General features: G+C 52.6%; 2 pseudogenes; both read right to left on the bottom strand.

Moving 5' to 3' along the window:
• Positions 1-56,773: 56,773 nt before the first annotated feature.
• Positions 56,774-130,130, bottom strand: LOC116585788 (annotated as a pseudogene).
• Positions 130,131-133,712: 3,582 nt separating this feature from the next.
• On the bottom strand, positions 133,713-245,454 carry LOC116585787 (annotated as a pseudogene).
• Between the last annotated feature and the right edge of the window lie 42,904 nt (positions 245,455-288,358).

The raw sequence follows: 288,358 nt of genomic DNA, 5'->3' as shown, positions 1-288,358 counted from the left end.
TAATGTATGCCCCTAATGGGTCCTGGGAGTATTTTGGAAGCTGCTCTCAGGGGACTCCTACAATAAGGCAAATGGGTCCACCAATTTTTGTGGTGGCTTTTAAAATATTAGATGCAATTAGATGCATCTAATTTAAAATATTAGATGAAATTAGAGCCTGAAAGTGGAGGACAACTGAGACACGGCAGTGTACCAGGCATGCCTCATAGGATCAACACAGAGATGCTTTCATCCAGGATCAGTTGCAAAGAGGAATGGGAAAGAAAAGTCTGTATTGACAGTAAATGTTGAAGTAAATCTATTACTTGATAGGTGAAGGGAAGGTGGAAGTAATGGGAAATAGCTTTTCCCAGAAAATTTGACACTGAAAGCATAGACCAAAAGCACCTGCAATGAAGAGATCTTTGTGGGGATTTATGGTGTTGCATTATATACTCAACCAAAGTAAAAGCTGAGTTTCCATCCTGAATTCTCCACAGATGCATCTACAGCCATTCCTCCAAAACTCCCAGCCCAGAAGCAGGCATTACTTATTCTGGAGCAAAGACTTAGTGGAGAAGACGGGAGAGGGGAAGAGGGTGCATAGCCCCCCGCAGCCCCTGCCCTCAACTGCCTTGGGTCCATGACCCACACAGCCACTTCTGACAGGTGGGATGAATGGTCACAAAACCTCCCTCTGTGACCCTCCTCCATGCCCCTGACATCCCTCTGCACTGGGGAAAGAATAATTCTCCCCCAAGTATCATCAATTGTAGACAGACAGTATGACCAATCTTCAACTCTAAACAAATCTAAGAGACAGAAGACAAAGCAATAATCAAATAAGAACCCACTAAGTACAAAATGTGGAATTAAAAGTTAAAAAAAGACATCTCTTACTCCTATAAAGCTAACAGCCTAGTTGGGACAGCGAGGGATCAATGAAACACCAAACCACACAACACAAGATCAATGTCATCACCTAACTCCACCTCCTGCACTTGGCATCAGAGTTCTCCATTCACCAGGTCCAAAACTGGCATCATTCTGGCACTATTCTCTCCCTTACTAGCCCCTAGCCTTCAAGGTCAGATAAGGAAATAAGGCACACATTCACACACATGTACACATGCCCTGGGTTCCCTGGGAATCTTTAATACTTCTCATTCCAGGGCCAATACTCTTGTTCACGGACTTTCCCAGCAATTTCCAAAAGCCTTGCAGGTTAATACCAGGCCTAAGAAATAGTCTTTGTCCAAAAAAAAAAAAAAAAAAAGATTTTGTGTGTCAGAAACATGCTGCAAATGGCATGATCCACATGGAGGACGGGAGCATGAGTCTCCACAGTGATGTTTGACCAGGTATTGCAGGTGCACAGACTTCCTGTGCCCCAAGCACCTGTGAGCGCCCAGAGAGGGCATGCTGGCTGGTCTACTGCAAAGCCCCTGGACTGGTCTTTCAACCCACAGGCTCCTGTCCAGTGACATATCAAACATGCTGCTTCTGGCTTTATTTTTCTAAGGAATTACTAGCAACTGCTACACCACAGACAGGTTCACAATGGAGGTACAGATTCATCCCTGGTGTCAATCTTAGCTCCAAACTATGCAGCTGACTCTGTTCCACAAGAGACCTTCCAGAAGCAAAAATGGAGTCTGGATCCATTTGACACCACACGATCTGGTCACTACCTTGGGCCTGGTGGCGTTTTCATCCAGATAAGCTGAACTCAAGTTGACATGATGAGGGCCCCACAGAAGGTCAGGCACAGGAATTAGAGGGACATGTGAAGTGTGGTCAGGTGACACAGCAGGGAGGAAGGGAAGGGGGGCAGGTGTGGAGCTTGGCACCTGTGTTGACCCTACACAGCATAGGCACCACCATCCTCCAGCTAACCCCCCCTTAGATGTGGCAGCTCTAGACTTAACCCCTTCCCTGGTCTGGGAGTCTGGATGGTGCACAGAACCACTGAAAATAACCGGGATGGTAAAGTGAGGTTCCTTTCAGACTCAGTGATTTGCTCCTGGGGCAGAGGCACATGCTCCACCTGGGCCTTTTGCAGAACCAGGAAACCCTCCCCCAGGGCCCAGGTGTTCTACAGCAATTACACCACCTGGGGCAGTGGGGGCCCTTCCGAGGGTATCCATTTCATGTGGCCAAGCTGTGTTAGGGAAGAAAGAGCTCGAGAGCCATGGATTTAGGTAAACACAAATGCCAGCTTATGGGACAAGTGATTCTAAAAAAACTATAGTGGCACCTGTGCCCAGCTCCACTTGCTTAGTCCTCAAAGGCCCTCTGTGCCAGACCCTGTGATCCCTCCACTCCTGCTCTCACATTCTCCCACTCCTACCCACATGCTGCACTACCTGCCACCTACCGACATAGCCACTTGCTCAGTACAAGATTCCACTGAGGCAGCCCTCCCACCCATCACCACCATGGACTCTGCAAGCAAGCTTTGTGGCTCTTCTCCTGGGACCTTAAGCAGGAGAATCTCAGGGTCCAGAGAAATCACAATCAGTCAGGGTAAAATTCTACCTGCAACTTTCCTGAAGGCAGACAATTTGTGTACAAAAATGGCAGACATACGTAATCTTGACAAGTTCCTCCTAGCTGTAGCCATAGGTGAGACACTGGTGCTCAATCTTAGAAAAATGCTTTGTGCACACCTCTGCCTCCTCCAACTTGGGCTGAGGGAGCAGGAAGGTGGGAATCCCACATGAATACATTCCTCTTTGAAGGGTACCTTCCTGCCCAGCAGTTACTCCAAAGCTCAATGCTACCAGCCTGCCTATTCTAGGAGAGAAGGTAACTGCTGAGAGGAACCGGAAAACATCAGGCTAGGCATGTCACAGGCAGCTGTGGTTAAATGGCATATGTCCAACCAACACCCGGAGTCTTCTGTGAGCACCTGCCCAAGTGCCCATGAGCATGACACCAACACCACATGCTTTAAGAAACCACAGCTGCTAATTATGTCCTCTGTGTCCTATGTCCAGGGTATTCCAACTGAAAATATATTCCTAAATCATCAATTCAAGGTTTCACTGCACCCCATATCCTCAGGCCTTTGTGGGGTGCCTTCCCTGGTGCATGAGGTCAAGAGTGCTGGAGCAAATCCTGCTTCTCTAACACTGAAGTCCCCAGCCCCACAGGCTCAGAAAGGGTGAATCAGTGAAAACAATCAAAATTTGAAATGCTGATGGTCAGGTGCACTGTCCATACTTGAAGTCGTTGCGAGACTGCGACGGCCACAATGGATAGCACAGACGTTAAACATCAGCATCATTTTTCGGATGAAGAAAACAAGGTCTGGAGGTGACATTCTGTGTCAACTACACCCAAATTTAAAAATAAAAAATCACTTAAGTGTTATTTTGTCCTCACTGCTCCTCAGTTTTTCTGGACAGATGCCCCTCTGCTCCTGAGTAGTCATTCTGGCTGATGTCATTAGGAGCCGGATGTGGACTCAGCAAGCCGTGTTTGCCTGGAGGTCCTCAGAGCCTTGTTTCCTGTTGTTCATACAGCAAGTTCATGTTGTGCCCTTTCCATCTCAGGAATATACCACGCAACACAAACGTGCTCCACAAGGCATGTGAGCCTGAGGTAGATGTGTTCTGCAGCATGTCGAGAGCACAGATTTATACAGAGTCACTCCAGCAACACTTCCTGGATAATTTAACTCTTTGCAAGGAGTTGCAGGCTTGTTCCTACAAGAAGCTGTGTCTTTTGACTTTCATGAATGAGACAGACAGCCCTTCCATTTCACAGGGCCAGGACTGAGGATTCCCCTGGGTTAACAGGCTTCTCCCCACACACCCCCAGCACTCTCCTGGGCCATGTGAGAGGTAATTAAGAGGTGATACAATGGGCTCAGCTGCGTGCAGCATAAGGAGCGCAGCATTGCCAGCCCTGAGTTTCCTGTCTGCAGCGCCCACCTGGAGTGGCTGGCCCGGGTAGGCGAGTGTTGGACTCACAGCATACCTGTTGGCTCACAGCTCCCTGGAGACCACGTCCAGTGTGGCTATGAGGGTGCAACAAGTTGGCACATGTTCCCACATGTGGACGAGGAAGAGATCACATGTTGGCAACATTCCTCTCTCATGGTGCAGGCTGTCCACACACACAGAGACACAGGATCTGTGACCAAGCACAGGGCCCCAGAGCCCCAGACATCAGCATTTGGACTGTACTCTGGGGCAAGCCATGCACCCCCAGCATCCTCATCTATGGCATGTCCAGGACATGGGGGCCCGAGGAAGCTTTCTGCAGCACAAACCAGCAAACCAGTACCATCTCCTCCAGTCGAGGGGCACACACTCTGCACCAGAACTACAGGGGGCTAGGAAAGCATCAGAACTAGCAGGGCACTGGGAAAGCACAGAGTGCCCAGACAGCTGGCTGGTCACTGCTCAAGGGCTCAAAAGTCCAGTGGACATGCGCACCCACAGCTGACAGTCCCCTGCCGAGGGCCTGGCACATGCTGAGTGTCCATGTCATGTGAAGTGTTCACAACACAACACAGAGAAGGGACAGGGACCCTCTGGGAGGTGATGGGTGCATCTGTGACCTTGATTACAGGGATGGAGTATGTATCCATCCAAATTCCTCACACTATACGGATCAAACAGTGCAAGGACTCGTATGTTCAGGTGGGAAAAGAGTTCCACTCCAAATGTTCAATAAAGTTCTCTTGCACCTTTAAACACAGAGGCACATGGACAAACACAGACAACACAAGGAAACACACACTACATTTCTACAAAGCCCCCCGTGATACTGATGATTGTTGACCAGAAGGAAATGTCCTTGGCGAACCACCCGTACACAGGGGACACCACATGTCCACAGCAACATACTTAATTCATCCATCCTTCCACGCACACGGTCCAACGTGATCACAAGTTGGCAGAATGGTTACAGGAGAAATTCGCAAAGAAGTGCAGAATGTGTGAGTGCCCATGAAAAAACTTCAATCTCCCTTTGATGGGTAAGAAGCAGAAAGAGGGCCTTCTAAGCAGAGCCAGAAATCAAGGATCTGACCATCCCCTGACAGAGCTCTTAATGAGGACACTCATGGTTCGGGGCTCCAAAGCACAACATGTGTCCAGAGCAGGTGTGGGGCAGACAAGCATAGGCCCACTCCCCACGCCCAGAGACATGAGCCACAGGGGACCAGTGAACAAGGTTCTGGGCAGGCATCCTGGGGCTGGAAACAGGGAGGTTGGTTACAAACCTTGCACACTCAACTGAGCTGCTTCCAAGCTCAGCTCCACCTTCTTCTGGGAGAATAGCAGGCAGTCAGCTGCCCCAGCCCTCACACTCCCTCAGCAGGAGACCAGGATATTCTCCTCCCGAGACTGAAACAGGCAGAGAGAACATACTTCTCCTTGATGTAGGCATTCCAATTAAAACTGGCTTGCCACTAGATCTGTGGAAAATTCCACCAGCCAATAAGCCCCATTTACTCACCAAAAATAAACTCCACATAAATGTTTAATGTCTCACACTTAATGAAGACTCACTGCTGAGCATTATCATGCATCTGAAGAGGTCCCCCACTTTGAGGGTGACTGACAAAATTAGAGGAAACAGAAACAGTAACAGAAACAAGAAAAAAAATTTTAAGATTTTTTTTTATTTATTTGAGTGAGAGCAGGAGACACCTCAAATGAGGGTTGGGGCAGAGGGAGAAGAGGCTCCCTGCTGAACAGAGAGCCCCACATGGGACTCGATCCCAGTACCCCAAGATCAGGACCTGCGCTTAAGGCAGATAGTTCATAAAGCCATCCAGTATACCCCAAGACCCATCTGAACTTAGTCTTCACCTCATGTGCCTAGGAAACCTGGATAAAGGCCAAAACTGGGCTAGGAGTAAGAAGCAAAATCTGGTCCAATCTAGAGTCACTTTCTGATAAAACGTTATGAAGGGTGGTAAAATAAGGAGCTAGGTTAAATGGTTCTACTTAAGCAACAAGAATGAAGACAGCAGATTTTAGTGAAGGAACAGAGGGGCAGAAAAGGGGAACAGAAAAAACCCTCATAGATACATTCAATGTCTGGGCCAAGAAGCAGCAGCAGCTCAGTGGGGCTGAGACAGGGGTCTTCCCACCAAGGGTATAGGAGCAACTGGATGTCTACAGAGAAAATAACGAATCTTGACACACAGCTTACAGCCTCACAAAGCCACAAGCCTCACAAGCCACAGACCAGAGGAAATAAATCACAGATTAAGTGGAAAAGGCAACATTCTAGATCCCTCAGCAGATAATAGCTAAGAAAATCCTAGAAGCCCTTTGTCATGGGGATGGCATTTTATACACAACACCAAAGGCTCTGTCATGGAAGAAAAAGTTGGTAAGCAGCATTTCATGAAATTTAAACACTTCTGCTTTGTGAGACACATGTTCCAGAGAAGACAAGCCACAGACCAGAGGAAATATTTGCAAAAGACTCATCTCTTAAACCACTACTATCCTTCAAATATGCAAAGAACACTTAAAACCCAACAGGAAAATGCACAAGTCAATCCAAACATGGCCCAAAGACCCTGACACACATCTCACCAAACGTCTCACCAAAGGACTTACTCAAAAGCTAAAGTAAGATAGCCCTGTGCACCTGCAGAAATGGCTGCCATGGAAAGCACTGATCACAGCACGTGCTGGTGAGGATGTAGTGCCAAGGAAACCCCCTCACTGCTTGTGGGAAGCATACCTGTGCTGCCACCTTAGGAGAGGATTTGACTGCTTCCTATAAAACTGACCACACCCTTCATGTAAAAATCAGAAATCCTGCTCTTTGCTATTTCCCAAAGCAGCTGAAAAACCTATGTCCACACAAAACCTGCATGTGGATATTTACAGCAGGTTTATCATAACTCCAAAAGCTGGAAGCAGGCAAGATGTCCTCCAGCAGGTAAATGGATAAAATGGTCCTTCCGGACAATACAATATTATTCAACACAAAAAAGAAATGAGCTACCCAACCATGAAGACATGGAGGAATCTTCAGTGTGCTTCACCCAGTGGAAGAAGCCAGTCTGAGGGCTACTTACTCTGTGATTCCAACTCTGTGACCTTCTGGAAAAGGCATAACTACAGACAAAGTAAGAGATGAGTGGCTTCCAGGGAATGAGGATGGAGAGGGAGACTTGGGAGGGTTGAGGATGGAGAGGGGGCATTGAGGGTGGAGATAGAGCGTAGACAATGGAGAGGGAAGGTTGAGGACAGAGAGGGAGGGTTAAGGACGGAGAGAGGGGGTTGAAGATGGAAAGGAGTGTCGAGGATATAGAAAGAGGGTTGGGAATGGAGAGGGAGGTTTTATTATGTAGGTTGAGGACAGAGAGGGAAGGTTGAGGATTGAGAGGGATATTGAGGATTGAGAGGGAGGGCTGAAGATGGAGAGGGAGGGCTAAGGATGGTGGTGGAAGAGGAGCAGGTGGAGCACAGAGGGTTAAGGGCAGTAAGACTACCCTGTGTGACACTGTCATGGTAGGTAGGAGTCTCCACACATTTGTGAAAACCCACAGAGTGTGCAACACTAGCAGTGACCCTGATGTGCACTGTGGACTCTGGGTGATGATGACATGTCCACAGGGGTTCATCAATGGTGAAAATGCCCCAACCAGATGGATGCTGATGGAGGGAGGAGAGGAGGTGTTGGGAATGGGGGGAGCAGACATTAATTGCCCCCAGAGAACTGTGCCTTTTGTACAATTTGTTATTAATGTGAAACTTCTCTGAAAAAAAAAGTTCTCTAAGAAATAATTTTTCCTTCACATGAAATGTATTTCCTTCAAATGAAATGTTTGAAATGAAATGAAATATTTCCTTCAAATGAAATGCATTTCTTGGAGGACAAGAAAGGTTTCAGCATAGAATGAACAGAGGTCCCACTGCGGATGCCATTACCCATTAGCTCATGGCTCTGACCCAGTGTCTGCCCCCAGGGTCTCCCCTGGATCCTTCCTCCTTGGCCCTGACAGACTGTGTTGGGCCCTGCAGGCAGGAAGTCTATGATTTCCACAGAGTTGGGACAACTTCACTGCCCAAATCTCCTGCATGGTTGATGTGCTTCCCTTGGGTTGAGGAGCTATCTATGAATTGCTCTGCAAAATACACAGAAACTCTTAGACACGTACCACCTGAAACACTGATCATTCTACATCCTATTGTGGAATGGAAAGAGAGATGTCAACACAAACATTAAAAATCAACTCACCAGACAGAATTAAAAGCTCCCTTTCACTGCTGTGGTAGGAAAACAACAACAGTACCACACCAAAGTCCCTCTCAAACCACAAAAACATCACTTCCACAGAAACAGAAACAGAACCCAGGACATATGTGCACAGCAAGGTCAATGGTCCCCTCATCCCAGGCATGTGGCCAAGGGTACATAAACTCCCAGGGGGACAGGAAGCCCCTCAAGCTCCACCATGCCCTTGGTCCTGGGAGCTCTTCCCGACACACCCCTGCAGGAAGCTGGCATAGAGACGCTGTGCATCATGGCTGTGATGTGAATAAGCAAATGGATCCATGAACCTGTTACACCACTAAACATGATCACATGATCTGAACGTCAAAATTAAAAGCCATTGACAATATGGTGGCACAACCATCTCACCGAGGTCAAACAAGGTTTTGCCTGTGATTTTAGGGTAGAAGGGGAAAACCCCAAAGTCACTTCTCTGTAGAGAACTCTGGCTGAAATCACATGGAGGTGCAGGTGCCACACAATCAAATCACCAACAGGTCAAGTTCCTCAGGCTGTCTTCAACAATACTGTGTCTGATGTTAAAGCAGTCACACCTGATGCCCTGCCAGAGGCCATGACCCCGAGCAAAACATCACACCCAACTCCAGTGCCATCAGAAAGCACCGGGAGCTGTTGAGCTTCCCAGACCACCCACTCTGGAAGTCTGGGTGTCACTCAGTCCTCAAACCAAGGAGCAACTTTCAAAGCAGAGACCCATATATTGTGTGAGCTGTGGAGTATTTCCATACATTATGACCCCCTTCTAAGTGCATAATGGAGGCCACATTCTAGACTGAAAAAGATCTGTTCTTTGCAACAAGGGCAGGGGATGCAGGTAGCCCCCTCTGCATGTTCACATGGCACATCTCTAGGTGTCATCCATGTGTGAAAACACAAGTAATCAGCAGACTTACAAAATGGCACTGTGATAAGAAACACTGCCTTTCCTCCCCGACACCCTCAAACACTTTCTCCAGAGTGATCACAGCTGCCACAGATGGCTCATGTGGCCCAGCTGTGTGCTCCCTCTGGATGGAAATGACAGCCCTGAGTGAATGTTAACTGTACAGCTGTGAGCCTGGATGTCCAGCTGTATGCTTGACCAGCCTCAGGGTGCCCAGATAGAACTCGGTTTCTGCCTGTGTCTGAGGTATTTTCCGGAGAGACAAGCACTGGATCCTGTGTTTGCCCCCCATGGTGTACTATCCTGTCATGTCCCCTGAGTGCCTTAGTACAACAGAAGGTGGAAGAAGGAGTGATTGACCCCCTTTTCCTGCCTCACTGCAGCATCTGGGCCACCTTAGCATAGCCACTGCTCTTGGACGGGAGATGGACAAGTAGCTACCTGGTCCTAGGATGCCCCCTAGCCTGAAGGCACTGTCTTCTTGGCCTATGAACGTGCATGGGCTGCCTTCTCATGCTAGAGCTTGTCTCAGACAGAGACAGAGTGGGGCAGACGGCTGTGACATGTGGATGCATAGATGAGTTCCGCTCTGGAGAACACTGACTGATGCCATAGACTTCTCCAGTTCCCTGCTGACAAGCTCACACCCCACTGTTTCTGGATGCCTGGAGTGGAGGTCCTCAGCTGCCCTGTCCAGCTTCCTTGGATCCCACAGCCCTTTAACACACAAGGTCATGTGTGGACATGCAACAGCCCCATCATGCACAGCAGGGAAGGGGGAGGTGCTGCATTTGAGGGGTAACATCCAGAGAACACAGAGCCTCTTTCCCGCTGCCCCCCAAGCAGGGCCCTGTGGGACCATCCCCTGGGTGAACTCTGAAGGAGGCTCATGTCATACACAAGGCTCGGGAACAGGAGTAAGGCCAAGGCGGAAGGATGCACAGTTAGAACAGCACTCACCAATGTCATGCTTTTCTGTCCCATGTTCAGAACCACCCTCACTGCATTCCTGGGATGTGTGCCATCAGTGCCCCCCAGTTTAAAGAGCCCCTGAGGCATGGCGATGTCTCATGACCACTGGGTGGCTCAGAGCCCAGGAGGGCACAGGACCTCCCACCTCAGAAACCACACTCCTTCCACCATGGGCAGGGCTGAACTTGCCCCAGGGTGTCTGGTCCAATGACGCTCACAAACACGGTTTCAGAATCCTGAACAGAAGCATCCAAGTGCCCAACCCCCAGAAGCCAGGGGGTGATAATCAAGGGGATGAAACTTGCTCGCAAGTGTCCATGTCTGGAGCACCTGCCACGGGGGAAGACAGAGCAAGCATGCCCTCACCGCCCTCTCAGGCTTCTCCACAAGGAGCACAGGACTCCCACTAGCATTTCCTTGATGCAAAGTCCAGTCCCAAGGCCACACCCGTGGCAAGAAGGACACCTCTCCCTGCAGGCTGGGTAGGAGGCAAGAATCACTTCCCTACTGCGACCACACTGTTACCACCTGCGCTGTCCTGGAGACGGCAGAGTTGAGCAGGAAGTTAGCACTCCGCTGGACATGGTGGAACACTCCACAGACTTCGTAAGTGCCAAGGGGAGCTCCAATGTTCCAGGATGAGCACAGGAGCTTTGGAGAGGGATGCTGCAGACCTGGTCTTGCTTAGATCCCTGGGAGGAGACCCAGGATCATGCACAAGCATCCCAGAGCTGGAACACTGGCCATGCAGCTGGCTGTATATACACACTATCCCAGAAAACAGATGGAGCATGATCACACAGACAGACACACAGATGAATGGGCAATTGGACTCAGTCATGGTTGAATCCCACTAGGAGGACTCTTGCCACAGCTTCTTAATTAATGTTAATTAAATTTATTTGTAGTGTAAGAAAATTTGAGTGCACAGAGCATATGTAATGGAGATAAGCAACATGTGCATGCTCATTTAATTGATCACATTGGCACAGTTAAAACACATGGAACAATTCCTCTTCAGGGTTATTCTTGACAATTTTTCTTCCTTTGTACTGAACATGGGCATGTTTTATTAGTTGGGGTTCTCTAGAGAAACAACCCACTGGATAGTAGGAAATCAACACACACACACACGTATGTATGTATGTATGTATGTATGTGTGTACACGTACAGGGGCTTCTCAGTCCCTTACCCACGTGAATTCCTCATCACAAATGCAACTCTTGGCAGCCGTGAGCATGACCATACAAGAGTCTGCATCCCTGCTTTCAGGACTCGGGGTCACACTGATAAGGGAACTCTGGATCATATGGCAGTCCTGTTAGATTCTGAGGGCCCTCCCCACAGCTGCAGCCTATGTATTCCCTCCCATGGGGTGCGAGGGGTACCCTCCTCCACGGCCTCACCCACACCTGCCTCTTGCGGGGGGTTGACAGCAGCCATGGTGGTGGCACGGAGTCACCGGAGATGAACTCATGTACTTCCCCCTGCCAGCGTGGTCCCACGCACACACATGCACACACACACACACACACACACACACACACACACACACAAACACACACACACACTCAGGCACTTCCCCCTTCCAACGTGCCAGCACCAGCCCAGAACTTCAGGACACTCCTTCCCTATCCCCCCTCCCCACTGCTGCCCTATGGCCCGGGCCCTCTGGGGTGGTCCATGGCCTTTCCACCTCCCAGCTGATCATTTTGCGTTCCTGTGTGGTGTGACTCTTGTCTTTCATACACCCCTGTTTACTTTGTATGTGAGAGACACCCTTCCCACTGCCACTCTTCTTGTACTCTCAGGTCTGCCATCTGCCGCCAGTCTCCCCAGACCCACGCCTGTCTGGGGAGGAAGATGGATGCAGAGAGGTCCCCTGAGACCAGGGCTTTCACCCTCCTCCATGGTCCCAGCAGACAACTGCATTTGGTGTAAACTGCTGCCAGCCAGCTGCCTGCAGCCTGACCACCCGGGATGACAGTATCCAGGGAAGTTCTTTGGGGTTTCTCTAACCTGTGAGCACCTGACCAACAGCTGGGCAGTTTATATTCCCTGCACAGCCCGGCTTTTCTGACACTCACTTTCTCTACCCCACCCGGTGACCTTTCTTTACCTTTCTATGCAAATATTTTCCAAATTAAGCTAGAATGGAACACCCTCCTTGACTCTTTCATACTATAAAGGCCTCACTCACATTTAAGTTTCAAAGGCTGTTCCCTGCCCGCAGTGCCTACACAGTGCCGCATTAATGGAGCTCAGTCCCCGGCAGACTGCACCCTTTCTTACACCAGCATAAAAGGTGCAAATTTGTCCTGAGCATTTGAAGAACAGCTATGGGATGGAGGGAGTGGTGGCAGACATGCCAAGCCTGTCTCCAGAAGAGCACCATGGGGAGGGAGGCAGTAAATTTGCAGCCCCCCAGGTATGATAGCAGGGCAGAAACGGGGGGAAACATGGCCCCAGCAAAGCACGCCCAGGGTCAGGAAGGTTATATGGAGGTCTCCTTGTAGCAGAATGAGCAGTTGGTTTCCAGGGAAGAAGTCTGAGGGACAGGCCAAGCGAAGGTGCTCCATGCTCCAGAGGCCAGGGCGATGATGGGACATATGTGGGGTGAAGTGGGTTGGGCAAGTGTGGGCATGGGGTGCTCCCAGGGAGGGAAGACACAAGGCTACAGGGACATGCAGAGCAGAGGTCCAGGTTTTGGAGTTTACATTCCATCCCACGGTGATGGGGAGGCTCTGGAAACCCAAAGACATGATGACCACGTATGCAACTTAAGAAATGAAACAAAAACAAGAGATAAAGAGACTCTTAACTATAGAGGGGAGGTAGGTATGTGGGTCGGGGATGCAGGTGATGGGGATGAAATGTCCACCTGTCATGATGAGCACCAGGTGATGGACGGAGAGGCTGAACCACTATATTGCACACCTGAAACTGACATTATACTGTATGCTAACTATACTGCAATTAAAAAAAAAAGTCAAAGAATTTGAGGTGGCTCCCATTTCTAATCTCCCATTAGTATAGAACAGTGTTTTCCAAACTCTATTTGGAGAGTTTCCGGTCCAGAGAAGATGAGGGAACACTAAATATTAATCGCATGTCCACCTTGGTGATGATAATTAGCATAATAAGGACTCAAAAACGTCTTGCACAAAGTTCAACTCTGATATGGGATGTGTGTGATGTAGGTACTTTGTTATGGGTTAAACCTTTCCTTAAATGTTTCTATCAGAAACTAAATGTCTCAGGATCATGATTCTAAAATCCCATGCACCAAGTGATGGAAATGGGGTAATCTTTGTGGTGTCCCAGACCAGACCTCCTGGCTCTGGCTCATGCATACCTGACCTGTTGCCCCATAATGACTATGTGGAAGGCAGGCAGGCAGCCTGGAAGTGCCCAGGTGAGGACAGGTGAGGGCAGGTGAAGGCAGGTGAGGGAAGTAAAAATCCCCATTCTAGGTTGTACAACTTTGCTAAATTGTTTTAAAAAGGAATATTCTACTTTAAAAGGATGTGAGATTAAATTTATTATCATGTCACCCTGCATGTAATTTTTGCAAGTCATTTAGCTTTATTGCCTTAGCTCTGTGAAATGGAGGTGGACAGATCTTCCTCATTTATGAAGGCGCCCACCACTTGTGCCACCATGCACGATCTTCAGATAAAAGTTGACTGTCTAGTCAGAGAAGGCCTGGCGTGACAGGCCACAAATGACCACTGTGCACGCTGGTCCAAGCAGTTTTCGAAGCAGCATGGCTATGCCTGAAAAGGCACCCATCTGGTTTAGGAGGAGGGATTTCTCAGAGGAACTCACACCTGTGCTGAGCCAATAAGAGGGAGGAGCTGACCCAGATGAGGGGAGGAGACACTTCTCTCAGCAGGGCCCTCGTGCAGAGTTACCTGCATGACTGATCATGTCACCAAGACTATGGAGTGGCCACACATGTGACAGTTGTCATGGACACCATCCTTTCTGAGTCTGGACTCAATGCAGGTCAGCACTGATGGAGTCTCCCACAAAACACTGGCAGATAACGCACCTGAAGAGCTTGGACCTAGAAGCAAATCTGATGCATGAGGAGCTTAGAGGGAAGAACATCAGTTGCATAGGAGTTGGCTGGGAGGACATGGTAATATTCCTGTCACAAGGACTGAAAAGAGGGAATAAACCTGATGGAATGAGGTCATGGGGCATATACGGGGAAGAAGCCAAGAACACAGTGAACAGAAAACCCCTGGTAGGAAGGAAACTTTCCCTCAGCCTCCCAAAGTAAATGCAAAAGAGGTATAAGGGAAAGCATAGTGGAGACAAAGGTTATGGGCAGCATTTCCTCTGACTGGGGTTCTTCATGTGAAATAAGAGAGTGTGTTGCTTTCAGAGAGCAAACAAATGAAGTAAGAAAGGGGAGGCCAAGGAAGAGTGGAGACCCAGAATCCCACCACAGGGAGATATGGGGGTGGCAGAATGGAGGGGCATCTGGACAGGGAATAGAGAAGAAAGTGCTGGTAACAATGTGGGTACAAAGTGGAGACAATTTGAGGGGTGGGGTTGAATTTTAACCAGCATTATCTGCATGGATATAGTTTTCTTTGCAGAAATCATCTCTTGCAGGTTCTGAGAAGTTCAGTTATGGAACTATACCACGCTTGGAATTTTGTCATGGATGAAAATGAGAGATTAGGAAGGGGGAGATTGGGGAGGAGGTCATGGTCAAAGTAGCAAAACAAAAGATTTACGAGGACCTGACTCCCCAGGAATGATCCTGAAACACAAGATGGGGAAGACAGAGGGAGTCATCACAGGGGTCCAAGAACTAGGGTCTTCAAACAGGCACAGGTGTTTTAAAGGCAGGAAGAGGGGCTCACAAGACAAACTAACACTGGGGCAGTGGGGGAGTCCATGCACGGGGTGGGGGAGTCCTGGCAGGGAGAATCACAGAAGCTTACTTACCAGCACTACTGGCCACTTGTATTTCTGTCCTTGAGTGCTCCCCTGGGCCCCTCAGTCACAGCCTGCCATTTTGTGAACATTCCAACAACAGAAGAGCCACTATGTCAGGGCCAGTGATCACATAACTAGACCCTGCAAATTACTTCTGGGAGGGCAGAGAGTTCTCTACTAAGCAACCAAGAGGGAAATAATTTATGTTCCTCTGCACATGTTCTTGCCCCTCAGTGATTCAACTGGTCAAACCCAAACTGCAGCCATCCTAGATTCCATCTGGGATTCCACATAAAATGTATTCAGATGGCTTCTATGTCCGTTTAAAATATTTAAAGTTGAATAGTTAAACTTTTGAGATTTGTTTTGTTTTTTAACACACAACCTTGCTAGATTTGGGCAGTAAGGACACTGGAAGCCCCTCAGTCTATTTTTTTTAGCTTTAGTGAGCAATAAAAAGACAAATAAAACTGTATATTATTAAGGTGTACAATGTGATGATTTGATATATACACATACCTGTGAAATGAATACCACAACCCAGTTAATGAACACATCAATCACCTTGCTAACTCCACGTTTGTGTGTGTGTGTGTGTGTGTGTGTGTGTGTGTGTGTGATTTGAGAACACGAAGATCTCCTCTCAGTGATGTACCCACTGTAAATATGCTCACAGAACTGGGGGACAACCATGATTTAAAGAAGTAAAGGTGGGTCTGATGACAATGCTAGAAGAGACAGACAACAGGAATAAAGAGAAATTATTTTTTTACATAGAAATTCTGGTGCTACAAAGTAAAATAATAAAGATAAAAATTTACCCAAAGAGCACAACAACAGCTGTGAAATGGAAGATGAAAAAAACACAAACTTGAAGACAGATCAATAGAGATTATGCAAACTGAAGAAACCACAGTGACAGCCTCAGAAAGGTAAGACACTGTCACCCCTGCAAACACACACACAACACGACAATCAGAAAGAGGTCAGAGGGATGGAAAAAATATTCAAAGAAATAATAACTGAAAACTTCCCAAACTTCTTGAGAAACAACACAGGCTGTTTCTACTCAGTAATGTACTGGGGGTCCTAACCAGGACACGTAGGCAATGAAAGTAGAAGGCTCCTAGACTAGAAAGGGAGAAGATGCAAAACTAGCTTTTATTGCTGATGACATGATTGTAGGAGTGCTGACAATACTGACTCCATCTCTGGCCTGCCTTCATATTCATGTTTGCTGAAAGACCTCTTGGGGGTGATGTGTTCCAGTTCCTCTGGCAATTAACACACCCATCTTGGAAATGTCTCCCCGCTTGTTTGTCTTCCCATGAATCTGTTGGTGGTAACACAGTATTTCCCTCCTGCTGCAGAGGTGGTGCCTCAAGATTCACTTAAAAGCTTGCTATCACAGAGATGAAGGCAAGCTCTTTGCAGCTCCATCTGAACCTCTCTGATGTCATGACAGTGCACTTCTGTGTGTCCTTTCATGCTATAAAATCTGTGGACTGACCTCTAGATTATGTGAGGAATCTCTGCAGCTGCCATGGAGCATCCCCACCCCATCAGCCATCAACAATGACCCGAATGAAACTCTGCATAAACTGTATGGAGTACCCTCCTTCGTTTCCCACTCTCAAAGTGCCAACTAGTCTGGGGGATACTTTACTCTCTTTCTTCCACCTTCTAACACATGATCCTTTATGTGGTATATGCAAACAATGAATCTTGGAACCCCACATCAAAAACTAATGGCATGAGGGGGATAAGATGGCAGGGAAGTAGGAGGAGGCGCCTTTTCAGCCTGTACCCCAAAGTGAGCTGATTACCTACCAAAGAACTCCGATAACCCATTAAATCAGCCTGAGATCAGAATTATACACGTCTGGATCTCTACAGAGGCAGAAGACGCCAGTGGGCAGAGAGGTGCACAGAAGGCCCAGCCTGGTGCTTTTGGACCTGTGCCCCATTCTCAGAGCCTGAGACCCACGCGCGACACACAGTCTCCCCTGAAATTGGTGCGTGCAAGCCGGGTGCTCTTAGACCCAGAGACCAGGCACTCCTAGCCCAGGCCAACGGGAAAATCTCAGTGTGCGATCACTACTTGGAACCTCTCTGGTAATCTGGACCTGCCGTGACAGCCGCCACTGCCTTGGCTTTGGGTACAAGCAAAAGATCCTGCATCCCCAGGGACCAGGACTTGGAACCTGCTCTGCCAGCAGCCAAGAGGGAACTTATTTAGGCTCTGCAGCAGGACTGAGTCTTCTCTCTGAGAGGGAGATCAGGGTGCGGTTTGTTTTCCTCTAAAACTACAAAAACCAGCAAAAGTGGTCAAAGTGAGAGGAAAAAAAAATGAACAAACACAAAAACCTCCAGAGAACAAAAGCCTGAAAAAAAACCAGTTTCCTCAGGCCCCACCCCCTTGGGGGGGGGCGTGAGGACTTAACTCAGGGAACATCATTGACTGAAAACCCACGTAGCAGGCCCCTCCCCCAGAAAACAAACCAAGAAAGAAAAAAGAGAGAGAGAGAAAAAAAGACTACAAGAGGACAACCACTACTTCATAGGAAAACTTTTATTTTTGACTGAATCTCACTATTCTGGTTCAGTTTTTTAAATACATAGATAATTTTTTTAACCTATTTACCATCACAGCGAGCTGTACAGTACATCAAATTCCATAATAACCTTCTAACATGAACTTTTTCATACATACACCTATGTTTTTCTTTTGCATTTCTATTTTTGGAATTCCTTTTTTTTAATCTTAATTTAGTTTAGTCTAGTTTATTACTTTTTATTTTTATCTTCTAATATTCATATAGAGTTAAAATTCAAAGTAACCCCCTTTCCCCAGTCAATACTACCCCTATAGGTAAACCAATTTTTAATCCCCCTTTATCCTAGGAAAGTTGAGTCCTTTAACAAAGATATCAAGATACATCCAGGAAGAATCAGAACAATCTTCCTCACCAACACTGAGAATTTATAATCAGTCTCCCAACTTTTTCTCCCACCAGTGTTTCTCTGTTTTTGTGTTTGTCCTGATAGCATATAAATCTTACACTTGGGGTTCTTTTTGTTTGTCTACTTCATAAATCTTACCTTGGGGCCCATTTGGGAGGAAACTTCTCTTTCATCTTCCCTTTCTTTCCTGTATCTCTCTCTCTTTTTTTTTTCTTTCTTTTTTTCTTTTTCTTTTACTTTTCTTTTGTCTTTCGTTTGGGTGGGGAATCTTGATTGCTCAGAAGTGTTCCAGGGTGCACACTGACTGCACTATGGTTGATACATCCAGCTACATCTGTTCAGTCATCTCCCACCAAAATGACTAGGAGGAGGAAAGCCCAACAGAAGAAAAATACAGAGGATGGACCTTCTGCAACAGAGCTAACAGCTATCAACATAGAAAATATGTCAGAAAGAGAACTCAGGCTAACAATTAACCAGGAAATAGCTAGGTTGGAGAAAGCCATGGATGACCAAATGGAATTGATTAGGGCCGACTGAAAGCGACCAGACAGGATGTTCACAATGTTAGGGCAGAGCTTAAAGCTACCAGGGAGGAGGTTCACAATGCTCTCAATGAGTTCCAATCTAATCTAAACTCTCTAAAAGCTAGGGTAACTGAGACAGAAGATAGAATTAGTGATCTGGAGGACAAACAGATAGAGAGAAAGGATCAGGAGGAAGCCTGGAACAAACAGCTTAGAAACCACGAAAACAGAATCAGGGAAATAAATGATGCCATGAAACATTCCAACGTCGGAATTATTGGAATCCCTTAGGGGCGCCTGGGTGGCTCAGTGGATTAAGCCACTGCCTTCGGCTCAGGTCATGATCTCAGTGTCCTGGGATCGAGCCCCGCATCGGGCTCTTTGCTCAGCGGGAGCCTGCTTCTCTCTCTCTCTGCCTGACTCTCCGCCGACTTGCGATCTCTCTCTCTGTCAAATAAATAAATAAAATCTTAAAAAAAAAAGAATTATTGGAATCCCTGAAGGGGAGGAGAAAGAAAGAAGTCTAGAAGATATAGTGGAACAAGTCCTTCATGATAATTTTCCCAATCTTGCAAATGGAACCAGCATTCATGTACTAGAGGCTGAAAGGACTGCACCCAAGATTATACATTCCAAAAAAAAAAAAAATCACGCCACCTGATAGTCAAATTGAGGAATTATAATTGTAGGTATAATCTCTTGAAAGCCGTTAGGGCAAAGAGGCTCCTTACTTACAGAGGAAGCCCATCAGAATAACGCCAGACCTGTCCACAGAGACCTGGCAAGCCAGAAGAGGCTGGCAAGATATATTCAGGGCACTAAATGAGAAGAACATGCAGCCAAGAATACTTTATCCAGCAAGACTGACATTCAAAATGGATGGAGAGATAAAGAGTTTCCAAGACCGGCAAGGCTTAAAAGACTATGCAACCACCAAGCCGACACTGCAGGAAATATTAACAGAGGTTCTATAAAAGAGGAAAACACCTAAGAGTATCACTAAACAGAAATTTAGAGACAATCTACAGAAAGGTAACTCGATGTCAATAAAAACGTATCTATCAATAATCACTCTCAATGTGAATGACCTAACTGCACCCATAAAATGGCACAGGGTTGCAGACTGGATAAAACGACAGGACCCATCCATACATTGTCTACAAGAGACCGATTTTGAACATAAAGATACACCCAGACTGAAAGTGAAGGGATGCAGAAGTATCTTTCTTGCCAATGGACCTCAAAAGTAGGCTGTGGTAGCGATTCTCATATCAAATAAATTAGATTTTAAACTAAAGACTGTAGTTAGAGATACAGAAGGACACTACATAATCCCTAAAGGGACTATCCACCAAGATGATCTAACAACTGTAAATATCTATGCCCCCAATATGGGAGCAGCCAATTACATAAGAATATTGTTAATCAAGATAAAGAGTTATATTGATATGAATACACTAATCGTAGGAGATCTTAACACGCCTACCTCAGAAATAGATAGATCATCAAAGCAGAAAATCAATAAAGAAACAAGAACATTGAATGACACACTGGACCAGATAGACCTCATAGATATATACAGAACATTCCACCCTAAAACAACAGAATACTCATTCTTCTCAAGTGCACATGGAACCTTCTCTGGAATAGACCACATACTGCGTCACAAATCAGGACTCAACCAATACCAAAAGACTGAGATGATTCCCTGCATATTCTTAGATCACAATGCTTTGAAACTGGAGCTCAATCACAAGGAAAAGTTCATAAGGAACTCAGACACCTGGAAGCTAAAGGCCACCTTGCTTAAGAATGCTTGGATCAACCAGGAGATCAAAGAAGAACTGAAAGAATTAATGGAAACCAATGACAATGAAGACACTTCGGTCCAAAACCTATGGGATACAGCAAAGGTGGCCCTAAGGGGGAAATACATAGCTATCCAAGCCTCCCTCAAAAAAACTGAAAAATCCAGAACACAGCAGCTGTCTCTACACCTTAAAGAACTGGAGAATCAACAACAAATCAAACCAACTCCACACAGAGGAAGGGAAATAATCAAGATTAGAGCTGAGATCGATGAGGTAGAAACCAGAGATACATTATAACGTATCAATGAAACTAGAAGAAGTTTTTTGAAAGAATCTATAAGATGGATAAGACATTGGATACACTAATCCAAAAGAAAATAGAGAAAGCCCAAATTCATAAAATTAGGAATGAAAAGGGAGAGATCACAACTAACACAAAGGAAATAGAAACAATCATCAGAAGTTATTATCAACAGTTATATGCCAATAAACTTAGCAACCTTGATGAAATGGATGCATTCCTGGAAAACTATAAACTCCCAAAATTGAACCAGGAAGAAATTGAAGACCTGGGATGCCTGGTTGGCTCAGTGGGTTAAAACCTTGCCTTTGTCTCAGGTCATGATCTCAGGGTCCTGGGATCGAGCCCCGCATCGGGCTCTCTGCTCAGTGGAGAGCCCCCTTCCTTTCTCTCTCTGCCTGCCTCTCTGCCTACTTGTGATCTCTCTCTCTGTCAAATAAATAAATAAAATCTTAAAAAAAAGATATTGACAACCTGAATAGAACAATATCTAGTAACGAGATTGAAGTGGTGATCAAAATCCTCCCAAAAAAACGAGAGCCCAGGACCTGATGGATTCCCTGGGGAATTCTACCAAACTTTCAAAGAAGAAATAACACCTATTCTCCTGAAGCTGGTTCAAAAAATTGAAGCTAAGAAAAACTTCCAGACTCTTTCTATGAAGCCAGCATTATCTTGATCCCCAAACCAGGCAAAGGCCCTACCAAAAAGGAGAATTTCAGACCAATATCACTGATGAATATGGATGCTAAGATTCTCAACAAGATCCTAGCACACAGGATCCAACAGGACATTAAGAAGATTATTCACCATGACCAGGAGGGATTCATCCCTGGGCTACAAGGATGGTTCAACATTCGCAAATCAATCAATGTGATAGAGCAAATTAATCTGAGAAGAGAGAAGAACCACATGGTCCTCTCAATAGATGCAGAAAAAGCATTTGACAAAATCCAGCATCCGTTCCTGATTAAAATGCTTCAAAGTATAGGGATAGAGGGGACATTCCTGAACTTCATCAAATCTATGTATGAAAGACCCACAGCAAATATCATCCTCAATGGGAAAAAGCTTGCAGCCTTCCAGTTGAGATCAGGGACATGACAAGGATGCCCACTATCACCACTCTTGTTCAACATAGTAGTAGAAGTCCTAACAACAGCCATCAGACAACAAAATGAAATAAAATGTATTCAAATTGGCAATGGAGAAGTCAAACTCTCTCTCTTCACAGATGACATGATTCTTTATATGGAAAACTCAAAAGACTCCACCCCCAAACTACTAGAACACATACAGCAATTCAGCCACATGACAGGATACAAAGTCAATGTACAGAAATCATTGGCTTTCTTATACACTAAAAATGAAAATAAAGAAAGAGAAATTAGAGAATCGATTCCATTTACTATAGCACCAAGAACCATAAGATACCTGGGAATAAACCTAACCAAAGAGCTAAAGGATCTGTACTCAAGGAACTACAGAACACTCATCAAAGAAATTGAAGAAGACACAAAAAGATGGAAGACCATTCCATGCTCTTGGATAGGAAGAATAAACATTGTTAAATTGTCTACACTGCCTAGAGCAATCTATACTTTTAATGCCATTCCGATCAAAATTCCACCGGTATTCTTCAAAGAGCTGGAGAAAATAATCCTAAAATTTGTATGGAATCAGAAGAGACAGCAAATCGATAAGGAAATGTTGAAAAACAAAAATAAAACGGGGGCATCATGTTACCTGATTTCAAGCTTTACTACAAAGCTGTGATCACCAAGACAGCATGGTACTGGCATAAAAACAGACACATAGACCAGTGGAACAGAATAGAGAGCCCAGATATTGACCCTCTACTCTATGGGCAAATAATCTTCGACAAAACAGGAAAAAATATTCAGTGGGAAAAAGACAGTCTCTTCAATAAATCGTGCTGGGAAAACTGGGCAGCTATATGTAGAAGAATGAAACTCGACCATTCTCTTACACCGTACACAAAGATAAACTCAAAATGGATAAAAGACCTCAATGTGAGACAGGAATCCATCAGAATCCTAGAGAAGAACATAGGCAGTAATCTCTTCGATATCAGCCACAGCAACTTCTTTCAAGATATGTCTTCAAAGACAAAGAAAACAAAAGCGAATATGAAGTTTCGGGACTTCATCAAAGTCAAAAGTTTCTGCACAGAAAAGGAAACAGTCAAAAAAACAAAGAGGCAACCCATGGAATGGGAGAAGATATTTGCAAACGACAGTACAGACAAAAGGTTGATATCCAGGATCTATAAAGAACTCCTCAAATTCAACACACACAAAACAGACAATCATATCAAAAAATGGGCAGAAGATATGGACAGACACTTCTCCAATGAAGACATACAAATGGTTATCAGACACATGAAAAAATGTTCATCATCACTAGCCCTCAGGGAGATTCAAATTAAAACCACTTTGAGGTATCACCTGACACCAGTTACAATGTCCAATATTAGCAAGACAGGAAACAACATGTGTTGGAGGAGATGTGGAGAAATGGGAACCCTTTTCCATTGTTGGTGGGAATGCAAGTTGGTGCAGCCTCTTTGGAGAACAGTGTGGCGATTCCTCAAGAAATAAAAATAGAGCTTCCCTATGACCCTGCCACTGCACTCCTGGGTATTTACCCCAAAGATACAGATGTAGTGAAAAGAAGGGCCATCTGTACCCCAATGATTATAGCAACAATGGCCACGGTCACCAAACTGTGGAAAGAACCAAGATGCTCTTCAATGGATGTATGCATAAAGAAGATGTGGTCCATATACAGTATGGAATATTATGCCTCCATCAGAAAGGACGAATACCCAACTTTCGTAGCAACATGGCGGGACTGGAAGAGATTATACTGAGTGAAATAAGTCAAGCAGAGAGAGTCAATTATCATATGGTTTCACTTATTTGTGGAGCATAACAAATAACATGGAGGACATGGGGAGAAAGAGAGGAGAAGGGAGTTAGGGGAAATTGGAATGGGAGGTGATCCACGAGAGATTATGGACTCTAAAAAAACAATCTGAGAGTTTTGAAGGGGCGGGGGGTGGGAAGTCGGGGTACCAGTTGGTGGGTATTATGGAAGGCACGGATTACATGGAGCACTGGGTGTGGTGCAAAAATAATGAATACTGTTATGCTGAAAATTAAAAAAAAAGACTAATAAAAGTAGATAACAAGAGAATAAAAATATAGAGATAAGAAAACAAAGAAAGAACCTTGTCAAAAGGAACCCCAAGTATAAGATTTATATACTTCCAGAAGAAACACTAAGACCCAGAAACACTGGTGGAAGAAAAAGATGGGATTGTGTCTATAGATTCTCAGTGTGGGCGAGGAAGGTTGTTTTGATTCTTCCTGGATGTATCTTGATATCTTTGTTAAAAGACTCAAATTTCCTAAGATAAAGGGGGATTAAAAATTGGTTTACCTATAGGGGTAGCATTGATAGGGGTAAGGGTATTACCTTGAAGTATAACTCTATATGAATATTTAAAAATAAAAATAAAAGAAGAATAAACCAAAGAAACTAAAATATATTTTAAAAAATTAAAAAAAATAAAAAGCAAAAGAAAAACACGGGTATATGTATCAAAAAGTTTAGGTTTAAAGGTTATTATGGAATTTGATGTACTGGACCTCTCACTGAGATGGTAAGTAGATTAAAACATTATCTATAAAAAGAAAATGAACCAGAATAGTGGGAATGAATTAAAAATAAAATTTGTGTCTTTGAAGTAGTGATGGTTGCTCTCCTGTCTTTTTTTTCTTTTTTTCCTGGTTGGCTTTCTGGGAGAGGGGCCTGCTGAGTGGGTTTTCAGGCAGTGTTTCCTGAGTTAAGTCCTCCCATCCCCCTCAAGGGGGTGGGCTCTGAGAAAACCAGCTTACCTGCCCACTGGCATCTTCTGCCCCCGTAGAGATCCAGACATGTATAATTCTAATCTCAGCCTGATTTCATGGGTGTTTAGAGTTCTTTGGTAGGTACAGCTCACTTACAGCTTGAAATGGCACCTCCTCCTAGTTCTCTGCCATTTTGTCTTCCATAGATCCTTTTTTCATATCCATTCCTTCTATTTATGCTTTTCTCACATAATTTCTGTAATTCTTCAAAGTAATGAAGCATTTTTTCATTAATTAAGATAGATTCTCTGTACTTTTTCACTGTTGGGGTGATTATTTCTTCTCATATCACATAATTTTCTATATGCCTCTAGAATCTCCTGATGCATTTCTGATGCTTTGTGAAAATATTCAAGATTATCCCCTGTGATGTTATGCAGTCTTAGGTGTATCAGGAAGATTATTCTCTCCCTTTCTGTACTTCCAATTTCATCTTATCCACAACAGGAACATTGCCACCTCACTGTTATTTTGACGAAGATTACTGCTCAGGTCAGGCCAGAGATTTTCTTGAGGATGGATGATGACACAGGAACACTCTCTTTTCAGGGAACTGTCTATAGGATACAGGGCTAGGATGGAGGTGGAAGTGGCTAGAAAGTTTCATTTAGTACTTGCATACAGCAGGTGTATACAAACAGATAAATTGTTTTATCTATCATGGGTTTTAATGGATATCAGACTAGTTTCCAGTTACCAAAGTCAATATATCCAGGGAGAGTTATGAAATTGCCAACTTCAAACTTGAAATTTTTAATGTAAATCTTGTAGAGAGATATGTTTATAGTTTGGAAGGATTTTAATTTAATATTTCTTAAATTGCACTGCACAAATAATACCTCTGAAACTAATAATGCATTGAATGTTAATTAATTGAATTTAAATAAACATATTTTTCTAATGGAAAAATGTTCAAAAATGATGTTTGTATTGCCTAAGTGTTTTATAACAAGAGTGAATAGTTCATAATAGTATTTATCAAGAAGAATTTATGGAAATTCTTTGGTTAAAATATTCTGAGTGAAAAATGTATTATGTAAAACTATATTAGAGCTTTAATTTCTATAGAAATATTATTATTTTCAAGAAATAAATCCATACAGAAACAAAATTATTAGTTATGTTGTTGTGGTAAAATAAAAACTTACCCAAAGTTTAATTAAGACTTTTTGTTTTTCCTAGCTAATTGCTTTGATCCTATTAAGGTGGAATAGGTATAGCTAGGGTTCTGGTGTTAATAGCCCTAGTTAATTCCCTGAGGATTTTCTCCATCTTACAGGAGTTCTCCCCAAGAACTCCTGAAATTAATTCAGACATCTTATTTCTCCCAATCATAATATTTTCTTTAAAGAAAAATCAGAGGGATGTCTTCTATTTCAGCCTTTTCACCTTACATCACCAAAATGATAAGATTATAGTTTATCAACTTATACTATTAGCCTCGCCAGAAATGTCCATATTTCTAGAAAGAATAACCACACTATCAACATATTTGGAATTACACTTTATATTTAAGAATCAGGGGAAATTGGATGGGGAGATGAACCATGAGAGAATGTGTACTCTGAGAAACAAACTGAGGATTTTGGAGGGGAGGAGGGTGGGAGGCTGGGTGAGCCTGGTGGTGGGTATTATGGAGGACAGATAATGCATGGAGCACTGGGTGTGGTGCAGAAACAATGAATTCTGGAACACTGAAAATAAATTTTAAAAAAGGGAATTGGAATAAATCATCAAGGGAATCACAGCATACTCTAAATCTGTGTTAGGTCTATGTTTAGAAAGCACATATGTGTACACATACCAACACATACACATGCACACAAAAGACCCACATGACACAGCTTTATGGAATGTATAAGTTTGATCATATTTAATAAGATTATTATTGGCTATGTTTCTGAAAAATAAATGTCTATGAGTGAAAAATCACACTCGGGTTTTGAAATGTGTATCATTATTGCTTTTTCTACTAAGGTAAGAGTTTATCTGCAATCTCCACCTAGTTCCTTTTTTGTTTCAATAGATTTAACTAGGTTCTGTAGTTTTCTTAGGAAAGATGCATACCTGTCTCAGGTCTGTACAAGTACTCATTGTTTTACATATTTACCTGGATTTTTTTTATTTAAAAAAAATAAATTTTTTTAATTTTTTTTTTAATTTCTTTTCAGTGTACCAGGATTCATTGTTTGTATACCACACCCAGTATTCCATGCAATTCATGCCCTCCATAATACCCACCACCAGGCTAACCCAACCTCCCACTCCTGACAAATATTTTGATCCTGGACATCCTAATTTTATTTCTGTAGATGGAAAGCACAAAAATGTTTTGATAGATGGGAAGCAGACATAGGGAAGGTCTATGAGAGTTTTTGCCTTCATGAGTGGAGTTAGTCTTTAATTCCATTATGGCAGAAGTGAGAGATTTAGTTAATTGTTTTTCTTCAGACTTTCTTAGTAAGGCAAATGGAACTAACTGAGAAATATCAAATGTTATCCATCTTCAAAAAACGAGTATACAAAAATTTTAGAAGACTAATTCACCTTAAAATTATATGAATTCATAAAGGAAAACACAAAGAAATTCAACATTCTGTTTTTCATGTATGTTCTTCACTCAAATGTGTGGATCTTCTGAAAGGGTAAGTGTAGGCTATAGACAAGGATTAAACGTGGACTTACTATTAAAACAAAACAAAACATTTAATTTTATATTAAAATGTAACAAGCTGACCTGGACAAATAAAGCCTAGCTAACTAAATTATCATTTTATTATATGGCTTGATAATATTTGGAATATTAATTATAGTAAATTTTTCATTCTGCCTCAGAATTAGATAACCATAGTTTCCAACATTATAAGAGAAATATGATAATTATTTAGAAAAAATACATTACATTTTATTTTTTTATTTATTTATTTTTTTTATTTTTAAAAAATGATTTATTTATTTTATAGAGAGAGAGAGAGTGCATGTGAGCACACAAGTTGGGGGAGGGGCAAAGGGAGGGAGAGAAAAAGTCAAGCAGACTTCCAGTCCCCGCCTTCCCCCCAGCTTAGAACTTGAAGGGGGAACTCAACTTCAGGACCCTGGAGATCATGACCTGAGGTGAAACCAAGAGTCCTGTGCTCAACTGACTGAGCCACCCAAGCGCCCCTACAATTTAGATTTTTTTTCCCATTTTAAACTATGAGGAATACAACACAGTATTTTCTGAATGAAATATAAAATTTAGGTTGATTATATAATTCAACACCTTAACGTTATGAATGAGATTTTTGAAAATCATTTGCCTTGTGTCTCTATTTATATCCTGGTTCTGGTAATCTATTTGTTAAATCACATCTTAAAATTTAATTGTTTCTCTCCACTGTTAAGAAAATAAAGAGAATGTGAAGGAGTTTGCATTTACCAATCCATACACAGTGCTTGAAATAAAATGATTGACTCTACAGGCTCCATTTGCATTTCAATTGCTAATGGTATTGGAGAAGTTCAGGAATCTGCTAAACAAGAAAAAAATAACCCCATACATTATTCTACACAAGGATAATATTTGTGACGAGTGAAAATTTGTCACTTTGAATTATCTTGTATTGTATTATTTTTTCCTATCAGTAATACTCCCTAGTCAAAAAAAATATTCAAAAAATATTTTTTCTTCTGGGAAATATCAATATGACATGAATGTTGAATTTAGCTTAAAATAAATTTTATGAACACTACTAATATCCATGTTTATTATTTCAGAAGATACAAGAATGTAGCAGATACAGTAATGTACAATTCGAAGACATTATAGTAAAAAAATATATATATGAAGCTATGTGCTCATTCTGATAGTACAGATATATAAGAACATTTGGAATCTACAAGAGATTAGTGAATAAATTTGAGTGGGGTTGTGAGAAAAGTACCCCAAAATGCATAAATAATTAACTTCCGATTTTAAGGATTGTGTGGTCTTACTTAATACAGATAAAGAAATTATTTTTATCAAAAAATTGATGCTTTATCAAAACAGCAGATAAAGCAGATATTAAAGATTTGTTTTTGGAAGACCCTACAGTATTTGAAAAAGAATATGTGATGATTTGCCAAGACAGAATTTTTCAATGTTCCAAAAAGTGGAACCCTCTTACACTGTTGGTGGGAATGTAAGTTGGTGCAGCCACTTTGGAAAACAGTGTGGAGATTCCTCAAGAAATTAAAAATAGAGCTTCCCTATGACCCTGAAATTGAACTACTGGGTATTTACCCCAAAGATACAGATGTAGTGAAAAGAAGGGCCATCTGTACCCCAATGTTCATAGCAGCAATGGCCACGGTTGCCAAACTGTGGAAAGAACCAAGATGTCCTTACATGGACAAATGGATAAGGAAGATGTGTGCCGTATATACTGTGGAGTATTATGCCTCCTGGGGGGCCTGGATGGCTCAGTGGTTCATGGCTTCTGCTTTCAGCTCAGGTCATGATCTCAGGGTCTAGGGACTGAGCCCTGCATTGGGTTCTCTGCTCAGCAGGGAGCCTGCTTCCTCCTCTCTCCCTCTCTGCCTGCCTCTCTGCCTACTTGTGATCTCTGTCTATAAAATAAATAAATAAAAATCTTTTAAAAAAAAGAAAGTATGAATACCCAATTTTTGTATCAACATGGACAGGACTGGAAGAGATTATGCTGAGTGAAATAAGTAAAGCAGAAAGAGTTAGTTATCATATGGTTTCACTTATTTATGAAGCATAAGGAATAACCTGAAGGACATGGGGAGATGGAGAGGAGAAGTGAGTTGGGGGAAATTGGAGGGGGAGATGAACCATGAAAGACTGTGGACTCTGAAAAACAATCTGTGGGTTCTGGAGGGTTGGGGGTAGGAGTTTGAATGAGGCTGGTGGTGGGTATTATGGACGGCATGTATTGTATGGAGCACTGGTTGTGGTGCATAGACAATAAATTCTGGAACACTGAAAAAACTTTAAAAAATAAATAAAAATGAAAAAAAGATATATAAATCATAAAAAATTCAGAACCAGATGTTGAGAATAATTTTCTGATATCCCCTAAAAGGTTAATAAATGGCAGGAAGTTTTTAATTATAGTTACAGATTAGAGTAATGAACAATGTTAAAATGGATAATTTAGTTAATAAGTTAGTTTTTAACTAGTTAATAAGTTAGTTATTAAACTAACTTAACTAAACTAACTAACTAGTTAATAAGTTATTTATTAAAATAGTTAATATATTGTCTGGATATTGCACCCTGATTAGTCAAATGGAAGTCTGGATTGTCACCAAAACCAGGATGCTATGGGAACCTCAGTTGTAGGAGACAGATGTGATTACACTTGGCCATGATGACTGAAGTTGGGTTCATTCCTCATGTTTATTGACTCAGTGAATGTGATCCTTCATTGGAGAATCAGATCTCCATATTCCGGCATAAGCTGCTATTACTGTTGTTCTTGTGGGGGTAGAGGGAAACAAAATCATTTACCACAAATAAGCCAAGAGAGTCATTTGTTTATTCTTCCGATCCAAGAGCATGGAATGGTCTTCCATCTTTTTGTGTCTTCTTCAATTTCTTTCATGAGTGGTCTGTAGTTCCTCGAATACAGATCCTTTACCTCTTTGGTTAGGTTTATTCTCAGGAATCTTATGGTTCTTGGTGCTATAGTAAATGGAATCTATTCTCTAATTTCCCTTTCTGTATTTTCATTGTTAGTGTATAAGAAAGTCACTGATTTCTGTACATTGACTTTGTACCCTGCCACGTTGCTGAATTGCTGTATGAGTTCTAGTAGTTTGGGGGTGGAGTCTTTTGGGTTATCCATAAAAAGAATCATGTCATCTGTGAAGAGAGAGAGTTTGACTTCTTCATTGCCAATTTGGATACCTTTTATTTCTCTTTGTTGTCTGATTGCTGTTGCTAAGACTTCTAATACTATGTTATACAAGAGTGGTGAGAGTGGGAATCGTTGTCGTGTTCCTGATCTCAAGGGGAAAGCTGCAAGCTTTTTCCCATTTAGGATGATATTTGCTGTGGGTCTTTCATACATAGATTTGATGAAGTTCAGGAATGTTCCCTCTATCCCTATACTTTGAAGCATTTTAATCAGGAACGGATGCTGGATTTTGCCAAATGCTTTATCTGCATTGATTGAGAGGACCAGGTGGTTCTTCTCTCTTCTCTTATTAATTTGTTGTATCACATTGATTGATTTGCAAGTGTTGAACCATCCTTGTAGCCCAGGGATGAATCCCACCTGGTCATGGTGGATAATCTTTTTAATGTCCTGTTGGATCCTGTTTGCTAGGATCTTGTTGAGAATCTTATCATCCATACTCATCAGTGATATTGGTCTGAAATTCTCCTTTTTGGTAGGTTCTTTGCCTGGTTTGGGGATCAGGGTAATGCTGGCTTCATAGAAAGAGTCTGGAAGTTTTCCATCTGCTTCAATGTTTTGAAATAGCTTCAGGAGAATAGATATTATTTCTTCTTTGAATGTTTGGTAGAATTCCCCAGGGAATCCGTCAGGTCCTGGGCTCTTGTTTTTTTTGGGATGTTTTTGATCACTACTTCAATCTCGATACTGGATATTGGTCTATTCAAGTTGTCGATTTCTTCCTGGTTCAATTTTGGGAGTTTATAGTTTTCCAGGAATGCATCCATTTCATCTAGGTTGCTTATCTTATTGGCATATAACTGTTGATAATAACTTCTAATGATTGTTTCTACTTCCTTGGTGTTCGTTGTGCTCTCTCCCTTTTCATTCACAATTTTATGAATTTGGGCTTTCTCACTTCTCCTTTGGATTAGTGTGGGCAATGGTTTATCAATCTTATTGATTCTTTCAAAAAACCAGCTTCTAGTTTCATTGATACGTTATAATGTATCTCTGGTTTCTACCTCATTGATCTCAGCTCTAATCTTGATGATTTCCCTTCTTATGTGTGGAGTTCGTTGGATTTGTTGTTGATTCTCCAGTTCTTTAAGGTATAGAGAGAGCTGCTGTGTTCTGGATTTTTCCGTTTTTTTGAGGGATGCTTTGATGGCTATGTATTTCCCCCTTAGGGCCGCCTTTGCTGTATCCCATAGGTTTTGGACCGAAGTGTCTTCATTGTCATTGGTTTCCATTAATTCTTTCAGTTCTCCTTTGATCTCCTGGTTGATCCAAGCATTATTAAGCAAGGTGGTCTTTAGCTTCCAGGTGTTTGAGTTCCTTCTGAACTTTTCCTTGTGATTGAGCTCCAGTTTCAAAGCATTGTGATCTGAGAATATGCAGGGAATAATCTCAGTCTTTTGGTATCGGTTGAGTTCTGATTTGCGACCCAGTATGTGGTCTATTCTGGAGAAGGTTCTGTGTGCACTTGAGAAGAATGAGTATTCTGTTGTTTTAGGGTGGAATGTTCTGTATATATCTATGAGGTCCATCTGGTCCAGAGTGTCATTCAATGCTCTTGTTTCTTTATTGATTTTCTGCTTCGATGATCTCTCTATTTCTGAGATAGGCATGTTAAGATCTCCTACGATTAGTGTATTCATATCAATATGACTCTTTATCTTCATTAACAGTTTTCTTAAGTAATTGGCTGCTCCCATATTGGGAGCATAGATATTTACAATTGTTAGATCATCTTGGTGGATAGTCCCTTTAGGGATTATGTAGTGTCCTTCTGTATCTCTGACTACAGTCTTTAGTTTAAAGTCTAATTTATCTGATATGAGACTCACTACCTCAGCCTTCTTTTGAGGCCCATTGGCATGAAAGATGCTTCTGCATCCCTTCACTTTCAGTCTGGGTGTATCTTTACGTTCAAAATGGGTCTCTTGTAGACAACATATGGATGGGTCCTGTCTTTTTATCCATTCTGCAACCCTGTGCCATTTTATGGGCACATTTAGGCCATTCACACTGAGGGTGATTATTGATAGATACGTTTTTATTGACATCCTGTTATCTTTGAAGCCTTTCTTTCTATAGATTGTCTCTATATTTCTGTTCATTGCTATTCTCAGGATTTTTCCTCTTTTATAGAACCCCCCTTAATAATTCCTGCAGTGTCGGCTTGGTGGTTCCAGAGTCTTTTAAGCCTTGCCGGTCTTGGAAACTCTTTATCTCTCCATCCATTTTGAATGTCAGTCTTGCCTGATAAAGTATTCTTGGCTGCATGTTCTTCTCATTCAGTGCCCTGAATATATCTTTCTAGCCCTTTCTGGCTTTCCAGGTCTCTGTGGACAGGTCTGACATTATTCTGATGGGCTTCCCTCTGTAAGTAAGGAATCTCTTTTCCCTGGCGGCTTTCAAGAGATTATACCTACAATTATAATTCCTCAATTTGACTACCAGGTGTCGTGATGTGTTTTTGGAATGTATAATCTTGGGCGGAGACAGTTCAGCCTCTAGTACATGAACGCTGGTTCCATTCGTGAGATTGGGAATATTTTCATTAATGACTTGTTCCACTATATCTTCCAGACTTCTTTCTTTCTCCTCCCCTTCAGGGATTCCAATAATTCTGATGTTGGAACATTTCATGGCATCATTTATTTCCCTGATTCTGTTTTTGTGGTTTCTAAGCTGTTTGTTCCAGGCTTCCTCCTGATCCTTTCTCTCTATCTGTTTGTCCTCCAGATCACTAATTCTATCTTCTGTCCTAGTTACCCTATCTTTGAGAGAATTTAGATAGATTGGAACTCACTGAGAGCATTGTGAACCTCTGCCCTGGTAGTTTTTACCTCTGCCCTAACATTGTGAACATCCTGTCTGGTTGCTTTCAGTTCAGCCGTAATCAATTCCGTTTGGTCATCCATGGCTTTCTCCAACGTAGCTATTGCCTGGATAATTGTTAGCCCAAATTCTCTTTCCGACATATTGTCTATGTTGATAGCCATTAGCTCTGTTGCAGAAGGTCCATACTCTGTATTTTTCTTCTGTTGCACATTCCTCCTCCTACTCATTTTGGTGAGAGATGACTGAACGGATGTAGGTGGATGTATCAACCATGATGCAGTCAAAGTGCACCCTGGAACACTTCTGAGCAATCAGGATTCCCCACCCAAACAAGAAAAAAAAAAAGAAAAGAATAAGAAAAGAGAGAGAGAGAGAGAGAGAGAGGAAAAACAGGGAAGATAAAAGAGAAAGTTCAGCCCAAATGGGCCCCAAGGTAAGATTTATGAAGTAGACAAACAAAAACAGACAAACGAAAAGACTGATAAAAGTATATGACAAAAGAATTATATATATGCAAATAATGGAAGACCCTCGTCAAAAAGAAACCCAAGTGTAATATTTATATACTATCAGGACAAACACAAAAACACAGAAACACCGTTGGAAGAAAAAGAAGGGAGAGTGGTTATAAAGTCTCAGTGTGGGTGAAGAAGGTTGTTTTGATTCTTCCTGGATGTATCTTGATATCTTTGTTAAAGGACTCAACTTTCCTAAGATAAAGGGGGATTAAAAATTTATTTACCTATAGGAGTAGTATTGATTGGGGAAAGGGGATTACCTTGAAGTTTAACTCTATATGAATATTATAAAATAAAAACAAAAAAGGAATAAACTAGACTAAACTAAACTAAAATTAAGAAAACAAAGAAATTTAAAAAATAGAAATGCAAAAGAGAAACCAAGTGTATGCAACAAAAAGTTCAGGTTAGAAGATTATTATGGAATTTGATGTACTGGACATCTCACTGTGATGGTAAATAGGTTAAAAAATTATCTATATAAAAAATGAGCCAGAATAGTGGGAAAAAATTTAAAATAAATGTTGTCCTATGAAGTAGTGGTGGTTGTTCTCTTGTAGTCTTCTTTTTTTTTTTTTTCTTTCCTGGTTGGTTTTCTGGGGGAGGGGCCTTCCACATGGGTTTTCAGTCAATGATGTTCCCTGAGTTAAGTCTTTCCATCCCCCTCAAGGGGGTGTGCTCTGAGGAAACTGGTTTTTTCAGGCTTTTGTTCTCTGGAGGTTTTTAATGTTTGTTCACTTTTTTTTTTTTTCCTCTCGCCTTGACCACTTTTGATGGTTTTTGTAGTTTAGAGGAAAGCAAACTGCACCCTGATCTCCCTCTCAGTCTGCTCTTCTGTGGGTGATGCAGAGCCCATGTAAATTCCCCCTTGGCCACTGGCAAAGCAGGTTCTGAGTTGTGGTCCCTGGGGATGCAGGATCTTCTGCTTGTACCCAAAACCATGACAGCGGCGGCTGTCTGGGTAGCTCCAGACAGCCAGAGAGGTTCCAAGCAGCGATCTCACACTGAGATTTTCCCGATGGCCGGGGCTGGAGTGCTTGGTCTTTCTGGGTCTAAGAGCACCCATCTTGCGCACACCTCTCTAGGGGAGGCTGTGGGTCACGCGCATGTCTCAGGCTCTGAGAGCGGGGCGCAGGTCCAAAAGCACCAGGCTGGGCCTTCACACACCTCTCCCAGGGGAAAGTTTTGGGCACGTGTCTCAGGCTCTGAAACAATGGTGCGTGTCTAAGAGTGCCAGCTGGGCCTTTGTGCACCTCTCTCAGGGGAGGGTGAGGGGTGTGCTTGTCTCAGGCTCTGTAGCAGGGCTCAGCCTTCTGCCATCTGGCATGGCTCCCAGCCCCTCACAGAAGCTAGACCCCACGCAATCTCGGGCATGCTGGCAGCTCAGGGACCTGGTTTCTCCGCTTCACTCTCTCTGGCTCAGTGCCAGGGGAGGCTGTCCTGTGTCCGAGGACTTAAGCCCCTCTCTCTAGCCACTTAGATCCCCATAATTTCCCCCCCCCCGAGATCCTTTGCTTTTTTGGAGTGCTTTCAACTAGTCTCCAAGTTAATGCTAGTCCCCAGATGCAGGGCACTCTCGTTAGGGGTATTACTTTCCATTTAGTCATCTCTGGGGGCTCCCTCCCCGTTTTGTTTATCTTCTGATATAAGTCTGATGTTCCCACTCTGCTTTACCTGCCCACTGGCGTCTTCTGCCCCTGTAGAGATCCAGATGTGTATAATTCTGATCTCAGCCTGATTTCATGGGTGATCAGAGTTCTTTGGTAAGTAATCAGCTCACTTTAGGGTACAGGTTGAAAAGGTGCCTCCTCCTACTTCCCTGCCATCTTGTCTCCCTCTTGACAGAACTAATTTATTATTAATTAATTAATTATAAAGTTTTCTCTATTGCTTGTCACAGATACTATTGTCAAACAACTTCAGCAGCCCTGAAATTTAACTGATAGAATCATATTTTCTATATCTAATCTGTACCATAATGACTATAGCAATCACATAGAATCAGTATAATGTATACATGAAAGGTATAACAAAAACAATGAATGCTATTAAGCTGAAAAGAAATTAAAAAATGCAAAAAAAGTAAAAATTAATGTTATCACTATAATAACAAAAACAAAATGACCATTATGTGAAGTGGTAGGATGGGTTAACTAATTTTCTTGTGGTAACCATTTGGGAATCTATACATGTGTCACATAATCACATCATACACCTTAATCTTACAAAGTGTAAATGCTAATTATATATTGATAAAATGCTTTTTTAATTTTTTAAAAAAATATTATTAAAAAAACAACAATTTTGTGTTTGGATAAAAATTAACTGGGCACTATATTTGAGGCATAAATGTACCCATCAAAATAACAAACCAAGTATCTGTAATAGGTGGGATGATGACACCTGATGGACCATGGCTGACAGCTGAGGAAGATATTAAAAAATAAAAAGGCAGAGGATATGTTGATACTTATTATGCATTGGCAGCTGACCATGATCCACAGAAAAGCCCAGAGTGTTTTGGAATTCTCTAGAAATACCAAAAGCATTGTGAATTTCATTGGCAGCTGCACATTTTGGCCAAAGTTAATGATCAAATATACTGTTGTGGATCTGGAGCTACATATATAAGTGGGAATGAAAGGGCCAAGGAATAACATGGACCATGTGATGCCACAAACACTTCAAAAGCATGGTGAACAAAATGGACATGAATGCTGACTCTCTTAAAATGAGATATATGTGCAGCTACCAGTAGTATTGCTTAAGATAAAAATAAGGTAAAGACTTGAGGAGTAAAAATCTGATCACAGCTGTCATCAGGGAAAAAATACATTCTTGCATCCTATTTTGAGTCCATTATTAGTCCTAGAATAGATCAAATGTAAAAGCCATGAGGTAACTGTGAAGAAAGTCCCAACAATTTCACAAAAATTGCATGAGGGCAATATATATCAATCCTTCTGTAAAGAAACTTGTTATCTATATCCCATAATGGATTTGCAGTTCGGTCTTGCATGAAAAAATACCATAGAGTAGGTAGATTAAACATCAGCTACTTATTTTCTGAAGTTCTATAGGCTTGGAATTCCAAGATTAAGCTATAGGCCAAGTTGGCTCCCAGTGAGATCTCTCTTCCTAGTTTGCAGAAGGCTGCCTCACATGGCCTTTCATCATGAAGAAGAAAAATAGCATGAACTCTGGTCTCTTTCAAAAGCACACTAATCCTTAAATCAAGACATATGAAGCAATTTAGTTTAACTACCTCAGTAACATTCTTATTTCCAAAGCCCTCTACATTTGCAGAGTGTCCAACAAAGAAATTTGGGAGGATGCAATTAAGTCCAGAGTACAAAGCAAGGACATTTAAGAGAAAGAAAAATCCTGAGATATTTTGAGAGCTCTTGGTTACAGAGTGTCTGAGCTAACACTAGAAGACACTTGTATAATGGAATGCCCTTCTCATTACAGTTGACATATGGGAAATATATGCTATTCATTGCATTTACTTTTGCTCTTTTGGGTAGAATTCCAGGTTCCTATTTCAGCACTGAAGCTTTTATCAGGAAAATATTAACATTTATTTTTTAGGGCACCATTTTTTAAATTTAATTTTACTTTTTCAGAGTTTCAAGATTCATTGTTTATGAACCACACCCAGTGCTCCATGCATTCCATGCCCTCCTTAATACCCACCATCAGGTTCACCCAACCCACACCTCCCTCCCCTCCCAAACCCTAAGTTTGTTTCTCAGAGTCCACAGTCTCTCATGGTTCATCTCTCCCTCCGATTTCCCCAAACTCACTTTTCCTTCCCTTCTCCTAATGTCCTCTGTGTTACTCCTTATGCTCCACAAGTAACTGAAACCATATGATAATTGAATCTCTCCGTTTGACTTATTTATCTCAGTTCTTCTAAAAACAAAAATTAGGCCTGCCAGAAAGAGGTTTTGAGCTCTTAAAACCAGCATACTCCTTGTGGGCAAATTCCAAACTACCTTGTATCTTATATTGGAAGAAAATATTTTTTACTGAACTTCTCATTTTTGCTAGATGTTATTGGTGCACCCAAATTACATTATCTACCTGCTCTGTGCCACAGGAACCAAACTGTGAATGACATACAAAGAACTCCCTTCATTTTGACTTCTGATTGAGTGTAACTCATGCATATGCCTTTAATTATTCTGTGCTCCCATACTTCCCTTTTCCTTTCAGGAATACATTGTTTGGGCCCCAGTTATTCAGAGTGCTATTTTAAGACACACTGGTAAATCCTTCTCGAGGAATTGTTTTTGGTCAAGGAACAGTACCTAGTTCAAGGCCATGTTCCCTTCCTGGGGGCAGGCCACAACCTATTAATGCTCCCGTTGGGGCACAAATGGGACCATTTTCCTCACAGCAGGACAGCATAGAAGGAATATGTTAGAGCTCTTCCTTGGGCAACGGATAACTTTGTTGTAATTGCAACACTGTTGAACATCTCCCTGCGTTAAGTTTGCCCCCTTCATTCTTTGAAACTTTTTCCTAAGTGCATTGTACAATAAGCCTCCTGCACACCGCTCTGTATCAAAGTCTGTGTTCTAAGAATCATGAAGTGTCTCCTATGGATGGATATCATAACAACAGAATGATATTTACTTCATTTGTTTTTCTCCTTCTGGTCTGTAGCTTCTTGGCTCTGTATGCTGGCAAGGTCTGCAACTTGTTAGATGGACTTTTTCGCACAGTCTATCTTTGTGATATCTAGAAAGTATTGCATCCTTACATTTCTTCAGGAAGATGGATGGGCAAAATATACCATTCTTGTTAAAATGAGGGCCTGGTCAAGGCTTAAAAGACTATGCAACCACCAAGCCAACACTGTAGGAAATATTTAGGGGGGTTCTATAAAAGAGGAAAAATCGTAAGAATAGCATGGAATAGAAATATAGAGACAATCTAAATGAAGAAAGACTTCAAAGGTAACACGATGTCAATAAAAACATTATCTATCAATAATCACTCTCAATGTGAACAGTCCTAAATGCGCCCATAAAATGGCACAGGGTTGAAGATTGGATAAAATGACAGGACCCATCCATATGTTGTCTACAAGAGACCCATTTTAAACCTAGAGATACACCCAGACTGAAAGTGAAGGGATGCAGAAGCATCTTTCATGCCAATGAGCCTCAAAAGAAGGCTGGGGTAACGATTCTCATATCAGATAAATTAGATTTTAAACTAAAGACCGTAGTCAGAGATACAGAAGGACACTACATCATTCTTAAAGGGACTATGCACCAAGATGATCTAACAATTGTAAATATCTATGCCCCCAATATGGGAGCAGCCAACTACATAAGAAAATTGTTAATCAAGATAAAGAATCATATTGATAAGAATACATTAATAGTAGGAGATCTTAACACGTCTCTCTCCGAAATAGACAGATCATGGAATCAGAAAATCAATAAACAAGAGCATTGAATGACACACTGGACCAGATGGACCTCATAGATATATACAGAACATTCCACCCTAAAATAAGAGAATACTCATTCTTCTCAAGTGCACATGGAACCTTCTCAAGAATAGACCACATACGTGGTCACAAATCAGGACTCAACCGATACCAAAAGACTGAGATGATTCCCTGCATATTCTCATATCTCAGTGCTTTGAAATGGGAGCTCAATCACAAGGAAAAGTTCAGAAGGAACTCAAACACCTGGAAGCTACAGACCACCTTTCTTAAGAATGCTTGGATCAACCAGGAGATCAAAGAAGAACTGAAAGAATTCATGGAAACCAATGAGAATGAAGACACTTCAGTCCAAAACCTATGGGATACAGCAAAGGCGGTCCTAAGGGGGAAATACATAGACATCCAAGCCTCCCTCAAAAAAAAAAAAAAAAAAAAACCGAAAAATCCAGAACACAGCAGCTGTCTCTATACCTTAAAGAACTGGAGAATTAAAAACAAATCAAATGAAATCCACACATAAGAAGGGAAATAATCAAGATTAGAGCTGAGATCAATGAGGTAGAAACCAGAGATACAGTAGAACGTATCAATGAAACTAGAAGCTGGTTTTTTAAAAAACAATAAGATCAATAAACCATTGACCACACTAATCCAAAAGATAAGACAGAAAGCCCAAATTCATAAAATTATGAATGAAAAGGGAGAGATCACAACGAACACCAAGGAAATAGAAACAATCATCAGAAGTTATGACCAACAGTTATATGCCAAAAAGCTAAGCAACCTAGATGAAATAGATGTATTCCTGGAAAACTATAAACTCCCATAATTGAACCAGGAAGAAATTGACAACTTGAATAGACCGATATCTAGTAATGAGATTGAAGGGGTGATCAAGACCCCAGGACCTGATGGATTCCCCGGAGAATTCTACCAAACTTTCAAAGAAGAACCTCAGAACCTTCAGGGCCCTTCACACGTCCTCGAGACCGACAGCTGGCACAGGGCGTGCAGACAGGAAGGACCCCCTCCATCTGGGCAGAGCATAGGTGCTCAAAGCAGAGCATTCACAGAGGAGAAACCGTGGACACGTGTCCTGACTTCATGTTAGATTCTCAGGTCTTTATTTAATGTTTTTGATGAAATATTGGTGCTACTATTAAATTGCACAGTTAAGTCATTTAGGCTTCTAAATTCACTTCCCTGAATACCACCATTTCTTCTCGACCAAAAGTGAGTCCCGCTTGGTTCTACACCCGGAGCTTGCAGACATCCCCCACCCACACCCCCACCCCCACCAGCCCCGCAGTAGGGCATGTCACGGAGCTGCCAGAAGGACGCCCACCGCGTTAGGAAGGGAAGATTGGTGCATGGCCAACGGACAGACTCGTGGAAGAGCCAGGGTGACGGTCTGGGCAGTGAGTGCCAGCATGTCATCCCTGAATGGATGGCCCCACTTGCCTGCGGCTTCCAGCAGCTCGCCCGTGAGAGTGAGATAAAGCCACGTGCAGAAAGGCAGAAATAGGCTGGTTTTCACTAGCACTCATGTGACGCTGCCCAGCGTGGGCCAGACATGAAGTTCGTTCCTGCCGAAGGCCGGGTCCATGCCGGCGGCCAGTGGCACACACTGGGCTCTGGTCCCAGCTGAGCGCTGCAGACTTCTCTGCACGGAGGGACTTCCTACGTTCAGGTCGTGTGAGTGCCTTAAGAAACAACACTGACCCCTTTACCTCATTTGTATTTTTGAAATGCATGACATTGTATGAGATTTTGCACATGTTCTAGGTATCAGGAATGACAGAAAAATCACTTCCCACTACACAAAAGTTGTCTTAGAATTTCGAGAAAAGCAACCATCATACCTCATGGTCTCTCTTCGTAATCGACCAGCAGCCTCCTCCTTGTTCTAGCACGAGGTAATGCGTGTCCTGAGGAGCATGCGCAGATGTGGGGCCCCCGCGCGACCCCCAAGGATGCAGGTGGTCCCAGTATGTGGTGGCCAGTCAGGGTGGGGCTCTGTGGGCTGGCCCTCACCCTGGAAGCCTGGAGTCAGGTCTCTGGGGATCAGGCATGTGGTGGGTGGGTTCAGAGCCCAGTCTGGCCCAGCACAGGCATCCTTCCAGAAGCAGGAGACCCCAGGCTCTGACTGGGCTCCCACGACCATGGGGTGGGGTGAGCACTCACGTCGTGAGTGTCCACAGTGGCTTTAAACACAGCCGAACTGACTCGGGATGCCAAGTGGCAAATACCAGCTTGTGTCTTGCGGGGCGTGGGGCATATTTGGGGATATCAAGGTTTGACCACCAAACCTTAGAGCCGTTTCTGCCAGTGAGAGAGTGGATAACCGCGTCCCCAGCATGGTGGTTAGGAAAGCTGCTCAGGCGTCTGGGGACAGGGTGGCACCTATGCACGGGGGTCTGCCATTCACAGGCGGCCATGTATCCTTGCCACAGATGTGCACGCACGTGGGTCAGGATGTGGGGTAGGACCGTGCTCTAGGTGGGGTGGGGAGGGTGGCTGTCTGCAACTCATGGTGAGGATGTGTGACTATGGCAGGAGTGTCAGGCCCCTGGTTTCATCACATATGCGGTGTCCGAGCTGCATGTAGGGCCCCGAGGGAACCTCTGCGGCCACTGCGGGGGGATCACAGCCTTGAGAAGCGAATGTACATATTTATTTACTTTCTGACTGTAGCCGACAGCCAAGTGCCTTCTGTGTTCATTGTAATCAGTTCATTACCAAAGAAATGTTTGCACTATGTACTGATGCTGTCAGTTCAAATAAATGGGCCATGTTTTCAAATGGGGACTGGCATTCTTCCTGTCAAGCCTGTCATTGGGGTGACTGCTTGCTGGCTGCGAGTGGCTGACAGCAGGTGGGGAAGGGGACGGCTCCTGGAGAAAGCCAGACTGCTCCAGGCACTGTGTCCTGGGCAAATGTGAGATGGGAGAAGCAAGGAGAAAGGACAAGAGGGGTGTTAACATGGGTTCTGACCTCCCGGCAGCCTGGAGGGTTGTTAACGTGGGTTCTAATCTCCCGGCAGCCTGGAGGGGTGTCCTCCCAGGCAGCTTGGATGCTCTCATGGGGCCGAGGGGCTGGGTCTGGACAGGGGACCTGGGGTCTCAGGTGAGCCTGTGGCAGCTGCCTCTGCCTCCGGGCACGTCGTGCTGTGGACGAGGACATGTCCTTGTCAGAAGGACTGTGTCACAGCACCGGACATGTGCTGTGGTAGGGACGGGTCCTGTGACAGGAAGGTCCCCCGAGGGACCATGCTGTGGGGCTGTGGGGGACACCCGTCCCTGCTCTGGGCTCCGGGTGCAGGGAAGGAGAGGACACCACTCCAAGGGGAACCGGAGGGAACTGTGGCATCTTCACAAGGCTGAGAGAAAGTCACTACCGTGGACAGAATCATCATGAGAAGAACATTTGAAATACCGAGGAAAATTAAAGGAGTTTCTTAAATTGCTGAATTGCTTCAAAATCTGACACTTGAGCTGCTCGCGTGTGCGTGCCAAGTTTCAGGAGTGGTTGTGCCCCGTCGTCTGCTGCTGTGACAGGGTGTCCTGTCGGTCTTGGTGCCGCACACTGACAGGCGGGCCTCCCCTCGCGGGGACGCGGGGAGCTCGAAGCCACCTGTTTTCCGCTCTTGCGGGGTTCAGCCAGCTTTCTGCAGACGTGTGTCATGCTACACGCTTCGTATGACATCGGAAATTATCCATTCCACTTAAGCTCGACTGTTTCAAGGTTGTCATGAGCTGAAGCTTGGGGGGCACGTGTCCAAGTAGAGTGGTGACAGTCAGCCGAAGTTCACTAGGACTCTGGGTGGGGTGTCCTGCACCCGCTTGGCCTCAGTCCCCATCGCTGGAGAAGAGCACCTGGGCTGTGTGCCGGCTTCACCTGGGATGGCAGCCCCTGGAAAGACCGGCAGTGGGTTTGGGGTGGGTAGGTGGGGGGAGGAGCTCTCCTCTCTCCTACTCTGAGCAGGCACAATAATGGGTGTCACCAAGACCTTCCCCGGGAGGAGCAGGACGGAGTGGGGTCCACAGTCCAGTCCTCTGCACTAGAGAAGCCTTGAGCCGTGTGCAGGACCCAGGAAGGGTTTGGTTCACGGGGGCCTTGCAGCTCCACCCAGAGACAGCCGGTGCAGCCCCCGTCAGTGCCGTGCATCGGGGGGCAGGGAATGGGCGCCTCTTACTACTTTACAGGAAACTCACCATGTGAAACTGGCAGAAAGTGATCATTTGCCTTTTGCTCTTAAGAACTGTGAGGAAGGTCTAGAAACATTTCTACTGCCTTTTAAAAAACATTTCATACCTGCTTCCTGTGTGCAGAATTACACACCAGGTGACCCAAATATTTGTGTTTTATTTGCCAAGCGACTCACCAGAAGCATTTAGTGAACTCAGCAAATGCGGTTTTGATGTATTTCATGTTTAGGAAAAAACGTATCTGCCATGGAGACCAAGTTTCGGGAAGTCTTGCGGTTTATAGGTTTTGTTCTGGGGCTCGTCCCTGCCGACTTCCTGTGGTGGAGGCTGAGACAGGAGACAGACCGTCTGGGCACACGTTGGGTGCTCTGGCTGGCCGAGCCTCGTCCTGTGGGTGCAGACGGGCATGTGGCCCCTGTGGTGGGGGACAATGTGCCGGGCCTCCTGCAGGTGCAGAGCAGGTGGGGGACTCTGGACGTGCCCCTGCCCTTGGTGTCACCAGCAGAGGGACTGAGCCGCGGACCCCTGCACTTCCCCCACTTTCCTGTTTCTCCTCCTCCAGGCTGTCCCCCAGGCACTCTCCAACATCATGGTGCTGGTGACAAAGGTCCTGACCAGGTGGCGTTCTGGCTCTTCGGCTGTTCAGTGCTCATTTTATACTCAATTCTCAAGTCATGCTTTCGAGGGCATTTGTGTTCAGGGAGATGAGCATCCTCCCGCCCCAAACCGCGAGGCATTGGCCTTGGGGTGGCATGTTTAATTCTAGAAGGGTCTGCAGACTCCATTGGTGCCTGTGTTCATGTTCATGGGATCTGTTGAGAGTAACTCGGCTTCTGTCTGCTCTTTTGGTGTCCGGTTTCCTTGTGCAGAGCCGGGCGTCCCCACCAGCCTCAGTTCCTGTCATAAGCGTGTTTTGGCCTTCACATGGCCATCACAAAGTCATGTTTTTTCCACGATGATTCCTGACAGCTTGTCGAGGGCCATTCTGCAGGGAAGCCACATTTTCCAGGAGAAACTTCGTCTGCTGATTTGGTGGGACTGCGGAGGGAAGGAAATACCTCACGTCCCAAGTCATCTGCATTGATGCCAAGGTTTGGGACCATTCCTTGTTGGGCCATTTATCTCAAGCTTTGGGAGACAGAAAGAACCGGAATCTGATCCTTGTGGGGCTATTTATCTCAGGGCTTTGGGAGACAGAAAGAACTGGAATCCGACTTCCATCATTTTTCGTCCTTTTCCAACATCGATCTTCATAAATGGAGTGGGAAAACGTTGCTCTCAAAGTGTCGGCCAGAACCCAGTTCCCCTTTGGTGGTTCGAGCCTGGGCTCTGAGCCCAGAGTCAAGAAGCTCTGTGACGTCATTGTTAGATGCTCAGATTACCCACATCCTTCCAGTGCAAACAGATTTTCGTATTGTTTTGTCCACAGTCAGCAAAACCAATCAGGGCAGACACCCAGAGCCTTCGCCGAATGACTGGTGTGCGGCTGCTCTCCAAGGAACTCCCTGGAGGGCGCCCATGTCTGTGCTCGTTAAGGATGCCCATCGCAGACGTGGACTCCGTTCGCCACCATCACGCTGTGCCCCGAGCGTGGCTCACCACAGAGACAGCCTGCGCCGTGGGCCTGTGTGGGTCGCGAGCATGTGCGGATCGCCCAGGGTAGGCTCAGCGCCCCAAAATCGGGAAGGGCTGGAGCCCAGGGCTAGTCCCGCTACTCTGGGGCTGGTACTCTGGTCACGTCATCAAGCCTGGAGAAAGTGAACAGTGACCCTGAATTCTGCGCTCTGCCCACGCTTCGACGGGGCTGCGTGTTTTCTGAACTGGGCTTGCGTGGGAAGGATGGAGTTCTGGAACTTCGGGAAACTTCGGTCTCGTTTGTGCTGACCAGCGGTGTAGACTGGCCTCCCCTCCCTGTATGTCTGTGCCTGCTGCGTCCCACGCCTGCTGTGAGAGCCCTCCACCCCGGTGACCAGATACCGGCATGCTCGCGCCCCAGCAGGCACAGAGCATGAGCTGGACCGTCCTCCTGGCCCCCTGTGCACAGCCTCGTTCCTGGGCAGCCCTGCCTGGACACTGCTCCCCCGGGTTCTGTAATGTTTTCAGACAAACCAGAGAGGGTGTAGACGGTGGAACACTGTCCTCACTCCATTTGTCGTGCAAAGTGCAGCATCTGGACACAGGAGCACCATAAGGATTCCCCATTCCGCAGGAGCCCCAAACCGCTCCTGAGAGACGGAGCACCTGCTCCAGAATGAGACCCCGGTTCCTGTCGGCCGCCTGCCCCTGCCTCTTTCTGAGGCCTCCAAACATCCGTTCCCGTGTCTGTCAGCCCTGCTCCCCATCCCTGTTCCATGAAGGGGTCTTCTGTCCCTACCCCGCCTGCCACGTTGGTCTGCAGTGGCCCACAGCCAGGTCGGGTTGTGAGGGCAGCACCATGCTCTGCTGCTCACCGCTGGTCTCTGTGGCCTGTCTCATGGGCATGGCTCATAGGTCCCCAGTGGGCTCACGGCTTGGTCCCCACACTGTCTTACCTTGGCCACCACGGAGTACCAGGTACTCGGAAATCCTTGCTGACCCCGCCCCTCATTGGCAGTGGTCCCCGTACCTCTCAGCACGAGGGTCCCCACCTGTGGGCAGATGAAAACAGAGTGTTTCCATTTTTGCAAATAACTTGTCTGAAGAAGTGGGATTCAGGTGAGCGTCTGGCTGCAGTCACTTGCTCCTGGCTCCCAGGTTCCGCAGCCCCTCAGGCTGTCGAATGAACCAGCTGGTGCAGCTTATGTGACAGGAACACAGTTAGGGTCAGTGGGAAACAGAAATGTGTGGCCTGTTGGAGAACGGCACCCCCCAGAGCTGTCGAGTCTACACCACAGGCAGCTGTCCTGCAGGGAGAACGTGGTCCGAGCCCCTTGGGTGCGGCCGTGGAGTGAGTTACCTGCAAGGTTCCCAGGGAAGCCAGCTCTGCCAGGACTCTGCGGCCGCTCCTGCCTGGGGCCGTCATTCTCACGAGCCATCAGCTGTGCTTTGGTCAGGGCAAGCAGACACAGCACAGGCCTTGGTCCGCAGATAGGCCGTCAGCCCCAGGTCCCGGCACCCCACTGGCCGCCTTCCCTGCTGTGCGTGTTCAATGGCTTGCCAGGCGCCTGCTGTGGCCAGCCCTGTGGGGCTGCAGGCAGGAGTGGGCAGATGGAAACAGGACCAGGCCAGGAGTGACGGCCACAAGGACCAAGGTCCCTCGACTCTGCGTGGTGTGACCTCTTCACGGAGACCCACACGGCCAGCTCCTCGCCCGTCGGCAGCCATCACACCTGCGCACCACATCAGCCGTGTGACAGACGGGATCAGGTCCAACAGGTGCCCCGTGGTGACGCGTGCGGTGCCCTTTGCTTCCCAGAGCCCCGTCTGCGGTGGGAGGGCAGATGCACCATTCCCGTGTCAGTGACGAAGAGCAGCTTGCGTGTCCGCAGGCACCTAGGCAGAGCCACAGGCCCCATCCAGAGCGCCTGCCTCAGTTTCTCCACAAGCCAGCGCTTGAGGGAAACGTGCGTCTCATGCCCCTGTTGCTGGGAAGTGGTTGCTGTGGGACAGACCATCCAGGGGCCTGGACCTGAAGACCCCCCCCCCCCACGTGAGGGACGTGCAGCTGGCGCTCCTGGTGCCATGAATTCAGTGTGGACAGCACAGAGGGGAGCAGTTAGCAGGAGGGTAGGGGCATCCCGGCGAGGAGGGGGCACTGGCGGGCGGGTGGGGGGCCCCCGAGAAGAGGGGGCCCGAGAGCAGAGGGAACATTGGTGGGTGAGGGGCAGGGCATCTCGCTTGTTTTTCCGGCCCGTCCACCCCACAGCACACTCAGCCCCATAAGCAAATGACTAAGCCACGTGTCTCCCCTTCAGGTCTCCTGTGGCACCAACAGTTTCTTCTGAGAACAGGGAGGAGGGCCGGGCCACCAGCAAGTGTGAGCCTGGCTGTAAGTCGCTGGCCCCAGGTCCCAGAGAGCGCGGGTGATGTCACCCGCAGGTGTGGGTCCTGGGGGCTCAAGGGGTTGGCGGGTTTATGGTCGAAGGCAGAACCCCCGGGGAAAGGATGAGCCTGGACCAGCCCGTGGCTGCCTCCGACTGTGTGCCCACAGACGTCGCTGGTTGTCTCTGTTGGGTGCAGACCCAGGCTCTGGGATCACAGTGGAGCCGTGCCCAGGTCCCCCTACACACGCGTGGGCCCGTCGGCAGGTGTCTCGCGAGCGGGACTGAGGAGCCCACCCTTGGTCTTACCCATCCCATGAACGGCGGTGGCAGGAGAAGGGAAGTGACCACAGTCACGGCTCCCTTTCACAGGTAGGATGTCAGGTGTGCAGAGATGGCGAACCCTGGACCAAATGCCCCATGACCTGTAAGTGTGGGGGTGGCGAGATTTGGGGAGAAGTGCTCTCAGCCTGAAGGTGCTGGGCTGCAGTGGACTCGCCTGGGGGAGCACTGAATTAGGCGACCCCACACGGGGAACCCAGACACATGGGAGTGCTGGTGTGGGTGGTGCATCGCAAGCCTGGGCTCCTGCCTGACCCCTTCAGAAAGCCAGTGACCTTGACGGTTAGTGAAAATGCTCGTTCTGGTGGGTGCTGTGCTTTGAGAGGGAATTTGCCTGGTCCTCCCAAGTTGTCTGCAGGTCCGGCCCGCCGAGCACTGCAGGGCTGTCCTGCTGCCGGACCCTCCGCTGGGAAGCTGGACTCTGGAGCTATCCCTGGCCCAGGAGGGGACGTGGCCCTCGTGCACACAGGGCAGCCAGTCTTCCACGCGGCACCCTCCATGTTCACGCTGGGGTGGATGCCATGGGACCCCGGTCAGACGCTGAGCACGGGTCTGAGGGGCAGCCGCAGTTGTGCGCGCTATGGGATGACCACACCTGGCTGGCGTGTTTGGGTAGGAAGGCAGCCGGTGGGGGAGCGTGGCCCGGGTGGGGGAGGGTGCCTCGTGCAACCAGCCACCCCACCCTGTCCGGGCCTGCCCTGCCGCACCACCCTCTCCTCAGGGCTCCCCAGGTTCTGTGTCCTGACAGGGAGCTCTTGTTCCTGGCCCTTGGTGTCTCCCACCAGGTGACAGACTCTCTGGACCTTGGCACCCGCTACTACCCTGCCTTGGGCAGAACCGCAGCTGAGATGCAGGATAAGCCATGGTGCCATCGAGGCTGCCGCTATGTGCCGACAGAGTGGGGAGTTCATGGAGGACAGGCTGCACAGACACTGGGGGACCTTTCTGTGGCGTCACGGTCTCTGCCCCTGCGGCACCCCCCATAGGCTGCTTGTGTGAGGCAGACATGCGGTATCAGATTGCTTCTGGAATTTTCGGGATCACACTGTCCAGAGCCCGTGTGCCTGTGGTTGGGGTTCATCTTCCCAACGGCAATGAGTGTGGGCATCACACTCATGCTCTGTGGGACGGACGTGGGGTCGGTCACAGAAGGAAGGAGGAGCGCGTCCATCTCTGGCAGGGTGGGGTGTGGTGCTCGTGGAGCGAGGTTTGGTATGAAGTCCTCTCTCTGACGGGTTTCTGGACAGAAATTTGCTTTTTACTTACACATCCCGCTAATTTGCGCAGCTGCAGATTCAGCAACGGAAGCGACCCGGATGTTAAAATCAGTTCACCTCTTTGCCAAGACACTAGGTCGGGGGAGACATGGGGCTCTGACGTCCCACAGCCCCTCCTGGCGTCTGTCCCAATGAGAAGTTAGGGCACACACTGCTCTCCCTGTAGGTGAAGATGTCACAGTGTCATTTGCTGGGATTCCCCACATCCAAGGGACCATGAATCCATCCGGCCAGACCAATTCCCTCACTGCAGGGAGTGGAGCTTGCAGAGCCCCTGGCACAGGGCTCTGAAGGCCCCCCAGCTGGGCAGCAGGTGGAAGGAAGGCCAGTGACGTGGCTGATTCAGACAGCAGCTTTGAGGTGCCTTCACTTTCTGTTTGGGTCAGTGACCCCCACCCCCCAAGGTCCCCAAGCTGGAGCTGGCCCTCCTTGCTCTCATGGGGCCTGGAAAGGTGACCAGACCAGGGAACACCTTGCAGGCCAAGTGGTGACACCAGCCCCACAAGGGGAAGGGCCAGTGGCAGGCATGGGGTGCCTAGGACACCTTGCTCAGATTCTGCCTGGGAGCACCCCCAGGCCAAGGAACCCCCCTTGGTGGACCCGAAGGGCCCCCAGCTGTCCAGCACCTCCTTCCCCTGGGCTGTAAATCAGGGATATCTACTTTCCTCACTGCATAGTTTCCTTCTTCCTGGGAACACTTTGTCTCTGCTGCATGAGCACAGGGACTGGACGCCATCCAACTCCTCCATGCGGCCCTCCGCCATCCCCCTGCAGCGGGGGCCAGCGACCCCGAGAGCAAGCCCCACCCTTCTCTGCCTGACACCCGACCCCCAGCCACCAGGGCGGGATGCCTCGCAGGCCCGAGGGCTGGGGCGGGGGCGGGGCATTCTGGCGGGTGCGTGTGCGTGTGAAGATGTCTATGCCGGCCCCTCGTGGCCCCTGTGCTGCTGGGCTGTACGGGCCCTGGGCAGAGCTTCATGGGGCAGCTGTGTCCTTCAATCCTGCAAATGTTGACCAAGCCCCGCCTGAGGCCCCGGGTGCTGGAGGGCACTGCCCGCCCCCCCCCCCAGGAGCACAGGCCCTATGGCGGATGGTGCCAGAGGTGAACAGGGGCCCAGGGGCCCGGGGATGGGTTCTGTCTGCCCAGAAGGGGCTGGGCTGAGCCTGGGGAGAGGGGCCTGCTGGGGGCGGGGCCAGGAGAGGAGCCTCCCACCAGGCACGGAGGAGGGGCTGGTGGGGCCTGGGCTTGAGGCAGGCCCAGAAGGACCCCGGTGAGGGTTGAGGAAACTAGGGCTGTGGGAAGGGGTCCTCCGGCAGTGGGAGGGGCAGGCCTGTGGGCTCCCCAGCCACTGGGTCCCTTCCCTTTGGCGTCAGCCTCCAGCAAGGGGCTGGGCGTCTGTCCATGGGGTCTCCTGCTGTCCCCCACAGACCGCCCACACGGCTGGAACACCTTCAGGCATCAGGAACAGTCTGGGGACGCAGGAAGAACCCCGCCCCCTGCCGCTAAGGCCACCTTCAGTAGAACTGATTTTTTAAATTCAACCGTGTTTTTGAGGAAAGAAAAAGTACGTGAGGTAGGGCTGCCATCCGTGGAAAGGTGGGCGCAGGGAAGCCCCTGCTGGGTCTGTCAGAATCGGCAGCTTCTCTGCAGACCTGTGCCCCCAGGCAGAGGAGGCCCGGTGGCTGGTCGTGCTCCGGAAGCTGTGGCCCTGGGGAACGTGCAGAGGTGCCCACCATACCACGTCTCAGGGGTCGTCCTGGGTAGGAATCCTGTGCATTTGACCCCTTTGCGCCTGACTCGCAGGGAAGCTGCAGGAACACAGTACAACATTTGTCAGGCGCCCGGTTGCCACATGACCTCATGCGCTTATTATTTTAGCCTGAACATTTTTCTCCTTCATCTTCCGCTACCTTTAACGTGATATCTGCCTTGGGGACAATTTCCAGTGGGTCTGACCCAGCCGAAAGATGTTTCCTCCAGATTTGCCCTGGGGACACTGATGTGCCTGCAGACCCTGGTAGTGGCTTCCGCTGATGGTGGGCAGCCGGAAGCAATGGGGACAGGGTGCTCGTGGACAGCCAACACTGCCCACGGCAGCCACACAGTGTTCTGGTCGGGAGCCTGGTCTATGATTGGCCCATCCCCTCAAAGCCCTGTGGGGACTCAACTCAAATCCTCCCCTCCCCTCTCAGGCTCCCCGTCCCCTTACAGGCACTGCGTGACACACCTTCCTTCACCCAGAGGGGCCCACACTGCTCCCTCTTCCTCTGTGGCCTGGGCCGCTGACTTCCTGGGGCTCCAGGCCTGCTGTGGCCTTGGCCTGCAGCCTTGGCCCCGGAAGCCACCAGTGCATGGGGAGCATCTCTGCTGTGCAGCCACGTCCTTGAAGAAGGCTCCCCCGACCTCCATATTCCAGTGCCCATTCCTGTGGCTGCGGCTGCTGCTGGCCTCCCTGTTCCTGACCTCAGGGCATGGCTGTCACCCTGAAAGGATCTCAGAGCCCTTTGCTTACTGTTGTTGCATTGGTGACTGGGTTCAGCAGCCGAGTTCCCTGTGAGGGTGGAAAATTACAACAGGAAACCCAGATATGAGTCCCTTTCCAAAGACAGGGAATTGTTTTTCCCTCCTAAGTTGGGAGCCGGGCAGTTCTCATCCTCATACTCTCAAGGTGGCTTCTGGGGCTCCTGCCATTGTTCGTTCATTCCAAGCAGCAGGAAGAATGTAGGGCCAGGAGCAAAGCTTGGTCCCGAGACTTGCCAGAGAAATCTCCCACCCAAGCCCCCGCCCTGGTCACAAGGCATAGGACGCGGCCATCCTGAGGACACAGCACTGAGCACAGAGGCGTCCCCCCGTCTGCCCGCAGTGCTTGTTCAAGCGTTGGGGAAAGAGGAGGCACTTCCTGGTGGCTGTAGGTTACGGGCACCCCCACCCCGAGTGGCTCCGGGCCACGGGTGCAGGATAGAGGGTCATCTTGACAGACTCCCCAGTGCCACACACACCCTGGGGAGGTAGGTTGGCGGCTGCCTAGGTGCCCACTGGGTGAGGCTGTGTCAGTGTCCCCTGCAGCTGCTCTCACAATGGTGTGGGCAGGGCAGGACCACTCTGCAGGCTTGGATGTGGGGCTGGTCCCCCGGATGGTGGTTGAATGGCTGCGTCCCATGAGGGCACCGCCCAGGGTGGCTACCTTGGGCAGCATGAGAGCCTCATGGCTTCTCAGGACTCAGAGCCCTGTGCTTTTGCCTCGGGGCCGAGGCTCCCTGGTCTGAGCACGTCCGTGGGCGCCTGTCCCATCCCACCCCTCGGAGCTTGGCCGCCAGGCAGTCAGCTGCATGGCCTGGAGGGATCTGGGGAGCAGCTCTGTGTCCTCTGCCTGGCCTGGGAGAGGAGCGGGAATGGAAGGCCGTGTCCTCGTCTGGACGCACTATTCCTTCCTACTGGCTGGCAGCCGCCTTCAACCCCGCCACACACCAGACGCACTCGAACCGCATAACATCCCTCCCAGGGAGCGAAGGCGGCCAGAGGACTGGGGCACCCTTGGGGCCGTGGCTGCAGCCACTGGATGGGATGAGCATCCATGAGGAGCACTTGGGGGTGGGGGTGTCTCCACCTGTGGCAGGGACCTGATGTCCCTCTTCTGGAACCTGCCATGTAGTGACACATATGTCTCTGCCCAGGCAGGAAACGGAAACAGTCTCTGACACATATCTGGAGTGGAGAAAGGGTGGGCTCTGTCGCTTCTGGAACACCAACCCCCCACCCTGTGGTGCCAGCCCTGCGTCCCCTGGGCCTGGGTCAGGCTAGGTGGGCCAGGTCCCCATAGTCTGGGCTGCTGGGCGGGCTGCTTACATCCAGAGATGCTCTGAAGCCGCCGGAAAAGTCAGGAACGAGGCCAGTGCAGGACCCAGTGCCTCATGAGAGATGTGTGGGGACGGGCACTGGCCCACTGGAAGGGATAGTCTTTGTCTCGCCAACTGTGAGCCCAGCCACGCAGCCACAGCCCACCCCGTGCAAAGGCCTCCCTGAACCCGTGCCCAGGGGCCACAGCTTTCCATGGAGCTGAATTCTAGGCAAGTGTAGCCTCCCCTTGAATGCTTCCATGACAGGGAGCTCAACCCTCCACAGGCCTTCAACACTTGAGCTCAGCCGCAAACACCTGAATGTCCATTTTTAACATTGATCCAAAATAAGCTTTTCTGAAACTTCCATTCCTGGGTTCACCTGGGCTTTCACGTGTAGAATACGGATGAGCTCCCTCAGAACCCAGACCGTGGGCCAGGTACAGACTCTTCTATCACCAGCTGTAAGGGACTCCTCGATTACATGCAGCCCCGGGCCTTCGAGGAGGGATGGCTCTGAGGACACAGTTGCCTGTCCCTCCGCAGTGCAGATGTTGTCCTCCTCCTCGCTCGCACGCAGGCACCCACGGAGCTGAGAGCTCTCCCAGGCCGGAGAAGTCTCTGCAGACCGAGCGTCCACAGTAAACATCCCCAGTGCACATGAGGACGTGGGCGGGGTGGTCGCGGAGTCATCGCTGGCTGGTGCGGACGGGGGTGGGCGGCCACCCCTGCAAGCCGGAGCCTGCCTGTGGTCTTTCCACAGATGCTCTCCTGGGCAGCTCTGGAGGTCAGCGCTTGGCTGCTGGGCAGCTTCCTGACTGAGACCAGCCATCCACCCAGAGGCGGGCAGCTTTGCGCCGGAGGGCCTTGGCGGGATGTCTGTGTTGAAGGACAGGGTTGGAGCAGCGCTGGGGCGGAGGCAGGCTGGGTCGTCCTTCTGGGATGGGGAGAAGGGCTGGGGCCCCACTCACACAACCCCTGCCCCACAGTCTTCAGCTGCTGACCATGGGCCCTTGGAAGCACCAGCTCGGCCCACCTTGGACCTTGTTCGTGGTCCTGTGGGGACAGTGCTCTGTCCCCTTCCCATGACCAACTGTGGGACTCAGGGGGCCTCGGGAGGGAGAGGCTGGGGCCAGCAGAGCGGGGAAGGTGCTGGAGCAGAGTCCAGAGGAAGCCCAGTGCCCCTGAGACTCCTGGGAATGCTGGTCCGGGTCCGCAGACCCAATGGCCTGAGTCACCACCCTGGGGTTCTTGGTCTCCCATGCAGCCGCCACTGCTGAGGGGGGTGTGGATGGGGGCACAGACATGCTTGCTGTGGGGTGTGGCCTGGGGGAGCAACACAACCCCGGGCACGGCACCCATGAGGCAGTGCGCCCTTCAAACTGAGCCCGCAGCTAAGGGCCTGGGGCTGGGAGCCGAGGTGGCCTTTAGTCCAGGACGGGCACCCCGGGGTCTGTGGTGTCCTGCGGAGCTGACTCGGGGTCCCGCAGATGGACCCACCCCGCACACCGCCGGGATGAGCACACATGTCGTCCCAGATGCCGACACATGACGCGGACCCGGCTTCAGGGTGCAGCTGCGCGTCGCGTCACGGAAAAGCAGATGCGCAGAGCCCAGCCCCATGTTTGTGATGTGGCGAAGCGAGTGGGTTTCTTTGCTCACCTGAGGGTTGGGTAGGCTCCACCCTGGGGGTGGCTTCTACACAAGCTCTGGGAGTCACTGGCCTGAGGACGTGACTCGGGTTCACCTGCAGGAAGCAGAGTCTCGCTCACTGTCTCTCCCACTGTCTTGAAGGACTGGTCCCTCTGCCGTCACTTCCCACCGGAGCTCTGGAGGTTATTCCCGGGATCGTCCCCCTCCCAGCAGGGGCTGCAGGGGGGCTGTGGGGAGCAGAGAGGGAGAACCCCTGGCTGTGCTGGCTCATGGTCCTGCCTCTGGGCCACTCCCCCCCGCCGACCCCATGCATGTGGTGATTCATGGCAGGAGGAGCCGAGTGCCACCCTGGACGTAACTAGAGTTCACCTCGACACCCCCCCCCACTTCCACACCCAGGAGCACAGGTTTATAACCAAATTTTCTGGTAAAATATGCTTTTCTGGTTAGCAGGTCTGTTGGTCCCCATGGGTGTGAAGCATCTCCCGTCCAGGTCAGGACTCCCCGGGGAGCGGGACGAGACGGTGAGGGGGGAGCTGTGGTGTCACTCCTCGGGAGATGTCCCTGAACCCTGCAGGCACCAAACCGTCGTGGCCCACAGTGTTGCAGGGTGGCTTGTCTCAGGGGGTTGGGAACAGGCCCTCGCCCAGGAGGTGCACTGGGGCTGTAGGCCCTTCCTGGGCTTGGTGGGAGCGTCCCTCGCCCGCCGGACCGCGGTCTCTCTGGACGTGAAGCTGTGCGAGGAGATGCGGGGAAGCAGGGCAGCAGGCTGGTTTGAGGAAGCCTTTTGGGGTCCGCTGAGCTCCCGTGGGTCGTGCTGGGCACTGGGATGGCGTCTGGCTGCGGCAGACAGCCCCCGGCAGAAGCACATTTCTCTGACAACCAGGGTCCAAGCCAGGACACAAGCCTTCTGGTGACCCCACAGGACCCCCGAGATTCCAGCAGAATGACCAAGGCCAGAAGTTTAGGGAGGGAGGCCCTCTGCACCCCTCTGCTCATCCTCGTCCCCTACGCTGACCTCAGACTCCTCGATACACAGCTCGGGCTTCCCCTGCCAGAAGAGCTTCCTCCAACAGAACACAACATTTCGGGGTGGTAGACCTCACAGCAGAAGGACTTCGGGGAATCTCCCTTGACGTTCCAGCTAGAGCCGATTTTGCAGACGTGGGCCCACGGCTCCCCGGATCTCAGTGTGTGTCAGCACAGACCTCTGGCCGGGACACAGACCAGGGCGGGCGCCAGAGGCTCCACGTGTGAGCCTTCCTCCTCGGAGCAGCCACCTCATGCATGTGTGCGGGTGCAGAACTGGGGCCTGCGTCTGACCTTTCCACTGATCACGCCATTCGGCTTGTGGGTTTCTCTTGCACTCGGGCCGTCGGTGACCGTCCCCCACAGCACCATGCACCAGCCACATGCTGGCTCAGAAGGTGCATCCACTATGGGCCCCCCGGGGTTGGGCCCCATTTGCACCATGTGGCCATGGACGCTGAAAGCGCAGGCTCAGCTTCGTCAGAAACTGCCAGAAGGCTTTCCAAACCGGTTTTGCTGGTTTGCATCCCACTGGCGGTGGCAGGTCCCCGGGTCCCCGGATGTCCCCAGTTGGGGGACGCGGCCTCTCGGGCAGCCTGTGCACCGGCGTGGTCATGGCTGGTTGTCTGAACGCCCTCTCCCCGGGCCTGTCCTCACGTAGCCAGTCGGGTCTGTCGGCGGTTCCTGGTTCCGTGCGTGTTCCGCACAGCTGTCCTCCTTCAGGGACACATGCCCCGGCCCATTCCCTCACTTGCATCTCTCTTGGGCACCTGTCTCTTGTGCGGTTTTGGTCGAGTCCTACTTACCAACCCTCCCTTTATGGGCTTTTCCCATCCTGTTGGAGAAGTCTTGTGGACCATTAATATATCCCCATACGCCGTCCTCCAGAAACCTCATTCCCCCGACGTGCGGCTCGATCCGAGGACCCAGGACACCAGATCATGACCTGAGCTGAAGGCAGACGCTTAATGAATGAGCCCCCCAGGGGACCCTGGAAAGTAGTTTTAGGTAGAACACGCCCACGGGATGGTTGGCGCTTGTCCACACGTGTGTGCAGCTGACCTGGCCAACCCCTGGTCGGGGGGGTTGCTGCGTCTCAGTCGGGGCTGGACAGGTGTGGTCCCTGAAGCGCTGCTTCACCTGGTTTCCTGCGCCGAGACCACACAGTCGTGGTTCGTTGTCTGGGAGTGGGCCCATCGGCTGTTGTCCTCTTGAAGGCTGTCCTGGTTGTTCTCAGTCTGGTCCCTGCTGCCCGTCAGCCTGTCACTGCCTGCAAGGGAGCAAGGTCTGCCAGGAGTTTGATATGCTGTTGCACTGAGTCTGTAATTCAGTGTGGGCTCCACCGACATTTTTAACAACATTCAATCGTCTCATTCATAAATACGAAAACGTCCTACATTAACTTATGACTACATTAACTTATGACTTCTTTCAGTGATTTTTCTAAACGTTTGACACATTTTTGTCAGGCATATTTCCCTTTATTGCTATTTTGTGCTACTGTAAATGTTGTTTCTTAAAAAAATTAACTTTCTAGGGGTGCCTGGGTGGCTCAGTGGGTTAAGGCCTCTGCCTTCGGCTCAGGTCATGATCTCAAGGTCCTGGGATCGAGCCCCGCATCAGGCTCTCTCTGCTCTGTGGGGAGCCTGCTTCCCTTCCTCTCTCTCTGCCAGCCTTTCTGCCTACTTGTGATCTCTGTCAAATAAATAAGTAAAATCTTTAAAAAAAATTAACTTTCTAGCCATGTGCTCCCTGTATAAGGAAATGCAGCTCAATTTCGGACACTGGTGTCCAACCTTGATAAATTCAGTTAGTGATCCTAATGGCTTTTAAAAAATATTTTTAGGTTTCCCATATTTATGGTCTTTTCTATATGGAAGATCAGCTGTGTTTGTCTGCTACCAGTCCCCATGGCACTGGGCCTTGTTGGCCGCCAGCCTGGCGGGTCTCAGCTGAAAGCCCACGATCTCCCCTGCATACAGTCAGTGCTCAGTAATTACTTGTTGCTTGAGTATTTTTTAATCCAACTATTAAAGTAAACTTGGGTTTTTTATCTGCATTTAGTACCCTTTTAGAAATATTTCCCTTGCACTCTGTAAAGGTACCAAATGCCCACGTGGGCTTCCGTGGTCCTCAATGCAGAGTTCACCCAACCCAGACACAGGAGCGCTTTCCTGGGGCATTACTGACACTGTGTTTGTGACTCTAACGCTGAGTTCGAGGACACGGGTTAGTCCACGGTTAGTGGTGTCTTCACGTGGTACCATGTCTCCTCCCCGTTAACTGCATTTTGTGAAGGAACGCCTTCGCCGATGTTATTCCTCCCTCTGGAAGCTCCATGGGCCAAGGAAGGGGTGGGGACCCGGTTCTTGAGCGAATGTCCAACCTGGGTGCGGCCCAGGAGCCGCAGGCCCTTCTCTGGTTGGTCTGGACTGGCAGTGCACCCTCCCACTTCGGGAGCCCCTCTGTCCGAAACCATTCATCCTCTACCTTCCCTGTTGCCTCCGAGGTCAGGTTGTGACGTGGACCGTGGAGCTCTGTACTTGTGGGCAGTTGGATTGGCTGGTGGGGAGGGGTTGGCTGGTTGGGGGATGGCTGGCTGTGGGGGAGGGGGCCGACAGTGGGGAGGGCCTGGTGGGCTGGTAGGGGACCCACACTCCCTTCTGACTGTCATGAACTGATGGCCATTTGCTGTCTGCACATTTGGTCAACCAGAGTGACCACCAGCACCTGGTGACCAGTGCACAGTGGTCCTCCTCTCCTCCCTCACCTTCCATCTCAAGAAAAAGAAAACTCTGGAACCATGACGTAAGGATGCTCACTCTTTCATTAAGTCCCTTACTTCCATCTTATTATGAAATGTCCCAGGTTCTTAGGGACACCCAGGAGCAGTCCCTGAGCTGGAGCTCACCAGGGACGCGGGCAGTGTCCGCCGTTCCCAGGTCCCGGTGGTCTCTCAATGGCACATTTCCCTCGGTGACCCCTCGCGCCGTGGGTGGCTGCTTCACACTCAAACGGGAGCCGACAGCCTGCATGTCCGAGCGAGCGCCAGCGAGGACCCCCTGGAGATGCCGGGGGCTCTGTGACCCTTCTCCCCTGTCCCGGCTGCAGGTTTTGGTTTATTTCCTAGTTTAAGAGTCTTAGACTTGATGTGTCTTCTAGTTTGACAGTCCTCCACATTTGCATTATTTTAATCCTTTTTCTACTGGTTTTAATCATACTTATCAGAAAATTGAGCCTTAATTTGGGGCAGAAGTGGTTTTCCTGGTGATTTATTTCCCCAGGAACACATGTTGGCTATGCCCAGTTGGAGATGTCATGTCCATCATCTTCCCGGCAAACAGCAAAAGTCCCACGTAGAATTTCCTGTCACCATGACTCTCTCCCCTGTGTGTCCCTGGAGTTTGGGGATGCTTCTCTCGGGGGCCTGTGCCCATCCCCGGGCTTTCCTGTGATTCTGTCACCCTGGAACTTAGAGTCCCCTCAGCTGCATCACATTTCATCTCAGGGACTTTTCTAGGACAGGTGAGATCGTGGATGTCACACCTGTCTTGGGTACAAGGGTCCCAGTAGGTTAGAATTGTGACCAGTGATGCCTTTTTAAAAGATTTTATTTATTATTTGACAGGCAGAGATCACAAGCAGGCAGAGAGGCAGGCAGAGAGAGAGGAGGAAGCATGCTCCCCGCTGAGCAGAGAGCTCGATGCGGGGCTCGATTCCAGGACCCCGGGACCACGACCAGAGCCGAAGGCAGAGGCCTTAACCCACCAAGCCACCCAGGCGCCCGCTGATTGCTTGTTTTGATGGAACCGTGCCAGGGACGGTCCCTGCTCCTGCCCTGCCCCTCCCTCTGGCCTGCGTCTAGGGAGCTCTGCACGTCCTGCCTCCCACACGACAGGGCTCACGTGCCCCTATGTCTGGCACACTCTTCCTTTTCTCATGCTCTAGCCCCACATCTGCCTTTTTGCCCTTCCGGGGCTGCATCTCTGCTGTGATTCTACTCATTCTCTTTCTCAGAATTTCTAGGAACCTGTGCCAGTTGCTCATTTCTCGGTGTTAATTCCACACACCGTCCATAAAATTAAACCAAGCCTTCCCCGGGTCTTGTCAGTAAAGCCCGCAACAGCAAGCAACCAAGGGAGCTTGGAAAGCGTGTTGTTCCCGGGGTCGTGGCCACCCCTCGTGGGGACAGTCATGGTGTCACACTGCCTATGTGGATGCCACACTCAGGCCCTGGTGCCCCCATGCACACTGAGCAGAGAAAAGGGAAATTTCCTCTTCCTTTGGGTGACCAAGCTCATGGTGTCCTTGTCCCCAGGACCCCACTCTCCTGAGCTCTGCCGGGGTTTTGTCCATCAAGGACGCAGCCTACAGGGTGTGGTGGGCCAGGCCAGGGCGCTTTCCTGCTGGTTTTTCACAGCCCTCGGTTTCCGCGTAGCGCCTCCTGTCAGTCCCGCTGGTGGAAGGGGCGCTTGCGTGCCCATCCATGAACAGACTGGGCCGCACGGCCCGTCACCCACAGCTTCACTGCGGGTGCACCGCGGGCCCGTGTTCTAGAACCTTCTGAGGGCGGGCCAGCCTTACCCCAGGGGCGAAAGCCCACGAGCTCTGGCTGCACTCTCGCCTGCAGGTTAACACAGCACCTGCCTGACGCGTGTCCCGTTTGAGGCCCTCATCCAGTGCGGACCGTCACTCGTTCACGCTGACTCATGGCCGGCCGAGGGCGCCCACACTGGGAGGAGGCGCGTCTGATGCACGGATTTCTTCTGAGGCACCGCCAGGCCATGCTGCCTGGAACCGCCCACAGGGACCTCAGCCCTGGGACGCGTGGCCGGTTTAACCTGAGAACGCCTGCCAGCCGGCACAGTGCTCTCTGCCCTGCTCCGCGGTTCCCAGGAGGCAGCTGCCCGTGTCCTGAACCAAAATGGCGTTTTTTTCACGCAGGTAGTCTTCTCTCGTCAGGTGTGACACCCCAGAGCTTCACTCGCGGCCGCCCGGCCCTCCCGTCTCTCCCAGGTCCGTGCAGGAGCACAGCAAGCGAGCAGGTCCCCGGAGGCCCCCTGCCTCCGGCAGCCGCTCACCTCCCACGCTGCATGTGGGTTCATCATATGTTCAGTGACACACACCGCTCCAGACCCTGTGGAGATACAGGTGTTTGTACACCCAGCGTGCACCCTCCTGTCCGCCCCGGCCCTGTGTTCCGGCTGCAAACCCACACCCTTACCTCCTCACCGTCCCTCAGTTTCTGGGGCTCGTGCTCACTGCTGATGTTTTTTTAAGGAACACTTTTCCCCCCCAAAAAATAGCTTTTTCCCTAACAATTAAACATTCAAATGCCTGAGTCAGGGGGCGTCACCATGGACATGGGGCTCGGTCCACACAGGGTGCCAGTGGGCACAGGTGGTGGGAGGCGGGGTCACCCGCAGGGCCGTGAGAGCTGATGGGCAGGTGACCCTGGTGGGCAGGTGATCTGAGGAAAGCACCACGATCAGCATCTCCTTACATATGAATCCGGGGTCTCCGGCTCATGCTGACAGACACGCATGCTCTCTCCACGGCTGAAACTTAGGATGTCCTATCTCACGTTGCAAAGCCCCCATCCTCTCCAACTGCCTTGGACACCCTGAGACCCTGCGGGGGACACCAGCTTCGTGTCTCACCTGAGTGCTCCTCTCTGTTCTGGGCCAGCGGAGACACTTCTGCTGAGGATGGAGCTGTCCTGGTCCCCGCCACAGGCCCTGTGCCCTGGGCCCCACCTGGCCGCCCAGAGGTCGGCACGTGGCCAGTGTAGCCACAGCCCCAGGGAGCGGGGGCTGCTCCGGATGAAAGCCGCTGGCTTCCGGGCACACCCTGGGGCGAGCTCCAGAGGCTGCCAGACCAATTTCCGGAGGCCTGTGGAAATCTCATGGAGCTTTCTCCACCCTCTGAGAAAACAGCTTTTCCAGCTTCTGTTTTCATCTTTAGCAGGGCCAAGTTGTAGGATGGCTCTGGCTGCCACAGGCCAGTGTGGGGTACCTGCCAGAGGCTGCAGCAAGGCCCCTAGGTGACGCTTGCTGAACAGACCTGCCCCAAGCCCTGGCTAATACTCCACAGGGAACATGCTCGGCCCCATGAACCCCTGCACTGCGGCTCTGCACCTGGATTTTGCAGATGAGCGAACTACACTCAGAAAAGCAAAGCATCCTGCCCGAGGTCCAAGGCTAGGAGGCGGCAGCCCCACAGAGGGGGTGCTGGTCAGTGTACACAGCTGGCTCTCAGATGGGGTCCTGTTCTATGGCGGCTTCCGATTTCATTCTGACTGACCAGCTCACAGATCTAGAAATTCAGCTCTAGCTCACCCTGCAGGCCGGAACCCCAGCCGGGGGAATGCAGGCCTCTGCAACCCCGTGCTCAGCCCTGGGGACTTCCAGCGGAGTCCCAGGTGGGCGCAGACACAGGCCCACTGCCCTGCCCCTGACCTCTCTAGCCCGAAGACCTCCCTGGCATGCAGGTGGATTTTCATCATCCTCTGCTGTGGGGTAGCCGCGGCCACAGCCATGGGACCTGGGGTGGACATCATGTTTCTTGGGGACAGGATGTGGGCTCAGTTCCAGCCGCTTTGGCTTGCCAGCAATCAGCAGGCCTGGCGGCCGGGAAGCGGTGGGAGTCAGGGGCGGGGAAGGAGGGAATGAGCCTGTGGTCAGTACCCCACGCTCCATATGAAGCCCAGAGCAGCACCAAGCAGGCCCATCCCAGAGGGGACACCTTGCTGGCTCTGGAAAGTGGTGGAGGCCCTCTGCCCTCTGCCAGCAGCACATCTGAGTGCCCACCGAGGCCACACTCTGGACACAGACTTCCGAAGTGCCTGGTGGGTGATCACGCGTGCCAGAGAACTGACCATCTGGGCAGCAAGGGAGACATGCAAACATGGGACCTGCGATGCCTCAGGGAGACACAAAGCATCTGGAGGAAACAGAGAAACAGCCCAGGGCGGAGGTCACATGGGAGAAGGTGTGATGGGACACTTCCAAGCCATCCCGGACCCCCAGGGAAGGAAGGGAAGGAGGACATGCTGGACAGAAGGGTCCTGAGAAAAACTCCTGGCGTCGGGACCAGAAAGGCGCTCAGTCCTGGGGCCCCCGCAGCTTCTTCATGTGCGCGCGTGCTCTCACCCCTGACCAGGACCCTCTCGGAGCAGTGGTGAGTGCTGGTAGGCATGACTGGGTCCCGGGGAGAATGGCTCCAGAGCTCAGGAAAGACCATCCAGGACGGGCGGCAAGGGCCCAGAGCAGTGCCAGCAGTGCTGGGGAGCTCTTCCTCTCACAGCAAAGCTGTCTCGTCTTCGTGGGGCCAGCCCTGGGGACCACAGACTGCCTGTCTCAGCAAATGTGAATTCAAGGCCACTCTGGTTTCCCTATATGCTCCCCGGAGTGGGCAGGACTCAGCGTTGATTGCAGAACCTTCCAGAAGGGAGGGTGAGGTGTTGAGAGCAGGGTCTGGGGGTTTGGGATTCATGCGTCTTTCCGTGCCTCATTCTTCTCTTGTGCCAACGGGGAGGAAGTGGCTCCTGCTTCTGTGTGCATCTCCCGTCCTGAGAGCGGGGTCTCTGCAGCAGCAGGGAGCACGCAGATCCCACACCTCGCCCTCCTGCCGTGAGCAGGGTGGGTGGTGAGGACCAGAGTGAGTGCTGGGTGCCCCGCCCCCACCTGCCCGCTCATGTTAAAGCCCCTGTGGGAGCGGGAGCCCTACTCATCTACCCGGCCTGGAGCAGCCAGCAAGCACGGGGTGCCCCCATCATCCCCCTCGGCTCCTTCCTTCCAGGGTCCCTCCCGAGGGCCACCAGCAGCAGAGGCCCCGACTCCAGAACAAAGCCCCCCGTTGCAGCGGGTGCAATGGTGTTTGCAGTGGCCCCCCTACCTCTGTGGCTGGAGGAGCTGCCAACACATGCTCCCCTCTGGCCTCGCCCAGTGGGGAGGGTCAAGAGAGGAGAGGATGCGAGCCCCGGGGAGGTCACGGCCCCTGTGGCGGTCTTGGTGGGAGCTCAGCCTCGGGCTGTGGCAGCTCTGCAGACAGACCTGAGCACCTCGCCCCATGTCAGGGGCTTTCCCTGGCTGATCGGGCAGAAGATGACGGATCACACAAGGCCTAGCAGGCCATGAGGGCACTGGGGCCCTCACTGACCCAGCCCGTTCTGACAGCCTCGCCTGCCCCTCCCACCTTTCCTGTGCCTGGAATCTGAGCCTCAACCCCCAGGAGGTGCTCATTTCCCAGGCGTCCCCTGGCTTGGGCAGGAGACAGATGTGCTGACAAAGGTCCCCTGTCCTCATATTCACCTGCCTGTTCCCAAGGGGCCCTGCCCAAGAACCCGGGAGGGCAGAGGAACAGCGACTGTTCCTTTGATGGAGACGTCCACACCGGCAGGACATATGCGTGTCGCTCACGACCGGATGCTGGCCATCCCGTGGTCAGGACAGGGACTGGCCGGATGCTGGGCAGGCTCTGCCTGGACAGGTGCGGTCTCACCTGTTGGATCCCTGTACGGCCAGGCGGACGTGGTAGAGGACTGGCAGGCATCCTGGGCCCCAGTGAAGGTGAGCAAACCCCTGCCCACTGGCCTGGGCAGCTCCTCGTGGTGGAGCCCGAACCGGTCTTTACTCCTCCTCTCAGGGGGAGAGGCCAGTTCACGGGGACAGTGGTGGGTGACCTCACATCTGGGCTTGCAGCTGGTCTCTGCTCAGACTCCACGGCCCTGTCCACCTTCTGGTCCCGCCTGGAGCGTTGGGGGACCTGCTCCGGCTCAGAAGCACTAGCGTGGGGAGGGCCCGGCGACCATGCCACCCCAGGGACACCCGTCTGTCCACGTGCTGTCGCTTCCCTTGTTAGCACAGCCGCGTGGGGATCACCTCATGAGGGCCGGCACCTGCCGGCAGCCTCGCCCACGGGCCGTGCTCTGGGGGCCACCAGCATAAACCCCAGGTCAAACCACACAGAAAAGTTCTGCCAAACCAGTGAACACACGGCCACGCCCCAGACAGTCCACCCTTCTTCTCCAGGACCTGAAACCGCACAAAGAAAATGCCCACAAGCCTGCTGCTGGGGGCTGGGAATCCCCCCCTTCCCCTCTCCTTGGGGAGTGGCCTACCCTCCCCGTCTCAGTCCCCGCCCCGCCCCTCCATCGGGCGTGGCCTCCAAGCCCCGCCCCCCAGAGGCCGCGGGTCCCTCCTGTGCAGAGCCAGGCCTGTGCCGGTCCCCTGGTCGCCTGCCCCACAGAGGGCATGGGAGTTCCTTTTGGCGCGAATTTGCTGCGCGGCGTAGAGGACTCACGTGAAGCAGGAGCTCGAGCTCTGGGCAGAGGCAGAGACCGCGGAGCCTCCCCGGGGCCTGCCCCGGGGGTTCCAGGTGCAGCGGGCGTGTGGAGGTCGGGGTGCCTGGAGGTCAGGGGAACCGGAGCTCAGGGAGTGTGGATGTTGGGGTGCATGGGGGGTCGGGGCTCTTGGAGGTCAGGTCAGGGTCCGCGTGCAGTGAGTCTCCATCCCCACCTGGTTTGCCCAGGGAGGCAGCAGGCGTCCCCCGTGGGTCCCCAGCACACGCAGCTGTGTCCACACGACCGGCTCCTCAGCTTCAGACTAGGCACCTGCTTTGGCTTCCGGTGGAGGCTGGGTGTCCTGGCTGCCGGGAGGGGACGCTGAACCAGGGATGGGACGCTGGACCAGGGCCGGGACCCACCCTTGCAGGCGGCCCCACCCAAAGGGCCACGCTGCTGGGACTCCGATCGACCAGGCGTCCTCAGTGCTGCCGCAGCAGGCGCGTGTTCCAGCCCCTCGGCCAGAAATCACTGTCTGTGCCGCAGTTTCTTCCTGGTCAGATGCGGAAGGAATGAGCTGGGAGGCTCTGCTCAGACCACATTGTTTGGTTGTTTCAGCCAGAGGTTTGGAGTCATGTTCCCTGGGTGGGTGCGGCCTTGGGTGGTGGGTGCTGGAGGCCAAGTGGGGTGACCAGTGTAATGTTGGACGTCTGGGGTCGGCCCAGAGACCACACTCTGACCTCAGGGGATGGGGTCCAGTCCTGCCCAGGAGGCACACAGGTCACTATGTGCCCTCCTCACCCAGTCACGCTGAGCTCTCCAGGGGCAGCTCTGCTAAGTGCCTCAGGCCTCTGGCTAGAGCCCTGAATGAGACTGGAGAAAAGGTCAGTCCGTTACCACACTAGGGACATCTAGGAACAAATCTGTCCCATGTCCCGGCAGACCCAGGTGGTTCAGAGAGGTGGTGGGACTTGGTTCCTTGCACAGCGACAGGTTTGATCAGCTAGTGCTTCCCTCGCACTCTTGTGATGTGTGAGCTGCTGCTCTCAGAGGTAACATTCAAACCAGGCTTTGCTCGAGAAGAGCTGCGCGCATATCTAGGACCGTGTCGGTCTCAAGAGTCAGTCCATTAGGGGTGCCTGGGTGGTTCAGTGGGTTAAGCCTCTGCCTTCGGCTCAGGTCATGATCTCAGGGTCCCGGGATCAAGCCCCACATTGGGCTCTCTGCTCAGCAGGGAGCCTGCTTCTCCCTCTCTCTCTGCCTACTTATGATCTATCTCTGTCAAATAAATAATAAAATCTTAAAAAAAAAAAAAGAGTCAGTCGATTACTGTGATCGGTGGCTGGAGCTGGCCTGCCCGAGACGTCCTGCTCAGTCCTAGACACCCAGCTTGGAGCATGCTGGCTGGTGTGAAAAGCGCCATCTCGTGGACCGTGGGCTGGGTGACTCCTTCACCAAACCAGGTGTCGTGAGGGTGAAGACCTTCCTTGGGGTGGATCTCTGTCACCCAGGCTTGCTGCTGAACCTGGGAAACGCACTCTGCACCTTCCAGAGACCTGGGCCGGTCTCTGGCTTAGCCAGGGGCAGGTGCGTCAGCCAAGGGCCAGGTGGGTGGACTCCTGCCCAAGCCCCAGCTGGCTGTCATAGAGAGACGAGTTTGGGGCGGGGTGGGGAGGAGGGCGTGGGAGATTGAGCAGAGGCACCTGCTTATCCTGGTTCTTTGGTTTCCAGATTCCAAGAAGGTCCAGCCCCGACAGCTCTGCTCCCCGACTGGGGGAGGGTGGCTGCATGGGTTCATTCTCTTTTGCTTTTGCACCAAAAGCAGCCGCAACAAAAGTCCAAACATGTCGACAGTGGAAACCAAACCCTTTATCTGCCCGGACCTTTGGAAATAGGTCTACAATAGGACATGATTTCATTCCTCTAATTTATAAAAACAGCACATTAATAAAAGCAAAACTTTCCCAGAATCACATTTTGTAGAGAAATGGGTGTCAACACCGAGTCGTACATATTTGCTCTGCTGGGTAGGTAAAATCGTATCCGATTCGCACTTCACGCTACGCAGTATGTGGCCTCCGTGGGGCCAGCCAGTCCCTGGGCAGACGCTGTCCTCAGGGCAGCTGGACCCCACCTCTCAGAGCACGCTGCCTTGGCCAGAAGCCACTACAAGGTGAACTTCAAATAAAAAGGGGAAGATGTACTTTGTTGTGAAAGAACACTTTACATGATGTTTTGGTAAGTCCTTTATTTCTCTTTCTGACAGTTTTTGTTATTGTCCCCCGGTGTCGCCTCCGCCGCCTCCGGGGTGAGGGTTGCCACAGTCCGTTCCTCCCCAGGCACTTAATCCCCTAACAAAGCAGGTCCAGGAAGCAGCTGCGTTGCCCTGGGCGTTGTCCTGCACAACCTGGCGTGCAGGGAGGGGGGTGTCCCGGAAAAGCAAGGGAGATGGGTTGTGTTTCCTGCTGTGCCCAGGAGGGGGTGCTGTCAGCCAAGGAAAACGGGACATTGCCAGGACCTGCTGCCGGCCTTTGTCCTAAAGGAGAGAGGTCTAAGCAGGGGTTGTGCCCCACCCAAGCCCTGGGCTCCTGTTGGGGCGCTCAGGAGGTGAGGCTCACGCGATGGGCATGCCCAGTGACGTGGGCCTGGCTCCCACCACATGATCCAGATGGCCCCAAACAGCTCCCGCACCATCGGGAGTCCAGCTTTGGTGGAGATGCTGGGGCGGTTGGCTCCTGGTAGACGGGCAGGTGGATGGCAAAGCGCTGTGGGGACGGCATTGCCAGCCCTCCTCAGGACGCAGAGCAGTTCCCAGCTCGCACCCAGGACTCAGCTGCTCTGCTGCGAAATAAAGGGGCCCCACAAAGTGACCTTGGGGGGTACATCCGGGGCTAATGTCGCGTGAGGCTGATTATTCCCAGGAGGCCACCAGTTTGCACAGTCACCCTCTTGGGAATAGCCAAGGAGAAAGGGAAACGAGCCAGGGACAGTGACACAGGGGCCTGGGAAGGGAGCGGACGGACCCCTGCATACTCAGTCCAAGTGCTTCGATCACAACAAAACTGTCGCTAATCCTGACAGCGCATCCCCCAGAACTGTGCCGGCAAAGTTACCAATACCCCAAGCAATCTGACTGCACAAGAGTGAAGATTCCCTACAAGTGACAAGAGGGGAGCACATAAGGCCCAGCTCAGGGTCCCTGGGGTCGTGGCCTGTCGATACTTAATTATCCTGGGACCCTCACGATCCAGGACAGTCCCTTCTGGCTCCCTGGTTGTTCATCAGGAGCTTATGAGGCGACACTAAGCACATGGGCACCACGGCACGAAAGACCAGCTCCCAGAGCAGACAGCGCAGGGACTCGCAGCTACTGCCCGCGTCCTGGCCCTGATGCCGGTGGAAGTTGGAGCGGCCGCAGAGGTAGATGGGCCTTCAGGGCTCTCTCCATTCCCATCTTTCCTCCGGAAATCCCGTGGAGTCCGAGCCCGAGATGCCTTGTGTCCCAGGCCCAGAAGCACGCACTCCATGGTGTTTTTGGGCTCCGAGGGGGACGTGGGCTCCTCGTGGTGAGGGGACCAGTGGGCTTTCCACAGGGAGCCTCTGGCAGCAGTTTAATCGCTGTGACTGTCATACTGACAGCAGTAAGATCTGGGTCTCCAGCTCCTGCGCGAAGCAGCATTGTGGGCAGGTCACAAGCAGTGGGACCTGTGTCACAGACGTTCCCGTTTCCTCCGCCACGTCCTCCCTCCTGGCATGTCAGGAAGAGCTGCCCCGGCCTGAGCGGGTCTCTGTCACTAACTGCGCTCCACATTCCGGGGCAGGGCAGGCTTTCCATCTCCCATCTTCCCATCTCCCAGAGGGGCTGGCAGGGATGGGCCACCTGAGCAGGGATCTCAGCCGGCCACTCAGTCATTTGTGTAGAAAACTAGGGCCATGACGATCACTGCTTTGTGGGAGTTCACAGCCCCTTGATGCCGCTGAGGCCAGAAACCCTCAGAGGGGTGTCAGGCTGTTACCTGGGGGTGTGCCAGGTGTCCAGAGTGGGGCCTGGCAGTCCCCTTGGGGTGACACATATCTGAAGAGCCAACCTCCTCCCACTGCTGCCTGTAGGAAGGGCCGCCGGGGGGACACAGTCAGGAGAGAAAGCTGCCTGCAAGGAGGACTGCCGGTAGAAGACACTGCCAGGAAGAGACACCTCCAGGAGGGGATGTAGCAGGGAGGGGCACAGGTGTGGAGTGTCCATGGCTCAGAGGTGGCTGAGATGCAGGATGCAGGGAAGGGGGTGGGTGGGCAGGAAACAGGGAGGAAGGAGAAGGAACGGCGACAGGACCCTGGGGAAGACAGCCCTGAGTACAGGGAAGATGGCGTGTCCCGGCATGTTGGATGGGACGGAGTGGCTTGTGAGCGTGTGGACGCTTGTGGAGGCCACCCCGGGAGGAGTGGGTCAGGTGGGTGCGCACAGCCCGTGGCCACATGGCCTAGGGTTTCCTCGCCTGTGCCGGGTCATGATTTGAGCAGGTGCTAAGTCAGCCTCGATTTGGGAAATGGCCTCAGTGGTGATTTTGGAAACTCAGAACTGCTGTCATGGAGTGACCTGGGTCAAGGTATCCTGCTTGGTGTCCGACAATGGGCAGGGCCGCCATTGTCCACCCTGTCACCTGCCCGTGAAAACGAGCGTGAAGGACACGTGACTCTGGCTTGGGGAGCAGTGCATGCTTTATTCAGGATGGACACGCCAGGATCGAAGTTGTTTCCAGAGTGAACCTCCTCCCCCTTGTCGTGTGGGAAGGGGGTTCCCATACCAAGAAGGACCATCCACTCCCAGGAATCAGCCCGTGGCTTCCCTGTCACACCTGGCTTCTGAGCGTGTCACTGCAGTTCCTACTGGCAGGGAAGGATTTGGCATCCGCAGGCCGGGTCCTGCGGGAGAGAACTGGCTCTGAGCATGTGGACAGACCAGGCACCCGCCAGGGCCCCAGGGTCTCAGTCAGCTACTTGGGGGCCCAGGGACAAGCGGGGTCCCAGGGTGCCTGGAAGGGTCCTTGTGTGTGCATTCCAACGGGGTGTTTCGGTTCCCTGCTTCAGGATGGACGCAGGTCCTGCTCTGTGGCGGGACGCGTCGGGGGCAGGGCCAACCAGCTATGAGTGTCCCAGGGCCGGCTGCCCACCTAGGTCTCGGACAGGCGTGCGCACGCCCGACTTCAGTGTCACCCATCCTGTGGTCATGCACACAAAGTAAAAATAGCCACACACGAGTCTAGACCCATTGTCTCCACACTACTTGGAATGACTCAATTTTTTAATAAAAAGTGTTTTCTAGAAGTCAACATTTCCTTTCATTTCTAGCTGTCGTGTTCGGCTGAGACTTGGGGTGACATGGAGGCAAGCACCTGCCACGGGGTCAGTTCTGACCCAGTTTGCACAAACGGGAAGCATCATCCCGGCTCCCACCCCGGCTTACTCATTCTAGTATGTCTGCACTCTCTGAACAAAGTAGGTTACACTTGTCATAAGTCATCCTCCTGGAAGAACGCAGCTTGCACAAGCTGTGATCGCACAGCAAGTGTGTGCAGAGAGGGACCGGACCGGCGTGGGCAGCCACGCAGGGTCAGGGGACCAGGGTCTCCGTGATGGCTTCCTGGTCTGAATGGGAACGTGGAAGAGTGGGGACCCTGTGCCCACCCAGGCGTGTACCCACCTGCCCTATGCCCCGAGTGGCGGCAGCAGGCTGGGATGCGTTTGTGTCCCGGCGAGTGCCGAGGTTAGCAGGTTCCTCTTCCACCCGAGCCTGCAATGCACATTGAGGCTTTCCAGCTGGCGTGTGCCCTGCGGACAAGCACACACCTGCTGACGGAGGTCATGACTCAGGCGAACGCCCTGGGCCCGTCACACACATTGTCATGCTGTCACTGTGACTGGAGGGGGTGCTGGGACCCCGGGCACCTCCTGATCCATCCACGGAGGAGCACAGGGCCACTGTTAGCTGGAAGACAGCACCAGGTGCGGCGTGGCCTGCACCGTTCTCTGTCGGCTGAGGGGTGTCAGGAGGCTGCACAGCCTGTCCCGTGCCAGGACCCCCGGCTGCAGCCCGCGAACACCCTGCCCAGAGACACCCTCAGCCCCAGTCCTGCCGAATTTGTATGATCCCACTTCTGATTTGTGCAGGTGGGTTCGGAAAATCACTGTCCCCAGGAGGAGAAGCTGAACTGGGGGCAGGCCCCCATGCCCACTTTCTGTGTTCTGTTTTCCAGGCAACTGCATGCATGTGGCATCTGGACGCAGATTTCCTGAGCCAGGACCATCTGGGAAGCATGCTGTGCTCCTCTCCGGCTGGAGCCAGTCCTGGCTGAAGCTCTCCCTTGTCAGACCCTCCCAAAGCTGGGAGCCCCCAGGGTGAGAACAGCACCCTCAGGGCGACCAGCAGCACCAGAGGCATCACAGGGAAGTCAGGAAATGTGACGGGAGGAATGGATGTGGACGGGACACACTGGGACCCCCAGGCGCACTGAAAGCCACATGCAGAGGGGACGAGCCAGTGACACATGTCTGCATGGAAAAAAAGAAAGACTTCGGCTAAACCATGTAACTTGGCAGCCATGGGAGCAGGAGCACGGAGCAGTGGAGCCCGAGCTGCGGAGGGAAGGACGGGGACACCAGAGCAGAGGTGACTCAGGGGTGCGGCTCGACCTCACCCCCGCCTCCACCCCCACCCAGCTCTCTGTGGGGTCGGAGCCCCATGGGAGCGGAAGTGGGCACGTCCTCCACAGAGCCAGGACAGCGGGCTGGGCACGTGGCACCATCCTCCTGGAAGCCCACCAGGCTGTGGGAGCTTTGGATGAAGCCACACAGCCTCGTGGTGAAGGGCTGGGAGGGAAGCAGGTGTCCCAATGCCAGGGCGTTTGTGGATTGTGGGCACAGAGTCCCTGGTGTGGACACAGCGGGCCGAGGGGCCAGGGGGAGGCCCACCCACAGGCTGTCCAGCGAGAGCTCCCACAAAGGACAGTCCATCGGGGTGGCCACCAAGGCCAGGGCCCCTCCCTCTGCACCCTGACCCCTTCCAATCCCTGAGGACAAATTCCTTCCCTTTCCAAGCTTCCCTCTCCCTGGGAGGACCACAACCAGGAGGCTTCAGGCTCTCGACCAAATTCACGACCAAAGGCCTTCTGTTGTGGGGAGGGGAGCGGATACCGGGCGGGGCGCATTGGGGCACTTCTGGGCGTGGCTGTAGGTTCGCCTCCCCAAGGGCTTAGGTGCTGTCTGTCTGTCCCCACAGAGGCTGTGGGCCAGCAAGTCAGTGTCCACCTGTCTGTGCCGCTCTGAGCACCTCTGCGGCCAGACGGCTCTGCTCTCTGCCAGCATGGGTGACCAGTGACCCAGCCGAGCTTTGGGGTGGGTATGGAGGCTCCAGAGTCCACACTCCAGGGCAGTGGACACTGTCTTCCCAAGTGCCCATGATGAACAGCTGTCCGTCTTAACAAGAACCCCTTTTCCTTGTGTGCATCCTGAGGCATCTTTGTATCATGGTATGGCGGCCGAGGTCTGACAGAGACGGTACGTGAACTTAAGTCATGGTGATGTTGGATTTTCACAGTGTGGATGTTCAGTCCACAGGATCGCAGCTCCCAGCCCCTCCGCCGGTGTGTGCCCATGGCCTGGCTCATTTTCACCGAGCAGCGGGTGGCCGGCTACAGCTTTCAGTTACTGCCCGTGTCGGAGCTTCTAAGACCAGGTGGTCCGTAAAACAGGCTCCTTCCTGACGCCAGCCCCGCCGAAAACTAGAGACGCTGCTCAGCAGTTGATCTGATGGCCAGCAGTCGGCAGGGCTGCCCTGAAGATGATGTTGCTGCTGACAAATCAGTGGTTTGTTGGTATGACAGCCTGACGGTCTCGGCTCTGACGGTGATGGTCTAGACGGTCATGGTCCTGATGGTGATAGTCCTGACAATCCTGACAGTGATGGTCCTGACAGTCCAGACGGTGATATCCTGATGGTCCTGACAGTGACTGTCCTGATGGTCCAGATGGTGAGGTCCTGACAGTGATGGTCTTAATGGTCCTGATGGTGATAGTCCTGACGGTCCTGACAGTGATGGCCCTGACAGTGTAATCACACTCGGTGCCAAAGCAACCTGGGAGGAAGCCAGGGGCGCAGAGGCTAAGTCCAGGCCCCAGACCCGACAGAGCCTGGGTCTCGATGTTGCTGTAGCTCTTCCCAGCACAGGCAAGTGACACCTTCCACCAGCAGATGCCCCAGCACTGCTGTATGCGATTCTTGGGGCATCAGTAACACCGTGCCACGGCCCCACGGGCTTGGCCACGGAAATCTGTTCTCTCCTCTTCCTGCAGTGTGGACGTGTGGGGTCAAAATGTTGGCAGGGCTACTACTTCTGAGGTTTTGGGAGATTTGCTGGGGACTCTTGGCTGGTAGACATGTTCCCCCGGTCTCTGCCCGGATCTTCACCCAGCCTTCGGTCTGTGTGTGTCCCTGTCTGTCCGTATTCCCCCTTCCAGTGAGAACAGCAGTCCTGTTGGACCGGGGACACCTACTCTGACACAACCTCATCTCAACTCGTTATGTCCCCAACGACACTGTTTCCAAATACGGCCCCATGCCAGGGTCCCAGAGGCCGGGTCTTCAACATGTGAATTTGGGGGATGTATTTCAGCCCATAACAAAGATCTCATGTGATCAAAGGGAGAGTTTAATGACATCACGGCTGGATTCACCAAGCTCGTGAGACACACGGCCGTCGCGCGTTCCCCTTAGCTGGTAGATTGAAGGAATTCCCGTCTGAACTGTGGTGTTCATTGGTTCTGCCAGAAATCACGAGTCTGTTAAAAGTGTGTCACTTAAATACCATTTACCTGGCAGAGGTAAACCCACGTGTCAGGTGAAGAAGAGGGGGCAGGGTGGTCTTGGAGTTTAAAGGAAGTGGGTGTTGGCTTTACTCCTGCGACGGGACGCCTGGGCAGGAGGAGCACAGCCATCCCGTCCCAGAGCTGCTGCTCCCAGGGGCTTGGAGAGGGGCCAGGCTGCAGCTGGCTGTGCTTGGGGACACCTCAGAACGTGATGGTGACCTCCTGGTGGTAACAGCTGACCACCAGGGCTCTGGGTTTGCATGCAGCAACCTTGCTGCTGCAGAGAGGTGGGGGATGGGGCCGTGGCGAGGACTCCGCTGAACTCTGTGGCATGTCCCAGTAGACACAGGGTGGTGGGGTGTGGGCCGACCCTGGGCAGATGGGACCAGCAGTGGTGTCTTGCAGTTTATGCCACCGGGAAGGCTGAGCAACACTCCGAGCTCGAGTCCTCGGAGCTGCTGGTCAGGAAGCAGGAGGACAGGTGCAGACCCACGTCCCGAAGAGACACCCAGATCCACTCTGAAGGCCCCACCATGTGGCCGGTTTTGACGTAAAGGTCCAGCTTTACGTCAATCCAAGTTCCCTATTTGCAGGAGTCTGCGCCGGGGGCGGGGCCGTTGACGAGCCGGTTTTATCCCAGGGGGACCTTTACTCTCCGAGACATCTGGGCACAATTTCGGCTCCCAACGGGAGCATCCCCAGCAACCCTCTGCCACTGCCAAGCCCACGCCCCGAGTCTCCATCCACGGGCCGCGGACGCCCTGAGGTGTTCGGGCTCTCCCACCTTCACAGTTGTAAGCATAAGAGCCATAAATCGGAGCTTTGTACAAAGTTACTCTGGGGCTGCAGGGGTTTGGGGCACCGAGCGTCTGCACTGGCTTCTGGAACACAGCAGCCTTGCCACAGGGAAGGAGACGGCTTCTGCCAGCTTTGAGGGGAGGACTTACCACCTGCAAACCCCCGTCCAGGTGAGACCTGCCAGGCCGCCGACCAGCAGGGCGCCAAAGGCGATGGAGACCCAGGAAGCCTTCGGGAGCCTCCCAGAGTCTGGGGAGGGGGAAGAGGTTAGCGAGCCCCCTGCCGAGGGCTGCGGTCAGCGTGCCCGGAGAGCCCCGGGCCAGCCTGGTCCCAAGGGGCTTGCCTCTGCCCACGACTACCCAGGGAAGCCATTTCTCAGATAAGCTCTCATGGGTGTGAGGGGTCAGGAGAGCTGCCGGAAAGCACAGCCCAAGCCCAGCTGCACATGGTGGTCGTGGAACACGCGTGGCCCCGTCACTCCCAGCCACGCATGATGGTGGCGGGACATGCGTGGCCACGGGCATAATGCCGCTGGGAGGATGACCCTGCTGCCATCAGTAAGGTGTATGGCCGACCTGCCCTCCCCTCCCACGGAGGTCGCAGGAGGAGGGAGCTCTTACCTACGCACATCGCCCCGTCCTCCACCAGCATGTAGGGGTCTGTGCACTCACAGCTGAAGCCACCTTTGGTGTTCCTGCACCAGGCTGATGGGTGGCAGGGAGAGGCTGTCACGTTTTCACACTCGTTGACATCTGCACAGACCACATGAAGGTCAGGCCATATCCCTGTCCTCCCTGTCCCCTGCTGCGGCCCTCACCCTGGGGGCTCCTGTCCACTCCCTGCTCCATGGGCAAGAGAATCGAGAACCCCCAGTATTGTGGCAGCCATGTCTCCCTTGGGCCACATCCGTCGCTGAGCACCCACTTTCTTGCCGCCAGTGGGTACCCTCTGAGGTCAGCTTGGCAGACAGCCACGCTGTGACCATGCTGCATGGTGTGGCCGTGATCCTGTGGGGACACCCACCCGCACTGAAGCTGGTCCCGTCCCACCCGGTCTGCTGCTCATGTTCGTTCAAGCTTTGTGCCAAGTGCTCCTACATGAGCGGAGGTGACTGGGACATGGGCGGGTTGTGTCGTCGGGCCACCGGCAGCTCATGGTGAGCTGGGCACACTGGGCAGCTGGGTCTTGTTCCACGTGGGCCCAGAGCCTTGCCAGGAGACATCTTCCCCCTCGAGTGGGATGTGGCCTGTGTGGGACAGGGGTGAGTGGGAGGGGGGTGGCCAGGGCAGGGCTGGGTCTGTGCGTCCATGTGGACTCTTCCAACTGGACGGCTCACCCTCAGAGGGCGTGTGAGGCCTTGGGCCATGACCCCACGACCCTTGACCCTGGCCCAGAGAAGAGCACAGGCTGCCCAGTGTGGAGTTGGAGCTGAGGCTCCCAGGCCCAGTGAGGCAGTGCCCATGGGTGGGCAAATGCTGGTGAGGAAGGGGTGCTGCCCTCACGTCTCCTTCTGCCTGAAACCTGGGACCCCTCACTGGATTTCTGAGGCCTATTTCCTGGTGACTTGCTGAGTCCGTTTTCCTTTAGATAAAACATTTCTTTTCTGGCTAATTCCAGGAAACACAGGAGGTCTTAGTGTCAATAGATGCTGTATTTTACAGATCCCTGGGCACGTGTTGGATGACACGACCATCACACCCTCTTGGGCCATCCTGTGTCTGAGAAATGATGTGGAGTCACAGAGGCCGTGGGCTTGGGAGGCAGACTGGGAAGCTGCTGAGGTGGCCCAGGCCAGGCATGTGGAGTCACAGACCGGGTCACAGCCAGCGGGGAACGAGGCCCAGCAAGAGGGGGTTGGCCTTCCCAAGCCTTCCCAGGCCCGACCTGCCCAACCAGGTCTTGGTCGCGGTGCAGGTCCTGACTTGGGCGTGCTGGGGAACCCAGAGCTGCTTCTCTGTTGCCAGAACCCCTATAAGCCAGGAAATGTGCCCACGTGGTGGGCTGCACCCTAGCCATCCACCAGTGTCACCCCGTCACCCCCAGGAGCAGCCATCAGGCTCAGGAGGCTCACAGCTAGTGGTCAGTATGAGACACGTGCCGGGCACCTGGTCATTTGCAGCCCACTTGGTGGGAGGAGTGGTTGTTGGTTTGCGGGGTAAGGAAGAGGAATGGAATGATGGGTTAGCTGAGAAGGGATGTGAGGAATCGAGCTCTGGGGTCACAAATACTGAGAACAGCCCAAATCAACATGTCGAATGTGTTTAGGCAAAAAGGGTGTGAGGCACATGGCATGTGGGGTCCTGTGTGGTGAATTTTCTGGAAGGCGAATCTGCAAGAGCTCTCTGGGTGGTCTCTCTGTCCTCACGGCTGACAAGGCGCGGGGTGCTCGCCAGCCCAGCTGCTCATGGCCTGCTGGTGCAAATCTGGGTGCAAAGGTTTCCCTGTGTGGTCGTTTGTTTGGCACCACGTCCCCGGCCCTGGCAGGCTCTGACCCTGCTCTTTCTGGGCCATTTGCTACCATTGGGGCACTCCCTGGACCCAGTTCTGCAGCTGGAGACCCAGGCCGCTGCAAGATGCTGCCACGAGCCTGGCAGGTTCACGGGACTCGCCCTCGCAGGCCTGGGGCTCACAGTCTCCGTCCACCTTCCTGCAGGACTGAGCCGGAAGCAGGGAACGTGGCTACCCTCCCAGGACAGGACAGTCCAGACACCGAAACCAAGACGCGGTTCTTGTTCTGGAGGAGAAACTGCCTGTCGGAATCATTTGTAACTGGGCATGTTGCGACGTTCGTGCAGCTGTTAGCAACGCCCGTTCCCAGACAGTTGTCATCGTCCTCCATGGATGCCCCGGCGTGAGCTTGTCTCTCCCCCTTGTGCCCAGCTGCACGCGGCTCCGCACCGGATACCAGGTACTGCCAACAGACAGCCGTGGCCGTGGCCGTGGCCCGTGGGCCAGTGAGTTGGGTGTGCTTCCAGCTCCCATCACGCTTCCCTGGCCTCCACCTCCTGCCCACTCTCGGGGTCACGCATTCTTGTCCTGGGTCCTTCCTGTGGGGGTGCCGGCCCCTCTCACCAGGAACCCCGACTTCAGGGTCTGGCGCTCAGAGGGCCCCTGGGGGATGTCCCTCTGCCCGCTTCTCTGGAGGAGTGACTTAGGGTCCCCAGCCCGTCACTTGAGTGCCCCCCGCCCCTAACACCATTCTAACCAGCAGAATGGGGCACAGGGCCCCCGGGGCGGACCCTGGAGGCTCCCACTCACGCTCGTGCCAGCCGCATGGCCACACTCAGACACATGTGGGGCCCGTCCGAGCGGAAGCCCTTCTCTTGGGCTTCATCGGAGGAGGCGGCTCTGGAAGCTCTTCCCATGGGTCACTAACACGTCCCCTTCCCGCTGGCATCCCCGATGGCCGCGCTGGGACGTGACTGTCTTGGTGCTTTATCTGGCACGAGGCCTGTGGGGCGCATCGGCCTGGGTGGATGCCGTGTTCGGAGCCAGCCCGGCTGGGCGGAAGAGGACGACACCCGCCGGCCCCTTCTCCCGACGACACTCGTTCTACTTCCTGTTTGCAAACCGAAGATCTAGGGGAAAGTCAGTAAAGCCGGAGACTGAGGAGCCACTGACCTCGGCACAAGGGCGGCCGGAGCAGGCCACGGGGGGCGCAGGCCACCTTCTCCCGGCCTTGCAACTGGAACCCATGGCGGCAGGAGAACACGAGTATGTGCCATCCGGTCTCGCCGCAGAGCACGACGTCCCCATTGTCCACGCTGTCAGGGAGGCCATACATGTCACCTGTACCAGACGGCAACAGACCCAGCGGCGTTCACTCCCAGTCCCCTCCCTGTCTCCGTGGCCTCCAGCCACAGGGACCCCATGTCCCACAGATCCGTCCAGGCTGTGCATGATGGGCGGCAGCGGACATGGGGGGGAGCCTCCCCCTCCACGTCAGTCCCTGCCTTGAGCCAACCCCTCCAGGCGCCATCCTCACCCAACACAGTGCTCGGCGCCACCCATCTTCCTCCTGCTCCTAACCCTCAGGGCCTTCACCCCTTCACCCCTCACCGACTCATCTCCTCACCCCCTCACTCCACCCCTCACTTCCCTCACCTGCTCGTCACTCCCACCCTCTCACCCCTTTTAAACACACCACCCCTCCCCTCACCTCCCCAACTCCCTCACTTCCTTCACCTTGCCGACTTTCTTGCCTCCCCCCCACTTCCAGCCAGGGCCATCTTTCCTGCAGTCTAGTGGGCACACCGCTTCTCGGCACCGGGTGTGTCTCTGCGGACAGCGTCACGGAGGCCCAGCGGAAGCCCTGTGCCCCGACACCCACGTGCTCGTCCACACACCTGCCCGCCCTGACTTGGGGGTCCCCGCTGCGGCGCAGATGTGGAGCAGCTCACCTCCCCCTTTGGGCATGCCTTGTGGCACATGACACTCTTGAAAACGACCCACATGCTACAAGCTAATCTAAAAAGTGCTTCACATCACCTTGAGGAAGGGGCTCCCTCCACACGTCCAGGTTCAGACCCGGAATGTTCTCGCATGCCTCAAAGTCCTATGGGAATCTTCCGGTTCAGAAGGCATCAGCAGGCACTCTGGGGAGGCCCGTGTTGTCACAGAGGACCCAGGACAGGGAATGTCTCACCAGCTCACGCCGCTGGGCCTCGGTGGAACACCGCACTGCTCTCCCACCAGAACATGCACAGGAGAGGAGAGCCCGCGGCTGAGGGCGCCTCCCGTCGGGTCAGACAGCATGTCCTGTGCTGTCGTCTGTGTCCGAGTGCTCCCAGACCCCTCCCTCCTGACCCACTGGGCCGGAAATGAGGGCGTGGCTTCCTGACTCCCTCGGGGGCCTTCGCGGGACAGTGGTCAGGCCATGCTGACAGAAGGACAGCAAACCCGCCCCCGCTCGGACGCTGTTCCTGGACCTAGGTTTCCTTCCTCGGTTAGCGCCCCCTACCCGACTTGGCAGACCCATGAAAGAACATACAGAGGGGCTTTCTGGGCGTCACCATGTGATGGCTGCAAAGACGCAAGACCCGGTCTCACAGCCCCACAGAGACAGCCGGGCTGTGTGAGGGCCCACGACAGCTGTGCTGGGGCCTGCGCGGGCTGGGGGCTGCAGACATGCCCAGCTGAGGCACCTACCAGTCTCCGTCCCTCAGGGCCTTCATCTGTCTCCCAATGAGGCATACGAACAGCAGACCCATGTGCACCTGGGGGAGGAAGGTCTCAGCCAGGCCCCCCAGCCAGACATCGATGTTGTTGGGGTGCCCATACAGGTCCATTATCCGGCCCACAATGCTGGCTTTGGTGAGGGCAGTGCGCAGGTCGGCCCGTGTCTGCAGTCTGGGAAGGCCACAGAATTCCCTCCATGCACTGTAGCCTGCAGAAACCACCCCACTACCTTGTGCCCAGCAGAAGGGAACAGGCCAGAATGTTCCAGCATCACGGTTGGGGTCTTACTGGAGAGCTTGCTCACTGACACAGTAGGAAGACACCATATTGTGCAGTGGTCAGGATTCGACCTCCTGGGGCTTTGAGGGGGAGGCCAGAGCAGCACGTGTCCTGACAGATCACCTTGCTCCCCAGGTGGGTCCATGAAAGAGGCGTGTGTGGGTGTGTCCTGACCTGGAGCAGTGCCCCAGGCGACAGGCAAGTCTGCACTCGTGGACCAGCCAGCAGGGGGCCTTGCATGGCTAGCAGAGTGGACCAGACAGCTGAACCACGGTGGCCCCAGGAGGAAAGGCCACGGGGGCAGGACATGAGGGTCAGCCTCTGGGAGAGGTGGGGAGCGTTGGGACAGATGGAGGGGATAGGGTTAGAGTGGGCACAGCAAGTGGGAGGAGGAGTGGGGACTGGCCTGAGAAGAAGGCTCCCACTCCCAGAGTAGCCAAGGGATGGGACCGCTGGTGAGAGACCACCTGGGGGCAGTCGGAGGAATGTACCAGTCTGGGGGCGGTGAGAGGGGCAGACGGGCGGGACAGCGGGCCTTCTAACTTCCCAGTATGCACCAGGCCAGAACACAGCCTCTCCTGTTCGGGAACGGCTCCCACCCCACCCTATGGTCCCTGTCCTCCAAGCAACACTGATCGGACTCCCCGTGGATGGACCAGAGCTCTGGAAGGTGGCCGGGGATCGGAGACACCGCTTCCGATAGAAGAGGCTCTGAGGGGCTGCCCCACAGCCCAGGTGGGAAGGGAGCAGGGAGGAGTGGGGTGGACGTACCTGGCAGGCCGTGGTCCCGGCCCCGCTGCAGGTTGATGGACGCCAGGTCCAGCCCACCCGAGCTGCCAAGCACAAACAGCCTCTCCGTCTGCTCCTCATTCATCAGCTGCTCCAGCACCTGCCGCTTGGCTGGTCTCGCCAGGAGGCCCCTCATGAGAGGGTCCAAAGCCCCTGGAAAACACCAGGGATGAGAGGCGGTCATCCCATGAGTCCTGGTGGAACTCTGCTTGTTCTTAACGGAAAACCCTTCAAGATCACGAATGTAAGGTCACGACTTCACTTTACGTGAGTCTGAGGATTTCTGAGTGCTGTTGGTGTTCTGCCGTGGGAGTGGGTGAGTACCTGTCTGGGTTCCCAGGACTGACCAGCAGGCGCAGGGGCAGGCCTCAGGTCCGAAGGGAACCCAGAGAAGGAGCATGGTAGTCCTGAAGCTTCCGTGTTGTTTCCCGCAGTGGACAACTGCAGGAGACAGAAGCTGGATTCTAACAGGCAGGGGGCGCTGAACAGAGGGGGGTCGGTTGGGGCACCTGCTCCCTCACCTCTAAGGACCAGCCTGCTCCACAGGATCCTTTATGGAGAAGCCCACCTCTCGGTTCCCTCCCACACTGATCACATGGGTCTTTTATCATGACTGTCTGGCCTCTGGGGACCCCCAGAGCAACAACAGGGGTGGCCCAGGGCCATGATAAACAAGGTCGGGGGGCATGGTCCAGGGAAGCCACAGGAGGGAGGCCAAGCCCTGGCGCGAAGGGAAATGCACCTTCCTTGAGGAGCCTCCAGGGACTGAAGAATGTGTCCTGCAGCTGCAGCAGGGGAGGCCCGGGGGCTCCTGGAAGTGGGCGTCCAGCCGCCTCACCAGGGGGTGCATGGTGGCGTGGCCAAAGCAGAAGGCAGCCGTGGAAAACACATTGGACACGGTGGGGTCCATGGCAGGGTCGTAGCCCTCATAAGGGCCTACATGCTTCTGGAAGGCCTCGGGGCGCAGGATTTTGGGGACATAATCCTGCATGGTGATAATCTATGGAGAGAGGAAAACAGGAGAGCTTCTGAGCAGGGAGACTGGCAGCAGGGGCCACGTTCCGGACTTGGGTCAGTCCAGCGACAGGGAAGGACTTTCTGCTGCACATCCGCTGGGGCCAGAGTTGTCCCGGGAAGGACAGGCCGTCCAGGTCAGGGAACAGGTGAATAGGTGAATGGATCCCAAGAGCATCCTCACAGCTCTGAGACTTATGGGGCTTGGAGGGCATGTCAGCGACACCCCCCAAACACCCCCAGGGCAGGGCAGGTCACGTAAAGCTTGGGGTGCACCACACAGGACTGGCTGCCATGCTTCACCCCTCCCCCAACCTCCTCGCCCCCTTCACCGTGGGCATCAGCAACGCCTGAGCTCAGGAGTCAGGGATCCAGGCGCTTCAAGGAGCCTGAGCCGTGGAGGCCCAGGTCCCAACCCATGAGTTCCAAGCTCCCCCCACACCGACTCTGTGGCTGTGTGACCCTGGTGCGTGGGGAGCTGGGTGGCCTCTCTAATCTGGCTTCCTTTTCTGGAAAAGCCTTTATCATGGAGTTTTTGTGAGAGTAGAAAACATACACGGTTTTCTCTCTTGGGTCTGTTGTGTGGTCTCCGTATGGCAGATGGATTTGTTACCCGGTGGGTCCGTGCGTGCTGAGGACCCTCCCCAGAAGCTGTGCAGAAATGCCCCCCATTGAAGGGCATCCGCCCTTCACCTGGTTCTGGAAGAAAGTCACTTTGGGATCCTGAGCTACTCCTTCTTCCCTGACACGCGTCTGCTAGCTCGTGAGCTCACCACAACAGACAGGAAGGAAAGGGGCTGGTGGGGGTCTCACAGGAGCCCAGACTGGGCCTGGGTTTTGTGAACTAGGCCTTGTCCTGGTTTGGTCTCAGCCTGGAAGATACAGCGTGCTCTTTAAAGGGACAGGACAGGTGTGACCCACAGGCCGTAGGAGCATCTTTCATGACATGAGGACCCCGCGGTCCGCTGATGGGATCAGCTCTCTTTCGTCTTTCCGCCCTGCGCTAGGGCCTCTGAGTGACTTCTCAGAAAGGTGCTGGTCCATTTGCTCTGGTCCTGGGGAGTTCTGCAAGCCAGATGCTGGCCCTTCGAGGGACGGGGATGGGGCTGTGGCCTCCTGGGAGGCTGCTGGAGTCTGAGGCCCCCAGAGGCACAGCTGTGGGCGTGCTGGGTCTCTGATTCCGGGGCCCATGACTCCAGGGAGCCCCATCAGTGACAACAAGGCCACCCACCCTCATCCTGTGGTTTCCATTTGGTGCCCCCCGCAGGGTCAGGGACAAGGGTTCTGCTGGGAGGTTTACCAGTCATTCTCTTTCCTGTAAAAATTAGCATCAGATTCTTCCAGGATTAAAGGGATTTGGGTCAATAAGTGTTGTCTGATGAGGTAAAAGCCGATAGGAACAGTTCTGTCGAGAACATAAAGGTCTTGCTTGTAGCTTCTCCATGCAGCAGGCAAGCTGCTCCTTCTCCAGTTGCTGGAAGAAAGCTCCCACCTGCACCCTCAGAACAGATCCCTTCCGAGTGGGACATGTTTTCTGATTTGCACTTCACAGGCGCGCAGCGGGGAGCAGCCGTGGAGCCAGCAGAACAGTGGACGCATAGAGCCCCGGGCTGCCACAGAGCCCGCTTTCAGCTCTGGGGTCTGGAGGCTGGTCCAATGCTCCTTGTCTGATGGGTCATCCCAGAGCCGGTTCAGGGATGAGTGAGAAGCACCTGGGCCACTGATGGGTAAGGAGTAGGGACGACTTAGTCACGCAGAACCCGGCCCTCAGCCCAGACTCCAGACGTGTCCACAGCCTTCCCTGCACGGAAGCTCAGTGTGGCCCTTGCTGCCCGGTGTGGGTAGGGCTCCACTTCTGCTTCTTATCCCCACAAGGGAAATGGCCTTCCTCTTCCTCGCCAGGAATACGAGACAGCTTTAAATTCCAGTGGAAGAGATTCTAATGACCTCTGCTTCCCTCTCCCCTTCTCTAAAGCTTCACTTAGGGTCCCCCCAGGGGGCATAGGGCCCATTGTCCTGACCCACAGGGGCACCAGTGGAGATAGAGACCCTGGGGACATGCCCATATAGGGCTGTCTGTCCGGAGCAGGGGGGACCCGGGGGAATGAGCTGCTGAAGTTGGGGTAAGTGCCTTGGTGGGGAGCACCATGGGGCTCTGTTGGACAGATTGGGGCTGTTGTGGGACTTTGTGGGTCAGGAGGCAGAAGGCTTGCCTCTGCTTTGGGTGCGGGGTGGGGTGGGGGATGGGAGCTAAGGCCAGACCACGTGTCCCTGGGCCTGGCTGCTCAGAGCTGAGGCAGCAGCCGTGGGACCAGGCATGCTCTCTGTCTTCTGACCTGCAGCTGTTTCTTTCAGCGACATGAGGCTTTCCAGGACAGGAGAGATCCAGACCACAGAAGCAGGAAAGATGGACAGCTTTGCGAGAACCCCTTTGACGCAGCCCACCTCCCGGCAAGGGTTTATCAACGCTAAACACAGCCTCTTGTCATTTTGGTGTTTCTGAGATATTTGCAAAAAACACCGAAGAGAAACTATTGACTGAAAAAACACTCCAGGGAATCTGAAAGTGAACAGTGAAGCTGAGAAATGTGGCTTGGTCCTGGGCAGACGGGGGCGTAGCTCCTTTGGTGCTCAAGGACTGGGCTGCACACACACCCTCGGCACACACTCCCGAGTGTCCACTGTGCACGGTCCGGTCCAGCAGCCGGAGCATAGTGCGAGGTTGGACAGCATGTGCCCACGGAGCCCTTGTTCAGGGGAGGGGCATGGGCTTGACCCAGCCGAGCATGCTGCCATCAGGGGGACACAGCCTGGAGGACCCCACGTTGGGGGAGGGGAAAGAGCCCCCAACTAGGAACTCTGGGATCCACCTTGTTGGAGTTTGGAGCAGGTCTGACAAGCTGTCTGAGACAGGAACAGGTTTCCCGCCCCCCTGCTCTACCGAACCCCGTTCGCATTTCCGTGTGGTTCCCCCATTCCTGCTTCACTGGCTCTGCGTGTGCTCGCCTGGGACATGAGGTTGTGACCCGCAGGGGTGCATCCAGACTGTGGCCCCCCGCCCTGTCTCTGTGCTGGGATCCCTCGCTCTGTTCCAACCCTGCCCTCATGACCCCAGCACCCCCGGGCCCTCACACCTGGTGCAGGTCACCCACCACCTGCACGCCTCCTGGTAGGCTGTGTGGGTGCTCCAGTGTGCGTTTAGAGCCTTGAGCGTCGAGGCCCACCTGTTGTGCTCGCGCAACCACAGCATGTGCAGGGCCATCAGAGCGGACACCTCTCTGGCTCGGCTGTCCCCCGCCAGGAAGCAGGGCGTGGCAGCCGTCCCACAGGGGCCGGGCTCAGGCATGCAGGTGGTGGGCCGCGCGAAGGGCAGGTAGGTGCTGCGGGCGTCCGGATGGCACGTGTTGGCCTGGAGCAGCCCCTCGAGGCTCATCCAGTTGTGCAGCTATTTCTCCAAGGCTGGGGAGCTGCCGTACACCATGGACGCATCCAGGAAAGACACCAGCCCGTTCACCTGCTGTTGCAGGTTGGCCGAGCTCAGGTGCCTGAAGAAGGTGCCTTGCATCCCAGTGCCACAGCCGGCAAAGGACCGGTACAATGGCAAACAGGAGCCACCAGTGCTCCCCGAGGCATTGCTGGGCAGCTGCGGGAAAGGGGAGATGCCGTCACGGCCTCAGCAGGCACAGGGAAAGCTCTAGGTTGGCTACAGTCATCGGCCTGGGGGTCACTCTCTGACCCGTCTACTCCTGTCCCTGCCCTCAGTCCTAGCCTGCCACGGGCTCCTGCCGGGGTCAGTGTGGTGAGAGGAGAAATGAGAACCGTATTTAGAGAGACCTGTTCTTCAGGACACGCCATGGACACTGCCCTCTAGCTCTGCAGCCCAACAGGCAGACACAGGGGCACCGTGGCTCACGTCTGGAGGCACGCTTCACTTCGCTATTTGTGTCAGCATGAAAACAGCAAAGCTTGAAACTTAAATGCTTGTGAGCAAGCAAATGGCTTAATGCGTTACCGTGCACACTTTAGAAGTCGAAAGTCTGTCCACTTAACAATATGGTGTGATGTTGGCTAATTACAACAGGTTCTGAATGACACACACAGCAGGGCCCATCAGCTGTAAGGGTCAGAGCACGCACACCCGTGCACACCCGTGCACACACACACATGCGCGCAAGCATGCATGCACACACGCACAAGGACAATTTCTGGACAAATTCACAAGATACTCCTAACAGGTGTTACCTCTCCGCCCCCCGCACAGGATGAATGGGGATGTGGACCTTCCCTTACACTCCCCTGCTTGATTTCTAGAATGACATCTGTTACTTTCATAGTGAATAGTCACACAGTTTAAAATTCTACCTGTATGGGAAAACATGGGTTTTGGTTTTCACACATAAGCTGGCAGTCAGCTCCTCCCCCAAACGCAGCTTTGCTGGTGCTCTGGGGGGTGAACACAATGTCAATGTATTGTCCCCACACCGCCAGGACATCGGAGTACTGCTCATCCTCAGTGACGGCCTTGTTGGGGACCTAAATGACTTGTCTTGTCACCTCCTGGACCTGTGAGAGAGACCAGTGTGTCATGTGGGATGGGTATCTGCAGAGAAGGAGGAAACAGGGGAGACTGCAGGTCGGGGTGCCCGCTCACGGACAGGGAGCCATCAGTGTGATAAGGGCCATGACCCAGAGGGTGGGGCCAGGGCTGTGAGGCTGTTCTCAGGCCTCCACAGGTTTGCAGATGTGATTAGTGTCGGGACCTTGACACAGGGGCTCTTCTGAAGTTCCAAGTGGGAGCAATGCAATCACATGGTTCCTAAAATCTGAGAGCCTCTCCTGCCTGTCATCAGAGGGGATGTGGACCTGGGGGCCCGGGAAGAGGATCCCCCACAGCCTCGCCCATGCCTGGCAGCAGCCCAGTGAGCCCCACCTCTCCTCCAGAACTGGACAGTGGTGACGTGGAGTAGTTTGTGCAGGAGCACAGCAGCCCACATTAACAATGTCTGAGCACCAGTCATTGCAAATAGCCACGTGATTCTGGGAAACACAGGTTTACAGAATCCTTGTCCCTTCATGCTGAGCCTAGAGAGCCTTGGGGCATCAGGCAGGATGGGGAAGGTGTTACTACATCTGTTAGGGACAGTCAAACGGAGGCCGAGAGTGTCCTGCAGAAAGGGACAGGGACGAGTGCAGCCGAGGGGCCTGTGCCCTCTCCCAGGGCTCAGCCACCAGCTCCAACGCTGCTCCCAGCTTGAGGGGCACCGGTCGTCCTGCTCGGCGGCCATCCGCGAGAAAGGCCCAGGGAAGCTGATCGCCTCAGATGTCATTTAGAAATCAAACAGGGGGTTGTAGGTGAAAGGTCCACATCCCCATTCGTCCTGTGTGGGGGCGGGGAGGTAACACCTGTGAGGAGTATCTTGTGCATTTGTCCAGAAATTGTCCTCATGTGTGTGCACGAGGTAGGGGTCTGGGGACAGAGTACTGGTCCCCGAGCGTGTTCACACCGAACAGACTGTCACTATCGTGTTTCTGGAGAATTCCACTGTCATATATAGTTTAAGACCAGGCAGACTGATTTATTCACGAAAGCAAATAGGCAAATTGAGGGCAAAATATCCACTTTTTAGCCAAATTGATCAGTAGCCTGTATGAGTTTTCTTAGCAAGTAATTTGCCTCCGGGCATAAAGCAGCAACCATCATTTTGCATAAATAAGTGAATTACTTAACTTTTAAGTATCTTTGGTTAGACCTCCTCCTCTGCCTTTGATATAAAGAACTTATATCAAAACGCCAAAATAAGGGGCGCCTGGGTGCCTCAGTGATCAGGCAACCGAGCCTCGGTTTCGGCTTAGGCCATGGTCTCAGTGTTGTGATGTGAAAGGCCACGCTGGGCTCCGGGACCAGCGGGAAGTGTGCGTGGGATCCTCTCCCTCTACTCTTCCCCCCCAAAATGAGTAAATCTTCAACAAAAACAAACCCCCAAATACCGAAATGACTGTGAAGAGCCAAGAGTCAGCTGAGCCTTAATCTAAGTCTGCCTTGTCCCCGTCACTGCTGGTGATGCTCATCTCTCCACCCCTCAGCCCCCAAGGTGGAAAGCGGGGCACAAAGCCGCCAGGCACAGGCCTGTGGGGACAGAGAGCACGGGGCTCTGAGCCCGCTGCCTGGAGCGTGGGCACAGCCGCGGGCGTTCTCCCGGGTGGGAGTGGTCTGACAGCGTAGCAGGGACCAGGTCCCGGGGTTGGGGGACACCTACTGGGGGCAGCGGGAAGCCGCTCTACAGGAGGTGGGGGTTCCACCCCCAGGGCTCACTGATTCCGTCTTCGTAGGCCTGCGGCAGCCATCTTGCCAGCGCCTTGTTGGATGCTCCCCACCAGGGGTGGTCTCTGAGGAAACAGACGTGAGACTTTCAAGTGCAAGAGCCTACATTTGGGAAAAAATAGAAAGGGAATATCAGTTTAAAGAGCAAAAAGAAATGAGAATCCTCTGTTGGGGATTTTTTTTTTTAACGGATAATTTGGGCATAAAATCCTGACGGTGTCTGTGTTCCCTTGACATTTGTGCGCCGCGTCTATGTGGGCGCCGGCTGTGGGATGTCTGTGCAGTTGCTGCAGGGTCTTCGCAAAGTGCGTGAGGCCAGCTTGGAGGCTTGCTGTAGACAAGCGCCCGAGTTGGAAAAGGTCAGGTCTAGACTCTCCAGAAAGCCCCCACATACCCCTAGTGTTGACACTTGGAACATCTAAGTTGCAAAATCCAAGAGTTTTGTGATAGGCCACATGACTTTGTGAAGTTTTTGGAGTGTTCAGAAATATAAACGTTTGAAGATCCGTTGCTTTGTTTTGACACGGTATCAATAGGATGGGGGACGTCACTGACGTGGACCAGTCCTCCACCAGTGTGGCTGGTTGAGAAGCTCTGCCTGGGTGTGAAAGGCACAGGGAGCTGCCAAGACCGTGGTCACACTCACAACATGTCCACACATCGGAGGGTGAGACGCCGCATGGCATCGGGCAGATGGAACAGACACATTGCTCCTAGCAGGGCCACAGGCTCCGGACACGGTGAAACGCAGTCACTCATGTCACCACTGCCCCGGCCAGCAGCCCTGGGGGACTTGCCAGTGGAGACGGGGTGGGGACATGGGAGCATCTGCAGGGCCACGGGGGGGTGGACAATCCTGTCATCAATCCTTCTTGGAGCTCCTGCACACCAGCCTGTCCCCATCTGTGGAATGACGCTGGACTGCGACGCATCTCGTTAGTGGCAGGAAGTCAGCATGGGGAGACTGCATGCTATCCCCAACGGTCAGATTCGTTACAGTCGGTTTAAGTCGTGGAAATTCCACTGCTTGGGGGAGGTGCAAATTTACTCCATTAACAATAATGAAATATTCCTTCAAGTGCTTAGGCCGTGATTTTTCTGCTGACTGACTTGCATTTCAATAGCTTATAGGCTGTCCCGAGAGCCCAGGGGCTCGCTGGTCTTTGTGGACACCAGGAAAGGGTGTGCAGTCGGCCTGCCTGGTGGGAGTCCTGGAGGGAGAGTGACCGGTGCTGGGGCTGGTGTTTGGTGCCATTGAGGGGCCTGTGCACAGCCTCCCCATGAGGCACCTGGTGCACTGTCATGTTGGAAGATCCTCGGCCCAACATTTAGGTCCTCACAATCTGTCCATTGGGTTCTCAGCTGCAGGGAGGACATGGTCAGGAGCTGACGGGGAGAGCGGATGGAAGCCTTTCTGGACAAGAGGTCACGGGGACACAGCCATCTCTGCTGTGATGTTCGGAAGCACGGGCTCTCCTCTCTGAGGCTCCAGCACCCAGATGCTGAGAGAGGCAGGCCCAATGTCCAGTCTGAGGGGAGTGTGGATGGACAACCACAGTGGAGGTTAAGTGGCTCCCGTGGGTGTCCTCCTGGCTGCAGACGGGTGTGGGCATGTGGGGGCTGTGTGTGGGGTCTGCTCGAGGATCCACGGCATCACTGAGAATGAGCTTGGAGCCCCGTGGTAGCACATCCTTCCCACACCCATCCACAGGAGGTCCCCACATGGCCCCAGGGCTGGGGGCTGCACCTGCTGGCAGTGGGGCTTGGGACCGCTTGCAGACCCGCACGGTCCCCATGTGGCCCCAGGACCTGGTGTGGCTCCTACCATGCACGATGTCCCATCTGCTGGCTGGAAGCGTGAGGACACTCAGCCCCTGGCGTGCAGTCGCGGCTGGAGCTCCCTGATGGCAGGCGGCACAGACCCGGGTGGACGCGGTTGGACCAATGCTGTGCTTTTCCCTCATGGGCTTGGATGCCATGTGCTCCAAGAACTCTGGAAAATTCCCTGTCCTGGCATCATTCGTACCCATGTTATGGTCCAAGTGTTTCATGCAGCAGACCCACCCCAGCAGCATCTAGGTTTCCACAGACACATGAGCATCCTGGGGCCTCGGGGACCATGTGCACACATCAGGGGCTCCCGTTTTTCTCTGTTCAGGTGTCAGAATTATGAACAACCTTAGTGCTGTCCCGGCTCTGCGCGGCCCTTATCTGTGGTCTGGAAGCGACAGTTCGAAGAAGGATAACGTGGGCTTCTCTACAGGAGCCACCATGCGGAGGATGTCCCCTCCAGTGAGATCTGTAGGGTCACCTCTGCTGGATGGCTTCCTGCACTCGGTCAAGCACAAATGGGAAGATGTGGTGAGAGTGGATGCGGTCAAGCGGCAGGTGTCCTGACGGAACAGGAGCTGCCAGGGAGGACATATGCCTCTTCGCACAGCTTTGGAAGACTGACCCCACTTTTAGTTTGGGTTTGGGCAAGAGTTTTGACAAATTAATGCAGGGAATTTTATGCACAGCAAGTTACACACTAAACCCAGGGAGGTCAGGGGCTCTGCGGGCACATCAAACGCATGAACCAGATTTTGCTGGCAGAGTGCATCGCCTCCTCCGGGAACTCACAGGTTCTGAGATCAGAGACTCTCCAAGGGTGAGGAGGCTCCATGCAGAATCACGCCGTGGTGCAGACTGGCCGTGTCCCACAGCCCTCAAGGCCATGTCCAGCCTGCCTGTGTCCACACGGGATGCCTGCTCGACAGCCCCACGGTCCTTTCCCTCTGCTGAGAACATGCCGGGTGCCAGACACTGCCGGCGACACGAGACGATGGAAGTGCAGAAGGTTTTCAGTGACCTTCGGCCTTTCCTGTTGGGGGACAGTTTTGCCGCTACAAGCGCGGTGCATGCGTGGGGGCAGGGGGGGTGCGTGTTTCCGGCCCAATTCTGCTCTCTAGTTGGTGGCTTCTCCGGAAGCAGGTGGATCCGTCACTATGTGGGTGCAAACATTGTCTGCATCTCCCTCCATTGGGTGCAGGTCAGAGACGGCCAGGGCCAGGCTGGCGAGCAGCTGTCTGAGCCGGAAAAACTGCTGCAATCTTGAGAGCCAGCATCGTCACACAGGAGTCGCTGACCGCTGCCTGAGCTGGGAGCCTTGCTCGGGGGAGAAGGCGCCTGGAGCTGTGTTCACAGTCCTCTCTGGCTAAGGACTCGGGCAGGTCCCAAATAGTCAGATAGTGTCCGGTCGTCCATGGTGATGATCACGGCACTGCTTTCCATCGCAGCGTTGCACACTGCACACAAAGACCTTCAGAAATCCTCCCAACAGGCAGGAACGGCTCTATCACGGGAGTGTCCTTCCTTCTCGTGGAGGCAGAAACAGGGCCCAGAATGTCAATGACAGTCATCTAATGGTCACTGTCACATCCAGCAGCCCCTGCCAAGATCCGGATGTGCCGTGATGGATGACAGCAGCACACACGCCCACACCCTCATGGCCAGAAACCCGGGCAGATGTGGGAACCTGATGACCATCGAGGGCAACGCTCCTGAAAGCGGCATCGGCCCAGAAACAGGCTGCCTTCATGCACGCACCACGCAGGTAGCGCTGATCCCGTCTTCCCGGCAAGAAGGACTGTGGGGCACAGAAATCCTTCTCCACTCCAGTTACCTGATTTCACGGGCTGGGTCCCAGCACTAGGCATCATCTCAGCGAAGGGGAAAGGGCCGTGAGGGCAGCCACAGCCACGACACCCAGCCGTCAGCTCGCATGGAGGGAAACCGGCAGAAATGGAGTCTCCTTCCAATCCACCATTTGGAAATTCAGACGTTATACAGTCAAATTCCAAACCACATTTGCTTAAAGACAGAACGTTGGCTGATGTGCAGCCAACAGGCAGGGCCAGAGCCCACGGTTCACGCCAGGAAGCAGCAACGGGCTAAGAAGTGACGCGGTTAACGAAGGAAAAGAAAGTGGAAAACAGCCACTGTGCATCCACGTTAGAGTCGAGAAGAGAGAAGGTAACAGACAAACCCCCAAGAAATGAGAAAGAAGTGCTGTTGGACATTCAGTAAAACGCAGGAAGCATAACATGGTGGCGAAGACCAACATGTTGGAGCCCAAATCCTGGGAAACCTTGCAAAGAAGTGTGACCACGGGCGTGGCTTGGATGAGTGGCAACCCCAGCGTCCTACCCATGACAAACTTTCAAAACGGAGCAGAAGGTCACCTCTGACTGGCAGTGCTGCAGACACTCAAGCAACAACTAGAACTTTCCAGAAGGAAAGTGCTTCCTCAGGGAAAAATGTGTATCCAGAAGAAACCCCAATCCTGTCTCTAGCCCCTTGATCTGAACACACCAGGGTTAAATGTGCCAGGGGGCATCGCACAGAACCTGCGAGTGCGTGGGCCCCAGGCCCCAAGAGCACACGCATGTGGCATGTGTCGCACAGACACGGCGCAGGAGCAGCCCCGAGTAGAGCGTCTGTGTGCACAGAAGACTCCACCATCTGCAGCCTGGGCCTCAAGGGAAAGGTGGGGACAGAGGAGACCGCCCAACCAGGAGAGGGGCTGAGACAAGATTCCTGGGCGGGGCTCCCCAAGACTGGGCCAGGGGACGTCCTGCCCCTGCCGAAGGGACCTGGGCGGCTGAGCTGAGGGGCCCAGGGCCTCCTGGGGAGGCGACTAGAGGGGAGAGGGGACGCACTCCTGGCGCAAGCAGCAGCTTCAGCAAGTGCAGAAAGGAAGTCTGGCCATCCCGGATGGTTTAGTTTGCTCAGGAATCACCTTCTGTCTGTCCTGAACCACAGATGAGACCACATGCCCCTGCCTGTTGGCAGCAGCCCCCGTGAGCCCTGTGACCGGTCCAGGGAGCCCCATGACCAGCCCCATGAGCCCCGTGACCACCACACGGCCAGCACTGTTCTGGGTCATTCTGCGATGCGCTCTGCGCTTCTGTTTAGTGCAGGACTATGGTCCTATGATAGGACCTAACCTTCAAACTGCGAAACTCTTTGTAACAAAAATGGGAACCAGTACTGTTTATGCTGGACCCACTGGGCCAGGGATCCCACTCACCAGCTGTAGGAGGACAGGACTATCGTGTTCCCCAACACATGCCGTGGGGCCTGCCTCAGAGCAGGAGGAAGGAAGGGCGGAAGGGAGGGAGGCAGGGTGGGAGGGAGGGAGGGAGAGAGGACTGCCATCTTGCCCAGGCCCCCACTGCAGGCACAGCCACAGCTGCACTGCCCTCTGATACCCGGGCGGCTGCTCTGGTGCAGACTTGTGTCACGGGTCCCGTGGCCGTCCTCCACCTGTGGCCCAACTGACATCTGGGCCTGATGGAGCCACATTCCTTGGCCCTTAGCCTTCTCAGGGTTCTGATCTCAGTTGAATCCATGGCTCCTTGGCCTTCCCAGAACCCGCTTCTAGGGGACATTTTGTGGAAGGGGTGGGGCAGCATCCAAGCAACACCCGCAGATGGCGTGGACAGGTGTCTATGGGACACCCACAGACAGGGTGGGGCAGCATCCAGGGGACACTTGTGGATCGGGTCAGGTCGGGGACACACCTGGTGACAAATGGAGCAGGTAGGGGTCCAGGGCGCACAGTGGTCGGACAAGACCCTGGAGGTCTGCAGCCTCCCAGGATGGAACGCAGCTGCCCCATACCCACCCCCGAGGCAGGGCCCGTCTGGAGGACACGCTGACCTGTTGTTGCAGGTGCCTGAGATGAGCCGGTACTTGTTGGCCAGGCAGGTGTCCAGGCACTAGGGGGGCAGCATGTACAGCAGGCATCTGGACACATTCGTGACTGTGTTCAGCACATCTTCCGGCAGGACATCTGGGGAGGAAGCCGCGTGTGAGGACAAGCCCACCCCCGCCCTACACGGGGCAAGGCAGTCATAGACAGCGCCCGCCACGTCAGACACGTCAGCGCCGGGGCCAGGGCTTCCTTCTACTTCAAACCGGTGCTCTCGACAATGCCCTCACACACCCTCCACGAGAGGAAATGGGCTTTTAAAATCCCTGTTTGCTGTGACCGTTCAGGAAAGCCAGTCAGCGCTCTGGGCCCCAGGGACAGGACTGGGTCGTGTCCCCAACAAGCCTTCGCGACCTGGTGGTGAAACAGGGAGGCCAGCAGAGCTCGGCCCCTGGCCAGACAGGGGTGCGGGCAGCATTTGCACTGGAGCTTGGGGCCTGGCTCTCTCCAGCTGGACTGCTGGCTCCCTTCTCGCCACTCTCTCCAGGTTGGGGCCCAAAAGCTTATGTATTTCCCCAAGCACGTTGCTTCCACATGCTTGCTGCATGTTGCATGCTTCCCTGTTGGTCCTAGAAGGAACCTTTTAGTCACTTCTCCAAGACGAGTTGTACAGATCTTTGAGATAAAGCCATAAGGACGACCAAGGAGGGACCGGGGTGGGGGTGAGCTTCACTAGGGGAACCCTGGGAAGGACGCATCCATTTGACACAGAAAGAAAGAGAACAAGCATCCCAGTCAGTGCACAGAGCTGGAGGGTTTCATGTTGTAAGTCATTGTGAGAACCACAAACACCATGTGACCTCACGCGCACCAGGAATTCAAGAAACAAAACAGATGGGGCCCCGGGTGGCTCAGTCCTTAGATGACTGCCTCTGGCTTGGGTCATGGTCCCAGGGTCCTGGGATCCAGCATCGGGCTCCCTGCTGGGCGGGGACCCTGCTTCTCCCTCCCCAACTCCCCCTGCTTGTACTCCCTCTCTCCCTGGGTCTCCCTCTGTCAAATAAATAAATAAAACCTTTAAAAAAGCAGATGAACATAAGGGAATAGGAGAGGAGAGAGAGAGGGAAATGAACCATAGGAGACTTTTTTTTTTTTTTTAATTACACTGGTATTTTTCAAAGAGCTGGAGCAAATGATCCTAAAATTTGTACGGGATCAGAAGAGACCCTGAATCGCTAAGGAAATGTTGAAAGACAAAAATAAAACTGGTGGCATCATGTTACCTGATTTCAAGCTTTACTACAAAGCTGTGATCACCAAGACAGCATGGTACTGGTGGATAATCTTTTTAATATGCTGTTGGATCCTGTTGGCTAGGATCTTGTTGAGAATCTTAGCATCCATATTCATCGGTGATATTGGTCTGAAATTCTCCTTTTTGGTAGGGTCTTTGCCTGGTTTGGGGATCAGGGTAATGCTGGCTTCATAGAAAGAGTCTGGAAGTTTTCCTTCTGCTTCAATTTTTTGAACCAGCTTCAGGAGAATAGATGTTATTTCTTCTTTGAAAGTTTGGTAGAATTCCCCAGGGAATCCATCAGGTCCTGGGCTCTTGTTTTTTGGGAGGTTTTTGATCACAGCTTCAATCTCGTTACTAGATATTGGTCTATTCAGGTTGTCAATTTCTTCCTGGTTCAATTTTGGGAGTTTATAGTTTTCCAGGAATGCATCCATTTCATCTAGGTTGCTTAGCTTATTGGCATATAACTGTTGATAATAACTTCTGATAATTGTTTCTACTTCCTTGGTGTTTGTTGTGATCTCTCCCTTTTCATTCCTAATTTTATGAATTTGAGCTTTCTCTCTTTTCCTTTGGATTAGTGTAGCTAATGGTTTATCTATCTTATTGATTCTTTCAAAAAACCAGCTTCTAGTTTCATTGATACATTTTACTGTATCTCTGGTTTCTACCTCATTGATCTCAGGTTTAATCTTGATGATTTCCCTTCTTATGTGTGGAGATGGTTTGAATTGTTGTTGATTTTCCAGTTCTTTAAGGTGTAGAGACAGCAGCTGTGTTCTGGATTTTTCAATTTTTTTGAGAGAGGCTTGGATGGCTATGTAGTTCCCCCTTAGGACTGCCTTGATTGTATCCCATAGGTTTTGAACTGAAGTGTCTTCATTCTCATTGGTTTCCATGAATTGTTTCAGTTCTTCTTTGATCTCCTGGTTGATCCAAGCATTCTTAAGCAAAGTGGTCTTTAGCTTCCAGGTGTTTGAGTTCCTTGGGAAGTTTTCCTTGTGGTTGAGCTCCAGTTTCCTTGTGATCTGAGAATATACAGGGAATAATCTCAGGGAAAAATCTCGCAGCCTTCCCGTTGAGATCAGGAACACGACAAAGATGCCCACTCTCACTACTCTTCTTGAACATAGTATTAGAAGTCCTAGCAACAGCAATCAGACAACAAAGAGAAATAAAAGGTAACCCAATTGGCAAGGAGGAAGTCAAACTCTCTCTCTTCACAGATGACATGATTCTTTATATGGAAAATCCAAAAGACTCCACCCCCAAACTACTAGAACTCATCCAGCAATTCAGCAATGTGGCAGGATACAAAGTCAATGTACAGAAATCAGTGGCTTTCCTATACACTAACAATGAAAATACAGAAAGGGAAATTAGAGAATCAATTCCATTTACTACAGCACCAAGAACCATAAGATACTGGGAATAAACCTAACCAAAGAGCTAAAGGATCTGTACTCGAGGAACTACAGAACACTCATCAAAGAAATTGAAGAAGACACAAAAAGATGGAAGACCATTCCATGCTCTTGGATCGGAAGAGTAAACATTGTTAAAATGTCTCTACTGCCTAGAGCAATCTATACTTTTAATGCTGTTCTGATAAAAATTCCACTGGTATTCTTTAAAGAGCTGGAGCAAATAATCCAAAAATATGTATGGAATCAGAAGAGACCCCGAATCATTAAGGAAATGTTGAAAAACAAAAATAAAACTGGGGGCATCACGTTACCTGATTTCAAGCTTTACTCCAAAGCTGTGATCACCAAGACAGCATGGTACTGGCAAGAAAACAGACACATAGACCAGTGGAACAGATTAGAGAGCCCTGATATGGACCCTCAACTCTATGGTCAAATAATCTTCTACATAACAGGAAAAAATATACAGAGGAAAAAAGACAGTCTCTTCAATAAATGGTGCTGGGAAAACTGGGCAGCTATATGTAGAAGAATGAAACTCAACCATTCTCTCACACCGTACAGAAAGATAAACTCAAAATGGATAAAAGACCTCAACATGAGACAGGAATCCATCAGAATCCTATAGGAGAACATACACAGTAACCTCTTCGATATCAGCCACAGCAACTTCTTTCAAGATATGTCTCCAAAGGCAAAGAAAACAAAAGAGAAAATAAACTTCTAGGACTTCATCAAAATCAAAAGCTTCTGCACAGCAAAGGAAACAGTCAACAAAACAAAGAGGCAACCCACGGAATGAAAGAAGATATTTGCAAATGACAGTACAGATAAAAGGTAGATATCCAGGATCTATAAAGAACTCCTCAAACTGAACACACACAAAACAGACAATCATATCAAAAAATGGACAGAAGATATTGAACAGACACTTCTCCAATGAAGACATACAAATGGTAATGAGACACATGAAAAAATGTTCATCATCACTAGCCATCAGGGAGATTCAAATTAAAACCACATTGAGATATCACCTGACACCAGTTAGAATGGCCAAAATTAGCAAGATGGGAAGCAACATGTGTTGGATGGGATGTGGAGAAAGGGGTACCCTCTTACACTGTTGGTGGGAATGCAAGTTGGTGCAGCCTCTTTGGAGAACAGTGTGGAAATTACTCAAGAAATTAAAAATAGAACTTCCCTATGACCCTGCCATTGCACTCCTGGGTATTTACCCCAAAGATACAGATGTCGTGAAAAGAAGGGACATCTGTACCCCACTGTTTATAGCAGCAATGGCCGCGGTCACCAAACTGTGGAAAGAACCAAGATGCCCTTCAACGGACGAATGGATAAGGAAGATGTGGTCCATATACACTATGGAGTATTATGCCTCCATCAGAAAGGATGTATACCCAACTTTTGTAGCAACATGGACGGGACTGGAAGAGATTATGTTGAGTGAAATAAGTCAAGCAGAGAGAGTCAGTTATCATATGGTTTCACTTATTTGTGGAGCATATCAAATAGCATGGAGGACACTGGGAGTTAGAGAAGAGAAGGGAGTTGGGGGACATTGGAACGGGAGGTGAACCATGAGAGACTATGGACTCTCAAAAATAATCTGAGGGTTTTGAAGGGGAGGGGGGTGGGAGGTCGGGGTACCAGGTGGTGGGTATTATATAGGGCACAGATTGCATGGAGCACTGGGTGTGGTGCAAAAATAATGAATACTGTTATGCTGAAAATAAATAAAAAATAAATTTTAAAAAACCATAAAACTCAATAAAAGAAACAAAGGCTAAGTCGGCACGAAGTGTCTATGGCTCTTTTGGGGGAGGAACCTAGGGACCACGTGGTTCCTGATGCCACGCTGAAAAGTCCAGGTTAGTCTGCTTCTCACAAACCCCATCTTCTAGTTCCCTGTGCAGGGCTCATACACTGCCCGGAGGTCCAGCCAACCACACCCCCGTTTTCACCAACAGGCTGCCTTGCTTGAGGGTGGCCACTCTGCCAGCAGCCACTTCTGTCCGCCATTCAGAGTCCAGCAAAGCGGTTCTCAGAGGCCCGGAGGAAGTCTCAGAGGCCACAGCCACACAGCAGGGAGGGGCTTGCCGTCTTTGCCGGCTGCCCAGGCTGCTGTTACAGGAACGTGACCCCTCGCAAAGCCCCGCACATGGCTCTCCCCGTCTGCGCCATCCCTGGCCGCCCTGTCTCTCCACCAGGGCACGGCGGCTCTTGGATGCCATGACACAGCCTACCAGGGGCTTGAGTGGCTGCCCTTGTTCAGTCTGGACCACAGAGGGACCGTCACCTCCCAAGTGAACCGAGACACATCCCACGTCTGTTGGAGCAGCGGTGACAGACCCACTGCGTCTGCCTGGGAGCGAGTAGGGAGGCGAGCAAGAAGCACTCTTCAGTCCCCTCTCAGCCCGGTCTCTGCCCCTTGGGACCGCTGCTGGGGGGGCATCTCAGGGGGCTCACTTGTGGGAGGCCAGGATCCCCGGAGCTTCCCAAAGACTCTCATCTTCAGGGCCTGCACGGAAGCTTCCATGATCTCGGCCGCATGGGAGACGGCTCGGCTGGTCGGCTCAGGGCGTTTGGAGAAAGACAGAAGCTGTGATGGAGACAGGATCCCTCTTTGGCAGAGGTCTCTATGGCACAAGGGGAGAAGTAAAGTGGGTTATTTGTCTGGCACTGTTCTTGTAAGGAGCCAGTACTCACTTCAGCAGAGTATGTGCAGGGCCTGCCCCATGTGGGGTCGAGGACAGGCACATCCAGAGGTCCTGAGCCGGACAGGACTTGAGGGCGATAAGCCTTATCAGAATCGAGTTAGACACCTGTGCTATGCTCCCGCTGGTGAGCCAGGGGCCCTGCGCGCAGCCCTCTGGAGCTCCCGGGTGAGCCCATGCTCACAGACTGGCCCCGTTCCCTGTCAGAGAACTGGCATCCGCAGTGCAGGACAAGGCAACAGAGCCTTTGTGGTGGGACCGGAAGCACCGTGCTGGGTCCCCAGCGCCCTGCGTCCCCGGCCTCGTGCATCCCAGCAACTCCAGCCCCAGGGGATCCGTCCAGCCCCCTGCCCATGGCACTTTGGGGCCAGTGCCCCGGGGGCAGGGGTCCAAGCTGGCCTCTGCCCAGGTGGAGCTGCAGAGTGGACACCCGTGGCCTCAGGCAGAGTGGCAGGAAGCCTCTCCAGCCACCCTGAGATGTGTGGCTCACGACGCGAGCAACTCAGCAAAATCAGCCAAGCTCCTGCCACCAGCTGCGACCCCGCGGGCCACCATGAGTCAGTAAGAAGCCCAAATGTGCACCGAGGGAATGAGGAGGCCAGTGCTATGCTGAGAACCACTCTCCTCAGGCTGTCACCCATGAAAACCCTGGCTGCCAAAGGCCATAATTACACTCAGTTTATAACACTCCCTCATCGAGAGCCGAGTAGCTGGCATCGGGGGCACAGCCAGTGACAGACACGGTGGACACGAGGGACACAGCAGAGTGAACCTGACGTCCATACCAATGTGCGCGGCCCAGAACTTCCATAAAGGGCTCTGGATGTCACAGCTGCTTTGTGCACGTGACACCAGGTCACCGCGAAGTTTTCTTTCTTTTAAGATTTTATTTATTCATTTGACAGAGAGAGACACAGTGAGAGAGGGAGCACAAGCAGGGGCAGCGGGAGAGGGGAAAGCAGGCTGCCCGCCGAGCAGGGAGCCTGCCTTGAGGCTCGATCCCTGGACCCCGGGATCACGACCTGAGCTGAAGGCAGAGGCTTTAACCCTCTGAGCCCCCCAGCTGTCCTTGTCATGAACTTTTGGTAGAAGCTGACACACCAGTCGGCAGAGACATGGGACCCTGGCCCCAGACAAGGGCCACCGCCTTTCTGGGGCTCCCTGAAACTGCAGGGGCAGGAGAACAGTCCCCCAAAGAAGTCTGTGTCTGAATCCTCAGAGCCATGAGCAGGCCTGGCTGCACAGCGAGGGCATTCAGCTGCAGGCAGGGCTGGGACGGCTAACAGCAAAGGCTGAAAGGGGCTGTTCCTGAGCCCTCAAGGCGGCCACACAAGCACCGGGTCTTACGAGGGGAGGAGAATGGGGAGGACAGGAAAAATGGTCAGAGATCTGTGGCCGCCTGAAGACGGGGAAGGCCCGCCAGGCAACATGGGCACCTCTGGAGCTGGGAGGGAGGGGAAAAGGAGGTTCTTCGGAGTCTTGGGAGGACCGCTGTCCCCCAGATGGCGACTCTGGCCCAGCGAGGTCCGTGCTGGCCTGTGACCCCTGATGGTGTGATGAACCACGGGTGCTGTGTTAAGCTGCTGCGTTTGGGGCCACGTGCTCCAGCAGTCCTTGGAGGTGAGAACCCCACTCTTCACAGAGGCCCTGGGCCCAGTGTGGTGGCCTCGGAACAGGGGAGCAGGCACCCCAGGGGCTCATCTCTGTCACGTCAACAGGGAGCAAACCCTTCCCCTCTGTGCGGGGAGGCGCCCTAGTTTCCGCTTTGCAAACATCCTTGGAACATTGTCTGCAGTGAAGGCAGCTGGTGCCTCTTCTCACCATGTTTACAGTCAACAGACAAGCCGGTGAGCAGAGCCTCCCGGGGGCCCAGACCTCCTGCATCGCAGTCTCTGGGCCACAGCCTGGGGTGCAGACGTCCCAGCATGAGCCACTGAGATGAAGCCCGAGGCTGCAGACCTCATGGACACGGCCACATGAGGTGCCACGTCCTCACGGACACAGAGGCTGGATCCAGCACTGGCAGAGTGGGCCACGCTGGCCTCCGTCAGTCTGTCTGCCTGTCAGCCTGCGGAGCCTGTTCGTGCCTCCCATGTGTGTGCAAAAGTGACATGGGTCAGGTCCGTGTGGCTCTTTAAGCAGGTCTGGACCCTGAACGCAACATCAGTAGATGGTATTCAGTGTGGCTATGATCGGCAGCGCCTATCCAGGACACGGACTTGTGGAATCACATCTCTAAACACCGTAAATGACTCCCTCCATCTTCTGGTGTGTGGGGAGCCATGCAGGCGTCCCGAGAGCTGACCCAACACACGTGAGCCGACATGCACGGGGAGGGAAGCAGGCCCCGCGTGAGGCCCGGTTTGCATCTGGCGGCTCCAGTGTCTCAAGCACGAGACCACGCTTCTTACCGCAAGGATAGGAGACGATTGCAGGTCCCCCAGTGTTAACAGCGGACATGACAGCTCTAAGTGCGCAAACTCATCTCCTTTCTCTCGCTCCTGGAGAAGATGCTAGGGGTCTCCTGGTCTCCTCTCCAGAAAGCGAGGAACAGGCTTACGCCCGCGGCCAGACTCATGCGACCTGCTGGCCCAGCCTGCAAGTTTGGGGACAAAGAGACACTGTAACCACAGATTCATGCCCAAGAAACACACTCTGCTCCAGGAGAAATGTTTACCTGCAGAAACCAGGGTGGTCGTTGCGAGAAGAGCCATGAAGGTGTCCGGTAGAGGCAAGCAGGGGAGGGGACGCCCCGAGGCTGAGCCTCCAGTCCTCCAGGGGAATGAGGGAGACAGAGCTGGGGTTGAGGACAACCCCGGGTGGGGAGCTCCACATTCTGAGCTTGGGGCCAGTGGGCCAGGAGCCCCGGGTGCGAGCAGGCACTCGCCTCCTCCCCCATTGCCCCAGGGTAACCCCTGGGCACATCAGGACACAAGCACATTTGGGCCCAGCCCCCCATGGAGAAAGGCCCCATGAGGTTCCCACACAGACCTGGTCCTCCATGAGAGACCACAACTCTGCACCCCCAGCTCGGCCTGGCCCAGAGAGCCCCTGTAATGTCCAGTCCCCCAGCAACATGGCCGGCCCCAACTCCAGCTCCCCGGGGTCCGACACAGGCCAGGGGCACTCCCTGCCGGGAAGGATGTGATACAGCCACGCTGCCTCCACACCCCGGGCTCTGCACGTCCCAGGAGTCATCGGAGGGAGTCCTTCTATGAACTTTGTTTATACCCTTGTGACACTGTGTGCACAGGTGTGCACACACATGCGTGCTCATTTGATGGCATGTACACACACACATACACACGTGTGCACACATGTGCAGTGATGGGAGCCCAGAGCTCACTGACAGAACCGAGACAGCCCTGGGAGTCTTTGTAGTGAACAGGTTGACGAGACACGTCCTCACATCCAGACCGGGGTTGGCCCAGCTTGGAGCTGGGAAGACACCAGCCCCTTCTCCTGCCCCTCCCTGCCCTGGGCTCCTGCGGCCATGGTGCACTGCCATGGACCAGACCTGCCCTGGCTGGTGGCAGACCGTCTCGTGCTCCCCACAAAGGGGCCTCCCCAGCAGAGAGCTCCTCCGGGGCCCAGGCTGCTCCTGCCTCACCATGGGGACTCCAGCCTGGAGGGCTTCCCTGGGCTTCCTGCAGACCAGGGCACCCCAAGGCACCAAGGCAAGGCTGTGCGGCCCACACTTCCATTGGGGTCCTGTCTGCCAGTTACCGCGCCAGGCGCTGTAGCTGTGAACGGGAATTCTCTTTGGACTCTTCCCTGCCTGCCCTGGCTCCCAGAGGCTGCAGCTCAAAACACCTGCCTCTCCTGCCCCAGCCTGGGCTCCGGATGGGTGGTCCCTTGACTGGGAACCCATGTGCCAGGCTTGTGGCTCTGGCCACAGCAGGCTGGTGATGGCTGCAGGCAGAGCTGCTGGCCCGGGTCCCTCTGGGGACATGGGTCTCCCCACAGAGAGGCTTTCACTGCGGCCACCTTCCCCCTGAAGCCACAGCATGGATCCCTGCATGGCGGGGATCCCTGCATGGCTCACGGTCCACACCACTGGCCACGGCTGCAGGTCGTCCTGAGGCCTCAGCTCTAGGAGGTCAGTGAGCTATTAACAATGACAGACCTGCCCTCTCATCTGCAGCACAGAAAATCTGATTCTGAGCTCAGACGGGAAGGTGGGCTCTTGCGGGCTCCGCGTCCTCTGTGTGATGACGGCCTCACAGCCTGTCTGAGTTTCCACCATCTCCCTGGTGCCCAGGACACAGAAGCATCTGCTACTGATGTCACCAAGCGTCCTTGGTCCTCTCTTCGCTAGGCACCGCCAGAACCGTCTTCACGTCCACAGTGGACGGGACCAAGGGCGGGTGTTGACGCAGGTGCAGGGGCACGGCGGCACATGCGCTGAGCCCCCAGCAAGCCACGAATGTGGGAAACAGCCTGAAGGCCGGACAGGCAGGATTTGTGCCAGGGGATGAGAGCCGTGGCAGACTGGTGGTGGCCCCCAGCACCGCGCCATGTAGACTGGTACAAGCCTGCCCAGCATCACCTCCTCCTGCCCTGCCAAGGCATTGAGGTGAGAGGACGACTTCTCCAGCCCACACAGGCCACTCATGTACACGGGCTAGGCACAGGCTCATCCTGGGAGCGTGAAGGGGAAACAGTCCTTAGAGGCAAGGCAGTGAGCGGAGGAGGCACCCAGGACCCTACCTCTCTTGGAGTGTCTGGGGACCCGCGGGGAGCCAACAGGGGTTCTCCCTGATGTGGGCACCTCTGGGCTGCCAATCTGCTCCCCGTCCACTCACTCACCTGGGCCCCTTTCCAGCAGCACCTCCAGGCCAGAGCCCAGGTAACTGCCTACCCCTGACCCTGAGACCCAGCATCTCCCCCCTCCTAGCAGGGCAGATCTGGTGAGCCCTAGGGCAGCGTGGCCCCTACCCCCCACTCCATCCCAGCACGCAGCCTCCGAACATGGTCCTCTGCTCTGCTGCAGGACGTCAGGCCCACACTCCCAGAGACTGCTCCGAGCACCGTCCTGTACCCGGTTGTCTGCTGCCTCCACGTGGAACCCCAGGGCCCTCCCCACCATGGCAGGCAGCCAGCACCTTCCAGCTCGAGGGAAGGGTGGGTCTCCTCACCGCCCGGAGCCCACACGGTCATACCCTGAGAAATGGTCCCAAGGTCCTGAGCATATGGGGTCACAGCCCTGAGGATACAGGGTCACAGCCCCAACTGTCTGGGCTCACAGCTCAGACACGAGGGATCCCAGGCCCCAGCACATGGGGTCTCAGCTCGAGCAAGTGGGGTCCAGCCCCGAGCATGTGGGGTCACAGCCTTGACAGAGTGGGGTCTCAACCCCGAGCATGTGGGGTCCCGGTCTTCAGGACACAGGTGACTGCCCCGAGCTGGTGGGCTCCAGCCCCTGGGGTCACAGCCCTAGAGGTGGCATCACTGTCTTGAGTCCAGGGGTCATAACCTTGAGCATGTGGGGTCACAGCCCAGAACGTATGTGGAAACAGCCCCAAGCATGTGGGGTCCTGGCCATGGACAAGGGGTCATGTGGTCAGTTCACGGCATCTTCCTTCCTTGACTCTTCCTTCTCCCTCTGGATCTCTGCCTCTACCTTCTCTCCCCTTCGTCTGCCTCCATCTATCTGCTTCCCTGTGTGTCCTCTCTGCTTGGAACCAGCAGGCCCAAAGTCGCTCCCTCGTCCTCCAGGCGGCCCCATAGCACCCAGGGGCTCTCCTGCACCCGGGCCACGGGGCTCGCACACTTTTGCGGAGTGAAGACCTTAAAGGTGTTCGATCCATCTGGGGCCACTGTGCACCCCACAGACTGGATTCTTCTGGTTTTTGAAGAATTCAGAAAAGAAGCAGGCACCATGCGCTCCATGGACCGTGCTTTTGAAGTTCTCAATGATCACGATAAAAAATACTGATAAATTTCAGGTTTTATTATTTCATAAATAATAAATAATTATTGGGGATTCTTGTTGACATTTAATTATTTATTGAAATGTAATAATCCAGGGTACCTGGGGGGCTCAGTCGGTTGAGTGACTACCTTTGGCTCAGGTCATGATCTCAAGGTCCTGGGATCAAGCCCTGCATTGGTCTCCCTGCTCAACTTCTCCCTCTCCCCCTGCTTGTGCTCAATCTGTCTCTCTCTCAAATAAATAAGTAAAATCTTTAAGAAAAAAAGAAATGTAGTAATTCATTCTATGATTAGTAAGCAAATAGCAAATGGCTCACTAGTTCATTAATCCTAAATGAGACACAATTACACGTAAAGGGAACAGATCTCAGCATTTCGGGGGGAAGGCGGCTTGGGATGTGAGGTCAGGAACTCACGGACTGGGCGGATCCACGAGGGAGACTGTTGGGGAGGTGGGGCGGCAACTGCCCAGCCCGGACGGGCATGAGCTTTGTGGTGCCCGCCAACCTGTGCCACATGGCCCGGCACGTGGCTTACTTTTCTGGCCACAGCCCAGCGCCCCGCACCTGTCCTGCCCCACCCTGGGGGACCCACGGTGGCTGCTCGTCTCCACTGGTCAGCGTTCTTCCCGGCGAGCGAGGAGGGCTATGGGCTCGCCCCCATAAGCACCGCCCACCCTCCCCGAGCACGTCTCTGGGTCCTCTAGAGGCTGCGTCTCCTGGATTCGAACTGTAAGGACCTCAGTGAACTGTGAGTTTACTTTGCAGCCTCAGTGCCTCCTTGCGCAATGCTGGTCTTTGAAGGTCTCTTGAAGAAATGTCTAGAAACAATCTCAGAAGACCTCACCAATGACCTTCCTGATTGGCTCTCTTGTCTTTGCATTTCCACGTACATCACCGCAAAACCGAGGGGTAAAACACATCTGCAGCCTTATTCTTGGTGCGCAGGGCTGGAGTTCTGCACAAGGAGACTCAGCAGGACTAAGACGCGACACCTTCTTCCTTCGTCACTTTTGCTCCTCATGAGCCAGGACCCCCATGGCCCTGACAAGTGCAGTTAAGCTCGAGGACCCCATTTCTTTGTCCTCAGAGTTCGATGGCGGGAGGAGACTCTGGCCAGTTTCTGCTCGCTGGCAGACCCATGGATGAGACCGCCTGGTCGAGGGCCCTGAGACAGCAGACGCCCTCCCCTCCCTGGGTGACACCTTGGCCAGGGGCAGAGCTCAGCTCAGAATCCAGGGAGAAGCCCAAGCATCCTGAGGAATACCTCGAGGGACCTGGTTTGCGCTGCTAGGAGGATGCCACACGCAGGGCCACACCTGCAGCCCAGAGTCATGAGGCGGCCGCCGACCCTGGGGAGCAGGATGGGGACAAACAGATGTGGTCCCAGCCCTGTGGGTCAGATCCAGGGTCTGACTGTGGTCCCTGGAAGGACAGGGTCCTGGATAAGTTTGCAAGATGCCAGCGTGGCATCTGCACAGGGACAGATACTACTGGGGGACAGTCTTCATGGCCCTGGGTTATTTCTCAACACCTCGTGAGACAAAGGGCATCGACTGTCTTTGCTCCTGTCCTCTCTCAAGGATGCTTTGAAAGGGGTTGCTCTGAGGGGCGCCTGGTGGGCTGTCAGCAAAGTCCCCACTCTTGTTCTCAGGGTCCCGAGTCCAAGCCACATGGTGGGCGTGGAGTCTTCTTAGAAAGGGGGCAGCACAGGAGGCAGAAGTGGCATCTCCCTCCGTAGAACGGCCCTAGCACCAGCACAGCATGGACACCTTCCTCTCCAGGGCAAAAGACAGGGTCATGGACCCTCCCCTACACCGGTGTGGGTCCCGCGCCACCATGGTCAGTGTGCCCAGTGGTCAGTGTGCCCAGTGGTGGGTCCAGGAAGGGGCAGGAGCTTTAGGTGACGGGGACCACAGGCGTAGGAGGACGTCCCTTGGGTACTCCAGATGCTGTCTCCCTGGTAGGCACAATGAAGCAAAATGGGAAAGAACCATCAGAGGGAGTGACAGTAAGACTGTGTGACTGCACCCACCACCATTCCAGAGGAGAAGGACCCCGCAGTGGCAGCCGCCAAGGAGCAGGGCCTGGAGCCTGGGTCCCCCCCGTGGCCCGCCCATGGCAGTAGGTGCTGCACGGACCAGCCACGCTCAGCAGTGCACAGCCCGCAGGAAGGCTCCCCACCAAGCGGACCAAGGACGGGTCTGTTGTAAAAACAAAGTGTGGGTCCACGAGTGCATGAAGGGATGATGCCCTGCGGGGCATCCAGGCGTCCAGGGAAGGACAGGTATCACCCTGGTCCCGGGTCTCTGCTGATCTGGCTCCCGGGATCGCATGTGGATGCCACTGTCCCCAGCAAGAGCGTCTGTAACCATTAGTCAGCCACCAACAAGATGAGCTTGTGAGGACAAAACCCGCTCTTTAGCTGTTTTGTTTTCTTTACAAACATCTCACGTGAGACCACCATGTCCTCAATACTGAGGTCAATTATGTATTAAAGCCAAGGGTTTCCTATGACTGAAACCAGAAGGATGGGTGGGCTTGTCCCACACCGAATGTCTGTGTCTCGCGGTGTCCTCTGCCCCCGCTCTGGTCTCCGCTCCTCCCTTCTGCCCCAAGACAAGTAGCCCCCTGTCCCGGGAACCCCGTCCACCACCGGGATCCCACCCCTGCCGCTGAGACCACAGATGCATGTCACGGTGAGATCACCATGGTTTGCTCTGGGCTACCCTAGAGACAGAGTTTGGGACTGAATACCGGTTCTTTCGGGATCTTCCCCTTGAAACCAGGAAAGTGAGTAAATGCATGGGAGTTCCCGATTGGTAAGGTGGAGCTGGCAAGGCTGGCAGCGAGGCCCAGGCACCAGCCCCTAGTGACCTGCCCTCCCGTGTCCCCCATGGTAGATGGCGCGGACCACCATGCATCTGGTCTCTCCACGATGCTGATGACAGGAGGGTCTCTACTCTGTCCTGTGGAACAAAACAGCATGGTGAACCCTGTCTGAGAACAGACACCTCTGCCATGTTCAGTGTCCTCCAAGGGCAGCGTGAGGCAACAACAAGCCCACGTCCCCTGAGCCCCATCTGGAGTGGTCCTGGCCGGCTCCCCCATGGGCCTTGTTTCCACATCTCACAGAAGGCATGACCCCTACCCCAGTGCTGCCCACGCAGTGCAAGGAGCACAGGGTCCTGCCCACTCCCACCACCTCCCCACGCAGTCTCACTCCCCCTGGCCCAGACCCCCTCTGTGACTGCAAGGAGCCAAGTCCTCTGTTCCCTAACCAGGACACAGAAGCTCGTAAACTTTCCCCATTTTACGTTGTGCACTTAAGAAAGGACAAATTACTGAAATGTGCCGGCAGTCTCTAATGACAAGATTCGCGTTTAATTTTATTTCATGCTTGAAATGCTTCCCTCGTCCCCATGTTCATGTCCCTCAAAATTCATACGCGGAAGCCTCACCCAGTGGGACGATGTGAAGACAGCCACAGGCGGACCCCGTGATGGGATGAGTAAGATGGGCTGAGGGCCCCTGCCGGCATAGACACAGCCTGGTGCATCTGCCCGCCGCCTCACCCGACACGAAACGGGCTCCGGATCTGCACCTGCAGCGGCCGGAGCCTGAGACATGCTAGTCTCCTATGTGCATGCCAGCCAGTCGGGGTGGCTTGTCAGAGTGGCCCAGACTAACCTGCAGCCCAAGATTGTGCTCCTGGGTTCAGACATGAGGCTCCAAACGAATAATGTAAAGTGGGCAAGTGCTTTGAGGGGTGCCCAAGTAGCTTCTGTTACTAACAAACCTTGCATAATCAATACTTCATGAAAGGAAATGCATAATTTGTAAAAATAAATAGACTATCAGAATACTTTCAAACACATACACCTTTGTAGGAATTAAACTGTTTAGGATGGAAATGTCTATATTTAGGAGGAGGTGGGCACAAGATACCCCAGAAAATCAGTGAGTACTCTTGGCAGCTCTCTTCTCTCCTTTTTTGTCCTAAATCTTCACTAATGACCCCATTGCAGGAAGAACCAGTCTCTGAGCTTGGAGGGCATCTGTGCAGCCCAAGACCGCAGGTGCCGGATGCAGAGACCCCAGCCGCCTCCCAGGTCCAGGGGGGCAGAGCCTGGCACAGACACCCTCATGCGCCCTCTCCAGCCCCCTGCACCCCCCGCGGCCTCTGAGTGTGTTATGGGAAAGACACAATTCCGTGCATCATCCTGGGACTCTGGGAGATGAGACTGGCCACCAAGCGCTGGGGGACCTCGTCCTTAAGGGCTTGGGGAGCACACTGCAGGGCAGGTGCCGCTCTGCTGGGCCCCAGGCCTGTGACCTCAGGAGTTCTCACTATGGGATGCGAACAAGGGGCAGCAGGAAGGAGGCAGAAACCTGCACAACAGACAGGGGCTCCAAGGACCATGCTGGGCTTGCAGAGTCTCTCCCGGACCCAGAGGGACAGGGACACCCCACAAAAGCAAGGGCACAGGGCACGTGTGAGTCCAAACCTCATGACTCTCGTTCTTACCCCCGAAGCCAGCACTGCCCTCCCTTGCTGAGGCAGCATGGCCCTGCTCACGGACTCTGTGCCCCAAGGTGACTCACAGGGCTCCGGACACAGGCTGCCGTGGAGCACATCTGAAGCTGGCCCTGCACACAACACTGGGCAGACGCCAGGTGGCTGAGATCTCCACTCCCAGCTGGTCCACCCCAGGTGGCCTCATCCCAAAGTCACAAACCCCGGGCCGGTGTCTGCCCTTTTGGCCACAGGCTGCCCCAGGGAGGTTCCAGGACCCCCTCCTCAGCTCCTTAGCTATCCAGAGGGTCCCAGGGAGCTCAGGTAAGCACGGCCTTTACCGGTTCACTCAAGGGTACAGACCAGTAGCCCAAAGGAGAGACGTGAGGGGTGAGGCCCACAACAAACATGCGTCTGTCCTCGTGGCTTGTGTGGCCGGCCCATGGCACACAGGGACCTTTGAGCTCCCCATCTGGAAGCTCTCGGAACCAGTGCTTCTGGGATTTTACGGAAGTGTCGTCACAGAGGCAGAGAGGCGGAAACCCTGGCCGTGGGCATCTTATCACCCTCCCAGCCCTTCCCTTGTCCAGAGGCCGGGCTGGGTGCCCCAGATCCTCCAACCCTCCGGTCCCACGGCGGGTGAGCACACACTTGCGGAAGAGCCGCACGTCCACTGTCTCTGAAGAGCCCTTGTTCAGTACACGGACGCTGGAGTCTTCCTACCCTGGGGCCACAAACCGTGTGGGCCCCGGGGTCACTGAGGATGGCCATGGAGCTGTTTTGGGATCCTGATGTGCCTGACCCATTTACCGAAACCCAGTCACCAGGAATGAAGTTGGCCAATGTTCCTCACTCGGCGCGTCCCAGCCCGGCTAGGCCCAGGTGTCCGGGTCTGCAGGCCAGTCTCTGCTTCCCACGGCTTCCTTTCGGCAGTGGCTGGAAATTGTGAGAACCATTGCCATAAGGATGCCTGTGCGATAGTCTCAGCTTTGCACAAACAGTGCACACGCGTCCCCTCCGTGCTGACGAGCACATGGCTTCCATGAGGACTTCAGGATCCGCAGAAGGGCCTCAGCCTTGCTCTTATAGACCCACATGGCCATGCACACATCTGTCCGCAAACACGGCCGACTCCTTCCTACCCAGAACCTCCAGCTGCCTCCATTTGCTCCTCCCTGAACTGAGCCCCGGTACCCTACTCTGGAGCTTCTCCTGAGCCAGACTCAAGCGGCACAGACATGCAGGGTGCCCTGGCCTTGCTCCCATACCCCATCAGACCACTACAGGCCACAGCATGACCATCAGGTGTGCATGTCCAGGACCTCCATGTGTCCTCGACTGTGCCCCGTCCAGTCTCCAGTCCTGTATGGGGGGCTTCATGGAAGGACTCAGAAGGATAGTGATCTTGGACACAGCTGTACCTCAGGCTCCTGGGGCCCTCCCGGGGGTGACCAGGCCCTGGACACGGGCCTCTGGGGCCTTCCTGGGGCCAAGCCTAGACTGGACACGCCGGGGCAAGGGCCCAGCAGTGAGCGCGCCGGCAGCCCCACCTCGTGGCCTCCAGCTCCACGAAGACCCCAGCGCTGTGATAAGAACGCAAACCCCTGAGAACACAGAGCAGCATCGTGAGTTGAACTGGGGGCCGAGAAATGTAACCTGCGACAGTGATCTTTCGGCGAAACTGCAGTGAGCTGATGGTCGGCTGGGAAAACACTGTCCTCTATCAACGAACATGATATCGGACACAGTGAGAGAAATATTCTCCAAATAAGTATTTGTAAACAGTTAACAAGCCAGCCTCAAAATGCTCCCGTTGATGCTAAAACGCCCACGACATGTCATCCACAGCCCCAGATAAAACCTGACGGGTTGCGTCCTCGTGGGCGATCACTGTGCTGACTCCAAGTCCAGCAGGCGCGGGTCCAGCCCTCCGACAGGCGGTGGCGTATGGCACTCCAGCGAAGCAGCAGAGATCACAAGCTCCAATGTGTGGACTGTGACTTCCACAGCTGACTGTGTGTATGACGGTCCATGGGCTCCTCCCACCCATGACAACTCAGCCACCACAGCCACGTGACTCCTAACTTGTGTTACTGTGGTTTTATACAGGTGGGGCCTTAATGACTATCAGATAGAAGGGCAGATTAGTTAACCCACAGGACAGCTGTTGAACAGCACGGGGACTGCAGGCTCATGTGGGCGAGACGAGCCCGCCTTCCCCGCAGCGCCTGAAACGCGTGTCTGGTGTCCTTTCCTGCCATCGTCCAGACACAGGGCACTCAGCACAGCGTGGCATGTCAGGGGTCCCCATGACGGACGACTTCCCAAGCTCCTGCACGTGGCAGGCATGGCGAGGGAAGGGGTGCGTGCAGACCCATGTTCTCTGAGTCCAGTGCTCGCCTCAGGCTTCCTGTTGCCTGCGCCGCATTAGGCGCTTTCTTAGGGGCACGGGGGTCTGTGAGGGATATTGGTGCAACTTTCCACATGGTCATGAAGCCCCAAGTCCAGTGGAATTGGGAGAAGTGGGGCCCAGCAGAGGTGGGATGGGGGCTGTCAGTGTGAGAGTCCTCCCACTTCTAAGGAGTCTGTAGACAGCCCCAACCGGACTGCGGGGATGCAGGAGCCTGCTGGGGACAGAGTGCGTCCCCAGGGTGGGGCAGCCAGAGGCACCTCCAACCTTCTGCTCAAGGCAAATGCCTTCAATGTGTTTGGTGCCTTTTTTTTTTTTTTTTTAGCCAAACAGATGCAGAGCTTGAGGTGTGGCCATTGCAAGCACCCAAACCAATCCTGATCACACTTGACACTGCAGCACCGCTTGTCCCAGACACACACCATGCCCAGGAAAAGGAACAAGTGATTTCTCCCAAAGACAGTTTTTCAAATAGTCAAGCAGGTGAAATGGAGAGTCTCGTGGGTAGAGATCCTGAATTACTCTTCAGACAGGACCGACTTGCAACCCGTCCACCTTCTAGAACCACAGCTCCCTTCTCGGGACTCAGGAGGAAACACGGCACATGCCTTGCCTGGCTCTCAGGGCTGCCACGCTGCTGTCTGTTTCTGTGGCTGTGGACAGCAGCTTCCCAGGGCCAGAGATGGTATTTACTAGTTACTCACCCTACAGGAGGTCCTGGCCTCTCTGGAGGAAGGGGAAGAGGCTGTGTGCACAGGCCACCGCCAGCGTGACACCCAGGACGGCAAGTGCTCTCCTTCTGACGGCGGAACCAGCGGAAAACAAGTGGCCCATCAAGGCGACGTCCACACGAGCTGCTTCTCTGGGACCTTGAGAGCGGGACACTCTGTCATTGGGCTCTTCACTACGTGTCTAGCACCGCACTCAGCGTCCCCCCAGCTGGGTCTGAGGCCCAAAGACTCTGACCTGCCTCCTGGATGGCTGCTGCCACCCTATAAACCCTCCTGCAGTTCCATGCCCACTCGAGCGTCAGCAGCCAGGGCGGCTCCCATGCCCTTGGGCGGGCACCAAGCCTGCGGGATGCCGTCACGAGCAAGCGTCCCCCGTCCAGGTCCTCATGGGCCCAGTGAGATTATACTGGTTGTGTTGACACAAAGTTAACGGTTCAGCCAGGATCAAAACACACCAGGTCTTCTTGTGAAGGACAAGTTCTGGTCATTGGTGTGTTTTGTCTGAAGCGATGGCACTGGGTGGCCCTACGATCACCATGCTGGAAGTGGACACCACCTGTCCTGTGGTCCTGTCCAACCTCTCTTACCTGACGGGTCCAGGTCATGGGGTTTGGGAGAACCTTGTCCTCAAGGTACAGGAAGCCCTTGGTGACAAAATCCAGGAAGAGCTCAGAGCTCCCATGGATGCTAGCCATGGGGGTGGGTTCCATGCTGGGCCCTCACGGGATTGGGTGGGAGACACAGGGTCCTGGAGTGCAGGGCAGGCTCGTGTGGGGCAAGGGGACCAGGAGTTTTCTCCCATGTTGGCTTTTTGCTGAAATGCCCAGGACTCTCCCAACAAAAATACATTTCAGTCCCTCTCTGAAGCTCCAAGGACAGGACGAGGCCAGCTGGAAGTGGATGTGGACGCGGATGTGGACCTAAATCATCACAAACAGAACGTGATCAATGCCAGGGAGGCAGGTCAGAGCAGAGCCTGTGGGCCCACGTGCATTTGTCCTGCAGGTGGCTCTGACCGGTGGTGAAGCCCAGATGGAAGCCTCGGGGCACAGGGACATGTGGTCAGGGGGCTGTGTGGCTTCAGGGTGTAGGAGGCAGATGGGAAGGGTCTGGGAAACTGGCCTTCTCGCCGTCACCGTCGGCACCATTGCCTGTGTGCAGAGGAGTGACTGAGGTCTCTGGGCTCACACAGGAACGAGGGTCTGCACTGCCACCTGTGTCCTGGGGACCTGTGCTCCTCAGTGGCTGGGAGGGACACCCAGTGGGCCAGTCCAAAGGGGACAGCTAGTGGTATGTGCAGCTTAGGCTCTTGTCTTAGAGACAATGGTAGGGAGGTTTGGGGGGACAGCGACACGGGGCTCTGGGACTTCCGGTGCCAGCTAGAGGGGGACACGCAGGAGACTGGTGGCTCGCGGGAGGCTCTGAAGCATGGACCTGGGCCCTGGGGGCTTGGGGGATGACACTAGGGCCTCAGCAGGTCAGAGAGGAAAGCCTGGAGTTCAGAACTGGTGGGCTCCTTCACTCATCCTTTCCACTGCTGGTTCACTGGCTCCACACACAGATGCCAGGACCCCTGTCACCCCGTGACGGCTCCTGATGGACCCACTCCTTGCTCTTCCAGCATCCACATCTCAGTGGCCTCCCCATGCCCAGGGGACACAACCTGACTGTGAGGTCGGAGGGGAACCCGGGCTTTGACCCACCTCTTTCTTGCTGCGGACCCACCAGCATAACTGCTGAGACTGCGCTTATGCATCTATAAGTATATTCGGTGTGCACACACACGTGTGTGCACGCATGCACATGTACCTGCATGTATACATACACACATGAGCCTGCCCTCACACCTGCCTGTGTGCACATGTGCACACACTTGCATGCACACACACCTGCCCGTGCATGTGCACAAATGTGCAAGAACTCACCTGCCTGCACAGACTTGCATGTGCATCGTTGCACACCCCTGCCTGCATTCACAAGTGCACACACTCACACCACCTGCACATTCACGTGCACACTCTCAGACATACATGCGCACACCTGTGTGCTCTCACAGGTGCATGCCCTCACACGTGCACACACACATGCACACACACAGGCACAGAGCCACAGCACCTGGTGCGGCTCACATGCACGAATGGGAAAGATGGCTGCAGACACCCTCCTCAGCATCTTCTCCAAGCTTGTGCACCCCGTGCAGCATCCCAGACATTCCTGGTGCACGCGTGGCTGCCTCATCTGTGTCGACATCTGTCCCACGACGGTACCCGCATTGTGCCTGCAGGAAGATGGCCATGACCGAGGTGCACACGCGTGTGAGGTCTCTGACACAGTCTGCATGCCGGCCTTCGAAGAGAGGACTGCGGGTTTTGTCCTCAGAGAACTCACATCCTGAGAAATCTCCTGTACAAGTTCAAGCACTAGTTCTGGTTGATTGTTCTGGGAGTCAGGGGTCCACAAGCCGCTTGTCTGAGTGGTGAGCTCTGGGTCACCAACACTTCAGGGGATGAGTGGTCATGGATTTCCAAAGTGTTGGGCTGGAAAAGAGCGTCTTCCTTCCTACTCCGCTGGCCTCATGCCTGCTGGTCCCTGAGCTTGCGGGGAAGTGTCATGCTTCCTCTGGGTGCTCACCCCGACTCCGAGGGACACAGGCCTATGGCTGCATTCAAAGCCCGCCTGCCCCGGTGCAGCCCCCAACCCCATTTTGGCAAACCAAAGCCCACTCATGCCATTCACTCACTGTCGGCCGCATTGTCCGTCCTTCCATTTGCCCACTTGTGCACACATTCGCCTTTGTAAAGGAAAGACCGTCACTGATGGGAAGAGAACAAGGGCACTCGGGGACAGCATCCCCACATCTCGGTGTTGGGGCCGGATGCGCGGCCTCAGGCGGGCTTCCCTCAGGAGGACGAGTGGGCCTCCATCCCCATACTGCGCCGTCAGTGACACCAGGGGCTGGTGGGAAGTGCGTGGGCATCCCTGACCACCATCTGACTCTGAGGTCAACCTACAGTCATCTTAATGAGCCCCTTTTTAAGAAGAAAATGAAATCTGGGATCCAAACTCAGCTAACTTTCCTTATAAATTAGAGTCTTCATCCAGGCTTCGCCCGCAGCTCTCCTGACAAGTTGTGGCTGTCCGCCCGGCCGGATGCTTGCAGGAGGTCTGCAATGTCCAGAATTCAGCCTGGCACCAGCCACCCCAGCTCCCTGGGGCCACACTGATCACACACCGCAGGCTCCGAGCAGGAGGGGGGGACCTGTGGCACCTGGGCTGGCTCTCGGGCCGGAGACTCACGCTATGGCAGAGATTCCCAGATTCCCAAATCTGGGAATCACGGGGGATCTGAGCACCAGCCGCCCTCTGGCTGCATCCCTGGATGTGAGATGGAGCACGGGAGAGGCTGAGACATGGTTACGAACTCATGACGTCAGCAGACAGCTCGCACGGCTGCGGGCAGGGCACGGTCTCGGCAGCTCACCCTCCGTGTGCAGGGGCGGCAGGTTCTGCCATCGGACGCCAGTGACTTCCGCCGTGTGGCAGGAGACCTTGTGTTTGCACGGACGGCCCATGGAGGGAGGAGGGGAATCCCTGGCTGTCTGAGCCTTCTAGCAGTTTCCAGTTCATGGTCATCCCTCCTCCACTCTCCCGGGATTCAGAGCATCACCAGATTAAACAAAAACATCGGAATTTCACGGACCGGGACGGGCACTCCCCGCGTCTCGCACTGACTCCTGACTGTCCTGGGGCAGCTTTCGAACAGAGGCTTATGGAGATAAGACTCAGGAGGGCACATAATTGCTTTTACTATCTTAGTAAATTTAAATTCCTTCAAGGCCTCAGAGAAATCCTAGTGGATGTGAGGAGGGTTTGCTAGCTCTTCCATCATCCGTGGTTTGGCGTTGTGCGTATGCACTGGTGTACAGCAAGCTTAAACCGAATGCTATGCCATTCCTGGAAGGCTGTGCCATTCAAGTAACTGCATAAAGGCAACCTAGGAAAGGGAGTTGTTTGGAAGGTTTTAAAAAAATGTGTCATTTTAAGGAAGAAATCAAGAATACATTTCGGCACGTGTTAGAGGAACACGACATGCAGGAGCCTTTCCAAAGTCAGTCTGCACCAAGCCAAGAGCGGCTCTTGGGAAAGGCATCCAGCCCCTTTCCAGTGGCCCTTCAGACCCCAGGGCTAGCATCTGCTGTCAGTGTTCACAAGAGTATTCTAGAACATCAGTAACACGAGGTGGCACCCCCAGTTTTCCACCAAGCTCAGGCCGCAGTCAGTTTGGGGAGAACGAGGGATTGGTGGAAGGTGGAGATGCGCTCGTCAGCGTGACGTCATTCTCAAGGTGTCTGGAAGGTAACGGGACAACCCAGTGTGCCACAGCTGCGTGTCTGAGCCCCACGAGGACTGGTCCAGGGGACTCATGCATCCCAAGTCTCTTGGTTTGTGTGGCTTTGTTACCACACTGATAACTGCACGGCTGATCCCCACGCCCTGTGCTCGCCGTGGTGACAACACAGGTCCCCCCGCCTCCACTCCCGGAGCACGGCGTGTTTGTCCCTGTCACACACTGAGTGCATTTATTCAAAGCTGGAATGACAGCTGGATGCATCCCAGGGTCCTCCCCAGTCCCAGACCCTCCACGCGATGAGCTCGGAATGATTCCATCCCGAGAAGATGTCCTGTCATCCCAACAGTGGGCAGGGACCCAGGGGCCTCTGACAGTCACACCGTCCCCTCATTAATGCAGCAGAACAGAGACTCGGTTTTGCTTCCTGAGGGGAAACCAACGCCTGCATTGGCTGGAGGTTGCTAAGAGGGTGATCCCTAAAATGGCTTGCAGTGTCTGCTTCCCAGTGCGGTCCTTACCCCAACAGAGGGGACAAACGGACGACATCCTTGTGTTGATGACGCGGTAACATGCAGGGCAGCACAGTGACAAGCGGGGGCCAATCGGAGCACCTGTCATTGTCACTCTCGAGGAAGGGTGGCAAACGCAGGCCAGGTCATGGCTGATGGTGGAGGAAGACCTGTTGAGGAGACTTCCTCACGAGTGGCTTGTTCCCCTGTTGGGCTGAGCTCTCCTCATGCTTCTGCAGAGACGGGACACAGAGCACCTTCCCTGGGGAAGGAACAGAAAAACATTGGGGTTTTATTTATTTATTTTTATTTTTTATCTTTTAAATTCTATTTCCAGTGCTCCAGCACTCACTGTGCACCACGCCCAGCGCTCTGTGCAATACGGGCCCCCTTAGGACCCTCTGCCAGCACTGGGAATTTTCTTTTTTTAAGATTTTATTTATTTATTTGACATACAGAGATCACAAGCAAGCAGAGAGGCAGGCAGAGAGAGAGGGAGAAGCAGGCTCCCCGCTGAGCAGAGAGCCTGATGCAGGGCTCAATCCCAGGACCCTGAGATCATGACCCGAGCCGAAGGCAGAGGCTTTAACCCACTGAGCCACCCAGGCACCCCTAACATTGGGATTTTAAAGAACTGTCATGTGGGTCAATGCAGCGGCTCAGCCAGGTTGGGAGTGAGCAGCTCCTGCAAAGGGCTCGGGAATCCAAGCGTACTGGAGCTCGGGGCTTCGGTCTCCGAGGTTGTTGCTCCAACCTGAGCAGCGAAGGTCAATAAACACCATTGAGTGATTTCCAGGGAAAACACATCCATTTCCCCAGCTCACTCCTGATGTGCAAGCACACAGCAGTTCCTCGGGCAACGTGGTGAGGCATTTCTTCCCTTTGAGCTGGAGGCATCACTCACACGTGGGTAAATCAGCCAATTCAGTCAATTAAGGTAAACAGCAGAACACAAGTGGTGTGTTCAATGTCATTATGACACACCTTCAGTCCAAGAGCTCCTGTCCTCTTTCTAGCTGGACTCAGGCTGCGTGTGTGGTGACAGTAAAAAAACCCACAAAGGTCATAAAAAAAGGTCTGACAATCCTGTCGAAACTTCTTACATTGACTCATAAAATAAATAGCACTCTTGTTCCTGGATCCAAACGACAAGCACTGCACACGCCTTCACCCCCGGTTTCTGAGCTCGACGGATGGGAACAGAGGTAAGGTGTTCTCCCCGCACTGACCCAATGTGCTGTCGGGTCAGGAAGACAACGGGGGGACATTTCTGTGGAGTGTGATAGATCCCTGTGAAAATCCTGGATGGGGATCGTGGGAACACAGAAGTGCAGAAGAGGTAACAGCAGGTGTGATGAGGAAAACCTGCTGCGGAAGAGGACGTGTGAGTGGGAAGCCGACTGGGACAGAGAGAGAAAGAGAGAGAGAGATTCTGGTTAAAGGGCGCGGCAGGACGGCTCACGGAGAAGTCGGTTTTGTTTCTTGTTCTGTCCATGGTGCCGAGAAAAGGTGGGTACATGTGAGCCCTTGACAGTGTGAATGAGCGGATGGAGGGAGGGAGGGGAGGAGGGATGGGGGATGAGTGGACGGAAGGAGGGGTGGGGGAGGGACAAGTGGAATCAGTGGGTGTGGGGACGAACAAGTGAGCAAGAGAAGGACAGATCTAAGGTGCTGTGTCGTTCAGAGAAGGGACCACAGGGAATGACCAGGAGAGCAGTATGTGAAATGAAGCTTGAAGGGAAAATTAGGAGCAGATTGTAAAGGATCGCACATCTTTTCATGTGCAATCCATAGAAGGATTCAGTAAAGATCCAAGTGTGAAGCTGAGGAGGAAGGAAGGTCCAGTGTCTCTCCCCAGGGTCATCAGGGCAAGTCAGCACGGAGGAGAGGTTTGAACAACAGAAACGTATTCCTGGCGGAGCTGCCGGTGGGGTGGCTGAGACCCCTGAGATCCAGGGCGGCAGAGACCCTGGTGTCCGAGATCTGGGTGTGGGCAGGCGGGTTTCCCTGGAGGCCTCTCTACAGGGTCGGGCCAGCCCCTCCACTGTTCTCGCATAGCGGTCCCTCCCTGCATGTGTGACCCAGTCAGCAAGTGCTGTCAGGACATGGTCCCACTGGAATTCGGCCCATTCTGAAGCCCTCACTCAAGTTCCTCTTGAAGGACCCCATCTCCAGGTGCACCCGAAGGGCAGAGGTTAGGGCTCTGGCTGGTGGATTTTGAGGGCACACAGGCTAGCGCACAGCAGGCTGAAAGAAGCGGCGGCAAGACTGCCCCTCCCCTGGGACCCAGTACAGGACCGCTGCAGAACTCCCTTCTCTCCTGACGGTGGTGAAGTCAAGCCAGCCCCTTTGGCACTCACGGCCGACCACGGGGAAACACAGCCATCGTCATCACGGGCGTGGTGAGTAAGAGACACACAAGGAGCTGCCCAGCAGGTGTGTGCACCAGGGTCCCCAGGAGGTGGAAACACACACCCCGCATTGCCCAATGCCTCCCCTTGGTTTCAGAAGCACACGGAGCCTCATTTCACCTCCAGACATGGTTCGTGCTTGGACCGTGTGGCTTTTTGCGACCCATTAGGTTCTCTTGCCATGTGACGTCCACATAGCATTGACAGGCGTCCATGCAGGACAGCAGGATGGAATCCGGATTCAGGCAAGCCCCCTTCTGCCACAGTAACGAGTAGCCACATTGCAACTGCTGTCAACAAGGCCATAGAGTCCGTGTGGCTCTGCCCTCACGGTCATCCAGGGATCCAGGCTGTCAGGACGGGCACCCGACTCCTGCCACTCTCTCCTACAAGCGACACACCCACCCCAGCCGGTCCATGAACTCCCCGCCCCCTCCAGCTGCCGAAAGCCACCCGGCTGCTCTCATGTCCCTCAGGACCAAGGGCTTCCTGGCCTCTTTCTCCACCAGAGCACGGCTTGGTGCTGCTCCATCTGACTCCAGCCACACACGGGCCCGGGGGGAACAAGCCTGTAGGGGATATCCCTGAGTCTCCATTCTGGCTGAGGCTGGGGCCTCCACAACCTGGGGTCCCATCAGGCGAGACCCCACAGGGCCACTTAGTGCAAACAGGAGTGCCCAGGTGGACACAGGGCTGAGGTCTTCTCACATGCACCCCAGGCTCCTGGGTTCATGGGAGGAGTCTTTGATGTGCGTGTGCCCGAGGTCCTCGCTGCCTGCCTGTCCACAAGAGCTGCTGTATCTGCTCCTCTTGGGGTCTCCGGGACAGTGGTTGACTTGAACTCCCAGGTATCTCCAGACCTAGCCCACACGGGGGGATCGGGAAGGACCGCTATGCAGGCTCAGCTCTGGGGGAGAACAGTGGCCAGGACTTGGGGTGCATGCTGCTTTGGGAGGGCTTCTACCAACTGGCCCTGTGCCCCACTCCCCTCAGGGGCCCGGATGTGCTGCCCTCCCCACTGCAAACCAGGAGGAAGAAAGTGTTTGTCGACCAGCAAGGGAAAAGCCAGTCACTTCAAGGTGTGCAAATTGGCTGGGTTGGGACAAAGGGGCAGGAAAAGGAGACCTTCCAAAGGGCTTCTCTTTTTACCTGGATTGCTTAAAAATTTAGCCACGAGGGTGTGTATTAGAAAACCATCTCTATTTTTGTAAACAGTAAAAGGGATTTCAGAAAGATCTCCTGTAGGCTTGGTCGTTAATGACTGACTTGCTGAGACATGAAGACTTGACATGGAACCAATACTTGGTTCTTGCTAAAACCCCCGAGTCCGTTTGCACCTTTCACAGAAGCACAGGTTGGCTCCCTCAGGACTGAAGAGACGCATTTCTCTTGGTGTGCGTGGCTGATCTCATGCCGTGTGGTGGGGGACGTTCTTTCTCGGAGACACACGCAAGCTTGGGTCAAGATATTTTGGGATTTTACCTAATAGCCAATCAAAACATCGTGTGTGTTATGGAACCCAGGAGTTTCCCTGCTGGTTTTTAGTAATATTTCACAAAGGAGTTTTCTGAGTGTGAGAAATGTAGGACAGAACACGGAGGGAAGGAAAGTCTTCATCCAGCAGGGAGGGCGCCTTGCCTCGCCCGGTGGTCAGGTGTGTGTTTCCTTGTTCGTGGGTAGGACACACAGCGCAGGCTCAGGGCTCACGCTCCGTGAGCAGAGACAGCCTCTGAGATGACCAGTGTCTGTGGGTTCTGCACACGTCCATCCTGCGACCTCCGCAGAGCGTCCCTGTCCAGCTGCCTGCACATGTGAGGGCCAGCCGTGACTGCCATGTCCTTGCCAGCTGCCGAAATTGGCAGATTGCACAGGGTGGAAAGTCATCCTATCCCCGGACAAGCATGTGACATTGCAGTGTCTGTGGACAGCACTCGCGTAGGCCTCCAGGGGCTCCTTGTGCCAGGAGCAGCGCTGCAGGGGAACCAGGGTGGTCATGGGCACAGTGCAGGCCGCCATCTTCAGGCGCTGCATGCTGGGGTCCGGGTCCTGAGCTCCTGCTGTCTGTGAGACGGGGGCTTGCTCATGCACCTGCCACTCCAGGAACTCGGGGGCTTCTGTGTTCCAGGATGTTAAGTTTCACCCATGCCTGGAGGATCTCAGCCAACGCCATTGCCTGGTTTTAGAAGATTCATCCAACCTTCTTCCAGACTCCTGGGGTGCTGGCTTCCCTTCTGCCCCTCCTCCTGCCGGTCTCCTGCCGATCTCGTGGCCGCTGTCCGCCTGGCTGGAGAGCTGGTCTGGGGTGCGCCGGCCATACATACCTCCGTGGGCTGCTCTCTTACTGACACTGTGAGTTTTCTGTTTAGTGAACATATTTTTTTTTTTTTTTATGAAGAGCTCAAAAGCAATTAATGTAAAATATTCAGATTACAGATGAACTCAATCTCTTCTCGCTGCCCAATGATACATGATCGATCCTGGACACAACCACACTTCCCTGTCACATCGTGTACTTCCTTACAGTGAAAATCATCAACTTTGTACATCTGTCAAAAATTACATATCATTGTTTACTTGGATCTTTTCATTCTAGACATTGTATAAGGAACGGCTTCCAGATGCCCTGGCCTCGTTTCATCTTTGCACTGGAGGTGTCCCACGACATTGTGTGCTTAAAGCAAATGGCGCCAAGTGAAGGGACACTAGAGGGCTGTGTCACGAGGTCACGGGGGTCAGGGAGCAGGGCACAGAGGGACTGGCCGCAGTGACAGAACAGAAGCTGAGAGGGAGGACGTGAGCACACGGGGCGTGGGGGGAGTGCAGCTGGCGTGACGCGGATGGACGCAGGCAGACGTGGACCAGGGATCAGGGAAGACGGGGAAGGTCAGATAAGCGAGAAATAATGAGAGAGATTCTTACTCAGGAAAGAGCCCCTTGTCTTTCATAGGAATTCCAAGAGTGTTCCGGGACGTTGCTTTCTTTGTTTGTTTACGGTCTGTTTGTCCTTTATGCATCATCATTCCTATGAATTTCCAGAAGCTTCCATCACGAGAGCCACTCACAGGCTCAGTGAGGCCAAGTGCCCCATGCTGCCCAGGGCTGGCTTGCATCCACCTGCAAAGTGGCACACACACCCTTCTTTTCATGCCATCAATGTGTTCCAGAACATTCTGTCTCTTCTAAGAAAACCTCTCTGAGGTCACTGCCCTTCCCACAGGTGTGTTGCCAATGCTGAGAGAGACACACATAGGAGTTTCCGAGGCTGACCCACGGTGGCCCTTACAGGAGCCTGTGGGAGGGTGCCAGGGCTGCTTCCATGCCCTTTGGCCAGCATCTGTGTGCACGTGAAGAGCCAGGGAGGGGACAGACATCTTGGCCGCTGCAGAGTGCTCACAGCTGACTCACTCTCTGAGGCCTCCGGGGTCAGAGGCTGCCCCGCGGCTTTGCCCACGCCTCCGTCGCACTCCGTGAGTTCTTGCTTGACTTAGGCGTCCCTGACGCTTTTCAGCAAGGTGGGCACCGGTCTAGTCCCGTTTGGGAGAAGACGCTGTTCCCTGCGCTGACCGGCCGACCCGGGCCGACCCCGGAGCAGCCAGGCCTGGGCAGACTGACTCCTCTCCCTCCTCGTCTGCCTTTGGTCCAGAAACACCACAAGACAGACTGTGCACCTCCGCCTGCGAGGCAGAGTGGGCCCCACGCTGAACGGCTGGCGCCCTGGGGCTGGGGGTCTCATGCCGCTGCTGCTGCGGGCCGGCACCTCTTCCCGCTGGTGACCCCGCGAGCGCATCTGGGACCCCTGGGGTGCAGCGCCTGACGGAGCTCCCCGTTCTCACGCTCGGGAACGGACGACAGCCAGCTGTGCATGCCCAGTTCTCGGCGACTGTCCTGATGGCCATGGCAGTGCCGGCATGTAGTGGGAGTAAGGTGTTGGCCCAGATGGGGTCTGTCCTTCCTCCGGCGGGCTGGCCCGGGCAAGGCTGCCCTTTCTGGCCACGTGAGCTCTGGCGAACAGCCCGGCTCCTTAGCTGTCCTGAGGCTCCTCCGGTTCTCGCCCCCACAGCTGCCCTCCTGCGCTCGCAACATGCCCAGAGCGCCGGGCTGCCTCCCCCGGCTGCCGCCCTCCGCACACCCCATCTCTGCGACCCTTGGTCCCCTGACAAGCGCGTGGAGGCTGCTTTCCCGGCTCCAGCTCAGGGATCTGCACTCCAGGGTTCCCAGCTGGCTCTCAGCGGGCAGCCCTTGCAGGAGGAGGGCGGAGCCTCTGCAAACCCCTGGGGATCCCCCAGACGGGACAGGGGGCTCCGGCTCCACGTCCACCCGTCTGTCCACCCATCCAGGGGCTTGCGGTCCCTCCAGATTCACGCAGCATGTCCTCCCCCGTTGGCAGAGGCTCACCGACAGGGCCGCGCCCACCGCTCCACTGCTCTCTTGCCCTCAGGTGCGCTGCTGCCCTTCCTGTCGCCTCCACGCACGCGCACCTGTTGGAGGAGCAGCTCTGTCCTCCCCACCGGGTGCGGGGCAGTCCCCAGAGGAAGGGTTTGGTCACCTGAGACTTGTGCTCAGAATTCATGGCGGGATCCTGCTGAATGAAGTGGTGAATGAATGTGGGGTCCTGAGGCATCACAATGCCCAAATGCTCAGCAGCCTGCGTTGCCCTCGCTCCCGGGCCCCTCCCTTGCTTCCCTGCCCATCTGGGGTCCGCAGACCCTGAGCCACCGGAAGGCCCCCACATGCTTCCTGCCCTTCTCAAGACCTGCTCTTCCCAGATCTGCTTCTTGGGGGCCTGGGCCTCCCTGCTCCCCCATCCCCCTGAGGGCACAGCACAGGGCAGACTCCCTGAGACACCAGGGCCAGAAGACTCTGGCACACTGTTAACCATGCCGAGGGCACCTCTGTGTCCCCAGCCCCGAGTGTGTCCACACACGCACATGTCAGGAAATGCTTTCTGACAAAGCAGGAACGCAGCCACAGTATTTGAGCACTGAGACCCCGGCACCGGGTGCAGAGGCCCCAACGAACCCACCAGCCAGGTTCTAATGAAGCCGCCCAGACAAAAGTCGTGCCCAGACCAGATGCGGCCCATGGTCTGTGGCCTGCTGACCCCTGCTTTCAAGAACTTAAAGATTCCCATTAATTAAAAAAGCAGAGACCGCCACACCAATTATTTATATGACACCTGCCATGACCCCAAAATGCTCAGCCGTGGGTCCAGCCCCACCTTCTAGAGCTTTCCCTTTAGGGCAGGAGAGAGGCTCAGGCTGAAACTGGCATTATTTCATCTGTCTGGAGGACGGAGGATCTGAAGACAGTAAGGCGGGGCCATGGCCCAGGCCTGGGGCCCTGACCTGGTCCTTTTCAGGCGGGTCTGGGTTCACAGTGAGCTCTTACGAAGGCACAGAAAGTCCCTCATTCATCAAAGAACATTCCATAAAGCCACCAGCAAGCTTCTTGGCTCCCAGGCTTCAGTGAGGGGAGGTTTTGCACAGAAACCCCCGGATCACCTTGAAGCCATGATCTCAGCAGCCATGACGGGCAGTGGTTCTCACACATTAATCTGTAAAGTTCTCGGAATCTACCCACCACCGCATCTACAAGGGTCAGGCTCTGTTCCAGAGTGTAAGACAAGGTTAGAGCCAGACATGTCTACCTGAAGGAACACGGCAATGCTGGTTTCCCCAAGGGAACATTCTGGATGGTTTTTTTTTGTTTGTTGTTGTTGTTTTATTTATTTTTATTTATTTATTTATTTATTTGGTTTGCATTTGCCTTGATTCCAATTTTAAAGGAAAAGTTTATTACAGGAGAACAGTTTTTCCCAGGATAAATATGTATTATTTAATATTCTCAAATCTGGTGTATATTTACTGTTAGGGACACATGAAAAAATGCTCCACATCACTTGGCATCAGGGAAATACAAATCAAAGCGCAGTGAGATGCCACTTCACACCAGTCAGAATGGCTAAAATTAACAAGTCAGGAAATGGCAGATGCTGGCGAGGATGTGGAGAAAGCGGAGCCCTCCTACACTGTTGGTGTGAATGTAAGCTGGTGCAGCCATTCTGGAAAACAGCATGCAGGTTCCACAAAAAGTTGAAAACAGAGCTACCCTACGACCCAGCAATTGTACTACTGGGTGTTTACTCTAAAGATACAAATGCAGTGATCCGAAGGGACACGTGCACCTGATTGTTTATAGGAACAATGTCCACAATAGCCAAACTATGAAAAGAACCTACATGTCCATCAAAAGATGAATGGATAAAGATGCAGTGTATATACACAATGGAGTACCATGCAGCCATCAAAAGAAACGATATCTTGCCAATTTGCGATGACGTGGATGGAATTAGAGGGTATTATGCTGAGCTAAATAAGTCAATCAGAGAAAGATAATTATCACATGATCTCCCTGATATGAGAAAGTTGAAAAACAAAACAGAGGAGCATAAGGAAAGGAGGGAAAATAAAATGAGACAAAAACAGAGAGGGAGACAAACCAGAAGAAACTCTTAATCATAGGAAACAAACTGAGGGTTGCTGGAGGGGAGGGGTGAGGGGGTGCAGTAACTGGGGAACAGCCAGGAAGGAGGGTGCGGGATGGACAGAGCCCTGGGTGTCACCTGCAGTGGATGGACCCCCGAGCTCTACCTCTAAAGCTAGTAATGCACTCTATGTTAAGTAATTGCATTTAAATTTTAAAAATAATATATTCATTACAATAAAAATTACTGTTAAGTACTAATAAAATATATATCCTTTCCCCCCAACCAAATTCTGTATTATATTTTGTCATTGCCAAGATATAACCTTGGGAAATATTTTTAGAAACGTGGATTTGGTTTTCCTTTTGCCAGAAGCATTTCAGTTTGTTCTGCTTTAACAATAATAACATTAAGTTTATATGTGAATATTGCATTATTTGTTTCTGTGATAAACGTCTTTACTCTTACTTCACGGGGAAAGGCTGGGCCGTGATTTTGGGAGTCAGAAGAAGACGTGACAATGCCCTCCCGGTCCTCTTTGCCTCAGCGACTTGGTTCTGTCTGTGTTGTGGCCCCTCGTCTTCAGGTGGAGAAGAGAAGAGCTGGGCGGGGCAGGAGCCGGTGGGCTGTTGGGGAGCTTACAGCTGTGCTGTCCCCATCAGGAAAACACCAGCCCCCTGCAGCACTGCGGCACTCCAGCACGCCAAGTGGTCCGTGAAGACCGCGTCTAGCTCTGGGCGGTTGCTGTTTTATGACAAGAGGGACTCTTGGATCAAGTTCTAAGCAAAAAACAAAACCAAAACAACCTCTGGAGGCACAGCGGAGTAGCTCCTCCACGGCATTCTTTTTTATGATTTTATTTATTTGACAGAGAGAGATTACAAGTAGACAGAGAGGCAGGCAGAGAGAGAGAGGAGGAAGCAGGCTCCCTGCTGAGCAGAGAGCCCGATGTGGGACTCGATCCCAGGACCCTGAGATCATGACCTGAGCTGAAGGCAGTGGCTTAACCCACTGAGCCACCCAGGCGCCCCTCCACGGCATTCTTGATCTGACCGAGCAGACTTGGGAATGCATCCGTAACGGACCTTGGAAAGGAGCCGAATGGCCGGCCAACGCTGTTTGCCTCAACACGCGTGTGGCTGTCGCTGGAAAGGAATCAACAGGAGGACCTTATTCTTCTATTTCTCCTTCTCCTCCTTTTTACAAATCTCTTGGTACCTATCACTGCGTTGAGAGGTGGACCTGACCTTTTCTCCCTGACTCAGTTCTTTTCCTGTGTTTATTTTAACTGTGGGCTAGTCAGCACACAGTGTCCGCTGTCGCGACCCTCACCTGGGCACTGACTTGGTGCCCACCACCAGACCGTGCGCCTTGTGCCACGTCCCCACCCCCCCACCGCTGGCTGACATCTGAGGGTTTTCTGTTGTTCAGAGCCTGCTTCCTGCCTTGTTTCTCCTTCTCTCTGAACTTTCTCCCTTGATCATTTGTTCCTTAACTTCCACAAGCATCTGTTTCTCTGACTTTCTTCTCTCCACGTGATACCTTCTAGACCCACTCACGTTCTTGCAAATGGCAAGATTTCACTCTTTTTGGTGGCTGGGTAGTGTTCCATAGTGTGTCTACCCCACACCTTCTTCATCCATTCGTCGGCTGGTGGACAGTCAGCTGCTTCCATGTCTGGGCCCTTGTGGATGCCGGAGACATCAGGGTGCCTGCGTCCTTCTGAATCAGTGTTTCTGTCCTTTGGGTAGCTACCCCGTGGTGTGACTGCTGGGTCATACGGTAGCTCTACTGTTCACTTGTTTACTACCCCGGACTCCGTTTCAAGGGGGCACATTTCTGGTAGGACCTGGGACCTGGCCGACCCAGCACTTAGGGTCACCGTGCTCTAAATGGGACTGTCATCCTAAAGGGAGAGACAGTGACACTCTTGTGTCTCTATTTCAGGTTTGGGAGGATGTCTGAGCCGATGCATGTCCCAAAGCCAACAAACACATGGCGTGCCCAGCGAGAACCCGGGCTCCCCAACCACAAGCATGGAGCTCTCTGCTGACCTGCTGCCTGACTTTCCTGTCCAGAATGAGAGGAGCACACAGCATGGAGTCCTGAAAAAAACCTGCCTCTTTGTCTGCACACCCCGAAAATGGATATTTTCCTTATCTTCTGTAGGGGCGAACAAGGACACATTTGGCCAAATATTTCCTATAGCGTTTACTCGTTCTGCATTTTGGAACCCAGGTGTGTTTAGGGAAACGAGGGGATCGTGTGGTTGGCACACAGTTTCTCCAAAAGGCAGGAACAGAGTTTCGATCGGAAGCCCAAGAACTGAGCACAGAAAGACACACTGAGTAATTCCTGACTCTGGGTATATTTCCGTGTGCATGGTATGGACTTTTTCCTTAGTTATCAAGCTAAGTTTCTTGATTCACCAAAATACGAGGCTTGTGCACCTCTAAGTGGAGAGTCGAGTATCTTCCTTCCATCTTCCATAGGTTTATCAGCTGTAAGGCAACGTGCGGAGTAGTTCAATAAACTTTTCTTCATGACTTTTCCTTTTTTAAATTTCAAATGAGGAAAAAAGGATAAAAAACACATTTTTTGTCTATTTCAAAGACAAATCTACAACCTAAAGGTCTCACCTTTTCAGGTGTGACGTTCTTTTTAAGGAACTCCTTTGTCAGCATGTGTGCATAAACCCTTTCAAATTTCTGTGAAAACTTTGACCCCCAAACGGACCAACGTGCAGTGTTACTAGACTCCACTGAGCAAAGCAAGAGTCATTTCCTTGACAAACCGCGGGGACATCTGTGAGAGTGGAACATCCATGATCTGTGTCTGAGTGTCAGCAGCAGGTCAGCTCAGCCCCAAGTCCAGCCCCAGAAGAGAAACAGAAAGTAGAACAGAAAAGCCCAGACTCATGTTTCACGCGAAGCCCCTGACACGACGAGGCCATTACCTGCAGCCAGTATGCCCGTGTTCTTCTGAGACGTTGCATGAGGCTGGACGTCCACACACCTGAGCACGGGCCCCAAGGGCATGGCCCCATGGGAGCCACCCACTGCCTCCATGCCCGAGTCCTGACCACATGCCCCCTCTGCCCCCTCCAGCCGTAGGCGCCCCTCACAGCCTGGCACCCCCAATCCCTCCACAAATCTTTGCCGAATGAAGGAATCCAGTGCATTTGCCTCGAACATCCACGTTCTGCACACAGAAGCCACCAGGGAGCCTGGCTCAGGTCTCCTTGCATCTGTGGACAGAATGGGCCCCTAGGCGACATGGTGTCGTCGGAAACCTGCACAGGGCTTGCTCATCCCGGGCTGTACCCGTTAAGAGCCTACGGAGTTTTCACTGGGTGTTTCTGTCCAGCTCAGCGGTGCTCTTCCTGCGAGCCTGTGGCTCCAGCCCTGACGGTCGGCCCGCCTAGCTGGGGCTTGACCACCAGGTGCCTCTCGGACACAGAGAACTCATAGCCCATGGTACGTTCATCTCCATCAGAACCTTTACTCTGAGAGAACAAGCTCTTTGTCAATGGCCTCACCCCGGCAGTCTACACATCTGTGTGTTCCAGTGCTTGCACGTGGAGGTCATGCGTGAACCCAGGAGGCACATGGTTTGCGGGGCGAGAGAGGACAGTGGCTCTGGGCGGGATGTGTCTGGTCTCAGAGAGTTCACGGAGGGCCCTCCCCTGCCCAGCTGGGGCCCGGGATGGGGCCTCAGGGCCGTTCATCTCTGTACCTGGAAAACACAGTGGCCAGTTCTCTCAGGGGTCAAGCCTCACTCACTGTGAAGTCCGGGCTGGCACAGTGCTCTATCCCGTGTGCACTCCGCAGCTGCGAGGCCCGACGGCGGCATTCCACGGCAGTGCAGGGGACCCCCCCGCCGCCAGCACAGATGTCTGGCCTCGTTGTTGTGATTATACCTGAGACTAAGATGACATCGTGTGTCAGCTGCATCCTGATAAAAAGTAAATACTAGATAAATCCATCATCCGCCTGTCAAACCATGAGAAAACAGAGTCTGGATCCAGAGCTGAATAAATCATTTGACTTCCAAAACCGTCGTGTTGAACACATGGATGGGTGGGTTACGGGCCGTCTCTGCTGGTTCTCTTGCTCTGAGCCGAGTGTGCGTAGAGCAAGCCAGTGGTGGTAATGATCAGAACGATCAGAATGGCAGGAGCTGCCAGGTCCCTCCTGCTTGGAAGGACCCAGCCTCTTCCCTGCGCATGACCAGAGGGCTGTGCCATCGCCCAGAGTCAGGCAGGGGATTAAGACGGGCTCTCCTTGCAGACCCCACCAAACCACAGGCCTTCAGAATCACTTTCCACATGTTGTCCGCAGGGACAGAGAAGTAGGACCGATGCCTCGGGATCCACGGACACGTCCCTGATGTCCACTTTGGTCCTGGTAGGCGTCAGGAGTCAGCTGGTTCTGAAGGACCTCCACGGTGGGAACCACTGCGTGTCCACACACACAGAGCTCCACTGCAGACAGCGAGAGGCTGTCAGAAATGTGCTTGCGCAGTCAGGCCACTCATTTCAACTCAGAGACCAAACACAGCCAGATCCCCTGCTTCGATGTGGAAGTGCTGGGGCTCAGGAGGAGAGTCTGACCTGGAGACGAGAAAAATGAAGTTTATTGGAATCCCGTAGAGCTGTTCCCGATGTTCAAAAGCACTCCCTGTAGCAGGGGGTGGGGGTGTCCGCGCGGCATCCTGCCTGCCACCCTGTTCCCGCACTGAGTTCGGCTCGCTCACGCCTGGCTCCCCCCATGCCTCCTCCAGCGCCAGGACCAGCCCAGCCTCAGACCTGGGCGGAGGCTCAGTGGTCAGTTTCCTCACCAGCATGGTGAGGAAAGATGCACCTACGCCAGGTAGGACATGAGCTAAAAGGGGTCCCATGGGCCCAGCCCTCTCAGCACAGTCTCCATATCAATGAGTTTCCAATCAGAGATCTGTGGTGGGTCCTACTGATGTCTAATTAAAATGCAAAACTGAGATTTTAGGATTAACCACATCTCCTTAATAAAAATAAAATAATTTCTGACCCAGCACCCTGAGAGCCAGTCAGGAGACACCATCCATGCCCTTGACAAGCCCTGCTTCCGAACTGGGGCAGTGAGTGTCATTTTACCTGCCTGCCCCGCCCCAGTCTGCATGGGTGTCTGAGGGGTGCAGCCTGACCCGTGGGGGCAGGACAGGTGCTTCAGGAGTGCAAGGGGAAGGGCGAGGGGCACGTGGCCACTGTTCACTTCATGCAAAGAGATTCTTGCTATTTTTTAATTTAAAAAAAAGTTGTGTATCTTTTCAAAAAATTGTATGTATACAAATGTAAACTTTAATATCGAATCTTCCTGTGAAAATATTATTGTTTTCATTATGATCTAGTAAAAGTACACTTCTAAAATCTACAGTTTCGTGAAAATAAACAAAGAATAATCATGATTTCTTTTCTCTTGAGTGCAGAAGAAGGCCTCCTACGGTGGAGTGAGTTAGGCTCATTGGCATAACACGTGATAAAACTGAGACCCCGCGAGATCTGGAGAGACATCAGCCACACCTGGAGATGCTGCTGAAGCCGGGGGTCACCAGCCTGGGGTCTGGGTGTCAGCTCTGCTCCTGCTGCTGCTCACCCCAATGTAGATGGAGCATGTGCTTCAAAGGCGGGAGGACAGTCATCTCCAGAGGACGCCACCACCTGATGCTCCGTGATCCCCCTTCTCTCGGAATACTGGTTAAAGCCCCTTGCTATGCCGGGCTAACCTTCCACAGAAGCCGGGGCTATGTGAGCAGGAATTCCGTGTACCCTGCGCACTGCACCCACGCTACCTGCAGATGCCCTCTCCATATCACTGTGTCTGACAAGTGATCATCAGCACTTGATACGCTCCAAACCCAAACACCTCCTTCTTCCCGACAGACCCACAAGGGCTGGGTGGGCCATAGGGGGCGGGCGGTCATTGCCAAAGCTGGCCCTGGAGGGACGCTGAGCGGTCGGCACCGTGCGCCTGCTTTCCTGCATCTGCCTGTTCCCCTGAACTGGACAGTCCGAGGGTCACATGCCTCCTGTCCTCGCATATGTCCACGTGAGACGTGAAGTCGTGATCTAGGACCACAGTCGGCCTCCGTGTGATTCAGGAGTCCATGAGTCGCTTTTAATGACAAAAGCAGAAAGAGGACCTTCTTAGAAGTGGCAAACAGTACAGAAACCCAGGAAACTATAATAAAGGTTGTATTTCATGAATTTGGAAAGTCATTTAAATTAGCACTTAAATGATATGTTATTTAATTTTATAATAATTTATAAAATTTCAGGATTAAAATTAAGTATTCAAAATTATTTTTCTTTCCAACCTATTTCTCCTACTCATTTCTCAAATCAAAACCTTACTGAACCCCTCCTCGAGAAAAAGAGGACGTTAATGACCCAGTGCTGATGAAACACTTTCCTTGCATGAGAGACTCCAAGCGACGGCTCTCATGATCTTACTGCATGTTTTATGGGAACGCGGCCCAGCTGTCAGCAATGGGGGAGGCGGAGCATGTGGTGCGGAGTCCGTTCTCAGGGCTCGGAGAATCCCCAGTGGCCCACCTGGTCTGCCTGAGCAGCACCCCGGCCTGTCAGCTCTATGAATGACCCATCGCTGCAAACTGGTGACGTATTTTATTGGTATCACAACTATAGGCTTATTATAAAATCACAGAGTTGCAACATTTGCAGGGAAAAGTCATTTCTTTTTTTTTAATTATAAATTTATTTATTTTCAGAAAAACAGTATTCATTATTTTTTCACCACACCCAGTGCTCCATGCAATCCGTGCCCTCCATTATACCCACCACCCGGTACCCCAACCTCCCACCCCCCCCCGCCACTTCAAACCCCTCAGATTGTTTTTCGGAGTCCATATTCTCTCATGGTTCACCTCCCCTTCCAATTTCTCCCAACTCCATTCTCCTCTCTAAAACCCCTTGTCCTCCATGCTATTTGTTATGCTCCACAAATAAGTGAGACCATATGATAATTGACTCTCTCTGCTTGACTTATCTTAAGAAAATAATTTAATGTTCAGTGCTCAACAGAAGCACTTTCCTTGTAATGCTCTGGCTGTCCATGAATGCAGGGTCCACGGAGGCCACCTTGGCTGCTAGGAAGGCGTGAATGCAGTGCAGGATGGCCGTCAGGTCTGGGAATTTGAGTTCCTACAAGGAAAAATAAAATATAATGCTGTGCATCTTAGAATAGCATATTATGAAACATTTAGTGGATTCTATGCTTTTTGGGCTCCAAGAAAGTCACTCTGGTAAAAATACCCTCGAAGTAGGAAGGTTTAAAGTGAGAGGCAGAGTCCTGTGGTCAACATGACCATAGCCACGAAGATCCTGGTTCATGTGGACACCCACAGGCTGGCCTGACCCTGTTATCTTCCGTCTCCCAGAGGTAACGACCTCCCAGAGTTAACTCCGTCTGTGCGGGGCCGGGGGTCCCATACCTCAGCCCCAGCCTGCTGACACCAGCCAGGTGGAACCCCGGGAGGCTGTGATGTGGAGCTCGTTCCACAGACAGTCTTCCCGCTCCCTGCACACCCCACGCGAGTGCCCATGATGCATCTGCGAGCAGGTGGGTGTGGACCTGCTGCTGATGTAGACGGGAGAAGACATGGGTCCTTGGTGTCCTGACATGCATGATGGTGAGCTATGACTCCTGTCTGGCTGCCACCCCACCTGACACATGGGGAAGGAGCCTCACATCTTACTCTGTTTCTTTCTTTTCTACTATGGCATAATAAAACTCCAAAATAGTTAAAGCCACCAGAATTCCTTTTAAGAGAACTGCTACCTAACTGACAGCTTAACTAAACTTTGTGCAAACTGCCTTGTGCTCTGAGCTGTCGTGCGAACGTCAGGAGAGCTGTATCACGACAGCAAGGACAGCCAGCTGGCTTGTCTCATCCCTGGTGTGCTCCTTTCCATGCCTGTAAGTGCAGGATCTCTGATATTTTAATTTGGGGGCAGGACCTCTGGGCCAGGGCAGAGCACACTCGCCCCCTCACCATGCCTCCCGACATCCTGCCCCGACACCCACCTCAGCTCTTCTCTTGGTGATTCGAGATCTGACATCTCAATGTTGGCTTCACACTTCCCTTAAGCAGGATGCCTACCTCGGTCCCCTCCTAGGACTGTGTAGGCGTGAGACTTCTTTTTGGAAGCTGCTCCTTTTGTCAGATGGGGACAGGAGGCAAGTGGGCAGCCAGCATCCTGGGGAGGCTGACGTGGACCCTGGGAGCGGAGGCAGGGTGTCCACACGGGCGTGTTGGGTGTGGGGACAGCAGCTCTGCCAGCACACACAGTCAGCAAGAAGGTGTGTCCAGCACGGACACCTGCTCACAGAGGGGCAGATGGGGGGCCCTGCATGACCTCGGTCCCTATGCTCCGAGCCACCCCGATGCCAGGTACAGGAACCACGGGACCCCTTCTCTGTGTTCCACCTTGAATTAAGTTCCTCCCTTGCATGAGAATGGATCCCAACCGTGACAGCTGCAGGACAGACTGACTGTTGGTGATCGGTCACTGTTCATTTTTGCATTTTCTGAGTCATGAGCAAAATATTCCAGCAGCTGAAGTACATGCTCCTACGGAAGTGCCCTAATAGTCACATGGTTGCTGCCGCATCACCTTACCCGGTGGCCCTCCCATCCCCGGCAGGACCCAGGAGCTGCCCAGACCCCATGCCCGAAGTCAAGGCAAGCTGACCCCCGACTTGTGCCCACACCTGGACAACGATGTTGAAACCCTGAACCGACTGAACGCCCCAAGTCCATCTTTTCCAGACACTGAGGGAGGCCCCTGAGAGCAGCTCACATAGCAGTCGATTCAGGCCGAGGTCGAGGGCTGTGTGGGGCAGCTGGCTTCTCGCTGTGGGTCCCCACAAGGCTCTCTGGGTGACACGTGTGCAGCCGGGCCCCGGGCGACAGCGGACTGTAACACCCGCCCGCCGGGTGACAAAGGCCTGACACAGAGACTTCCCCACGCGGGGCAAGAGAGACATAGGAAGTGCCGGGACCCCCAGAGCAGTGTTTCCCTGAAATGTCTCATGGTGATGGGTGCCACGGAGTAGTTCTCTGCTCACCGTTCAAGGACAGATTAAGAAGGCCCGGGTCACAGGGGCTCCAGGCACCCCATGCAGTCAGTCGCGTTGTCTCCCTCTGAGTATGATGTTGGCAGCTTTGTCCCTCAAACTGGCCTGACTCTGCTGAGACAGCATGGCTTGGAGGCCCACTCAGCTGGTGAACGTGTGAGGGACATGTGGTCTGTCTGTACAGTGAGGACCATTTGCCTTAGGAAGGAACGGATCCCACAGGGACGAGCACTGGGACACGGTGCTGGGTGGACTGAGCCCATCCTGGAGGATGGCCGGTACGGTCCCTGCCACGAGGCACCGAGATCCACAAGCTCCAGACAAAGTGGCCCACACGCCGTCCTCCCACAACCACAACTGCAACAGCGCATGGGGTTTACTGCATCGTGAGGACACACCTGCCTCTGGAAGGAGGAGGCCACTCCACCCAGGGCCTGGTCCTGCTGTGTGCTCACCCTCAAAACCCATAACTTCACCAGTTCTCTTCTCGTGCACGGTCTAGTCAGGCCCTTTCACAGTGCACAGCCACACTGGTGGAGACGCCATGGGCCTTACGGACCAGAGGGCTGAGGGCTGGGGAGAGGGCCACGTGCCCCCAGGGACAGACACTCCCACCTCCCACCCCTGTCCATCCCCTGTCCCCCACGTCGGGCCCCTTTCTTCCTTGGCAGCATGTGTGTCCTGATGACCTCTGTCTTCATAAAACGTTTTTAAAGATCTCGTGGTGGCCAAGATAACAACTGGGAACATGAGTCGCAGCTTGCACAATTACCAACTTTCTCGTGTTTTAGGACCTGAAACTTTTCCTGTAACGAAGTAAAGACCCATGAGCATCATGCAAAGACATGAGTAACGAGGTCACCCAGGCTTGAGCAAATGTTCCTTCTTCTTCTGTCCTGCCTCAGGTCTGTGGCTTTGGTCTCTAGAGCGACACCTCCAATCAGTGCATCGACATTGAAATCCCCCGTGTGTCCAGGGAAAGTCTTCTCCACCAGAAACCCCATCTCTACCACAGCCTGTCTCAATGCACCAGCTGCCTGGATTGGTCAGGACACGTCTGAGCGGACGGATCTCCCTTCTGTGAGTGCTGGCCCGTTGCGGGGCCCAGTTCCCAACTGTCCCAGAGGCTCTGTGGATGGAGTGTGAACCGGAGAGACAGGTGACCGTGCTCCTGGGGAAAAGGGTCAGGACCTGCGCAAAGGTGGTGACAGCTGGAAGACACTGGGGGCAGACACCACAGAGCTCCTGGTGAGTGGCCACCGGACAGAGCAAGGGAAAACCAAGATCCCAAATGCCCAAGAGGGCAGCTGATGGCTGGAAGGAAGGAGTCTCCCTGAGACCGCGCTTCCCCAGGACAACAGGCCTGGGAGGGGAAAATCCAGCCTGTCCGCCATCTGGTCAGATGGGGACCCATTCAGGTGCCCTCCTGAGGCCCGTGGCTGACCGCCCAACCCGCATGGAGTCTACCGGACTGTCCCTGCCCTCGCCATCCAGTGCAGGCCACTCGCTAGGCTCTTGCTCTGCCTTCCTGGGAGAAAGCATCGGACGCTGCCATGCCAGGGTCACCATGGCTCTCGCTCCGTTGGCCCGCTCACGTGTCAACACCCGTCCTACTCAGTGATGATGTGGTTAGAGTGTCGTGAGTCTTACTGACGTGGAAGCTCAGTGGTGGCACCTCATTGGGATGCTATCAAGTCTGACTTCCCCACACAGCTCTGCCCCGTCTGCCTGTGGCCTCTCCCTGGGCTCACGGTCTTCAAGCTGAGTGCCTGGTGCTCAACACCGTTGGCACGAGGTGCGGGTCCGGAGCCGCGGCAGCTCCAGACAAAAGTTACCCACCCGCGGGAGGCTTCCGGGGCCCCGGGCCTTCTCTCTGCTCTGGCCAACATTTTACTGGAAAATTCCATGCCCAATGAAGAGACACACCTCCCACACTGGGACGTCCACAGAGGCGATTTCCTGGGGACAAGGGTCCCCCTCGCTCTGCAGTCAGTACTAAGAATCCGATGCAGACGCGACCGCAGGAGAACACCAGGGAAAATGCACTCCCCTCGCCTGGGGCCCCCAGTAACCGACCAACACGTGGGAGCCGGACGTTGCCTTGCATCCACCTCAGAAGGGCAGGGACCCCGCTGCCTGGTCAGGCGGCCCTGTGGGCCTGGTGGCCCTCACGCCTAAGAAAATCCCGCCTCATGGCCCCAGCTGCCTTTCTCTGCCAATGTCCATCGTGCGTCTCCAAGAGAGTATCCTCTGTCCTCACTCAGGTCCGTGTGGCAGGAAGGACTGTGAGTGGACACTTTGGGATGCTGCCCCTGCCGGTGATCCTGTCTCTCTCTCTTCCACCGAGCTTGGGAACAAGCCGTGAACAGGGAGAGAATGGCCGGTGAGGAGGAGAGGGGCCCAAGCAGGGAGCTTTGTCTGGGACGCCTGATCTATGCTGCCATGTGCCTGGTGGTCACACGTTAAGCCCCCACTCGCTCTTCCAGAAGATTCTGAAATGCAGTTTCTGCCAAGCCTGTGCCGTTAGCTAGCATCAGGCTGGCTCTCGGCAGGACTGCCATGGATTGTGAGTGGGGGGGCCTGCTGTTCCCCCACCCAGGGTCCTTCCCGTTCACGTCACGTTCGCAGCTGGCCCATCACTCCCTCCTTCCCGGGCACTTGCTCTGGGGGGTGGTCAAGGCCCGTGGTCATAGGGGAGCCCCGTGCAACTTATGCCCACCCCTTCTCACCAAGGAAAGCGCCTCCGGTGCTCACGTGCCCAACCTCAGGCCAACAGGGCCACCAGGTTTGCGCTTTCTGTAAATCAGGAGGTGCAGGCCCGGGGTTCAGACACTGGCCAGAGCTCCCGTGGCAGCCTCTCACCCACTCCCTGTGGCCAAGCTTCCCCAACAGGCGCGGAGGAGGCAGCATGAATGGAGACCCCGTCTGAGCTGGGGCTGCCGGCCAGCTCCCGGCCCACAGCCCGTCGCCTAGGAACCTCAGCAAGTCACCTGCATGGACTCCTGCACTCAGCGACCATGTAACCTTGGGCCATGGCATGGACGGCACAGGTGTGCGGGGATCCACCTGTTCGAGGCTCTTTGTGGCTCATTGACTGTCTAGGAATGAAGGCTCACTGGGACTGCCCCACAGAGCAGGTCAGCGTGCAGATGCTGGTTGAAGGCGGTTCCTGTTGGACTCAACAGTGGGCGTCCCCCCAACTCTCACTTTCTACAGAATGCCCGTGCTTCCGAACGAAGATGGCACCGGCCAAGGTTGGGGTGGTGGGGACAGTAGGTGGAAGTCCAGCCCTGCCAGCTCCCCAGGGGACCCAAGTCCACACAGATGGGTACCAAAGGCCCCACAGTGTCCTCTGTGGGCTCAGAGGAGGGACGGGTCAGTGGCCGTGGGCCATGCTGACTGGCATTGTTTCTGGGAGATCCCTGGGTTGGAGGCCATCATTCTAGAAGCCACATTTGTCCCCGTTAAAGTACGTTCTTGCTAACTAAGCGGATGCAGGTGGCCACTGCACACTCGAGTCTGCTGGTCCTCTGTCCTGTGGGGACGGCAGCTCTAAACCCTGTCCACACCGCTGGTGACACAGCACCACCAGTGACTTCATTTTCCGTCATGACAGAAGGCCCTCAAGGCCTCAGCTGGGGCCTTGCAGGAACCCCTGGGGCGGAAGGTGATCCGTGGCCAGAGCCGGCGCAGGGACTGCACTCCCAGGGCGGGGTGTGGCCTTCCTGGACCCCGGTCCCCTCACTGAGGGTTCCTGACATATTCCTGAGCGCCTGTGTCCGAACTCACACGACCTATCCCCATCCGCGTGCAGCTCTGTCCCACGTCCGCCCCCAACAACACCCCCCTGCACACAGTAGGCCCTGAGAGAAGGGGATGGAGCAGTGATGGGCCTGTGCGAGGTGTGGGGTCTGCCTCCACAGCACGGTAATTCCCCTAGTGCTGAGCGGTGGGTGTGCGCTCAGCGGGAGATGAGGCTGTCCTCACTGAGCTGGGCCGGGTGTCCATGCCCGGGATGGGGAGAGGAGGCCCCTGTTCTTGCAGCTGGTGCCGTGGAGATGTCCACCTCCTTGTGAGCCATGGTGCCTGACAGTCAGGGATGCTTGGCGTGGGGTCCACACCACCTTTGCTGAGGGCAGCAGATGGCAGGTGACGAGGACCATGGCTCCAGGACACTGGCCTCCACCCACTGGCTACGCCACCTGCCATGGCCGGTCTGGGTGCGACATACCCATCCAGGCATCGCCAGCATGTCTGAGGGCACGGCCTGCAGGTGGGGAAGCAGGAACCTGTATGGAGCCTCTCCTCAGTTCCCCGGAATGCAGGGAAGCATGGCCAGATTGAATTCTGTCCCTGAGGCACGGCTGCTTCTCACACAAGATGGGAACCAAGGTCTGAGCTCGACTTCCCTCCACTCCATCGGTTTTACACCAAAGTCTTACAAGGGAAGTGTCTGGATATGCAGATAGCAGCCGAGGTTTCCCACCCTGTGATGGGGTGGCCAGCATTGCCTGGCTGGAGCTTGTGGCACATCACGGCCCACGGCGGCTAGACGTCCATGCAGACCCCCAGGACGCGTAGAGCAGCAGCAGTCCCTGAAGGCAGCCAGAGCTGCGTGTGGGTCTGGGGAGCTCTCGCAGGGTGGGTGGCCTGCAGGTCTCTGTGGCACGTGAGCAGCCTCAACTGAGGTGGTGGCATCCTGTCCGAAGCCTACATCCCACTGTCTGGGCGAGCTCACAACCAGCTGCAAACCGTTTGCACAGCCTCACGGGTTCAGGGTGGGGGTCCGCAAGGTGTGGGGGGGTCACCACACATGGCTGTCTGGCAGCAAGAAAGCAGATATATTGGATTCACCAAAATTATACCCTTCTGGACATCAGGGGACAGTTTCAAGGGAAGAAAAAGTGAAGGTATCCTACAGGTTGGGGGAAGACATTTGCAGGTCGTGTTTCTGACGCAGGGTTAACACCCGGAATGCATAGAGAGGGCGCTTTTCACTAACCACAAGGAGACAACCCTCTTGAAAGGTGGGAAGGGACTTGAATTGACATTTCTCCAGAGAAGATACACCAATGGCCAAAGACCACGTGAAAATACGCTGCACACCACTAATCGCCAAGAAATCCACCCACAAGCGTGGCTGAAATCTTTAAAAAGAGGAAAATAATCAGTCGGCAGGGACGGCAGGAAAAGGATCACTCACAGGGTGCAGGTGGGAAGCCCGGCCGACAGCCCAGGACCCCGCAGTCCCACTCCTCGGGACACAGCGAGGACTGAGTAAACATTTGTGCAGTAGTGCCCACGCAGCTGGAGATGGAGCCACCCACGCACTCATGGACAGGGGAGAGGCCAGCACAGCTGGCGTGTCCAAGGACAGGGCACTGCACAGCCCAAACAGAGAGACCTGTGACTAATGTGCCACACAGATGAAGCCTGGACAGAGAGCGTTCGTCCCATGAACATGGGTACAGATACCCATGTACGTGGTATCTGGAAGAGCGTGTCTATGGAGTCAGGAAGTGGACTCAGGGCTGGGGGAGGGAGGATGGAAACAGCTGGGGATGCCGGTGGGCATGGCTCCCTAGTGATGACAATGTCCTTAATGACACCAACTCGTACACTTAACAGTAGTTAAAATGGAAATTTTATGCTGTATATGCTTTACCACAATTTTTAAACACGAAGGAAAGAAGCCCTAGCTCATCATTGTTGAGGCCAGCCTGGCCTCATATGCCCTTCATTCCGCTGTACAGAAGCTGGGGGTGTGGGCATCCCACAAAGCACCCTGGGCCTCAGTTTCCCCATCTATGCTGCTGTGATGAGATCCCGCCTCCACAGGGAGAAGGGGAGGCTGTCTGGGTGCAGCACAGCATGACATGCCCTGAATTTTCAAAAAAAGCCTGACAGTGATTACTGCCCTTAGGGTTGTTCTCTTGTTAAGTTTGGGCCAAAGGGGGCATATTTGCACGTATCTCTTTACCAAGGTCTTTGAACTGAAATACCATGTTTTTTAAATATTTTATTTATTTATTTGACAGACAGAGATCACGAGTAGGCAGAGAGGCAGGCAGAGAAAGAGGAAGGGAAGCAGGCTCCCTGCTGAGCAGAGAACCTGAAGCAGGGCTCCATCCCAGGACCCTGAGATCATGACCTGAACTGAAAGCAGAGGCTTAGTCTACTGAGAAACCCAGGTGCCCCTGAAATACAATGTTTTAATCCAAAAGTCAGTATTATTTTGATGTCCAGAATACAGACCCCAACAGAGATAGTCTATGGAAGGGATAGAAAGAAGCAGTCATGAGACGATGATTTGGCTGATAGGTTGATAAAAACTGTGACCATCACTATCAGGAAGAAAACAAAACCAGCCCGCTCCCCGAGGCCCGCCCCAGCAGGTGCATCGGGTGCATTTCCAGTTCCCAGGACCAAACACGCAGCTGGGGCCGCTCCCCAGGGCAGCCTTCACCCACCCCAAATCCTCCCCTCAAAACAGTCCGCAGAATAAAGCCACACAAGGAAAGAGGCCTGAAGTCCTGGGGTCGTGGGTTACTCACGTGCTCTGAGGGAAACTGAGCACATCCTGCGTGGCTTCCAAATGCCCCATAGGCTCCAGCACTACCTCAGACATGCATCGGGTTTCCTGAAGCTCCTCTGGGAAGACGGAGTTCTCCCACAGGGCCTGAGTTCATTTTCAGTTCATCTGAAAGCGGAGTGGTTAAGTGTCCGGTGAACAGACTTTTTCACAAAGGGCCCCGGGCACACATGGACCTCAGCCCCTGACAGGCCACTGTTCTAAAGCACCTTCTTTCCTACTTGGGAATGACCAAGACCGGCGGGCTGGGAGCGGGACGAGCCCGGCCCTCCACAGGCCAGTCCTAAGTCTTGTCTTCTGGGCGCGCAGCACTCACTGGTGGCTCTAAGCCCATGGCGGCTGGAGACCGAGGCCTGCCGCCCACCTCAGCTGCTGCAGGACACGGGCGAGGATAGCAGGTTGCACCCACGGGCCTATGCTACCAAGCGTCCTTGAAAACAACGTGTATGAGGGGCACACAGCTGGCTCGGTCAGGGGAGCATGGGACCCTTGATCTTGGGGCTGTGAGTTCAAGCCCCACACTGGGTGTGGAAGGAGGGACATGCACAGTGACCATACTTGCCACGGAACAGCTTACAAAGCGCGGGAGCGAGAGCTGGGTGCGCGGACAGCAGGGCCAGGCTGGGTGACCACATCGGGATGGGCCAGGCTTCCCGGCACCAAAGCCCATGTTCAGTGCTGCTGCAGCCATTGGAGTGGCTCCCAGGCAGCTCCGTCCCACCCAAGGGAAGGGCCTTCGCCGTGGTGGAGCCCAGTCAAGAGAGGGTTTGCTCAGCAGAAGGTCGTTAAGACGGACGGACTCAGCTTCTCTGCAGGGCGCGCCCTCCGTACGGCAGAACTGAGCAGCATGGATTCCATCCCTGTCCGTACTTCTGAGCGCTGCCGTCTCCCCACGTCCCAGCACCCACGTCCAACAACACAGAGGATGCTGGACGACGTCTTCCAGCTCCATGTGTGCAGGAAGAGAACAGCGGTCCTCCAGCTCTGTTTGTGCAGGAAGTGAATAGCCGTCCTCCAGCTCCGTGTCTGCAGGAAGCGACAGCCTCACAGGCAGAGGCACCAAGACTCGAAATCAGGGTGAGGCCACTGGGAGTGGCTTCATGGGGACCAGGCTGGGTCCTGTTGCCTTAAACCTGGAAACAGGTGGGCCCACGGCTGGCACACCTGTGCGCCTCGTGCTGGGAAGGGAGAGTTTCACGGACACAAGGGGAGCCTTGGCGGTCGCTGAGCCAGCTGGCCATGCTCCCGCCAGGCTGGCCTCAGTCTTCCTCCTGAAAATGGGGACTCAATAACCTTCCAGGCAGAAGGACGCCAGGCTGAGTTAGAGACCCACATGCTACTAACGGAGGTGCAGCGGCCACACAGCGGGGCACTGAGGGCATTCGGCACCTGTGCACAGGGTCCAGCGTGTAGGCTGTGGACCCACGGAGCCTCCCTGATGGTGGGCTCACTCAGGCCTGCCACCTGCTGCCACAAGGGCAGAGCCGGCCGGCGCATGACTCCCATCTCTGCCCGTGAACCTCCTCTCCTCAGTGTTGGTAACTCAAGGACAAGGCAGGTGCTCGGAGATGTGGCTTGTCCGCGTCGCTGTTCACGTGGCTACTGCGGGTCTCACCAGCGACACACGAGACAGAGGCACACAGCTCCACACCAAGACAGGGCCAGCACCAGAGTCCCACAAACACTGTTACTTCACGCCTGGAATGAGCCACTTAGGAGCCCAGTGCAGGAGCAGAGACAGAGACACACAGAGACAAAGACAGAGAGAGAGACATAGGCACAGAGAGAGACAGAGATAGGGAGAGACACACAGAGACAGAAACAGAGACACAGAGACAGAGACATAGACATTGAGAGAGACAGAGACACAGAGAGATACAGACAGAGATACACAGAGAGAGACAGAGAGGCAGAGAGAGACACAGAGACAGGAGACAGACAGAGAAACAGAGACACAAAGAGACAGAGACACAGAAAGAGACAGCAAGAGACAAAGACAGAGACACAGAGACAGAGACACATACAGAGAGGAAGACAGAGACACAGAAAGACAGAGACAGAGACATAGAGAGACAGAGAAAGAGAAAGACATAGACAGAGACAGAGAGAGAGACAGAGACAGAGAGAGACACACAAAGACACAGAGACAGAGACACAGAGACAGATATAAAGAGAGAGACAGAAAGAGACAGAGACACAGAGACAGAGAAAGACACACACAGAGACAGAGACACAGAAATACAGAGACAGAGACAGAGACACAGAGACACACACACAGAGATAGAGAGACAGAGAGAGATACACAGAAAGAGAGATGAAGACAGAGAAAAAGACAGAGATAGACACCCCAGTGGCCCATCTGCGTGTCTCCCATGGTGGCTTGGCCTCACTATGGCTCCCTCCCTGCGCCGCCTGCTTCCTGGGCAGCATCCCAGGTCTACCGAGTCAGCCACATAGAGGACAAATGCTGTGGCACCAATGCTCTTGGCCACGGAGGCTCCACAGCCACGTTTCAGGTTCAGAGACACGACATCCGTTCCTCGTCCACATGCTTAGATGTTTTTCATGCAAATGTGCACCCACGGCCAGGCTCGTCCCACCTCACTGGGCACTCTGGGCCAACTCCTTGCAGGCCAAGGAGCAGGTGTTGGCGAGGTGACCAGCTCGGTCACTGCTGGGCGATGGCCACACACCACCAATCCTCCCAGAGACACGCTCCTGCCTCCTTCAGCACGCTGCCCTCACAAGCACGGCGGGCATTCTGCCCACATGCCCGCAGCCTTGGACGGGCGGCATCAGAATTCTTGGGCTTTAGTGGCACCTGGGACAGTCTCCTTCTTGCAAACTGGTAAATGTGTTTGTGCATGAACCTGGCAGTGCTTTTTTTTTTTTTTTTAAAGATTTTATTTATTAATTTGACAGACAGAGATCACAAGTAGGCAGAGAAGCAGGCTGAGAGAGAGGGAGAAGCAGGATCCCTGCTGAGCAGAGAGCCTGATGCGGGGCTCGATCACAGGACCCTGGGATCATGACCTGAGCCAAAGGCAGAGGCTTTAACCCACTGAGCCACCCAGGTGCTCCCCTGGCAGTGCTTTTGACACGGATTTGCTCTTCCTCTGTTCAAGTAAAATAGGCCTGGAATGTGCTGAAGTTAAAACACTGAAGCAGAGCTGCCCCTCGGTGGCTTGGTCTGGCGGCAGAAGTGAAACCAGAGAAACGTGTACTTTGCACACTTGGTCTCAGAGCGATGTCAGGGACTGGAGATGAGGGCTGGGGAGGCACCATCAGCCCCGAGGCTCCGTCCTCCTGATCCGCAGCTCACGGCAGCAACACACGGAGCAGAGGAAAGCAGGTCCTTCGCTTCCCAGTTCTGTCAGGAGAAAGAGATAAGAAGAAAACCACACGTGGCAGCTCCCACCCTGTGGCCACGAGAAGCAGCCTGGAGTCAGGACCTGTCCCTGCACACACCCAGGCTTGTGAGCGGTATGCCAGCCCCAAGCCCCTCACACGCTGGGGGCCCCGGAGTTCTCCCGCTGCACTTGTTTGGGAGGCACTACCTGGGCCCAGCAGTGCAGAGATTTCCAGTAAATACTAGGAGGAAAATCATTATATGGTTATCACTGCTTGAACGAGAAGATGTAGTGGACGGGAACGCTGCCTTCTCTGGGCAATTACCCGTTCCCGAGTTCTGACGCAAGCAATGTGCCACTCATGCCACTCATTTGCAAGCACTGGGGTTACCAGCTCAGAGCTCGGTGCCACAGGCTGTTCATTAAAATGGAGCCTCAATGCTGAGTGTTCTCATGGGGCCCAGGTTTCCCCTCTATCTTTTCCCATTTTCTTGTACCTCACAGGCGGTAGTCACGGGGATGTGGCTCAGGGTAGCTTCTGGAAAGAGCCGTCGTGCATCTGTCCCGCTCCCGGAAGCCACACAGTACATTCCCTCCCAGCAGAGAGTGCCACGGCTCCTCTCTTGCATGTCTGCCTGCCCCAAGTGACATGCCCACCAGCCCCACCTGCACCTGCCCTCGGCTCTGACCTCTGCGTCTGCCCACCGGCCCCAGAAGGGAGGCTGTCCATGTGTAGCTGAGTTAACCGTGTTCCCAATTGTAAATTTTCATAGAGAAATCACTGCAAATCACTGAAGCTTCAAGCCCTTTAATTCCTGTGTCCATCCCCGCACCCCCATGACTTCCAGGGCTCTCTGTCTTCATTAGCTGAAAACGGAACCGGTCCAGTGCCTACACATTCCCCAGGGAAAGTGAGAGGTTTCCAAACCCATGCCCCAAGTTCTCGACTGCCTGTCCCACAGCCCGGTCTGGATTTCCCAGGCCCACTCCTCTCATGAATCCAGAAGACCAAAACTTCCCCAAACACTACAAAAACAAATGCCTTCCCATGTAGTGACACCTACGTCACCATCAAAGGACCCTGTGATACCACGGAAGCATGCACCTCACGCCGGCAGTTTCCCTGGGGAAGCCACGGGAATGCGCAAGAGCACGGACCCCTGAGACCCCGCCGTGAGCCGACTTCTAAAGCGTCACCCACGCACCCACAGAATGCACCAGAGTAAGAGGCTGCAGGATTTCGGCAGGAAACCCTTAATGCCCCCCCCCGCCCCCACCCACACCAGAGGCCAATCAGTCAAGCAATGGAGAGTATGTGGTGCTGACGGTCCCCATGGCGATCGTGTTAGTGCAGAGAGAGACACATACGAAATTACCGCAAGTCTCCCCACTCTGCGTCCAGACCAGACCTGCTGTATCACCTGCTGCTCCCTCACGGGGTGTCTCGGGTACCCCGAGGGCATCTACGTTCAGGCTTTGATTTTATCTGCTCCCTAAAGCTAAGAACGTCAGCAGATTCTGTACAGTCACCGTCGTACTTAAAAAGCAGATAGATATGCCTGGTGCCTGGGGGCTCAGTCAGTTGGGTGTCTGCCTTCGGCTCTGGTCAGGGTCCCCCAGTCCTGGGATCGAGTGCCGCATTGAACTCCCTGTTCACCAGGAGTCTGCTTCCCCCTCCCTCTGCTGCTTTCCCTGATAGTGTGCTCTTGTGCTCTCTCTCTGTCAAATAAATAAATACATAAAAATCTTTTTTAAAAAGCAAATAGAGAACATTATTTCATTAAACTCAATAAAAAGATGTTAAAACCTGAATTTGGATATGAGCTCATCCCATGTGCCGTGTCTCCGATTTCATGAGAATGAGACACAGGCACTGTGGTGACTGGTGTCCGAGTGGCACAGGTTCCTGCATCTCACGGGTCTGTCTTTCTCCGGATTTGTCATTTGTCTTCAGTTATACCAAGACTGGGCTGTCGGCAACACAAGTGCGCATAAAACAGACAGAAGGGCTGGTTTTACAGACTGAATCATGCAAAATGAAGTTTGTAAAACACTTTCAATTTTGGCTGCTCGTGTATTTGTATTCTTTTTTTTTAAATTGGTATTAATAGCTACAATTGAGTCTTTATTTTTTTTATTATTTTAAATTTCTTTCCAGTGTAACAGTATTCATTGTTTTTGCACCACACCCAGTGCTCCATGCAATACCTGCCCTCTCTAATACCCACCACCTGGTTCCCCCAACCTCCCACCCTCGCCCCTTCAAAACCCTCAGGTTGTTTCTCAGAGTTCACAGTCTCTCATGGTTCACCTCCCCTTCCAATTTCCCTCAACTTCCTTATCCTCTCCATCTCCCCATGTCCTCCATGTTATTTCTTATGCTCCATAAGTAAGTGAAACCATATGATAATTGACTCTCTCTGCTTACACTGTTGGTGGGAATGCAAGTTGGTGCAGCCACTTTGGAGAACAGTGTGGAGATGCCTTAAGAAATTAAAAAAAGAGCTTCCCTATGACCCTGCAATTGCACTCCTGGGTATTTACCCCAAAGATACAGATGTAGTGAAAACAAGGGCCATCTGTACCCCAATGTTCATAGCAGTAATGGCCATAGTCGCCAAACTGTGGAAAGAACCAAGATGCCCTTCAACAGACAAATGGATGTTTGTTTGTTTTTTTTTTTGAGAGAGAGAGTTGGTGCGTAGGGGGTCAGGGCAGAGGGAGAGACTCAGCTTGCCAACCATGCAGAACCTGTGCCTGGCTCGCTGTTGTGCCCCTGAGGTCATGACCTGTTACAAAAGCCGGGGTCAGCTGCTTCTCCGATAGACAGACTCACCTCGTGCACCGTTGAGCGTGCATGGCTGTTAATGTTTACTGAGGAACATAATTTTTAGTAGAATCCATTAACGTGCTTCTGTGACCCCGGTCCTAGCTCTAAGCCCTGCTACAGGACACAGACCCCAGGCTCTTCAGATGTCCCGCCATCGGGGCTCAGTGGGGTTGCGGCCGCAGGGGACAGAAACCTCCTCTGCCGGTCGGCTGTCACCCGTGTGCGGCTGACGGCCACGTAGACTCACCTACCTTCACGTCTATCTGCCCGCTGCCTGGGTGCTGGAAGAGCAGCTTCACTTGAGCGCGTCCGTCGTCCGAGGACCCCTTCAACTGAGAGAACTTGAACCTCCATTGCACGTCCTGGGAGAGAATGAGGCCAGTCAGGGACATGGAACAGAAGCTCACGCACGTTGTTCATCTACTCACGGACTCTGCTTCTAAAAAGGCCGACGTTCGCCTCATTTTCCCGTCTACCCTGAGCATGTGGTAAGCACGTCCACCTCCCCCTCCATTGGTCTGCGCGAGGCAACCCCCATACGGCCACATCCTTTCTGTGCCGTGGTGCCTGGCCCAAGCAGGCCGCAGGCTTCCGGCTGCCCACCCGCCCTGCTGGGCTTTCTCCTCCCTGCATGTGGCTGCCCGTCGGACTATCACGGCCCCGTCCGCTGCCTGTAAGACGTCTCCACCCATGAGGAGGCCCACTGCTGGCTCTAGAGCATGTGACTCGGTCCCCGTTGCCTATGGAGGGGATCCTGCATTCCCACCGACAGGCCCCACCTGAGGCTCATCCAAGTCACCCCATACCCGTGTCCCCCGCACCGAAGAGAGAAAGTGGCCACGACCCCCTTGTGCCACCACAAACCCTACGTGCTGCTTACTAGGCACGTCAGAGATGAAACACGGCTCCTAAATTCTCAGAGTTTCATAAAAAAAAGAGTCTGCAGCAAGTTAAGACTCGGGGGCTTTTCTAAAACTGAGTCTGAGATCAGACGCGCGAGGAGAAACATCTTCGTCCCCGGAAGAGCCAGCGCCAGCTGTGGGCTGCATTTCTAGTAAATCAAGCTGCTTGTGTTGAAATAATGAAGTTTCTCTAAGTGCCACAAGAGGAAAAGAGGCAGCGGAGGGACGGAGGGATTCAAAGGCACATCTGCCCCGTGACCCCTAACCCCTGGCCCCAGTGACCTCAGGGTCTTGCAGTTCTGTGACTTTGAATCCAGTCCCCGTGTTTCGGGGCAAAGTGTCTGAACGGGCTCCGTTGGGGCCTTTCATTCCAGGCTGAGGACGGTGGGTCTACCCAGGCCTCGGCATGGCTGGGCGTCCTCGGTCCCGGCAGACGGCCTCTTCTTGCTGGGATCGGGAGGTTCTGCCCAGAACTCACAATGCCAGCACCGCTTCCTTGGGGCCAGCCCCCAGCCGCTGCCATCAGCCACTGAGCAGCACACAATGCACTTATCCAGAAGGTGCACTGAGGACCGTGAGCAGGGCGCTTGGCGAGCAGCTGGCCCCAGGGTCCTATGTCTGCCTGGTGTGCCCACCACTGGGACTCAGACCCAACAGCCCAAGACTTGTCTGCTGAGATGCTAACCCTCCCCAACGCTACACAGGAACCTGTCACCGAGGGAAGCCAGGGCCATGGCCATGTCATGGTTTTGCTAGGGTCCTTGGCAAGGCCCCAACAGCTCAGTGAAGAATGGTAAAACCACCCGTGGCTCAAGTCGGAATCGAGGAAGAGCTGGAGTCCAGTCCGCCCCTCTGACATGTGACCGTGCTTGTCTCTGGGGCCCTGCGCAGGCCTGCCAAGCACCTTACCTTTGTCTTCCTGTCGGAACAGGTGAAACCCCATGCGAGATTGACCATAAAGCACAGAGCCTCTCCTCGCCAACTCTGGCCTTGAAAAGAGCATTTGTGTGGAGAGAACATTTTTTAGCACAGGGTCCAATGTGAGCTGGTAGCTGCCACAGCCCCCCACCATCAGAAACCAGGTTTTCAAAAGTCCTGACATTTTTCCCACAGGCAGCACTTTCTGGCATGCTGTCTATGGGCAAACATTTCCCACCGAGCAGGAGCTGGATGCGGGCCCAGTGCCACTCTCACCGCAAATCAGCGACCAGGCCCAGCACATCCCCAGTGAGAAGCGGTTTCGGAAACAACGGGATACCTGGTTCCACTTGCCAACGTGCTGGGAAGGACCGGGGTGGGGTGTGCTCACGGCTCTCCCTGCGCACAGCCCACAGGACAGAAGGCCAGGGCCGCGGGCCTGTCCCCGGGACGCCGGACGTGCTTTGGGGGGATGAGATCCTGAAGTGAAGCAGTGCCAAACCCCAGGACAGCCTCGCCGGGGACAGGCTGCACTGCGCAGCTCCCGGCCACCCACAGGGCACTGGTTTGGGGGGGTCCCCCTGCCAAGAAACTCAACAGGAACGCCTCATCTGCTGGGCAAGGACACATGGATGTTTGGGACCAGCCTTCTCTCTTGTGCGCACAGTCCCCCACATGCACGCACACGTGGGCACACACACGTGTACACAAAACCACTCATGCGGGCATGGAAGCGCAGAGGTCCGTCATCGGCACCCGCACGCTCGGCAGAAGGACCATATTCGGGAAGGGACACCACAGTGTACTGGGAAGCGCCACTTCCCTCAACCTGCGTGGTCTGTCTGCAGGTCCACCCCTCGGCCTCACACTCGGGCAGGAGGACGCTGTGGACACCGCCTCCCGTCCACCAAATTGGGGCTTTCCACCAGGATCCCCTCTGGACTTTCCAGGGTCCCCCTTAGCGGGAAGGTGGCTCCCTCAGCCCCACACGCAGCTGCGTCACGAGGTGGCCCCTCCGTGCTCAGTCCCATGTCCAGCTCGGCTGCAGAGCCGTTTCCTCGTCAGGACGACCCTCGTCTCGAACTGCGTCATGTCATCCTTGTGTGGCTTCAGATGGATTCGCCGAGCTCCTCTGTCTTTCCCTGGGTTCCGTTTGTCTGGCTTTACCTCCTCCGGAAGCACGTCACCCATGGCGGCCGGAACACAGTCCTCAGATCCCGGCCGCCAGCGTTGCCATGGGGGCAGCTGCTGTCTGTTCACTTGGGCTGCGACCCTCCCAGTCACTGAATATGGAGATATTTCTGTTCTGAGGTCCTTGAGCTCCATTGACTCGTTCTACCTGAATTTCTCTGAACCATCTGCAGGGGAGGGGCTGTCCCGGATCGGCCAGGCTGGCAAGGTCCAGGTCCCCTTCTGGGCGTCAGACCCTCACCACTGACAGGAGGGAGCTCCAGGCCTGCGACGTGGTCCCTGCTTCTGCTCCCTGCAGCTGAGCGGGGGTGACTCCTGACACCACCCGGGGGGAGGGTCTCATTCCTGCCTGGGGGGATGGACGTCCTGACACGTGCACTCTCGTGGCTTCCCCGTAACTGGCTCTGTCCCCCAGACTCTCTAGCACAGCTCATTCTGGGAGGACCCCAGCTGGAGCCCCTCAAGCACTGGGCTGCATGGCACCAGCTGGGAAATGGCCGGATTCTGTGGAAAGTACATGTCTCTGCTGCATGTGCTCTGAGTGGCGACTAGATGCTCAGCACACATGACATATTGAAATGCCCCAGACCCGTTCTCAGAGTGAGCCTTAGAGACAGCGGGACTCTCCTCCCCAGGAAGACGGCTGCACCCAGGCTCAGGCAAGCAGGCGCATCTCCCACTCATCACCCACCCCTGTCAGAGGAGAGGCCGCTGCGATCAGCTCCAGGTATCCCCAGGGCGCCGCAAGGGCAGAGCAGTGCAGGGCACTTGGCCGGAGTCCCGTGAGGCCCGGCATCCTGCTCCCTTCCCTGTAGCAGAGCCTGTGGGCCACACTCAGAGGTTCCGAGTCTGGGATCCAGAGCTCCCTTTAGCCTCGCTGCTGCACCCTGGGGCCACTTCCTTCGTCACATCGGTATTTTGTGCCTCTCAATTATATTCTAAGTGTAACTTGGAAGGTAGGTATGTACGTTTGTGGTAAGGGCACCTGTATGAGGAAAGGGAGCTCAACACAAGCACCACCAACACCAGGACGTGCTGACACCTTTTCTCACTGCCACCCACATTGGTCACGGGACATCCACAGGAGAGTGGCTGGAGGACATCCAGTGAGTGATGTGCTGAAGCAGGAGGCCCACACTGAGGCATGCTGGGCCAGAGTCTGCACACGCAGAAGCCGGCAACTTGTGCCGGGTGGACCTGGAGGCATCATAACCGAAGAGGTTCATGAAGTCTGGCTCGAAGGCTGGCACTCTAAATACACTGGCACGTTCCTGATTCAACATGAGCAGTTGTGTCTGCTCACATTGATCATGTCCCCAGCCGAGAGGGAGGCAGTCATTCAATCACTAAGCTGAACACGGGCTGTGGTGTATGTAGTAATGATCTCATGCATGTACCCATAGTCAAGATGCTACACTGGTACCCATAGTAATGATGCTACACTGGTACCCGTAGTAATGATGCTGCACAGGTACCTGTGGTAACTATGCCACACAGATACCCAAAGTAACAATGCTACACTGGTACCCACAGTAATGATGCCACACTGGTACTTATGATAACGATGCCACACAAGCACCCCAGTAATGATACCACAACAGTACACAGAGCAATGATGCTCCACCAGTGCCTATAGTGACAATGCCACACCAGTGACTAGTGGAAACGTGTCTGTAACATCTGCACTACTGCAGGGGTTCCCAGAAAACATCTGTTTGCATACGCTCTCTCTGGAAGGGAGAACAGGAGAGTCTGTGCCTGTTTCCCAGGGTCATGGCTGGTCCAGGCATGGACTCCAACACTGGTCCTCCTGACGTTAAATGGAAATTCACTTTCCTCCCAGGACAGGATGTGGACTCCTATGCCATCTCCCTGCTTGGCTTTCCCAGCGAGCACCAGTCACCCTCAGCCCTGGGGCTCCCCGGCTGTTTTGGGTTGTCTGCTCTGAGGGACTGGCGGCCACGGCGCATGTCAGCACACTTACCCAGTGCCGCCTCTCCTTGTCCCCGTTGCTCCTGAGACATGAATCAGGTGCATCCTCCACGACCCCGATGGAGCCGACACCCTGAGTGGGCTGGACGCTGTGGCAGGGGTGTAGGAGCAGGACCCCAGCACTGGTGGACAAGCTTGCTCAGGTGGCAAGAAGAATGCTGTGGGTGGCATGGAGGAGGGACCCTGTGATGCAGGGAGATCCTGGCTCGCTCTCACCAGGCTGCTGGAGTCCCAGAAGTGGAGGGCTCCTCCCACCTGGTTAGAGTGCTGGGCCTTGGAGGAAGGGCCCAGGAGTGTGCCCGGCTCTGAGGACAGGGCCGGGTACATGCTGGTCCCTGCACTGGTGGTGGATGGCCCTGGACCTCCAGAGGGAGGAACCGTGTCAGCCGCTGGATCTGTGCCCCAAGAGACCCCTGTCGGGTTGGGGGACGGTCGCCATGCTGAGGCTGGGGGCTCTGTCTCCACCGCATGGACCTAATGCAAACACACTGCAGGTGTCTGGCCGCATGTCACTGGATGCTTCCATGTCCGATTTTTCTGTGACTTTGAGCAAATTCACCACCTTCTCCTCTCCCAAGTTCAGCTGAAATAGACTGTTTTCTCGGCCTCATCCTTGAACAGACATGTTCTGCCTCATCTCACACCACCTTTCCCAAACGGTCTCTCAGGAGCCGTTCTCTGCGGGGCTCCCATAGCAGCTCAAGCCGTGTGTGGCCAGCGGCCAAGGGCACAGATGCACACTGCTGTCCGCTGTTACTGTGCCTGGCTGGGAGGAGGCGCTGGCTGGACGCTCAGTGCGCCGGCCGTCCCGGGACATGCCAACATCTGCCAGGCTCAGGGACATGACCCTCGGTCAGGGATGAGCATAGCTGGACAGAAAGTGCCCATGGATGCCGGAGGCCCCATGTGCCCTTGCCGCCAGCCCCCATGGACGTTTGCGTGTCTGCGTACCACAGGAGTACAGAGCGGTTACACGTCGGTATCTCGGTTTGAAGACACGAAGTGATAGGCATCACACTTGCAGAGTTGGTGTAACTCGGCAAGTTAGGATTAGAGCAATGATCAGTGAGATCATTCTAGAAAGTTTGCACACGAATGTATCAAGTTTAATTGTGATGTCATTCCTGAGACTGTTCAACCAAATGAATAACAATTTAAAGGAAAAACTCAATTTTCTGAATTCAGATGACACTTGAAAGTGGTCCTGTGTCCCGAGGGTGGGCCCGGGGCTTCTTGTAAGGATAGGCACAAAGATGCACAGAGGAGGAAGAAGGGACTTCCCAGCAGAGGCCAGGTGCCTCCAGGTCATTCAGGGAAAGTTGTGTTTAAGGAAAGAGCAGTCGGTTTCAGCTGCACGAGCGGATGGGCGGTGTTCCCTGAGCTCCGGAATCGTGATAGGCTTCCTGCCCGTAAGGAAAACAGTCTGAAGGTCAGTGTGTAATTAAACTGGTGCTTCTGGTAATAAACTAATAATTGTCTTTTAATGATGCCATAAATCTGTTCTAGTCCTGGTGCTGTTCCCGTCTCACTGGCTTGTATCTTAGGTCCTCAAGGTTTATTTCCTCCAGGAGAACCGAGGAAGCATCTTCATAAGATCCCACACGGCATTCCAGAGCTCTCACTGAAGCGAGTGTTTTGCTTTTAATAACCCAAGCTTGGGATTTCTTAAAAATGTATCTGGAAGGTTAATTTAAGCATTTACGGAAATTAGGTTGTGCGCATTTCAACGTCAAGAACTTTACAAACATGTGTGAGTTAGACTTGGTAACACCATCCAGGACAACGCGGTAATGACATTAGGAAGGAGGAAGCAAGTGATTAAGAAAACTGCGTGACTTATCCAAGCTTACTTCTTGTTCTCTTACAAAATCAAACCATATCAGAAAGGCAGCACATCTCTCTCGTGTGGGTGCACGTGCCCTGCTGAGGGCCAGCGAGGGCGCCTCTGTAATGTCGGTTCCTGGTGACACGCCAGGACGGCGCCTCTAAACCCTGCATTGTAGCCACTGGCTGGTTGGGAGGGAGGTTTGAGAGCAGCCGGCCCGACCCCAGGTGGGGAGAGCACCTACCTGCACACAGCCCCAGCCGAGGTCATCCAGGAGAGGATTTGGCCTGTGGGGGAGGCTCTATGGATGGAGAGAATGGGAGAGCCTCACCTAGGAACAGGAGCAACACAACCACAGCTAGAAACCAAGAAGCAAACAGGCTTTGGGACACTCGGGACAGCCGGTCTGTACAGCCCATTCACGGATGGACCCTTACATTCTGCCTTGGTATTTGCTCTTTGCAGACAACGTCCTTGCTAGTCTGGCCTTGTTTTCGGGGCCCAACAGGGAGGCAGAGGAAGCAACCACAGCATGGGAGTGAAGCTCTTGGGGGCCACTAACAAGAAAACCTAAAACGAGACCAAACAGGGGGCCTTGGGTTTGGGGACTGTGTTGCCCCAGCGTGGCCACGTGGTGAGGAGCCCAGCATCTGTTTACTGTGCCCAGGGGCCCCAACGTGGGGTTAAACGGGTGAAGTGCGGTGACATTCTGAACCTGATGCACCTGGGAGAAATTACAGATTTGGCCGGAACTAACAGGGCTCCCTCTAGGTTTTCTCAAAAATGTGCTGATACATGAAGTCGGTAAGTGAAATCATTTCAGTTTCCATAACGTCATCTGTAAATCAAATCCATGTCTCAGAGCGTCAGAGGCAGTTTACTGAATGGAAACCATTTCACCCCATTCCAGACGGGGTGACCGTGCAGGAGCTCCCGTGTGGGCCAGGCCCTGCCCAGCCCAGTCCGCTAGGGGCTTCCTCATCTGAGGACGGCCCTGGCCCTGCCCCAGCCCCCTCACAGCCAGACCCAATGGACAGAAACTCCCACCGCAGACGAGAGCGTCAGCAGCCCTTCTTTCCCAGGTTTGCCGGCGCAGGCGGACTCCCCATGAGCCCCGCGTGGGGCTCACAGCAGGGCGCACTGCTCCTGTGAGGGTGACAGCGACACGGGGAAGTAGTAAGCTTTCAGGGGAAGACCCAAGGCAGGAACGACCGCTCAAGGTCTTAGAACGGACCCCAAGAACGCAGCCACAGAGGAAGAAACCCATAAATCGGGCAGCATCGGAACTAGAACATTGGCAGGCCTGGGCTGGAGCATTCACGGAGGCATAGATGGGCCCATCTGGGCCTTACACTCGGTCTCAGGGAAGAGCTCGGTCTCTCACCGTTTCATAGGATGTCACCCGCGGGCACTTCTGTAAGGGATGGTTGTCTCTGTACCAGGTTAGGGCAAATTTCTTCCACACCCACGTTGCTGATATGACGCTGGGTTTTGTCAAATATTTTCTGGTCTACTACAACGATTTCTCCCTTTTGAATTGTTAGCCTGATAGATTAAATTGATTGATTATAAGACCAACTGCATTTTCCTAGAATAATTTTTACTAGTATTGGATTTTATCAGGGAGAATTGTGTTTAGAACATCACGCACATTCATGAGAGACAACGGTCTATAACTGCATTTTGTTTTCTCACATTCTCATCCGGTACAGGTACTGGGGGACGCTGGCCTCACAGGCGCCTGAAAGCACAGTCCCCATGCAGCTTTCAGGCCCGCTTTGTGTGGAATTATTATCATTATTATTAATACTTAGTATCTAGTACAACTCGCCAGGGCCCCTATTTGGGATGGAATCTCCTTCACAGAAAGTGATTTGAGCAAAGGCGCAGTTCTTACGCCACACAGCACCTTCAGGTCCCCTGCCTCCCCTCGAGGGAGCTCTGCTGGTTTCTTTGTTGCCCGCGCTGGTCCTTCCCGTCTGAATTGTCAGACTTAGAGCCCATTTTTAGAAGTTGTATATGTAATGCTCCCTTCCTGTCTCAGCAGACATCTGCGTCACTGGCCGTGGTGTCACCTGGCTCCTAACGCTCTAAGTTGTGCTTCTCTTTCTCATCAGTCTGACAAGTCTTTCATACATTTTTTTAAAAATCAAATTTTAGTTCGCTGACTTTCTCTGTTTTTCTTGGGTTTTCTGGTTCACTGATTTGTACTCTGATTTATTTCCTTTGGTTACTTTGGGTTGGGCCGCCTGTTGTGTTTTCAGGTTCATCAGAAGACACTAGTTCTCTGCTTTGGCGGTGGCTTGGTGCTTCCCGAGTTAGGACTGTGGGTGACGCACCGGCCCCCAGATGGGTCATTGCTCTGGCCTCTCCTGAGGTCTCCCTTCCAGGTGGACAGGGGAACCAGGCTGTGTGAGTGTGACGACGGTCTTCAGACACTCCTCAGGAGCAAAAACGGGAAACGATCAGAGACCTTTTCTGAAACCCGACGTACTCCTTGGAGGGGGCCGGGCCCATGGGATGCAGTCCTGACCTGGTTGTCCACGGACTGGGCAATACCCAGCTCCACAGGCCAACGTTGACCCGGTTCCCTCTGTTTGCTGAGACGGAAGCTGCCGTCTGGCAGAGCCAACAGCCTTCCGGGCCAGCGCTGGAGGTCGCTGAGTGCAGGATCTGTCTCCCCAGCAATGGCACCCAGAGCCATCCTGGTCACAGAGCCTAGGCTCAGGGACTTTCTTCTCAGGGGCTCTCTGGACGGCTCAAACCACCTCTACTTCCCTCATTAATAAGGAGTTAAATCAAATAAAACCTTCAAACACAGGCTCACTTCACACTTCCAGGAGAGCTATGGTCGTACCTATACCGTGTTCATTTGGAGAACGATGTAGGCTCCGGGGGAGGACGGGGACAGGTGGGAGCACCTGCTCTCATGCTCTCTGGAATGCTCTGGAGGCAGACAAGCTCGTCGCACACACCTGGTCTGCCCGAGGGGAGCTCGGTTCTGGCCCCATCCCATTAGTTGTCCCCGTCACCGGCCTTGCCCCCGAGCCTCAGCTTACGGAGAAGATGGGACAAAATAGCAAGCTGGCCCACAGCACGTACAGTGTGTGTGGAGGAGGAAGTGAGAGGAAATGCTGTGGATTGACTCAGGGATCTGGGACCAAAACACCGACTTTCAGGGCCACCCCCCGGCCTTGGGGCTGCTGGACTCTGAGTCAACCCCAGGGGCTCTGGGCCTCACCTCCTCTAGGCAGAGGCCGGTTTCCACTGTTGGCCAACCAGGCGGGGCTGCAAAGGGGCGAGGAGGGTAGCTCACTGGGTCTAAATGGGCATGGAAACCCGGGGACCAGGGCTGGGACTGGGGGGACCCACGAGCTCCTGGGTTCTCCTTGGGAAACTACATTCCTGGACCCCTTCCCATCCCCCCAGTTCTTTCTTTGCTATAATTAGAGGCATCCCAGAAAGTGTCTGCAGCAATCTATCCCCACCTTCAAAAAAACTACAACGTTTATGATTGTCCAAATGCTTTCTATCTGCACGCTGAGTGTAATGAAGCAAAAATGGGTCAGGTCAGGCAGCAGGAGAAGTTCTGGTTAACCACGTGAATCCAGAGAGAAACATTCCCCAATGCACACAGGCCTGCCCTCGGGGTGCAGGGTGCTCCCGCAGCTCCCGGGGAGGCACCCCACCCCCCAGCCCTGACCGCTAACTGTTAGGACCAACCTCCTGTGGGTGTCCCCAGCAGTAGCCCGACACAGGCCACACGGGCCCTAAGTTCTCGTTTCTTGTTACCAAATCATCACACAGAACACGACTTCCAGAGTATGGGCCGCCCCCCATCACCTGCCTGAATGGAGCCGTGGCTGCAAGACTGAGCACATTGGGCTGGTGGGGCCGCGAGCCGTAGGGCACCCACATTGGCAAGGGAGAAGTGCCGAAACCCAGCTTCAGGACACACCAGCTCAGTCTCCACCACAATCCTGGACAGCCCCATGCGCCCCTGGAAAGCCCCACGAGCCCCCTGACAGCCCCACGCGCTCCTGCACTCCCCGCAGCTCCCAGCGTCCCCTGGTCAGCTAGGTCAGTGCCGGCGGTCTGAGCAGCACATGCACACTGGCACACAGGCAGAGGGGAGCCAAGCCCCATGGAGGAAGGCCCCATGGGGGTGGCCGTGCGTGGATGCCTGCTCTGAGGGTCCCCTTCAGCGTGGAGGGGTGCAGGGGCCAATGCCCACAGGGCCAGGGTGACACGGGAGGGGCCTCGGACCCCCAGCCTGCCTGACACCAGCAGGAGCGGGGGCTGCGGTCCTGTCCTCCGGGGATCCGTGGAATCCAGCACAAGCCCTTCCTCCCTGCAGCCGGTGGCTCTCTGCGGTGACCTTCGTTCCTGCCGCGGGTCCATCTCCAACCCTCAGTGGAGGAGGGAAGATACACACACGCTCTGTTTCGCACACGCACACCGTTTCGCACATGCGGCTCCCTCCCTCGCCAGCCCCTCCATAGGTCACCTCTGAAGCCAGCTCCTCGCTGGGCACCCATGGTCACCTGAATCCTCTGAATTCACTGTCATGGCAGAGGTTGTGCAGTGCAGCCTGTGGGCGCTGTGTCCTCTCTGCAAAGTCTCTAGAAGCAAGACTACACTTGGATGCCTCTGATGACAGGGCACTCACTCCGCCCTGGAACAGTCCATCCTACTTTACCATAGTTCTGCTGCTCAGGCCTTGGTTCTCTGCAGCTTCTGTGTCTGACTCAGCTCTGGACACGGGCGTCTTGCACAGGGTGGAAGAGAGGGAGCCCCAAACCCACACGCTCTCTCTTGACTTGCCCTGGGAAAGTCACTGTGCTTCGCGGGATGGAGGCACCTGAGGTGTGCAGATGGTGTGGCCGCAGGAGGGCCTGAACTCCTCGCAAAGTGCGTTTTCTCCCAGCAGCGCAAGTCCTGTCAGGAGGAGCTGAGGCACTACTAAGTAGCCTCCAGCCGGCTTAGTGACAGCCCCAGCACACGGGGTGGGGCAGGGTGGCGCTCATACGCTATCCATCTGGCAGGTGATGGCGCCGGGTGAGTGAGCCCAGGCATGGCTGGAGTTGGAAGACCTCCCGCCAGCAGGACACGATGTCTGGGATGCAGGGAGCTGTGACCAAGGCAGGGCTTCACACATGCCGTCCCACTCCCATGACTCAGTGCTCACCTCTTGTCCTCGCACCAGCGATGACGCCCACGTCAAGGTGAAATAAACCAGCCATCAGTCCCACTGCCGTCCGCTGGTAACCGCTTTAGAACTGAGCATCAACTTTCCTTGGGTGTTCTTTCCTCCTCCTCCCAAGAGGGAGGCTAACCGCACCCCAGGTCCCAGAGTAGACACTGGTCAGCAGACGGTGTGCCCTGACAAGCATGTTAATCCACTGCATTCACAACCTAATCTGGAAAAATCAGACCCAAGGGGGACCCTATGATTGATGTCCCACTGCTGGGGGAGTGGCACCCTCCTCCAGAGAGGGGACCAGAAGGCCGCCACATCCTGCAACCAGGGGGAGGCGTTCTAAAGCCAGCACCCCAACCTCCAAGCTCAGTGGGGTGGAGATGGGGAGAGCTGGTGCATCTATGGGAAGTCCTGTTATCAGGACAGGAAGGGTCCTAGTGCGTCGTAGCGGCCACAGGCAGCTGGCTGGACGCAGGCCTGGAGACGGCACGCTGTGATGAGGGAAAAAAAAAAAAGATTATTTGTTTTTCTTAAATTCTGAGAAGATAGTGCTGGTATAAATAAAAAAAATGAATTTATGTGTATAAAACAGACAACATTTTGCAAATTAGAAAGCACTGTGTGCACGAGGTAAACATAGTTCCAGTAAGAATGAAAGAACAGTGCTGACATCCGTGTCAACCCGCTTGCGGAACATATGACACGACTCCTGCCCTCGCACCCAGGCCAGTGCGGCACACACAACCAGGGGAGGGGCTCTGTTCTAGAAAGAGAGCACGTGTGTGTGGTGGGGGTGCAAAGGGAGAGGGAGTCTCAAGCAGATTCCCGCTGAGCCTGAGCCGAAACCAAGAGTCGGGTGCTTGACTGAGTCCCGCAGGTGCCCCAACAAGGAAGTTTGTCACTCAGTCACGTGTATGGGGGACACCTGGGTCCCGGGGGCCTGCAGGAGATTTGTGAGATAGGTACCACGTAAAATACTGTTAGTTTAAAAATGTTGCTGAGCTAGAGCCGGGTGGGAGGCAAGCACCCAGCTTCTACCCTGCTGAGCCCAAGCAAGGGGCATGGAGAAACCATTGGGGAGAAACGTGCCCTGTGTTTAAACCCAGAGCTCTGTTTTGGAAATCCTTATGGAGTAGCACAAGAAAGATGAATGCAGGAAACCATCAGCGTGCGGCCTGCAGAACACAGAGAAGGAAACCAATGTTGTCTGAATTATAAATGTGCAAACCTTGTTGAGTTTTAAAGCTGGGAACTTGGCCTGGGGTCTGAGCAAAGGTAGAACCCAGGAGTTGCCGAGGCCAGCAGACACAGGGACAGTGGTGGCCGTGTTAATCCGTCGAGAAGCCTGCCCGCCCAGGACAGCTGCTCCCACCCGCCCTCTCCTCCATGCGGAAGGCAGCGTGTGACAGGGGTGAACGCGTTTTCTGCGCAGAGACCTGGTCTGTGGTCCCTTGGCTCCTCCACAGGTGACCCTGGAGGGGCCACTCAACTTTTGCAAACAGAGTCTTCTTGTCAGTGAAGGAGAAAAAGCAAAGGAAACAGTATCACACCTTAGATTCACTTTAAAAGATGAGCAGGAGTGCACATGGCCCACAGCGTGGCGTGGGGCATGTGGGGAAATTATCATGATTCCCGTGACGCTCTGGGGCGCGTACTCTTTCTCACTTTGCAGACCAAGTAAAGGAGTCAGGAACTATTCTGCCCATGTCCACGGAGGGAGAGACTGGTCAGGCTGGACTTGACCCAGCACCTTCCAAAGTACATGCTCCTTCCGACCTCACCTCCACGTCCAGAAACCGAGAAATGAGGACAGAGGCTTCGGCGCTGGACACCAGCACCTGAGGGAAGGACCCCCTCACCCCCGCACCGAGAATGAGCCCATGTGGGTCTGGGGATTCTCGGATTCGGGAGGCCTTGGGTGACCTCTCTCTCCTGCATGAGGAGACCCCAGCTCTCCAGGAGGACCTGGCGCATGGGCCGGCCTGTTATGCACGTCACCGGACAGTCACCGTCACGACCACACTCATCCTCGCCGCCCCCACCCACGAGACGTCCTCATTGTCTCCATCCTGCATTACTGGAAACACTTCCAGAGAACGTGCTGGGCACATGGCCTGCCATGTCCTATCCAGACTTCACGTCCTCCTTTCCACAGAGTGTCCCCCTGGCCTTCTCCCTCCTCCTCGCAGCCTCAGGTACCAAGGACTCCGCAAAAGGAGCAGCTAATTCCTCTGAGGGGATTTCCGGCTATGAAAGGCCTGGTGTCCCCAAGCCTTGCCCCTGGCTCTGGACACAAGGAAGGGAGAAGAGAGAACAGAACCAGCCAGGATGGCTGAAAACTTGCACAGTGACAGGCACAGGACGAGCGGGTCCTGCGGCCTCCCTCCATCAGAGGCTCGGGCGGCCCCTGGCTGCACCACAGCCAGGGATGCGGTGGACACCTCACATCTTCCCCGTCTTCTGGCAGCGTGACGTGCACCCAAGGTAAGAACGTAGGTTCAGCCGGGCCCACATGCACTGCCACATGCACTCTGGGAACTCGGCTGCACTCAGGATCTGAGTGGCTGACCGCCGCAACATCTCCAAGTGGGTGCTGTGATCGGGAGCCAGTGTTGGGTGCCCCTGGCCCTCCCACACCCGCCTGCAGCAAGCGGGGCCCCATGAGCTTTAGAACCGATTCCAGACGCACTGGCCCACTCGAGAGGAGGGTCTCCCAGCATCTGAGTGCGATGTCCCCATGCAGACCCCACGGGTGGCAAGTGATGCTCAAACCCTCACAGGGAGGCCCACTGACTGCAGTGATGGCCGGTGCAGCAGCCAGGAGAGAAGCCAGAGGCTCAGGATCGTCCCACCCCAAACATGCGTGTCGGAGGGAGTGGGCGGTCTTCTATGGCTGATCCCACGGCCTTACGGTCACAGATGCAAAGCCGGATGAGCCTGGTGCTGTTGGGGACTAAGTCCTCTCCCTGACACATCAGTGTGTGGATTTCCTGCCTCTGGCTTGTAGGGTGGCCTCCTCGTAAAGGGAACCCCACAGTCATGACAACGAGGACTAAAACACCTTGTCCTGATGCTTCCCGTCGATACACATTCGACCGTGTGAGTGATACACCTGCTGTCCCAAGAAGGGGTGTCCTGTCTTCTCCCCGCGATCACTAAGATGCAGAGGAAGGGCCACCGAGTGTGCCTTAACATGATGGACGTCCCGGTGATGGTGGGTTACTCCCTTGCGCTGTCTGCAGAGAACAGTCTGTGGCAGCCTTGCCCATCAGGAGTGCAGGCGTGCTGTCCCTGGAGCCCCGCAGAGGGAAGTGGGTGCTCTCCACGCACATGACACACGGCATGGCGGAGACGCACAGCCCCTCACTCCTCCCTCTCATGACCCTGTCCCTGGTGAAACACATGGAGCAGGACGGTCGCTAGGACCTTGTCAACCAGGCAGGCATGCTCAATGTTGAAAGATCCATTTCTCTCTGGAGCAAGTGTCTACACACGGAATTACGAGGCCAGACATCCACAGGGCTTTCCCCTTAAAGCTGGGAGTCGCTTACCCCGGCTCTCTGAACTTCCATGAAGGTAGCTCTTTGGAAAGACCTCTCCCATGCGGCAGCTCAGTCGCCAGCTCCATGCTGAAGAGGCGGCTCTAGCTGTGGCTGACCTGGATGCTGAAGCAGAAGGGCCCCAGGTCATCGAGGCCAAAGTCCATGGGTAGCCAGCGGTCCTCTGCGAGCCACAACTGGAAAACAGAGCTGGTGGCATGTTAGCATGGGACGGGGATTCCCATGAAGGGCTGGGCCCCATGCTGTGCATGTCCCAGAGCTGCCAGCCCACGGGAGACTGCTGTGACTGCTGTGACCCCAGCGGCTGCACCTGAGGGCATGTGCAGGAACAGGATGTCCTCCAACAGGGCTCCTGGGGAAATGGGCCCCAGGTAACCCTGATTTTGAGCAAATTATGGCCAAAAGCACCTTTCACTTAAAATTCTAGTAACCATGGCTTCTGCTTCAGTGTTTCCTCAAAAGGTCTGTAGGTTCTTTATGGAACTTACGAGACAGGCAGGAGACCTCCGTGCTGCGGTTCAGCGCCAAACCACTGAGCAATGAAAACGGCACAGGTGCCACCCCATGTCCCCATGACCCCCCAGGGCCCCACAGGCACTCCCACTGCCTAGTTCGGTCCTGAGTGACAGGCCTCTGTGCACACTTTGGAGGCCACAGGGCCAGGACCCTCACTTGGGATTGGCCAGTGTTAACCCAGTGGCCCTGACCACATAGAATGAATGCTTTAAAAACCCCTTCAACAGCAAAGGTCAGATTTCCTTACACCACACACAAAAATAGACTCAAAATGGACAAAAGACCTCAATGTTAGACAGGAATCCGTCCAAATCCTTGAGGAGAACACAGGCAGCAACCTCCTGGACCTCAGCTGCAATAATTTCTTCCTAGAAACATTGCCAAAGACAAGGGAAGCAAAGGCAAAAATGAACTCTTGGGACTTTATCAAGATCAAAAGATTTTGCATGGGGCACCTGGGTGGCTCATTGGGTTAAAGCCTCTGCCTTTGGCTCAGGTCATGATCCCAGGGTCCTGGGATCGAGCTCCACATTGGGCTCTCTGCTCAGCAGGGAGCCTGCTTCCCCCTCTCTTTCTGCCTGCCTCTCTGCCTACTTGTGATCTCTCTGTCAAATAAATAAATAAAATCTTTTTTAAAAAAAAAAGGTTTGCATAGCAAAGGAAATGGTCATCAAAACCAAAAGACAACCAACAGAATGGGAGAAGATATTTGCAAACGACATATCAGATAAAGGGCTAGTGTCCAAAATCCATAAAAAACATATCAGTGTCATTATCAAAGAATCCAATTAAGAAATGGGCAGAGGACATGAACAGACATTTCTGCAAAGAAGACATCCAGATGGCCAACAGACACATGAAAAGTGCTCCACATCACTGGGCATCAGGGAAATACAAATCAAAACCACAATGAGATCCCACCTCACAACAGTCAGAATGGCTAAAATCAAGAAGTCAGGAAATGACAGATGAGGATGACAGGTGAGGATGTGGAGAAAGGGGAATCCTCCTACACTGGTGGTGGGAATGCAAGCTGGTACAACCACTCTGGAAAACAGCATGGAGGTTCCTCAAAAAGTTGAAAACAGAGCTAACCTATGACCCAGTCACACTACTGGGTATTGACCCTAAAGATACAAACATAGTGATCTGAAGAGGCATGTGCATGACAATGTTCATAGCAGCAACGTCCACAATAGCCAAACTATGGAAAGAACCTAGATGTCCATCAACAGAAGAATGGTTAAAGAAGATGTGAGATATATATATATACACACACACACACACACACACATACAATGGAATACTATGCAGCCATCAAAAGAAATTAAATCTTGCCATTTGTGACAACGTGGATGGAACTAGAGGGTATTATGCTGAGTGAAATAAGTCAATCGGAGAAAGACAATTATCATATGATCTCCCTGATATGAGGAAGTGGAGATGCAATGTGGGGGGTTTGAGGGTTAGGAAAAGAATAAATGAAACAAGATGGGATGGGGAGGGAGACAAAGCATAAGAGATTCTTGATCTCACAAAACAAACTGAGGGTTTCCAGGGGTTTGGGGGGTAGGAAGAGGGAGGCTGGGGGATGGACACTGGGGAGGGTATGTGCTATGGTGAGTGCTGTGAATTGTATAAGACTGATAATTTACAGACCTGTATCCCTGGGGCAAATAACACATTACATGTTAATAAAATACATATATTTTTTAAACAGTGAAGATCAGAGCAGTGACCCTGTGTCTGCCATGGGCTGTGGCATCTGCTCTCCTTTTCTGAGTCCTTTACCGACACAGTGAAGCCATGGGTGACTGCTGGCCACATGGGCCTCACAGACCTTGTGTGCGGAGCTGTGGGCAGTGGGTGGCCCAACTGTATCTGCCCTCCTGCCCCTTGCAGCCCACTCACACATGCATGTCTGCACACACACAAATGTCCACACACACACATGCGCACATACATGCACACACACGTGCTTTTGCCCTGAAGTGGCCACCCAGACCCTGGAGCTCCTCTGCGAGGACTCCACCAACACTGCCTTGTCCCATAAAGGGGATGCCGGGTGGCCTGTGGGCCTGTGATGTCACCGCCGTTCAGGTGTGACAGCAGGAATGACCCGAGCTGGCCTGGTGTGATTCTGAAACACTTTGAACGAGGTGTGCCCTCCAGTCCAGCGAGACACACCCCATTCACACATATGCTCAATGCTGATTCCCCAGATCTGTGGGAACATGGTCATTGGCCAAATGCTTCTTACACTTTCTGGGTGTGGGTTTGCAGGTAAAGGTGATGGCTGATGTGTGCAGCGGGGCTCGTGGGCTCTGGGGTGCCCCTGGCCTCCCGCAGGCCTGGTGGACGTCTCTGCAGGACTCTCTCTGTGCTGTCCCTGCTGCTGGCCCCCGACACGCCGATTCCCGCACGCGGTCAGATGCCTCCCGCCTCCCCAGCGTGTGTGCGTGTGTGCGTGTGTGTTCCTCATTCTAAATGAGTCCTGCGACAGAGACTGCCCCTGGAATTTGGAGCCCAATCCCCGGTCCTTCACATCAGCCTGCGAACACAGAAACCCCTTAATAAAGAAAATGACACGTCGTAAACCAGGACTAGCGAGCTGCTTTCAGAGACTCTGTCTCTAAGTACTGAGTGTGACCGTCAGGCTGATGACCAAGGGAGACCCCTCAGGAAGCATCTGCCCAGCAAGGCAGCCAGGGGCGTGGCCAGTCACGTCCTCTCCCGTCACTGGAATAACTGGAGGTCCTCTGGTGTTTTCAGTTTGGGACCGTCACAACCTGAAACTTTGTGCTGCGACCACGAGCTGCAACCTCGGCTGTTCACTTCCCTCTGAACCGTTCCTGAACTTCCAGATGCAGATGTCAGGAAGGGCTGCACAGGTGGTCAGTAAAGCATAAGACATGCACGTCCTCAGCTCACGCCAGGTCACCACGCACCAGCACGAGAGCACGCGCCCTTAAGGCAACACAGAGCGGTGCGACCATCGCATGAGCTGAGACTGAGCTCCCGTTAAATGCTCTCCCCCACGTAGTGATTTGTCGCTTTTGAATTACTCGTTTAGAGCAGTTCTGGGGAATGAGGTCACTTTCCAGGGAGTCACATGTTTACAACTCAAAGCAGTGAGCTGAGCTCTGTATTAGGAAAAGACAGGAGGAATTAAAAAATAGCTTCTGAACAACCTGGGACATCCCGCAACAGAACACAGAATGGCTTCAGAGCTGTCTTTACTTTCTGTCACCCCAGTACACAGCCGCACAGCAAATGATGTGCTGTCAACAGAGTGGGCGTGTGCACAGAGCTCCATGGTAGCTCATTCCTGGTGCTTCCCTGCAGCTCCTGTCTGAATCAGTCACCCGGTCAGTGTGGGGTGGGGGCTCCTCTGACACAGCCCCGGCTCCCCTGCCAGGCTCCAGGCCCAGCCTCCTATCTGCGGGGCACCAGCACTAGACAGCCCAAGTATAGATCCCTTGGAGATGCAAATCTGTGGCCACTTCCACAGCCTGGGACTGTGTTTCTCAGGGACATAGAGCCTTCTTCCCTGGGAAGGCAAACATCAGGGCCAGAGGTGCCCCAGCCTTCAGACCTTCCTGCCAGGCAGGAGCCCCATATTTTGGGGTTTGCTCCCACTTGCAAAAACATAGTCTATGCAAAGACAGAGACAGCTCACTTTTATGCTGGGTCCCCTAGTTGGCCCAGGGTCCCTCTGCTGACCCCCATGCCCACCCCACTCTTAGAGACCCTCTGCCCTTTGCAGCAATGCAGCTGAGCCAACGGCACAGTCATCCCTAGTCATCCCTCCACTGAGGACCCCTTTCCCTGGGAATCCAACTCCAGAAACCCACTGCTTCACAGGTTTCTGGAGAGCAAGTTAGAGAGATTCCTGAATGCAATGTTTCCAACCGGTGAGACAGAGCAGCCTAGAAAAGCAGCTGGAGGCTGAGCGAACCTGGGTCCCATCCAGCCTCCGGTGAGGCTGCGGGCAGCTACCCCGTGCCTCTGAGCTTGGAGCCGTGGGTGATACTGAGGCTGAGCTCAGACGTAAAGGGGAAGTTCAGCCCTCCCGGGAGGCCCCCTACAGAAACCTTATTGTCCACATCCTTGGCCAAACAGTCAAGTGAACTTCAGGGATGGATGGTTTTAACCGGGATATTCTCACGTCGAGCGGAGACACCTGGGGGGTTTCCTGCAGGATGGTCATTGCCATCCGGCGGCACCTGTACTAGGTGCCCTCCGGGAGCTGGGCGCGGTTTGGGTGTCTTCTGCACCCAAGCTGACTGAGGCAACTTTCTCATCCATTTTCTGATGAGACCTGAACTAGGGAACAACAATTCTAAGCATCAGTAGAAGTAACTTTTAGGGAGAAGAAAGTCAGAAACGATGTTGCAACTACAACATGTATTTCCCGGACCACATCCTAATGGCTGTCCTGGGGGACAGTCATTACAGCTCTGTGCCCTGCGTCCATTCCCAGGGCAGCCATCGTCTTCAGTCTCCGAGAGAGAACTAACAGCACATGGACGACTTTAAGTCGAGGCATGAGGAGGGTTTTCCACAGTGACAGAAGGTGCGCGCAAAAGGGAGATCCTATTTTGTGAGCAGCTACTTAACACTTCCAAACCTGCCCCATGACCTACCGAACGCAGCCTCCTTGTAAAAACCGTTCATTCTACAAAACTGTCTTCACTGTCACTGCCGGGCCCCGGGGCTGCCTGACCTGGTGCCATGGCTGAGCTCCTGGCTAACGTCATGGTTTCATGATCACTTCCTAACGTGCAGTGCCAAGAGCCTTCCCACCATCTCCCCGGGCGTCCCACGGGGTGGGGGCAGAAGCGGCTGTCTGGTGTTTTAGGAGGAACATCCACACAGAGGGCTGACCCCCGGCACCAATGCCACACCTCCAGCGTGCGGAAAGCCACAGGCAAGATGACAAAGAGGCTGACGTGGGACCGTGAGCCGCCTTTTTCAAAAAAGGAAAAGGACTCTAGATCTTTCTATAAAATTCTTTTTTTGGGTACTGACAGATGAAAGTCTGCACATGACCTGCCCTGAGAACAGCTTCCACATAATGTCAGTTTTTTACCATTTTTTCATAGTATCCTGGGAATATGTTTCCCATGTGCATTACTGTTACAGGCAGCCTAAAATCCCAGATTCAAATTTAAAAGTCTTTTCGAGGATATTTAAGGAGGCAAACCAAAACTTAAAACATAGAATTTTCATTCAAAACTTCTAATTTTTTTTTAAGATTTTATTTATTTTTTTGACAGAGAGAGATTACAAGTAGGCAGAGAGACAGGCAGAGAGAGAGGAGGAAGCAGGCCCCCCGCTGAGCAGAGAGCCCGATGCGGGACTCGATCCCAGGACCCTGAGATCATGACCTGAGCCGAAGGCAGCGGCTTAACCCACTGAGCCACCCAGGCGCCCAAAACTTCTAATTTTTGATTAATGACTTTTGAAGGTCCAATTATCAGACAAAACACACTAAAAATTGCACGGGGTATGGTTTTAATTTTCAACTTAGACAGAGACGTCCTGCTTGGATTTGCATGCACTGACCTGAAAGGGACACAGGTGCTTTCTATGCAGGGGACCCTGCCCTCCTGCATGGGGACACAGGACAAATCCTCTGGCCTCACAGCGAGTAGCTCAGACTTCAGGGCTCTGCCTCCCTCACCGCTGAGCCGAAGCTCTCCTTCTAGGCCGCTGCTGCTGGAAGAGCTCCGTCCTTGCCAGCTACTTGCCCAGAACGAAGGAAAGCGGCAACTGGCAGGACACAGCTCCCAAACTCACCTCCCTGACTACACAGTCAAGGCCTGCTGTTGGTCTTTCCAAAGGAAGCGTGGAGACAGCCTTCGTCCACAGTGTGTATGACCCCCAACCCCGACAGCTCACTGAAGCCCACAGACATCACACTCTGCACACCAGCCTCATCAGCAGCACAGTCTGGCCAACAGCAACATGCCCCTGACGTGCTGCGGCCAACACGGTATGGTCTCGTCCTGCACGTGCACATCCACGTATCACATATACGATATCATGCATGCCATGTGTCATGTTACATACATGCTCAGTGCCCTGCTATCACCAACACAACACAGCAGGAATGAAGGTTTGTCTCTGATGCAGCGCGCCACCTGGCTGGGATCAGAGAGCTGCCCCCCGCAAGGCCCTGAGCCCCCCAGTCCAGCCGACCACAGGCTGAAATCCCAACCCCTCTGTGAGCAATGGAGACAGACGGTGCCTGACCCAGCGATGAGAGAACGTCCCACACACCCACGTGTCTGCGTTGTCCGTCTCCCAGCAGTGGAGCACAAATACAGAGGCGGCTCTCTCTCCTCAGAACTTCACACTTTCACCCATGAGCAAATGATTGTGCAAATGCATTCCAGCTACTGTGGAAAGGTAGGTACGTGCAAAGGCACCATTTGAAGAGGAAACACATGGAGGAGGTATAAGTAAATACAATTACGGTCACCACTGGCATCACAACTAATTCATATTCTCATGGTTGTGCTGGTGTGTCAGTACAACACTCCTGATCCCTAGGGTTCCGTCTTACTTAATATCCGATGACTCACAGGGGTCTGTTACTGCAATAAAATGGTGTTGATTTACAAGATCTTGTCCAGCCAGGACGGCTGCTGGGCACGCACAACTGGGCGGGGACTCAGCTGCATGATAACGTCGCCACGGAAGCCTAAGGAATGAAGACAGACGTCCGGGCAACATCTCACACCAGAAGGACTTCTGAGCTCTGATTTACAGCTCCCGCCAGGCGACTTCACATAGGACGAGACAGACAGTCACGGGCAGTGCACTGGCCCTGACCCCAGCGCTAGTGCGTCCCAGCTCCCAGGACGCGCAGGACGGGAAGGGACCTCAGACACGCCCAGGAGGCCATGCGGAGTGGGGACTTCACTCTGCCCAGAGTGACAGCACCACACTGCATTAACACAACCCTGCTGAAAGGATCGTACGACAGAGGGCCCTAGGACGGCTCCCATTCCACAGACGATGGATGGAGGTGAAGAAACCACGTGAAACTCCAAGGGGTGGTCTCGGCCCCTCCAACTCCAGAGCAGGCACTTCACGCATGACCACGAACCATCCACGGCCCTCAGTCGTCCCCACTGCTGCACGCTGCACGCCGGCCTGACCTCAGCAGGGCCGCACCTGGCAGGCTGAGGGCAGGCTGCCTGCGCCTCTGCCCCCATGACGGGTGGTGAGCCCTGGGTTCTCCTTGAGCAGGGGCAGGAAGCCAGAGGCCCTGCCTCCCTGCCAGCCTAGACACAAGCCACAGCTGGAGCACACCGGGCCCCCCCGGCTGCCAGGGAAGTGGGGGGACTACGCCCCTCCAGGGGTTGTCTGCCCTTACTTGAGTGGGCTCAGTGACAAGCACATTCTTTCCCACATGTCCCATCTCAGGTTCCCGGTCCCAACATTTTTGTGTAATTTAGTATTTTAAAGAATTCTCTCCCATTCTGAGATCTGCCAAGAGTGAACAGTGGGACAACTGTGTCTCCAAGGCATGTGCACCTTGGTGGAATCCATAGTCACCAGTTTTTGTCATCTCCAATACGGCAACATGCGGGAGCAGCAAGCACACTGAGTCCCACTGAGCGCTCACAGCCCTGACCCCCTGACCCAACCAGTCCCCGATGGGCCGGCCGAGCAGAAACCGAGAATGGATGCTGTTGCAATGGATTCATTACTTTGGAATTGTTCAACTCAACAGAATGATTCTGAAAGCTGGGATGCACATTATAGGTAACATGTTGCCCTTCCTTAGGCAATGAGTGCCTTCCCTCTAACAGGACTGGACTATTTGATTAGTCATTCAGGTCAGCCTAGGCCAGACTTGGATATGAAAGCTCAGGTTTATATCTGATATATTACAGACGATGGCAAAGACAATAATCAACCAAAGATTCTGGAACATATTACTGTACGTGGCGGTAACAAAACACCCTCTTCCCAGTACATGTGCACCTACACACTTGTGCACACTCTGTCCATCCACACATCTGTCCACCTATCCATCCACCACCCACCCATCCACTCATCCATCCATCCACCTCCTACCAACCACCCATATGCCCATATGCCTACCCATCCACCCACTCACCCACCTATCCATTTGTCCATCCATCCACCCATCCACCCACCCATCCATCCACCCATATGTCCATCATCCACCCACCCATCCATCCATCCATCTACCCAACACCCAGCCATCCACCTTGATGGACAGCAGGATGGCAGCTTTGAGGGTGGGGAATGGGAAGAGTGCTAAAGACTTTCAGGTTAACCTAATCTTTCAATGGACTCTTCAAACCCAAAGGCACATCTTATTTATATGACAGCATCTCGTGCACAGAGGGTACCTACCTTGTGAAGTTTAAATAGTACTTCACAGAGGTTGTAGGATTTTTCTGCTTGTTCCCAGTCTAATGTGCTCACCTGTGAGAAATATAAAATATACATATAAACCACAAGCATTTTCCTATTCCTAAAAGTTAATGAGATGAGATAAAGTCTTTATCTGTGGGAGTCACTTCAGCGTGCGAACTGCCGTGTCGTGCACTATAAAGTTACTGCGCTTTTGTCCATTACACCTCAATAAAAACAGAAAAAATTGTAAAGTATACGTGTAACTAAACATGGTACTTTTGGCTGGATGAATGTAAACGTTCCCAGCGGCGGAGAGCCTTTACCTTAATTACATTCTCAGCCGTGAGCCGGATGGGAGGAATGCTAACCCTTGTACGTGGGTCACCTGTGCTCACCTCCGCTGGGGTGTGGCACACATGGGCAAGGCAGGAGCTCATCTGACACACACACTCAGGGACAGCTATAGAATTAAGAGGGTGACTAGTTTGCATGTGAGTGTGGGTGAGTCTGAGTGTTTGCCAGAGTGTGACCTGAAGTGTGTGTGTCCTGTCCTGTGACTTAGGACTAACATCACTAGTCTGTTCCATTCAAGGAATAATAAAAGCTTTATCTTATCAATTTAACTGAACATGTTTATGATTGGCCTGACACTGCATTTTACAACTATTTTAACAATAATAATGATCAAATCACCTGATTTTTAAAATTTTTATAATTTTTTAAAATTTTTATTAACATATAATGTATTATTAGCCCCAGGGCTACAGTCTACACACTTCACAACACTCACCACAGCACATACCCTTCCCAATGTCTATGACCCAACCATCCTCTTCCTACCCCCCTCCCCCACGCAAACAAAAACAGTTTGTTTTGTGAGATTAAGAGTCTCTTTATGGTTTGTCTCCCTCCTGATCCCATCTTGTTTCATTTTTTCCTTTCCTACCCCCTTAAGCCCCCACATTGCCTCTCAACTTCCTCATATCAGGGAGATCATATAATAATTGTCTTTCTCTGATTGACTTATTTTGCTCAGCATAATACCCTCTAGTTCCATCCATGTTGTCACAAATGGCAAGATTTCATTTCTTTTGATGGCTGCATAGTATTCCATTGTGTGTGTGCGTGTGTGTGTGTGTGTGTGTGTGTGTGTGTGTATACCATATCTTCTTTATCCATTCATCTGTTGATGGACATCTAGGTTCTTTTCACAGTTTGGCTATTGGGGACATTGTTGCTATAAACAATCAGGTGCACACATCCGTTTGGATCACTGCATTTGTATCTCAGGGTCAATACCCAGTAGTGAGATTGCTGGGTTGTAGGGTAGCTCTATTTTCAACTTTTTGAGGAACCTCCATACTGTTTTCCAGAGTAGCTGCGCCAGCTTGCATTACCACCACCAGTGTAGGAGGGTTCCCAGGCATCCTTGCCAGCATCTGACATTTCCTGACTGGTTAATTTTAGCCATTCTGACTGGTATGAGGTGATTTCTCATTGTGGTTTTGGTTTGTATTTCCCTGATGCCGAGTGATGTGGAACACTTTTCATGTGTCTGTTGGCCATCTGGATGTCTTCTTTGCAGAAATGTGTGTTCATATCTTCTTCCCATTTCTTGATGGATTGCTTGTTCTTTGGATGTTGAGTTTGATAAGTTCTTTATAGATTTGGATACTAGCCCTTTATCTGATATGTCATTTGCACATATCTTCTCCCATTCTACCAGTTGTCTTTTGGTTTTGTTAACTATTTCCTTTGCTGTGCAAAAGCTTTTGATCTTGATGAAATCCCAACAGCTCATTTTTGCCCTTGCTTCTCTTGCCTTTGGTGATGTTTCTAGGAAGAAGTTGCTGCGGCTAAGGTCAAAGAGGGTGTTGCCTGTGTTCTCCTCAAGGATTTTGATGGATTCCTGTCTTACTTTGAGGTCCTTCATCAATTTTGAGTCTATTTACATGTGTGGTGTAAGGAAATGGTCCAGTTTCATTCTTCTGCATGTGGCTGTCCAGTTTTTCCAACACCATTTCTTGAAGAGACTCTCTTTTTTCCATTGGACATTCTTTCTTGCTTTGTCGAAGATTAGTTGGCACTAGAGTTGAGGGAAATCACCTGATTTAAAAAAAATATTTTTTTTATTTGGCAGAACGAGAGAGAGAGTGTGCACAAGCAGTGGGCAGTAGCAGGCAGAGGGAGAAGCAGACTCCCCATTGAGCAGGGAGCCCAATGCAGGACTGGATCCCAGGAACCTGCGATCATGACTTGAGCGAAGGGCAGATGCTTCACTGGCTGACTACCATTTGCCCCAAATCATCTTAAATTTGAGTACTGTTTTACAGCTGACAACTCATGTTTGCATGTATGACCTCTACATTAGAGTAACTCATGAGAAAATCTGAAATATTCAACAAATTTTGATTTTTACTGCTCACTCTGTAGTTACTTTCCAGCCATTACATATACAAATAAAAAATGAAACTGATCACAGTTCACGGTGTCTTTTAAATGTTCCAAGTATTCCATGTGCTGCATGGTGGCCTTCTTAAAATCGCTCTGCCAGAGAAACACCGGAGGAAACCAGGCAACTGGGCACTCCACGCCCATCGCTTCAGGACGTTTCATTGGGCAGTTAATGGTATGAGGATCCAGGGACGTGCGGCCGCTTCACATTAACCGACCCAGAGTTAAGTCACTGTCCTGTGATTCAAAAAACGCAGAAGGTGAAACATGCAAGCGAGGTCAGTCAGAGTGATCGCTGGAAGGCGATGTGGGGTACAAGCTATAGGGTGAACGTGGACATGATTTTTAACTTTTCCAGTCACAACAATAGCACTTATTTTTGGAGTATTGTGAAAATGCAAGAAGAAATCCCTCATGAGCCTCCTCACCGCTGTGACTTTGCACTGGGCAGACCCACGTTGGTGCACGCGGGTTGGCCATCTTCAGGCTTTGCCCCGTGAATGCTTCTCTGATTCGGCAGAAGCACAAACACAAAGTGTTCCTAAGGTTCTGCTTGATGCAAACTCCCTCCAAAATATCCATGAGGCCCTCAGGGCTCTTTTCACTTTTCTTTGATTCCATTAACTAATTTAAATAAGTCTGGAAACTGTGTGGCTGTGCTGGCACTAAACCCAGCCACCCCACTGGGGGACACTGGAGGGCAAGCTGGCAGGAAGCAGAGCAGTGTGATGAGTCACCCTGGCTTTACCCCACCCCTGGGAGCACCTCCCAGAGCCCAAGAGACCCGGGCCAGCCCCCACTGCTGGCTTCTGCTTCCCAGCCCCGGACACCTGCAGCCTGGAGAGGTGGAAGAACTTCCCCTGCCCCATCTCTCTCCCAGCCTCTGTCCTTCTTCCCCCTCTTGCTTCAGTGTCTCATCTGCCCTGTCCGGATGGAGCCCAGAAACCATCCATGGTGGTAGATGCCCTCTTTCAGCTCTTCCCAGATTACCTGCTAGAGAACCTCTGGGCCTTTTGAGAATGTACTCAAGTTTTCGGACCTGAAGTGTGGAGACACAGGCTGGGTGAGTGTGGTCAGGCCATCCGAGCAAAACCGCTGCCCCCAGGAGGAAGGATGGGTAAGTGGGGACCTGAGATGCGGGGACAGCGGCAGTCACTGGTCAGGGACATTTGCCTCCACTGGAGCGATGGGGTCTCACTCCACAGGGTGATGGCCCGCAGCCCCTCCTCTCCCGGAGAGCCCTTGTTTACACAGTGTCTCTCGTGCCGCCCCCCCCCACCCCCGCTCTGCTCAAACTTCTGCCCACGTCTGGCGTCCCACGTCTGGCACCAGACTCCTCCCGAGGGGACGCAGGGCACTTCTAAGTGCCATGCTGGATCCAGGGCCTGGAAAGCCGAACCTCCCTCAGTTCAGCATCGTTAATGCAGAGATCTGCCCACGAGGCCCATCCTTGCAGCTTTTAGATGCATTTTAAGAATGTGCGGGTCAGAAACACACTGACCCCGTGTCCCTCAGGAGCCCATTTGACAGACGTCACTGGTTGTGCAAGGCTCAGATGAGGAAACCAGTGTACGTACACGTAAAGATTAGACTAGATGCTTCTAACTCCTCTCCTGTGTATCAAATAAATACCCACAATGAAATCGGGACAGTGGGATAAAGAGGTACCGGGACGCTTCCCCATCACCGACTCCAGCAGGACAAGGGTCTCTAGCTGGAAGACTGGAAGGACTGGGGATGCACAGACGGGGCTGTCTTGGCTGGCAGGAGTCTCTGGGAGGCTGGGATTAATTTCACATGCGCCTTGCTGGGTTACAAGTGGTGAATGCCAGCTGTACCCCTCCCCTTGGGGAGCAAACACAACTTGGGAGAAGCACCATAGAAAGACACCTAACGCACTTACCCCAGTTTCCACAGCTGCTGCCAAGGCCCTTTCCTGGGCACACCCACTGGGTGCAGGACCCCAGGTCCCACAGAGGTCTGGCTGGTGACCACGGCTACAGGTGAAGTGGACAGCGGCACCATGGAACCCACTGCACGGAGCTGGGACAGCCAGGCCCTCCCCAGAGTCAGCGCTGGGGGTCCACCACCCACCACACCGGGGTCCCTGGCTAGAGCATCTGTGTCAGATTCCCCGGTGCAGTCACCTCACCTGCACTCAAGGGCCGTGCCAGCCTGTCAGACCTTCCCTCTGTGGCTTGAATTTGAACACATACAAGTTCTGCAGAGGCTGGCAGGAACGGACACTGGCTGGACAGGAGAAGAGCCGTGCGGTCTCTGTGGAGCCATTCTCCAGGCCAGCAGAAGCCGGACTTGCCTCCGTCACCTAGTCTAACCGACACAGTGTGCTGGGGTGCTAGCAGACCAGAGAGGGCGGTGACCTGCCTAATATCACACAGCATTATCCCCACATCCTGGACCCGATCCCAGTCTGTTGGAAGAGAGTACATAAGCCTGTCGCCCGGCTCCCCAGCCAGTGCGGCCACAGAGAAGGGCCCCACGGTAGGTACGGAGTCAGCAGAGACCATGAGCAAGCAGGAAGACTGGGTGAGCCTGAGACACAGTGAGCCCTGGCGGGGGGATGGAGCAGCAGGTGCACCCACAGGGAGCAAGCATGCAGGTCAGGTCCCGACTGGCACCAGGGCTGATCATCCCGTCCCCGCCACTGAGTATGGGATACGCCGGGTCACATTTGTGCAGGGCTGGCTGGGGCAGGCCAAGCCGTGCAAGCACTCTGCACGTGTGCATTTCCTCTTGGGCCACAAACACCATCTGAGCCCAGGAGCGGCCACCTGTCCACCCAGGTCTCTGGACGTGCCATCGTGTTCAGTTCCTCTCACCGCAGAGATCTGCACAAACTCTGGCAGAGAACCAGGATGGACCAGCTGTATCCGAGAGATGGCTCTGCTCAGCTCTCCCTCCATGGAGATGGTGGGGCGTGTCACAGCATCCCCACTCGGACAGGTGGAGGCTCAGAGACCCCACACCTCCAGCCACATGGCACGGCCATGCATGGGTGAGGGACAGCGTGGTAGATGTCCAAGTGTGCGCCCTCCATGAAACTTTAGAGAAACCAGTAACTGAACATGGCTGGAAATGACATCATCTTTAACTAGAAACTGCTCTTCCTTAGAAGACAGGAGGCCATGGGCGCTGTCCCGGGCAGAGGCACTTCCCACAGCTTGGGATGCTGGACACAAAAGTGACTAATGACAGCAATTATGCTGGGACAACTCTGTGATCAGGAGGGCCACGCTGTTTGAACCATGGGCACCTTGGGGCTCTCCGACCCAGGTGTGCCTGGAGATACCAGGGTGCCAAGATCAGTCCTGGGGACCTCAGGAAGTGGGAGAAATGTCAGAGAAAACCTCAATGATCCCCAGGGAAAAACTGGGAGCAAGAGGGGTTGTGCCCTGGACATGAGCCCTGCAAGGGCTGCCTCCAGGCTCATGCTAAACCAGGTGGAGGGGAGGCTGAGACCCGTCCTCCCACCCAGCATAGGGCTGAGCCTGCCCCGAGTCTCCCTTTGTCACAGGGGCCTGTGAGCATCTCCATTAGGACACGGACAGACGGCCCCTCCCCAGGGTTCGCCAGCCCACGCCCTCTCCCCGCAGATGTCTGCTTCTGCTGAGCCCAAGGTAAGCTCCACGGTTAGTGTGTCTGTGTGTCTGTGTTAGGGCTCAAGTTCTCTCCTGCTGTGTGTTTCTCAGGCAAATCACGTAATATCACATCTGCAACAAATGTTTAAAAAAATAAGTACATTTGTTTTGAGGAGGATTCTTGGATTTTTTTTTTTTTTAAATTTAGGTAAGTCTTTAACCTCAGTAAAGCCACAGCACTGGCTGATTAAAACACATGCAACCTGGTGGTGTCCTGCTTGTTCCAGACACAGAAGGAGAGTGTCAGGTATGCAGGGAGGATTGGTGGCCTGTGAGGTCGTTATTAGGGAACTCGCTACTGAATTTCTAGTGCCCACCAGATGCTAGAGTCACACTTGGTGCCAACCTTCAGGGAGTCTGGGACATGGGAATTCTCTGTACTATATGTTCAGCTTTTGACAAATCTATAATCATTCCAAATTTAAAACCTTATTAAAAATCTGTATTTATCACTGAAAACCTACACTACCGTCTTGATGCCTGAAGGGAAAACATGATCATGTCCTTTCATTATTTTTTATTTTTAAAACCACTTCCTGAGACGTGACTGACATCCAAGCGCTAGGTTCACAGCGGTGCTCCACAAGTCAGCATGGGTGAGCCCCTGACACCAGCCCCTGCTTGCCCCACCACACGCCCCTCCAGCCCAGACTGTAGGACCATGACGGCTGGTGGGGAGGTGAAATGTGGAGTCTTACCCACAGCAGCCAGGACACGGATGCGAAGTACAGGTCCCCCGACCACGGGCAGATGAGCAGGTGCAGCGCACACGGATGATGGGGATGGTGCCCCAGCCTTCATAGGGAGGAGACCCTTTGGTTTACTTCCGGTGGCAGAAAGCAGCACCCACTCTGCGGGCAGCTGGCATCTGGGTTCCGCACACCAGGGCCAGCAGGTCTGGCTGTTCTGAGTTCCAGAAGCTGCTTTAGCCCCATAGAGGGCAGGGCACACACGTTCTGTCTGGTCCTTCTGGCACCACAGGGTTGGTGATAGCTTGACAGTGTGATCGTGAACTCTGGAAATTCGCCTTAGGCTTATGGGGTAGGCTTATAATGAGACATGGGAGACGTGAAGGACAGAGTAACCTCCTGAGTCTAATCTTCGGGGCAGTAACTCAGAGTACGTGAAGAGGAGGGTTTAGTTCTGTTTTGTGTCTGATGCTCGGAGAATGGCCTTCTGCAGCCCCTGCCTCCCCGTTGGCTGGCATGTGAGCAGGAGAGCAGGGGACCGGCCCCTCTGTGTCTGCCCTCCTGTGGACACACGTCCCACCCACTTCTCGCAGCAGCCCTGGGCGTCTTGGACAGAAGAGAGTCCTTACGGGAGGAGAGCTGAACATGTGGAGGCACAAGCCTTTCAGGGCCAGGAGCCTGGATTGGAAGGTGTGACAGGAGCTGGTGCCTTTGAGTCTCTCGCTGACCCATCCCATATGCACAACCTGCAGAGGGAAACCCTTGAAATTAAACCCAAGCTGTAGCGAGCGTGCGTTGGGGCTAGAAGGGACAGACCGTGGGCACGCTCAGAAGCAGCGGGTTTCCTATTGCCCAAACCAGGGTGACGGATATGAGCGTCTGTGGGGGCCCTGTGGGTCCCCAGGGGCCGGTAGCATCTCTGGGAGCATCAGCGCCCCGTGGGTCCCCCGGCTACAGTAGTGTTGTGCCCTCTGTGGGTGTTTAAAAACACCGCATTAAATTACACTTTGTTTGGGGCTCGGATTGCCAACTTGTCTATGAGGTTGTGACTTCCAGGCCCCCCCCACCGTCGCTGCAGCAAACACAGAGTTGGCCTGAGTGGAAAAACTGATTTTCTTTACATCAGCTGTAACAAATCACAACAGCGTTCGAAACGTCAATGAAACAGTAATATGGCTGACGCATTGGGGGCAGGATTCCAAACAAATGTCAGTCCCTGTGTCTGACCCGGAAATGTAATGCTGCGGTACGGCAGGGAGGAAGGCTTCAAACGACTTGCTCAGTACACCTGACCTCAGAGCTGCCTCGAGGTGGGGGCGCGGCGGGGCAAGCACAGTGCTACAGGGATTGCCTGGCCCAGGCTCAGGGGGCTGTCCCCTCTGCTGCAGTTTGCGGAATAAACCCTGACAACTCTCACTTCCACTCCTAGCGAAAGAGGGCCTGGGTCAGGGTGCCAGATGGAATTTTACAGAAAGAAATTATATAAAAATCAGATCATTCACAATCGGGAACGTCTATAAACTGCACATGAACTTTAAGACATTCCGTGTGTAATTTAATTCTCTCTAGGTCGATTAGCAAAGAGATACGTCATAGCTTAGATATTGCTGGAAATGTTCCCTGCATTATGAATCTTTTTTAGGTATACACAGTTCATAAATAATTTTAAGGTCAGCTAATTTTATCTTTTACATTATGAATTTTCCGATGGCTCAAGAAACGTATATTATGATTTCATGAACACCTCCCTGGTGACATCATCATAATTAAATTCAGAGGGCATAACCATTATAAAAAGTGAGATGTTTTCATTTATCTTTTCAGATGCCCTTTCTATAGAAAAGTCTTCCTTTATCACTTGACTGAGTCAGATGATTACCAAAGTGCCCATCAGATAACGCCGTACAGCTTGACCTTTACACAGAACAAGACCGCACACCTCAGATTTAGATTATTTTGGATTTGGTGAGGAAGAAATGCATGTTTCCCTTGAATTCAGATTTCCCAGATGAAATTTAGTTCGGAAATACACAGGAGGACCTGCTACCTTTGCAGGGAACAGGGGTTCCAGTGTGCAGGGGACAATTTCAAATACATGCCCGTCCTCTCAGGCTGCCTGTCATCCCAGAAGGACAGGCGTCTGCTCAGATGGCGAAGGACACAGTTATCTTACTCACTGAACACAAGAGTCTAAAAAAAAAAAATCTATACTCCAGGCCTTTTGTATGATCTTCTAATCCTATTTTATATTTGTTTTTTGTGAATTTCAAAGGTTCCCAAATACATAATGTTTTTTCAAATATTTATTCAAATATTATGCCTTTGCTAATTACCAATATGAGAAACGAGCTGTTTAGAATGAGAAAAGCATGGCTTCTCATTCTTGAAAGGCCCAGTGTCACAAATATGAACTCCTACAGTACACACAGAATGTTCAGTTTTAGGGAAAATGTGAGCTAGTCCTTTACCATAAAGCCCAGTGATATATGGCAGGCACAGTTCTTCCATAAGCCTGTGCAGTAACTCTCATTTCTAATCTTCCTCTCCAAGTACACTAATTTGAGCCCCTGAGGGAAAAAAAAAACATTTAAATCAAAACCATACTGAGATACCACCTTACACCAGTCAGAATGGCCAAAATCAATGACACAGGAAACAACATGTGTTGGAGAGGATGTGAAGAAAGGGGAACCCTCTTACATTGCTGGTGGGAATGCAAGTTGGTGCAGTTACTTTGGAAAACAGTGTGGATATTCCTCAACAAATTAAAAATAGAGCTTCCCTATGACCCTGACATTGCACTACTGGGTATTTACCCCAAAGATACATATGGAGTGAAAAGAAGGGCCATCCGTACCCCAATGTTCATAGCAGCAATGGGCACAGTCACCGAACTGTGGAAAGAGCCAAGAAGCCCTTCAACGGACGAATGGATAAGGAAGATGTGGCCCATATACACTATGGAGTATTATGCCTCCATCAGAAAGGATGAGTACCCAACTTTTGTATCAACATGGACGGGACTAGAGGAGATTATGCTGAGTGAAATAAGTCAAGCAGAGAGAGTCAATATGGTTTCACTTATTTGTAGAGCATAAGAAATAGCACAGAGGACATTAGGAGAAGAAAGGGAAAAATGGATTAGGAGAAATTGGAAAGGGAGACAAACCATGAGAGACTGTGGGCTCTGAGAAACAAACTGAGGGTTTTGGAGGGGAGGGTGTGGGAGTTTGGGTGAGGCTGTTGGGGAGTATTGTGGAAGGCACAGATTGCATGGAGTCCTGGGTAGGGTGCGTAAACAATGGATTTTGGAACATGAAAAATAAAATAAAATAAAGATGCTAAAAGAAAAAAAATTTTCAAGTTAGAAAAAAGTCTCTACCTGCTATAGGTCTTTTACTTTATGGATGAAAAAATGACATCTCAGATGTTAGTCTGGCCAAATTATGCCACCAGGAAAGGCATTACTTGGGATCAGAACGCAGACAGGCAGACATGACACGGTCATGGTTTAATGTGTGGTAAAACTTCACTGAGATAACGTGAGATCAAGGTTACCCCCTGGCCTCGGGGTCTCCGAGCCCTAATTACTTCATGTTCTCAGTATTTGGAGTTCTGTTTCTTTGAACCCCATTTCCCAACTCTCTGGTGACTCAAACTAAAACAGAACAGGCTTTGGTTTCCAGACCGGAGCCCTCCTGACACTGGGAAAGCCCGAGGCATCTTCCACGTAAGGGAAGATGCAGCCCCGTGGCTGTGTTCTAATTCTCTAGTCAACCTTCTGTGATTAGGGAAGAAATGCTCAGGAAAGTGGTTCTTTCCTGTGGAAGTAATGTAAATTTTATTTCTTGTAACATTTTTCTAAATTTATGATCAGCCCCTCCCTATGCATTTACAGACCCGGCGACCGGGGAGCAGGAGCCCCAAATCGGGAGTCATTCGCCAGGGCTGGCCCTGCTCAGAGAAGGAATGAGCTGTGGACCCCCACGAGGCAGCCCGCCGGAAGCTTCGGTCCGTGCATGGAAGCTGCCTGCCGGGGGGGTCTCCCGCCCATCCTCAGTGACATCTGTTGGCCAATGTGCTCCTCAGGGCAAAGCTGTCCTGGTGGGGATGCTGTCTAGGAGTGTTACACGGTGTTTAAGGTTCTAGATATACAGGTTTGTCTCCAAGTAAAACGCCTCCCAGCTTACACGATCTCACCTACACGATTGTTTAACCTCGTTTCCTCAGAAAACGCAGCTGCTGAGAGCTCAGTCATAACCTGACAGAAGACCAGAGCGATTCCTCCTACTCGAGGCTGGGGACACTGACCTCTACCCAAATCCCCAAATCGAGCCTCTGAGCCAGGAGAAGCTACTTTGGGAGACTGGTCGTTAGATTGACAAGAATGCAGGACCTACCTGGTCACAGGGGGAACAGCACGATTCGCCATCCACATCTGCAGAGAGAGGGACGATGGGGTCAGTAGGACAAGACACTGATGAGGTGATTTCCACCTGTCGGATTGGCAACTGATCTTAATTAGCAGCAGGACTTGTCCTCGGGAACAAGTTCTTCTATGAAGCATTTCTTCCCTAAAAACCAAACCGTGTACAGCTGCAATGCTCACAGCGAAGAAAAAACCCACAACTAATACTTATTCTTTCTAACCATCAGCATTTTGTGTGAGTGAAGTCATGGACCAGTGATGCCTAGATTTCAACATCTGAAGAAAATGGGGAGAAGTCCCTGCATCTCACACATCACGCGTGTCCTTCGCGTCACTCTCCAGAAACCTTGCGAAGTAGCAGTGTTTGTGTGGCCGCTGAGCATGCAGGCCAGAGCATGGCTCCAGACCACCTGGCAGCTTCCTTCCCTGGGCTCTGGCCGCCAGCGAGAAGGTGTGACACTGCACTGAACACAGGGGCTCCCGTGCTCTCGCTGTGGGGCAGGGGGACAGGTGGTAGTGTGGGGGACCGGCAGACAGGGCAGGGAATGGGTAGCAAGGTGGGAACGGGCAGTGGGGTTGGGGCAGCTGGTGGAGTGGGGGACACAAACACAGTCCCTGGGCAGGTCACCTGGGAGGCAACTGATCAAAGGCCACTGTGGCCACGAGCAAGTCCTCCGGAGCAAGTCCTCCAGCTCCCTGCCAGCACACGGTGGTTCCGGGGGGAACTTACTCTTACTTTGACCCTGACTCCCAGCCGGTTGTGTTTTTTATTTCAAAACATCGAACAGATCACCCAAGGAGACGGGACACGTTCTCCGCCTTGGAAGCTTGCACTGGGAATCGGGGAAGTAATCTTGGTCGGGGAGGTCTTGTCCTCATACGCTATGGGGCGTCTGCCTTCCATTGCGTTAGGCTCCCCACGTTACGGCCCCGCACCAGGGAACACATCCATGCTGTTACATGTACGTGAAAGGGTCTTTGCTTGTGCATGGGCAAGAGGAGGGAGAGAAAGGGATGGGGAGGGCACCCACAGGTCTGATCGGACCCAGACTCTCCCTCAGGAGATATCAGGAGGACTTAATTTTGAACTTATTTTAGTCAAAGATGTGGTATGTTGAAAAAAGTATGTACTTCCTTGTTTAATCATAAAATCAGTCATTTTAGGGCTAATCATAAATAACAAAAAATATCCATCATTTTTGTGGATTAAGTGCAAAAGCAGAAAGTCCAGAAGCCAGCTCACTCTCTGCAAGGTCAGGTCACGGATGTTTGCAGACACCGCTCTCAGCCAGTCGGTGCTGTCCCGGGCCATAGGAAACTGCAGGACGCCCGTGATGACCCCGTCCAGAGCCAGCACCTTGAACATACCGGACCTGCGGGAAGAGGGGGCCGCGCTGTGACACCGGCCTGAGAGCCTCCCCACTGCCCAGAGCCCCACGGGGAGACGGTCCCCACGGTAAGTTCAGAACTTGGAAATCTGTCACTAACAGTTCTTTCTAATTCACTAAAAATTAGGAGAGCCAATTTGTGTAGGAAATGACTATCACTCGTCCAGGGATTTTGGAATCCTTGCTCTACGGGGTCCTCAGCGATACTTCTTTCCGAGGCCACTTATTGAGGCATTTGAAGATCTTGACAAAGTCAAACATCATCGTTACCCAACACTGACACTATTTTATGACAGGCACACATTTCTGGTTTACAGTGGAGCTTTCCAACAAGTTGGTTCTTTCTTTTTTTTTTTTATAAAAGTCAAGGTGCCACAGACCCTCCTGTCAAACTATTCATAACAGCAGGACAATTGTCTTTTCAGTAATTCCTCCTTATCATGGGAAGCCTTCTTCAAAGATACCCCTCGTGTCATTCTGTGGTCCGCTGACTTGCGTCCCCACGTTCATCTCATCAGCATGGATGTCTCTGGAGATGGGGGTGCCTCTAGGACGGAATTAGTGCTCAGTGCCCTGGTCGGGTGGGGAGTTGATCCCACAGGACTGATGCCCTTATGGGAAGAGACTCCCCAGCTCCCTCCCCACCCTGGGAGCACTCCACGCTGGGCTGTCTGCCCGCCAGAAGCGACTGTGACCAGCAGGGACTGGTGTGGGGACCATGGGGACTTCCAGCCTTGGGAAGTGTGAGAGCTAAGTGTTTGCTGCTTACACCCGAAGTGGGCAGCCCAGCTGACACCACTATTGTCCTCTGTGTTCCTGTCCCCTTCTCCTTAGGAAAACCGTGTGTCTTAACCTGTGGAGCCTGGACCATCATGCCCTTAAGCAGATACTGAGAAGTTCAAAAAACGAATGATGAAGCAGACATGTTATCTTAAGTAACAAGTCTACACTACCTGTTGATAATATTTCAGCTGTGAGTGTATCCACGGTTTTGTTAAGTAGAGACACGGCCTGAGAGGAGGGGTGGGCAGGGGCCACCACAGAGCCTCTCTTGGGCTCTCAGCCAAGTCCACAGAGCAGACCGTCCTCCCCCTGTGGTGCACACAGGTGGCCCTGACCTCGTGTCTGCCCCTGACCCTGACCTCAGGTCCGACCTCTCATCTGCTCCCCCGCATACCCCCAGGGTCCACCCCAGTCGTCACTGCCTGTGTCCCAGCACAAGGCTCACTGACAGATAAGCATCACCATCCCTACCTCCTGCTTTGGGGAAAACAAGGCACAAAAGCTCTGGCTCCTGAGGGATTTGCAAATACACTGACCTTGTTTGGAGTAGAGCCCAGAGTCATTCCCAGGGAGGGGCCCTTGCAGAAGCAGGGGAGGTCATGGTGAGGACGAGTCCCAAACACCAGCCCCGAAACTGTCCCTTCAAAGGAACCGATTTGACTGCATTATTCTATGGAGCCATTAGGCCACAGAGCTTGGTTGAGAGCCACAGGCCACTCATGTGAAAATTAGTGGTTTGACACCTGGGTGACCCTGTCATCCCAAGGTGACCAGTTACACAGCCAACGGGTTGTCCCTGAGCACATCCACTGTGCTATAATGTCCAGCCAGCAAGGACAGATTCCCACACAAGTTACAGTGATAAGCCCTGGATGCGGTGGGGCTGAGGACCCAGGGGGCTGGACAGGGGACAGTGTGACTGGTGCATGTGGCTAGAGGTTACCTCGCACAGGAAGGAGTGCAAACAGCCATCACGGGGACATTCCGGGGACTAAGGAAACCGTGTCTGAAGCAACTCATCCAATAGCAGTCCCCCATGTGGGGGAATGTGCGGAAAGGGCCAGCGCGTCCCTAGACGTAACAAGTATAAGAACTGTGAAGGAGGATTTACTGGAGAGGCTGGAGCCAGGTTTGTCCGGAAGGAAGGATGAGCAAGGCTGGCTGGCGGAGTCCGTGTAGCCCAGAGAAAGAAGACACCCACTGGGGACACCAAGAAGCAGGAGCCCCAGCAGGAGCCAAGACCTAGGACAGACCAAATGTCCCAAGGGGCAGTGGCCAGAGCCCTTCCAGACCATTCTGAGAACTGCTGGTCTGCACGCCGAGCAGGTCCTGGGATCCAAACGGGGATTCACATCCACAACTGACACCTCAGGTCAACATGCTGAGAATCAAAGACAAGGGACACATCTCAAAGCAGCAGGAGAACAGCAACCGGTAATTGGGAGGAAGCCCCAAACCTCCCAGCCAACCTCCAGCAGAGGCCAGGAGGCCAGGATGCCAGGAGACAGAGGGACAGCGTGTTCCCCATGCTCAGTGCCCAAGTGGGTCCACCCAGCCCCGTGCTGCCCCTGCCACCCCATCCAGCTTGGAGATGAATGGAGGAAACAGAGTCTGGTGCTCCTGAAACCCTCTCTGGGATTAGGGATGGAGACCGGGAGCTGAAGGTGGGTCCTGTAGGGGAAGTGAATGCACAGGGGAGTGCACCCGGACGGTGACAAGGGGATTACGAAGGACAGGATCCCCTCGTCTCCTCCCTCACTGCAGATCATGTAAAGAGTCATTGTAGGACCAAGGGAGCTATGCCGTGTTGCTGGGCCCACATGATGGAGACACGCACGACATCCAGGCTCATGTGCCGCAGACACGGGACACGCATGTGACGTACTTGCTAGTCACTAGCCAGAGGCTGGATGATGCCCAGCAGAGCTGGTAATAAAGGATGAGTTAACAATTAGCGTAACTTTCATACACTACGTGTACAACAGAGGGTCGGCCACTCTAGGACTCACTGTGTGCACATCACTGTTCAGTCGGCTCCCGCCATGTCCTGTTTAACCCCAGGGACCCACAGCACAGCCTCCCCACTCTCTCCACTTTTCCTCGTGGCCTGGACCCAGCGGAGTGCCCTCGGTCTGACAAAGACTTCCACGAAGCCTCGCGCAGAGTTGGTTCCATCAGGAGGGCCATGTGTTCTGAGTGCACATTTCAGGCACGCTGGACCCTTAACCTCCGAGGTCCGTCCTCCTTGTCCACATGATGACCTTCACGATGCCCACCAAGCCACAGCACACCTGCACGGGGGAAGGCTGCTGCCAATCGCGGTCCCGTGTAAACACTGGCACTCAGACACGAACTCGTGGCAGAGACCATGCAGACTGGCTGTCACACAGAAGGGCCGCCAGGGGTATTCATGCTGAGGACACACGTGATTTAGTGATGTGCGAGATGGCACGTACACTCGGGCTCGCTGCTGCGAGGGCGGCAGTACCGAGAGGCACTTCTGTGAACGTTCGGGCCTGCCAGAATGACAGGCGTCCCTTCTCATCTTCGGCCAAATTCAGGATTTAGGTTCTCCATGTTCTCGGGCAGCGAGTTTGAGCTTGTCAACGTCACCCCTCCCATGGCACGTAGGAGGAAGCCGGCCTCACAGCTCTGGACTCAGAGCATCTGTTCTGCCTTCTTGGGGTTTCATCCAGATGGTCAAGGTCATCGTCAGAGCTGAAAATCACAGACACCGCCACTCAGGCTCAGCGCATCCTGTGACCGTCCTGCATGAGGTTTTAGGATCAGCAGGAAACGCTTACCCAGGAAGACACCAAGCCACGTCCACATGCGTCATCAATGGGGAGGTTGGGGACCAGAGAGGAGCACCCCCAGATCCCCGCACCTGGGCAGGAACCCGGGGTGGGGGATGGACAGCACCCACATCCTTTGTGGAGCCCGGGGCCCCACACTTTGCAGCTGGGGCAGAGCGTGTGTTTATTTTGCTGATGACGGAGAGTTAGACAGAATGAGAAGAGAATGTGTGTACCTCTCAGACTTTATAAAATCTTCAAATTTGCTTTCTTATATTGTATTTCAAGACCATCTCTGTAGCATTGGCATAATTTTTTCGTGGAAGCCAGAGAAATATTTTCTTCCTCCTCTCCCCATCTGGCAGCGGCATTTCTAAGGGCTCCATGTTAAATATCAATACAGACCAAAAATTTGAGTCTGGGCAGCATTTTCCCTGCACCAGTTTGTTCACGAAAAGTCCCTATTCCTGGAAAACTCAGGGCACAGAGAAAGTGCTCAGTTGAGCTCACCAGTTGAGTGGGTCCAGCAGAGAAAGCTAACTTCTCCCTTATGTTGCCTAAGAGAGCAACTTGGCGTCCTCCTGTGTCACCTTCTGTCACCATCCTGAGACCAGGCCTGGGTCCTCCAGCCCCCGGTCCTGCGGAGGGGCCCATGCAGAAACCTGCAGGGGGTCCCATGGAGGGAGGAACGGCGAGAAAACAGAACGCCGAGGACCCTAGGGACACCGAGAAGGTCTGCCTGCCTCCCGCCCCGTGTCCGAGCAGAGGCTCTGCTCCACGAGAACACAGGTCCTGGGTGTTTCTCACCGCCACCCGCGTTCCCAAGGGTGCCTGCACGTCATAGGGGCGGGAACACCTGTTGCCTGAGAACACGTGGCGTGATGGCCAGCGCGCCTGCGGCAGAGCCCCTGGCGGATGCAAGAGCCCCCTGCACTCCAGACTCAGCCCAGCTCTGGCTCCCAGACGTGAAAGCAGGTGTGCGATGGGCCTTGGGGCTGTGCCGTGAGATCCGTTACCCAGCTTGGAGAGGCATCAGCCCATCTAGAAGGTGACAGGCACATAAAGACTCTGAAAACCCAGCGATGGGACCCAGATACTGCAGTGGGTGGCAGGTGCCTCTTCCAGCACATGTGTTCCTGGGCACGTGAGCTGCTATCTGGGCGGACAAGGACGCCCCAGAGCAGGAGTGGTTCCCACATGGTACCTGAAACCAGAATGGCAGCGGCTAGAAGGAGACCTTGATGGGATCACTTGTTCAGGTCTGGCTTCATGCCAGACCCTGTGCTAAGTGAGTCACAATTTTAACATATTTCTCCTCTCAGCAATCTTAAAAAACAGGTGTTAGTGTTTCTGTTTCCCAGAGTGGCATCAGGAGGCCACGTCCCCCACCCAGGTGGGCAGCTAACAAGCCCCACCCAGCTCCTTCCAGATCCGTGCTCTGGGCAGGGAACCCCTCGACCTATGGAAACAAAACTGTCACACACATTTTATTCCATAAAAGCACAAATACCCAAAGTCGTCAGAGCAGTGACTGTCCCCAGAGCAGCCCGGCACCCACCCCATGGCACCCACGTGAGCACAGACTACACACAGACCGGCTGAACACGTAGCCCCAGCACAAGCCTGTCCTCATAAAGGTCCCCTGAACCCTCCAGCCGCCACCCCCAAAGACACAACTGCACTTCCTGTCTGTCTGCCGGCTGAGTCCCATGTGCCAAGAGCAGCACCACACACCATGCGCACATGCTCACCTCACTGGCTGTGTCCTCCTTCCATTTCAAGGAATAAAACCTCATAATCGAGACAACAGCTAGTGGCCTAGTGTGAATCAAGCAGCGAAAATTGTCCAAGATATCCCGTGGAACGTGGGTGGGAGCTGCACTTTCTGGCCGTAGACAGAGAAGCAATGAGCAGTGGGTGCCTTAAGCCAGATGCTAAGTGAGCTCCTGTGTCTTGTTTCTTCAACCCCAAAACAGGGTGGGGGTTGGGACACAAGAGCGATCTCAGATATCAAGGTGTCACGTGACAAAATCATGCGTTTGGTCAATTAAAAAATGGACAGACCCGAAGAGACTTCTCTCCAAAGACACACGCCAGCCGACAGACAGATGGAAGGAGGCCCGACATCACATCATCAGGAAAACACAAACCGAAACTGTGACGAGATGTGCCCTTGCACCCGCCAGAAAGGCCAGAGTCAAGAAGACAGGAGCCCCCTACGCTGGCGAGGATGTGAGGACAGGGGCCCCGGCGCTGCTGGTGGGGATGCGAGCTGTCTGGAGAACAGTGTGGGGGTTCCTCAAAAAGCTGAAAACAGAGCTACCCTGAGACCCGGCCATCGCACAAGTAGGTGTGCTCATACAAAAGAAACAAAAGCACTGACATGGAGGGGCACGTACTCCCCAAGGGGCACCGCGGTGTCGTTCACACCTGTAAGGACATGAAAGGCGTCCAAAGGTCGAGGAACGGGTAACGCAGACGCTTTACATACACACGGCAGAACCCTGCTCAGCCACAGAAGGGGCTTTGCCTTTTGTGACAACCTGGAAAGACCCTGAGAACGTTACGTTCAGTGAACTAAGTCAGAGAGAGACAATACTGTAGAATTTCACTTAAATGTGGGCCCTAAAACACGAAACAAGTGAGAAACAAATCGTTACAACAGGAACAGACCCACAGATACAGAAAACGACCTCGTGGTGGCCAAGGGAGGGAGACAAGGAGGTGACAGGGACAGAGGGACACGCACGAGTTCAGTCGGTGGCATGGCGGCACATGGTGACTGGCCAGGAGGACCACTTGTGAGGACGTCAGACAGCTGCCACCTGTGTCGGAATCCAGGACGCTGTATGGGAGCCAGACTTCAGCAAACACAACCTCATGGCTTCACAGCTAAAAAGGACGCAGCAAGCACATCTCCCAGACGGCCCAGCTCCTGACATGTCAGCATGACACAGAGGACGCAGGGCCGACGGGACTCCAGGGCCTTAGTGGGCACTGAGGCACCAGCGGTTCATGGCTGGGAGTCCTGGACCTGTCCGCACCCGGGGCGGCTTTCCCAGGATGACTCGGAGTGGCCGCAGCAGCAGAAACTGGCCGTGTGAACGCTGAGCTGGGCTAATGTCCTGTTCTTGCAGGAACCCTGGCGCTCTTCGTCCACAGTGAGATCTCTGTCTCCTGGGATGTCTGGGCTGAAGCAGGTGGAACAGCCACACCGTAAAGCTCACGGCAGAGCCAGGCGGCACTCGCTTCCATACACACTTGTGGTCTGGGCTCCCTGGAACCAATGCCTCTGGCTGCCTGCATCTGCGAGTGTGTGCACGGATGCACGTGAGTCGGAGATACCCTGTGGCGGCCAGTCCCTGGCTCCATGAGATGCTTCATGCCTTCCCGGTGGCCCCCATGCCCCCAGCACTCACGACCCTCTCTGCTTCAAACCATATGGTGCAGTTTTTGGTGTGAAACTTTCAGTCTCTAACTTCACTGCTGTTCCACTGAACACACCCACTAGTTGCAGACAGAAGGGCTCCCTGTGAGCACACAGCACAGAGGGCATCCAGAAATGCTTCCTGAGAAAACCCCGTCTGGAGAGGCACTGTCTGTGGTCCTTAGGATGGGATGGAAAGGGACACGGGCTCCGGGCAGAGGTGTGAGACCTACCCCAGGGCCCAAGTGATTCCTTGCCAGCCCCGGATGTCAGTGTAGACAGGAGGTTGAGGAAACGCAGGGATGGCTCATGTCAGGGAGAAGTGGAGGCTGTACCCACTTCCGAGAGTGCTCAGCAGACCTGCAGCAAACGAGCGGGCAACTCAGATGCACCCCGTCCCACGGCTGACACGGACGCAGCTCCGCTCGCTCTGAACGTGGCTGCCCAGCAGGCGCACCCGGCATGCATCCTGGGCCGCACCCCAAGGTGGAAAGAAAAACATTCCTGGGAGCTGCTGGTCTCTCAAGGCCACCGTCCTTTCCACTCTGTGCGGCAGCAAACGGTCTTTGTGCTAATTTCTTAGTCCACGTGGTGTTAAACTCTGTCCCCAGAAAGAACCTTCTTGCTGATAGTATAGTACTGATTTTATGGAAGCACAAAAATGAGTAAAAGAAACATTTCAGGGGAGTGTCATACGGTAGAACACAGCCCGCCATACCCGCCCCCCGGCTTCTGTTCTCAGACCGGCAACAACGGCTAATGGATTCCAAGAACTGCATGGATTCTCTCCATAATCCCACATGAGTCTTTAAGTGTAAAGCATTAACAAGCTCAAGAGAAGAAAAAGGAAACCACAGAGCATACAAACGACAATGTAACTCATGATAAAAACAGCGACTGATGCTCACTTACTCTGACTTTGCAGTAATTGCTGAGCAAAACGCTTCACGTGTCACTCTGGTTCCAGTCTCTGTCCACTCCCCGCAGAAGGTCCTGATGTGGTCGCTGACAGAGACAGGACACAGGAGCTCACGGAGATCAACCAGCGTGCCTGAGGCCACCAGCAACTGGGAGATGCATGCACAGGTGCATACGTGCACATGCACACAGACGCACACCCACAGGAGCCCAGGCACACGCATGCACACGGACACGTGCACACACAGAAGCACATACATGCACACACACAATCCAGTCTCTGCTCCTCTGTCTCGGTTCTCACGACAGTGGGCTGCCACATGGACAGTGTCCAGTTACATCTGTAGGTTATGACTACACAGACATCTGCTTTGCATGCATACACGCTTGGTTTTCTGTGTGACGGACTCTGCAGAGTGCTGGGAGTCCCAGGCCCTCAGAACGTGAGCACTGTGCGCTCTCCCCTGGGACACAGATGCCATCTTGGGCCCGGCACTGGCCGCAGCAGCACGAGGCCTGAGGCTGGCAAGGCATCCATCTGAGGGGGTCTTACCTTCCCATGCAGGGCCTGTGTGCACCCTGCCAGCACTGCCTCAGGACCCCTGGAGCCTCTCTACAAGGTGGGGGACACCGTGTATCTGAAAGCAGGTCGGGACACCTCTGAGCTTGGGTCTCGGGCTAAAGTTGTGCTCCAGAGAGGTCGGGTCTGGCAAGAGCCAGGTGGCATCTAGGGGCAGGGATGGTGCATGGGTTCTGAGGTTCTGAGGTTCTGGGGAGCCACGGGGTCAGCAGGCATGCGCAGGCCTGCCTACCAGGCAGACGCAGGAATAGAAACCCAAATGAACCTAATTTCCTGGGTTTGGTCTGAAAGTCGTTAGAAAGATGGTCAAATTCATCCTGCAGTCCCCCAGGCTCAGGGTCAGGGCCCATGGCAGGAGGCAAACGTGGGAGTCCTGCCCACCCAAGCAGCTGGGGAGCCTGTGGACCCTCTGACCACACCCCTGCAGCCAGGACCCATGTGGGCTGCTCTGGGTGCCAGGAGGGAATTTGGCTGTTCAGGGCACAGCTCCTTTCAGCACAGGAAGGGCCTGTCCCTCTAGTACCCGTGTTGCCTGGAAAGGACGGGATATTGGCAGTGAGGACAGAGGCATGAGGACAGCCTGTGGCAGGACGGGCAGACCAGGGGCTCTGGCTGAGAGACCAGCACTGTGGGTGGAGAGCCAGGATGGGCGTTGGCTGCCAGGAAGGGCCAGGACAAGCAGGTCTCGGAAGACCCTTTCTTCTTACTATAAACACCTCCTGTTCATTTTCATCTCAGACCCCAGGAGCCTGTTAAATTCTGGCACCAGAGCCGAGCCTGCAGGGTGCATCCCGCATGGAGAACGAGGCCAACGTCGGGGACCTGAGGCTGCACGGTGTCTCCTGCAGATGTGGCGCTCACCTCTGTGGGCACCGCCAGTGGTCCTCAGAGGTGGTTAGGACAGATGTCACTTTGGCCACTTTGAGCAACTGCCGTTTGATATGGGGACACAGAGACAGGTGCCCTTCTCTTTGGCACGCACAGTGGATGGGACAGGTCCCCCCCAGGATCAGGGTGACAGTGTCAGACAGGAGTGAGTCCCAGCCACCAGCACTGTTTACATCAGTCACTGCTTGGAGCAGTTCTGAATTTCCAGGAGGCCCAGCCCCATGCTGTGCACTGGATCCATGGGCAGCGGGTACAGTCTGCTTTGCGGCCACCCAAACCCGGGACACTCACATGAACACAATCAATGCACAATAACCCATGATTCCGTGCCCGCCTGTGGGGATGGCGACTCACGATTCCGCGTCCATCCATGGGGACAATAACGTACCTACCAGCATGGCTCCAGCTTCGCCCCTGACTGCAAGTGGAACAGGGATTCTGGTGGAGCCGTCCTGCAGGCTCTGGGCCCACAGGGAAGGAGCATCACCCCCCAGGACATCTGGGGTCCTATCCACAAACACTCATTGCAAATGACATAGGTTCACACTGGCATCTACTCCTTAAAGAACGTTTCAAAAAAATTTGAGGAAATTCAGGAACCTCAACCATTACTGAGGCAATGACTATAGAAAAGGGGAGATTCCAGAAGAGCAGATCCCAGGGCTGCACAATGATGGCCGTGGGGCCGCTGGTGCTGCCATCCTGCCTCCCGAGCCCGAGTTTCAGAGCTGCTCTGACTCATGGCCTGAGCACCCTTCCCAGGTTACCTTCGTCCAAGATTCTAAAAATGGTTCATTTGAAATTATTTGTTATAAAGAGAATACACTGATCCAGGACGTGTTTTCTGAACATGTTCCTTATACTTCTCATCTTCTCCTTTGGGAGAAAATACAGCGGAACTGCAGGATTTCGTCTGTTCGCATCGGGACAGACTAGAGGGTCTCCCAGGGAAGAGAAGCCTTGTGACTCCTCTCAGCCCCCCATCAGGGGCATCCATGTCAGCTGTGACAGGACAATCACATTTTATAAAATGCAGTTTGAGTCCTGATTCAATATTTTGCTTTATTGTGCTTTCCTGCCCATCTTGACATCTTGCTTCAAATCACGAAAATGTCAGCAAAGCTAAGACCCAGAGCCTTCAGGGAACAACGTGCTCTTGTCTCATGAGGAGTCCCAGGGCTCCCTATGTGCGGGGGCTCAGCAGCATTCCTGTCAGAACAGGGCAGGGGGTGGCCCCAGCCACGTACCATCCCACGCCCTGCCCCTATCCCCATGGGCACTTGCCCGTGGCCCCAGGGGTGGGCTCTTCTGTGGCCAAGAAGGAAGCCCATCTTGCACCACAGGCAGCCACAGCAGCTGGTAGGACACGGCAAGTATTGTCGCTAGAGACACTGCCCTGTGCTCTGTGATGGGGCGTTTTGTCCCGCACCCGGCAGGCATCACTGAGGACACAGCCTGTGAGAAATAAGCATGCTGACCTGCCCCCCAGGTCTGGGGGCTGGTTTTTGTCTTCCCTTTGTCACGAGAGATGGCAGAGCGACCGGCCAGCCTGTGCTTGCTGACATTCCGTGGCCCTAATTTTCCAAGAGCCATTTACCCAACCACAGGGGTAGGCAGAGACCAGAGAGCATGGACCCAGCCCCGAATGAGCTCTCAATGAACCAGCTCCAACCAGGAAACAGGTAGTAAGAAAGCCATACCCTGGCATGCTCCACGGGGTCTGCAGCCATAAGAACCTGGGCTGCTCATCTCACTGTGCACACGGCTCCACCTGTCAGTCTGACTCCAGCTACCTGCCTGCCCATCGTCCACCCACCTATCCACACTTCCGTCCATCTCTGCCCGCCATTCTGACTGCTCATGGCTACTGACCTTTCCCAAAGGTGGCCACACACTTAAATTCCAAACCTAGAGCAGCTGTTCATGCTACAGTGTCCTAAGCCCTCTTTCACGATGTGCACATTCACTGTAGAAGGCCATGCAGCTAATGTCGGGTAACCCTGAAAATCAAATTATAACCACTTATGGAAAGCGGTAGAAGACTTTCCCTCCCCTGAATGAAGACAACGCAGGCCTCTCCTGTCCCCCGCCTCACACATGAGCACACGTACAGACACAGTCACAGCAGACGTGTAGGCACGCAGGCACACATACATGGACACCCCTCAGGCAGGCGTGCACACATGCAGGCACATGCACACGGACATACCCTCAGGCAGGCGTGCACACAAGCAGACACACGTACATGGACACGCCCTCAGGCATGCGTGCACACATGCAGACACACGTACATGGACACGCCCTCAGGCAGGCATGCACACACACAGGCATTCATGCAGACACATTCACAGCAGGTGTGTACACACAGAGGCACATGCTCAGGGAGGCATGTGCACACACAGGTTCACACTCATGTGCACACTCAGGCAGGCACGTACGTAAGCACACACATATGGGTGCACACAGGCACACAATCTGGGAGGCATGCACACACATGCAGACATACTCACATGGACACACCCTCAGGCAGGTGTGCACACACGCAGACATACACACGCGACACACCCTCCGGTGGGTGTGCACACACACAGGCATGCACACAGGTTGTATTAACGTCAGTGCTCAGTGTCAGAGCAGTAAAGTCTTCCCTTGCTGACAGATGCATGGCTCACACGGTTCTCTGCACGCCCGTCATGCAAATAGAAATAAATTCACCGGCCACTTGCTCGCTGGCCTCTCCACGGCACAGAGGACACACCTTGCATCTCTGAAGCTGAGTAATTAACCAGGCTCATATGCCAGGGAGCATCCTGGACCGTGGATGCTGGTCCAGCCTCTCCCTTTATTGATGGTGACAAGGAGGCCCACAGAGCTTAAGCAGTTTTTCTGAGGCTGTTTGCAGCTTGGACAAGAATACGCTCTTGCTGACATCTAACTGCAAACATTTGCAAGTGGATACACGGATCTTCTTCGAATCACTGCTTCCCAAGGACATAACAAGAGTCGTGTCCACGCCAGACAGAACGCTTGCCCTCAGCAAACCCGCGGCTGCTCCAATCAGTGCTCCTTCAGGTCCTGACTTAAACGGTGCTCCTCAAGCCACCCAGAGCCGGCCGCAGCCAGACCCCCGGAGCACTCGTGACTCCGAAGAGCCGGGTCATGAACGATGCTCAGGGCTTGTGGCCTTCTAGACCATGGTCACACATCTTAATTTTTCCGTGCCAGTCTGCTACCTCGCGATTTGAGCCATAGACAGAGGAACGGACAGGGTGTCTAGCCAGTGCTTCTTGTACTTTGGTTTGTTAGCTATGGGTGAGGAAGGTGACAAAGACGCCTGTGCAAAACACAGGAGAGCCAATGATCAAGGGGCAGTGAATCGGCATGGGGTGTGGCGTGGGGCCAACCCCTGCCCATCCAGCTCACACTCAGTACAACCCAGAGGATAAAACCGCAAGTGACAAGGTCTTCAAAGGTCTAGAAAGAAACAGATGCATGTCCATGAGAGTCTGAACTGTTTCTTTGTTGAACCAAACGTGGCACAAAGGAGAGGAAGGTCGAAGGGGAAGCGATGGGGAGAGACTGAAGCTGGAAGGTGCTAAGTTGAGGAGGCCGGACAGCCCGTCCCGCTTCCAGTGTCACAGCAGAGTGACTCTGCGTCCAAGACACAGTAACGGCTAGTACTGGGCACATTCACATGTCCAGGTCACAAGGCCACCCTGTCTGGTGGGCAGGGCACAGAGTGAGGCCGGGGGGCACAGGGGGTACGGGGAGTGGCTCCTGCCTGTGCGGTGCCTGCAGATGACACAGGTGTGTGGAAAGCACAGAGCCCAGGCCAGCAGGGTCATGACCCCACCTGGCAGGTGTCCACCAGCAGCACAGTCAGAAGAGGGCTCCAGGCAACAGGGACCCCCAAGCTCCTATCTGGGTTCTGGGGGGGGTGACAGCTGCCTCAGTATTCACTCTGGAGCCCACAGCAGGGACAACGAAAGCAGCCGTGCACAAGGGTGAGTGCTCCAGGCCAGCTTGCACCTGACTCAGTGCCACTGGCTCTGCCTGCAAACCCTCCCGAAGACCCTGCGGTGCAGCCTCACAGACCACAGACACCAGGTCTCCACGAGACTCCCTTCATGGATAAGTGGGTTTTCTGGGGTGTCCCGATGCCCTCTCCTCGACCAGGGCAGGGGGCCCAGCAGAGGGGAAGGGGCATGCCAGGAGTGTCCCCCCATGGCACCTGGGCCTCACTCCCACTCCGGGATGTCCGGCTACCTGCCCTCGGTGGTGCTGAGCCCTGAGGTCAGAGAGACACTGAGACAAACAGAGTGAAGGTCTGGCCATGCAGGAGAGCCTGCACTGGCTCTGCTGAGCAGACAACATGCACGGTGAGCCCGGGTGAGCCTTCTGGGGCCTCTGAACCCCGCAGGAAGCTGAAGGGCCAGTGCAAGCCTCACACCTGGGAGCAAATCCCCACCTGACGGACACTCCTCCTGCGGAACACAGAATTGCTCAGTTCTCCATTCTGCCCCAATTAATATGGCTTAGTGGCTTGCAGAGGCAATAAGGCCTGTGCCCACCCTCTCACCAGAGTGCCGTGGGTGCACCTGTCAGGACTCCATGACCGGCACAGGTAAGTCAGGAGTCCCATGCCCACAGCCACCCACTGCAGGCCACGCCAACTCCACGCTTAATCCCCACCAGTCTGTGCCTTTGTGTTTAAATAATATTTAAACAATATTTTCAGCAATAAGGGCCTTTCTAATTCAGTCTGATAATTTCTATGTTTTAATTGGAATGTTTGTTTCATTTATATTTAATGTGATTCTCATGTCCCTGGGTTTCATTACTTATTGCTAATTTGTTATTTTTTCTTCTTGGATTTTTTTCTACTTTGTTGAACATATTCTCCTTTTTAGGGGTTCATTTTTTTTCATTATTCTTTTTTATCTCCACCTCTCCTCATTGGTGATTGGGATTGCAATACACATTTGAATATATTGGTGTTTACTCTGAGTCAATATATCATATCATTTCAAATCTCACTAAAGAGGTAAAGGGTCTGTACTCAAGGAAATATAGAACACTCATGAAAGAAACTGAAGAAGACACAAAAAGATGGAAGACCATTCCATGCTCATGGATCGGAAGAATAAACATCATCAAAATGTCTATACTGCCTGAGCAATCTATACTTTCAATGCCATCCTGATCCAAATTCCACCAGCATTTTTCAAAGTGCTGGAACAAACAATCCTAAAATCAGTATGGAACCAGAAAAGACTCTGAATCACCAAGGAAATGTTGAAAAAAGAAAAACAAAGCTGGGGGGGATCATGTCAGCTGATTTCAAGCTTTACTACAAAGCTGTGATCACCAAGACAACATGGTACTGGCAAGGAAACAGAGACACATGAAACATAGACCAATGGATGGAACAGAGAGCCCAGATATAGATACTCAACTCTATGGTCAACTAATCTCTGACAAAGCAGGAAAGAATGTTCAATGGAAAAGAGAAAGTCTCTTCAATAAATGGTGCTGGGAAAATTAGACAGCTATGTATAGAAGAATGAAACCCAACCATTCTCTTATACCATACACAAAGATAAACTCAAAATGGATAAAAGACCTCCATGTGAGGCAGTAATCTATCAAAATCATAGAGGAGAACACAAGCAGAAACCTCTTCAACATCAGCCACAGTAACTTTTCTCAAAACACATCTCCAAAGACAAGGGAAACTAAAGCGAAACTGAACTTTTGGGACTTCTTCAAAACCACAAGCTTCTGCACAGCAAAGGAAACAGTCAACAAAACAAAGAGGCAACCCATGGAATGGGAGAAGATATTCATAGATGATGGTACAGGCAAAGGGCTGATATCCAGGATCTATAAAAAACTTTCTAAACTCAACACCCAAAAAACAAATAATCCAGTCAAACAATGGGCAGAAGACATGAACAGACACTTCTCCAAAGAAGACATACAAATGGCTAACAGACATATGAAAAAATGGTCATCATCACTAGCCATCAGGGAGTTTCAAATCAAAACCACACTGAGACACCACCTTACACCAGTTAGAATGGCCAAAATTAGCAAGACAAGAAACAAGTGTTGGAGAGGATGTGGAGAAAGGGAAATCCTCTTACACTGTTGGAGAGAATGCAAGTTGGTGCAGGCACTCTGGAAATCAGTGTGGAGATTCCTTAAGAAATTAAAAATAGAGCTTCCCTATGACCCTGCAATTGCACTGCACTACTGGGTATTTACCCCAAAGATACAGATGTAGTGAAAAGAAGGGCCTTATGCATCCCAGTATTCATAGCAGTGATGGCCACAACAGCCAAACTGTGGAAAGAACCAAGACGGCCTTCAACAGATGAATGGATAAGGAAAATGTGGTCCATATACACTATGGAGTATTACACCTCCATCAGAAAGGATGAATACCCAGCTTTTGTGTCAGCATGGATGGGACTGAGGGAGATTATGATGAGTGAAATGAGTCAAGCAGAGAAAGTCAATTATCATATGGTTTTGCTTATTTGTGGAGCATAAGGAATAACACATAGGACATTAGGAGAAGGAGGGAAAATTAAAGGGGAATCAGAGGGGAAGACAAACCATGAGAAACTCAGGACTCCAGGAATCAAACTGAGGGTTTCAGAGAGGTGGGAGGGTGGGAGGTTGGGTGAGCCTGGTGGTGGGTATTAAGGAGGGCACATACTGCATGGAGCACTGGGTGTGACACACGAACAATGAATCTTGGAACACTACATCAATAACTAATGATGTACTGTATGGTGACTAACATAACACAATAAAACAAAACAAAAAACAAAAAAACACCAAAATCTTATATCTGATACGTCCCCCTTCCCACAGCTCAGTTCACAAGTGTAAGAATTCAAACAGATCAGCTCAGAGTGCCTGTTCCTTACACTGTATTATTATACTTTTTAAAGATAGGTAGGTAAATTTTATTTACTTTACTTTTAGAGCGAGAACATACACATGAGCAGAGGGAGCAGCAAACAGAGAGGGAGAGAGAGACCCTCGAGCAGAGCTGAGCACAGAGCCGAATGCAGGACTCGATCATGGCTGGATATCACGACCTGAGCAGAAATTGAGACCACTCTTGTCTGCTGAGTGGGGCTCTACTTGATGCATCTCTTACTTCCACACACACCATCACCTCCATGTTGATTTGCTATATTCTATCACTTAACTTGAAAGGAAACTCAGAGAAGAATAAAAGTAGGTATTTTATAAACACACGCACATACTCACTACTTACGGAGCCCCTTACTCCTTCCTGTGTGTGCATCTCCATCTGCCACCCTGTTCTTTCCTCTGGAAGGTCATCTCTTAGGATTTCTTTTAGTGCAGCTCTGCTGGTGACATTTTCTTAGCTTAGGTTCACGTTAAAATGTCTGTATCCTGTCATTTTTTTTTAAAGATTTTATTTATTTATTTGACAGAGAACACAAGTAGGCAGAGAGGCAGGCAGAGAGAGAGGAGGAAGCAGGCTCCCTGCTGAGCAGAGAGCCCGATGCGGGACTCGATCCCAGGACCCTGAGATCATGACCTGAGCCGAAGGCAGCGGCTTAACCCACTGAGCCACCCAGGCGCCCTGTATCCTGTCATTTTTAAAGAATATTTTCCTCTGCATGTAAAATTCTTAATAAACAGTCATTTACATCATTATTCCTGGGTAAGAAATGTCTTTTTAAAATCTGGCTGATGCCTCAATGTCCTTCTCTTCTTTGGCTTTCCATGGTTGGGTGGGAATTTGCCTGTAGATAGTTTTCTTCATATGCATCCCGCTTGTGTTCCTTTCCATTCTCCTTCTGGGACTCGTCCCCTTGATGTGTCCCAAATGTCACCAGTGCTCCTCTGTCAGTCTTTTTCTCTGTGTTCTTGAGACTGACAACATTTCAGTTCATCCCCCAGTATCCTGACCAGTTCTACTGCCATCATCCTTATGCGGGAAGCCAAACTAGTGGTGTTTAGTTCAGTTATTATGGTTACCATTTATCTTCTGAAGTCTCGGTTTCCTCACTAAGAGTTCCTATCTGTTCAGTCATGAAGACCATGTTTACCTCTAAGGCCTTCAACATATTTGAAAGTGTTAAGTCCTTTGTCTGCTAAATTCAACATCTTCACATGGGGTCTATTTCTACTGATTACATTTTTTCATTTTTTTACTTTTCTATCACTTCTTGTTTCTTCACATTACTAGTGATTTCCAATTACATACTGCCCATTGTCAGTGGTCATGGTTACCTCTTTTTCCCGGGGACTTTTGGTCAGCAGGCAGCTCCCTTACTCTGGTCACTTTGAACACAGGGGTGGTATTTGTGGAAAATGAAGGTGTTTCTTAAACCCCTGGGACTTTAGGGCATTCCACCTCCAACACTGTCTTGTCTGCAGGTGTTTGCCAAGCTTGGTTTGAGGCTCTGTTTAGGATAGTTCTACGGTGGCCTTCACGCCAGCAAGCAGCCCCTCGGGCTCATAGCTGTAGGTCTGGGAGTTAACAGGTTTCCTACTCTGGCTGTGGCGGAGTTGCAATGCTGTGAGCGCCGCTAGACCTCTAGTATCTGTGTGCTCGTGCCCCTCAGTGCCTTTCCAAAGGGACACCAGATGGCCTTTCCTGGTGCACTGGCATCCTGGCATTCAACCAAGGACTTCTGGAAACCCTACATATACCGACTCCCCACTCCCCCCTCCTTCAGGGGACTCTGGTGCCTTCTTGCCCCATAGCTTCAGGCTGATGCAGAGGCCCACGTCCTTATCTTTGTCTCCTCAGGGCAGCAGGACCACGTGCTATCCTGGAGTCCCACGGTGCCAGGCCGTGCTCGCCGTGCGATGTCCCTTCTCTCAGGGCTCATGGTGTTTGACTGCCAGCCGTCCAGCGCCTGAGAACAGGTGTGCCTTGTTTTTGGTTTTGGTTTGAGTGTGGTGGTTCTTTTGCAGAGGAAATGCTGTGTGGGCTTCGAGCACTCCCTGTTCTACCAGTGCTCGCTGATCCCAGAACCGGTGCCAGATGGGAGATTCACGCCACCAGCTGCTCAGTCTTATTTCTATGTCCACTCCTTATGTAAAGACTTGAAAATATCACTGTGCACTGAAACACACAGGGAAATTGTACAAGATAAATTCTTAGGTCCCTTTCTTTGAGACTCATGTTTCACAGGCAGAGAGCTAGGACTTCAGGGTCTCCATTAATCTGACCTGCACCTGCTCTGACACACGTTCTGAAACACAGCTTCTCTGTGGCAGGGACACCCTGCACCTCACACACTATGTCCGTCATGAGAAGGAAGTGTGTTGACACATGTCCACTGTCTGCTGGTGAAGCACCACCCAGGGCAGGACCTAAATGCAACTTTTAAGTTTTAGTTTTTAAAAAATTTTTATTTAAGTTCTCATTAGTTAACACCTGGGCAATACTGGTTTCAGGAGAATTCAGTGATCATCACTTATGCACAACACTCAGGTTCACCCTAACAAGGGCCCTCCCGTCCCCCATCCAGCCCATCCTGCACCCACTTCTGTCCACCCACCCGTTAGTTTGCTCTCGGTCATTAAGCATCTTTTGTGGTTTGTTTCCCGTTCTCTTCTCTCTCACCCTCACGGAATCATCTGCTTTGTTTCTTAAATCCGCCTGGGGGAGGTCATACGGTGTCCATCTCCCTCTGATCCCACTCAGCATAACACACTCTCGCCGCACAGCAAGATGGCCAAGTGCAAGGTTCCTCCTTCCTGGTGGTGACACTCCATGTGCGCACAAATTGTTCTTACCTGTTCATCAGTCAATGCACACTTCGGTCTAAATGCAATTTTTTAAACAGAAATATTAATGCTGATGTTAAAATCATTTCAAATAAACTAAGATGATTTTTTAAAATTTATTTTTAATTACTTTTCAGTGTTTCAGAATTCATTGTTTATGCACCACACCCAGGGCTCCATGCAATCTGTGCCCTCCACAATACCCACCACCAGGCTCACCCAACCCCCCACCCCGCCCCTCCAAACCCTCAGTTTGATCCTCAGAATCCCGTCTCTCACGGTTCATCTCCTCCTCTGACTTCCCCCAACTCCCTTCTCCTCTCCATCTCCCCTTGTCCTCCATGATTTGGATGATATTTTCATACCCGCAGAGAGTGCTATGTCCTTCACGCCAGACTGCAGCCATCTGCGCTCAGCCTGAGGCTCTCTCCAGGGCCCCAGCTTCTCCCACATTTATGTGCACAAAGTTAACAAATAGGTCACCGGAGTGGGCAGCAGGTGTTTGGTGATACTACGGAAGTTCTGCATTCTTGATCTCCCAATGCAACGGAGCACCAGTGACGATGGAGTGCTTTCGCACTGGGGTCACTGAGAAGGTGGCACACGACACCCCAATTATGTGACCACAGATGGGAGGTCCTAACCTCGACCCGTGCCATGTGTGGCTCATTCCCTCGTGGGACTGTCGTGGCTCAGGGCTGCTCTTAGACACGCTCAACCATCACGCTTCGATTTCTTTTTGGTCTTTATCAGCAAAGACTAATGATTATGAACCCTAAGAAAGGCTTAAATTCTAGCAAGCAGCCCACGTTTCACTACCTCATGTTCAGTCACAACTGAGTGTGCTGCCCACAGACAACAGGGCTGTGGGTCACACGTTTGTGTTTCTACCCTGGGGAATCCCGCTGGAGGCTGGGCCCATTCCCTACGCAATTGCAGGCTGTCACAGACACAGCCGGAATGGTGCAGAACACAGCCCACTCGTATTGCGTACAGTGACCCGGAGCAATGCGTGGCTGGGGTAAGGGGGGTCATGCTGACCTGGCTGATGGGGACCCCTGTCGGGCCCTCACAACCCAGCAGAGATGAAAGGACAGGTCACAGTTACCGTTACCGCTGTACTGTCAGCTTGTGTGGAAGAGTGACGCTCCCAGCCTGATGTGGCCACAGCGTGAAGCCGCCGGGGCTGTCAGGTCCATGCGCGACCCTGAGAGCAGGTGGGCCGCCTTGTGAGGGCGCAGCCCGGATGTGTCCCAGCACACTGCTTCCTGCCCTCGCCACACAGCCCTGAGGAGATGGGCTTAACGACACTCCTCGTCATACTCAGAGGTTACGACCCCATCACAGAACTCGTGTTTTTAGAAGTGAAATTGATTAGAACAAAATGCACGTAATACTTTAATGAACACTTCTCTTTTTTCGTGGATGCCCCTCACTGATACTCCTAAAAAAAATGGGGGAAAATGAAATCTAACACAGTCTGAATAGACTGGTTTCCTTACAAGACTTCCCCTGGGCACGACACAGATGGTCAGGTGCATTTGGGTCTTGGCGCAGGCACCAGTGTGGGGTCTCCAATCTCATCTTTTTGAAGTACACATACGAGGAAACACTTGGTCAGGACCCATGGTTTTGCACCAGAGGCCGAGGAGCTGCCCAGAACTGTTGCCTCTGAGTTCAGCAGCAATGCCCTGATGGGGAAGATTTTCTTTAAGGGAAGGATTTTTTAATATTTCTGTGATCAATTGCACTCAGTATTTCCTTTCAGGTAAGGATGCGACATACGTGATCAGCGGTCCTTGTGATGGCAGCATCACGAGCCCTTCCAAACAGTCACGTCCGGGGTCTCGTTTCTTACTTCAACTGTCATCACCCTGATGCAGGGTGGGGGGCTGTGTGCTAGTTCCGGGGAAGGCGCTGGCGATTGTGTTGGGTCTGCACCGTGGTCCTTCCTCCAGCTTCCTCAGTGACTGGCGGGTGGCGATTCTGCTGCAGAAACTGCTGCCCCTGCGAGTATGTCTCCGGCATGTGACCGCCCGGCCCCACGGCCTCCTCCTGGCACCCACAGCTATGCATGCACGAGCTGGCGGGAGGCATCCATGGCAGGGCCACTGTCCACATGTGTCATGGACCACGGGGCTGGAGCAGAGCAGCTCCGGGCACCTGACCTGCTGGCACCGCCTGAGAAGCAGGACTCCACACCACAACCCACATGCCACACTGGGAAGGTGGGTGCCAAAGCTGCCTCAGGGACCTTCAATCCACCGTGCACCCATCCTGGTGACACCAGGAGGACCGCTCGGGGTCCCCACGGGTCACGGGCCTCACGGACGTGCTCAGGGAAGCAGGAGGGCAGACAGGAGCCAGCTCCATGTCACCGAGCTGCTCTGTGCCAGGTCCTGACCCAGCCCCACCTCCCTAGGGCTTGGGGCCACGGACAGCCCAACCCCAAGTCCCCATGAGAGGCCTTCGGGGACACCAGAGCAGCGTTCCTGTGCCTTGTGAGGCAGGAGCGAATCCAGCCTGGCGCTTTCCTCCAAGTACTGGGTACAGTCGCAGACTTCAGAACATGTATTTATTGAATGCAATAGCATTTAAGAAGCATCAGAAGTACTTATTGCACCTTTTACGCAGAAAGAGTCTACAGCTAACATGGGTTACAGGAGGGGATGTGGAACCCACAGAAGATTTGACATTCCCAGAACTTACCATTTACTAAATTAGATAATTCTTGGTCAGCGATTCACAGGAGTTTAAACTTATATACTGTTTCGGAGTCACATGTTTCCTAATTTCCTATCTGTGTGTCACTCAATTTCCCTGGAACGTCTCAGGTGTCTCAACATGGCAAGGTCTCAACACTAGGGAAACTGTTTCATGCAGAGGATTTTCCTCCTCCCGAGTCCCTTCCTGTGGTTTGTGCTGCACTTGCTGGGAGCTGCTGCCAGGGCCACGCAGACCCGGTTTCCCCACCGCCTGCAGTGTGGCTGCAGCCGTGAAGACGCAGGCCAAGGAAAAGCACCCCCAGGAAGCACAACCCCTCCTCTGTCTTTACTCCTACTGACACACCACACATTTTAAAAGAAACCGGGGATCCTACTTCCTTACACACGATATACCGTAGTCACGATCCACGATCCACGATAGTCATTTTGTGCATTTAACATAAAAGCAAATCCACTGCATGAGATAAAAAAGCAGAAACATTGAATATAAATTACATTTAATGCAAGAACAGTGGTGCACCATTTCCACATTGTCATACAAAAGAAGAAGTTTCAGCTGTCGCTCCTACAGAACTATAAAACTGAAAGGGTGTAATACAACTAAAGGTAATGTTAGTAGGGATCTATCACACAGAAGGATTTTGCTGAAACTCCAGGTATGGGTGAGAAGGTCGCAGCTACCATGTCCACAGAAGTCACTGCCACAACAAGGGTGAGGAATGCCGCATCTCATTCTGTGGTCCTCTCCCAGCGGCCATGGGCGCTTCCTCCCAGAGAGGCTGGGCCCACCCAGAGAGGCTGGGCCCCTCTGCTACCCCCTCCCAGAAGTGACTGCTGGTGTCCTCGTGCCGATGGCCTCCCCACCCCCTGGGCCCACCCCTCGTCTCATCAGTCCTGTGACACCAGAGGGTCCCCACAGAGCGGCAAGGGATGCGGTACATGGTCATGCAGGCTATGGGCAGGACAAGGGGTCTGTGTGTGGTGACAGCATTGTGAGCCTCCCCGTGACAGGTGCTTACTTCTCCTCCAACAGTGCTGACAGCACTGGTCTGGTAGCTCCTGCTCTTTACTAGGTCCCTGGATGTAAAAGAATGGGGGACACAGACCACAGATGTGGCTGTTGCGTGCTCCATCGTCCCACAGATGGCACATGCGATGTTGTCTGAGACGGGTCTGGGGATTGGAGCTGGGGGGCCCAGGCACAGCCAGGCTTCCAGAGGTTGAAGAGGTCAGGTCGTGCTGGTTCCTGAAGCAGAGCAGAGGCCCACACACACCAAACCGCAGCTTGGGAGGAAGTACCCTGCACTGAGAAGTGACGATGAAACGCTTCCGAGGTCTGAGTGTAAATCAGTCATGATTCACATTCAGTGAAACTCCGGACAACACCTCCTAAGCATCCCCCATAGGTTCTCACATCTGTCCACGGTCTCTGTGTGAACATGACGGCCTGCCATGCCCGCGTGCATGTGCTGGACAGACCCAGGCAAGAGCAATCCCTAATGCAGCACTGAGGGGCGGGTCTGAGGCACTCTGAGCACGCTCCCCGCCCCGCTGGGTCCTGACACCTGCTGCCTGGAGCTTCCTGGGCTCACCCCGTTCTGTCTCTGGACCGACTCAGCCTTCTGAATAAATACTTACACACACACCTACTGTGCACAACATAAGCAAAGGAGAAACACATGCTGTGTGATCACAATCACGTAAACATGAAAATGTGTATTTTATACAAGTATATCCCTTCAACAAGAAACGCTGTTTAACCCCAACACAGACCCGGCTTCAACGCTGCTACTTATCCTTGCTACTCGTCACTTGGGGCCCTGGATATACCCTGTGAACCTCAATTCTCTCATCTGCCAGGAGAACGCACGTGGCCACCTTCAGGAGATCAGAAAGGGTGAGCCATGACAATACGGCGCTGTGCCAGAAAACATGGGAGGGGTGTGGTCAGTGCCGAACACAGATGTGATAGCATCTTCTCGGGCACCGGGTCTCCCATCCACTCCCGCACCTGAGGATGCCAAGTTTTCTCAGCAGCTCATTGTGGACGTCGAACACTGGTCCCAGGAGAGCTTGTCGCTGTGACATCACGGATGTCATGTGATGACACAGTGGGGGGGATGTACCCTCACTAGTGAACCTTTACAACTTCTGTCGACTGTCTGGAACTGTGGACAGGAGACCACGAGACAGTGTCCGTGTGAGCAGCTCGCTCGAGTCCCTGCAAGCCACCTGCCGTGGTCAGGTTCCCTCCCACGTTACCCTCAGAACAGCAAATTCCACCGACACCCAGCGCCAGACCAACATTTTGGTCAAGATATTTTTCAGGGAAAAAAAGCAACAGCTACTGGAGAAACACCTGACAAACACCCGGGCAGGGCTCCCTGCTGCTCCAGCTTCCCCTGGTTCAGATCACGAGGAGTGTGCACCAGGACAGGGCGGGGAGCGGGAAGCACGAGCCTGATGACACCCGCTGGCCTCACCTGCCTTCTCCTCAGGGGAACGATGGCAACAGCACTGGGCGGCTTCAGGGACGGGTCCCCACGGCCTTGGTGCTCTGCGCTTTGCTCGCCACGCCCCTGCCCTGGCCTTTCCCCCTCTTCTTCCGAGGCGACTCCTGAAGCAGCAGGAGAGATGACCCATGGCACCGACCATGCACACGTACACACGCGTGCATGCACACACACGTACACACGCATGCACGCACACTCACATGTGCACACACAGGGAAGTCCTGAGCGCTCGCGCCTCTGCCACCAGGGGTGCACGCCGTCCCAGCAGACCAACGTTCCTGCAGCAGCGGCAAGCGTCCTCCGGTTACAGACTGGACCGCGTTCTGCAAGTCAGCTTGTCCCTGGGAAACCCAGGAGGTTATGGCAAAGAGTGTGGGAATCTTGCCGACAATCTTCAGGGAGGAACAGCTCCTAAATGGGCCATCTGCAGGGACGTGAGCCCTTCTACTTGCAGAAGGGCGGGTTTCCCCAAAACAAACGCTGCTGGGTATTTCCACAGCACCGAGTCCTAGCTCTAGGGAGGCAGCAAGAGAGGGACCAAGTAACGGGCACCAGACACAGGTGCTAGGCTGCCCACCAGGGAGCCTGCTTCTGGGGCCCTGAGCTCCTCATCCATGCTGAGTCTGGAGGACGCTGGTCCGTCCTTCCTCCTCCCGGGGACACAGGTGGGTTGCTGTCCTGGCAACTGCTGGGCCTGGTGTGGTTGTGTGGACGTTCTGGGCTGCATGACTGCAGGCGCTCAGAGAACACAGGCGGTAAGCGGCTTGCATAGGAGGGCTGGGGCACATCTGCCAAGGGCCCCGGGGAGGAGCCTACCCAGGCACCTGGGAAGAGCTTTCCTGTGGGGCCTCCATGGAAACCATGAAGCTCCTCACAGAGCAAGCATGTGACTGTCTGTGCATCCCACGGCAGGTAGGCCTTGCAGCTGTGGCCACAGGGCTGCCCCTGGTACCCCCTTGACCAGCTATGTGGCCTAATACGGTCACCTGGGTGTGAGCTAAGACTCGGGTCTGCATCTGATTCTCTCTGGGGTGGAGAAGGGTCATGGGCACCACAGTGGGTACTTTCCTAATTCTTCTTGAATAGACTCAGAATTAAGACAGTTTCTTAACAGCTTTAGCCTCTCCTGCCACTCCCATCTGCATTTACTTTGAGAACGCCATGTGTCCAGATGATGGGTACTGGGTGCCTCAGGCCGGGACCCTCCCCTGGGTGCCTCAGGCCCGGACCCTCCCCTGGGAGCGCCCTGAGGCCAAGAGTGAGCTGACCTCATCTCCGGGAGTGGGGGTGGCAAGTCTGGGAGGGGGAAGGGGCGGTTAAAATTCTAGTTCAGAATAAACACACAGAACAGTTGTCACACACATGGCCGCCCAGCAACACCCAGCAGCGCTGGCGCATGGACGTGTTCCACGAGGCTGCAGGCATGGTGCGCTCAGAGGCTCCGCCACCGAGCCAGAGACTACCCCTGAGGGATCCCGGATTACAGAGCGGCTCGGAACCAGCCCCGTCTCGTGGTCGGCCGCTTCAGTCCTAGGAGAATGCAAGCGACCTGAGCCATTCTGAAAAGTCCCCATGAGAAGTGGTCCAGACCCTGAGAGTCCGATAACGTCTCCAACTTATTTCTTTCCGTAAAACGAAGTGCGGCTGGGGTCCCTTTACTCTCCCACCCACAGGTGCATAACCACTCGGCTGTGTTTGACACAGTCCTCCGTTGAGGGTAAGGGATGACCACAGTGCTCGGTCGCGTCCAGAAGGGAAAGCCCAGCAGCTCAAAGCGTACGGTGGGCCAGCCGCTAGACCGTGAGTGGGACTAGTGTCTCCATCTGGAGAACCAAGGAGGAGGCCTTTAAAGCTTTTTATAGGATTTTGAATCTTGATATCTTTTTAAAAATGACTATATTTTGATTCTCTGGTATTCAGATCCTCTATGACGCGTTTTGAACCACTCAGAGAGCTTGTCTGGAAGGGGACTGGCTGGACCAGTCTGAGAGCACTAACTAGCTCTGAAGCCCTCTCTTCCCCTTCTGCAGTAAGGGCGGGAGGACAGCTGAGGATGCACATTCACAGCCCCGCGCTGGGTCCTGCGCCCATGCCAGCATGAGCCACATGTCCACTGGGCCCGAGGCCATGAAAGGGAGGTGTGGGGAGACCATGGGGAGCTTCTCCCCAACCCTGTCCACTCCTTTCTCAAGTGCACTCCATGTCCCACAGACTGTGTCACCTTTCCTGAGTGACTCTGGGGCATGCATCCCACGCCCCACACGACTCTCTCATTTACGAGGAATCACATTAACGCAATCCTTGATGGTTTTTAAAAAAACAGCCCTCAGCAGACCATTCAGGACACTGTACAAAGCTGAAAAAAGTAATGAAATAAAGATCTTAAGAAATTTCCCAGCAGCTAACCCAACGAGAAATGAAAGGAAATGTGGAGAAGTAGGGGCTCTGGCAGACAGAATGAGGCGTTCAAGCACACATGGCTTCCAAGTCCCAGGGTTGGGGCTGGAGTGAGGCCCTCGGGGAGCCAAGGGCCCCGATGAAGGCTGAGGACGTGGATTCAGGAAACACGGGGTGTCAGAGACAAGGAGGAGGCTGTCTCCGGTCACCATGCAGGAAGCTGCCTGAGCACACGGCCCCAGGCCCACAGCCACACCGAAAGAAAACGTCCTGGCGTTATCACTAGACACCACAGAAAGTGGAAACAGGATTAAGTTTAGAAAAAATAACCAGTTTTAAAATAACCTGAAACAGACTGGCAGCCCACAGGTCTGGGTTTCCATTCAGAGTCCCTGAGAAGGGCCACTGAGTCTGTAAGAGCATCAAATGCGGGACATCCTGTGGACGACGGGAGGCTCCATGAGGCGCGACCCAAACCTCACGCGCCATGGGGCCACACGGGGACACCCTGGGGAACCACCAGGACAGGGTGTGAGGTCCACACGTCCTTCCAAAAGGAGCTGGGGATGGGTACGTTTCTGTGCTGCAAACAGAGGAGATGGTGGCAACACTTCAAGGGCAAACTCTAAATTAGTAGAAGTTAAGCAAATACATTTCTAACGTGCAGAGGAGAACTTTAGAGGAAAGACACATGAAGAACTTAACCAAAATAGTTTAAAGATCAAGAAGAAAAGAAGGACAGTAAAGGGGACGGATAAGAATCCTGCGTCTGTGATCAGAAACGAGCCAGCATGTCCAGTCATTGCCACAGGCTCCCGCAAGGGGCCCAGACCAGAGCGCAGGACACAGGAAAACACGAAAACACAAGTAAAGGGAAAGGAGTAAGGGAACACAAATGAGTCGGAGTTGGTGGTACATGGCTCTGCGGAGGACCAGCGGCAAAATGAATGCTCTTGTGTGGAAAATAATAAAAAAGAAAAAAAAAACCGATTGAGAAGTGATAGATTCTTTCCGTGACTGTACAACATTCAGATCCCTGCAGATCTGAATGTCGTACAGTTACAACAATCCCAAGATGTCCACGGGATCTGGTCAGAGGTTGTAAAGTTCACAAGAAAGACAGGAAGTGCGAAGATGGGAGCAACCGTCGGATGAGGAGGTGGGAAGGTCATGGCCGGCACACGCTGCACTACAAACGCGCGGCGGTTAAGCGTGGCACAGACCTGGACGCTGATGGAAAAAGTACGAGTTGGGCTCAGTGGTAAACCCGTGGCCGGGACACGTGGCCAAGGATCCAGGCAGCACCATGGCCCCTGAGGAAACAGGTCTCGATGCGCTGTTACCCAGGAAAACGAATCTGATCCTTATTTCCCACTTTTGTTTTACAAAAGTCTCATCTGGTTTTGAGATGTGATATGGAAAGCAAACAAGAAAACACTTGGAAGAAAGTACAAGCAAGTGTCTTTTACGAGCAAAGGGAAAGGAAAGGGTCCCCAAAGCGGATTCTAGAACCCCAGGAAGATGTGGGTGCATCATCCACGGAGATTCACTCCTCCCGACAGGACAACCAGCTGTTGCCGCCAGCACGCAGCAGGGTTCGCTCCGAGAGCACCACAGCATCCCTGTGGGTCGGGGTGGCAGACAGACAACCTCGTGCCTGCACACAGGTGGGAGGACAGTGGTCGCCAAAAGACAGAACCAGACATCAACAGGGAGGAGGAGCTGCGGACCTCGTCTGCGCGGGCGGAAACAAAATCCGTCCCAGGCAGAGCGGCCATTGTATACACGCCACGGATCAAAGCCCCTGAGACAGCAGGGTGGGGGCGGTGGCCAGCGGGGCTTCCTGGGCTGCGGGGGCAGGAGTGGGGACACCCCTGCGGGTGCGGGCACAGGAGCCACGTCATGCCGGAAAGCAAACACCAGGGAACTCGCCCTCTGACCACGGCCACCAGATTTCACCCACAACGTGCTGGCCCACAGAACATGCTGAAGGCCCACTGCCCGGTGACGGTCGGGAAACCAACTCATGCAGCAGCAGCAACACAGCATGGGGCCCTTTCGCTGTGACCTCTGCGGATCCTGAAACCAGGATGGTGAAAAAAGCGTAAACCCCAAATGCTGTCCTGGAGCAATACTTCGTAAGGGTTAGGATTAGATGAAATGGCGTCTTTTCAGGGTTGCACACACACACACACACACACACACACACACACAAACATATTCGATCAAGGGGATGACATAGATCCAGGATGCTGTTTGCCTCTGGGCGGGCCAGGAGCCAGTATAGACATGTGACATGCAGACTGAAAAGCCAGTGACAATATTCTGGTTATAGATCTGAGTTGAGTTCATGGGGTTTTGTGCTGGTATTTTGCTGCACGGCTGACCAAGATGCTAACTGCCATCTTTACATATCAAGAGTGACATTAAAGGGTTCAAACCAGAAATGATGCCATCTTCGGAACATTACACCTCGCTCTCGGGCTCCACCACAGGCCCGGCAGCCGGTGGTGTTAGCCGTGCTACTAGGTAAGATTTCCAACAGAGCATTCTCAGATGCTTAACGTGACTCTGATCTGTGCCCACAGATGCCGTTGGGGGACAGCTCACATCCTGGGAAGAGGTTATGTCAGGCCCGCTGGTTGGGGACCAGGACCAGGCCCCTGTGGGAGGAGGCTCCGTAGCCGGTCCACTGCCCTGCTCCAGCCCCGCGGTGCTTCTGGATGGGGAGGGCATCTGGAGCCTCATGGACACTCAGCGCAGGCACACAGCCTCGTGCTTGCTCAGAGGCTTGTCCTGATTAGGGAACAAACCCTGGGCAGTGCCCCCCCCCACCAAGGGGACCTGAAAAAGGCATCCTGAAGACAAGGTCCACTGCTCGGCAGATGAGAGCAGGACAATGAGGTCTGCCTTGGAGCTGGGTGTGCCTCCTGCTCGCGGTGATACAAGTCACAAGTATGACCCCCTGTCGTGGCGTATCGAGGTGTCCCCCAGGGAAACGAATGCCGGCCAGTGGCATCCCCCATCCTGTCTTACATCTGTGCTCTGCACTGGCCAGCGTGTGGGACCTGCCCCCTCTGGGGCATCTGTGCCGACCAGTCCCACGCTCGGTCGGAGAGAGAGAAGCCATGCTTACTTACTGTACTTGTGGGGTTGCCGTTCAGATGCACGCCACTGTTGCACTGTGGGGAGCAGGCCCGGCTGCCGTGGGCACTGGATGGCTCCGGGGACCCTGCAGACAAGCAGAGATGTTACTCAGATGGGGCGCCTTCCAGGATCCCCAGCCCCAGGCGGCCACCCAGGACCCCACACCTGGGCCCTCACGCGGGGTGGGTGGTGAGAGTCTGGGCTGTCAGCACATGCCGACCTTGCCCTGGGACCCTGCAGCAACCCCCTCCATCCGGCCTCACACAGAAAATGGGAAGAAGGTAGACACCTGAACCGAGGCGCCAGCACCGGAGTCCAGAGACCACGCCCATGTGGCACCGGGGCCTCTCCCCTGTCCTTCCCAGCACAAGCGTCACATCGGCTGATTCACTTAACCCTAGTCCTGACTTTCTGTTCTTTGCTGTCAAAGTACTTATCTGTCGGACGTTTTCTGATGCTCTGGGTGTCGCAAGCCACATGAGTGAAAAACACAAAGACGAAGGAAACGGGTAGGACTGCGGACCAGGGCCGGGAGCAAAGGTCCAGGGCCAGGAATGCTCGCACCTTCCCTGGGGTCACCCTATCACCATTCTGAGCTGCGAGTTCCTCTTCTCCATGTCCTCTCCCTACCCCAAGTGGAGGCCACCCCACCAGGGAGCTGTGGACGCCCCCAGCCCATGGCAGGGAATGGGTCCCATCCGGTGGAAGCACCAAACTGGGGGGGGGGGGCAAGTGTGACCCGCGCATCTCTCTGTTTTGAGAGAGAGAGAAAATGCGTAGGGGAGGGGCGGGAGGGAGAAGCAGGCAGACTCTGGTGTCGGCACAAAGCTGACGTGCAGCCCAGGCAGGACCCCAGGAACATGACTGAGCTAAAACCAAGACTCAGAGGCTCAGGCCACGGAGCCACCCAGGCACCCCCCACAAATCTGTTTTGAGAAAAACCAAGGCATCACTTTAAAAATCCAGATTTCTGACTTTCCAGGAAAGAGAAGAATCGGAGGTTCCTGAGCTCACGTGCCCAGTGATAAAACACAGCCAGAGCGGAGTGGGTCTGCCCCCTCACCTCCTGGCCACGCTGTGCCCAAACCCACCCCTGCCGGTGTCAAGGTTATGTGCTGCCAGTCAGTGGTGTGACGTGGCCGCTGGCAGGGGCACAGAGACGAGCCCTTGTTGGTCACAACATCATTAGCATCCTTGCAACGTCCTGGAAATGGAACTAGAAGCCTCCTAAGCATTTCACCTCCTCCCGCCACCTGCAAAGCTGTGCTGGGACCACGACCCCCATCATCATTTCATGGAGGAAAAAATTAGGGGGATTCAGCACTTGTTTCTGCTGACCACGGTATTCCCCAGATGGCTGCTGGGGGCACTCGGGAGAGAAGGCTCCCCACGGAGCATCTGCTCTGGTAAAGGGGGGGCACGCCCCCAGTCCCTCTAAAAACTGGACAAGATGACCAGAGCTTGTCAACAGCTCGACAAAACCAACAAGAACTCACAGACCCTGACAGGGGGCTCTCCTGGGAAAGGAAGGGGAAAGTGTTCCACCGTCTCCCATGTGGGAACAGCCTCAGACACAAAGCCATCTTCCCGGGAAGCCCATCCTGGGTATTTCTGGCACAGCCTAACCGTGAGCACCTCCTGCGACTGAGACAGTCCATTTACCTCGGTGGTGAAGACACGGGAAGACATCAGCAGAGTGTGTGAGGCCCCTGCTGCGGGAACGGAGCATCGAGGCTTCGTCCTAAGGAGACCCCGGGCACCTCTGGGCGGACCCACGAACCTGGCACGTGACCGCTGGAAGCAGGGGACAGCATGGACAGCAAGGCTGCAGGACCTTGCCACGGCTGGCGGCCAGTCATCCTGCTGTGCCACGTCGCGTGAATGTCCACCTCCCCTTCTGCAAGCGCCTGCAAGGAAGAGCGTGTGAGCCTGAAATCATGGAACAGCTGTTGAGTACGGCTCCGGACGCTTACCCGAGAGGGCCCAGTGATTCGTCCCTTTCTGAAAGCTACAACCCAGGTCAAGCCACACCATGCATGCCATCATTCCGAAGCCACCAGTCTGGATCTCTGCAGATGGGGCTGTGTGTGCTGCCGCCAGGCTTCCCGCCTCCAGTCCTGCCCCTGCCGTTGGGTGACGCATGAGGCCTCCTTCTCTGCCCCACTCAACGTCCAGCAGGACCTAACCCTCCCGCACACCACCATGTTCCTGCTGCACGGTGAGGTGTGCAGCCCCAAGAACTCAGGAGACGCGTGCTCTGTCCTCCTTTGCTGCAACAGTGGTGCTCACATCCAACAGCCACACTTTCTTCCTGCCGACGGCCACCAGCAGCACAGCGCTGCCCTGGGGCCAGCACCAAGTCTGCCTCTCAGTGTCTCCACGTGGGCTCTCCAGACTGGCTCATTAGCGACTCACAGCAGAATCCATGCCACCCTAATCCCCACAGCCTCCACAGCTCCCAGGAAAAGGCTGCTTCCGGACAGGGACGCAGACGGGGCGTGGGGACAGAGCTGAGCCGGAGGGGACGCCAGATGGACCATTCTGGACACAGATGCGGATGGGGCATGAGGACAGAGCTGTGGTTGCTGAGGACGTGGACGGACAGGGTCCAGGCTCACTCCATGTTCTAGAGTGTGGCTGCCCGCTACCAATGACCCGATGTGGGGTTGAGGGTCGAGCAGGCAAGAGCAACTCTGCCTTCATGTTGTGGCCTCAGCATTGGAAACTTTGCTTGAATTTCAGGAAGGATTACGGCCACTACACCGCAGTTTCTTGGGATACTAAGATTTGAACTCTTGTAGTTCACAAAGAACCCAATAAAACGACCATGGACATTTACTGAATTCATAAAGAATTCCACGTCCCCGTCGCAATCTGAGATTTAGAAGAAAGAGGAGAGATGGTTGGGCAGCCCTCCTGCCATCAGGGCAAGCTCCTACTGCACCTTCCCCTGCCTATACCAAACCCTGTATCTCACCAAACCTCACCCCTGTCGCGAACGGATTGTCTGTGTCCCCATTCCCGGATGGGAAGGTGCTTCGTGCCTGTGGGAGGTGACAAGGTCATCCCGTAGAAGGCCCCTGAGGCCTCCCTTGTTCCTTCCCCACGTGAGGACATGGCCATGAGAGGTGTCTTAGAACCAGGTCCTCCTCCGACGTCCAGTCCCCGGAACCGGGAGCGAGAGGCATCTGCTGTCCAAGCCGCCCGGCTTTCCTGCGGCCACCGAGCAGACACCGGCCCATGCCAGGGCAGCTCCTCCCTGCCGAACGCATGCACGGCTGTGGTCCCTGCTCCCAGGACCTGGAGCACCAGGCCACAGGCAGGAGCTGCTAGTGCCTGAGGGGCCCCCTCCCGTGAGCTGGCGAGCAGACCGTCCACCCCGGACGGGCAACCCCCTGGATCCCAGGACCTGCCCGTCCTGCACCGTGGTTGCCCCCTTTGTGGCCCACACTCCCCCAGCCCCACGGGACGGGACACAGGGCTCCATGTTCTTTACTCCTCCCTGGAGGGCCAGGCTGACGGTGGACACGCCTGCTACCGCCACTCTGACCACACCACCTCCTGTGTCTCCAGCCCCTCAGGCTGTTCTCAGGACCCCAGACCCTCTTAGCACTTCACCAAATACCCCAGTCACAACGTGCAGGCTCAGAGGGAGGGATGTCACGTGGCGAGCTGTCCTGACATGTTTGCACAGCGACAGAAGGGACCTTCACTCCCCTAGGAATGTGGATATGGGTGAGGTCACCCCATGGGGCTCTGACAGGAAAACACATGGTTTCTGGGGCCAATCTGTTCAAGGCCTCGGGGTGGGGGGAGCAGGAAGATGAATGAGGTCCACGGCCCTTCGGTCCAGTGCGGTCCCTCCTGCGCCGGATTTGCTGGGGAGTCACCCCTGAACCTGTGGACGGAAGGGGCTGGGGACTCCATGGCATGGGGCAGCAGCCAAGGGACAGGAAATGAGGCCAACGGGCGAGCCCAGGGCAGGGCCGCTCCTGTACGAGGGAGAGGAGGGCGCGGCCATGCCCGCCGAGCCGCACACCTGAGTGAGAGGGTCAGAGCCGAAGCCCCAACAAGCACGAAGGTGCCGGATGCCCGTCCCGGCTGCCCAGGAGGAAAGCAACCACACACTGTTGTAAATGCACAGTGGCCGCACGGTCAGCAAAGGTCATGGTTTACGACCTGGACTGAGACTTCCGGACGGACCGGCGGTGCCTCACTGACCCGGTCACTGCTCGGCGAGCAAGAGATTTAGGTCGTGTCCAGGGTGGGGTGACCCCTTCACAGCACAGACTCATTACATCCATTCCCCCATCCCCACATACGTGTGCCCTCCCCCCTCCTCACAAGCATGCCCTCCCCTCCTCTCACACGCGTCCATTCACCATCCTCTCACACGCGTGCCTCCCTCCTCTCCTTCTTGGGGTACATTCCTCACGTCACACTGATATTTCAGGCACAAACTTGGTTTCTCTGTGTGTGCGTGTGTGCAGGGGACTGACCAGTGAGCTGGCCTGAAGGAGGAACTTTACAGCTGATCAGGGCACAGGCCTCCGGCTGAGGCTCCTTCTCCAGAAAGGCCTTGGGTGTGTGCACATGCAGGGTCTCAGGGACGCCTGCAGCTGAGGCGTCTACCTGCATCCTCCACCGTGGAGTGACCACTGTTGACACCCAGGCATGACTCCCATCCGAGGGGACACACAGCATGGGGAGCAGGAAACCCCGGGCCCCTGAAGGTCTCGCCGTCCCTTACCTAACGGAAGCTTTAGAAATGATGGTGCGTCCCTGAGCTACTCAATCGTGATGGTCACTTTGTCATGGCATTTCTCAAGAGACGCACCTGTAACGAGACAGGGAACAGCCACGTTACTGTCAGAAAGGACCGGGCTCGGAGAGAAAAGACAGGATCCCCATGCGCCTGGACTGTTCCTCACCCACTGCGCGCTGGCAATGACCACTGAGACAAGGAGGCCCCATGGCCCCGGGAGCGGCCGCCGCCCTGAGTACACGACATGCGTGTGCCATCTAGACAGACCCTCATGCACCCATGGGGGTGCCACCCCCGGCCGCTGACCGCGCTTACCACTCCCCCACCAGGAAGTCCCTTCAGGAGGACTCAGCAGAACGGCACAGATGGCCTATTTCCAGATGCTGGCAGGCACAGGTAAGCTGGGTGATGGGGACCCAGCAGATCACGGGCATGAGCTCTGGGTTTCCGTGACACGAGCGGGCGCCCCTTCAACGTGCCCACGCTGCTATGCTGGGAATCGCACTGTATCCAGGGTTCGGTCACTTCCCACTCCATCAGGATATCCATGTCTTGCTGCGTCTCACACACTCACCGACATGGAAGCAAGTGTGACGTCGCTGCTCCTGAGCCCAGAGGGGAATGGAATTCACCAGCATCTGGCTGGTGTGCGGCCGAGAGCCCCCAGTCACGTCCAGTCAGGACTCGCCTGCATGGCCCTCCATCAACTCCGGCCTCCTCTGGCTTCTGCTCCCTTATCAGTTCCATGTCCCTGGGCCTGGCATCTTAGTGGCTGTCACAGGTGTCCCTGACACCTACTGTTGTCCCCTCCGCAGCCCGGAGAGCCACACGTGTGCCCTCCCCCATCACCATGCCCTCCGTGTTTCCATTTAAAATTTTTCATTTATTTTAGAGAGAGATAGAAAGCACATTCATGAGCAGGGGTGGGTGGAGGGATGGGGAGAGAGACTCTCAAGCAGACTCTGTACTGAACCTAACATGGGGCTCGAGCTCATGACTCTCAGATCACAACCATGATCTCAGCCAAAACCAAGAGTCAGATGCTAAACTGAGCCCCCGGGCATCCCAATAAAGAGCTGAACAGGCAGTGGCTGCAGATCCCAGGATAGCATGGATAGCCACACATGCAGCGGCAAGAGCAGAGGGCTGGCAGGGGTGGGATTCCAGGCCATTCTGGCTCAGGGCCACACATCTGGCCGGAACCTGGAGCACAGCTAGTTTTCCGGGATAAGACGATGGCTGGGGAGTCCCTCAGGCCCCATCAATGAGAAGTTTTCCCGGTGACCACGGAGCACGGTCTGTCGTGTTCTTCCTCAGAACAAAGCAGGCACGTTTCTCACATACATGACGCCCGTCAGGTCCCCGGTCTGTGACCGCACAGTGTGCCCGACCACTGAGTACACCTGCAACTCCCCCGACACCCGACAGCCGTGGGCCGCACTCTTCAAGTCCACGGATGTCGGGACGCGCCAATATGCCCACCAAGGCAGTGTCATCTCTCAGACAGCAGGAAAGATTTCTGCCGATTCTCACCGTGATACACCTCCCAGTTCTGGCCAGGCCTCTTCCCAGCCGGTGCGCCCTTATATGTGAGTCTCACGACCAACACAGGGAGTTGGGTGAGTCACACGTCCACGCCCAAGAAAAGGCATTTCTGCAGACTGGACAGAACACTCGGCAGGATGACATCAGAGACGGTGTTGCAAATCAGTCCATCGGCCTTTCCGAAACGCCAACGTCACAGGGACACGCGCAGCCCGGGGGCCCAAGAGAGGCATGAACACGTCTCTGTGTTTTATGAATCAAGTGGCTCATTCCCATTCCCTGCCACCCACCTGCCAGGCAAGCGCTTAGTTGGTGAGCATCAGAAGTATGAACACCAGTGTCCTGCCGGCCTCTGTTTCCTGAAAACCAGCAGAGTCTAAACAGCATCAGAACTAGTTCTCTGCACCTGCAAGTGCGGGCTGTGACGTGTGAGTCACCATTTACTAAGGGACCTGTGACACGAAGTCCTTCCCAAGGGGACGTTATTCCATCAGTGATCAGCACCTTAGTAGTGGAGGAACATCAGGTAAGCGGTCAAGGGCAGACCTGACCCCTTGGGGCAGGATGGGCACCAGTAATCTCATCACAGCACGTCTGCGGATAGATTTCCGCAGCCGGCTTGTCCCCAGATCTCAAAACCAGATTTTTATGGGCATCGGAGTGTGGGTCCATGCAAGGGGTCTCTACGGACGGGACAAGCACAGAGCCGTGACCCTTTCCACCACCCAGTCTCCCTGCTGCTGCTGATTTGTTTAGAGGGACCCTGCTTTGCCCCTAGTCACGTGTGCACTGACAGCACCTGCGTGATGTACTCAGAACCGAGTCAGTAGTGAGGAAAATGCAGGAAAAGTCCACCTGGCCACATGGCTAGGCCCTCACCCTGCCGCCCCAACCTCACTTCTCCTGCATGGGCGAGCAGACACGCGTCCACACGCACACGTCCACACACTTGAAAAGAAGAATGAGCGTGTTTTCACTTCAATTTAACCACTGACTGGACACATTTCTAACCCTTCACTGAGGTCCATCACTAATCACATACATTCCTAACCCTTCACTGAGGTCCATGGGGAGTAACTGGAAGAAAGGGGGGTGCACTCACAGGGCTGCCGAGGTCACCACCTGGGCTCTGCAGGGAGGGTGTGGTGCCCCAAGCCGTGCTCAACCTGGGGGCGCAGGTGAGGCCACAGCCGTGTGCTGGACAGGGACTCCCCATGCTGCCCCAGCTGTCCTCCCCCTCCTGGCTTCTGTGTCCTTCCTCCATCCCCAGAAGCCCACTCTGCGGGCAGGAGGGCAGCGTGCTGTAAGGAACATCCACACAGCCTCAGGGAGCGGCTGGTCCGCCGTCCTCATCTTTGACCTGCTGGAGTCCAGTGGCAAGCTCTCCTCCTCTGTGCCGAGGACCTCACAAGGGATCAGCCTGTACACATCTCCTTCATGTGACTCCTGCTTAGCATGGCGCTGGCCGGACGTGGGAAAGCACCATATGCAATATGGCGTCCCTGCTCACTGCTGGTCCTGACTCCCGACTGTGATGGGAGGGGGACCTCCTGGGGCCTGGGCCACCCTGCCCATCTCCTGCTCCTCCTCCATGTTCGTCCACACAGACACAAGCAGGCCACTGGGTCCCTGGTCGCCTCAAAGTCCTCCTATGTGAAATGAGGGGCTAGACCAGGTATCCATGAGGTCTCTCCGAACTTCCCATTTCTGAAACACCCCCAGAGTCCCTGGCAGGACAATTTTCTCTGTGATGACCATGGAGGTCACGCTTCAAGCTTCGATCTTGGCTGGGAAGCTGGGAGGACTCGTCCGACAGCAGAGAGAGAGAGCAAGCGGAATGCACTGTCCCTTTAAAATGGCGACTCCCCCAGCAACCTGAGCTGCAGGACAGAGACAGACCGACCTCCAGCCCCTGGGACCACAGTCAGGCCCGGACTAGCTTCTCCACCTCGGCAAACATCACATGCCCGTATTCGCGGGAGCCCTTCCTAGCGAGGCCTCTTGACTTACCACCTGTGATGACGACAGGCATGTCTGCACATGGATGTTGGAGTCGGAGCCATTTGGGGTCTTAAGCCAGGTGGGTGCCACTCGGACATTTCTTCTGGGTTAACTGGCATGTTCTGGTAAATCAGCTGAAATTCTCTTCACAGAATCTCATCCCTGGCATCATCCTCAGACAAGTTCTTGGTGATTTTTATGCCTGAAATCCCGGCATGCGGGGAAAACCTCGTGGATGACCACAGACGGACCACGTCATCTCTGCCGGGATGCCAGCCTTCCACCAACAGAGGACCCGAGAACTCACGGAACAAATTGAAATTTGAGAATGAATCAGTTGCAAAGAAGGAAACCACCTTCTTCTCATGTCTGCTCTGGAGGTGGGGACAGGGGGCAGGCAGGACGGCTCAGGGGCTGCGGCAGGTGGTCTGGTGAGCGTGGGTTCCATCCCACAGTGACTCACAGACACCATAACCACATGCCTTCCTGAGACTTGCTTTCCTGAGCTCTAATGGGACAGAGACTGGACCTTCACAAGAGAGCCACGGAGTCCCCGTCAGCCTCCAGAACCGAGCCGACCTGTGGAATGTGCGCCCTCAAGTCCTCAGACCAAACATTTGTACCGCCCTCCTCCCCACTGGCTCCCACAGGACACGTGGCATTGGTGTTGGGCCTGAACGGGGTCCTCCTCCTGGACCCAAGCCCATGACGGTCCCTTCAGCACGGGCTCACAGGGGCCAGGCGATGGTGGCCTTTGTTTCTTCTTGAGCCCACCGTGTCTCGGTGGCTCTGGACACAGCCTGCAGCAACTCTTTCCGAACAGACTGCAGAGATGCAGCCACTGGCCAGCGGCATCTCCACACCGGCTTCTCAACTTGCGGTCAGGAGGGGCCTGTGCAAAACCTCGAATGGCTTCTGCTGGCACAACAGAACCAGCTGCCAGGCTGCGTGAAGGACCGAAAAGACGAGCAGTCTGTTCCACATTCCCAACTCGCGTACCCCTTCAGCCTCGCACAGCGGGTGAGTCGGCAGTGACCATGGCCCTCGGCCGGGAACATGAGCCCACGGACCCCAGTAACAGCTACAGGGCTGCGCACGCCCACTCTGCCCCTGCCTCCCTGGGTGGGACCACTCACACTGTCCTTTCCAGCTACAAGGACGGTGCCTTTCCTCCCCTGCCGCGCGGCCACGCTAGCCATCTGTCTGTCCTGCAGTCTACACAAAGCGGGGTCTCTTCCTGGGCCATCTGCTGGTTTGCTACCTTGGTGACATCAGGCTTCTTCAAGCTGGGGAAAATGAGGCAACACCTTGGAGAACTTGGTAACATGCCAGGGCAGCGAGCCATGGCCCCACACCAGATGCAAGCCCATGACCTCCATGTGTTTGCTGTTGGCCTGGGGCACGCCAACCCTTGCAGACTGAAGGACAAGTCATTGCATGTCAGATGTCAGCATCTAGGAAGACAACACAGCTCCCAGCGGCCTCCATGGGTCCTGAAGGAACTGGAACCACGTCCGGGCACGCTGCTCTTCCCACTCACCCGACAGTCCACCACGCACTCCGCTGTGAGAAGCCCGGTAGCGTCTCCGTGCTCTGGTCACACTGGGTTCTGCCACATGGGCAGCAGGACTCGAGACCTGAGTTGCTGGAGTGTCCATGTAGATGGGCTGCTGGTGGCATCCAAGGAGGCAGCAGAACGGTCACATGCACATGCTTGGGGTCTGGCATGAAGCCATGTCGATAAAACCACATCTGTCTGGAAACATTCTTTTTGGAGAGACGCTCCTAGGACAACGAGGGGCGGCCGCACTCTGGTGGGTCCACGAGCCACAACACAAGGGAAGTGGTCACCATGGGTTGGATGTCCCCTGCCCCATGAAGCCACAAAGTTGGGCGTGGGCAGCAATGTTACCTATGGGACTGGTCTGTGCAAGACAGGGCTGGACCGGTCTCGCTGGAAGAGGTGAGCACGTGAGCAGGAGTCTCGGCTTCCACGGCAGCCCCAGGACCCATCTCCCATGAACCATGCCTGAGACATTATTATAACTTCTGTTTCCCGCTCCTGTGCCATCAAACACTACCAGCTAGAGACGGAGAAACTGACCTGAACTGAAGGTTATCTGCAGAAATCTCCGTGGGGTGCTGACAGTCATGGGCTCTGGGGCCGAGAACCCCTCCCCCAACAATTTCCCAGCCTCTGAGTGAGAAAGTACGTCGATCATCTGCACCTATCTGTCCGTCCGTCGGTCATCTAGTCCTCCACTTACAACCCACCCGCCTAATCCGTGTGTTTTTGCTCCTTTCTGACCTGGCTCCTGATTACGGATGCAACGTCTGCTGGAAGCACCTTCCATTCACGGTGGTGGAGCTTCCGGGCACATGCACACCTGAACAGAGACACGGGGAACGTTAACACCTGATCCCCGCAGAGAAGACAGAGGGAGGTGGCACAGGGCAAGTCTGCTGGGATGGGGCAAGTGTCTCTCCAAGAGCCTAGTGGATGGAGAGCAGAGGCAGGACCGGGTGGCCGGCCTCCAGCGTGAACTAGCACGCCACCCCCGCCCCAGACCACACTCACCCTCGAGGCCGAAGCCTGGCTTACGCCCACCTCGGTGCCCCACTGCCGAGTGTCAGAGGAGTTCCCCGAACATCTGTCGAGCGACTGGCCAGGGCAGAGCGAGTCCCATTCCAACAGAGAGAGCGAGCGGCCATGCTCCCGGGTGGGCACCGCCTGGGACATGCAGCTGCTCTGAGCTCCACGCCATCTCCATTCTGCGGATAATGCACGTGACTGACCTTACTTCTGCCCTGAGGCCTGAGGCCAGATGGATTCAGAAACAGGTCGGAAAGGATGGATTTGACTCAACTAGGAGGCACCAGGAGGTAAGCTCCCAAATGCTTACTGATCAGGGCAGCTCTCGCCAATGTGTCTGTCGTTCCTAAGAGCTTGGTCTGCTGTGCTGAACTGGCAATGACTCAGCCAAGATGCTCTCACATCTGCAAGATCTTTGTGATGCTTCTGACCACAATGCAGGAAAACGACATCCATCACGCGGCCATACCGAGATCCTGTGGGCACAGGCCTGCTCGGACTTGCCCGCCCTGAGCTCCCAGGCAGACCCATGCTGGCCCAGCTCCTCCCTGGTGCAGGACCGCTGGATGCGGGCTCCTCCTGCCCACACCATGCGACTGTCAGCCCCAGTGATGTCCTGCTCTCTCGGGGAACGTGTCTCAGAACTTGTGCAACACAGACTTACCCACAGACGGTCTGCTTCCCGTGGCGACTGCTCGAACAGCAGTTACCGATGTGGAGAGAAGCCCAGAGTGTGTAACCCAGAGGGAAGCTGCAGGTTCATTCCCATGTACGCCTGCCGTGGAAATAAGCACATTCTGTCTCCCCATGTTCCGAAGCTTGGGGCAGTGTATGTGTGAGGAAGCCTCATCTTGTGGCTCCTTTGCGTCCGAGCAGAGTTGACACGATTCCTTTTAGAATTAACTGAAGCCAACAGTGTAAGAGGCTTCCCCTTTCTCTACATCCTTTCCAACACATGTTGTTTCCTGTCTTGCTAATTTTGGCCATTCTAACTGGTATAAGGTGGAATCTCAATGAGTTTTTTTGTTTGTTTGCTTTTAATTTATTTTTTTATTTATTTTCAGCATGAAAGTATTCATTATTTTTGCACCACACCCAGTGCTCCATGCAATCCGTGCCCTCTATAATACCAACTACCTGGTACCACGACATCCCACCCCCCCGCCCCTTCAAAACCCTCAGATTGTTTTTCAGAGTCCATAGTCTCTCATGGTTCACCTCCCCCTTCCAATTTCCCCCAACTCCCTTCTCCTCTCTAACTCACCATGTCCTCCATGCTATTTGTTATGCTCCACAAATAAGTGAAACCATATGATAATTGACTCTCTCTGCTTGACTGATTTCACTCAGCATAATCACTTCCAGTCCCATCCATGTTGCCACAACAGTTGGGTATTCATCCTTTCTGATGGAGGCATAATACTCCATAGTGTATATGGACCACATCTTCCTTATCCATTCGTCCATTGAAGGGCATCTTGGTTCTCTCCACAGTATGGCGACCGTGGCCACTGCTGCTATAAACATTGGGGTACAAATGGCCCTTCTTTTCACGACATCTGTATCTTTGGGGTAAATACCCAGGAGTGCAATGGCAGGGTCATAGGGAAGTTCTATTTTTAATTTCTTGAGAAATCTCCACACTGTTCTCCAAGAGGCTGCACCAACTTGCATTCCCACCAATAGTGGAAGAGGGTTCCCCTTTCTCCACATCCCCTCCAACACATGTTGTTTCATGTCTTGCTTATTTTGGCCATTCTAACTAGTGTAAGCTGATAACTCAATGTGGTTTTAATTTGAATCTCCCTGAGCGCTAGTGATGATGAACATTTTTTCATGTGTCTGATAGCCATTTGTATGTCTTCATTGGAAAAGTATCTGTTCATATCTTCTGCCCATTTTTTGATATGATTGTCTGCTTTGTGTGTGTTGAGTTTGAGGAGTTCTTTATAGATCCTGGATATCAACCTTTGGTCTGTACTGTCATTTGCAAATATCTTCTCCCATTCCGTGGGTTGTCTCTTTGTTTACTTGACTGTTTCTTTGCTGTGCAGAAGCTTTTGATCTTGATGAAGTCCCGAAAGTTCATCTTTGCTTTTGTTTCCTTTGCCTTTGGAGACATATCTTGAAAGAAGTTGCTGTGGCTGATATCGAAGAGATTACTGCTATGTTCTCCTCTAGGATTCTGATAGATTCCTGTCTCATGTCGAGGTCTTTTATCCATTTTGAGTTTGTCTTTGTGTACGGTGTAAGAGAATGGTCGAGTTTCATTCTTCTACGTATAGCTGTCCAATATTCCCAGCACCATTTATTGAAGAGACTGTCTTTTTTCCACCCTATATTTTTTCTTGTTTTGTCGAAGATTATATGACCATAGAGCTGAGGGTCCATATCTGGGCTCTCTACTCTGTTCCACTGGTCTATGTGTCTGTTTTTATGCCAGTACCATGCTGTCTTGGTGATCACAGCTTTATAGTAAAGCTTGAAATCAGGTAACGTGATGCCCCCCATTTTATTTTTGTTTTTCAACATTTCCTTAATCAGGGTCTCTTCTGATTCCATACAAATTTTAGGATTATTTGCTCCAGCTCTTTGAAGAATACCGGTGGAATTTTTATTGAAATGGCATTAAAAGTATAGATTGCTCTAGGCAGTATAGACATTTCTGTTGGTGGGAATGTAAGCTGGTGCAGCCACTTTGGAAAACAATGTGGAGATTCCTCACGAAATTAAAAATAGAGCTCCCCTATGACACTGCAATTGCTCTATGGGTATTTACCTCAAAGATACAGATACAGTGAAAAGAAGGGCCATCTGTACCCCAATGTTTATAGCAGCAATGGCCACAGTCGCCAAATTGTGGAAAGAACCAAGATGCCCTTCAATGAACGAATGGATAAGGAAGATGCAGTCCATATACACTATGGAGTATTATGCCTCCATCAGCAAGGATGAACACCCAATTTTTCTAGCAATCTGGATGGGACTGGAAGAGGTTATGCTGAGTGAAATAAGTCAGGCAGAGAGAGTCAATTATCATATGGTTTTGCTTATTTGTGAAACATATGAAATAACATGGAGGACAAGGGGGGATGGAGAGGAGAAGTGAGTTGAGGGAAATTGGAAGGGAAGGTGAACCATGAGAGACTATGGACTCTGAAAAACAATCTGAGGGTTTTGAAGGGGTGGGGGTGGGAAATTGGGGGAACAAGGTGGTGAGTATTGGACAGGGCACGGATTGCATGGAGCACTGGGTGTGGTGCAAAAACAATGAATACTGTTATGCTGAAATAAAAAAGAATTAACTGAAGCTAGAATTTACTCTGAAAAATGAGGGTGTGAGACCATGTGTTTATGAGGGATTCACTAATTTAACATGTTTATGAACTTCATGAATCTGAAAAATGGAATCTGCCCCAATAATAGGCTGAACGGCCCCTTTTCAGCCCCCTTGGAATCTGGACGAATTACTTGATAATCTGACTTGAAGGCGTATTTGTACCGAACGTTGGAGTTCGCTCTGTTTACAAGGTCTGCCCATAATTCATTCTAGCATGACTTCTGGGTCGACCTGTCTGCTTTCCTGGGCTGGGCCTGGTGCTCAGGGGCCCCTGAAGCCTTGCTTCCCCTGAGGAAGCAAACCCCCCCAGAGACGCACAGACACGCGGCTCGGGAAGAGCATAGCTGGGGATACTCCACGCATGTGCACATACGCCCCGGACTGTGCGTCCCTCGAGACCCCATGCTTGTTTGTCCCCACTGCAAGCACCTTCCCCACACCCAGTGCAGACAGGGGGCTGCGTGTGGGCCCCCAAGAAGAGGTGGGTGTGCACACGGGTCCTTTGTGGGTGAACACAGCGGACCGTCAGCGGGTGTCCTGGAAGCTCAGTGGGCCCCATCACAGGGATGGTCCAGCAGCACAGCTGTCTGCCCTACCTGGAGTTACCGGTCGTTTTCCCGGAAAAAACAAACCCCGAGGGACGGATACCTGCTGACCCGCTGGGGGACGTTAACAGACGGGATGTAGGCTCGGTTCCCAGTTACCCTCCGAATAAGCTGCCTGTGAGGGGCATCTACACATCGCCTCCGGGACCAGGCATCCCTCCCAGCTTCGCCCCGCCCCAAGGCACCATCCCAGTGCCACACAGTGAGGCTGTCCTGTCGCCCCTCCCCTTGGCGGCAGCTACGACCTGCCCCACCTCGTGGGTTCCATCCCAGGGTCAGCTGCTCCAAGTGGACGGCTTCACGCGGGTGTTGGCTCATCCTTCCTCGTTCCCCACATCTGACTGACCTGGGTCATGTCCTCCTCCACAGAAGGAAGGCCGGGTAATGCGTGTGGGCACACCTTCATCCCTGGCAGGCACTGGACATGCGCATCACAAGCCATCCCGCAAGCTGTCTGCCCAGTTACACACAAGCGTGGGAGAGCAAGCCCGGGGGACGCCCGACGCTTCTCAGCATGGCCAGCGACCCCAACGCTCGGGCAGCGTCCCTGCTCCCTGCAGCTCAGTCCTCCCAACGGGGATGGGAACAGAGCCGTCTGCTGGCACAGCCTGTGGAAGCCGTGGTGCACCGCCCTGCACCGGGCCTCCCCCGGTCATCCCACAACACAACACGCCCACCAAGTCTTCCGGCGTCCTCCCCAGTCCTAAAACCGCATCTACACTGTTTGAGACAGGATTTGGAGAGAAAGGCAGCCACAACAGAGGAGCTGACCAGGGCCGAGTCACCGAACACGGCAAACTTACCACCTCCTGGTGGGTTGCATTCTCTACCTTGGTGCCGTTCACCTGGAGAGACAGCAAATTGAGACGTTGGAGGACGACCGTCGGTCACCACTAGTCTGGACAAGCGTGGCTGAGGGCGGGAGTCGCAGCACTGACCTGCAGCACGGTGTCTCTGACAAACAGCGACCCCGTCTGGTCGGCTGCGGGGTGGCAAGAGGGCACGGGGTTAGGAAACATCTGGGACGTCAAGCTCCGTCAGGACGCCTGTCTGAGCTGTGTCCGCAGTGACCATTATGGTTTGTGTGCGGGCACATGCACGTGTGGGCGTGAGTGTGCTGCACACGTGTGTGTGTGTGAATGTGCGCATGCAAGCACATGTGTGGGTGACTGTGTTTGAATGTGTGCGTGCAAGCACATATGTCAGGGCATGCGAGCTGAGCAGATGTGAGTGCACTTGGCGTGTGTGGGTGTGTGGAGACCACGTGGGTGCACATGCACGTGCACGAGCCCGTGAGCGTGTGGACAAGCGCGGGCAGAGAAGCAGCAGGCTCCCGCCACCAAGTTGAGTGGCCAGTGCAAGCCCATTAAGAAACTTACTTCCCAGACACGCAAGGGTGGCCTAACATGAAACACGCATGTCACCTCTTCCTAATGATGCGTTTACACGCCTGACATGTGACGTCTGAGTCCTGGTGGTTGCTGAGTGAGGACAGAAAACAAAGCAGGACTCTCAGAATCTGCTGACCGTTTCCGCTCTTGCTGGGGAATGAGTGGACCCGGGCAGCTGTAGATAGGGAGCCAGGTTGGGGGACACGGATGGAACGTGCCCTGGGCGTGCCAGAGGCTCCTGGCACCGAGGGGCCCTCCAGTCCCCAGAGGCGGGGACAGGCGGCTTCCTAGAAACCAGCACATCTGCCCAAAATGTAAAGCAACTCGGCTTCCTGCCCTCCCATGAATTTGTTTCAACTTTTCAGCCTTTGGTTAAATCCCAGGAATCAGATACTATCCCCTTAAGCTATCCCCTTAACACGGCAATTCTCTCTGTCCCCTGAGCGCACTTCATGCCAGTCGTCAACACTGCTTGTCACTGACAAATATTAAACTTCTTTGAAAATACGGTACAGCCTTCATGTGACTAAATGCAATGGTGCTGAGTTTAGGTGATTAACGGTGTTCTCATTTCCATGGCCAACGATGCCCAGAAAGCCTGCGTGGCCCAGCTGTGTGACCCGGGTTCCTCCGTGTCAGTCTCCGGGTCTGTCTCCATTGTCTCTGCCCTTCTGTATTCCTGAACCCCGTCCAGCTCTGAGCTGGGGGCAGTGGACAGGACAATGCTGGCCTTGGGGGCAGGTGTGGGACCAGGCCCTGTCCTGGCTGAGGGGATCAGCCTTCAAACTGGGCTGTGCTGTCGAAACTTCCCGTGCCAAATTCTCACGGTGTGATTGGGCTGAGCAGCACTCGCGCGGGAAGTCCTCCGTCCCCAGGACGTCTCAGGGTCTCCATCTTGCTCTCACCCCCAGGACACTGAGCAACGAAAGCCTCGGGCGGCGGCTCAGGTGTGGCCAGGCCCCCCTGAAGACGCTGCAAGGCTCCTGTCCTTGCACATGGCCTGCATCCCTGTAAAGCCCACACACGGACCCCCTCCTGTCACAGCCCCCCGCAGAGCGAAATGACAGCCCATGAGACTGACCTCTGCTCAACCACCTGCTTCTACAACAAATATTCTTGCCTTCAGTTTTGTGAGAAAGAAGAGGGACAACGGCAGAAAGTTTTTCTCTTAAAGTCAAACAAGAACGAGAATGTGAAGATTTTCGGATCAGTTAAAAATAACCAGTCACCAGACACCTCTGCTGTTCTCTGGTCTACACTGATGTCTCAGGAGAGACCCACTCAGGGCGCCACATACCAGAACTGTCAGAGAGAGACTTGCCCTCCTCAGTGGCCTGGGTCTAACTCCCAAAAACAAGCCTCGCCCAGAGGGCGCCCTGGCAGCTCCACCAACGGCCCAGGCTCCCATCGGCACTGGGGCTCACGTGCTCTGGGCGCTGAGCAGCCCGCACCCTGGGCATCCTGGCTTATGTGTCCTCCTGACGCTGTGAGGCCGGTGGGAGGTGGTGGTGGGGGAGTGGCATCCACCCACAGCGTTTGGGATGGCTCCTCAGTCACAGACATACCGGCCTTGGTGCTCACAGAGGAAGCCCAGGAGTGCATCACTGCCGACCTCAGCTCCATACCCCGGGCCCCACGATGTACCTGGTCCCCTACCTCTGTGTGTGATGACCTCATGCCGTGGCCACACAGGTTTCTCCGGGCACTTTACATCAGGCAGGAGAAACCAGAGGTGTCTGCAGCCGTCAGAATACAGGCCCCACAGAGTGACAGTCCTGGGGTCCAACCGAGAGCAGCCCATCAGCATGTGGCCCTGAGCGCTGCACTGAGCTAATCTCCAGAACAGCACCTGCACTCACTGCCTAGACTCCCCGAGACTCAGCTCTGTCTGCACGAGGGACTGAGTGCGTCCACCTGGAAGGCCGGTGAGGGCTGCAGCCCAGTCGGCCGGGTTCCTCGTTGCAAACCTGCTTCCCTCGGTTTTCACTTGTGGTGACCTGCAGAAGCAGGAGCAATGACAGCCGCCCGTCCCCTTCTCTGCCTCAGTCACCTTCTCTGCCATGGGCTGCTGGAGATGAAGGCTCTGTCCACCCAAGACTCCCGGCCCCCCATCCTTCGGAGCCTGGGTCCCCCAGCATGTGTGAGGCTTCAACATTTCTCTTCAGCACTGAAGTCCACTTACTGTCTGAGTCACACTGTTTTGTTGGCTGCAAAACATGACGTTCACCGGTTTGTCTACAGGAAGGAAGGAACGTTGAGATGCTCATTCAGTCTGCTCCAGCCATGAGGTCCAGGACTGGACCCTGGGACCCTCTCCCTCATACAGCCAGCTCACTGGAGATGAAGAGGGGACTGCAATTTGTCACAGAGGCAGGAGGAGTCAGGTTTGGCCTCGAATTTCCAAATCCAGCCCCACGCTCACCCACCCCAAAGTGTCTCCACAAACCCATCGGGTCCAAGCTAACCCATCTCAGAGTAGGAGACGACCAAGGCTTGTGGACCCCCAGGAGTTAGGGTGGGACCCCTCCATCTGCGTGGGCACACGTGCCTGCACGTCTGGGTCACAGTCTATACCCTACTGTCGCCCTCGACCCGCAAGGACGACAAGAAGCCTGGTTCGGTGTTAATGCTTCATTTCGTCAACTTCCTTAGCTTATATGCAGCAGGGGGACCAATAAGGGGCCAAGCAATGGGGAGAGCCAATGAGAATCTTGTTACTATGCTGATGAAATTTGAAACAGCCAATGACTATGTCCTCCTTTAGGCGGGCTTCACCAGAAAGTTCGTTGTTTACTTGCAGCGTATTTTGCTGGCAGTGAGCCAAGCGCCATCTTGTAATGGTGGGGACTTTCCTGGCCGGAGGCGGACCCCGACACCCTACACTCCTCTACCCAACAGGCAAGAAGGTGAGGGGCTCTGCGGGCAGCATTACCAGAGCCCGGACACAGGCCCTCGAGGATGTTGCAGCGACACCCCAAGGGTGCTGTGCTATGAGCTGATCGAGTCTAGGAAAAGGCAGCTCAGAGTCTTCCGTCTGCTCCCTGGGGATGGCCCTTTGCCCTCCTGGTATGTGTCCTACACCTACCGGGGTGGGCAAGACGAGAAGGTCACAGAGAGTCCCACACGGCTGCACACACTGCCATTCATGTCACAGGGAAGGGGGGTCCGGCGGGAACAGCTGTGACATGCATTTGCTAAGCTAATGAACTACTGTGGACATGGAAATCAATCACAATTCCTATCCTGTGGTCACACGTTCATGGCAGCAAGGGGCCACCGACAAGTGAGAATTCTAAAGAAAAATGCAGGGCGCCAGTGGGCTTCGTCGGTTGGGCTTTCGACTCCTGGTTTCCGCTGAGGTCATGATCTCCGGGTCGTGAGATCAGTGGCGTGTCTGCTGGAGACTCTCTCCCTGTCCCTCCACTGCTCCCCACTCATGAGCATACTCGGTCGCTAATACGTAAGTAAATCTTAGAAAAGTGGAAATCAGGGGTCCAGGAGACCTAGGTCTGCACCCCACAGCGCAGACACCAGAGGAGGCCTGACTACCCCCAGGCTGTAGCTGTGGGCGCATGGCCCCTCGCCGCTGGAGAGCTGGGCTGGACCTGGAACTACTGTGACAACAGTAGAACAACAGAATTAGAGCTTCCCGTGCTCTGGAAATGTAAATGTCATTAAGAAGGGAGGTGTGTGACATGGGACACTCCCACCCTCAGGGGACTCTGTTTGCATCACGAGAAGGCCTGGGGCCGAGCGGGAAGAGTCTCCATGCCTCACAGGGGGGACGCCAGGCAGAGCAGCCTGTCCGCTGGCGAGGGCCTCAGGAGACGTGAGGGCCAGCGGGGTGCCCAAGGCCAGCAATACTCGAAGGGCCGGTGTCCACCCGAGATCGTGGTTTTGTGACGGGAGGATTCACAGGAGGTTTCTGGATGTGCCGCACGGAGAACTCATGTTAAGCACAAGGGCCGTGGGCAGACACAGCATACCCACATCCCCAGTGGGACACGCGCAGCACACCTGTGTCCCCAGTGGGAGCGCCGCTCACGCTGCAGTCCTCTTGGCTCTGAGGAAATCTTCGTAGCAGCCTTCCTGGAAGGGCCAATCCTACCACCCATGGCCATTTCAGGATTTGAAGCCATACTCTGGGTGACCACATCCCCAGCACCGCGGTGAGCCAACCCGAGGAGTCTGCACTTCCGAACCCGAGCAGGCAGGCCTGGGCAGGGATGCTCAGCACCTGGCGGGCGCCCAGTGCGAGTCTGAGACTGAGCTCAGCAGAACCGTGTCCTCGCACAGCAGGCCGGTCGGGCTCGACGTACCCGACACGGCCTCCGCCCAACCAGGTGATGCCAAGACCTAGAAATCTTTCCCCACCCATGAAACACCACTGTCCATCCTGGCAGTGTTGACAGCATCAGCCTGAGCAGCATGGGCTGGGGATGCCAGGGACAAGCTCTGTACTCCCCCCGATTCTGAGAAAGCAGTGACAGGGCCTCACTGCCCACATGGCAGGGGGCATGCCGGTCACAGTGCAGCTCCCGGGAGCTGCGGTGCTCTCCTGAAGGGAAGAGGAAGACAAAGTGGCTGTGATGCCTCCCACAGCCTCGGTGTTCACCCGAGCACCCAGCTGGTCCAGCCTCCTGCCTGTCCTGTGAAATCTGGGCATGACCCCTGCTGAGAGAAGTGTGACTTCCGGAGCCGGGCACGATCCCCACGCTGATCACGTGCAGCAAGCATCGTGACACCCAAGCAGGACAAGCGACCTCCTCAGGAACATGCTTCAAGTTTCCATTGCCAACTCTTCTGAAATGTCCTCCGAGGTCCACCACCCACAAAGCCCCAGAGGTGTGAAGCTTCCATCCCCAGACAGACCTGCGCCCAGCTTCCCCGTCTGCTGGGACAGCACCCCAGTCCATGCAAACCCGAAGTCATTAAGCTTCAGCTGCCGAGCTCCCCTCTGGCTGGTCACGCACGTTCTGTCCACGCTCACCCGAGCAGCCCACTCGTATCTGTGACAATACACAGATCTGCCTCCAACACAGGCATCCACACATACACACACGCTCTCACACAAGCACGGCAACCTGCCCCCATGTACTTGGACTGATCCACATTTCCCTCCAGGCAAAGTCCTGTGCGTCCCATCACTGTGTCCCCAGGGACTGGAAAGGAAGCAGCACCCAGGACACAGCCGGAGCTGCAGAAAGCTGTCCGGGAAGGGCAGAAGGACCAGACGGGGCTGGGTGCAGGCAGACATGCAGAAAGCACACGCTGGACCCTCGATGTCATGGGCCCACGTTCTTCCCTCTCTCCCCGGCCCCATACCGCCCCAGTGGCCTGCGAGCGGCCAGGCATCCCTGTGTGCATTTTGGGCGTTTCTTCGCAAGGCAAATGCGGCTTCACCTCAGACATGGCACGTGTGGAACCAGTGCTCACTGACTAGTCCCCCCTGCCTGGGGCGTGAACCCGGGGGACAGGCTGGAGTTTTCCCATTTGAGGAGGAACAAGTCTACTATGTTGTCTCTAAGACTTTCTTCCTAGTTGGTAACCACGTGTGGCTCATTAATTATTAACAAATGGAGTGAAAAATCATGTGGTTAAAACTGTATATTTTAAGAAATGTATGCATAAAATATAGTAAATTAGGAAAAATTTCGGTGTGAACTTGGAGCCTCTAAGAAGTGTTTTCTAGCTCACTACCTTAATGGCCTGACAGTGGCCATGCCTGTTTTCTGCTTGTCACCACATCCTCATGGGTCCCCTAATCCCAGACCTCGTGTACTGGCAGGAAGGGCTCCCCAGCGGGTACCAACTCCATACCTGGCACAGAAGCAAGCAGATGGGCTGAGGAGCCAGTCACAAGCTTAATCAATGGAAGAACAAAAGAGAAGCGGTGCGAGATAGTGGCAGGTAGCTGGAAAGGTAAGGACCAGGCAGGGACTTGGTCATCACAATGTGAAAAACCAGACATAAGCATTGAGGAAAAGGGTCCATCCATTTGCCCCAAAATAGGGTTTAGCTGAGGTTTCAAGAAGAAAAGCTGATGGACACACAAGATCCTTTGTCTCCAAGGAAATGCAGTTGCTGACCAGATGCGAGTGAGGCAGCCCCACGCCTGCCCAGCCCCCACGTCCCCTCCCCCATGACAGGTGCATCTGTTCCTTGTTTCGGCAGTGGGCAGGTCTCCTCCTGGTGGAAGGAGGTCCCACTCTGCCCTATGGTATGCCCAGGCTGGAGAGAGCGTCCAGACAATACGGGGCATGCCTGTTCCCTCGGCCGCTCTGGGGTGGAGCTGGGGCCCTGTTCCGGTGAATGCTTGAAGGCCTTCTTCTGGAATGAAGACAGCCCTTCCTAGGGATGGCCTCCCCCATTTCTCTTCAGCCCTACAGCTTGAAACGCTGGTGCCATTTTGCAAACATGGAACAGGTGAGTCGAGGAGATGCCCTGGTTGCTAAGGGTGGTTCCTAAGAAGGATAGGGAGAAGCCGGGGCCTGGACAGCTGACTTCTTGTTGAGTGACAAGAGACCCCTATTCATTTAGGCTGCTGGACACTGAAGTCCTGTCACCAAGATTTTCATGATGCTCAGCTGCCAGGGCAATACCTAGTGAAGCCCTCAGAGCCAGGCCGCATTGCTGTCTGCTGGCCACATGTCCATGGTGTCTCTGCAGTGCACCTGTGCCTCAGCATTCTCGTCTCACGAGGACGTGGCCACAAGAGTCCCCTGGGACAGGTGCCTTGAGGGTCTTGATCACTCCCGAGCACAGAGAGCATTAGCTCAAATTCGTATCGTGTCAGGAATGGGGACCCGACTGGAGGTGCTTTGGCCTGGCTAGAGGCCACGGTGCACTGGGGTCGGCCAGGTGCTCCCCACAGAGCCTGGGAGGGACAGTGCCTCATGCGTGCACACCTCTGGGTGTGCCTGTGTGCCAAGCCCCTGAGAGACGGCATTTCCTTGCTGGAGGCATAAAAACTCTTCCCGAAGACTTAGAGGGGCCCACGGGCTCACCCAGCCCCTTGGTCTCCGTCTGCACCTCTGCACCTGTCCAGGCCCCTCTTCCTTCACACCTCAGGTGGTCAGCAGCTACTCTTCTCCAGGGACCTTGCGTCCTTAGGAAATGCCTGTTAACTCAGAAGCTTTGCCTGCTCTCATGCCCCTGAGCCTCATGCAGATAGCTGTGCCCAGGAAGCAGGCACCAACCACAGAGCATGCATCCCCACCCCCACCCTACTTCCACACAACCACTGGACCCCCAGTGTCCACCATGTCATTTTACCAAATGCCCCTGGACGTGGCTGGAGCTAAAGATGCAGGGACCCACAGAGTGGTGCCGGGCTCCCCTTCAGGGCACAGGGGATTCCGAGGACCATGTCCGCACCCCGAGCCACGCGTGTGCCACATTCCTGCAGCAGCGCGGTGATCGCCTGTTACTGGAAAACAGATCTTACCTCCCTGCCTTTGGAATGTCCTCAAACGTCTCACAGCTACAGGCCAGGCTCTGCAGGGCTCTGGAGCCCTGAATGCCTGGCCACCAGCGGCTTCCTCCCCCAAGCTGCTTCCCCCATCCACATGCAGAATGCTCTCGCCACAGGCTGACCTTCGCTGACCACATTGCATGGACCCCCTCATGTCCATCCCCACATGGTTTGGTCTGGTGAACAGAGTGCGGTCCTTTCCCATGTCTCGTCCAATACCAGCTCGGGGACAGGAGTCGGTCCCCTTGCACACACAGGCTGCATGCCTCCCAGGCTCCCACACTGGGCAAGAGACAAGCTTGGTCCCTGGGCTGCAGGGACCAGATGCCCAGAGACAGGGTGCAGGTCCCACCAGGCAGCTGGGCTGGTCTGTGCAGCCAACAACGAGATCTTATTAGAGAGATGAGAACAGTGGCCCAGCACTGCAGGGCAGGAGCCCCCGCCCCTGTGTTCCGCTTCTGCACAGTGGCCTTCGTCAGTGGTCGCTGTGGTCGCTGTGGTGTGGTCATCCCTCCTGAGGCCCACCCAGTCCAGCCATCCCAGTCTCCCCACCCAGCCGCTCTGGGAGGGCAGGATGCGGCTCTCACTGCAGACCTCCAGGAGCACCGTGGTTGGCCAGCGCTAGAGGCAGGTCTCCTCCGCTGTCCCCCCACCAGCAACACCCAGTGCCCCAACCTCTGCATGTGTCCCCAGAGCACAGCTCCCATGGGCCACACAAGGAATCAGACCTCTCTTAAGGTCTTAAAGCATCAGCGGAAATGAAACAGGTGCAGTCGTGTCAGGGAGAACAGATGAGACGAGACAGAAGGTCAGCTGAACAATGAAGCAAAGAAACAGCAGCTGATCTCTGTCGCTTTCTAGCATGTGTTCTCTTATAGACCGGCACACTGTGTATGCGGGACATCCGAGCGCGTTACCTGCGAGGCCTCTGAATATCCTTGATATGACGACAGGGACCCTGTGTTCGGCTCCTCCCTGGAAGACAGGCAGAGATGGGGTCAGCATCACCACAGACCTGCCCACGGAAAGGGCGTCCCACAGAAGCACACGGTCATACCTTTATACTCAGGCCCAAGCCGCCAGCGGGCTCTCTGCAAAGCATAACAGTTCTGTGCTCTAAAAAATTTCAGAAAACAAAGCAAGTTTAGGGTAAAATGCACGTCAGAGAGTGAATGCAAGATGCAGACATAAATTCATAATCTAAGTTTGATTAACTGAAGCATGTCTGCGAAGGGGATACTGATTCAGTTCAGCAAAGGCACACCGGACCCCTCACTCTGTGGCATCACCTAGAGCAGCAAAGACCTTGATTAAAACACAGGCAAGTGAGCAAACAAACCAAGCGATCCCTGCAGGTTGGCCCTGCCTTCCCGATCCAGGTAAGAGGACCACAGGCCGGTGAGAAACGGCTCACACCCTCCCAGAGGGCGAGAAATGGGCCCGGGGCAGAGGAAGCAGAGGGTCAAGCGTGTCTGTGGCCCTGAAGCCAGGGGGACTATCAAGAATGACCTGCACTCTCTGCTTTCCGAGTGATGTGAGGGCGCCTTCGGCCCTAGTAGCGTCGAGTGTGTGTGGGCAAAACAAGGTGTCCAGGACAAGCTGGGGTCGGCAGGGCCCAGAGGGGCTCCCCCCGAGCACATGGCCTGCTCGCCGCCAGCAATGAGCCCATGCGAATGGTCCAGCCGAGCAGAAAACCAGGGTTTATGGCGCTTCCCGTCCACAACTGTGAACTCACGGGTGACCCCATTCCTGGGAACAAATTCACCATAAGTTCAAAGCAAAGAAACTGGAATGTGGAGCTCACCCACCTCCATTAACGTGCACACACAGGCACCCGTTAGGTGACACCATAATAGAAAATTCTGTGCTTTGAGCTCTGCTGTGGCTCTAACAGCCTGAGCTGGTGACTGTCCATGCAATCCCAGTCCCGGGACGCGGCTTCAGGGCATCTAGTCCCGTTTCCTCCTTGTCCCCAGCCACGCCCGAGGGAGTGACATAAGTGGGCCCGGCTCGGCCAGGGAAAGACCCACGGGGCCCCTACAGGATGCTTTCCATGTACGGAGAAACCAGCAACTGGGCCTTCGCCCCCACGCAAAGGTCGGGGGGGTGGACAGGATGTAAACCTGTGGAGGGAGGACAGAGACGCTCCCGCCTGTGGGAATGTCCATCCACAAACCTGCAAAGCAGACTTGCGGAGCAAGAACCAGTGACAAAACCAGAGGGGAGTCGTCTGCTCACTCTGTCACTCACTGCGTAAGTTCCAGAGTCCTCCTGCATTTGGGGTGACACAGGATGTGTCTCGGGCTTTCCCAGAAGATTCTCTCCCAACTCAGCAGCCAATCCTTCTTCATGGACCACACTCCGCAGACCCAACTCTGGCCCCATCACACACTACCCTTCAGAGCCCGGGGACTGCCCTCACTCAGTGAATGATGACGTCAATCAAATGTATAATGAGACTTGGGGAGAACAGTTCACAATCCATGGTATTCAACAAACTCGTTTCCAACCCATCCTAGCTCTGGTTTTCACAAACACGAGATACAGTCCTACAGAAATCATTCTGTTTTATCATTTAATCCCAAACTCTGTTTTGACATTAATCGACTCCTGATCTATGGAGGCAAGAAGAGGAAGCAAACGGGAACCACAGAGAGGACATGGGCGCAGGCAGGTTAAACGGGAATAACACAAAGATACGGGGATGGAGCCAAGCATGGAAACCGTCAGCACGGCCAGACCCGGCGGGCGCCGTGATGACGACTTCTCCGTCCTATACATATACAACTCCGTTATAATTCTCCGTTATAATTCTCCGTTAATACAACTTCCATTCTTCATTCCAAACTGAAATATCAGCCTGCTGACAGTCGCCCAGTACTTGACACATAAGAGATAAACCCAATTTCTGAAGACAACTGTAGCAGGTTCAGTCACTGTGAGACACCGAGTGATCTGCTGGGATCCCCAAGGGGTGGCCGGGGCGGCCGGCGATGGCTCCGTCTCTCGGCGTTCTTCTGCATGAGCCTGCGGGTGCCTTATCCCTTTTCTAAAAACACTTTCAAACTTTTTGAAAACTTTAAGCGTTTTTTCCAGCAGGAAAGGGGGGAACTGACAATTTTTCTGGAAGGCAACTGGGCTGAGCTGGCAGTCAGAGCAGCTCTCACAGGGCTGCACAGTGTCTAGGAAGCAGTTTCTGCTCAAAACCGATCAACTCTTTTTTCTTCTACCAAGATCAGTGACAGGCAAGACCCAGGAGATAAATATTCCAGAGTGCGACTACCGGTCTGTGTAAACATGAGTGCAGGAAGGGGAACATCAGCGTGGTCTGGGCTGCGAAGGTCTATAGGGCGGAGCCAGCCCATAGCTCCCTGGACCATCAGCATGTGGGGCATGCATGGGTGGGGGGGGTGGGGCTGAAAAGCCCCATCAAGAGCCCAGAACGTGGAGTCCAAATATCCTGGACCTGGTCTAGATCCCAGTCAGAACGTGGACCTGCATTCCTAGGCAGATGAAACCTGCCCCCGAGGACGACAGCACCACAGCCGCCCGCCGTAGCCAGAGAGGGACAGGAGCGCAAACACTCGTGTCCCCCATGAGAACCCGATAGTGAAGAGGTGGAGGAAATGCGGGGCCTCCCTCTCCTCCCAGAATCTGCCCGGCTCCTGTGGCCAAGGCCAGGCACCTTTCATCAACCAGGAGAAATCAGCCGTTCGGCCTCACCTGGCAGCCACTCATTCCAGGGCCCCCTCCCCTGGTCCCTTCTCAGCACCCACCACCCCGGGGTCTCCCATCCGTGCTCTTGTGGGAGTCTTCAGATGGAGACTGTCATGTCTGACATGTTGTTTGAGCAGTACCTGGGGATCCCGGCTCCATGTGTGGCTCCCGTCTTACTTCAAGACGTTCCCTGTTTTCCCGTCTGCCGGGTCCTCTTCTCCCCTGTCCCACCTCCCTAACTTCTCAGGAAACACCAGGTCATGTGGGTGGGCCAACATCCCCTCCCCTAAGCCGCCAGGTTGGCTGTCCTTCTTGGCCACTGACATTCTGCTCGCTTTTCCCCTGTGCCCGTGCTCTGCTGCGAGCGTCCCCAGGTCCGCAGATCTGAAACGTTTTTTAAAGATTTTATTTATTTATTTGACAGGCAGAGATCACAAGTAGGTGGAGAGGCAGGCAGAGAGAGAGGAGGAAGCAGGCTCCCCCTGAGCAGAGAGACCAATGCGGGGCTCGATCCCAGGACCCTGGGATCATGACCTGAGCCGAAGGCAGAGGCTTTAACCCACTGAGCCACCCAGGCGCCCCCTGCCCCAGTAGATTTTAAAAATCATTAAATTTAATTTTGACTTCTCTCTTTTGTGACAAGAACACCGGTCATTAATGGACACTTTGGTTACTTTTCAGCAGGTTCTGTTCAACAGCCAGTTGTGTCCTCCAGAACCGGCTGCCAAGACAGCGAACGCAGGCGGAGGACCGGACGTCCGCACAGTTCTACCCCAAATGTGTCTCACCTTCCAGAGAAGTTCACTGTAAATGACTGAAACCAAAAGAAAAACGGAGCTTTAGCGTGGAAACGCCTGTTTGTGCCTGGACACCGGGGCAAGAGGATATGTGGCGCAGGCCAGTGCCTGCTCTGTGTGCCACTGCTCATCGTTCCAGATGGAAACCCTCAGCCATGCATCACCTCCCACACTCCATTGTCTCCGTCTCCAGCAAGAGTGTGTCCCGTGTCTCGCTGCAGTGTGTGGGGACATCTTCTCCAGGGAAACACATCAATGAGGAAACCACAAAAGGCAGGGACACAGAGCGATACACCTCAACCTGACCTTGTTTTGTGGCTGGGGACGTTTAAATAGTGGGGGGGCAAACAGTCCTGAGGCCGTCAGTGACCTTCCCGAGGAGCCTCCCTGGCAAGCCCATGCAGAGCGCAGTGCCCGGGGCACTTACGTGGGCACCATGACTGCTCCCCCCGACACAGACCATGTCCTGTTTCTGCACCATGAGGACCTCTGGTGTCAGCTTCAGACAGATGTCGTATGCGCTTCCAGACCCCTCGTGGTACAGTGAGGCAATGCCGGTTCTGGTCTGTGGGACAAAGCAGAAACACAGGCAGAGGTTATGAGTGTGGGGACTGCGGGGGCTGTGGCAGGACCACAGCTCGCTCGCCCACAACCCCCGAGAATGCACCGGGACAGACCACGTGGGGACAGCACAGCAACATCCGTCTGGCCATGGCTTCATGAATTTAACACATGGTAAGTATGAATTCTGAGTTACTGTTTCCAAGCAGTTGTTACGGGATTTCATAAAAACATTTTTAAAAGAAAATTAGGATTTTCTTTAAAAGCTTGAAAATATTAATACCTTGTTCAAATCCACTTTTCTACCTTTAGAAAGGCTTTTGTTTCCATGTTTATCAAAGCTCTTTGAATGGCAGGAAATGTTGGAAATCAGCAAAACGTGTTATCAGTATTCTCATCATTACATGGAAACCGACTGTATCAGAAGTGCTATCCCCCAGACAGGATGACCCAAGAAAGACCTTGCTCCCAGGATGAAGCTGCGACTCAGAGTAACCAAACTCCATCAGTCGGCCAGATGCTATGATGGGACAGCCCAGCCCTGGGACACTGTGGGACGGGACCACACAGAAGCACATGTACCAGGGACCCTTCGAGGCTGGCAACCAGCCACATGAGCAGAAAAAGAAGAGACTCCCAAGATCACTGATAAATTCCAAATATGGTGTTCGATAATGTTAAATACTCATCCACAATGGAACCTTCTGGTAAAAGGCACCGTCCTTCACCTTCGGGAAAACATCTAAAAAGACAGCGTTTGTCACTCGCCATGAGGGATTATTGGAAGCTTCCTCTGGAGACAGAGGCTAAGAAAAAGATGCACGATTGCTCCTGCCGCTGCTCCTGGCCAGTTGGAGCAGGCATACGGCACATGCTTCAAACACACGTGATGCACAAAGGAAAGGAGTAGAATGAAGCTGTTTCACAGGTGGGATCCCTGAGCAGGAGAATCAAAGCACCTACATCACATCTGTCCCGCGAACATTCCAACCTTCTGTCTATAGCGTAGCATCACTACCAGCTAATGGGTTATCAGGACAATACCGCAAAAGGAGCATCAATGTAGCAGCAACAAATAACAACCCTGGAAAGGAAAGGATACACTTCGCGGAGAATTAACCACCAGCATCCAGAAACCGGCTGATGAAAACTGGGCAGGTCTCCACACTTAAAATCTGAGACTGTTACTGGGAGGGAAACAATGAGACCTGAATAAGTTATGGATCGTGTTCACAAACCGGACAGATTCCTGCTCTGGAGCGGTCGGAGTTCTCTCTGAGTTCACCTACAAATCAGTCTCTGAATTAATCTGTTGTGAATTCAAAACAAAATCATAAACCCCAGCAAGTCTTTAGAAACTGACAAAATAATTTTAAATTTCAAATGGAATTGTAATCATGTAGAGTGAGTGCAATCCTGAGGGACACCCAGGCAGAAGACGTACAATGCCAGGTATAAAGAACCATCTTGAGGTTCTGGCAATGAAAATATGGGGTATTTGCTCGAGAAAGTAGCTAGGCAGAGAAGACAGAATACACAGCCCAGAACAAATCCACTTTCGTCTGTCTGCTCACGTGTGACAAGCACAACACGAAGGTCAGGTAGGAAAGAACCCAGGAAAACATAACTCAGCGCCCCGGGGCAGAGCACAGGAAACAACCCAGTCTGAAAGACCCTCGATCCACACCCAAGAAGCAGACACCAAGCCTCCACTGGATGCAAGTTGCAAGAGGTTTATTGGTTACACAGGCGCCTGCGGATGCATCAGCCTTTGTGGGCTGAGCGCGCTGGGCTAGATTGGGGAGCAGATTATATAGGGCAGGGTTGGGGTGGCGGGAAGCGAGCTTACAGAAGCAGATGCTTGGTTACAGGAATCTGATTGGTAAATTTAAATCAAGCATTGTCAGGCACTGGGTTTAAGGCAAGGACACAACGGTTTGTTCTGGTGGGCCTTGGCTCAGCACTCTGGAAAGTCCCAGGTACACTCTATTCCTCATTTGTCTTTTCTCTTGACAGACCGGGTGATCACAGACAACAGACACCCTGGTATGTGTTGCCATCCGGCTATGGGGACAATCAAGCCTTCAGCAAGGGGAGAGGGGGTGCTGTGGGGACATCAGGTTACTTAAACAAGCCTTTAGCAAGGGGAGAGGGGTCTTTCATTCCCCTCTTTTTCTTTATCATGGATAGAATCTTATATCCATTCACTTTGTTCATGAAGTAAGTCAGTTTGAGAGCCGGTCTGTTTAATTAGTTGATATTGCTGTGTCAGCATCATTGTCTGGATTACTGACAAGCGATCTTTTACAAACTGTACGAGTTTATTTAAGATACAAGGGCCGATTGAAAATTGGGCTATTGATAAGGTAACTTTTTTGTTGTAATCTCAAGGACATTTGCAAACCAAGGGAGGCTCCTGTCTTGCAGGACTGTGATCTCAGCAAGTCAACTATTTATCATTTTATGGCAGTTAGGGGTGCCTGAGGAATGGTACACATATGGAGGGGAGCAGGTGAAGGGGGGATGCAAGGCGCCAGCTTTTAAAGACCCTTAAATTTTTAAGGTGGTTGAAGGTGGAAGGTCTCATCTTCTATAACTTCTTCATGCTGAATAGGGGCGTAGAGCTGTCCCTACCTACTGGGGTTAATAGTGATCAGGATAGGAATGTATAAGGGAGTTTCGAAAGGTGGAGGTAGTTGAATCCAGTGCTGACAGTAAAGAGGTGTCCTTGCACGTGACAAGGATTGTCTGTCGTGGTGTAGTCATTGTAGCAATGGAGTCTTGTCACCAAGAAGAGAAACATGGAACAAAGCAACATATTAAGGTTAATAAGGCGATAAGAATGAGAAGCCCGGAAAGGAGATTCAGCCATAGTCCTCCTTTAAACCAGGAACTTAACCATTTAGTGAGAGAGAGAGAAGGATCTTGTAGGCCTTAATTTGGGTATTCATATCTTTTATTAGTCCTGTGACATTTTTGTGATAGTCTGGGATGTACACACAAGACTCTGTCTTGATAATTGCACATGTGCTACCCTGGGCTGCTGTCAGGACATCTAAGGCCATCCTATTTTGTAGGACTGCCTTGCGTATCTGTGACACTTCGGTATTAAGCTGGGAGATGCTATTTAGTGAATCATTGAGTGCCTTTGTAGTATATTTATTAAGGACTTCTACATGCCACATGACATCCCCTAGTCCCACAGATGGAACAAAAATGGATGCTAAGTGATCATACCATTTAAAAACAGATCGTGTTCATCTCTGTTTTAAGTTGGGGAGATTAGCAGGAGTTGTAATGGTTTTAGTAATGTGCCCATGATTCCAGGAAAATCCCCTTTCCTTCCAAAAAGCTCCATGGGCATGTGGTACCAAGAAGGCATATTTGGAGTCAGTATAAATGTTAATTCTTAGGCTTTGGCAATTGCAAAGTGCTAGTGAGCACTATGGCACATCTAACTTTTTTTCTTCTTTCTATGAAAACTATTTTCATCAGAAAACCAACTGTCACTCATATTTTTAACAGGGGCATCTTAAACCTGGCCATATAGAATAAGCAAGATCAATATCCTCTGAACATTTTTGCTCTATAGAGAAAGAAGTACAGTGGTCAGGTTCAGGCATACAGGTAACTAGGTTTAAAGTTTGACAAATTTTAAGTTTTATTTCTGGCATCTCTGTTAGTGTAGCCCAGCATTTAATAAGTCGGCCTCCATCATCCATTGGTGGCCTTTGGCTATTAAGACAAATCTAGACCTGATGTGACATTATTACAGTTAGGGACTGTCCCATAGTGAGCTTTGAGGCTTTTTTATGAGGGCTGTTTTAGGTTTTGCTAAAGAATCTGTTTGCAATTGCACCTCAACGGAGGTGGCCTCTAGATAAATATGACTAAGGGATGAAACCAATAAGAAGACCTTTGAGTGGTCCAACCTTAACAATATCCTGATTATAGAGGATCATTGTCAAGTGGGAGAAGAGTGCGGTATGCTGGCTTTTAGGCAATTTCATTATTCCAGTTGTTTAATCATGTGCCTTGGGGTCTGCTAATATCCCCATAAAATAATAAGATTGACTAAAGAAGCTATTGTACAACTTCTCTGAAGTTTACCTCAAATTGTTTAGCTTAGGTAAACAAACATTTAAAGACAATCAAATCTAGAATTTAACATCCATAAAGGTGTGATATTAAAACAGAATTTTTCTCTCTAAAATAACCCTCATTTACAGAGATAGCTAAATCAGGACTAATTCACTTGTGAAACAAGTTCAGTTTTAACAAACTTGGCCTATTATTTACATAAGCTCAGCAAGAACAATGAGTGTGATCAATAGATCTTTTAGCATCTGCTTTGCTGGAACTTTTAATAAGGAATCTCTAGGTTGAACTTTTAGTAGCCTCTCCGGGCCAGAAGTCAAGCCCTGTACTTGCCATCAGGCATGCCTGCAATACCTGTCGATTTGGGCGAATTTCTCAGTGGGCGAATTCCTCTTCTGAGACCGCAACTACCAAGGAGTGACATTCTTTACTCACCTGGTGAGGCTGCTGGGAACTCTGTAAGCAAGGTGTCAAGCCAACAGTCCCAAGGGGCTTTATGGCTCCAGGTTTTATAAAGTCAACCTTAGTTCCTTTAAACTGTCTGGTCATATCCGAGTCTTTTCAAATATGACATTCCAGTCAAAGCCTTGGTAAAATAACCCGTGTTTCCAATTCTTTCCTGTTACAAGGAGAACAGATTCTTATTGAACTTATGCAAATGACTGATTGCCATGGAAGAATGCTTACTTACTGAGACCTTTTGGTTTCAGAGGGTTCAGATAGAGAGAAAAGCTTGAATGCTTTGAGCTCTTTTACAAATGAGCACTTTTACATCTCTATAAGTTACAGATAACTAGGAGGAAGTATTCCTAGTCTGGAAGAGCAAACATTAGAGAGAACCAGCAATGTTTAAAGTAAGACAAAACATTAAGAGATATAACATTATAATTTTTTTTAGTTTATTTAGTCCCGTGTTACCAAATCTGGTGAATGCGGCTTTAGTCAGTTTTGGAAATTTTTACCCATTTCAGTTTTAGGATTTTCAAGTATATCAAATATCTGTATTTGTCCTGAAAGTCCTTTATAGGAATCTCCTTGAAGATAAAACTCATTTTACAAGAGAATTAAAACAATTATAAATGACAAAAACTCAGAATGGATATGGTTAAAGCTAAAGAGACATGGGAGTTTACAATTTAGCTGCAAGGAAATCAGGTTATTTTTGTGATACATAACATTTCCATAATTACAGTATCAAGCGATGATCTCTCAAAACATTAAAACTTTAGGAAGTGCGTAGAATCTCTAGAATAGTTACAGTATTTTCCCAAATGTAATCCAAGGTTTATCATCGGTTCAGTAGTATTTCATGAGCAACTTCATATATCAAGGAAAAACCTGAGTCAAAGAGATTTACAATTTAAATCTTGTCAACTTTTGCTAAGATCTTAGAAAGTTTTGAAGCACATGCCTAAATATAATAGGGATGTTAAATACCTGATAAAACAAAGCATAGAAACTGGTTTTTCTGGGCAGGCAAAGAGAAAATCATTTACATTCTCATAACAGGAGATCAATTAATCTAAGAAAATTTTATCCTTTGAACAGAGAATTTCAGAAAGACCCTTCATAAACCTTTTATAACTTTTCTTTGCATTCAGGTCTTGTCCTAAGCCATTTCTTCCCAAGCAACCATCTCATTTAGGATAAAATTACCTTCCTTTACCTTTAACAAAATGTATTCCCATTCCTTAAATCTTTCTTACTTATTATCTATTTTTCTATAGAGTTTCCCTTATTTCCATCAGTCTTAGTTACACTAAGCAGAATTTGATACTCTTAGAAACCCCTTAATCTCTAGTGAAGACTAAGTATCAACCAATTGTGAACTGTTACAACAGAATTCTTCAGGTGGTAAATTTATGAATCAGTTAAGTGGCAAACAAGTTTACCAACAGATTTAAATACTCTTAGTTTCTTTTCAGTAAGAAGTCAAAAGCACAAACCTATATCCAGTAATTAATGACCTAGCATTTTATCCTGCTTGGTTAAGACCTAGATGTCCATAATTTAATTTCATTTGTCACCCAAGCAAAACTTTAAAGCTTTTAGATTATCAAAGACTTTGAAAGCTACTTCAGCAATTACCCATTAGAACTTTGAGAGACAATTAACCATCAGTTATTTCTTTGCTAACAAATTTTAATAAATAACATGAATTTATTTGACCTTCAGTAAACTTTGAAGTTTCACATTTACTGCTGATAACTTAAAAGACAGGTCTTATTTTAATTAAATCAACAAACTTAACTTAGTTCCAACATTGATTTACGTTCCACCTGGACCCACTCCACTTTGAATGTTTACCTGAGACATGGTTGGGAAGATCTGGAGTGAGGGGGTGTTAGGTCCAGGGGGTGGTCTTCTTGCTCCTTGACAGTGAAGAGAGAAGGAGCTGTGGTGCATGATCTAGAGGCCAGTCATGCAGGCTGCACACACGTTGGTACAGAAATAGGAGAAGAGGGAAACAGAAGAAACAAAGTGCTGCCAGGAGGCAGAGAAAGGATTCCCAGTTTTGGAGCTCCTAAGCCCCAACAGAGGAGCAGATGCCATGCTTTTTCATTAGCCAGGGGGGAGGGGTTAGGCAGTCTAAGTCGGGCCAGAGAACACAGGGAAACCTCCCCAAAACAAAGAATTTCGGCAGCTGCTTGGGAATATTCCCTATAGTCTCTGTCCCGAGTCAGATCAACCCCAGTTGGCTCCAGTTATAGCCATAAACACAGGAAGTGAGTGAGGGAGAAGCTCCCACATCTATTAGGAGAAACAGAGAGAAATAAAGCCAGAGTCCCCTTTGCTAGGGATGGCCCAGGAACCTGGGATTACTAAAAGAAGGCTTATTTACATAATTATCATCCAATATGTCAGGAGGAAATTTACTAGCTGACTCATTGAATCTGGTTTTAGCTCTTAATACCTATCTCTTATATTCCCTCCCGATATGTACGATGTTGCAGACAAGGGGAGGGGGACCTTTCAGATGCTGTCCTGCTCGCGTCCCTCGCGGGAACTTAGGAGCGTCTTAGCTAAGGTCTATCCATATAAACCCCGGACCAGGCTACTCCATGGAGTAGATGACCGTTATGCCATATGACGCTCCGCGAGACTCAGGGTGCAGCCCACTCAGACTCCGTAGCCGAAGGCGGTGGAGCCACACAAACAAATTCACACAATCAGGCATTCCTCAGATTCAAACAGGTTAGACACCCTCCCTTTAAACAAAATGTAATCTTTATGACCAGTGTAAGGAACATATAACCACATCTAAAGACATTAATAGGACAATTTAGACATTAGACATAGGAGACAAAAACAGATAACTGATTTGGGCGGTCAGGAGGATCCTTCCTGACTCACAGACGGTCAGGAGGAGCACAGAGGCTCCTTCCTGACTCACAGACGGTCAGGAGGAGCACACAGCCTCCTTCCTGACTCACAGACGGTCAGGAGGAGCACACAGCCTCCTTCCTGACTCACAGACGGTCAGGAGGAGCACAGAGACCCCTTCCTGACTCACAGACGGTCAGGAGGAGCACAGAGACCCCTTCCTGACTCACAGACGGTCAGGAGGAGCACAGAGGTTTCCTCCTAACTCACAGACACCCAAGGCGTCCCCCGGGGTGGCAGGGGAGAAGTCCGAGTTCGTCAATTCCTTCTCCAGCTGCCCACAAACACAGATCAACTACGTAGTTGCTGAAAGGTTGCAGCGCAAGAACATAAAAACATACAAACAGAGAGACAGAGACACAGATGCTGGCCAGCTTACCTCCCGGTGGGGATTGGCCAGGGTCTTGGGTGGGATTCCAAGAGATCTCGGTGGGACCTCCAAATGAAAGACCCTCGATCCGCACCCAAGAAGCAGACACCAAGCCTCCACTGGATGCAAGTTGCAAGAGGTTTATTGGTTACACAGGCGCCTGCGGATGCATCAGCCTTTGTGGGCTGAGCGCGCTGGGCTAGATTGGGGAGCAGATTATATAGGGCAGGGTTGGGGTGGCGGGAAGCGAGCTTACAGAAGCAGATGCTTGGTTACAGGAATCTGATTGGTAAATTTAAATCAAGCATTGTCAGGCACTGGGTTTAAGGCAAGGACAAAACGGTTTGTTCTGGTGGGCCTTGGCTCAGCACTCTGGAAAGTCCCAGGTACACTCTATTCCTCATTTGTCTTTTCTCTTGACAGACCTGGTGATCACAGACAATAGACATCCTGGTATGTGCTGCCATCTGGCTATGGGGACAATCAAGCCTTCAGCAAGGGGAGAGGGGGTGCTGTGGGGACATCAGGTTACTTAAACAAGCCTTTAGCAAGGGGAGAGTGGTCTTTCAAGTCCAGCCGGACTTCAGAGCGACAGCTGCACGGCGAATCAACAAAATGCTTAAAAGCAAACAGGTGAAAACATTTCCATGGACTCAGAGTAAAGTTGATTTGAACAGCATGTAAAACCAGTTCTAGCCTGCAGATGCCCTAATTTTGAAATTCTAATCCAGAAAGGGACTAACGGTTCAACATAAAAACTGAGAAATTATTTTCAATAAAACTTACCCCAAAGAGATGAAAACGTTACCCACAGAGTGAGTGATCTTGGCATCATATATATTTGATAGAGACACACACAGAAGGTAAAAAGTGCTCCTAAAATCAGCAGGAATAATAGGAATTTTGTGAGTCTCTGAAAGACCAGTTAAACGCCTCCAAAAACCTCGCACGAGGTGGTGAGAATCCCCACCTCAGCGTGTCACTCAGCATTTTCCTGAACAAGTTTGTCTCACATCAGACAGGATAAACGAGTTTAAAGGTATAAAAATCCAACGGCATTTACAACATTCACAACGGATACTGAGGTCCACCAATAGAACCGGGAAGGACACAAACATCAGAAATCACTGCGCTAGCATAGGTACGGCTGCATAAAAATCACACTCAATATACATAATCTGCAAACACGGCTGCATGGTTATATAATAATTCATAAACAATAATGTAAGGACACAATTATTTTGAAAACACAATTTGTATGATTACACATAGAACCAAGAGAAGAAAAAAAAAGAATTTCCTCCAAAAATCCGCTCGGTACCCAGGGCTACACCCACCAAAACCACTTGAGGACTTCAAGGAGAACACTGGATCCTTTATTGGAATTGTTGAAGAATACTAATTAAACAGAGAACCATCTATGCGTAAGAAAATGAAGTGTATCAACCGTCCCAAAACTGATCTATTTGCTCACTGCAGAACTGGTCAGGACCTGGACAGAAAGGTCTGGACTTCCTAGAGTGCAGGGGTCCTGGGGGCCAGGATCGGCAGAGGAGGGTCTCGTCCTGGCAGGGACCAGTTCTGCAGTTGACCCCGGGCCCCGCGGGACTCTTCTCCAGGACCTGGCCCCTGCACCATCAGGATGCAAACTCAAGATGTCCTCAGTGTCCTCGGCTGCTTTCCTAGCCCTTCAAAGTGCTACAGGAAATAATGGTTCTTATGCCTGTTACTGTCAACAGCCCCTGGAATCAATGGGCTCCGTCATCATCCAGCTGTAAGAACAACTGCAGGTAAAAACAGTCCAGGGCTAGAAACACGGCTGAAGAGCCACTCAGAGAGGCCAGCCAGGGCCCCTGGTGAGCGTGGACACCTGTGGCAGCGGGACACTGGCTGGGAACAAGACTAGATATTAAGACAGCAGCAGCAGAGTCGAAGAGTCCCATGGACCCTCCTACAATCCCGGGTGCAGACATGCAGCTGGTGCAGCCGGCTCCTCTCAGACCCTTGGGCTTTTCTGACAGGGCACATGAGGCAGAAGCAGGGCAACACTGGGCAGCGGCACTGCAGTGAAACATGGTTTCACCCAAGGCCCTGCCAGGGAGGCCCCTGCACACCCCTGGGAGGAGGACCCACCACCCCAGCCACCAGTGGGCTGCCATCAGGCTGGGAGCTCCTGTCCTCTCAGCCCAGCCGGGTGCGTGCACTTCCGGAACTTTATTGGCAATAGACATGTCCTTTTTTTTGCCACCCTCTACGTGCAGACCAGCTCCCGGTGAAAACCGATCTGCTGCAGTAGACTCAGAAACGAAACAGCTCCCCCGACAGCACGCCTGCCTGTCATGCTTGCCTGTCACGCCCTGCCTGTCAGCCCGTGTTTCTGGGTTGTAGTTAGCATCAGAGTCCACATGGCAGAAGGAGGAGCCCTCCGCTACCTACACTGCCATTACGCACTCAGCCACATGGGAAACGTTTCCACCCCATCTTTTGAAATGATTCATGCCATCGAGTATGATATGCATTTTAAAGAAAAAAACCTAAGGCATTTTTAGTTTGGAACACAAAAAAGAGGAATTTGTACCTTAGGAGACAGTTCCCTACCAGCAACAGACTAGCAAGATGGATAGATCCTCATGGATTTTGCGAAGGTAGAGACACCACCTCTTCCCTGAGCTTCTCTAGGGCATGGGGCATGGAGGGCAGGAAAGGGCGGCCACCCCAGAGCCACAGAAGGTGGGGTGGGAGCGATGGGGGCAGGCGCACAGGCACTGAACAAGGACAAGGAGGGAGAAAAGCTGAGGCTGGAAGCTCGGGGCGGGGCAAGGGGTTCTGAACTGAGCTGCTCCCTAAAATCACCTGCAGAGCATCCAAAGCCACGGGAGACTGGCCCCCAGCAGCGACTCCGGCTCACAGGTCCAGGTGAGGGTCACAAATTCCCCGGTGATTCTGTTAGGCAGAAAGATTGAGAACAACCACGGGGAGGCTGCTTGGTTAGAAACGAAACGAGGGAGACCTGATCCACACAAGGCAAGCCCTAGGGGGCCAGTCTGGGATAAGAATCAGGACCTGGGGTTGCAAACGCCCTCACTTCTTCATAGACCAACATCCTTCCTCAGATGGCTCAAGTCCAGACTGGGTAGCCGTCCGTTACAGCGGGAGGCTCTGGGGAGCTGCCCCTCACTGACCACCAGCCACAGAAGGACACAGATGCAAGTGAGCATCCAAACCTTCTGGGATTGCATCAGCTTCAAATCTCAGAGACACGGCTGCCCGTGGGGAGACAAAGCAGGGCTCACACAACCCCACAACCCAGGAACATGCCATGGATCTGGTCTATCAAATGTCTGCCCTAAAAGTCATTTCCAGTCCAATCTCAATCAGTTCCACTGACCAGGAAGCTGCCGGTCAGCCATCTGATACAAAGTGACTGGCTCCCCATCCTGGTACGCTTAGAGCCGTCAGAGAAACAAGCAAGGTCTGTCAGTAATGACATCCTTATAATATATTTTTAGGGGAAAGAAGGTAGAGCTTCATGATACTAATTTCTATTTCTGCAAAAATAGAATCCCATAAAAGTCACAAAGATCAGAAGACTCTTAATAAAATGGCATAACATTTGAATAACTTGGATTAGATACACACAAAAAAATAGCATTTCAATATTATTTAAAACAGATATCCACCTGCTTAAATTATATTTTAAAATGCAATCAATTGTGAGGAAACTATTGGAGGAAAAAAGTCCTACCAGTATACACACCTGGTAGTCATAAAAGACATTAAAACAATTGAAGCAAAATATATGAATCACCATTTGTTATTACAAGAATTCAACTGTCAGAGGCACCTGGGTGGCTCAGTGGGTTAAAGCCTCTGCCTTCAGCTCAGGTCATGATCCCAGGGTCCTGGGATCGAACCCCACATTGGGCTCTCTGCTCTGCAGGGAGCCTGCTTCCTCCTCTCTCTCTCTCTCTGCCTGCCTCTCTGCGTACTTGTGATCTCTGTCTGTCAAATAAATAAATAAAATCTTTAAAAAAAATGAATTCAACTGTCAGTCTCAGACGCTACTGTTGAAGCTATCTAAATAATTCTTCGTATATATATTCAAGATTTACTTATTTATTTACAGAGGGAGAGAGAGACAGAGAAGAGTGATGGAGGGAGAGGCAGAGAAAGCTGATGCCTGCTCAGTGCAGAGCCAGACACGGGGCTCGATCTCATGACCCCAAGATCACAACGTGGGCTGAAACCAAGAGTCAGACGCTTCACCTGCTGCGCCATCCCAAAGCCCCTAATATGTATTTTCTAAACCTACATATTTTAAGTGGGAATTTTTCACCCCTTTCAAAAAAGCAAAATTAGAGGCAAACCCTCATTACGGAAACAGAGTCTGCGCGCTTCGCACTTTTTCCACACGCATGTGGGTTTGCAAAGAGGGAGAGACTGTGCAGGTGGGTTCTTGTGAGCAAAGATGCGTTCCTCCACAAACGTGCACCCAGCTGGGAAGAAGGAACAGCAGCGGGGAAACGGGTGAAGAATCAGCACTTTGCCTAACTTTTCCTGAGGTGCCACATGTTCCACTGGGGACACCCGTGACACCGGACGTCATAAGCTTCTGACATCTCTAATGGCACTCAGCTAGGTTACTGGATTCAGCAGACTCCCCAGCATCAAGCGGAACGTTCACACTCTTGTCACAAAACCGGGCGTGCACCTGACTGCAGGCATCAGGACGACTGTAAGGCTCGAGAAGCTTGTAACACTGCTCTCGGCAGTCTCTATGACACTGAACTTCTTTACAGTTGGATTAATTGTATTCAAAAAGAAAATGGCACACATGGCTCTCGTGGACACTATTAAAACAAGGGAAGCCCACGACCTCAGGAAGACACGGTCCCCAAGGTCAAGGGCACTGGAAGCCTTTCCAGGAAGGCACCAGAAGAAGCCACTGTGCATTCACAGGCAGAACTAGCGCCACATGCTACTTTCTTTTTCCATAATAATCTTTTCTTTTCAGTCTGGTCGCAGAAACTCACATTCTACGAGGTTATAGTTAGAGAAGAAGCAGTGTTGGTTAAGGATTTTTACGGAAACAGATAACATCCAAATGCCCTAACAAAGGCAAATGTAGTCCATCCACCTCAAGTACTCTGACAAGCATCGACCCTGGCTTATTTACATCCATACACGGTATCACGGACACAATCAGTCTGAGGCACCTGATTCATACTTTGTTATTTTTGGCCACGAGAAGCACGTCTCAAATACCGGTTTCCCGCCACGTATCCCCCGACAGGCAGCTCTCATCTGAAGGCAGAGGGAGCCCAGGACCCCTGCACGCCATGAAAACGCTGCCCCTCCCCCCGTGACTGGACACAGAGCGCCCACCTCGCCCAAAGTCCACTCCCACGTATGGAACTGGCAGAACCGAACACATGTACGCACAAACACACATCCACAGTGTCCATGGCCACGCCACTCAGAATACCCGAGTGTCCATCAGGTGACAAAGGGATGCATCACACGATGGAATTGTCCAGTCACAGCAGAAAGGAAGTTCCCACAGACGCCGTGAAGGCGGCTTGCGGACACCACTGGCGAGAGCAGGCGGTTGCCAAGGCCACCAAAGCTCCAGGACCAGCAAATGCATGAAACAGAGACTTGTGGCTGACAGAGGGGTGGGGGCAGGTGCCAGGACTCATTGGCCGGGCATGGTGCTCCCCTCAGCGTGGTGATCACGCCCTGGTGCAGCCCAGTAAGTATGATGGCCACCACCAAATCGTACCCACATGGACTCGTGTGGTACATGGGTCACCCCTCAGCAATGGTGTTAGGTTTTCTGAGTAAGATGGCAGGTCTGATCCCAGCTCAGATCCATGAATTAATAAGAGCCGCCACTGAGATAACCCTCAGAATCCTGAGAGCAAGGGGACCAGAACCATCTGCTAGGTCTCCTGAGCAACAACAATCCGGGGCCCGTGCAGCCACGTGCTGTCCCGACTGGGCAGGAAGAGGCAGCCGGGGAGGATGCAGCTGTGAGCACGCATTTCCCAGGCATCCAGGCACATATGAAGCATGGGTGAGGGGGTGGCCTGTGGCACCACTACAAGCCACATGCCACAAATTGGGGTGTGTCCCACAAGTGTGCCAGTGCCCCACGTGTGAACACAAGGACAGAATGTGGCCAGGCAGGCCACAGCCAGGAGAGGCACAGAGCCACACCATTTCTCTGTAGGTGACAACCTTCCATAGAAATTAGCTCATCAGAACTCACATAGATCTGCAGACAACGAACAAACTCAGAATTAATCAGCGCCTTCTATAAGGGCTCAAAGCTTAGATCAGTAATGGGTACAGACTTGAACTTTGAAGGAAAAAAAAATCCTATGCTGCATAAAGGATTTCAAAGTACAGGAAAGAGGGAATCACTCTCAGACATTCAACAGAAAAATCAAAAACCTGACAACCGCAGACAACAGAAATAAATGAAGGAAGAATCTCAATTCTGAGTAAAAACAGACTGTCTTCAGCCCTCCAATAATCGAATTCAGGAGTAAAAGAATAACACGCCAGCTACACGGACAGAGTTACTTGTCAGCACGTGATAGATCACCCAAATAAACCAGGACAGAAAATCTTAGGATCTTGTTGACAAATCTCAGAAAATTATTACAAAACACCAACTATCGTCACTACTGTCTGACATTGTTCTGAAAATCCCAGCTATGTTAATAAGGCGGGGAATCAAAATATGGTGTTTAATGCCTAGAAAAGAAGAGGAAAAATTATCATTACCGGCAGACAATGCAACTGCTCATCTTGGAAAGAACAGATTTCCCAGATGGGAGGGAAGAGCTTGTTTCAGTTTTGAAAGCTCTTCACAGGAGTTCTGCTGACAACAGAATAATGACAGAAATAAACTGGAAGACACATGAAAATATACAAAAATACTGAAAAGGAAAGACAGTGTTACACAGACTAGAGAAATATGAGTTCCCTGAAGGACGTCAAACCCATTTAAACCCATTCATGAAAGAAAAAAAAAGTGTTCCAGCAACAACTATAAGTAAAACCTGATAACAAAACACTGACAAGAGGAGACGATAGATCACGGGGTGCCTGGGCGGCTCCATGGGTTGAGCGTCTGACTCTTGATTTCTGCTCTTGATTCCTGATCTCAGGGCTGCGAGCTAGAACCCTGCCTCCAGCTCTGGGAGGAGTCAGCTTGGGAGTCCCTCTCCCCGCTCCTCCCCCACTCGCTCTCCTTCTCTAAACTTCAAGATAAATAAAGAAACACAACATCAAGAGGATTCAACAGTCAAGACCACACACATTTCCAACAAATATTCAAATTTAAAGCCAGTAACCAAATAATGCAGATAAACATAATTAAAACTGTGGTTGGAGATGTGGGTACAATCCTTTGAGTCCATCAGCTGTTAGAATAAGAGGAAAAAAATCAAAGTTCGAGAAGATTCGAAACACGATTATGAATCCTGAAAGAATCGGTTGAGAATTTTTGAAACACTCACTTTAGGAGTGTCTGCTGGCTCAGCTGGTGGAGCATGGGACTCATGCGGTAAGGGTCCTGAGCTCAAGGCTGAGAGGGCACAGCAGTTCCTTTCAGAACAAAAACAAAACTCGTTTCAGAGCCCCCAGGGAACACCACCCCAAATCAAGCACAAAGAATTGCTGTTGGTCAGAATGGAGTCTCTGATCGTGCCCAGAGGGAACCCCAGATCACGCTCAGAAATCCCCCAGAATGTGACACCAGCTTACAGAGAAAAGACAGGAGGAATGAACTGAATGAAAATAATATTACTTCAAAACTCTCCCAGAGTTCCTTAGCATCCCCAACAGTTCGGTAAAAACAACAAAACCCACAGTTTAGGCGAGGATATGAGGACACCGGAGCCCTTTGGTACCTGCAGGGTGTTCAGACCCAAGTGGCACCCCACACGCGCTCCTGGGTCTCTCACTGACAGGTGCACCAGTGCGTCCTAACCCAGCCAGCCCAGTCTGGGGCACAAGACCAGAGAAGCCTGTTTCCGGTCCACAGAGAATGTCTATACCAGCCACAAGCCCAAAGAAACATTTCTGCAATGGCCACCTGAGAACACCTGAAAATCCAGACCTCCGTGACAACCGAAGGATATTGGCAAAAGTCTTTAAGTTGAACCATTCACAACGTACAAAATTAACCAAAGGTCAAGGAGGAAAAAATGTCAAGGGCAGAGGGAAAGTCAAAGGAAGGAGGAGGTCAAGGGCAGAAGAAGGTCACAGGCAGAAGGGGGTCAAGGATGAAAGAAGCTGAAAGAAGGAGGAGGAGGAGGTGGCCACAGCTGCACTGGCCTAGGGAGGGAGGAAGGGGAAACACCGGAGCAGGCAGAGGAGCAGGATGTCCCGATGGGCTGGGGTGGGAGGAGCGTCAGGCACAGGCTCCAGCAGGGGAAGGGAGAGGTGGGTGCAGCAGGGCCCTCCAGAGCAGCACGCCCAGGAGGCCTGAGGGGCCGACACAGGGCCTCTTCTCCCAAAACAGTCTCCCTCCCTCATTTGCCTGTGTCTTTGGAGGTTGGCAAAGGCCATTCTGCAATTTCCTAAACCTACTTGCAGAAGGGATGTCCTTGCACTGTGACCTCTACCAAGTTCTCACAGATGCCCCGGAGCACCTGAAATCCACAGGGAGGAGGACGAACTTCCTGTCCTACTTTCTATTCAATGCTCGTTCTTAGTGCCTGGACAGGAACTCTGCTGGAGAGTCGGATTAATAATCCTGAAATCCCATAAAACAAGGCTAGAGCGGTTTTCAATTAAAAGCCGTGTGTCTGCATCTGGCACTGAATGGTGGAAAGAACTTCCAGAAATTAACTGTCCAGTAATGACTGATAGCTGTTTGAGTTTCCAGATGCTGATTAACACATCATATTAAAATTATTTATTGCTCTTGGACTGGTTTTAAAAGATATATTTTAAACTCTACAAATCTGCAGCAAAGCAAAATAAAATAACAAATCTACTGTGGTGCTCACACGGACGTCGGAACTTCTGTGTCTGAGACCCGGCTGAGCAAACCCATGATCCCGTGGGACCCAAAATGCCAAATCTCCAAGTGCAGTCCATCCCGGGGCCTCCGGAACGAATGCACGCAAGTGGATGACGCTGTCTGTGGCACCAGGCGCTGACCCTTCCTAGGAGCTCCAGGGGAGCAGGCAGGTGCACGGGGTTCCCAAGGCACCCGCCCAGCCCGGCCCTGCCTGCTCTTAGTGCTGTCCCACACTGCAGTCCGCCCTGCTGTCTGCTCTCAGTCACCGGGTGCTCCACATCCCCAGGTCCCCTGGTTCCTCCAAGTTGAACTTCATTCCCGCCCAGACGCTCTCCAGTTACCAGCACCCTGCAAAGCCCCAAAGGGGAAACTCCGGGTCAGTCCCTGTGATTTCCTCCTGACTCTTCGAGACTCTTGTCCACGATCAGACAGAAACACAGTCTGGTGTGTTTTATAGTTTGATTTTTTTTACACTAATTTCTTAGCCTATTTGGAATCCATGGAGCAGATCTTAATTTTTTTTTTCAAAATAACTACAATTATATCAGTGCCATCCACTTCCTGCTGCCATGATTTATTTAACAAACTCCCCAGGCTGTTCACTCCCGACGGACCATGCACACCGATCCGTGCGACCCTCACGCCCATGCCACACGCCCTTCCCACTATGACAGCATGTGACAATTCTGCTCTAATTCGCTAGGACAGGTCAGCGTCTTTTTTTTTTTTTTCCCAAAAACGGCCCATCTGTTCATTCTTCCCTGTTCATTGTTGCAGATAAAACTCAGAATTAATGTCTTCTGTTTAAAAATATCCTTGGTATTTTGATTGGTGTTACAGTTAGACTGCCAATTCATTTACGGAGAAAATACAACCTCCTGTATCACATGATGGTATAACCTTAGTCAAGTCATGTGTTTAAATTTTAATATTTAAATTTTTCAGATGGAATGACCCAATTAATTGTATGACTGGTCTGACCAATAACAGAATGATCTGAACAACAACACAAAAATTTAAACCCTTCAGTTTTCTTCATGTTGGTCCTCACTTTACTTGGGATTTTCCAAACAGGTATTTTCTTCTACTTTACTTTCTAAACCAGGGATCAGCAGACTGGCCCTCACCCTAAATCTGGCCTGGCCCCAGGTGTGCCCCAGTCTTCCCTTCCCGACCTGGGCAGATGGGGTCAATGAGACAGAGCCCACACAGGCAGGCCCCACCCCACCCTTAAGTGGGTGCTGTGGGTGTGGAACTGCTTTTCCCTCATCACCAGTCACTCCCGAGTCTCTTTCCTCATTCGTACCAGCCTAGACTTCCGAGTGCATTTTCTCCCACGTGGCCATGGGACAAGAAGTCACCAAGCTGCACCTGCAGACTCACCTGGGCCACACACCTGAGCCACTCTGCAGCCACACCTAAGCCACAGCTGGGCTGCACCTGCGTCGCACCCGACCCACACCCGAGCCACACCTGAGCCATCCCCCCAGCAGCACATGGATGTGAGCAATGAACAACTCTCCTTGGAAACGGCTAAGGCCTGAATCCAATCATCCTGGCAACACACTCTACTCACACTGACTGCAGACCCACGCTGCGGCCGTCCTCACAGGTGGGATGGTCACTGGGGTCAAGACAGGGCAACCTGTCCTTGCAGACTGACCCTCTGCTCCAAGGGGGCCAGCAGTGCAGAGAACTGGGATGACCCTGTGCAACAACATTCTGATTTGTGCTGCTGTGATCCACTACCTGTCCTATGCACACAGCCATCTTCCTACTTTAACGCAACGCTGCACTTAACAGAGTTTAAAGCCTTGTCTCTGGCCTCCAAAACAAAGTGTCACCACCATCTATTCGCAAATTCTGACTACAGAGAATTGCTTTAAAAACAGGTTACCTGGGGCGCCTGGGTGGCTCAGTGGGTTAAGCTTTTGCCTTTGGCTCGGGTCATGATCTCAGGGTCCTGGGATTGAGTTCCACATTGGGTTCTCTGCTCGGTGGGGAGCCAGCTTCCCCCCCCCCCTGCATGCCTCTCTGCCTACTCATGATCTCTGTCAAATAAATAAATAAAATCTTAAAAAAAAAACACACAGGTTTCCCATCACCCAGACTCAAATACGGTGTCGACACAATTCCATCCAATTTCATGGTCACTGCGTAAAGGGAGAGAAACACCATAGGAGCTACTTCCATCTGCTCCTGCCCAGAGAAGATGCTGCCACATGAGCAAAGTGACCAGCTGGGCCAGGCTCTGAGGACGTGACTGCCTCCCGTCCAGCTCAGTTCTCAGCTGAAGGAGTCCAGGGCCCAAGAGTAAACAAAAATCACTTGTTACTCAAAGACCAAGTCAACAAGGATTCATTTCAGCGCATCACCAGGGCATATAGAATCCTGTCTTCAGCCCCCTAGTCGGAGCTCACAAGCTTGAACTTGCGGAGGACTCGTCTGTGACCCCCACACCCTCCTGGGCCATTGGAAGCATCCTGGATCCAGGATCATTTCCCTGGGCTCCTCCTCCTTGTTCTCGTGCCTCTTCTCTTCCTGAAGTAAGTCTTCCCTCATCCAATCCCCTAGCCCATCCCGAGCCCTTCTTCCTCACAGCCCCAGATGCCTGTCTGCCCTGGGAAGGATGGTGTCCTCACTGCTAACCCCAGGGACTCAGGCAGCTGGGGATGTCCTCCTGGGGTGGAAATGTTCAGGGTCGGAGGCAGAGGCCACTTCTCTTTCTTGAGTGGTGGTGTGGAGAAACCCTATGCAGTCTGCACACATCAGGAATGTCGTGTATCACACGCACACATCACGTCTCTCCAAACATGCCTGAGCACGTCCCACGGGCCACGTGGGCACACATGGCTGAGAACTGCCTGCCATCCGAGGGTCTCTGCAGCCATTCCCTCAGGGCCTGGAGCCAGCAGGCATATGCCCTTCTGCCTTTCAGCTGCTTGGCAGCATCGTGCGAGCCCCGTCCTTAAGAACAAGCCACCAGGATTAGAGCAGAGAATCATGTGGGTGAGGCCCATTGTCCCTGATGGGGGCAAGGTGACAGGTGCATCTCCCTGAGGCACTGGGCACCAGAGCTGCTGCTGGAAAAACACTGTCGGGCAACTACCTACTCACTTTGACACAACAGCATCTTACGGACGTTCCCCACTACACTGGCTGGTTGTGCAGCACTCGGTCTGCTCCCGTGAAAACTGGAACCGAAAGAGAAAACCCAGTGTGTGTTCCTAAAGCAAAGGTATAACATTTCCTGAATTAAAGTCAGTATAATTCCCAACCGGAAGAACCAACATTGTGAAAAACAGCAGGTTCTACCTAAGAGCCTTTTCTCTATTTAGGAGCAAGCACTTGGCAGAGAATTTCTATAAGCCTTCTTAATGGCTCTGGGTAAATTTACATGAAATCACGCAGCTAATCTTCAAGCCTAATTTCAGGAGAACTCTCATGGCACTGAACTTGAGAACTGCAGGTCACTCTCCCCTCAAGCCTCCAAGAATGTGTCTAATACTACAGTATGCCCGTCGTGGTGCCAACCGGTACTTCAATTCCACGATTTTATGTTATAAATAAATAAACAAAACTCAGTCCCCCAGTTGTTGATACTGAATGTAATGTTCGGTCTTGGGAGTTTTCCTTCCTGTAACATCATGTTTCTTACTACAGAACTCGTTCTGGACAAAAAACACAGATGTTAATCAGATATAAGATAAGAAATGAACACAGTTTTTATTTTTTGAATAAATGGTAATTTAAATACTAAGAAAAATGTAGAATCCACACCAGAAACTTTCCAGAATCCACTGAAAAGTGGATTCCATTCCAGAATCATAGGGAATCATTCCCAAACTCCCTACAATAAAATCATCTTTATATAAGTGCAGGAGAAGGGCATGTGGGCAACCCCAAACTCCCTGTGCCCTAGAAATTGTCCCAGTCATTCCCAGCCCCCCCAAAATTTGATCTGTGTGAGAAAAATAAAACTCTTGTGCAGACACTACCCAGTGAACAAATCCTGTGTCAGAATGCAAAGGAATTTATTAATTTTGCATGACTGTGTCAGGAAATCATCACAATTTTCAGTTACAAGAATGTTCTTTATTTTGTTATAATTTAGTATTAAAACCAATGATTTAGTAGCATTTGGGAGTGAAGCCTTTGGACTTTCTTTTTTTAAAGTTTTTTATCTATTTATATGACACAGAGAGAGCACAAGTAAGCAGAGCAGCAGGCAGAGGGAGAGAGAGGAGGAGCCTTATGTGGGGCTCGTCCCAGGACCCTGGAATCGTGACCCGAGCCAAAGGCTTAACTAACTGAGCCACCCAGACGCCCCTGGATGTTTTTAAGTGGAGACAAATACCTACCTCATGCGAATCAGAGTTCTAATGGAAAGTTCTGGAATATCTTACTGTGCTTGAATATTCTTGATGGTTATAATGTTACCATAATAAATTAAAAAGTCATTCAATCAATCGTCTGGAGGTAATGCTGTGATAACATTAATTTCATAGCTGCACACTGAGCATAATCTGAAACGTCTACCTCAATTTGGTGGCACACGGCAGAGTTTTCTCATAGGAGCAAACACAGTTGAAAGGCAAAATGACAGCCTTATCGGGGACATCGTTTTAGAGACACCCTTGGAGGCAGATTGACTCCACCATCTGTGCAGCCCTGGCTGCCACACACCGACGTCACGGAGTAGATCACAGAGTGGAGCTCCCTGCTGTCTCAGAGAACAAGACTGAGGTGGTGTCAGCTCATGAAGCTATACATAACAACGTTTACAGTTGAACCCACATCAGCCCAGCACGTAATTAATGGAGAGTGTCCCAGCGATGCTACCATAACAGAAAAATACTCGGCACAACTGAGTTAGACAGTTAATTTCAGGCTCTCGTGGAGAAACTACAGCTTTTTATTTTAAATTGCTAGACATCTTTCAGAAAACCTTGGCGACTACAGGAAAGCAGGTAAAACCGCCTATGGCCTGTGTCTGAGGTATGACCAGGGCACAGATGACACCATATATCTGTGTTTGCATGGAATTGTGAAAACACATTTTTAACCAGAAGCCAGGCCCTAAGTCCTCTCCTGAGAAGCAATTTATCAGTGACCTCATGAGACACACAAGAACACATGGGAACACCCTCCAAACACATGCATGAGAACCCCCTCCGCTGCAGGCTCCCAACGTGTCAGCCACGTGCAGAGAGTCCTACCCCAGGGACAGAAGTGCCCATTGCCCAGTCAGTCATGAACTTACTATGCGGCTGGTAAGACCTCCTCCAAGATGTTCCCAGTGCAGAAAACAACACGTGCAACAGATACAACTGCCACAGCTTGTATTTGCTAAAGTCTATGGAGCACAGAGTATCCATGAGCAGGGGACCAGCTGAATGAGGCTGGCAGGGCACCTCCGCTGCCGCCCTGGAGCAGAGAGGGTGGCCCCCCACCCGCCATCCCCGCCTACGGCAACGTAGTAGCCAACATAGGAACCCGGGGGGCAGGACCAGTGCACAGCTCCCTGGTCTTGCGAACCCGGGGGCAGGACCAGTGCACAGCTCCCTGGTCTTGCGACAAAAGGAGAGGAGAGCATCAGGGGAGAAACACAGAAGAGGAGGAAGAAAATATACATCCACTTCCCCCCCCAAAATAAAAATTTAGATATAAACGAGCAAGAGCTGCAGTGATTGCATAAAGAGCCAGGAGCCGGTAGCTGGGGGTCGTGAGGTCTCCCTGGATCTCCTTTACTCTGCACTGAGCTGTGCACGAGGTAGGTTTTCATTTTCAAAAATTAAATGAAGTCAAAAGAAAAATACTAAAACCCAAATATTAGAAACTAATTTAAATATTGAAGCTGATTGTTAAATGGATACTATGACCACAAACAGAACAGCTTCACAAAACCGAGCCCATCACACTGGTCTGTCTGTTCATAACTGATGACGTTCTGAAGTTCGACAGTGAGAAATCCGCAAAACCCCGCTTCATCGTTCCCCACGAGATTATGGCGTCCTCATCCAGAGAGCATTTGTGTACACATGGGACTAGTGAACGCGCCAGCATGATAAGATTACTAGAACTCACAATTCTCACTGGGACAGAAAAGAAAAAGCAAATCCAGGCAAAAGTCCTGTAGGGTGAGATGTGAAAGTCTTGACAGTATAAAAATACATTGTCTTGCTTTGTCCATTGTCTCGGAAGCTTTGTTTCTACATATTCAATTAAGCCCAGTAAAAAAAGCAAATGCAACTTACTGGGAGATTTGGGGGTCCATTTCTGGGTCCCTCAAAGAAGTGACAAGGGTCAACCTGAGATCTGGCAGTGTCAGAACAGGATGACCCAGAGATGGGGCACATGCTGAGACCAGGAGGCGGCCTGCAGAGCTGTGGGAGCCTCCCCACCCACGGCCGGGCCCGGTAACAGGCCGGAACACACTAGATAAATGCGCAGCCCAGCGTGTGGACCGAGGCTCAGAGAGTTAAGGAGAAAGAGGAGCCGAGAAGCAGAAAATCCTGTCCCGACGGCCGCCACCGAAGCCCAGGGCTCCGGACAAGCAAGAAGCGCTGACCTTGTCCTTCCAAGAGGAACTCGAGCATGTCTCTCATGGAGGGGGGGTGGGGGGGCTGTTGGTCCATGGAAGAGGAAGTCACTTTGCCAGACCTGAGGGCGTACAGGACTCAGGAGGACCCCAGTCAATGCGAATGCCGTCAGACAAAACAGTGCTGGTAAACAGTGAACGACAGAAAGGGAGAGGTCCAGGAGTCCCTCCCTTAACCAACTGAGAAACTCAGATCGTGATGACAGACAGCCCGGCGGGAGGATAGGCTGTGGGTTTGGGGCTGAAACTCATGATGTACGCAGCACACGCACAACGTACATGAAGAAAACATATAAAAACATCAGTTATGGAAACTGGGTAATGGGTATATGGGCATTTACTGGGATCGTTCTTCAACTTTTCTATGTTTTAGAAAATAATCATTAATATAAATTTGGAGAAAAATCACAGTCTTCGGTACACAGATGCAGCATGCTCAGACCCCATATGGACAGAGAGGCTGAGGAGTGACTCTGTGAACTGCATCCTTCTCGTACATGTGAGTCACTCCTGGAGCGGGGGGCCTCTGGCGACACGAGTCCCCAGCCCAGCAGCCATCTGCTGGAGCGGGTCTCCTCTGTGTCACCAACTGGTGACCGAGCGTCAGGCTCGGAGAAAAGGCACAGACATAGGAGCGGGGGAGAACCAGCCTCAAACCCCAGACTGGGGGGTTGCTGGCCATGCTTTTGAGATTGGCCCCGCCACTTGCCATCCTGGCCCAAGTGAGACACCTGGGGGTCACTCTGTAGCCCCTCGCCCCATGTCCCTGCGTCATCAGCCAGGCCCCGGTGCTTCTCCATCTTTCCACTTTCTGAATCTCACAGCCACCTTCCTAACTCAAAGCATTGCCTCTCACCTAAATTGTTCCGATGAACACATCACCCACCTCACAGCTTCCAGGACTGGAGTATCTGCAACACTGTCTGTATCACAACCAAACCTATAGGTATTTGAAAAATGCACTCAAACACACTGAAACAGCCAATAATCCCACTTTCCATATGACATTCTCTGTTGCACTGAGCAGAGTCTGAATTTCTTAGCAGATCCTATGAAGCCTCATCTCTGGCCCCCAGTTACCAATGACCTCACTTGCTCCTTCCTCTGAACATTCACACGCACTACTCCATCTGCCTGAGAAACCCTTCCCTGCCCACCTCTCCCACCCTCCCATGCAGGGAGCCCACCCTGACCTCCCAGGTGCTCCAGGGTGTCCTGTCTCCCCGTGGAAGTACGGGGCCACCACGGCGAACTCGCCTCACCTCTCTGTCCCCAGAAACCAACTCACATATGCATCTGGCCCCCGTGATGGTTCATTTTGTGCACAACTTGACTGAATCATGGTACCCGGAATCTGGTCAGACATTATTTGGGATATTTCTGTGAAACATATTTTTCTTCTTTAAGAGAAATTTTGTTTGTTTATTTTGAGAGAGAGAGCACAAGCAGGGACAGAGGGAGAGAGAGATGTGGACTCGCTGCTGATCAGGGACCCCCCCCCACCATGCGGGGTTCAATCCCAGGACCCTGGGACCCTGACCTGAACTGGAGGCTGACCCTTCACTAACGGATCCCCCCAGGTGCCCTGTGAAAATGTTTTTGAATGAGAGTAACTTTCAAATCAGTGGACATTGAGGAAAGCAGATTGCTCCCCTCAGTGTGGGTGAGCCTCATCCGATCAACTGATGGCCTGACAGAACAAAGAAGGGAATGCTCTGTACAACAAGAGAGACTTCCTCTGCCAGATGGTCTCCAAACTGGGACATCAGTTCTTCCTGCTTTTACACTTGAACCAGACCATGGGCTCCCCTGGTTCTCAGGCCTTCCAACGCAATATGGAGCTTACGCCAGGGGCTGTCCTGGTTCTCAGATACCCAGGCAGATCTTGGAGAACTTCTCAGCCTCTGTCATGACATGAGCCTATTTCTTAGAGTAAACCCCTCCCGTAACCCCTACAGGTTTTGCTGTATGGGGGATCCTGAGGAGGGCAGCGTCCCCCACCCCCGGTGACAGCATGAGAGGTGGGGCCAGGGGGCACCTGCACGTGTGGATGGAGGAAGCCAGACTTTGTGCATGGTGGTTAGTGGATGTGGAATGCAGCTGCTGCTCATCTGCGGACACACTATCCCCCAAACTGCCCCCAGGTGACACCCGTGGAGGGCTCCAGTGTCTGGGTGCTGATGACCACCCCTGCATCTCCTGGAGCCATCACTCCTCCGGGACCCACAGCACTGCCATGCTCAGATATCTTCTTAACTGTGACAAAGCCAGGAGAGTCCGAACAAACTGCTGCTGGGTGACTATAAGGATATGGACCTTCTCCCCCTCTTCCCAGAGCCACTGGACAAGCTCCGGGGTCTGGTGCCACACTGACCCTTCCAGCCTGGCATTCTGCTAAGGACAATGCCTTCACCCCTTCAGCTCATCCCTGCCCTTCCCACTACACCCCTCCACAGAGGGATTACACCTGTCACCGGCTTTGGCTTGCCTCCTATCCACTCACCCCTGCACACAACATCCAGGCCAACAGTTATAAAACGTCAGCATAAGACCAGTGATTGCTTCCCAGTGGGAACACAGTCACAGAGTCACGGATGGAAGGACCCAGACCCGGCTCAGCACGTCCTAGTCGGCACTCAGGATCAGGACGCTGCTCTGACCTGTGGGTTTCTGCTCTGTCCTTGTCGCCCAGTGACGGGTGGGTCCAGTGGACAGCTGGGCACCCAGCATTCAGTCTGATTCCCTCGTCTAACTGTAAGCCCAGACTAAGCTACCTCACTGCCACTCCCCTGAAGCCCACCGTGGAGAGCTGCCTCCCTCAGACTGCCCTGAAGCCCACCGCGAAGAGCCGCCTGGCTCAGGGTATATTCACACAGAACATTCAGCTTCTCAGAAGGAGTGCACACAGCATGTCTATTCATGTCCTTGGGACTGCCATGGTCAGTCCTGGTGGTGGACAGCAGGCTAACACTGAGGTCACACCTACAGGCCTGATCAGTGGTAACGTCACAGACACCCTCCTCCGCAGACAGCATAGTGAGGCAGGGTTCCCATCACTATGTGGCAGAACCACTATGACCTCGCGGGCCGTGATCAGACTATCACTCACCTTGGGCCGTGCACCCACCTGTCAAGTCTGCTGCCAGGGCACAGACCACTTGGAACTGGACGGGGCCTCCCCAGCCTCCCGCGGGTCAGCCTCTCCTCACCAGTGTCCCCTGCTACTGCTGTGCGGATTCTCGGGTCCGCTCTGAGCACAGCCCATCCTGGCCACCATGAGACCCTCCATGTTCACCACAGAAAGCAGGTGTTCCTGCGGGGTGGGCCCTGACCCTTGGGGAACCCTATAGCAGCAGCCGGGAGACCAAGTCACAGTCCAGCCCCCATAGCTGCCTGTCCCTGCCTCTCCTCCCAGGTCAGCCTTTCCCCCACACTCCCCTCTCCCCAGGAAGGCCCTTCCCCTGCACCCCCTCTCCCCAGGACAGCCCTTCCCCTGAATCCCTTTCTCCCCAGGACAGCCCTCCCCCTACACTCCCCTTTCCCCAGGACAGCCCTTCCCCTGCACCCCCCTCTCCCCAGAACAGCCCTCCCCCTGCACTCTGATCTCCCCATGACTTAAGAGCTACCTCAGAAATCAGGATTCTAAACATTGCTGTGAATTCCTCATCGTTAAATCATTACATTCCTACCAGTTGTAAGTGGCCAACTCGTTGGCCAAAGCATATATACATACAGATTTTTGTGGGTGCCAAACACAAGAAAATACAGAAGAGCCCTGAGGGTCGGTGCAAAGTCCAGCGGCCAGCGGCCGGGTCACTCCAGCCACACCGAGGCTGAGGACGATTTGAAAGGACTGACCAGATACAAGATACCATTTACTTGAAAATCTGCCATTCCTAGAAGCCTGCTTTGTATCCCAAACCTCAGTGCCTGGCACCACCCACAGGACAGCACTCACCTGGCGAGTGCAGAGTTAGCCGGGAAAGAGCTGAGCATGGTTAGAACCAGAACATTCTAATGAAAAATCCATCCGCCCACCGACTTCCTTTATTTTGTGTGTGTGTAAGCTCATGGGCAAAATGTAAAACATTCTATGCTCCTAACTACACTGGAACTAAAGCAAAAAACTTATTAAAAATAAAATACTTTGTGCATCTCTATGTCCAACACAAAATGTACATAATCTTAATTCACACTTATGTTTACTTTATAATCTTTACTTGTAGAAATATTTGTATACTTTTGGTATGTTTCTAAGTACTTGTGTGTATGTACTTATACTTCCATATCTGTGCATTTACTCTCAAATACTTGCATACACATGTACCCTCATGTGTCTGTGCTCACACATATACATTTACACGCGTGTGTTCACGTCCCTGCATGCACATATTTCTGCGTCTGCCTGTTCACCTCACATCTCTCCATGTGCAGACATTCACATTCCATGTGCCCACACTTCTGTAAGTGTGTATGTGCATACATACTTGTTATTTTTTATATTTGTTTTTTCTTTGGAAACAGAGAGTGAGCACACACACAGTGGGGGAAACGACAGGAGGAGGAGGAGAGACTCTGGAGCAGGCCCCATGCTCAGCCCAGGGCTCGGTGTGTGACGTGAGCTCACGACTGAGAGATTATGACCTGAGCCGAAATCAAGAAGCAGACGCTCAGCCAAGTCACGCTGGCAGCCCTGCACATACACTCCTTCAAAAGCGCGTCTGGTGAGCCAACTCCCTTTCCTCTTCAGAGCTAACCACAGTAACAAATATTCCACCCAATGACAGTTTTAATACTTTTACCACATATTTATGTACAAATAAATTTCTAACAGTAGTTAACACGACCTTAACATTTCAGGAAGAAGGTGGTACTAGAACTACCTTTGCCATCCACACGGCCGCCTCAGTGTAGACGTGTGACCAGAGCAAGACCCACTTTATCTATTCTCATGTCCGTGTGATACTCCATCCCCATGGGGTCAGGGTCCTGCCATCCCCACGGGGCAGGGACATGCCATCCCCACGGGGCAAGAACATGACATCCCCACGGGGTAGGGGCACGTCACTGAGGACTGGCCCTGCGTGCACAATCTCCCGGACTGTCATCCGGAGCGATTTCTGTCAGGAACTACTCTGCTCTGATCCTTGATGAACAGACACTGGCTGGCTCCCAGGCCACATACAACATTTTGGTTTTCACATGATGTGACCACGGGCAGTCTGACACGGGCCCTCGCTGAGCATGGGGACGTCTTGGGTACCCGGGTAGAAACGCACTGTCTGCATTGAAAGGCACTGGCATTTTCAACTCTTCAGCCAGACTGCTCCCCACCGCGCTCGTAGAGACTTACAAAGTAGCGTTTGAGTTTCCAGCAACCCACTAGGGATACAACATTTGGGAATAACATGTTTTTATTTTGTTTTTCAATCTCACTGAACTACTGTGAAGTAGTTCATCCTTCATGAGAATTTGCCCTTCCCCCGTCCCCGTGAGCCACCAGAGCCTCATCCACGTTTATTGTCCTCGGAGATTTCTGGGCATTGGATTTCCTGTCTACACCACTGGGTGTTTTGTAATTAATTTTTAATTATTTCCCTAATATGGAAATAAATCCTTTGTCTATTAATTGAAAACATGCTTTTCCAGCATCTGGTTTGTCAGTTAAGCTTAGCTCTGCTGTCTTTTTTGGGAAAAAAGGTAAAAATATATCTATGCATATGTAGATATTTTCACTGTAATGTAGTCAAATTTTCCATCTGATTCTTTACAGTTTCTGTTTTGTAATCTGCTCTAAAAATCTGTTCTCCTGTGAGTCTTTAAATAATCCTTTTAAGTTTTGTTCTGAACATTTTCTAAACATTTGAGTGCAAGCGAGATGTCACATCTTAGAGTGTGAGCACGGAAGTCAGTTTCCCAGGTGTCACCCACCACACGGCACTGGTGATGGCAGAGGACGCCTGAGGCCATGCAAAGGGAGGCTCTGCTCCAAGTGTCTCTCCTCTGCCCCTCATCCCTTGATAGAGAGACCCTTGCACCCCCCACACACATACACTGCAGCCCTCCAGCGCCAGCACCCGCAAGCAGGACTTCCCAACACCGGGAGGGCCTCTACTTCTCGACAGCGTGGCCCTGGCGCAGGGTCCACACCAGTCTGCTGAGCTCAGCTTGGTCCCTGGCAGCTAATGGGCTCCTCTCCCATCTCTCTCCGACAGGCACCCAAACAATTTGAAAACACAAACATGCTCGTGTCCTGCCTAGCCCTGCACTGCACCTCTCAGCGCTTCCTCGTTTCTTGGGCTCGGGCCTCCTGAGCACACACAGCCTGCACCCCTGCTTGCCTGCCTTCTCTGCCTGCCCGCCCAAGAGCACTGGCTGCCTGGGGCTCCTCACGCTCTCCTGCCCTCTCCTTCTGCGCCCTCTCTGGGGATGAGGGCAGGGACTAGCAGGCAGAACACAGCAGGTTTTCAGGGCAGTGAAACTACTCTGCATGACACTCTTAACAATGAGCACCTCTCACGGTCCATTTGCCCAAACTCAGGATTTACGACACTACACGGACCCTAAGGTGAACTGTGGACTTCATGTGATAGTGAAGTAGCCATAAACATCAGCCATAACAGAGGTCCCCTCCGGTCCCCTCGGATGGGATGTTCAGCATCAGGGAGGCTGTACACCTGTGAGCAGCAAAGGTGCAAATTCCCCTCAATTTTGCTGTGAGTCTTAAACTTCTCTTAAAAAAAAAAGGCTTAATAATTATAAAAGAACTAGTGAGCAGCTATATTAGAAATTAAGACTCTCACCTATTTGCAGATTATATCATTTTACAACCAGAAAACCTAAGGAATCCACCCAAAGAGTATTTGAACCAATAAATGAGTTGAGAAATGTGGCAGGATTCCAGACCAGTACATAACCAGTTGTGTCTCTACTGTATTTCAGTTCACTTGCAGTGAATAATCTAAAACTGAAATTAAGAAAACTCCATTTTTTAAGAGCAAAAAAGGAATAAAACAACTGGAAATAATTTTAACAAAATAGAGGCAGAACTCTGAAACTCCCTGACACTGTTAAAGGAAATTAAGGAACTACATCGACGGAAAGAATCCATGCCTCTGGATGGGAAGGCTGAACATGGTGACCATCCCCGGACTGGGCTACAGACTCAGTACAACCTTTATCAAGATCCCGAGTGGCTTCTTTGCTACAACTGACAAGCTGATCCTAAAGTTATGTGGAAATTCAAGGGACCCAGGATAGCCAAGACAATCCTGACAAAGAACAAAATTGGAGAACTCACATTTGCCAATTTTGAAACTTCCCACAAGGAACAGATCACAAAAGGACAAGGGCAGACACACAGACCAATGGACTAAAACTGAGAATCCAGAAATAGACCCTCACATGTGTGACCTACTTACTTTCAACAAGACTGGACAGGACAATCCAGTAGGGGAAAGGATAGACTTTTTTGGTCAATGCTGCTGGGACACCTTGGACATCCACATCTAGAAAAAAGAACTTGTATTCCTTCCTTATACTATATACCAAAACTTAACTCAAAATGGACCCTTTACTTAAAAAGTGACAACTAAAATTATAGATATCTTAGGAGAAAATAGGAGGAATCCTTCAGGACTTTGGAAAAGTACTGGATTATCAGATAAAACACCAAAGAATACGTGACAAAAGAAAAAGACCAAAATAAAAACTCAGTCAGGGATACCATGAAGAAAACAAAGAGCCCACAGAGGCAGAATATTCCTGCAAACCACACATCTATATCTGCAAGATATTTGCAAGTGTATCATGCAAAGTATTTTTAAAGACCTTATAACTGAATAAAGCAAACTCAATTAAAATATGAGTAAAGGATCTGAACACACAACTCTCCTAGAAAAACATGCAAATGGCCAATAAACACATGGAAAGCTATTTAACAGTTTTACTTACTGCATAAATGAAAATCAAAACCATTAAGACTTTACACCCACCCAGTGACTGTCAGTTCTTTAGCAGGAACACTGGTGAGTTCTGCAAGGACATGAAGAAGCGGGAGTCTCTCGTCCCGCTGGTCAGGATGTGACCCTCATGACACGCTTGCTCTCCGTTACGAGCTCTCCAAGATGCAGACCTGACCAGCAACTTCAACAGTCACGAAATAGAGCTGGAAATCTCTGGAGAACAGCTGAGCCATCCCTCAAACAGGCTGAAGCCAGAGTGTCCACGACACCCAGCAAGCCCTCCTCAAGGTCCCCTCAGCTACCTGCTCACGAATGTCCACAGCAGCCTTATCTGTGGCAGCACCAAAGTGGAGAACCACAACATCCGGGAATGGGCTGAGACACAGTGGGACATATTCTGCAATGATAAAACCTAGAGTCTGAAACTTGCTACAGTGTGGACGACTGTTGAGGTCATGGTGATAAGGGAAAGAAGCCAGTCACATAGACCACTATGTGGTTCCACTATGGTACAATGTCCGCCATGGGCAGATCTGTGTCAAAAGTCCATCAGTGCTGCATGGGCCTGGGGAGACGGGTCACGGGGAACGACTGCTCAGCGGCCAGGGGCCCTTTTGTTGGGCGTGAGAAGTTCTTCACGCAAATTGTAGTGATGCAAGCACAGCTCTGAAGACCCTAAAACCCCCTGGACTGCGCTCTACCAGTTAGGAGTGCAGCATGGGAGTCACACATCTGCTGCAGAGGAGCAGAGGGTGGAAGGAATGAAGTCCTGGCCAGGCTCTGCCCCAGGCCCAGGTGCCGTGGAGCTCATTCAGCCAACCTGATGACACCTCCAGGACCAGACACAAAAGAGGCAAATTGAGCTGGCGCACACGCCAGGTCACAGTCTCTTTCCAGGGTCCCTTGGAGGCTGTGAGGTGAATTCTGTTCAGTTAACCATCATCTTCTTTCAAATTTTATTTTACTGTTGTACTTTTTTTTTCTCCCCAGGAATTCCTGAAGTCTTTAAATCCATTTACTTTGGAAATTCTGAATGTCAATAGTATATTTCTGAGGATGACAGAAATAAATACTGTACCAAGGAAATTTATAATTGTACTTTGATGACGGTTTCTGTTCTATTTCTTTGATTTCTTCTATAGGAATATATAGAATTCTTTCTGTCTTCCGTATCCCTTATCCTTTTTATCTTTTTTTCCTGTCCTTTTTTTTTTTTTTTTTTTTGCTCTGTATTCCTTTTTTTTTTTTTTTTTTAAAGATTTTGTTTATTTATTTGAGAGAGAGAGATCACAAGTAGGGAGAGAGTCAGGCAGAGAGAAGGGGAAGCAGGCTCCCTGCCGAGCAGAGAGCCTCATGTGGGGCTTGATCCCAGGACACTGAGGTCATGACCCGAGCCCAAGGCAGAGGCTTAACCCACTGAGCCACCCAGGTGCCACTTGGCTCTGTATTCTTAGAAATCATGTTTTTTTTCAATATCACTAATTTAATTCCTACACCTGTTTTCTCCTTCTTATTTCTGCTAGTTCATATTTAGATTTTTTGTTCTATAAAATAGTCTAATGTTTGCTTTTCAGTTTGGCATAGGGTGCTGGTAATTGCCACAAAAATATGCCGTGTTCTCCATGAAACTCTAATGAACGTCCTCTTCTTCATTTGCACCACAGACACTCATGCCCAGCTGAGTAACGTCACTGCTGTTCTGGTCCCCCGGGAGCGGCATGGACCTCCTGGTCCTCTCCCTTCCATCTGAGAGCACAGAGAATCTGCCTCCCAGCCACGAGATGCATACGGTCTCCCAGGAAACTTCTTGCCATTTATGTCTTGGTGGTTACCATGAACTATGAGGGGATCCATCCCCACCACTGCTGTCGGGTCTCACAATGACAACAAAGAAACTCGTTCCTGGGAAAGCAGTGGGTCTTCTCCTCCCTGGAAGGAGTCATGTCCTAACGCAGCCCTGAGCCCACCTGTGGACCTGGCTGGCTCTGAGTTCCACGCGGTGGGATGCATTTTCTCAGCTACATATTGGTCCGCCTTACTATCAGGCATTATTTTGGGGAAAAGTGCCTCACACCCCAACACGGGATTACGACATCAAAAGCTTTCAGAGGATTATGGCAAATAAAACATAAGGACTCCAGCAAGTTAGTGAATATAAACATCCTAATATAAGAAGGCACGTACTTTTGGGACAAAAGTAACTAGAGTGTGCACTTTTATTTGGAATTAAAGTCATAGTTTTGTTCTATCCCATATTATAGGATTTATAGCTTCTCCACCGGGCTCAGAGCCAGGATTTACATAGACCATATTTAATAGTCACACTTGACTTAGAAAATTACATCACTTGAGGGATTTTCACTCGTCCTTGAAATCCATTAGATATTAATACTTGTGGCAGACTTTCAGGGGACTTAGCTATAGTCCCTAAAGTCATGGAACAATGAAGATGCCATCTGGTTTTCTGTCTTCAGTATTGCATTTTCTGATTAGCGGCAGACACGTGCAGATTTAGAGTGAGGCTTCTGTAAGCCATTCCTCTTGCACAGCACGGGGTGTGAGGGGCACCATCTCCACACAGTCAAAAGTCCACGCACAACTTCTGACCACCCCAGATGAAACCACGGGTGCCTGCTTCCAACCGAAGCCTTACCCAAAATACACGCAGTGAACACAATGTCGTAGCCGTTGGTGCACTGTGCTCTCCCAACAAAGGAAGCTCGAGGAAAGAAAGTATTACTAAGAAATTCACGAGAAAGACAAAACACAATTACAACTCTGTCCTGTATTCACCAAAAGAACAAACCCACGTATAAGCGGGTAAGTGAAGGTCGAACCTGTGTTGTCTGGGGGTCACCACAGTGTGGTGAGACACAGGTGACCTTAAGGCTTCCTGCATGCTACAGCCATCAGCGCAGTGTTGTGCTAGCATAGGAGAGATGCACGTGTGTGTATCCGTACATACACGTGTGTGCACATACGCACACATGACTCCCCAGAGATCACACCCAGCGACGGAGCCTATGGATTTCTACTAAAAGGGCCAAAGAAGTTGAATGAGGAAGGGGCAATCTTTTCAAACAACACTGTTGGAACAATCAGAGAACCACCTGTGAAAAAAATGAACCCCAATCATTACTACACGACTTCCACAGGAAGTACCCAAAACAGACCCCAGACTCATATGTGATATTTAAGATCAATAAACTTCGGGTGCCTGGATAACTCCATTGGTTGAGCTACTGCCTTGGTCAGGTCGTGATCCCAGAGTCCTGGGATCGAGTCCCCCATCAGGCTCCCATCTCCATGGGGAGTCTGCTTCTCCCTCTGACATTCTGCCTTCTCATGCTATCTCTCATTCTCTCTCTGAAATAAATAAATAATATTTTTAAGAATCTATAAACTTCTTGTCTGTACTATCATTTGCAAATTACTTCTCCCATTCTGTGGGTTGCCTCTTTGTTTTCTTGACTGTTTCCTTGGCTGTACAGAAGCTATTGATCTTGATGAAGTCCCAGAAGTTCATCTTCGCTTTTGTTTCCTTTGCCTTTGGAGACATATCTTGAAAGAAGTTGCTGTGGCTGATATCGAAGAGGTTACTGCTATGTTCTCCTCTAGGATTCTGATAGATTCCTGTCTCACATTGAGGTCTTTTATCCATTTTGAGTTTATCTTTGTGTACGGTGTAAGAGAATGGTCGAGTTTCATTCTTCTACATATAGCTGTCCAATATTCCCAGCACCATTTATTGAAGAGACTATCTTTTTTCCACTCCATATTTTTTAACTGTTTTGTCGAAGATTATTTGACCATAGAGCTGAGGGTCCATATCTGGACTCTATATTCTGTTCCATTGGTCTATGTGTCTGGTTTAATGCCAGTACCATGCTGTCTTGGTGATCACAGCTTTGTAGTAAAGCTTGAAATCAGGTAACGTGATGCCCCCAGTTTTATTTTTGTTTTTCAACATTTCCTTAGTGATTCGGGGTCTCTTCTGATTCCATACAAATTTTTGGATTATTTGCTCCAGCTCTTTAAAGAATACCAGTGGAATTTTTATCAGAATGGCATTAAAAGTATAGATTTCTCTAGGCAGTATAGACATTTTAACAATGTTTATTCTTCCGATCCAAGAGCATGGAATGGTCTTCCATCTTTTTGTCTTCTTCAATCTCTTTCATGAGTATTCTGTAGTTCCTCAAGTACAGATACTTTACCTCTTTGGTTATGTTTACTCCCAGATCTTATGGTTCTTGGTGCTACAGTAAATGGAATCAATTTTCAAATTTCCCTTTCTGTATTTTCATTGTTAGTGTATAAGAAAGCCACTGATTTCTGTACATTGACTTTGTATCCTGCCACGTTACTGAATTGCTGTGTGAGTTCTAGTAGTTTGGGGGTGGAGTCTTTTGGGTTTTCCATATAAAGAATCATGTCATCTGCGAAGAGAGACAGTTTGACTTCTTCCTTGCCAATTTGGATACCTTTTATTTCTCTTTGTTGTCTGATTGCTCTTCTAATACTGTGTTGAACAAGAGTGGTGAGAGTGGGCATCCTTGTTGTGTTCCTGATCTCAACGGGAAGGCTGCAAGCTTTTTCCCATTGAGGATGACATTTGCTGTGGGTCTTTCATAAATAGACTTTATGAAGTTCAGGAATGTCCCCTCTATCCCTATATTCTGAAGCGTTTTAATCAGGAATGGCTACTGGATTTGTCAAATGCTTTTTCTGCATTGATGGAGAGGACCATGTGGTTCTTCTCTCTTCTCATATTAATTTGTTCTATCACCTTGATTGATTTGCGAATGTTGAACCATCCTTGCAACCCAGGGATGAATCCCACCTGATCATGGTGGATAATCTTTTTAATGTGCTGTTGGATCCTGTTGGCTAGGATTTTGTTGAGAATCTTAGCATCCATATTCATCAGTGATATTGGTCTGAAATTCTCCTTTTTGGTAGGGTGTTTGCCTGGTTTGGGGATTAGGGTAATGCTGGCTTCATAGAAAGAGTCTGGAAGTTTTCCTTCTGCTTCAATTTTTTGAACCAGCTTCAGGAGAATAGGTGTTATTTCTTCTTTGAAAGTTTGGTAGAATTCCCCAGGGAATCCGTCAGGTCCTGGGCTCTTGCTTTTTGGGAGGTTTTTGATCACAGCTTCAATCTCGTTACTAGATATCAGTCTATTCAGGTTGTCAATTTCTTCCTGGTTCAATTTTTGGAGTTTATAGCTTTCCAGGAATGCATCCATTTCATCTAGGTTGCTTAGCTTATTGGCATATAACTGTTGATAATAACTTCTGATCATTGTTTCTACTTCCTTGGTGTTCATTGTGATCTCTCCCTTTTCATTCGTCATTTTATGAATTTGGACTTTCTCTCTTTTCTTTTGGATTAGTGTAGCCAATGGTTTAGCGATCTTATTGATTCTTTCAAAAAACCAGCTTCTAGTTTGATACGTTCTACTGTATCTCTGGTTTCTACCTCATTGATCTCTGCTCTAATCTTGATTATTTCCCTTATGTGTGGAGTTGGTTTGATATATTATTGATTCTACAGTCCTTTATGATGTATAAAGAGCTGGTGTATCCTGGATTTTTTAATTTTTTTGAAGGAGGCTTGGATGGCTATGTATTTCCCCCTCAGGACTGCCTTTGCTGTATCCCATAGGTTTTGGACCGAAGTGTCTTCATGCCCATTGGTTTCCATGAATTGTTTAAGTTCTTCTTTGATCTCCTGGTTGATCCAAGCATTCTTAAGCAATGTGGTCTTTAGCTTCCAGGTGTTTGAATTCCTTCCTAACTTTTCCTTGTGATTGAGCTCCAGTTTCAAAGCATTGCGATCATTACAGACAAAAGGTTGATATCCAGGATCTATAAAGAACTCCTCAAACTCAACACATACAAAACAGAGAATCATATCAAAAAATGGGCAGAAGATATGATCAGACACTTCTCCAATGAAGACATACAAATGGCTATCAGACACATGAAAAAATGTTCATCATCACTAGCCCTCAGGGAGATTCAAATTAAAACCACATTAAGATACCAACTTACACCAGTTAGAATGGCCACAATTAGCAAGACAGGAAACAATGTGTACTGGAAGGGATGTGGAGAAAGGGGAACCTTCTTACACGGCTGGTGGGAATGCAAGTTGGTGTAGCCACTTTGAAGAACAGTGTGGAAATTCCTCAATAAATTAAAAATGGAGCTTCCCTATGACCCTGCCATTGCACTACTGGGAATTTACCCCAAAGATATAGATGTAGGGAAAAGAAGGGCCATCTGTAACCCAATGTTTATAGCAGCAATGGCCACAGTTGCCAAACTGTGGAATGAACCAAGATGCCCTTCAATGGACGAATGGATAAGGAAGATGTGGTCCGTATACACTATGGAGTATGATGCCTCCGTCAGAAAGGATGAATACCCAACTTTTGTAGCAACATGGATGGGACTGGAGAGATTATGCTGAGTGAAATAAGTCAAGCAGAGAGAGTCAATTATCATACGGTTTCACTTATTTGTGGAGCATAACAAATAACATGGAGGACAAGGGGAGATGGAGAGGAGATGGGAGATGAGGAGGCAGGAGATGAGAGACTGTGGACTCTGAAAAACAAACTGAGGGTTTTGAAGGGGCGGGGGGTGGGAGGTTGGGGGAACCAGGTGGTGGGTATTAGGGAGGGCATGTATTGCATGGAGCAGTGGGTGTGGTGCAAACAACAATGAATACTGTTACACTGAAATGAAATTTTAAAAAAATTCTATAAACTTCACGAACAAACAGAAACTATGCCCACAGGTTCAGCACAAGAAAGAGGAGCCAGAGCAGTAAAAAACAGAAATCAATCAAGAAAACTGGGGAACTAGCGTTTGGTGAAATGAGCAGTGTCTGCCTTGTGCCAGCAGAGTTAAGGGAATGAGGAGAAAAACAGCTTGGGGAAAAACGTTTGCCACACTGACCACGCCTCAGCCCTCCACAGTGAGGCTCCGCTGGGAGACGGGTCACACCCGGGCCCCGCTGCAGGTGAGCCGGCAGGACGTCCCACATGGGTGCCGTGTCTAGGAGACGCAGGCGCGAATGTTAGTAGCAGACACTAAACTGAAGACACTTCAGGACGTGTCATCGGTCACAGGCACACCTGTGCGGCAGCGCAGGATGCTGGTCTGCAATGAAATGGCCTCATTCTTGGGGGGATGACCATCCTCTGCGCCTCCCTTCCTGCCAGGTACCCTGAGCCAGCACACTCATGACCACTACTATCCAGGCTATTTCTCAGGGATGACTGTCCTGCTGACACTGACAGGTGTTCTCGAAGACCAGCCTTCTGTCCTGGTCACAGAGTTCCTAGCATGGCTTCCCAGTGTTGGATGGGGGCTGCCTGCACCCCTGGCTGGTGGCGACTTCCCTCTGAGCCCCCTTCCCTGACACCTCTTTCCAGAGACCCTCCCACCACCACTTACAGCCCCAGGATTGACCGTCTCCCATGTCGTGGTCCCCAAGTGTTCACCACGGCCAACACTCTGGCTACACAATGGGACATGTCCCAAGTTCTGTGGTGAGGACACACAGATGCCCACCACACCTCCACCAGCACACTTCCTACCACACCTGCCACCGTACCTGCCCACACCTGCCACCGCACCTGCCACTGCACCTGCCACCGTGCCTGCCACTGTACCTCCCATCATACCTGCCCACATCCAGTTCTGCAGATTTTAAATGCATAGTTGGACCTTCCCTTCCCAGACTAACCTCAGCACATGCAGCGGCTCCACCCCCACAGACCACCTCCTCCTAGCTCCCCACAGAGCTCTGTGTCTCCTGCTGCCACAAGAGACACAGTTCCCCTGCCCAAACAGCTGCTGCCTCCTGCGGTTGCACACCATCTCCCACAGTGTGGTGTTTCCTGAAGCACTTGGCTCAAGGTCAAGCACATAATCAATGTCTCAAAACTCGGGTCAAAAAATTACTTGTTGGGGCACCTGGGTGGCTCAGTGGGTTAAACCTCTGCTTTTGGCTCAGGTTATGATCTCAGAGTCCTGGTATCGAGCCCCGCATCAGGCTCTCTGCTCAGCAGGAAGCCTGCTTCCCGTCCTCTCTCTCAGCAAGGCAGCCTGCCTCGCTGCCTACTTGTGATCTCTGTCTGTCAAATAAATAAAATCTTTAAAAAAATTACTTGTTAAACACATATATGTAAACCATGATAATATAATACCTCATTCTTTTATGGAGTAGATGAAAGTAGTATTTCAATTTTAATTTAAAGATATTAATAAGAGAAACACTGCTGTATTTTAAGAATGTTCTATAAAGTGAGTTCCCTGGACAGGCACTCGAAAATGCTCATCATCTCCTGGTTTCTCCAGTGTCATATCTTCCAGGAATGCAGAGGACATTTTCTGTGAACACCACGATCTGTGCTTTCATGAGAACAGGGCCGCGTTTTGTCTTTCCACCAAGTGACCGAGTCCTCTACTTCAGGAAGAAACTGTGTCTCGTGCTAACAAAGTGGTTACAGGTCCTTCCTGTATGGTCCACAGGATCTGCGGCGCCTGAAACGCAGGTCAGCTATCTGAGCAGACGTCGCTGTGGGGGGGGGGCACCCGCCTCACTTGGGCCACGTGGGTCCCTCCCGGGTACTCTGTCCGGTTTCCTAACCAGGGCACCATCAGCCACAGGTTCACTAAATGTGCTTCTTCACAGGAAGCACAATTTTGTTATTTAAATGCACACGACCTCCCGCTGGGTGCAGGTCAGCTGGCACAGAGGGGCATCTCTGCCAACATCCAAAGTGGGAACAGAACACTGACCCCATGAGAGGTCCCGGACGCAGCCCATGCAGAGTCCAGAGGGTGCCGCTGAGGCCCCAGATGTGCCATCTCAGACTCACCCCCGAGGGCGGCCGGCCAGTGCCCACTTCACCTGAAGGCGCTGGGACACTTGGCAAACACAGGGTCACCCCGGTGTCCTCACCATGCACACACGGGGATGTATGTGTCCTTTCTGCTGTCATTGGCAGGGGAGTACCCAGACATTACAGGAAACACATAGTGCAGTGAGGTGCTCCCTGGAAATAATGAACAGAAGCCCCCACTCCAGAGCTTCAATTCCCAGGAAAAAGATAAACATGTAGGATCTCTGAACACAACAATTTCCCCTATTTTCTTCCTTATTTACGTAACTGTGCTGACATGCACCAACCCTAGCACTCACAACGTCTGTGAGAGAACAAAGGCAAGTGGCTCTGAGGGCTCGAGCTGGAGCAGCTTTGCTGATCCACACAACGGCGGAGGAGGCCCGCGGCTGGGACCGTGGGGGTGGAGGGTGCTCCTGGGGGCCTACCCTGGGGGTCGTCCCACCCACTCATGGGGAGCAGCATTCCCACAGAGTCCCCCAGAGAAAAAGCCGAATTTCTGACCACAGCTCTGAGAGACCAACTTCTCACCGGTCAGTTTCTCTTTTAAAACATGATGATTCCTTTCCGCTGGGATGAGAAAACGGTGACAGTGCCCCCTTACCAGCTCCGTCGGTGTCCGCGGGTGGCCTGCCCACCGCGACAGGGAAAAGCAGGTAACCCAGGACGACGGCCATGAGCAGAGAGAACAGCATCCTTATTTGTAGACAACATGCTCACCCTCTGCCAGAAAAGACCCCAAGGCGTCCACGCACCTCCCACTATTCTGGCTGGGGCGGTAAGTACATGTTCTCTTATACTTAAGGCTAGTCAAAATGCTTTTTACTTAAAAGGGACTTTATATCCTTTGAGCATTTTTCTCTTGGGCTGTTTATGTTCTTATTTTCAGATACTTTTCTTCATTTAAAAATACAGCTCTTCAACTGTCATCTGTGTTGGAAATAATCTTCCATTACATTGTTTCATACTTATTTTCTACTTTCTACATTTTGCCTGGACCTATAAGAGTTTAAAAAATATCTTCAGTCTGATTTGTTTGCCTTCCTATTATGGCTTCTGCATAATAAAAACCTTCCCAAGTCTTGCAAACCACCAGAAAAAGTTGAAAGGAATATACCCCTCAAAGATAGACAGTTTATCCTCACCATCAGAGTTCCAAAGAACACAATGAGAAATTACTTAAAACGGAAGAAAATAAATAATATCCCAAGAGGTAAAATAAGAAAATAGAGCAATTTGCAGATGAGCCAGTCACACACAGCAGGTGCTGAAATTAAGTGCAGAACACAAATGACTACCGACAAGTGATTTAACACATTTAAAAAGTCATTGTAAGTGCAACAATGGAATAACAAAATTACCGAGGCTCATCGGTTTTGATGACCAGGAAAGTACATCTAGAGACATTATGCGGAACACAGCAGACAGAGACAGGAGGAAGTTGTGCCAGGTCCGGTCTTCCAAGAAGATGGGCAGACAAGAGCAGGTCTAGTGGCTGTGGGCCAGACAAGGAAGGAGCCTGGGACCCCAGCCCGAGGGGACCCCAGTCTAGGCCAGGAGAGGCAGGGCCTCAGGGACAGGGCGGAAGTGGTGAGTATGGGGCTGGTCATACCCCACGCAGATTCGCGGAGGAGTGCCACCCGCAGAGCAGCACAGGGAGGCCCAGGTGCCATGGGAGAGCATGCACGCCGTTGCAGCCAGCAGCAGATGCAGCTGAGAACAAGGCGGCAGTGAAGCAAGGTTTTAGTGATCAAGAGATCGTGATTGAGGGAACTGCTAAGGATATTCCCCATGAAGCAGGGCGGCCCAGAAGAAATCATGGAACACAGGCTTGGAGAAGTGCACGTGGGCAGGGGAGGAGGCGGGAGGGTGGCCACAGCCCGGCCCCAGCCCCGGGACCCAGGGCAGAGCTGCACTGGTCCTCGCAGCCGGGGAGTGCAGACACTGCGCCGCAGCAGGTGCTGGCCGAGCCCACCATGAGCACGTGAGGTGCCAGGAAGGTCGTCTTGTTCCTGTAGTTTCCGCGAATTTCCACAAGCACGGAAGCGGGGTTCCCTCCATGCTCTGAACACGTTATCCCATGGTCTTCTCCCCGCCGTCAGTGACGACATCACAACCAGACACTGACCCCATGGAACCTCGCCAAGCATCTCGGGGTGCATAGTGGATGCTGAGAGCAGCCGATCTGAGAAGTCAGGAGAACGGGGGAACTCGGGAAAGCGGCATCTAGTCCCTGTGGGGTGTTCAGCCACCCTGTGGGGTGTTCAGCCAACAACAAGATGGTCTGGTTCCCACGAGCAACGTCCTCACTCAAATCTTTTCTCATGGGAGTCACTTCACAAAGCCTCTCATCTGATACGACAGAGGAGGCAGAGATCTGACAATGGGTCAGTAATTCTTAATAAACTGTGCAAACTGTCCTTCTATAATGAGAAATTTTAAAAAGCAGGGTTACATCCATCTGAATTGGAGGAGTTTAAAATGATGAGTACGGAAAACTGAAGAAAAAGCAGGAGGACATACCAGACATTAGCCACATCGACCACAGGCCACAGGGAGACGGGCTCCCCGTTCTCACTCTTCTCAGGGTTTTACACATTTTCTGCCCTGCGGAAGAGCTGGTGGGGGGCCCAATACAGCGGCTGGCTGGGCGCAGGCCATGGGGATCTGGTGTCCTGGCATCCATGGCCTGGTGCCATTCTGTGTCACCTGCCCACTCGTGCTCCCCCTCTCAGCCCAGGGCAGGCCCAGCAGGAGCCACGTGAGCCCCGGGTGGCCGTGCTCATGACAGCAGCCCCACCCAGACGCTCTCCCCAGCTCTGGGTCCCCGGCCCCTCGCGCGTCCCAGCGCCCTCCTGGATGAGGCAGAGCCCCGTGTGCAGATGCCTCCTGAGCCCTCCCCACCCCCTTTCCACCTACGAAAATAGAAATCACAATCAAATCATTTTGATTCCACCCTAATAAAAATGGATCTACTGGTTGCAATGAAATGTGATCCAAGGACTATGTACAGTTCCTGAAGCACGGAGCATCTTCAAGCATCTGGGCTGGTCCTCAGCAGCCGAGGACAGCGAGGGAGGGGAGGTGCTCCCGGGACTCACAGGGCGCAGGATCCACCTTCCGGGCTGTGTCCTGCCAGGACAGCAAGCTCTGCAGTAGCCCTGCCTCTCTGTAGCCACCAGCTCCTTCCTCTCCAATGCATCAAGCGCCTGTTACTGAACCGCAACTACCGTGTTACACAGTTTCATATCAAAGTGATTCCAAATCACAGTGTCACCCAATACAGAAATGAGTTTTGGGGTCCCTGGGTGGCTCAGTGGGTTAAGCCACTGCCTTCACTCAGGTCATGATCTCAGGGTCCTGGGATCAAGCCCCACGTCAGGCTCTCTGATCAGCAGGGAGCCTGCTTCCCCCTTCTCTCTATGCCTGTCTCTCTGCCTATTTATGATCTCTATCTGTCAAATAAATAAATAAAATATAAAAAAAAAGAAATGAGTTTTTAAATAGGATTAAATCTCACCCACTCAGCACCGTGT

This window comes from Mustela erminea, chromosome 3, assembly GCF_009829155.1.
Source record: "Mustela erminea isolate mMusErm1 chromosome 3, mMusErm1.Pri, whole genome shotgun sequence".
NCBI classification, from domain to species: domain Eukaryota; kingdom Metazoa; phylum Chordata; class Mammalia; order Carnivora; family Mustelidae; genus Mustela; species Mustela erminea.
This window is presented reverse-complemented; position numbering and strand designations above follow the sequence as displayed.